Source organism: Gopherus flavomarginatus, chromosome 20, assembly GCF_025201925.1.
Source record: "Gopherus flavomarginatus isolate rGopFla2 chromosome 20, rGopFla2.mat.asm, whole genome shotgun sequence".
Classification (NCBI taxonomy): domain Eukaryota; kingdom Metazoa; phylum Chordata; order Testudines; family Testudinidae; genus Gopherus; species Gopherus flavomarginatus.
Genome location: NC_066636.1, coordinates 21,439,912 through 21,728,269, shown reverse-complemented (window position 1 = coordinate 21,728,269; position 288,358 = coordinate 21,439,912). Strand labels below are relative to the sequence as shown.

The following is a 288,358-nucleotide window of genomic DNA, read 5'->3' as shown; positions in this document are numbered from 1 at the left end:
ATTCTTATCGGGGAGTGTTTCACACTCATCTTGCACGGATGTAAGTGATAATCCAAGGTGAAGGAAATTAAGCCCATTGAGATTTTTACTCAGAAAACCAAAACAAATATAATATATTTTTCTTACTATTGATTGCAGTTCACAAAAAAATAATAAAGATGAACAAATAATCTCACATAGAGAAAATTCTGCAGTCAAGTGTTAAAATGAGTGATATCAACTGTTCTGTACAGAGCAGTAATTTTTTTTTGGTAATATGTTAACATACACCTCATTGCAAATAGCGTGTCAGGTGACAGCTGAAGAACCTTCCCTTTGTCTTTACTACATTTCTGACACCGCCATAGCAATCGCAACGTAAAACCCTGGTGCGGACAAGGCCTGGGTAGTTTTTACCTTGACGAGACTAGGTGAGGTCAATCTTCTATCCCCTACGTGGGGTCTACCTTGAGGTCAAAACCACAATACGTTGCCTCCACTAGCATCGTCTCTCAACGTCAACAACATCACCCCTCTTTCCTGCAGTGAAGACGTTGCCTCAGCCCAGCTGCTAGCAAACCAGCCGCCTTCCGCCGAGGAATTCTGCCACGGGTCCCCGTGCCACATCCCTCAGTGGGGTGAACAATACAGCCACTTTGACACGCAGTACGCTACCGAGCACATCACTCATTACCTGTGAGGAGGATCGGCCATTTTAGAGATGCCGGCTGCCTAAGATGGTGGATTTCCTCCTTTTCCTTTCTGCAATCCTCTTTTTCTCCCCCCCACCCATACGCACATAAGCCATGAGTGCGGGGGGAGATCTCAGCATTTGTGGGTGGGGAGAGGGGAAAAAAAGAGATGGGAAAGGAACAGATCAGTGAAACAAAATTTTTAAAAGAACGTCGTTCGGTTCAGACAGGCCTATCTGCCTTTGGCTTGTGTGTGTCCTGCAGAAGGAAAAGGCAGTCTAGATGTCATATTAAATTCTCGGTTTGGGGGAGGATTGGGGAGGAGGGGAGACGTGGAGGGGGAGAATCTTCCCTTTTTTCCTTTGTCGACCCCCCTTCACCCTCCCTGCAATCCTGCTTTGACTTTTCCCACAGAAGTAGCCAACCTCCAAGAATGCAAATGACATTCATTATGCAAATGCATGCAAATCAGGTTTAACTATCAGAAGAGGGGCTCGGAATTGCTAATGGGTTAACTCTTTCGCTGGCAGGCACCATGGTGATTTTGAAAGAGCCAGTGTCTTCCTTTGGCTTTTTTTTTTTATTTAGTTTTCCTCCCCTATTCACTTTCACAAACCCACCATTGCCCCCCCCAAAACGCTGATCCACCACTCCAAATCCAAAATGGTCTGGTAAATGGCAACAGAAACATGGCCCTTTTCTCCTGCGTGCTTAGCCCAGCTTTTCACACCCAGCATAAGGCTGAGGGAACATAACCGGGGCATCCGGTAAGACAAAGCAAAAAAAAAAAAAAAAAAAAAAAAAAAATTGGCATGGAAGCAGCTACCCATTCGTTCACTGTGTCTGCAGGAGGAGAGAAACAAAGCAGGCTTAAGACCGAAATTTTAAAAAACAGCCACAGATAGAACGTAAAAAAAGCCCCTCCATGATAAATCGGCAAAAACTATGGCAGCCGCCAGGGATTCGGTTGCTTTAATCCAACCAGCAGCCAGATGCCAGGATGGCCACACAAAAAATTCTCTCTTGCCTTCACATGCGAAAAAAAAAAAAATCCCAACCCTATGTTGGATGTTTAATTTTTGTTTTAAAATTTGAAAAAAAAAAAGTCATTTCCCAGAATGGAGAGTGATCAAAAGAGAAAAAAAAGACAGATTAAGATTCGCAATAACTGCAGACAACCCCGCAACCCCCTCAATTCTCACTTGGGCAAACGGCGTGGTCTGGTTAACATTAACAGAACTACTCATGGGAGTAAAGGCCTATAGAGAAATGTTTACACAATAAGATTGTCCCTTGCTCTGTAGCTTCCACTTACTGTTCTATTAATTTCTGGCCTTACAGAATATGCGATGATACAGGGACTCATTTTGCAGTGATGGGAACAGGGCAAGGATGGATGGAGAGAGAGAGAAATTTTGGGCTACTCTATAATCCAAACTAGATATTTCACTTGCTAAGAGCAAAATAAATGTATGAATCACAAGAACAATGAATATTTAAGTGACCAGTAAAACATACACATATAAAATATATATCTAATACTCAATATTGAATAGCTCTGTTATTAATCAGAATTTTTTTATTATCATTGCTGCTGTTTGGCGAAGTAATTATGCACACAGCTAGCCTGGGCTAAAGCATCCTATAATTTTTGTCACCTAGTCTTTCCTCACCATGCCTACCTCTTATTTCAACCACCTGTTATTGCTTGTCTTTTTTGACTGCAAGTTCTTTGGGACAGCAATGGTCATTTATGATGTGGCCAACATGCTCCCAAAGCATCTAGTGATTTTCAGTGCCTAACTAAAGGCACCTTAAAGGAGTTTCCTTTTAAGACAGTGCTGGTCACACTGGAAAAAAAAATTGGGCCCCTTTAAGGTGTTTCAAGTTGGGCAAGACTAAAATTCGGGGGCCCAGACTTGTTAGCCATTTTTGAAAATTCTTCCCTAATTTAGTACAAGGTTTAGTGCAATAGGGCTCCAATCTGACCGAGACCTCAACTGGCTAACGTAATATAAAGCTTTGCATTTGTATGGCACCTTGGTGCAATGGAGTCCTAAACCCTGTGGCTCCTGGGCACTACCATGATGCAACTAACAATAACACTGGCAATACTGTACTAATCAGAACCTCAAATGTTCAAAAATCATAAATCAGACCTGTCCCCTCCACAAAAACCCCATGGGATTTAAAGATAATAATAAAGTTGGGGTTCTTTTTATTAATCTTCTGGTCTCTGAACCTTTTGGGCAAGCTCAGGTCATGTTTTCAAGCTTGCCTCCAAAACTAAGAGAACTTACTTATTTTTTTTATCATAGTTTAGCCTGCTGAGGGCTGGAAAACTTTGGTCTAATTTCAGCTGTTGGGTTTAGAGCGTAGGAAATAGGTGGTGTTTAGTGTCCCCTGATATACAAGAGGTTAGACCAGATGAACTGAGTGTCCCTTCCAGCCTTAGACTCTGTTATTACGTGAAAGTTGATTCTCACATGACTCCAAGAGCTGGAGTTTCAAGAGGAAAAAAAAATCACAAGAGTTGGCCACCTTGTTAATAAAAACAGCAAAACCACAGCAGCAGATCCAGGAATGGAAACAGTTCTTTAAAAAAAGGAGGGGTATTTTGCAGCGATACATTTAAATGGCTCATATTTACACTTACTGTGATACACCTTTATATGGTCAGAGGGCTGGTAAACGGGCTGGAGGGAGGGTACATGAGAATTCAGGCCGGTATGTCGATCCCACCTGAGTAATGGTGGGTTGGAAGATCTGACTCGCTACGGAGGGCGCCCGGTGGGACACTTTCCTGAATCAGGGCCCGGGTGTGTATTTCGCTTCGGAGAGACCGTGGGGTGGAAATTAAGGAGCAGAGATGGAGAGGAGGGGAGCAATAAAATCCAGTGAAAATACAGCATGGAAAATGGAGCTGGTGAAATGAAAAACAACTAAAGAGACAGTGTGAAGAATAGAGGAAAAGGGCTGGGAGGGAGGATCTTTTAGAATGAAAAAAATGAACCCAATGAGCATGTACTCACATCAGCACAACACTGTTGGGCTGATTCTCAGGTGCGCCAGGGCCCTGTTACATGCCTACAGCAAAGGAAAGAAACCTTAAAGCAAGAGCAGCTGTCGTGTGCCTCCACATTAAGCCTACTTTGTCCAGCCACAATGCTGCCAAGGGGCCTCAGTGTGAAGCAGCTTCTGGTCCTACTGACTTCAGTGGAGTTACTCCCGGTTTGTTCAGTTGCACGTGAAAAAAGAATCAGACCCTACACATAGAAGGACATCATGAGCCCACCTCGCTTTAATGGGAATCTCGCTACTGACTTCAGCGGCAGTTGGATTGGGCCCTTAAATGACCGCTGCTGCAAAATGCTGATCCTGCTAAACTTCTGTTGGCCTCAGCGGAGCTAAGCATGGTCAGCTCGTTGCCAGACAGTCCCCCGGAGCACCGCCTCCCCTCGAGTAATGGATTCTAAGGGACTTAGGTACCAAAAATAAATACGATTTAGGTGCTTAACTTTTTAACTGCTCCTTTGGAAAACCCCAACCTTTGTATTTAAGTTGGAATAACTCCGAATTTAAAGCCAGAAGGGACCATCCACTCTGACCTCTTGCATACCGCAGAATCTCGCCTGCCCGCTCCTGGAATTGGCCCATACCCTCTGGCTGAGTTATTGACGTCCTCAGATCTTAATTTAAAGACTTCAGGTTACAGAGAATCCACCACTGACTAGTTCAAATAGCAAGTGACCCATACCCCATGCTTCAGAGGAAAGCAAAAATATCCTCAGGGTCTCTGCCTGTCTGACCCAGGGGAAAATTCCTTCTCAAGCCCAGTTAGACCCTGAGCATGTGGGCAAGATCCACCAGCCAGGAACCTGGAAAGAATTCTCTGTAGTAGTTCAGAGCCCACCCCCTCTAGTGTCCCATCTCGGGCCATTGCACATATTTGCTGCTAGCAGTCACGGATGGGCCCTATGCCATTGTAGGCAACCAGGGCTGGCGCTTCCATTTAGGCGACCTAGGCGGTTGCCTAGGGCACCAGGATTTGGAGGGGCGGCATTTTGCCGCTCTCGGCAGCGGGGGATCCTTCCGTGCTCCAGGTCTTCGGCGGCAATTCTGCAGCGGGTCCTTCACTCACTCCGGGACCAGCCGCTGAAGTGCCCCGAAGACCAGGAGCGTGGAAGGACCCCCCCTTGCCGCAGAATTCCCGCTGCCAACCGGGAGCGCGGAAGGACCCCTGCCTAGGGCACCAAAAACCCTGGCGTCGTTCCTGTCGGCAACTTCATCATACCATAGCAACTGTTGGGGTTTAAGAAAAGGATTTAAACTTAAGGGGAAAAAACTAACTCATCCCACTCCAGAAAGGTTCAGCCAGGCTTGGGTTGGGTGTTTTTGCAAGCACAAGCTGTGCAGTTCAGAGGCTCATCAAAAATGCCACTGCTCATAGGTGCACCTTGTCTGCGTTTTCCAGGCATAGCCCGAGAAACTGACACAGACAGCTACTTATCGCTAACGACTAATATGCAGCATCATTTTCATACCACAGTGCTGAGACAGCAAACTTCACTAATGCTTTTTCACGAGCACACAAAATAGCATGTAACTTGTCATTTACCTAAGATGAAAGCTAGTTAGGATTCACTTAGCAAATTCCTAGTGTCAAATTCATCCCAGGGGTCAACAGAGTTGGGTGAAGCTGAGTCACTGGAAAGTGAGATGGATTTATGATTCAGACACTGTGTTGGGACACAGATGATGCGAGTTCAGTTCCTAGCACTGACAAACTCACTGAGTAAGCAGCGTGGTCAACTCTTGTGACATTCGGTGATTTTCTTGAAGCCCCATTTCTTGGAGTCATGTGATTCATTGATAATCTCTGCTTTCATTAAAATAAAAGAATAATCAATTTATAACCCTCGTGGTTGCAGAGAGGTGCTTGAAACTTAATCCTTTTAAAGGCCCCAAAACCAAAAGGTAGATAAAAACCATGAGTGTTTTTTTTTTTAGTGTTGTGTTCTTTTTAAGCCATTTTAAGCAATTTTTTAATGTTTGAGTTGGAGAAACTGAGCAAGTCACTTAAGGTCAGATTCATTTTCTTAAAACAAAACAAAGAAACACCACACACACCACCCAGGGCCCGTTTTCCAAGTGCTCACCATTCACTATTTGCAGATTTTCACCAGCTAGCCTTGTGGGAACTAGAAGCCCTCCTGTATCTCAGTTCAGCGCTGTACCCACCGGCCCACGCATCTTAGAAGCACAAGAGGGGGAAATGAAGCACAGACCTCAGATCCCCATCTTCTGCTTTAAATTACATGGCCTGGTAGGTACAGCAGTGATCTGAGATTGAGCAGACATGAGTTCTCTTCCTGGCTCTGCAGGGAGACTTTGGTTCTCTTTTCCTTCCCACACTTTATCTAGAATAAACTCTCCCTACTATGTGTTTGTAAGTGCCTTGTAAAATGGGTCCTCGAACTCAGCTGGGAACCTCTGATGCTACTGGAATACAAATAAATCATATTTAAGGACAGTCATTTATTTCAAGATCTCAGATTTCATCCAACTGGTCAAAAATATTATCCAATATATTAATACCAAAAAAGGAAGTTGTGATTTTTTTTTTCCAGATAGCATCTTTCATGCCCCCTTTTGCACTGCCTTTGTGCCAGGATTTATACCAGCCAGTTGTGCTGGGATAAACATCCCTGTAATTCCAATTACAAGAGGCTGAAAAAGTGAGAGAGGAAACAACTGTGGGAAAAGTGGCCTTTTGAGGGGCATTTTTTAAAATCAAAATTTCAACTTTCAACCCAGCTCTGCTTTCAAAACCCGCCCGGGCGAGTTTGGTATGCCGAGTGCGCTCAGCCAAACAGGTTGCAGAATCAAGGTCTTGTAGCGTTTCTGACCAATCACGGCTTGAACAACTAGACTACTGGCTCTTTAGGTTCAAGAAAAAAGGAAAAACAAAACCAAACACCTGGATTTGGGAGGCGGTGGAAAGAAAGAATTGAAAATTTGTGACCCATCACTAAACCAAGGAAAATTGGCCATTTCCAACATTAAGTGGGGGTGCAGAGGGAAACAGATACCCCTGAAAGTTAAAATAACAATCTGCTGGATTCATGCTTCTGGAAAGGTAGCACCATTCAACAGCTTGACTTTAGAATCCAAGAGTCCTGGGATCTATTCTCACCTCTGCCACTGATTTGCTTGGCTTTCCTCATCCATAAAATGGGGAATCACAGAGCTGGGATGGGATGTATCAGGCAATTGATTAGATTAGAGCTGATTGGGAAATGGGGTTATTTTTCGATGGAAGTTTTCTTTGAAAAACTGGAGAGAGAATTTTATCATTGAAAAAAGGAAAAGGAGAAGCGAGCAGGCATTTTTTCCAAACAAATTTCTTCATCCCCAAAACCCCAATTTTCCCACACCAAGCAGCTTTCAACCAGCCCTCCTGAGTATTAATAAATCTTGAGGATGACAGAAGTAGTCAAAAAGAAGAAAAGAGAAAGGAAAAGAAAAGAAGAAAAAAGAGAAAAACAAAACCTCTTAGGCCTGGGTCTACACATAAAACTTAGCTACATTGCTCAGGGATGTGAAAAAACCTCATGCCCTGTGTCATGTAGTTAGGTCAACTTAACTCCACTATAGATGCAGCTAGGTCAACAGAAGGATTTTACCAAAGAAAAATTTTTAAAATGTACCATATTTTGTAACTGAAAAATTGGTATCTTTCTAGTGAAAGGCAGCTTTTGCCCCACTCCCATCCCCTCAGAAGCAAAATATAGCTTGCAAGGGAAATATTCAGCGTTTGAAGTTTCATACGTTGTCTATTTGAAAAAAAGGCCCCTCAGTGGAATTTCAGGGAAAAGTTAAATTGGAAGAATGCAAAATAAATGAAATAAAATAAAATCATCAGAAATTAGTAAGTGTTTGCATAAGAAATTTCTCTCTCTCTCCCTCACACGCACACACACACACACCATTAGTTGTTCTTCGTTGCTCTAGTCTAGACACAATCTGGACTCCATTTCCAAAACTGACTGTCTCAACTGCATGTGCAAGATGAGAATTCATCATCTACGCATAACACACACTAGGATCGGCAATAATCAACAGAAATGCACAAAATGTGGCCCAAGACACAGGGCTTCACACGTTACATCCCTAATACATGACGCAAGATTAGAACCTTTGAAATCACAGGAGTAAGAGTTGCAGGCCCAAACACTCAAATTTGGTGCCCAAGCAGAGATTTTAGACTTCTTCTTTAATTAGCATCTGTCCTGTACAGAAGTTTGAAAAGCAGCATAGCCTAGTGGACAGAGGGCTGATTTGGAACTCAAAAGACCTGCGGTTTTATTCCCAGGTCTGTCACTGACCTGCTATATGACTTTGGGCAAGTCACCTTGCCTCTCTATGCCTCAGCTTCCCCTTCCATCATTTGTCTATTTAGAGTGCAAGCTTTCTTGGCAGAAATTGTTTCTGACTATCTGTATGTACAGCACCAAGCAAGAGTCCCCAGTTTTGGTGCCCACCTCAAGGTGCAACTGTATGCCAAATAATAATGAAAGCATATTCCAAAATAGTGCTGACTTTTGAACACTCCTCCTGAACAACAGCATTGGAAGAGGTGAAAGATAGCGTTGCCAACTCTTATGATTTTATCGAGTCTCGCAATACTAACATTTTTTCTTAAAGCCTCACTTCCTGACTTAATGGATTAGATGAGACTCTCTGGCCCTGTCTACACTTCAAACTGAAAATCCAAAACCAAGACACTCTCCCATCGACACAGCAATGCCGATAAAACCCCCATTGTAGACACAGCTATGCCAAAAGAAAAAAGTTCCTAGCTCTCGTGGCTGCAGAGTAATGCCTGAAATGTGTAACTCTCAAGGCTCAGATACCAGAAGGGAAAAAAAAAAAAAAAGAAAAAAAAAAAAAAAAGGAAACCCAAATTATTGTCAAAAAAATCTCCTGAGTTTTAAGACAACCTCACAAATCTTTCCAGAGCCTCACTCATAATTTTTGAATGTTTGAGGCTGGTGATGCTTTCACAGATCAACCCTTTCTCTAGATTCTCCATAGCGCCCAGAGGCACAAGTGTTCGAGAGTCAAATTTGCCCAGGACCCCCGTTCCTTAAAAAAGCAGGGCTCATTTGCCTTCTACAAACTCTGCAGCAGCAACAAAAGACCCTTTCAAACTCTTCCAGACACAAGTCCTTCAGCTCAATTAGTCAGGCACACAGAGACACAAAAAAAGCCTTCCATTCAAGCTAGTGGCTAGCTGTGGAGGACAAGGGAAAAGAATGGATCTTTCTCCAGCGCTTTCACTGGGTGTCATAACAAGCAGAAAGACCTCTTATTGGGGGATTATTGGAGATAAGAGCCCCGCCGGAGGAGCTGGTGCAAAAGCTGGGATGGCAAAAGCAGAGGGGGGTGGGAGGAAAAAAACATTTGGAAGTTGAAATTCCCAAGCTTGGGAAGAAACAAGCTGATCATAATTCCCTCTCAGCAACTTTTATTCGGCCTCTCATTGTATCACAATCATTCAAAATCAGGTAAAGAGGGAGGGGAAAAAAAAACACCTGTTCTCCACTGCCCTGCACCTTTGTGCAATGATTTACCCCAGTGCAAAGTGGATGTGAAATGCTACTATCTCACCAGGGAAGCATTTCACAGTCACTTTGCACTGGCCCACACAAGATTCAAGCCAATGGAGAATCAGGTCCAATTAATATCCACTCCTTTTAACTTGTCCCTGTCTGAAAGAGAAAATAACAGTCAGAGTTACCAGCTCTCATGATTGGATCATGAGTTTCACAATATTTGGTGGTTTTCCTCAAGCCCTAGCTCCTGGAGTCAAGTGAAATCAATGGGAGGCAAGTACCTAAATACCTTTGGGAATCTGAGCTTAAGTTTCTCTCCCTCGTCATCATGGAGAAAAGCTTGAAAATAGGGCCTGAGTGTAACCCTAAAAGCTCAAAAACTAGAAGACAAATAAAAAGAGCTACTCGGTTTTGTTTAAAATCTCATTTTTGAGGCTAGACTCAGGATTTCAGAATGTTTGCAAAGGTAATACTGGGACCAGGTCAAGAGGGACTAGTGATTTCAGGTGTCCAGTTTGAGCCCCATTAAAGGACCCTGATTTTCTGAAAATCAGGCTCAGAGATATCTGAAATTGGGCATCAAAATTACTAGTCACTTTTGAAAATCTTTGTCTATGTTCTTTTTTTTTGGAGGGGGAGGGGTAGTGGGAGGGAGGAGACAAGAAATCATTGTCCACTTATGTTTATACAGCCTGCGTGCATGGCCGCCACTCCAACTAATAACAGAGATTGGAATCAAAGTGCAGAATTCTGAGCCATGTTTCAAACACCACTCCAAGGCTGATGGGCAGTGGGGAGGAAGGTCAAATCACACCGCTTTTGGATGATTAAGTATCTGGGAGCCCAATTTGAAAGACTATTTTTAGAGGGCAGATGCTCTGCATAGTCCAGTCCCTTTAAGAGAGTCTTAATTTTGAATCCCCAAAATTGAGGTTAAAAAAAAATCACGAATTACTTGGCCCTCTAACTTCCAGCCCTGGTCCTTAACCGCAGAGTGATCTCTTCTCCATGGCTACTCGTGCAAGTGTCAGCGGCGGCATCCCAGCCATCCCCAGAGCTCAGACCTCCATAAAGGTTCTTTAGACCATGCAATGGGTCTTCTAGATGAACAAAAGCAGGGGAGGGTTTGGCAACTCCTGGATGAAGATCACAACTAGACTTCGACGTAAAGAGAAAAAATTCCTATGGAAATGAACCATAAATCAAGCACTGCTAGTCACCCTGGGCCAGATTTATGAAGGTATTTAAGTGCCTACAGATGCAAATAGGTGCCTAGTGCGATTTACAAGAGCTCCTAGACAAATGGGTTCCTAACTCCCACAGAAAATCAATAGGAGTTCAGTACCCCACTACCACACCACTGACTTCAATGGGAGGATCAGGCCCCACGTGCATAATTCAATTCCAGCAGCAACAACAAAAATCTCCTGACGCAGGGAAAAGCAAAATTCATCTAAGGTTTGTCTTCCTAGGGATATCCAGGAAATTTAATCCAAATTAACTAAAGGTGTGAATTTGAAGTGGATTAATTAAACTGCATTAAATCCCTGGGTGGATGCCCTCATTCAGAATTAAAGTAGCCTTAGTTTGGTTTAGCCCAATTCACTTCCAAAGTGAATCAAACTAACCTGAATTAAGGCCACTTTAATTCTGAATTAGGATGTTCACACAGGGGTTTAATGAGGTTTAACTAATTCCCTTCAAATTCACACCTTTAGTTAATCTGGATTAATTTTCCTGGATGCCCCATGTAGACAAACCCTATGTCATTGTAGAGGCACCTTCCCCAACTCCTTCCACTCCAGACTGTATCCAGAACAGTTGGTGATCAAGAGTGGGTGCCTTGAACATATGTTTTCCTTCCCCCCATAAAAGTCAGATCCCTGGAGAGGAATTGTGCTAACTCTGGATACATGGGGGCAGATCTTAGCTCCATGGCTCTATGTCAATTTAGAGGCTTTGTTGAAGTCAACGGGGCTATGCTGATACACGCCAGCTTGGGATCTGCCCCATAAACTCACGCTGGGACTTGCTCCTTGGAGGGCCAACCCTGATCTGCAATGCGCAGCTCCGTTCCACTCAACAGTGTCAGCTGAAGGCATCTGATCCTTAGCTAAAGCCCTGCAAGGCTGATTACTGCTAAATGCCTTGCGAGAAGAAAATTCTCTCCCCTCAGCTATTTGACCATTTGCTACATCAAATGCCCCCTTTTTGCTGCTTTTTAAAATATGACTGACCAGATCTTCCGCTAACACAAATCCAAAGAGCTTCATTCACATCAATGAAGCTTGACAATTCGCACCAGTGGAGGATCCAGATATCCCTGTGTTATTTCAGGAAGGTCCTGCCTGGGTCTAGAACAAGCAACAATATAAACTTCAGCACATCCTCACCAAAGCCCCACAAAGCAGGTAGCAGCGCATTGGCCCTGTTATACAAATGGGGCATTGGCATCACAGGATAGCTCCTCCGAGGATCTAAATCGACGTCAGTGGGGGCCATGTCCATTTACGCCCGCTAAGGACGTGGGTCGGGTCATTCCTTACTGTAACTCCATTGACCCCAATGGAATTATGATGCACATGACCCAGGCAGAATGAACTATTCAAGGGCAGAATAGAACCCAACCTCCCCAGCTCAGGTTCAGTCAACCAGACAAAACAAAAGCACATTCAGTATTTATTAAGTCTTTTTGCTAGGATTTTGCAGTTTCCCTGTGTCACAAAGCAACCTAAGCCTAATACCCTTAAAGGACCAGATCACTTTGTTTCAGTGACTGCCTGTAGCATTCTGCATACAACATCAGTGATTAAATATCGAATGCACCCTTCCTCCTGTAAAACAGAGAGACTTGGGATTATTCAAACTCTCTTTCAAGAACTGGCTTGCAGTACCATCAGTGTGAGCACGGCATCTCTCCCTGACCCCCTTAGATATTCCTCAATCTTAGAAACCTGTTACCAAGCCATAACCCACAGTACTGGTCTCCCACAGAATGTAAGCTCCCATTTTCATATATCCAGCTACTCCTAGTCAGCATATGCACTTAAGGCCTGTTTACCATTGATACTAACCCCCTTTATACAATGCAAAGGTGCCTGAAAGTGGGAACAAACTACACACACACCTAGTTTACATCACTCTGGCAGCACAAAGGGCCTTTATAATGGAGATTTAGGCCCAGTGGTATCACTGTTCATTTAGGATTAAGCTGCGTACTCTTAGCGTTACAGACACTAGGTCAGATTCTGATCAGTCACATGGCTGTAAATGGCAGGTAACTCCCCTGGAATCACTCAGGATGTCCATCGCTAACAGACTCTTGTCCACTCTCTAATCAGAGATGGACTTGAACCAAATCCATGGATCTGAACACCCCATAAACTTCGGAGGAGTTTGGACCGCAAGCCCACGTACTGACCCCAAATTGGCAGCTGACCCGTTAGAATGGGCCACTCCACAATTTGCAGCTTACCCCTGCCACTCTCAGTAATTTGTACAATCATGCATTTCATCTTCCAAAACTGCTTTGCAAACACAAACACCTGCAACCGTCCCAGCACAAGAGGTAGAGCGGTGATAATCCCATTTTCCAGGTTACGGGGGCTGGGGGGAAGAAATGAAGCAGAGAGGTTAGAACTACTCCAGCCCATAAATTCCATTCTCATTCACTTTAAGACCCTTTACCATTCAAAATTTTAGTGTGAATGAGAATCAGGTCCTGCCTATTACTAGGGCCTTGCAGATGCACATTTCTGCCATACCGTGCTCTTCAAGGCAGCCAGCTAGATCTGATGCTATCATAGGAGCCTAGGCCAGTAAAATCTTCCCTTGATTTGCTTGTGCATGTGAGGAGGATGGGGACATGTCCTCCAGCCGGCTGGCAGGCAACAAATATCCCGGAGCAAACTCTGCGGCTCCCCCATCACATCCAATCACCCTCCTGCTGCATGTCTGGCAGAGGGCCATCTCTTCGGACTAACTGAATTGCAGAGAGCTCATGGGTCCATCTCAGGCCGTGCTCGGCGTGACTTCAATCAGGCTGCCCGCTCCGGGAGCTGAAAGTCCAGTCTGGTCCCAGTGCAAGCTGCCCAACGCCTCCCTCAAACCCAGCGAATGGTCTAAAGCAGCCCCCGCACCTCACCATTCTCCTCCTCAGAGACACCAGCGTAAGGTGGCTTCATTCCACCGAACGTTGCTCAGACACTTCAGGGACATGGGGTCTAGACTACCATCACACTCACCCGGGAACCCGGGACCAGGACCACATCAGGGTGACGAGGTGCAGACCACCATTGCCTCAAGGGACCATGAGGGCCAGGCCATCTAAATAACCCGCTGCTGCCGCTAACCCGGAGCGCTGGTATTCCTAGTCATGTGCCAGCAGCAAGCAGGCTGGTGAGGCCTCCTTGAGCCAGTCACGTGATTTATTCAAAGGCCTTAGCAGCTCCAGGTCTTAGGCCCAGGAGCTCACATGGTTATTCATCGCATCGCACACGTTCTCACAAACTCTGCCACTTGCTGAAAATTAAAGCAGAGCCTGAGCGGATTCGTATGGCAGCTTAGCTCTCCCACTCCGCCAGTTTATCATAATCCCGACATAAAAATCACTCCCTTGAAAACGCTCAGTGATTCTGAAGCCCCAATTGTTTGAAGGGGGAAGATTGTGTTCTCTGCACAAAGGTCTCTCCCCTCCTTTCCATTCATCATCCCCCCAACCCTCCTGTTTCAACAGCTGGGGGTTTTAATAAGCAGTTTGTCCTCCAAAGGCACAAATTTCAGGAAACCTCTTTCTTTCCCATGGCTCTATGGGTCCCTCCAAACCCAGGAAGCTAGTGTGACAGAGAATAATCATTCCACAGCTCCACATTATATCTGACCTGCCACCTTTAAGCAACACACAGGAATTCCTTGGGCTCAGATTGAGAGCTGCCTTTCCCTCTGCGGACTGAGGACAATCTTTTGGTTATGGCCTGGAACTGAACCGGCAAGATCGGAGTTCGATTTCCAGCTCTGCTACTGCCTCTGCGTGACCCTGGTCAAGTCACCTAGAGAATGTAAATGAGAATCACCAATTTGCTCCTACATCTACACTGCATGGAAACAACCCACAGCAGTGATTCACAGAGCTTGGGGCAGCTGACCGGCTCTCATACCATAGGGCTAAAAATAGCAGTGTGGACATTCCCCCTCAGGCGGAAGCTTGGAAACCCAACAAGGAGGGTGGGTCTCATACCCCCAGCGGCAATGTATATGCTGCTATTTTTAATCCCACCAGCCTGGGGTGGGGGGTTGGTGTAGTGTAGACATTACGCTGCCAGAGTAGTGTGCAGAAGCATTAGTGTAAATGAAGCACATCCTCTTAATCTCTCTCTGCCTCAGTTGCCATCTGTCAAACTGGGATAATAATTGTTTTCACCCATCCTTTATCTGTTGGCCCCGAACCTGCAGAGACGTGCTTAACTTCAGCACTGCGGCCGCAGTTCAGCGGTCAGCTCCTTTCTAACAGCGCACTAAGCACAGATTTAAATTTAGACACACTTTGATGTCCCATTGACTTCCATGGGACTTCAGCACCTGCTTAAAGTCAAGTCCATCCAAGCTTACGTGCTTTGCTGAATTGGGGATCATGAGGCACCATCCTGCTCCTCTGAAAATCATGGAGGGACCGGGGTTTAGATTCTCAACAGCCTAACAGAATGCCAGACCAGTTTCAGCTGGGGCCTTGAGGTGCTACCCAAATACAAATGATCACTGGTGTTTAGGAGACCAAATCTTTTCTGTGCAAACTACAAACACAGCTCTTACCATGAGGTTTCTGTTGCTTGACCAGGTAATTAAAAGCAAAAGGAGAGATGTAAAATGTCTATGTTGTATTAAATAAAAATTGCTTAGCCATCTTTCTAACAGGACCTGTTAAAACTGAAATGAAATGAACGCATTATTTAAAAAAAAATAAATCTAAATTTAAACTTTTCACCATCAGTGCTCTGATTAAGAGTATTAAAAATCAATAATTATCCAAAAGCAAATTTGCACAAAAGCTCCTTTCCACCCTTGCATAGAGGAGCCTGAGAGTAAATAACGAGTTTACACCCATTTAAAGGCCACTTTAGGCTGGCAGAGGAGCATAAAGGGACTTCAATATAAATGAGAAGCAGGCCCCTTGTATGCACGAAAGGCCAAGGTTTTTAAAGATGATTGATGATACTGGGGTACCCAACTTGAGATGCCTTAAAGGTGCCTGACTTTTTCTCCCATCCCACTCCTCAAATTTCAATTTTCCCTCTGAAAATCAGACCTTTTTTAAGGCATCTCAAGTTGGGCACCCCTCTTCCCACCCCCCACAAAAATCACTATTCCCTTTTGCAAATCTTGATCACTGGCTCCAGTGCTGCTCTGATTGTTCAACTCCATAGAAATCAGCAGTGTTGCACAGGGTAAAAATGTTCATTACAACAGCCCATGAGTTCCCCATGGAACAACCGCAACGGAGGAGCTAGGCATAGAATAACCGGATGTTGGACTGACAGCTTGGAAGAAATGTCACATGCAGGCCCTGACCTCATCACTTTTCACAAGAGTCGGAGTGTCAGACATGGGATCCTGGCCAATTTCAAATGTGGAATGTAATAAAGGCTTGCTTTTATAAGGCACCTTTCATCACAAAGTCATTTTACAACTATATATGTACAGCACATATATGAAATGCAACCAACTGGCCCACAGTACAATAGTGGAAGGAAGAAAATGTTTTCAGCCAAGGACTGAAATTTATTCTATTGTAGGGCTGGTCAAAATGTTTCCACTAAAGTATCTTTACTCTGGATTGGGTTTGTGATGAAACAAACGTTTTGGCAGAAAGTGTCTACTTTCCTTAAAAAAATATAAATATATCTGAATTTTTCTGTTGTCAGGTGAAAAAATGGTTATCCAGAAGTTTGGGGTCCAATACGTTTCTGTGTTCAGACACCAGAAACCAAAATACTCCTGCTTTTTCAATGAAAAGTTAAAAATTGCCACTAAAAATGTAGGTGCAAGTGGAAATATTTTCATATTTGTCAAAGCTTCTCGGGGTAGGGGGACACATTTTTGACCAACTTTTTTCTTATGGATCTTTAAAATTCAAGCAGACCAGATAAGATTTAGGTTTTAAGGCCACAAAGTACAGGGTTCCTAACTCAGAAGTATGAAGGAGAAGTCAGTAATATGAGGATCTGAATTTATGAACCTAAGAAATGCAGGAAGTTCACAGCTGATAGTTAAAGCACATCATTTTATTCAACAGCTGCTTTTGCCTTACCTAATCCCACTCAAATCCAAAACCACAATTTCATTGCTAGTCTTTGCCTCCCACCTCAGCACTGTTGTGCAGTGTTCTTATTAATGCAAACTGGCTACAGTAATTCCACCCTAAAGGTGGCTGCATTTCAGTGGCAGGGCCTGATTTTCATATAGTCTGGGCCTGGGCCGGCTCCAGGCCCCAGCGCGCCAAGCACGTACTTGGGGCAGCATGCCGCGGGGGGCGCTCTGCTGGTTGCCGACAGGGCGGCAGGCAGCTCCGGTGGACCTCCTGCAGGTGTGCCTGCGGATGCTCCACCAGAGCCGCGGGACCAGCGGACCCTCCGCAGGGACGCCTGCGGGAGGTCCACTGGAGCCGCGGGACCGGCAAGGGGCAGAACGCCCCCCAAGGCGTGCCGCTGTGCTTGGGGCAGCGAAATGGCTAGAGCTGGCCCTGGTCTGGGCCCAATTTGCATATATTCTGCAGCTCCTTTACACCACTCTGGCAATGTAAAGTGGTCTTAAAGCAAGTGTCAATTACTTTAAGACCCCATTACATGGACAAAGCAATGCTAAGGGGCCTTAATGTAAACGAGAAATTGGCCTGTAGCATTTTGCACCCACTTTGCATGAACATAAACAGTGCAGGGCATTAGTGAATCAAGCCCACAGTCTATAAACCTCCTTGGGAGCCTTTCAGATGAATGTCCCTCTATAAGGGCAAGAGATTATTATTTACTATTATGATATAGGACATCTCCTCCCACAGTGCTTCACTTAAAGATTGCAGAAGAAAATAGGACTGCAGTTTCTTTTAAAATAAATAAATATTGTGCCACCCTTAAGCGCGTAACAGAATGTAGGGCACTAATCTCTCTCTACAAGATATGCAAGTGTAACTCCTATGAACGTCAATGGGAGTTATGGACACCTAAGGAAGAACAGAGCGGACACTGCTGAGTATTTACCAGTCAAATCAGAATGTCCAGGCAAGCTTAAATGGCTGCATGTAAGCTACAATTTGGATCAATGTCACCCCAATATGTTTGGAATTTCTGATTGCAACTGGCTTGCACTGAGGTACATTGGAGATGGAGGTGGGTTTTCCAGATCTGTATTGAAATGGCCAAGCCTTTAGCTTGGTAGCTAACTCAATGCTTAGCAGTGTCCAGACATTGCAGACAAGAATGGAAAAAACCCACCCACCCATCCTTCTCCAACCATTTTCCCTTAGACATTCTACACGACATCTAGTCCATCCCCGAACTACACGAGCCTCTTGGGATGACACCATCATGATGGAATATAGCCGAGTCCGTAGGGACAAAATCCACTTGTCAAGATCAGAGAGACAAAATTGAACAGCAGGAAGAAAATTCTGGCTCTGTCTCGATAGCAAAGGCTTGGAGGACAGGAACCAGCACCGCCTAGAATTCACCACCTGAAATCCTGCTTGGGAGGAGCCAGTAGGGCTTGATTCTCATCGACATGAAGATCCCTTTGTACCACTCTGCAAGCGTAAAGGGATCTTTCCGGTGGGTGAATATTTACTGCTACTTTGAGGCGCCTTTACCTTACCAGAGTGATGTTCAGGGACGGAGCATCAATGAGAACCAGGCCCATTGTCTAAACAGGCTCCAATTCATCACTGCCCTGCATACTGGGCCTGGCTCCCTGGTAGAAAAGGGATACAAGGCGGATGTGCAGCTGTGACCACTTGAAGGCCCTTTTACAGTGGCATAAAGAGGAAACCAGGCCCAAAGATCTATTCATGTGAGTCAGACAGCAGCACTTCTGCTCCACAGCCCCTACACCTGATCGCTTGCTACGAGCGATTAAAGTTGCAGCCTATTCCCCCAATGCAACCTGCACCTCACGGGTCAAATTCATCCTTGGTGTAACTCCATGGTATAACAGCAAGGGAGGAATTTTATCCCAGAGGTCGGCAACATCTGCCTGAATTATTTGTTGTGAATTAAATCTTCCCCTCCACAAATCCTCATTTCTGATAACGTCTTCGCTATTCCCAGGCAGTTTACATCAACAAATTACAGCCTATGGGGTCTCCCCTACACTACTGAGAGCATGTGATTGGTCACCTAAAAAAAAAAAATCACATAGTATTGTTCCCAGTCCCTGACTGGATGACAGATTTTTTTTTTAAATGGAGAATAACCAGTGGCAGCTCACAACTGGCCAACAGCCAATGCTTTTGTTCAGGCACAACAAACGCCCTCACTTCCATGTGACTATGGGCGTTCACCCTACCAGCAGCCGTGCCCCAAATGTTCGTGTGAACAAATGCATTCACACAAGTGCTTGTGCATAAATGTGTGTATAAAATGAACAGCCATGCCGAGTTTGGACATAGGCCTTGCAAACGCTCCCCACTCTGCCCCCTGCAGTATTCAGATATCTCTAATGTCAACCCATATCCTCAATGTCACCTATTTAATGAGTCTGCTTTCAGGGAAGAAGGATTCTGCTATGATAAAGCACTGGACTGGGACTCAGGAGATTGTGGGCAAAATAACTGGCTGTATTGAAGTCAGTGATAAAACTCCCACCGACCTCAGTGTGACCAGGATTTTCTCTGAGTTTCTGGCTTTGCCACAGAGTCTCTGCATGACTTGCATAAGCCACTTTTTGGGTCTGATCTGAAATGGATGGGAATATTTCCACTGACTTCAGTGGTCCCTTAACCTTATCCAACCTGATTCTCCATCACCCTGCACCTTGCATCATCACTTATGCTAGTGGCCAGTGGATGTGGAAAGGCTACCAGGCCAGAATATCAGCACTTTGCACTGGTGTAAACAATGACACAAGGAGATGTACAACAGAGAATCAGGCTACTGATAAATCGGAGCTTTAATAACTTCCCTGCCTCACAGGAGCACTGGGAAAATAGATCCCTAAATATATGGGAGGTACTCAGATACTAAAGTGACTGATGATATAAATACCTACATAGATGGATGACAAAATAGCTAAGGGACATTCCTCTTAGATTTTCACTGAGTAGCTTGCAAATAGATAGGATGAATGTATTGAATTCTTTTGAATTACAGGGTCATGTCTAAGGGGGGAAAAAATCTCATTTATTAATTTGGAAACATCATATAAAAATAGAACAAATCTTTCATATTGCACTAAGCACTACATCAATAGCCAGGATAAGGTATAATCAGTGCAGGTTTTTCCTGCTCTTTTTAAAAAAAGTTTCTGATGAAATCAGTCAACACAGGATAGAAATTAGCAGGTTCAACGAAGTTCAAGAGTGACATCTTATTATATACATCGCAGGAGAGGAATCACATGAACTTGCAATGCTACAAAGCATTATTTTCCAAAATTAGCTCAGATGGGGTCACTGAAATTTATTTATTTTTTATTCATTGATTATGAAATCTGTTTCTTGGAATATAGTCCTGAGTTGTTGTTTTTTTTTTTTAAATCCATTGCAGGACCTTTGTGTTCTTTGAATTGCAATCAAGATACCTTTCCAAACAGGTTACTATATTTTGCAGGTGAAGTCTAAGTCAAACAGTCTGATCATTAACTGTCAGTAAGACACATATAGTCCAAATCTTTGACCCAAAATTCCCTTTCAAGGTAAAATAGGTAAGTTTCTCAAATTCCATCTGGAGCAAGCTGGCAGGAAATCCAATGAAGGGAGTAAAAACCAGAGTGAATTTGAAGTCAGAGGGGAAGAATTATACACAATTCAGTAAAATCTCATTATCCTCACGCAGATTCACACAACAGATTTTTTTTTGTAAATTCCCAATTTTGGAATCTTGAATCCATTAACAGGAATGTGCAACAAAATACATCTATCTTTTTAATGTTCAGGTAGCTATATTGGGAGAAAAATTATATAGAAAGTTTCAAAAAACCATTTTCGAAATCATAGCACTTTTTTTCTTTTTCCCTTCCTCACCCTGATAAATGAGATCTGCTGGGGAACAAAATTTTAAAAATATACATATAGCAAATGGGGGGACAGAGAGAGAGTGAGGAGGAAAAAGCAAGAACCTCTATTTTCAAACAACCATTGACAAATGCTATGCTATGGCCGCTGTTTTATGTACAATGCAATATCCAGCCCCCCGGATAGGTAAGGTAAAATGTACATAAGTAAGGGTATTTTTAAAAGACAATCCAACATAGCAATCTATATTGATTTTTGGATTCCTTGGTGTAGTCTGATTGGTTATGCAACTACAGTGCATCCTTTCTCTTTAGTCAGTATCCTGCTATTTGACTAATTCATCATTTATTAGAAGTTTTACTTGTGCAATTCAATTAAAGGAAGCTAGTTTTGCCTAAGATGGGTATTTTCTTGACATGCACTGAAAGGATAACCCCTTCTTTAAATTAAACAATGCAAATAGGTTCTTAAAAAAATCCTACCTCAGGTTTTAAATCCAGTTTCCAAAAGGTGCCTTTTCCCCCCTTCTTTTTTCTCCTCTTTTCCTCTCTCTTCTTTCTTTTTCCCCCCCTCCTCTTCCTTTCAACGGCTTTCTTTCTTCTCCACATCCTCCTCAGGCGTGTAATGGGGTTATTTTTACTTTCGGTTATCTAGCTTTATGAAGAATTGACACCACTCATACAGCTAGATAACCAAAGATAACAACCAACCCCTGAAGTCTACAGCATCAGCAGCAAAAAAACAAAAAACAAAAAAAAACAAAAAACACCTTTTTCTCCAGTGGGTTTCAGGGGCACATGTCTTTTTAGAAAGAAGGGGAAATAAATAAAAAGATGCAAATATTAACAATAGGAACCAAACCATGAGAACATAAACACATTGGGGACCCTGATCTTGTAACTCATTGAGGTCAACAGCAAAACCCCCAGTGATTTCAATGGGACAGGATCAGGCCCTGTGAAATACATTTTTAAGCCAAAGTACAGTGCTTAGAATAGTCACCCAAAAGATTCAATTCTTAACTGGGGGGCAAATCTTTTTTTGACTCATTTCCATTGATATCAACGAAGGCTTTTAAGTTGGAGAATTAAAATCTTTAATATCGATTATTTTTAACGCACAAATCTTGAACACATTTGCAAAACTAAAAAAGAAAAAAAAAATCATCAAGGGTCTGACATAGGGGAACATAATTTGTCCCTAGATAAGCACGCAACTTTATAGATGCCTATACCACTAACTGACCACAAAGAACTAGTTCATTATTCCACTAGCGGGGGGGGGGGGGGCTGTAAATTGCAAAGCATCGGGGATATGTCCATTTTAAAACCAATGCCTTGCAGACTAGGAGGATTGAAAATATAGAAAGAACCAGAGTGGGGAAGGAGAAAGAGAAAAGGGCTCAGGCAAGCTCGGAACCTCTATCAGACCACGGGTGACCCTGTGCACGCGAACACCCACCTCCACCCCGCTCCTAAAAACAGCTGCGCCCTTCGATGCTAAAAGCACTTACATGCTCGGGGGTGGGAAATTGGCGATTTCGTTGAAAACACCGCGGGTTCTCCTCCTCCGTCCCCCCTCCCAGGCTGGGTCTGCTGCTTTGCCTTCTCTGCAATGAGGGGGGGGTCCTTGCAGCAGGCAGCCGAGCCTGGCTGCCCAGAAAGTCCCCCCTCCGGCATGGACCAAATGCCAACGGAGAGCCCAAACCACCCCCCCAGCGGATCCTGGTGCGAGCAAGGGGAGCCCTGCACATGTTCTGAGCAACTCTGAGCTCAGCGCCTGGTTTTGCTCCTTTTCCATCCCCCCTCCTCCCACCGCCCCTGCTCGCTCGCCAGCCTCTGCGCCGGGAGGGGGAGGGGGAGAAGGGAGGCGAGCTGCACTTTTCATTCATTTTTTTCACGCGGCCTCCCCTCTGCGCCGCGCCTGATTGGCTCTGGCCGGCATGACGTTACCCGCCCTGCCTCCAACCACTTTGCGGCTCCCATCAGTTCATCAATGAGCAGAGCCGAGCGGGCAAGTAGCAGAAACGTTCTAGAGGGGCACACACTGGAGCAGGTCGCTTTCCCCTGAACAGTGGATTAGAATTTGCTAGACACCTAGTGCCAGGTGCACAGGAAAACAGAAGCCAGGAGTTAAAAATTTGAATTCACTTTTATAACAAGAAACCCGACTGACTTTTTTTTTGTACATCAAACTCTTTTAATTGACTGAATTATAATTTGTACTGATCACTAATTGTAGTCGATCAGGTTAGTATGGAAGGCATCAAACACTGATTGTGCCATTGCATATACAGCTAGATGAATCACGATATAATGCCTGCATCTCTAACTTTCACTCCTTGCATCTGAAAAAGTGAGTTTTTTTACCCACCAAAGCTTATGCCCAAATAAATCTGTTAGTCTTTAAGGTGCCACCAGACTCCTTGTTGTTTTTGTGAATACAGACTAACATGGCTACACCCTGATACTTGATATCTAAATAAGTATGCACACACATATAGACCCATTTGTCTCTCTCTAGCTATGGATATGTTAGCATAACCATTCCTATCTATCTATGTTTGCAGACCCCTCCTTTCACAGGAAAAAATATTTTTGTAAATATGACATTTCTTCCCAATGAATGTAGCTCCTTTGAGCCAAATCTACCTTTTGTTTTATTGTATGTATTTCCAGTGGTCTCTTGTGAATCGTTAATTTCGTGATGGGGGTTGATGATTTTCCTCGGACTTTAGATAAAATCAGAGTTGAATTGTTAGTTAGTTGTGGGCTGCTAACTAGTTATCCTTTTATTTGCTAGTCTGAAATAGGTATGTATAACAATGGGGTTAATAAAGTGGTGTTTTCCTTTAGACTAAACTTGAAATAAAATAAAATTAAAATAAATCGATTTGCCCTAGAATTGCTTATGGGGAATTGAGTGGGAATTCATCTGGTTTAAAATCAGAATAGGATTTTTTTTAAAATCTGTTTTTACCTTCTCCTGAGCATGACTTGATCAAACCAACTCTTTACAGCATCCAAGGACAAACAGATTGGAACTGTAACTCACCAATGGAAGGCATGCTTCCCAAGGTGCATTTTCAAGGGTCTCTGATACCCATCTGACCCAGGGAACCAATGGCTAGTCGGATTATTTATCAGGTTGACTTTATTAATTTGATGCTCAGATCTGCAATTTCCCTTGACCCGCCTAGTGCAAATAATCTCCCCAGATCCCTACATTCTACTCCACTGCGGAGTGAATTCGATTTCATTCCTGGTGTATATTCAGATGCCTCTTTCCTGGTTTGTTTATGTTTGCAACCCGCTTTTAATCTAAAGGTTTTATTCCGCATCTATGGGAATGACTCGAAACATACGCAGGTCAAAAGCCTGCTGAACAGCTGCCCGGAGAAGCTAGAGAGAGCTACCTAAGAAATGGATAGTGGCGATCGTTTTAAAAAGCAGATCGGGTATCTTTATCCTGGCTCCGCAGTATCATTCCCCACCTCCTCCGCTTTTCCCCTTTCTTGGAGATTCAGGCGCTCCGGATTCAGCCCGCGTTCCCTCCGGTTTTGCTATGGGCTCAGAGAACTCGCATGACCCGAACATTCCCAGCGAATGGCCACTGCTGCGTAGTCTCGTGGCTTTGCAGACTAAGCTAAATTGCGGCATGCGACCTTTGGAGCAGGCACGGTAGGGGCTTACATGTCCCTACATAATGAAATGGTGCCTATCGCAGAACTAACGGCAGCGGTCTTCAGCCCTAAACAAAATCCCCCTTTTTGTGCCACACTAGCTCAATCCGTCCTTCAAATTCTCTCTGGTTTTCTTTACAACCTACCTGCTTCGCTCAAGAGCGATAGCTCTGGCTCCACGCTTGCAATGCCAGTTAGAACAGAGAGGTGTTTCCTTCCTGCTACAGGCAACCCAACTGCGTTCCTCTCTTTCCCTCCTTTAAAAAAAAACAAACCACGGAGTTGTGTTTCCTGCTATAAAACATCTTTGACCAAGTGTGAGCCCGTCTGCGCAATTCAGATATTGCGCAATTCACTGATCGAGAAGGGCTTTCTGAGCCCTAGGACAGATGTAAAACAAAGCCATGTATTGGGATGTGGTGTATTTACTCAGATTCTTATTTTGTCTTTGAAGGGGTAAAGGTGCCATTAATAACTCGTACCCAATGAGGAGAATTGCATACCACATAGGAGGGAGGATGTGCGTGCGTGCGTGTGTGCGTGAAAATCCACTTAAAATTGCATAGAAATAGTCCTTCCTTCCTTCTTTCACCAAACTAAGCCTGCGGAAATTTTGTTTTCAAATGTGAATTTTCTCCAGCTCAGAACCTACAAAAAGAATCCTGGAGAAATAACGGGATTATTTTGACATCAGATTCTTGCGTGGAAATGCCTTTGAACAAACTCTCAAGGAAGTGTATGAAAGAGGTTCCCACTCTGTCCCATTTTTTTTGCTTCCTTAAATATTCAAAATTCCACAGAGGTTATTTTATACTCATCTCCTTTCTCAATGCCCCATTCCTCCTTCCCCCCTCCCCCACCCGCTGGGACTTTTACACGTAATGTCTTTTCCATTCTTCAAACCATTTAAGCAGAGGTTTGGGGAGAAAATTGGGCCGAAATGAAACCTACAAACTTTTCTATACACAGCTTAGGTTGAACTGTTTCCAATTATTCGAAAACAAAACCCTTTGACGTTACAAAACGCTTGCTCACAAACTTTCATGATTTCATTTTTCAATTTTGTTATTGTTTGTAAGGTGGCTAATGCCTTATTTATTATATAAAACATCACTGATTTCCGATTTGCTTATATAGTATCCTCATGTGCCTACACCTCCCAGATTTTTTCCTTTACCAAACTGTTTATAGTTAATTATCTCAAGAACCTGAATAAAATTTGAGCCAGAGCAAGGTGGGTGGAGTAACACCGTTTATTGGACCAGCTTCTGGTGGTGAAAGAGAACAGAGCTCCTTGGGTTCTTAGCGAAATCTGTCAGTGCAGCTTTTCAGAATCCAACCCCAAGCTCTTCACTCCTCACAGAAACTCAGGCATTTTCATAATGAAAAGAGTTTGCTGATCTAGCTAATCTATTTTAACGTATCCCCCTTTCAAAGGCCAGAAGATGTGTCTTGATTTGAAAATCGTATCAAAGGGGATGGTGCTGGATATCATATTTAAAACACAAAATCTGATTTCTTTTTAATTCAATATCAAATACCAAGGGGGGGGCAACACGCAGATAAGGCTGAGGGGCCTGCTTTTTTCATGCCCATTGAGGACAGACTATGTTTGCAGCAGCAGCAAACATATTTGTGGCCTCACACCACAGACGTGACAACGCTGATGTTCTAAAACCATCTACTCCCATTATTGCCAGGCAGCCATAGGCCAGCCCTGTCCTGGACCTATGGAAATCGCCGCCACTCTTGCAGACTAAGAACCCCACTCTCTGCCTTTGCAGCGGCTGGCTACATTTTAGCCCTGTGGTTTACCATTTGGGAATGAAGCTGCTGTCTAGTCCTCAAGACTCAAATCAAATAAAGTGTGACACGATTGTTGGACTCACTGGCTTCAGTGAAGACAGCCACATACTGATTAGAATATTTTTATTTATTATTGTTTAAATCTCAGACCCCTAAAGTATATTAATGCCCAGCAAAAAATTCCAGTTCTTTAACTACAAAATAAACCAGGAACCTTTTTTAATATACCGATTCCAACAACATCCAAGAGATCTGAGTTCCCAAACGATGGTATGTGAATCTGTTATAAGGTATTTCTCCATTAACTCTACCCTCCTCTATTTCTATAGGTCTATCCAGCGATCTGCTCCGTTTCTAAGAGTGTCTGGCTCCACATCTGTAAATTTCACCATGGTACGCAGGGTTGTCCTAGCCCTTCGCCCTCACCGCCCGAAGCTGGTCCAATATTACTTCCCCCAACTTGTCTCAGGAATACCATGTCACAGGCTGCTGTACTGATGTAAGGTCCTTGTTTTGAAAGCACCCATGGTTTGACTTGACGTGTGCATGTTGTTAGAAACAAGGAACTAACGTCAATACAGCAGCAGGTCACTGGTGGTATTTCTGAAACGTACAAAACTGGACACAGACACCAGTAGAAATACCATCAGTGACCCGCTGGCTGTATTGATGGGACTTCTTTGTTTCTAAGACCTCTGGATGGGGATCCCCGATACGTTTGCAGCAAGTTCCTTGTTTTTTAAACCATTATACCACATATACAGTCCCCAACCCTATTATTTACAGATCCGTTTTACATCTAAGTAAATGGGTCATTTGTGGATCCCTATGCAGCTCGGAAGTGTTTTGGTTTGATTCATTTGATCTTATTTTCCTCTGCTTCTTTAATCAGCTACTTCAATCTAAAAGCAACGTAAGATCACACATTTTTCTTCCCCGTGGCTTTTATCATCACTTTCCTCTCTATCCCCCCAGCCCGCCCCCGGTTTCCTCCAACAGATTGACTAGGACCTAGATGTCTAGCGATTGTATTTATTTAGAGCATTTCATATATACGGGAGGTTAAATTTAAATATCCCGAGAAAATTCTGTCTCGATGCGTTGCATTTGCTTTAAAATCAATCTTTCATTCTGATTTCAATTCAAAATCAAAAGTTATTACCCTCCTCTCTATAGCCAGGGTTGGGGGGGGGCGGTTAAGTCACCCTTAAACAAACAAAGAAAACTTGCACCTTTGGTCTATAAATTCTCCAGCCAAGAGGAACAGTCAGATTTCAATCGGAAATAGGAGACTTAAATGGCAGGTCATTTTTTAAAAAGAAAAACAAACTCGATGGGCTTAGATTCTGCATTTGCAAACATTTGCGCAGTTGGATGTATGTGCAAAGGGACCCAAACACCTGATAAAATGCACCCAGAGACGTGTTGCTACTTTGCCAGGTGTTTAAGTAATGTTTGCCTAGATGGACCAGTTACAATGATTAAGGCGCTTTCACTGCATCTGGCTTATATACAAAAAACAGAAGAGAATCTGAAAATTAGACAAGGGATTCAGCACTTCTTTATAACAATTCTCGGGGGCGGGGGAAGTGTGTATATACACATGTAACACATATTTGTGTTATTTCTTTATATATGCGTGTGAGAGTATATATACACACACACACCTGTCCCTGTAACAGTCTGTGACTCTGAGTGTATTTATATAGAGATATTTATATGCACTTATATATTTAAGGTCACACACATACATATATTTAAATAAACACGTATCTCTGTAAATATACACATATGTATAACATTGATATAATATTTCTCTTTCTATATATATACACACACACATATATACGTTCATATACGCACACACACTCGATGCATTCTGTACATGTGTAGTTCACGAAACACCGCATTCCATCCTTTTACTTTTCAGACAGACTCCTTTAAAAATAGTCCTTTCAAATCCCTGATTAGATTATTTCCCGTCTTTTATTAAAACTGGCAAACCTCAGAAATTGCTCTCTTTGCTTGTGCTGTATATGTCCAGAGGGGGTGTAATAGGCGTCCTTTTAACTGCCTTTTATACCCGCCTCCTGGCACCGGCAAAGGGTTGCTTTGGGTTTTTTGTTCAGTGGCTTTTCCCTTAAACACTGTAAATGGGCAGGAATCATGATATTGCTTGTAACGGTTGATCTTATTGTAATAAACTTATTTCTGTCGTAAGAAATGAGCGCACAGGACAGATCCCTACCTGTCTATTTTATGTGGGAGAAACATGTCTCATCTCCTGAATCAGCCTTTCACGCACAGGTGTGTTTACTATGAAGAGAGAGAGCGAGAGAGAGAGAGAGAGAGAAATTAGATAGATAGAAGGGGTGGATGGGGATAGACAGACAGACAGACAGACAGACAGACGCAGAAGGAGTGGATGGGGAGAGAGAGGGGGGTGGTGGTGGATGGGTTTAGATAGACAGATAGATAGATAGATACCCACCCATGTACGGATTTGTAATGTGTGTGTAGATGAGGTTACCAGAACAATTGCTTAAAACTGTGGTCTACCTTTGAAAGATATTGTCTAAAGAAAAACAATGTCTGATTGTGTCTCTTTCCCCCGAATAGAAAGATCCTGCATCCCATCTGAAGGGATGCTGCACATGCTGTCGCGTTCTATGCATGCTCGCAGGGCTGAACTAGGGCAGGCTGGAGTTTTATTCCTGCTCTTGTGTGTGTGTTGCCTGCGTGTCCTTGCTCTTGTGTGTGTGTTGCCTGCGTGTCCGTGTTTGCCTGAAGAGAGAGGGCGAGAAGGGGGGATGTTGTGTGCCTGGGCGTGAAGAAACGACCTTACTGGGCGGATTGTATGGCAAAGCAAGAGTTGAAGTGATGTGAATCAGCTTTCAGGCCTCCATCCTGCTGCCTCTTATGCCGATGTAAATCAGGAGTCACTTCACCGAAGTATAAGGTCATGTCCAGTGTATGAAGCTGCCCCACCCATTTTTATCTTGGTAGCATCATGGGCCCATATAACACTGTAGTAAAAATATACAAAGGGCGCATGCAAGACTTATGCAAGCGAAGCAATAAACAGATCTGGAATGGCGTAGGGAAAATCCATGCAAGGGGTAGAGGAGGGAAAGGGGGAAAGTTTTGCAAAGCGAGAGTAAATGCATCCCCAGTACTTGCATTCAACAGAGGCAGAAAGAGATCAAAAGCCAACGGCGACTATACCTGTTACCTTCGCCAGCAGGATCTGTTCTGCAAGAGAAGAGATTGAAAGGAAAGCTTTACAAATGCTGCACTCCTGGTCAGTTCCAACCCAGCTCTGTTGCATAATGCAGTCGGATTGCTACAAGGGGCCCTTTACGATTTGGGAATTCTGGGGAAATGGCATGACCCTGAAATATATTTAAGTTTAAATAATTCCAAGTCCTTATTGAGGCAGAATCTTTAAAATACAACCGCTTTCCTTTCTGACCTATCCATATTTTCTCTCTCTTTTTAAAAATCCACATCAATACTACACGCTCCTGGGGGGTTGGGGGGAACCAAAGGTTTATGCTTGTTTGTTTTTTTACCTGCCAAAAGAAGGAAGTGACACGATGGACTTGTCTGTTTAACTTGGGATACATGCACTGGGAAGACACGTATTCAGCAGTCAAAATATCATGGGCTAAACCTGATGAGAGTGCCCCTTTTTTTTTGTCAAGGTAGCATTTTAAATGTACCGATCTAGAAGACTTATGAGAGGCTGAGAATAATTTGCAGAGGGGTGTGTGTGAGAGAGAGAGAGAGAGAAAAAAAAACATATGCACCTTTTCATTAACAAAAGAGGCATAAGATGAAAAGATGCTGTGGGTATTTTTATATAAAAGTTAGGTAGAGATACTGAAGGCAGACAGAAAATGCAGGCACATACAATGGTCGATTGCAGACTCTGACGAATCAAGATCACATTCTGAGCTGCAGATTTTAGGATTTGCAAGGGTCTTTTAGAATGATGATTTATTTTTATTTTTTGCATATTCCCAGACGTAGTTAGAGAAAGCCGGGCGTGCCTATGCTTCAATCCTATTCTTAACAAATACAAATTCCATCTTTGTAGGCATTAAAATCTCATACCACCTGGCCTAGTAAAAAGTGTATGTCTCCCCGGGTGATCATTGGATAGCCTGTGTATTCGAGCTCTGGAAAACGCTGCCGATTTTTCTCGCGACACAAAAGATTGTCGCACAACTATATTTTCCTCCCAGTGCATCTGGATGGCAATGTATGAACATAACACACAGAGGTGTATTTCATAACATAAGGTAAGAGGAGACGCCTGGAAACAGGTCTGCACGCCACTGGAAAGAAATTCAGACAGGAGAATTGGAGAATTCCTGGCATTCTACCTTAAACCCTCCTTGCTACACACTGCACTAAAACCAGGCAATTTGGATACAAGGTTTAGCTCCTTTTATTTATAGTCAGGAAGCCATATTTCTGCTGTGTGGTGGTAATTGACAAATGCACTTCCGGCAGATTGTGTACGTGCGGCAGAGCTGCTTGCTGGACATTTTTCTAAGACAGCTTTTACATTCTATAGGATGCTTTAAAAGAGATTCTTCACCCACCAGATGCAATAAGATGGACCCACGGTCGATTGCAGAACTGTATTGCTAGATGGGAGTGGTTGGGTTTTTTTAAAAACCCAACATTGCTGTTCCGTTCAATATAAGGGCTTTGAGACATTCTTTTGCCACCTATCAACACACACACACACACACATTACACACAGAGCGAGGCAATAGAATAGGAAGTGTATTGAGGAATAAATCTTTCCCTTTCAATGCCTGTTTCTCCAGAAAAAGGTGAAAGTAGGCTCTGTGTAATACCCTTTGTACTTTTCAAACTTGCTCTGATTTAAAAGAAGGGATCTATAACCACTGCAAACTAGAAATGGCATTAGTATTGAAATTCCAGAGCTAATGCCCAGCACTTAACTCTATTGTAACTCAGATTTAAGTTTCTTTTATACACATAAACCCATCAGGGCAGATCTGCTTATTTGATCATGAGCTACAGATAATGTTAGTTCAGCGTTCTGGTTTAGAATACACTAATAATCTCTCGTATTAAAAATGTCAGTAGTTAGCTAGTCAAGCAAGGGGGTTTCCAATCACTGTCATGCTAAAAGAGAGAGATTAAAATACATACTTATAAAAGAGAGGTAGAATAGGGGTGTGTGTGTGTGCAGAAATATGGCATATATGTGTACATAATTTAGAGCAAGTGAGACATACACACAGTTGCATCCGAAGAAGTGGGCTGTAGCCCACAAAAGCTTATGCTGAAATAAATTTGTTAGTCTCTAAGGTGCCACAAGGACTCCTGTTCTTTTTACAGTTGAAGAAAATATCCATATATTTTTCCATAGAATTTCAGCCGTGTGTTGAGGGGAGGAGGGAAGGGATCCTGGATTAGTGGCTGGTATGTGTGTGTTATATAAGGGGAAATTATATACATACACACACACACAATTAACACACAGAGATCTGAGTGTGCTTGCAAAAAGGCATATGTGTGCATCCCTTATTTCTCCTACGCATATGAACTGATTCAAGTTTAAATTCAACCTTAGGCCTTCCAGAACACCTGTGCTATGTCTCTCCCTCGCCAGTCTTGGAATAATTCAGAGGCGTGCATTCTTTTAAAAAATATTCATTCATTTTTGTTCCCTTACCATTCACGCTTATGTCTTAAAAATCAGGGGCTTATCCCAAGACCCTTTTTAAATCAGAAGGAAATTATAAATTAATCCTGCAACATGGTGTATATTTCCGTGCAAAAAGGAGCCTACATTTCTAGAGAGACGTTTCCTGTGGGTAAAACTGGTGTTCAGCACATATCTAAAACACACCATTCTTACATTAAAACCACACAAACACCGCTCCTTTGAATTTGCCAGCTGATGGTCACTCTAAACCACCCTCCCCAGAGTCGTATTTTAATCGACACGATTGTTCTTTGAAAATGAAGGCTACCCCTTATCCTACACGGTCCTCGAAAGGCAGTGGATTTAAAAGGTGAGAGAAAAAGATGAAAAGAAGAGTATATAAAGGGTATACAGCTGCTGGGGGGGGGTGCTCTGTGTTTTAAGTATAAAGGGACCCAGTGACCCTCAATACTCCGAAGCGATCTCATTCCCTTCTTCCTGGCCAAATTGAGATACCAAGAGTCAGCGAGGAGGATTTTAATGGGATAGGGGCAAGCGTAACCCCTCGCCTTTCTCCCTCATTGAAAACTTCTCGGCTCCTTCTAATCTGCTGGAGGCAGCTGCGAACTGAGCGGGGAAGAGGGGTGGGGAATTTTTTTATGACGATGTCTAGGCTCCATTGCCAAGCGCCATCCTGGTGCGTGGCTATTTTAAAAACCAGATCGACTGTGGGCTTTAAAGCAGGCCAGGTTCTCTGCTCCCACCCTCCATTTGCCTTTTAGATTTTTGAGGTGGGGGGGTGCAGGGGAGAAGACCATGACAAAGGGGTGGGGGAGGTTTGGGGAACACAGCAAGCAATGGCCTTCAAAAAAATTAGCAAGCCTTTCCCTGCACAGCCGCCTCCATCTGCAGTAGCAAGGCAGGAAAGCACTGAAACAGCATTTAAAACACACCCGGCTCCGCAGCAACGCGGCGTCCTAGACAATCCCCCCCTCCCCTCCCCTCTTGATTGCAAATAATAATTAGCACTTACCATTGCTTGCCACGGAGGTTCCGTGCCAAAGTCTGCAGCCCACCAGATGTGCTTAGAATGAGTCTGTCCCTCCTGCATCCTACCCACTTGTGGATGGATGGTTGGAGCTTGGGGTGACGTAGCTGCAGTCTACCATTCAGGATTTTTTTCCGCCTCTCCCCCCCCCCTCAGCCCCCACCCCCTTCCTGGAAAAGAACGCGGGGCTTTACCCACCCAGGTAACAAATCTTGCAAAGAGCCCAGCTCCCCTCCCCCCCAAATATCCACCCCAACCTTAACAAACAAAAAAATCCTGATAAAAAATGAATGGGGAGAAACCAATCAACCACGCTGGGGTTTCTTTCAGGTACAGAGCAAGAAGCGATGTTGCAGGATCCAGGCTATTCCATGCCCATCTTTTGATCTACAGACAAAGGGGAAATCTTCCCAGTCACCCCAGTATGATCCAGCCATTCCCATTCTCCCCGCTTTCTGCCTCACTAGGCTCAAGAGAATATTAAGAGATCCACACAAATGGCAAACATCCTGGTGGCAGGGTTGGGGGGGGGGGTAAAGGAAGGAGGGATGTGAAGTGGGGGTGATGCCTCTTTCAGCGTATCCAATAATCTTAAAGCCATCTTCTCCACAAGCCCCCCGCCCCCCAAAGCCTCTTCAAGCCTAGCAATTCGTCTGGGTCACCCTCAAGACCGTGGAAATGAAGCAGTCGGTTGTCAAGCCCCCAGGTTGAGCTTTCCAGACTGGAGGTCTTTAAAAGAAGTGAGGGATGGAGTGGGGTGGGCTGGGGGGGGGCGGGAGTCGAAATTACCATAATAATCACATCTCGAGCAAGTTGCTTTGGATAAAGGAAAAGGAAACACTAGAGTGACAGTCTAGACTGGGCTGGGGCGGGGGAGGGGTTAGGTACCCCCTGGCTTTGCAAAACTTTGTATCTAGAGAGAGAGAGAAAAAGTGTGTGTGTGTGAGAGAGAGAGAGAGAGAGAGAAGCCAATCTCAAACTGCAGGGAGGAATCAGAGGGTGGATTTTTTCCCTGGCCTGGTCGTGCACATAAATTACTGGCTGGCTACGGTCCTGTTTTGTTTGTGTTTGTTCTGTTTTTTTGTTGTTGGTTTATCTCATGTCTGGTTTCCAGGGTAGGCTCCGCGGCTCCCGCTGGAAGGCAGCAGAATCTAACGGCCCGTAGAAAATGCATAATGAATTCACTTTTTATCTGAGCATGCATGGGAACTCAGGGCGCCCTGAACTTGAGAGAGAACCTCTTGCATGCTGATGAGCCCTGTCTCAAGTTCATTGTCACAGAGCCCTCGCAGACAGCCCAGCCCAGCCCAGCCCCCCTCCACACGGCTCCCAAGTCGAACTTTTGTCCCATAACTAGAACACCCTCCTCCCTTGGGAGACTTTAAAAATGGATTTAAACTACAACTCTTCAGACAGGCATCATTCCACTTAACCCCACTCCCAGCAGCAGCCGTTCAATCACCAGGCATGCCTTCGGGCTGCCTATAATGTCCCGTCCCCCGCACCCACAACCTCAAAGTTTTTGGCTTTGTTTCCTGATGCTTTTAAAATAAATACCCGCATTAAGCAGGCTGCCCGGGCCCCTGAGAGGAGGCTGTGTTCATTTCATTTTCCTTCTCTTACTCCCCCGCCTCCCACAGTGATGGGTAACGGTGCCACCTTCCTAGTTTTTGCAACGTTATCGGGAAGAGCTGGGGGGGGAGTTCCGCCTCCTCTCTTGGGGGTGTCTCCTATTTTTGCAGGGGGGGGCTATTTATCTCCCTCGCACACTTAAAACACTGATGGCTGGATTTCAACACAACATGGTACCATTTGCGCCCCAGTCCCTCTTTCAGCCTGCCCCATCACACCTCACTGTGTTTGCAAAGCAAAGCAGAGCAGGCTCGAGCTCCAGCGAGCCTGTCCTGCAAAATCTGTACCGCCACCCGCCTCCCAAACGCACTTTGCACCTCGCCTTGATTACCTCTGCTTCACTGCCTCTACTCGAGAGGCTCTGAGAGTAAAAATTCTCTAACCTCCTCCCCTCCCCTTCCTTTTTTTTACATTTTATTATTATTATTATTATTTTCTCACCAACTCCAATAAATTGAGCTGCTTGTCTGGCCTCAGACGTGTTCAGCAACCAAAGCCTGCAAGCCTTTTGTTCTCGCAAATCTCATATTGTTATCACTCTATGGGACTTGATTTAAAACCCGCCTTCCCCCCAACATCACGTGAGCCTGGCTTCCCCCTCTCCCCCCTTCTAAAAAAATTGCTCATTAGCAGAAAGGAAGCGAAGAGGGGGGTAATTATAATTAAAAAGAGACACCTCCTGATTGCTCGCTTTTCATACCCAGAGAGAGAGAAAGAGAGAGAGAGAGAAATTCTCCCTTGCAATGCAAATGGGGTGCAAGGAATTGAGGGGGTGTTCTTTGAGCCCCATGAATTGGGAAGCTTCCCATCTCCATTTCTGGGCTAAGCACGCGGATAGATCTGGCTAGATATTTTTAACTTGATTTAAAAAAAAACACGACACCAGCCCAGTGATGCTACCTATCGGATCCAGACCCCAAAGCAGGGGAGAGAACAGACATCTAACTTCGTCCTCCCTGGTTCCTCCTCTCTGTTGCTCTGAGAAAGAAGGGGGAACATAAGCATTAGCATCTTTAAAAAAAAAAATCCCATGTCCTTGTTTTGATGCTTACCTCGTGGGTCTGCCCCGAAGCCCCCTCGCTTTTCGCTGCCCAGATGGGGAAGGAATCTTCGCGTCAATCTTCCTCTTTTTATAGCGCTAGACGAGAAATTGGTCTCTGCAGCTTTTCTGTCTTTCTTTCCTTTCTCTCTCTCCCCTCTTCCTTTAATCCTCGGAGGAGAAAAAAAAACTCTTCAAGGAGGGAACCTGAAGATGGAATTGACAAGGAAAGAAAAACAGAGGGGGGGAAGACGCGCGAGGCGTAAGGATATATAGGAGCCGCAAAAGGAGACTTCCACGTAGCCTATACGTAAAGTATACGTATTATATTTAAAAAAAAATTGATATGCAAATATTGGGAGCTCAAACTGGTACATTGCGAGGATGTTTTGAAAAGGGGGCGGGGGGAGCACTATTGCAAAGCTTTCTGAACCTGTGTATTTATAGCAATCGATCAGCAAAGCCCATCAGCCTGGCAATTAGAAGCTCATTACCATATATGCAAATATGGCCCCCTATATCCACAGCTATGGAGGCGAACAGGATGAATTCTAGCAGCGTTTCTTAGCGATGACACAGAATTATAGCACTGCTGTTGAGATTAAACGTGGGGGGGGGGAGAGAAAGGTATTGGATGGCTTTTTTGCTGGTTTTAAACAGGAAGCAGTTAAATTCGGAGCGGATTGCTCTCCGGTTCGACAAGCCAGCAGGGTTTTAACTGCTCCAAAGTGGGGCTTGCTGGAAAATCGGGGGCGTAGTTTTGGAGGAGGGGGAAGACACGCGAGACGTAAGGATATATAGGAGCCGAATTAGGCAGAAGTTAACGTGTGCCCCCCCTGCCTGTCCCAGGTCCGTGTGTGTGTGTGTTGGTATCCATGTGAAATAGACAGAGCAGCAACGAAGCGGGGGATAATCATGTCATGACGTTGCATCAATTTTCTGCAGCCCCAGACAGAAGCACCGACCCCCACCCCCCAGGCAGCCCCAATCCGCAGTCTGGGACACTGCAAAATAATTTTAAAAACCCTCCTTAAATAAAATCTCGGGTGCCCAGCTCCGAGATGGGTCTGAAATCAACAAAAATCAGCTTCCCGGGAACAAAAGGCTGGCTAGCTCTCCGCGAGACTTGGCAGGGAATTTTCATGTGATAACTCTGCTTCGTTGACAGTATATTTACCCCATTTCATTAGATTCGAGGCAACTGCAAGCTTTTTTGACAAAACCAAAATCAACGCGCCTTTGCTTTCCGGGTGTACCAACACATTACCTCCTTGTGCTTTCTGGGCATGACATTGGCCTGAAGAGTTACCTGAAATCTTATAAGCGGGGGTCATTTGATCGCCTATTAAAGGATCAGGATTGTGTTGGGACAACAAATCCCATTGCCACTAGCTGAACACCGATCGAAGTTGAGTAGATATATTTGCAGAAGCAAGAACGTAATGGATTTGGATGTCCCTGGGAGGAAAAGATTGGTAGCCTACCCCAGATTCTATTACTGCTGTGCCAATGTATTCAGTTACAATCTACAGGGTGTTGGCTTCCTCCTCTGAATTTGGATTCCCCACAAACACACACGCACACCAACCCCAAATCGTATCTCATTTAAAGAACAACAATGGCTAACCCCTAATCAAATGTCCTTCCCCACCTGGGTTAATGTTTTTGGAGAATTGTAAATCCTGAAAATCAAAAGGAAAACAAGAATCGTTTCCTACCAATAAATAATTTCATGTTTTGCTGGGGGGTGGGGAGGAGAGAAGCAACCAGGGAATCTAACAGTGGTACAGTCACCCAAACACCGCAAAAGCACAAATATAACATCGGGTTAACTCCACGTAAGGGATGACAAGTTGTGCAACCCTGCTAGGATGTGAATAATTTATTTGACTTCCCTTATTGGGGTCCCTTACCCACTTGCATATCTCACCCTTCCGGATCAATGTAAATGTCAGAGAACTGGGGGTGTCACTGGTTTACAGTTGACAAATATAAGGGCAAATCTTTAAAAAGCTCAGAGGTGCAAAGTTCAGTTCCCATAGGACAGGTCTATGAAGATAGGTCTCAGGATAATATGTTCTCTCTCAATATTTCATCAGACAGGTGGAATAAATTATGTGTTTTCCTAATTGCTTCTTGATCTAGATTCGTGTGGGTTTTTTTTTAAACTTATCCTGAATGGACAGAAATGGGACATCCTCTTAAAGGAGATAGATTCTTGGATTCTTTTCCAAGGTGGAAATTTCACATCCTTTTTTCTTAGGGAAACATATTTCATAATTTGATTGGGTTTGTGTCCATTTGTTTTTGAAAAGCCCATGTGCAATTGAGTTTGGCAATATGCAACTGATCTTTTTTTTCTGGCCTATTCTCAATAACGTATCCCTCTCTCTCTCTCTCTCTCTCTCTCTCTCTCTCTCACACACACACACACACACACACACACACACACACACACACACACACACACACACACACACACACACACACACACACACACTTTCCTGCAGAAAGCAATCCAGATTTGTTAGGCCATGGTGTCATTTGATTGAATTTTAGGAAGGGAGGTTCCTTCTTTGACCAGATTATGCTAAAGAAATGGATTTTATTTTCTTCCATGCTCCAAAGTAGCAATTAAAATTAGCGATGACTTCTGCCTTTACATGAAGATCATATGTCGTCACTGCTTTCAATGGGTTGGAATTGATCTGCAGCCTAGCACTGCCACGGTTTCTCGTCTTTACCACAGAGTTTTGCTTTATTCTACGGGACTGTTTTTGTTTGGGGGGTTTTAAAGACAATTCCTGCAAAGAAAACCGTTCGGTTTTGGAGATTTCAGCTTCATTTGTAAATGTGGATTTGTTTTGTTTCTTTATTTTACCTTTGGAAAGATTTGGGGAGTTTTATGCTGATCTGATGTTATATCTTTAAAACAAAACCAACCAACCAACCAAAGGTTTCAGCCCAGCAAAGGAAAATAGGCATTTTCCCTTTTTAAACAAATATATAGTAGTTAGAAATTAATAGATACACAGACACATTAATCAGCAATATCTATTATCCTAGAGCATACACAAACCGAAGAGGTTTATAAACTATATTCCAGGACAATATCTAAAGCTAGATACTGTACGGGGTTCATACAGGATTATAAATCTGTAGCTAACATAAGATATGGACTTCTATAGAGGTGTTCTTGTACAGTAATATATAATATTGCTTTGGAGTATATAATCAGACGTCTATAGCTTATATTGGTTACAGATATAACCAATGTGGTGTGTATGTGTGTGTGTGTGTGTGTGTGTGTGTGTATACAAACACACAGATAGATGATGTGTGTATATGGGGATAGATAGATAAAGGGGATGGATGGGGATAGATAGATAGATGATGGGTGTATATGGGGAAAGATGGAGGGAGTGGATGGGGATAGATAGATAGATGATGGGTTTATATGGGGATAGATAGAGGGAGTGGATGGGGATAGATAGATGATGGGTGTATATGGGGATAGACAGAGGGGGTGGATGGGGATAGATAGATAGATAGATGATGGGTGTATATGGGGATAGATAGAGGGGGTGGATGGGGATAGATAGATAGATGATGGGTGTATATGGGGATAGATAGAGGGAGTGGATGGAGATAGATAGATGATGGGTTTATATGGGGATAGATAGAGGGAGTGGATGGGGATAGATAGATAGATGATGGGTGTATATGGGAATAGATAGAGGGGGTGGATGGGGATAGATAGATAGATAGATAGATAGATAGATAGAGGGTGTGGCTGGGGATAGATAGATACATGATGGGTGTATATGGGGATAGATAGAGGGGGTGGATGGGGGTAGATAGATAGATAGACAGACTATCCCTTGGCAATGTTTTTAGCCAACATAAACTATAACGTTCTGTTGAAGGGGTTTGTGAAAGTGCACACCCACGTGTTTGACACACACAAATCAGAAACGCAAAGACAGCAATGTTGTATGTTAGAGAAAAGGCCCTTGTTACTAACAGCAAAATCTAGTCTCTTCCGCGGAGCTATGTAGCAAGCTTCCGACGAACATGCAGCAAAAGTTCCGTTCCCACCGGCTGCAGCATATGGCGCGGGGAGCGTAGGAATGTCTGTGCCTGTCTGAAATCAGGGCTGGATTTTCCCCTCCCTTCAGATCCTCTGAAAAATCGCAGCAGTGCCAGCCAGGGCTGGGCAGTCCTCTAGTCACTGGCAGGGAATTGCTGACAGTAAAGAATTCCGGGCCATGTCCTGGTTTCCCTTCGAAACAATTGCTGTGTATCAAATTAGACAGTGAGAGCTTTAACTTGGCCACTTTCGCCTAGTCTAAAAGGGACCAGTATTTTACTGGGGAACAATGCAGTCTCCTTCCCGGGCTGTCTTTGCAGGGTAAATAGTAATTGCAATATGATTAACAGCTGCATGTGTTAAATGCATGTAAGCTTTGGTTTGATGTGGAGTCTGTTCCCCTTCTAGTCTTCTCCATTTATAATCTACTGTATTAAAACTTTATATGCCACTGCTGACTAAACAGAGCTGTTAATATACCACTAGCCAAAGGCACGTGCGCGCACACACACACACACACACACACACACACACACACACACACACACACACGCAGCTGTAGGGTCTTATTCTGTTACACTAAAAATCCTTAACACCGTTGTGCCATTGTAAAGGGACCTTCAGAACTGACCCTCAGCCCATGATCTGTATATAAACATGTAATATTTATATAAATACATACATCTATATCATATATGTAGATGGCGATGCAAATATTTATATATAACATTCGTATACATATATACATGCATATATCTATCTAGTGGGATGGATGTGTGTGTGTACACACCTATCCACTACACCCACCCGTCCACACTTATATACACCTACACCATTAAAATACAGCCTATATTTATTCTGCAAATATATGTGTGTGTTTTGTGCAGAAACTGTATCTACATAAGAAGCATCGTGTTTTGTGCACAGAAAAAGCATAGCTATATTTCTGGGAGTGTGTGAGCGTGAACAAACACATTTCTATACGGCAGAAATATATGTGTGTGTATTTAGGAACAAATATAGATGTATATATGGTAGGTATAAATATGCAGTGTGTATGTGTATAGAAGTACACACATATATAGCAATTATACACACCCTTCCAGACCTGCGTTTCTATGATTCCATACACCTATAACTCTCAGACGAACACAGTTAGACGCTTATACTGTATTTAGGTTTAAATCAAATCCACCGATTTCCATTGATCCCACTGGGCTTGGACCGAGGCCTAACTGCAGAAAACACATGATGTGTATAGCGGAGCCACACATATGCACAATGTATATGGCAGACACCACAAACAAGTCATACGAGTGTAGCCTTCCCCGTGCAGTTCTAAGCGAGGGAGCGACGGAAAGGCTGGTGCAGGAACATGTATTCCCAGGCCATGAACCGTGGTAGACATGGAAAGGTGAGAAGATACTTTCTAGGCTCATTGCGCTGAGAGCATGTACGAGAGGGGGGGAAGCATCGTAAAGAATCCAACAATCTCTCCCTCTCGGGAGGGACGTGCCCCCGCTCTGGCATGGGAACTCTGCAGAGAAAAGAACGGGAAAGATACACACCGATTCCCTTATGGAACCTCGGGTCTTTGGGGGAAGGGTGTGTGTGTGGGGGGGTCCCTTTAACACAGCCCAGATTACGCAGTCCAAAGGGTTTCGCTTCTATTTAGGCACCTACATAAAGTGGCTTGAGAAGTTCTGAGCACCTACAAACGCCCATTGTGCTCCGCCGGCTGCTGAAACCGGCCACTTCGTTGAGGAGCGGAGCTCTCTTGACAAGCCGCCCCGGCGTCTCTGCTCTCGCCCTTTCTGAACTTCGGGAAGGTGGCTTCAAGTTTAGACCGATTTAACCTTCAGGAACGTTTTCCCACAACCCCACTTCGACTCTTGCTGTTCAGCGCGGAGTCGAATGGACCCAGCTGTGTTGCGCGTATTTTGTTAGGAGTTTCCCGCACATTGAGCTGGGTGGGAGAAAGCGGGGGATTCAAACTTGAGATTTTTCGGTGGGCGCCCCCAAAGATGGCCAGAACGTATGGTGCTTTCCAACAACCCCCTGGGTAGGACATTGGGGGATTGGGCTAGTGTATTTTTTTCCTGATTAAACTTTGCAAGCGCGAAGGCAGCGTTGGGACATTCGTATCTGTGACGATTGGGACAAGACAAGGAGCATACAGCACGGACTGGTGTTCCGCTTTGAACTGATATGTCTCTTTCTAGCATTCCTGCTTTGGCAACAGCTAGTCTGCATTCTTGCCTTGAGTCTGAAATCTATTTTCTATTCCTCTCTTAAAGAGGAAAAAAAAAACGACACAAGCCGAAAGTAACACAGAGACGTCTCCTGCAGTCAAAAAAGCTGAAGAATTCATCTCTCCCCCTTCGTATTGATGTAGCTTTTCTTTCTGTAGTGAAGTTCAAATATGTCACTTCGGACCATCCAGTTCTCCCTTTTCAAACTACTTCCTAACACCATCATCTAAATTCGGGCACAATTGGCTGTAGGCAAATCTTTAAGACACAGAACCGGATTACATTCTATTATTATGTATTCTATTAGCTATAGGCGTGTGATAAATGCAAAAGATGCAATATGCGTGTAAGTGCATGTTGCATGTAATAAACACATACACACATGATATAAATATGCCTATCATATCTGATACTGTCAAAAGACGTTTGTTAGTATTAAGAGATCGGATCATATTAAAGCAGAGAGTACACGCACACACACTTTTCTCTCGATGTGGGTAGATATATACATACACACCTCTATACTCACAGGAGATAGATATATTTTCCCACTATATATCTTGGGACAGGTAGTTATATATGCACATACCCCCCAAAGCAGATAACCACATACATATTGTACACAGACAAGATATACATACATTGCTCATATATGTAAATATGGACACATCACATGAAGTGTGTGTATATATATATATATATTTGTGTGTGTGAGAGAGAGATCCATAAACTTTTGCATTTTCAATTATTTTTTTCTTAGTTTTGTTGAAAAGAAAAGTGTTTTTTTAATCCTCTGCTTCTTTTAATGATTTTTTCCTCCCCATTTCAATTCACTGCCTTGCCATCAACTTCTCTCTTTGCTTGGTCCTAATTCCTACAGCCACACTCCAGAAGACCCGGCTGACCAATTCCCTTTTGTTTGGCGAGCATTAAAGTCACCCAGCACAGCACGTTGTTCTGCTTAAAGGTGAGATTCTTTTCTTGTTAATAAGCACAGCGCGCCGGGGGGGGGGGAGGGAGGGAAGAGAGATTTAAACAAACAACCCACCGATCAGGAGAAACGGGGCTCTGTGTCTGAAGCTGGTCAGACAGCGCAGGTACCTTGAAGAGATACGGTACTTGGTAAAAGGAATCGTTTCCTTGAAACAATGCAACCCTTCTGGATTTTTTTTAGGAATTGGTTTCCCAAACTTTACTCTCTTTCTTTCTTGCAGAGGGAAAAAGGCTTCTTTAAAAAAAAAATGAAACGAAATCAAAGGACTTTAGCCACCTCATGGTATAATAGGATCTTTTTTTCTACCCTGATCGTGGGGGAGAAAAAAACCTAATCTAAAATTTCAGCTGCACACGTTGATTAGCCAGAATTCCGCCTGAAGTTCTGGAGGCAACAGACGGGGAATCCTCTGGCTGTATGGATGCAAAAATGGAGCATGAGTTGATATGACAGCCAGGAATTCAGCTCAAGGAGACTGCTCAGTCTGAGGACAGGCTTGGTTAGTTTTGTGGGGGGAAGCACTCCTTGTGCTAGGACCTGACCCGGCTCCATCTCAGACCTCGCCGTGGCATAAGGAGCCCACCAAAGAGCTTCCCCTCCCCCGAACTGTGGGACATTTTAACTCAGCTCCTACTTACCCAGAGCCAGTCACCTGGAGACACTTGGGCAGACCGGTCAGATAGCGCCAGACACACAAAACGGAGGAGCAGGGGGGATACCGGAGCAGAGAACAGGGGTTAATTTTAAATATGCATCAGATCACCCGTCCTATTCCCATACCTGGCTCTCGCCCGCTTGTGGTGCACGGGGACGCCAATCGCTCCGCTCTCTACCTTAGGTTTTGCACGTGGCTGAAAAGTGCTCTGCGGTGTGTGTGAGTGTGAGAATCAGAATCAGCCCAGGGCCGGAGTGATGCAGCCAGCCAACCACCATGGCAAAGCACAAATAAACATTCACACACACACACACACACGATGGGACTGAACAGATTCCCTCAGCGAGGTTGCAAAAGGTGACTTTGGAGGACATCTCCCCAGTGAGATGCAATTAGATGCAACAGGGAGATGGTACCGGGTTAGCGGTTGGCACAGGGGAACCAGGATGAATCTCCCCCCCTCCTCTTTTGATAAAGTTCATACACACCCCTGGCCTCTTTTCAGCTGCTTCGAAAGGGGCAACGATCTGGCCCAGCAAACCTGCTCTGGAAGGGACTGGGACCGAGTGGGGTTGTTCGGGTTTCTTTACGTCGAGTTTACACTGGGTTTCTTTACCGCCTTCACTCCTGCAGCTGGTGCGCCCCCACAATCCACGTGTGTCACCTGTCTGGGAACAGGATGGTTCCCCTCGGGGCCCGATCCTACTTCTCGGGCCCTATAGCAAAAACTCCCCTTTTCTCTGACTGAGGGAAGGAGAGAAAGTTGGTGTTTTGGGAGAAACGAAAATTAAGCTGCGAAATCGCTGTATTTATTTTTTTTTAAATTTTCCTCAATCGTTAAAGTTTATAGGGAAAAAAAGCAGTTTCTCCTTTGGCATCTGAACGTAAATAGCATAAGTATATATTATATAAAATAGCTAAAACTATTTAATATTATAAAGAGCTTCAGTAGCTTTTAAATATCATATATAGAAATGATATGCCTGTTATATACATATATATTATATTAGCATTCGGTATCTATGAAATACATAAGCAATTTATTACAGAATATTGGCTTCTTCGTGTTATCTGATAGTATTATAATCTGTAATGTTATGCCTAGTATTATATATCAGATTAGATATATAATGCCAAATAATGATTTAATATATAGCTGCTATACATTATTGTGTATATTTTACATTAGATAGTATCTATTTAATATTTATGCATATTAAATATATGAAATATCACGACATTATATATTGCAAAATATAGTGTCTATAATAGATGGATGATATGTTTATATCGTATTATAATATGTATACAGGCTATATATGTCTATATGTTTCATATACCCATCTATAATTTCTGCACTAGTATTTCTTTAGTTCCAGTATTCAAATGTTGCTGCATATTCTTTTACCTGGCTGGGGAAGAAGTAATTTCAGAGAAAGGTTGTTTGTTTGTTTTTTAATAAAGTTGTTATAATATTTGTAGGATTTTTTAAAATTGATTTTATTTTGATACACCCATGCACGATACAGTCACACACACATTTTATTTATCTAAGATGCTGTGGACTAAGAAATCTATCAGAGTGGCACCCGAAAATATTTTTTTGGTTCAAAATGTAGTTTGCATCTTGCAATTATTTTTATTTTTGTTTTAAAGCCAACCTTTTAACGGGCAACCTAAATCACTCTCTGCTGGGAACAACTTTTCTGTCTTTCTTCCAGGCGTATCACAACATAGAGCGTGAACATTTTACTCGGCAGTTTTTAAAAAAAGGAAGATTCCTGTACAAAGACACGCAAGCTATCCCAAAAGAAAACCGAGACTGACAGAGGCACCCTGAATAAAATACATCTCTCCGCTTGCAACAAGCGAGCTTCTTTCAAAGGAAGCTCGCAGCTAAAGCTCACAAATGCAGAAGGAAATCACTTCAGCCCAGTGTCCTTTCTAACCCCTCCCACCTGCCAGTTTCTTCCTTATCCCTCCACGAAACAAAAGCATCGAGTCTCTCGTACAAGAGAAGCAGAAAGCCTTGAAATCCACCAGCAGTGGAAGGATTGTGCTAACTACATCCCTGGGCGCCTGTTGATTATGTGTAAGCCCAAAGTTTGGAGAGAGATGAGGTGCGGGAGGTGGAGACATAAGCCTCGAGCTCCCCAGAGCTCTTCTCCAGAGCCAGCATTCAGACCGTCTGGAAGCAAATTCTTTGGACATCAGCCACAGGGAAGTGTTGGAGAAGAGAGACTGTCATGGCTAGAATCATCTAGGCAAAGTCTGAGCGATCTAGAATATCTAACCCTCAAATAAACAAACTTTCAACTCTCCCCACAGGGATTTAAAATTGGAATAGGAGCCACCCCGCTCTGGTTCAAAGATCTGCAGGGCTCTAGGTCTGATGTGTTGCTCTAAACACTCGTTAAGTTTGAATTACTAGGCAGGATCTTAGACTAAGGACCCTCCGTAGTCGCACAGTGGAATCAAGACTTCTGCCAGCCAGCTCATGCTCTAGCAAATCATATTTCTCCCCCTGCTTTTCAAAAGGCTACGCTCAGCTGAAAGTCAAAAACTTTCATCTTTCGGAGACGGGATTTTTAGACCCACGAGTAAAAAAAAAAAAAAGAAAAAAAGATATTTGTTTAAGGTTGATCTCAACATAGATTCTCTTAGGACCTTTTGGATCAGTTCTCCTGAGAACTTTCCACCCATTCTAGGAACCACATCTCAGCTCCAGCGCCGCCCAGGCTAGAGGAGAAACCCGTGTTCATAAGACAAGTTGTGGCTTTTCCTAAAGAGAACACCCATTTTATAGTCAAAACTGTTCTGTTCCAACCAAAGGATGATTGTTGTAAACCTATTTCCTCATCCCTCACCCCCTGCAAGGCCAGTTACATAATGATCTTTTCAGAAACATCCCTTGCAAGAAATTGGATTTTTTTAAAGACACAAATATTAATTTTTTAAAGGGAAACGCTGACAATTACCTAAAGGCAATCTGTTAAGGCAGGTCCTGGGAGATTGATTTAATAACTACAGGATCGAGCCCACTATCTATATTAATAATAAAAACAAACAACAAGAGAAAAAGTTAAGAAATATATGCACACATTTTACACGTATTACGTATGTCAGTTTCTACACATATAGGAATTTGTACCAAGTATATTATAAGCAAGACACACAAATGTGTCTGATTGAGCCTCATATGTCTGAGTATATATGCGTGTATTCACACACACACAAAAATACACACTATACACAAGCCCACATACATATTTAATTATACACACATATATGTTTGCAAGATCAGGGCCACAGACTCTTTTAACAAGTGTTTTAGCAGCAAGATTTTATACATGAACTTGTGTTTATATCATTTACTCATATAAGCTACCTACACACACACACAGGTAACTTATGTGTAAATGATATAAACACTTTTGTTCAAGATATGCACATATGTGTATATATGTTATTTTATGAAAACATTACATATTATATACTTATATATAACACTGTGTATGATATTCATACATGTCAATACTCTCATTACAAATTTCTGTGGCCCCAAAATTGTAATTATTTGTGCACGTGATTAACTCTAAGTGCATTACACACGGAATGCACTTTGCAGGATTGGGCCCAAAGTGAATTTAAAATAAATTTAGCTATATGAAATTTACTCCCTATATTATGCAATATGGTTCACTGTAGAAAGTGAAATAGAAATAATTTAAAAAAAAAAGTGCAGCTCCCTGAATTTAAATTAAAATTTGGAGTCACTCTAATCCTACTGTTTATTATCTGGGCATTTTAGGTGTTAAAATTGATCTTACAGTCAAGAAGCAAGATTTTGTTCATTTCTTTGAAACTAAACTCTCACTTTATATTCTGGCAGCAAGGAAAACGCCACACCCGGAGAATTCATGTGAGAGCTTAAGCTGTATCAATGAATGCTGTTAACTGAAATGTTATAGGCCAGCCCTTAACAACATGAGCTCTAATTCAGTAAGGGCCTTACACACACTCTTAACTTTGAGCATGTAAGTAATCCCATGGGAGTGCAGGTGTGCTTAAAGCTAGACGTATATTCAAGTACCTTGCTAAACTGAGGCTATGGGCTGCTGCCTTTGGTTCTATGTAGACAAAATTCTTTAGGAACCAAGGAGGGGTTTACTGGGTTATATGAAATGGGTTAAGGTCAAAAGTGCCTTCATTTTCTTCCTCAACCTCTCAAATTCATACCAATTTGTAATCATGACGGGGCTCATCCCACCCACAGTTCTAAGGGGTAGAAGTTTCAAATCCACCTACATGACTTAGGCGCCTAGATTCCTGTTTCCAAACATGATTTAGGTCCCAATACTCAAAAGCTTAGACATTTAGCTCCCATTCAGCCAGGCGCTTAAATACATCGGAGGATCTGGGCCTTACACCAGGCGAAATTCCACTGAAAGTCACTCAGGTGCTTTCTCCTAGTGCCCCAAACTGGACTCAGAAGCTAAGGGCATGATCCCAAGGCCCCCAAAGTCAATGGGAACTTTCCCATGGAATCCAACAGGCTTTGGTCAGATGTTAACTGCTCAGCTGGAGAATAGTCTGTATTACCAAAAGGGGCCTGCATGCACCTGGCTTGATAGCAATACGCTGGTTAAAAAAAACAAAAAATCCATCCCTGTGTATTTACAGGATCACCTGCCTTTTTAAATATTCTCCTCTTTAAGCTATAGGATGTAGGGACAATTGTGACCATTTCGTTCACTCTAGCTCCTTTTAATCTCCCATCAATTTCAGTAGCAGGAGCCGTTGCTTTCAATGGGTTCTTTATTCTCACACCTTTAGGCACAGTATATGTTGCATTGGGTATTGGCCTGCAAGAACTGAGGGACGCTCAGGCTCAATGGGGTGAATTTAGCTGACTACAGATGGGCTAAAACTTGGATGCAAGCTTTCCCGGGGGTCATTAAGGGCTGAGGTGGTCTATATAGAACAAGAGAGGCTTGATTTCAGACCGGGCCTCCATGTGCTATCATAACTAATACTAGCAGTGCATGATTTTTCTTAGTGGTAGTCTATTTGAAATTCTCTTCATGTGAGACTATAACCTCATTGATATTTGTCTGTAGCTTGCAAGGAACCTTTCCAAAGCAACAAAGGCGTTATCCCTTTATTACCCCAAAATTCGGTAGATGACAACACCTTTAAAAACAATATATTGCTTATTCCACTTCCAGGGTAAAATTGAATCTTAGAAGGCGTAAAATATGTACAGTAAAGGACACAGACATACTTCCAATTGCCCGTAATGACCACAGCACAAGGCTTATTTAATCACACCTGAGCAGAGGGGGAGGGAGGAGTTGTTTCTGGACCCTGCCACAGATTTGCTGCCTTATCTTGAGCAAGTCTCGGTCTCTCTCTGGCTGAGAGGAAAGAAGCTCTAATGGTTCAGGCAGTAGCCTAGGACTTGGGAAACCCACATTCAGGCCCTTACTGTGCCACACACTTCCTGTGTGACTTTGGGTGAGATACTCAGGTTCAGTGCCTCAGTTTCCCCATCTGTACAATGGGAATAGCAGCATTGCCCTGCCTCACCAGGGTGTTATGAGAGCCAGTCCTTTAAAGACTGTGACGTGCCCAGTGCCGGGGGCATATAGTTACATAGAGAGAGAGAGTCTCCATTTGTAAAATGGAAATGATCCAAACACAGCTCACAGGGAAAAGTGAATTCATTTATATTTGCTAAGTGCTTTAATATCCCCTACTGGAAGGCTACAGAGCAGGACAAGCTATTAGCATCATCATATGACACTGGGCAAGTCACTACCCTGCCCATTGCCTCAGTTTCCCCATCTGTAAAATAGCAACAGCGAGGCAGACCTTCTTTGTACATATGAGCTAAGTTGTTGTTATCACTCCACTCTAAGAAGAGCACACATTTTCCAAGCTTCTGGACCTCACATGATCATTATTATTTATGTCTATTGCAGCAGCACCTCCGGTCCCCCCCCCCCACCCACGATACAGGAACTTCATTGTGGTAGGTACTGTCCAAGCACACAATGGGACACAGTCCCTACCACAGAATGCTTGCAGCTGTTCACAACAATGGGGCAGATCCTGTGTCGTGTCGAGACACCAATTCACACTCACCAAGGATTTGGCTCACTACGTTAAGATATTTCAAAAGCAGCAATTCCTAGATAGTATCAGAGGGGTAACCGTGTTAGTCTGGATCTGTAAAAGCAGCAAAGAGTCCTGGGGCACCTTACAGACTAACAGACTTATTGGAACATGAGCTTTGTGGGTCAATATCCACGTGGTCAGATGCATGTCCTAGATTGGCACCAAAGCCCGGTAGAGTGAATGAGACTCTGTTGACCATAAACGGCTTTGGATCAGGCCCTGCTTTAAAGAAATCTACTTCTCCCCCACTCCCAAACACACACACACAAAACCCATCGTAAATAAGGCAGTTTTTGATGGGGACAGAGGACAAGCCTTCAGTCACAGGGGCACGAAGGGACCGTATCAATCTTCTGAAAAGGAAAATCTTATACAGATGAAGGACAATACACTCAAAGGTCTTCCCAGGACACAACCTCCTCTTATGTCCTAACCTTAGGGGAGGATTGGTCTCTCAACTTACCCAGCCTCCCGTAAAACCCTTCTCCATTCTAGCGAATAACCTTTATGTCCAGGGACCAGCAAAGTTTGTTTTTCTCCCTCCAGGGTTAGTCACAGCAGGAGTGAAATAGAAAGCCACGGTTTTGTAGGAGGTTCCCCTAGCACAATAACCTCAGAGGAGTTTAGGTCTAAAGACTAAAAGGGTCTATTTGCTTTCACTGACAAGGAACAATATAAGCAGATGTCCTTTGATGGGATTAGGTTATTAATCCTTGAATCATGCATAAATGGGAAAATGATCCATTATTTTCAGTGAAATCCTTCACTACTTTAGATTTCAAGGGAGGAAAGGATGGGTGGAAGGCTGTTAAAAGAAAGGGCCGGACCTGCATATTTTTACTGTTGGAAATTTATTTCACAATTTGATCTGATGAGTTTGACACTGACTGTTGAATTCCACGTTATCCTGAGACTAATTCACCCCACGGGACATTTATCTCCAGGGACCTCGGTATTCCTCCAACAGTCATAAAACCACAAACAATAAAATATACCCAGTGCTTTGCTCTGAACAGCGGTGGCAATCCAGCCTAAATGTTTAGATCTTCCCAACGCCTCTGTGTCATGTTAGCAATGACATAATGGGATATTTCATAGGAAAGACACAGGGTTTGTGTCTGCTGTATATTCCAAGGGGTGTTTTATAAATAGCTTGTGTAGGTGGGCAAAGGGAGGTCTCAAGATGGGGAGGCATGAAAATAGCTTGTAAGGAATAGCTAACAGTCAATAGGGTCATATCCTCAGTGGCGTAAAGGGGCCTAGGGTAGATAAAGAGAATGCCCATTTACTTCAATGGAACTGTACCACTTCAACCAGCTGAAGATCTGGTCCTCATCAACGATTTAGATGTTGGCATAGAAAGTACGCTTATTAAGTTTGCAGATGATACCAAACTGGGAGGGATTGCAACTGCTTTGGAGGACAGGGTCAAAATTCAAAATGATCTGGACAAATTGGAGAAATGGTCTGAGGTAAACAGGATGAAGTTCAATAAAGATAAATGCAAAGTGCTCCACCTAGGAAGGAACAATCAGTTTCACACATACACAATGGGAAGAGACTGTCTAGGAAGGAGTATGGCAGAAAGAGATCTAGGGGTCATAGTAGACCACAAGCTTAATATGAGTCAACAGTGTGATACTGTTGCAAAAAAAGCAAACGTGATTCTGGGATGCATTAACAGGTGTGTTGTAAACAAGACACGAGAAGTCATTCTTCCGCTTTACTCTGTGCTGGTTAGGCCTCAACTGGAGTATTGTGTCCAGTTCTGGGCACCACATTTCAAGAAAGATGTGGAGAAATTGGAGAGGGTCCAGAGAAGAGCAACAAGAATGATTAAAGGTCTTGAGAACATGACCTATGAAGGAAGGCTGAAGGAATTGGGTTTGTTTCGTTTGGAAAAGAGAAGACTGAGAGGGGACATGATAGCAGTTTTCAGGTATCTAAAAGGGTGTCATCAGGAGGAGGGAGAAAACTTGTTCACCTTAGCCTCCAATGATAGAACAAGAAGCAATGGTCTTAAACTGCAGCAAGGGAGATTTAGGTTGGACATTAGGAAAAAGTTCCTAACTGTCAGGGTAGTTAAACACTGGAATAGATTGCCTAGAGAAGTTGTGGAATCTCCATCTCTGGAGATATTTAAGAGTAGGTTAGATAAATGTCTATTAGGGATGGTCTAGACAGTATTTGGTCCTGCCATGAGGGCAGGGGACTGGACTCGATGACCTCTCGAGGTCCCTTCCAGTCCTAGAGTCTATGAGTCTATGAGTCTTTTAGCAACCCCTTCCTCGCCCCTCTGAAGTATTTATAACGATCAGTGGAGAAACACCTGAAAGCCCCAAAGATGTTTAACCAGGAGGCTGCAGGCAGCCCTGCAAGCTCTTGACTGAGGGGATATAACTCAACGTATTCAAATGAATATTAATGGCGCCGAGACAGCCCAGCACCCCAGAACTAGGCAGCCGTAGCAAAAACAGAAATAGATTCCAAATGAATAATTTACTAGGTCTCCTTTTGATTTGCTTTCCGATTGTACCGGCGTGCAATCGTGGAGGGGGGGGGCAGGAAATATGTTCTGATTAAAGATTTATATGGAGCATAACACTTTTTGTTGTTTAAATCTACTTCAAAGTTGGAGCATGGTCTTCTGTAAAATAAATACTCATTAAGCAGATAGACACTTACAAACACTTGTGTGTGGAGATGTATATTTAGGTCTGTTTGTGAGAGTTTGGATATGCCTTTGTCTGGAAATATATGTGTGTGTCTCAATAGGGGTGTGTCTCTAGAGGGATACAAGTGTCTCTAAGAGTGTGTGTGTGTGTGTGTGCGCGCGCGCGCCAGCCTGGATAGACGTGTTTCTGAATGGAGTGCATCTCTAGATGTGTGTATATCAGAATGTGTGTGTATTTGTGTACTAGTGGGTCTCAACCTATTTACCATTCTTGTCCACATATGCAGCTCTCTCTGTGTTATGGGGGCCACATCCACACAATATATACACTACCTGTATGGCCCTGAGGGTGTCACATGGGCCGCAACTGTGTGCTGATTGGGCCACAAGTGGCCCACCAGCCGTGGGTTGAGAACTACTCATGTCTACACATCTCTAGGTGTGTTAACAGGATGTGTGTGTGTACACACACTTCCAGCTGAGAGGTTATATATACAGATGTTGGTGCCTGTCTGGATCTATGTGTATACATATATGGATGTGTGTGTGTGTGTACACCTGGATGCGAGTGCAAGGGTGGGTGAGTATGCATCTCTGCGTGCGTGCAACTGCAAATATAATAGTGTATGACAGGGACTAGAAGCCTCTCTCTCTGCAACATGGGCATCACACAGGCTTCATACGACCAATGCCACTCCTGTATTTACGGTCAGCAAATGAAGATGATCTGTGATTTTTAATACTTTGTGTTATCTTCTATTCCATAGTAGGAAACCTTCCCCAAGCAAAGGTGAAGCCAGGAAATGCCAGAGACAGAGTTGTGCTAATAACAGCAGCATAATACTTTATACCTACAAAGAGATTTAGAAAAGCAAGATCCCGAGTGAATAGAGGGGGAAACTGAGGCACAGAGAAGGGACATGACCTGCAGACCACACAGCATCTGCTAGCACAGCCAGGTTCCCAGTTCCCTGTAGCTTACTGGGCAGTACATTAGATACTCCTGAGGGCATCCTGCGCCAAAAAATAAAAAATTCTGCACACAATATTTTAAAATTCTGCAAATTTTATTTGTCAAATAAAAAACATGGCATTGGGGAGCACAGGCCACTGGCTGCACAGAGGTGGGAGATCGCTCTGCAGCTCACTCCCCGGGATACGGGCTCAGTGGTGAGGCTGCACCCAACCCTGGCACAGCACAAGGACCAGGTCTGCCCCAAAAACACCCCAGGGCCCTGCTCCTCTGTGTCAGGGGCACCAGCTGTGGGTAGGCAGGCTCAGCTCACCAGGATTCATGTGTGGAGGGGCTTAGTGTGGGGGGATCCAGGTGTGGGTTGAGAGGGTTTTGTGTGGGGCAGTCTGGGTGTGGATGGCTCAGTGGGGGATCCAGGGCAGGGGGATCTGGATGCACAGGGGTTTGTTGGGGGGTTCTGGGTGCAAAGGTAATGGGACTCTTCAGGGGGATCCAGGTGAAGATGGTTGGAGCTCATTGGGGGTGGGGAGGTCTGTGGGGGATAGAGCTCAGCATGGGGGTCTGGGTGTGGGAGGTTCAGTGGTGGGATCCAGATGCTGGGGAGTGGGGCTTAGTGGTGTGGGTATCCAGGTGCAGCTACGTGGGGCTCAGCAGGAGGGGTTCTGGGTGCGAGGGGTGATTGAGGCTCAGTAGGAGGGTCTGGATATGAGGGGATCTGGATGCATGGGGGCTGCGCAGATGGAGAAGCAGGTCCTCTGAAGTGATTCCTCCCCCTGCACCTGAAAAGTGATGGGTGCAGGAAGTGGGGGTGGGGGTGGGGGCAGCCATTTTGCAGAGCTTCCTGCAGCCCCAGAGAGAAATCTGGGGGTGGGTCTGACCTGCCCCCAGATGCTGTGCAGAGGAAGAGGAAGTCCCGCCCTCCCCAGCCCAGCCAGGACTAGCAGCTGAGCCTGGTGCAGGGTAGGAGCCACCAGCCAGGTCTTCCCCAGTCCTGCCCTCTGCCCCACTGTGATTTACCTCTTTGCCTGCTGTCCTGGGCCCCTGACACAGACTGCTGGGGATGGTCATGACCGCATGACCACTTCTGTGGCTTCCCTTTGCTTCCCTATCAGAAAGTCATTTTTCTGCAGGGAAACAAAGAAGTCTGCAGAGGACATTAATTCTGCACATGTGCAGTGGTGCAGAATTCCCCCAGGAGTAACTAGAGTGAGAGTCCAAAAAAATCCAGATTTTATTCCCAGTCTGCTCTGCCACTGATCTGTTGCCTGACCTTGGGCAAGTCATTTCCTCTCATTTCCTCCCCCACCCTTTGCATTATTTCTTTAGGGCACAGACTGTCTCTCACTAGGTGTCTAGCACAATGCGGCCCTGCAATACAAATAACATTATGGCTCCATTTTAAAAAGTCTTCCAGTTGTTCACATGTTCAGCGTCTGTTGGCTTCTGAAGAGTTACTCTCTGGAGTTATGTCAATCTACAGAAGCTAAGGATTTCTCTCTTTGGGCCTACCCCGGAGTCACCGAGATCAGAATTTGGTCCCACAAGTGGAAATGTGTTGTAATACACGGAGGGCCAGACTCCACCCCAGCTACACCGATGCAAGAATTTACCAGCCTAACTCCCCTGAAGTGAACCAACCTGGACCAATTTACCCCAGCAGAAGATTGCGGCCCTATTTATTTTAATCCCAAGGAATCCAAATCAGTAACAGGAGCTCAAACACTTCGCAGCCAGGCGACAAATTCACCTAGCTTCATGCACCAGTCGAGGCTAGTTTAGGACACTGAACGGTACAATGACATCAGAACCGGCCTCCATGCTGCAAGTCAGGGGAAATTCCGTGAAGCAGTGGTAACTAGCAAGACTGTTAGGATGACAGGATGACCTCGGAGCACTGGGGAAGCTTTTCTGAAGGAGAGAAGCTAGGCAACATCTCATTTCAATGCTGAGCGAGAACCTCAGTTCCCAAGAAGGCCCAGAATCCATGCACCAAACTGATCAGGCCCTATTTATGATCTAAAATCTCTCACCTGCTAAATCATACTTTCCTGAGTCATCCCACTTTAGACCCTTCCCTGGCTTTTCTCTCTCTTGCCAACAGGCAACCCCTGAGGCCTTATTCTGCACAGCAATGAGCTGTGGGCAGTTTGCAAAATCTATTAAAGTCAAAGGAGGATGGGCAGGTAGATCCGGACAGGTGTCAACCCTTTTGACTGTGAGAAAGAGCTACAGGCCTGTATTTCTGGGTGCTAAGAACGCAGCATCATGGAAGTGTTGCCATGCCAGTTGTCAGAGGAGGATATTACAGGGATAGAGGGATGGGTAGATATAGGAGATGGATGGTTTGAGCTGGAGGGCACAGGGGCATGGATGGTTAGACAAATGTAATAGGAATGAAAAAGGACCAACTTGAATCTTCTATTCTAGCACCACCTGGTGGCCCAGTGCCGTGTAAACATTACACAGTGGGTTTTTCTCCCTAAAATATTTATTTTAAACAGAGAGAGAATGGGAAAGAAACACGTATTCAATTAAATTACCCATAAAAGCCAAAAGAAGAAATACCCAACAGTTTGGCCTGCGAAGAGAAGGGAATATCAGCTCAATTTGCTTTCTACCCGTGGGCTCACGTAAACATGTTAAAAATAAATTAAATATTTACTTTTCCATAATGAAATGAAATAAATATTGACACTACCGTGTTATGTTATCGGCGCCATTTCAGTTCAAGATTTGAATCTTCTCTGGCCACGCTACATCACAAGATAAACCGCTCCGGAGAGGAACTAGGCAGAGATTTGGACAATCATTGAAAGCCCTATTAAAAGTGCTAGTGACACTTACCCAGAGCAAATTCCCGGAGTCCCCAAGTGATAAGGAGAAGCGATGATGTATCCCCAGATTTTAAGCGAGGTATCTTTACAGAGACGACTGTTTAAAGGGACATGTCTATTTTTAACATCCCAGTTTAAGGGTTCTTCCCTGCTTTACTCAGAATCAGAACACAAATAGCAAAACTGAAAGATTTCTTCTTTTCAAAAGAATCCTATTTGCGTTTGAGTTTCTTTCTATTTCTCTGGGTTGAGCAATGAAAACCAATTGTGCCAATTTCACTTTTGTTTCTAGTCACTTTCACAAGCAGTTGGTTCAGGCTGCAATATTTGGGTTGCAAACATCACAGGCGAGGCAGGGGATGTGTATTTTGTTTGTAAAATAATTTGATTTCCTCATTGAGGGCAGCCGGGCCATGGGTCTTCTAAAAGGGCTGGCTGGCTGGTTCTTCTCTTTTGGGTAGGGTTGTGTGTGTGTTTCCTTGCAGGTCTGGCGTTGGAGCCCCAGGACTGATTTGGTCGGTTTTGGAGATTTGTGAGGTTTGTTTCTGTTCTCGTGTGATGTTGGGGAGGTGTTTCTGTTTTTGCTTGTGCTTTCTGTGTTGTTGTACAGTCTGTGGTTTGGGTAGGTTTGTAATATTGGGTTTGTTGTGTGTTTTTCGGTGGCGTTTCTGTTTGAGGGTGAGTTTGTGCCTGTGTGTCCGTTGTTTGTACCCTGGAGAAAACCTCAGGCTGAAAACGGGGCTAGATTTGATCATTTCTCCAGGGGAGATTGGCACCCACAGAATCATGCCCACTACGAAACCGCTGGTAAAGTTCAGCCAATCGACCTGCTGAAGCCCCCCTGCACAGCTGGGCTGATCTCTTCTGTCCCCTTTCCCGGGCTGCAGGCGATGGGGAGACCCGGTTTTTTAGCCATGTCCCCCCTCGCTGCTGCTGTACCAGATTCAAGCGCTGGCTCCCTTGGAGCGGAGCCGACACAGCAAATGCGTCCGTTGCAACAAGCTGGAGGGGAACTTTTAGCGTCTCCGCCCCCGCCCGCCACGGGACGTGTTGTTTGTACCTGTTTCAAAACTAAACTCGGATTGTGTAACCCAGGAAGGAAGCCCCCAGCCGGTACTTTTAGTGCTGCGAGGTCCAGGAGCGAGAGAGAGAGAGAGGGAGGGATGTTTGAAGGAGGAAATCAAATACAGCAAGAGAGGAGAATGCGAAAGGTCTGCAACACCGCAGGCTGAAACTCCCTCCCTGACCCCCAGGGGAAACTGAGGCACGGAGTGATCTGATTCCCCTCCCCAAATTATTTTGCAAAGGAGGGGGACAGGGGCTCCTAGCCAAACCAGTTCTCTTCCCATCCACTCTGCTTCCCCTGCTGCAAGACCACTGGGGAGCGGGGGTTGACTATTTTCATTAAACTGTGCCTCCTTCATTTGCCCTGCAACAATAAAATAGACTGGCTTGGGGTGCGGGGAAATAGCCCCCCCAAAAATCTATGTGGACATTTTCAAGGGTTTTTTTGGGGGCGGAGGGGACGATGATAATATTCCAGATCAATCAAATGCCCAGCTCACCTTTCTAGCCATCCAGCAGCTCTGGGGCAGGGAAGGAAGGGGCTCTTGGTGCAGAGTGATCGCAAAGCAGGCGGGGGAAGGGGGTCCGGTTGAAATCCCGCCCGATGCAGCAACACAGCATCACTGCAGGACCTGGCAGCGCTGGGAGAGACCAGGAGTGGAAGCAGGTGGCCCAGGGCTCGGAGGACATTTGCCCTCAGTCCTGGGTTCTGGAATGGATGAGGCTGGCTGGTGGGTTCAGTCTAGTCTTCCAGCCTGTTGCTCTCGCTGGGGTCTGTGCTTTTCATCCGGGTCCACTGAAAAGATCAAACAAGCCCAGTAGAAAAGAGGGGGTGAGAGAGACGGGAAGGGGCTTGTAAGGGGGTAAAGTGACCCATCCACGAAAGAGTAAACCCAAGCAATTCCGGGTGATGTTTGTGTGTCTACAGACAAGCCAGAGACCCAGCGTTCACTCTCTGCTGCCTACACAACAACAGAGGCAACCCTGGGGTCAGGCAAGCCATCCAGGAAGGGGAATACACATGAAATAGGGGGACCAGATAGCAACTGGGGGAAAAGAACAGGACAGGGAGGGGTTGGGGGGTAATAGGAGCCTATACAAAAAAAAGTCCCCCAAAACAGGACTGTCCCTTTAAAAACAGGACAGCTGGTCACCCTAACATGAAACAATACCCAATAATCCTTCTGAATTGGGGCGGGTGGTGAATTGGTAAAGGGGGGTCCCAGAGCTAGATCCCAGCTGTTTGATTGAAAATCTGTCAGATTCTGCAACATTTTACAAATATTTTTGAGGAACCAAACATGAAAAAAGTCCATTGAAGAAAAAGAAAAAAACTTTGTTCTAATTTTAACTTTACAAGGGAGTCTAAGGTTGACATTTCACAAGGTCCCATTGGAGAGAGCAAAATTAAACAAAAAGGCAGATTTTACAGATGTGTTTGTTAACATTGATCAGCAATATTTTCCACAATCTATCATTTCTCTCTCACACACACACACGGCAAAGATACACACACACACTTATGGCTCATGTATTCAGCACACACTGAAGTCACACAATGAAGTTATTACTAAGGTATTTCTCTGTCTTTGCACACAGACTCCTAGGATAACTTAATACCATAACCCTGTAATATTCTCCTGCCTCCATGTTTCTGTTATAACCACTTAAATCTTAAATAAAAAGAAATCTAGAGACTCTGTGTAGTTCTCTATGAACAAATCTAACACACCCAAAAGGAAAATACAATGGAAAATGACATCCTCTCTTGCTGAGGTACAACCATAAGAACAAAGATGCAAACACAAACCTCCCCTCCCCTCACACACACTTTCAAAATACACAAATGCTAACAATTTTTCCCTTTAGATCCTAACACAGTATTAACCACATTTCTCTGGAATTTAACACCAAAAAGATAATGAATAAAATATGACAGAGGGGAAAAAAGCAGGTCTGATTGTTGGGGGAAATAATAAAAGCCATTAAAATATTTCAGTTAAACTAGGTTATAATGAAAAAAATGGAATGTTTCTCAGGATCAGAGGTTGAAAAGGGGTGGAACGATTGTCAGAGACTGAAACTCGCCTGCATCTTTGCAGAAATAATTTCTATTTAATAGGTGTCATTTGTTTATTTGAAATGTATTAGCAAAATAAGTCCTAAATTAACATTTGGGGTCTAGAAGATTCAATATTTGCAAGTGCATTCCCCAAACCTATAAATCTTGCTGATATCACCTTATTGTGCTGTATATTATTAATCAGGAATTTTGTTGTTTCAGCAAAGGAAATGACCGTGCCTGTTATATTTCTAAGGAGAAGCCAGTTGGAGTCATTCATTTTAAATTCCTTCCCTCCAATCTAATCAACTGCATAAGATTAAAAAATGCAAGTTTTAAATTTAAAAAATATAATTCACTAGCAAACACATTGTTTATTCCAAAGCAGGTGTGAAAAAAACACCTGATTGAAATTATATTAGAAATGTAGCAAAGTCTTTGGAGTTATGAATAAAAATGCTTTGCTTTTATTTACGTAACTATCATAGTTGAGAAGTAGCATCACTATAGTTAATGCTGAGACTAACTTACTGCTTTCATATATATTCCACGCAAAGAAAAAAAAAGACAAAAATCTTAAAGTAGAGTGAAAAAAATTATAGCTCCATGTTCAGCTTTTATTCTATTATAATCGTCCTTCCTTTAAAAAGAACATCAAAAATACACTTTTCCTTTCTTCAGCGGGATATTTTAACCTACCCAGCTGGCTTTTTCTTCCAGATCTTTTCCGTCTTTCCCTCCAATCTTTGATTTTTAAGCATGGGTTGTATTTCTGCTCTATTTTCCAAATTCATTTAATTTCCTACAGCAAAATGTGACAAATTCAGCCAGAAAAAATAAAATAAACCTGAATGAGAAACAGTGTCAGTTGATTTTAACTCTTTCAAGTCACAGGCACTTTGGGCCAGATTCTGCAGCCCTTTTACACTACTCTGATTGTGTAAGGCCTCTTTATGGTTCCAGAATGGTGCAAAGAGACCTTAGTGTAAATGAAAATTAGCCTCTTTGGGCTTCTTGCAATTTTTCCTTAGATCCAGCTCAGCTTTCTTGTTTTGTTTCAAAACTACAAGCTGCATCACTAGACAATAACACCTGCTTGCATAAATACAGTCTATTTCTTCCCTGCTGTTTCTCTGTAGGATTTTGTTTGAACAGGGAAAACAACAGAAAAAACAAACCAGAATACATTACAATCTTAAAAGTCATGCCTACCTTGCAGGGCTGTGTTTAAATGTTTCTTTGTCTATTTTCAAGTTACAAAACAATAAAGATCCAGGATTAAATTTCTATTTCTCACCATTTGCCAGAACCATTTTTAAGAGCCTTCCCCCCTCCCAATCTGGAATTTATTTACAGGTTAAGTGTTAGTAGGTGACGAGCCCCCCAACAAAGAAAATGGATTAGGACCAAAATCTTAGCCACTCACCACATTGGACAAATTCTCTTTGAGCTGAGGCAAGGCCCTGAGCCCTTAAACATTTACACAGGTGTTTAACTTTAAACACACCAGTAGTCCCGTTAACACCAACAGGATTCCTCAGCTGCTTAAACCTAAGCCCATGTGGGTCTGCAAGACCGATTGGCCACTTTTAGACAAGAGCAGTGCTGGAACCTGCAAGAGGAGGCCACGATGGTGACAGAGAGTGAGAGAAGGGACAGTCTTTGTTGTTCTCTTTGGAAAGCATCTAGCATAATGGGGTGCTGGGCGAGGGGCTGCAGTAATACCAATAAACACTAGAACTGTTGTATAGAAACATCCACCTTATTCTTTGGGATTGAAAATAAGGCCTTTGCTTTTTAAAAGAGTCTTCCTTTGAGACTGACTTCTGCTGCTCAATACTGCCCCCTGGCAGACAGATTGGATCAGTTGAAAGGCACAGATGTTTGGGGCTGGAGTCGCAGAATCACACAGGTCTTTTCTATCTCTAGTCTACCAGCTAGTCCTTCTCCCCCCAGCCAAAGTGGGAGTGTTCCTGACAGTGCCTCTTTTGCCCAGCCTAATGTTAAATGTCCCAAAAGGAGGAGGATCCACTCACCACCCAGGCAAGCCCTTGGCCTCCCGCTACAGAGCCTGATGCTCTTACACCTGGGATGCAATGATCCAGGTGGTTTATCAGCATTCTCCGAGGCTCTGCCTGAGGACAGACAATTCATCTGAGAAAGCCAAAGGAGGGAACTGAACCAAACGGGTCTGGGGGAAGCTGTTTTGGGGGTTCTTCTTCTCAAACTCCGAGGATCACCTCAGCAACATTTGAGTCATGAGGTTGCAGGGCAAAGTTCAGGCATTTAATATTTATTAAAGCTAACGTTTAAAATTAAATATACACAAGTTAAGAGGGAAAGTACCGTACATCTGGGGTCAGGCTTGAGTTATGAGGGATTACAGGTATCGGTTACAAGGATCACGCGAGATACAATCATATCACATAACCAGCATAGACCCAGACTGGCGTGCGGGAGTTTTTAAAGTGTCAGTGGATAAGTGGACTACGCCTCCAATGGAATGTATTAAGAGTCCAAGTCAATATCAGTGTAGCTAATAAGTATATGGGTGAGGTGCATCCCTTGGTTCATCAGGGAAGGAAGTGGGTTATTTCCCAGGTTGGCGGTCTCGATTACTCAAGCTGGTATTGACACTGTCCCGTGATTGTATTAGCCGCCTCCCCAACATCTATTACAATGGTCATGCCCCAAAGAGCTTATGATCTAAATTAGGGCTGGCTTTAGGAACTGTGGGGCCCGATTCGAATACCTGGAGGTGGTCCGGCTCTTCGGCGGCACTTCGGCGGCGAGGGGTCCTTCACTCACTCTGGACGCTCCGCCGGCAAAATGCTGCCGAAGACCTGGACCGCCGCTGGGTATGTGAAAAAAAATTAAAAAGGCACCTAAGGCACGGGGTCCTTTTAAGCGTGGGGCCCAGTTAGGTGTGGGTCCCAATTCCAGGGAAGCGGGGGAATCAGCCTAAAGCCAGCCCTGATCTAAATATATACTCAAGCCGGACAAAGAGTATGAGAGGAAATATGATCTGGCTAAGGTCACACAGTAAATTAGAGGCAGGGATGGCACCCAGGGCTCCTGATTCCCAAATGGAGCCACTGGACCATGCTGCCCCTATAAAAACGACTTTCAGGGCTTGAATTTACCTCACTGCTTTAGCGTCACAATCCTCTGGCTGGGTTCTGAGCAGAGACTGAATCCAGGCTCTATCATTCTAAAGCACTGGCCTCTCCTAGCAGAGCTACAGAATCAAGAACTGTGTTATTACTGGTAGGTTCCACCTAATCCATCTCTCTGTCAATGCAGGAAACTTCTCAAGAGTACATTTTTTAATGCTTAGAGTCAGGCTGTTCAAATGCTCCTGAGTTATCAGCCTAGTCCATGTCATGTTGAAGCCTTTTGAATCTCCATTTGTAAGGAAATATGCCTCGGAGAGATTGGCAAGATCTCAAATGTATCATGCAGGAGAAAACCAAGCCAGCAGGTGATGCTACAAATGATGATCTGGCATATAATTTACATGTTGGTCCGGCATTATCTGACTTCTCCGTGGCTCAGGCAGCTTCCCAAGGAGATATTCACCTAATCAAAGCAGAGAGAAGATGTCAACATCCCAACATAGAATGGGTCCCATTTTCAGAGGGCCTGAAAGTGATGAAATACTGGTCCCCGCAAATCTGCAGCTGTTTGCCCATTATCCAGTTCTCTGAGCGAGGGGAAAGAGGGGATTTATTTTCAAGTCCCTGGGGGAAATTTTTGACACAAAGAAAATCTTTTTCTCTTTTTTGCCCCCGAATTTTCTGCTTTTTTGTCAAAAAGCCTAAACCATCAGGTTTCATTTTTTTGACGGAAATCTGAGCACTTTTGACACCAATTGACTTTGATTCTGGGGAGGAGGAAGAACATTACTCTTTTGATGGAAAGACATTTTTCTTTGGGGAAAAAACAGTTAAATATTTGGCTATAAAAATAATACAAAAATACAAATTAACGTCAATTCTTTCTATTTTGATCAATAAAATTGCTTCATTTGAGAGTATGAAGCAGGTAAAGGTGCACCCAGAGAGAGGGGGAACTGAGGCACGAAGTGATTTGAAAGAAAGACATTAGGAAACTTTATAAATGTTAAGGCTAGAAGGGACCACTATGATCTTCCTTTCTGATCTCATACATGACACACACCAGACATCCTCCCTCATTCCTCCATTGAGCCTGATGGTCGATAACTGAACTGGAGAATATCTTTTAGAAGGCTGTCATCTCCCAAGTTAAAGATTTCAAGTGATGGAGAATGCACCCCATCCCTTGGTGGACACAGTCACCTAGCTCACTGATCTCAAAGTGCTTTGTTAAAAACAAAAATCACAGTTCCATTAGCCCCATTTCACAGATGGAGAAACAGGGGTACAGAGAGGGAACATTTAAATAACAGCCCATTGGCAGATCTGGAAACCGAATCCAGGTTGCCTGACTTCTGGCTACTACCCACTGATTCATGCTGGCTCAAATGTTCCTTATACAATTACACTAGTGCCTGGACCATGGAGTCCCTAAGATCTGCAAAATGGGCACAAGGTGGAATCTCCTTGTGAACGGACCTGGGCTTTTCAGGTGCAGAACCTGCAAGTGCTTTTTCAACCAGGATTCTCTATAGAAACGATTTCTATAAATCACTATGAGCTGCATAGGATCAGATTTTTAAAGATGCAGACAGACGCCTCATGGGAATTTCAAAAGCACTAGGTGCCTAAAGGCCATTGATTGCAAGTGAATGTTGCTCCTAAAGCAAAGTCCCAGCACTCTGGGGTGCAGCTAGTCCTCCATTGCCTTCCCACAATTCTCCCTGTGCACCCAGAAAGGACAGAAAAGTTCCCCTAAAATTCACTGGGAAAGATGTCCTAGAGCGGTTCAGCTAACTCAGCAGCCAAGTCCTACCCAAAGTTACCAACCGGTTAAAGAAGCATGACCTGGCACGTTCGCTGGAGAAAGGGACGGCTGCCGGGACGCTCTGTTGCTATCCAGATGTGAGGACAGAACCTTTCAGATGCAGGATCGTGACTGTCAAAGGGAAATCGTGTGTCAGACACAGGATGCAGGTCTCAGTGTAACCCTCTTTAGTGTTGTAAATATTTCTATTACGGTCATGCCTAGCGATCACAGGCCCACTGTGCGAGGTGCTGTACATACACATAGCAAGAGGCAGTGCCTTCCCCAGAGAATTTATAGTCTAAATAGGAAAGACAGGCCAAGGAATGATTATTCTTCCCATTTTACAGAGGGGGAACTGAGGTCCACAGAGAGTTCAGTCTTCAAAAGAGCCTATGTCTCCTTGAAAGTTAAAGGAATTTAAGCTCTTACGTCCTTGAGGCACCTTTGAAAATGTCGGCTTAAGTGACTTGCCCAAGGTCATGCAGGGAGTCTGCTGACAGAGCTGGGAACTGGACCCAGGTGTCCTGCATCCCAGCCTGATGCCTTAACTACAGACCTTTCAGCACCTGTCCTTTCTGTTTAGATTTCACCCCTTGTGTTGCTACCTGGTGCCACCTTGTGGCTGAAAGGAAGAATTACTCCAAGTTGTCCGTGGAAATGCTGTGAATCAAACTAGCTGTTGCTACAATATCAGTGTGGAGGGGTTTTTTGGTCTGGTTTGGTTTGCTTTTACAGAAAGTGAATTTAGTGCAATCAAGAGCAGACAGGAAAAGGAAATCCTCTGTTTCCAAAAGAAAGAAAGCACAGAGTGTGTTAGTATCAATAGCTACCTCCAACCATCTAACACCCATGTGACTCCTGAACCAAACAGCTCAGATCTCTACTGGGTCAAATGAAAGGTTTGCTGAATGTGACACAAGATTTTCCCCAATTTTTCCAGTATTCTCCCAGCTCCAGTAGAGAGGAGAATAGAGGCATGAGACTCTCCCACCCCTGCACCTGCCAAAAAAACCCCGTATCACTCTGGTGGCATTTCAGAATTGAAATATTGTGTTTTACAGCTGAAATATTTCAGTTTTTGGCTGATAATAGAAAAGCTTTTTGGTTTGGGGGGGCCTTTTTTGGACCTAAAAGAATCAAGATTTTTCCCAAGAAACCAAACTTTAATGTATCTGAAGCCCTAATTTTCCATCCAAAAACAGTTCAGATGGAAAAATGTTGACCATCCCTAGGCCTGTAAAGCTTCCATTTAGGAAGCAGCACCAGGCTTGGAACAAAAGAGGATGGACCGTTTGTGCTTTGTATTAGTGCTCTGTTGTTTGGCTCCTGGCGTCCCAGAGACACAATGTCCGTGCCCCTGCACCAGAGAGGCTTGCTAAGGAGGCAAGTGGGTAGCCTGGAGGATGAAGCACAGGGCTGGGACTCAGAGACCTGAATTCTCCACCTGGTTCTGCTGCTGGGTGATCTCGCACAAGTCACTTCCCTGTTTGTAAAATGCGGATGACGATACTGGCTGCTTTTGGAAAGCGTGACAGGTAGTGCATTTGGTCTATCAGCGGGAACCTGGCCCTGCAGGACAAAACTCCGTGCCGCACAGATGTGCAAACACACTGCTCAGCAGTGGGGTGAGAACCTTGATATCTTTGGCTGCAGCAGTTCTTCTGCTGCATGAATTAGAGGAGACTTGCCTTCAGTACTCAGCAGTGATAGGTCTTTCATTGCTCTTCTGTGCACCAGGCATGGAGGTGGGGGGTGGTAAATGCACTCTCAAACACACACACACACACAGTCCTGTACAATTGTTCAATCCAGCTACTAAAGGATGAGGTGTGTATACACACACACACACACACACACACGTACAATTGCTCGGCTCAACCACCAGACAGAAATCACCTGTGCCTATTGATAGCGGGGGGGAGAGGGCAGGAGGAAGTGAGGGCAGCCAGCTTCAGCAGTGTTACTGGGCATGCTAAGTCCACGTGAGCATGCTCAGTACAAGCCAAACAGCAAATCTGGTGGGGGGCAGATGACCCAGCATGCCCCCCCTCCATGTCACCCCACAAGGGGCAAGGTGTACAAACACACACCTGTACAACTGCTCTGCCCAGTTAGGCAGTTTGTTTCTTTAGTATTTAAATGCAACCAAAAGTCCATGAGACCGTTGCAAACAGATAAATGGGCCTGAGCAGAATGCAGCTCCCAGTTATTTCCTGGCAGTGCACCCTGGGGCATGAACCCAGAGCAGAGGGGATCTGGGCAGGCTGGTGCAAGTACAGCCGACTGCTTCATGAACACTCAGAAACTAGTGCAGAATGCAGCTGCCTTCTCACATAGGGTGAGAGCCAATCACAGGCTCAATCCTGCAAGGTGCTGAACAGAGCTCATCAGCGTCCTTTGGAACAAATTAGTGGCCATATACAGGAACCATCAGTGAGTGTAAATTACACTCATTTTAAGGCCCCTTTGCACTGCTACAGCAGGTGAAAAGAGCCTTCACATAAATGAGAATCAGGCCTTGTGTTTCGTTGATTGGTTGCATTGATGGTTTTCACTTCCCCTTTTATGATGGTATCACCAATACTAAGAACTGAGCTTAGTTGCAGAACGGGATCTGTCCCCCCAAAGCGAGAACATTTCCCCATTTTGAAATCAAAAAGTTGCCTTTCCAGTTTTCAAAAATGAAAAATACAAATAATCTGTGTACAAATTCTTTTAAAGCATAAAAATGCAGCCTCTTTTCAAAACCACACGACCAAAAAGCTTTCGAATTTAGTGCAAAATTAAAAACAAAACAAACAAACAACCATTTCCAATCAGCTCTAGAATCTGATCCAACCCCCCTCCATCCCCCTTAGTCCATACGTCCTAGATTAGTGCCCGCTATATATGCCAGGGCCTTATATGGCCCATTAGCTGAGCACCTCACAGCCTTTAATGCATTTATCCTCAGAACACAAGTGTGAAGTGCTGGTATCCCTAATTTACAGAGGGGGACCTGACGATTAAAAAGCCCAGATCCTAAATACGTTTGAGGTATTTTAGCACCTTAACTGCTGGACCAGGGATGGCCAACCTGAGTCTGAGGAGGAGCCAGAATTTACCAATGTACATTGCCAAAGAGCCACAGTAATATGTCAGCAGCCCCCCATCAGCTCCCCGCTCCCAGCACCTCCTACCCACCGGCAGTCCCGCCAATCAGCGCCTCCCTCTCCCTCCCCACACCTCCCGATCAGCTGTTTTGAGGGGGGGGAAGCGAGGGCACGGCAGGCTCAGGGGAGGGGGTGGGAAGGGGTGGAGTGGGGGCAGGACCTGGGGCAGAGCCAGGGGTTGAGCAGTGAGCACCCCCTGGCACACTGGAAAGTTGGTGCCTGTAGCTCCAGCCCCGGAGTTGGTGCCTAGACAAGGAGCCGGGTATTAACTTCTGAAGAGCCGCAGGTGGCTCCAGAGCCACAGGTTGGCCAACCCTGCCCTGGACCGTCCTTCCAGGGAGGGAGGAATCGCTCAGTGGTTTGAGCATTGGCCTGCTAAACCCAGGGTTAAGATCAATCCTTGAGGGGGCCATTTATTAGGGAGGATCTGGGGCAAAAAAAAAAGAAAATCTGTCAGAGACAGTACTTGGTCCTGCTGTGAAGCCAGGGGACTGGACTCACTGACCTTTCAAGGTCCCTTCCAGCTCTATGACATAGGTATAGCTCCATATATTATTTTATATCATTCCCTCCCAGCTGTTTTACTGAGCTAGAAAATGGTGATCCCATGGTGACGCTGGTTGAAGCGGGGAAGAAAATCACACCCCGCAATTTGATTATTTTCCCCCTCAGATTTTGTTGGTTCCCCCCCTCCCCAATTTTGAAATTCCATCAAGATTTAAGAAAAAATAAAAGTGATCCGCTGTAGAGCTGACCAGAAAAAAACGGTAATGAACTGGCAAACAGGTCACTGAAATGCTCCCCTCCCTCCTCCCAGTGAATTTCGAATTTCCAAATGAGAAAATTCCCCCCTCAGCTCTAGCATTCACACAGTCACACTCCGAGAGAAGGGGTGAGGGGGAAAAATAACCAGAGGCGAGGAAAGTTATCAGAAACATGTATTTGTTTTTCTTTTTAATAGTAAACCTCTTTACAACAAATATAGTGAAAGAGTTTTCAAACAAAACTCATCAGAATTTTTCATGGTAATATTTTTTTATCTCTTTTGCTTATCGTGTAATATACAATATCGCATCACCATACAGCACAAAGAAAGGAATATTGAAAAAACAAAACAGACATCTCACTGACGTGCTGCCATCCCTGGGAAGGAGCCACTGATTGTCAACGAGGGTGGGATGGGTGGGGTCGGAAGGGACAGGACTGGGGATAAAAAAGCAAGGATGTACCAAGAAAGAGCTCCTGGGGGTTGGGAGATTAATATAGAAGGACAGACCCCAGGGATGCAAACGCCTAGAGAAAGATGGACCTAGTCAAAGATCCTGGATGGAAATTTACAAGCTACTCGCATGTATCCACTTCTCTACTGCTTTCTTGCTTTCACTAGATCGATGGTCTCCCAACGAGCCAGATGTATCAAAGAGGGGCAACCCCCCAGAAAAATTACCCTTCCCCCCATATCTCTCCTACACGAAGATCATGGATTTTTTTTTAAAACTGATCTGCTGCCACCCAAGAGAACAGAATCCCTTAATTCACACACAAAAAAGGGGAGGGAGCATGGGGGGAGGCGGGGTGTGGGAAAGAAGAGGTTAAAAATATATATATATATGTATACTTATAGATACAGAGTATAGCTTTTTAAAATTGCCTTTCTAAACAATAAATACAACTAATAAAGGGAAGTGCGCAATTTTTTGTACATTTGCACCATCACAGGCGGGAAAATGAAAGCTGCCTGTGACAATATAGGCGTGCTGAACTGTGTAGGCAATTCGACTAACCACAATATATATATGTTGGGGGTTTGTTTTGTTTCTTTAGTGCATAATTTAAAGGGTTTATTCTATTTTACAAAGGTTTTTGCACATAGCCCAAAGAACACTACATCTATCCCGATCTATCTGATTTACAGGGAGCGAGGAGGGTGGGGAGCTGGAGGGAAAGAGGACCTGATGTTAACATCACCCAGAGGAGATCTGAGATAGGCGTGCGTGGTCACCCACCACAGAGCGGCCACAATCCTGAGAATTTTTAACATCATGCCAGTAACCGCAAGCTATTCTGAAATGGGCAGCTATAGCAGGGAAGAGGTCCTGGGCTGAGCTGAAACAAAGAGCAACTGCCCCAAGCATGGCCAGAAAGTGTGCTCTCTGGTTTGTTCTTCCTAAGGAGAATATGGCCTAGAGTCTCATTTACAATTTTACATAATTCTGGCTGGGTAAAGGGACCCAAATTTGTACCCGCTACGACCTCCTTTCTGCTGCCACAGTTGTGTGAAAGAGGTTTAAGGCACACAAAAGCTTTTCCACTTTATACCAATATAGGTAAAGAGAGAAATCCCTCCCAAGTGTGGATGCAGTTATGCTGACATGAAGGGGTTTATAGTGGTATAGCTAGTCCCATATGGGAAGGGGAATACATGACCCAGTACAAGGCACCTTTATACTGGTTTAACTGCATACACATTAGGGGTTATACTGGAATAACTATATCGGTAAACTAGTCACCTCCCCCCCCCCCCAAACTGATATCGTTATACTGGGACAAAATCTGTGGGTAGAGCAGGTGTTAGTGTAAATGAGAACGAGGCCTATAGACAAGGGCTGGCAGATCACTTTCCCTACCTTTGATCCCACTCAGTTGTTGTGGGCTTGCTCTCAGATTTGTTTTCTCTGCTGGAGAGACTGAAATGAAAGGATCAGACAGCAATATTCGAATGGGGCAATAAAGACAAATCTGCTTGATTGTCATTTACACTGACGCACTTTTACCCAGCCAGAACAGCGTCAAGGGGCCTCAGGGTAAATGAGGTCCAGTGGAGCAGCCAGTGTAAATCAGTGTAGCTCCATTGACTTCACAGAAGCTATCTTGAGTTACAGCAGCTGAAGATTCATAGACCCTAGGACTGGAAGGGACCTCGAGAGGTCTTCGAGTCCAGTCCCCTGCCCTCATGGCAGGACCAAATACTGTCTAGACCATTCCTGATAGACATTTATCTAACCTACTCTTAAATATCTCTAGAGATGGAGATTCCACAACCTCCCTAGGCAATCTATTCCAGTGTTTAACTACCCTGACAGTTAGGAACTTTTTCCTAATGTCCAACCTAAATCTCCCTTGCTGCAGTTTAAGCCCATTGCTTCTTGTTCTATCATTAGAAGCTAAGGTGAACAAGTTTTCTCCCTCCTCCTGATGACACCCTTTTAGATACCTGAAAACTGCTATCATGTCCCCTCTCAGTCTTCTCTTTTCCAAACTAAATAAACCCAATTCTTCAGCCTTCCTTCATAGGTCATGTTCTCAAGACCTTTAATCATTCTTGTTGCTCTTCTCTGGACCGTCTCCAATTTCCCCACATCTTTCTTGAAATGCAGTGCCCAGAACTGGACACAATACTCCAGTTGAGGCCTAACCAGCACAGAGTAGAGCGGAAGAATGACTTCTCGTGTCTTGTTTACAACACACCTGTTAATGCATCTGGCCCACTGACTCCAATGAAGCCATACTGATTTGTGCACCAGCTGGGAATCTGGCCCAGTTCCTATAGCGTGTAGAGGGGATACAGGAGAACTGGCCCAGATCTGCAGGGAAGATTGTCTCTCCCTAGGACAGTCACACACACTTTCCTTTCTGCTAGCAAAGCAAGATTTATTAAACAGAGACAGGGCAGAACCAAACTCATCTAATACTTCGGGAAAGTTCTAATCCACACCGACTCAAGGCAATGAGGTCGGAGCATTCCTGTTTCTGCCGCAACGTGAGGGCTTCTCTGTCCCTTATGGGGAATACAGAGGAGGGGGTAAAACTCACCCACTCGCAGAGGGGCCAGCGCGAGGTGTGTGCATTACTTCCGACCGACTCTGAAGGCTTCAATGGGATTCTAGTGGCTCATGCTGGCCTCTCTGAGCAGGAGGGGAAATTCACTCAAGACGACCGTGATCTGTCAGGGACGTGATCTTTACTCCCTTTGCCAATACTGCTTCCTGGTGGTTCACTGCTTGCAGTGGGGATCAAACCTGGCATCTCTGGCTTTAAATGCGGGAGCCTCTTCTGCTTGAGCTAAAAGACCCCCTTAGTCAAGGTGGTGGCAGGGCCATCCACCTCTATGTGGCCCAGCCGCCTCTAGCAGAGAACAGAATGCCACACTGAACCTAAGCAATGGGAGCACCTGGACTGGAATGCCACCAATCTAGCCTTAAATCAGTGTCTGAGATGGTCACTCTGGCAGGTGGGCCATTTCCATACTAGCAGGGGGACAATTACATCAGAAACCCCAGAATTAAGAAGCAGGCCAGACCCTCAGCTGGCATAAACCAGCACAGCCCTGTTCTCTTCAACAGAGCTCTGAATACATTTACTCTATCTGAGGACCTAGTTCCTACCCGCTAAAGCCACTGGGAAATACAGACCTGATTCCTCACTGTCTTTAACCTGTGCTGGTTCAGCGTGATGCTGTCCCCTGTAGCAGCTAAAGTAGTTTTACTGCACACAGACTAGCTCAAACAGGAGTTAGACACTCCTGCTTTCAGATCCCAAGGTCTCGGGTTCATTCCTCAGACAACCCAGCCCGGAGAGCTTTAATACACAACTGGCCTTGTCACTGACACCCGTGCAAAGCTAATGCTTTACATCCTGACTTCGCACTGGTGTAACGTGCAAAGGAGTGGGTGAATCAGTCCCTGGGACTTTCAGGACTTCTCTACGAAGTATCACCCTGGGCTCTGTTGCAAGCTTTCTCTTTGCTCAGTCCATCACCAACTCCTGGCCCTCTAGCCACCCTGGCATGTCACCTGGATGGGTTTAAATTCTACAATATCGAACAAATAGGGGAGGGGTGGGGAAGGCAGAGCAAGTCTGTGGATAAAGAAAAGGAAGGAGGACAGGTCAAGAGAGGGTGAAACAAGAATAATCTGTACAATTGCAGCCATGTTCAAAGTCAGTATTATTACAATATACTCTGACAAAAATATAATCTCATTTCATATCAATACAACAAAAAAACAGTTTCCTGTACTGTTACCATTGCCAACATATTGAAACTTGCTATTTACAATTACAGTAGCCAGGTAAAATACTACAAGTTAAAGGTCAGAGAGAAGGGAAGAAAGACAGGAGACTGGAGCTCCAGAAGAAAGAAAAGCCAGAGGAAAGGCCCTCGTCTACAAACTGTTCATGGCTTCTGGTTTTCAGACAGAAGGAGGGATGACAGAGGTAGCGAGAACGTAACACTCAGTTAATGGGGGGGGGGGTTAACAGAGGGAAGGAGGGAGAGTGAAGTGGGGGGGGAAGAAAGATGGAAACAGGTGAGAAAGGAAGAAAATACAGGGCGTTGCCCTCAACAGGTGTAAACTGGCTTCATTAATGAAGTGTCACTGATTTACACCAGCTGAGGATGTGGCTTATGCTAAGATGTAAGGAAGAGGAGGGCAATGTTATTTTCTAGGCTCTTGGATATCTGTGGTGCCAGGACAGGGTTGTTCCTTGCCCGGCTCCCACTTACCAAGGCAAGCTGGCCGGATCTGACCCCATCCTGCTTTCCCAGCACCCCCCAGGGGCAGCTTTGGGGTGTGGGGGGAATGCAGGATCAAGCACTCTTCTCTCTCCTCTCACAGCTAGTCAGGATCTTATTATGGCTGCAGGGGGGATATTCCCAAACTGCCTTCGCTCTTTGCCCCCCAAGGGCTGTGTCCTAGCACAGGGAGAAGCCATCTTGATTCAAAGCTTCAGTTTGGACTTAGAGTCTGGCCTTTTATAACAGTAGAGATGAGTTCCCACCCCCCTCCCGCACCTCAGCACCCTCTGAATGGCTCTGGGCCCAACCCGGCTTGCTTTCCTCATGGGAGTAAGCCCTGTTGATTTACTCTCCTGCCATACAGTGGAGAAGTCTCATTCAGCCTTAGCTTCCCCCAGCAGAGCTGAGCAGGGCTCGCTGCATGCTGGGTCCTGCTATCAAGTGTTCTACTCCGGCACAGGTTGGAGACCAGTGGCCCTGCCACAGCGAGCGCTGATCTACACCCTGTCTCCCCGCGAACAGGCCCTTTGACCTTTTCAGCAAAGCTGCTGCAACGCACGGGATGAGGCGGCCATGTCCCCCTCTAGTGGCTGGTCCGCACAAGGATAAGAGCTTGCTACTCCTACCAGCTAAGGGAGATACTCCGTTTGCTCAAGAGATAGAGGCCAAGGCTTTTGGTGCTAAAGGTCCCGAGTTGCTACACTGGCTCATCTTGTGCTAGCCTTGTATAGAGGAGGCCGAGGGGGCGGGGTGGAGTATTTAAGTTTATTCCCGTGAGGCATGAGGCCTCCTTAAACCCCACGGGGGAACCTAAACTCGAGTGCAGGGTAGCCATTTTGCCAGGGAGCCGTTCCCCCTTCACAATTGAGGCAGTCCTTGGTGCAGGGCAGGAGGCAGCCAGCAGGCCACCACTCAAGTGCCAGGCGCACCTGGATCCCACAGGCCTGTCTTTACCAGCACAGGACCTGGCTTTCCGCCATCCCTCTGCCAGCCTCTCCTCACCCCCACTGCCACCAAGCCATGCGGTCGAACAGTCGTACACCAACCCAAACATGGAGCAAAGGTCGACAACCGGACAGACTAGGGAGGAATCGGGCAGCTCCCTCCATTGCTTCGCCCCTCACCCCTGATTTTATTGGGCAAACAATTGTAGGCCAACGAAGAATATATTTCAGATGCTTTCAAAGGCCGGGATCTCTCAAAATCCTACCCAACGTTTAGGAGAATGAACTGGGAAGAGAGGACGACATCATGATGAAATGGGGAATGGCATGGAACAATAGGCATGGGAAGAAACAAACCTGAAACCTTTTAGCAAACTGAAAACAATTCTTTGACACCATCAGGTTACAAAACCATGTAAACGTTCACTAGAAACCTTGCTGCTAGTAGGGATAGTTAAGCAATGTAGGGAATTGGCATTTGCCAAAAAAAAAAAAAAAAAGAGTTTAAGAACTCCCGTGTAGCCATATATATATTTTTATATATATTCTTTTCCTGCAATCTCTCTTAGGATAGCCACTAAAAGAAATAAATATTTCTCTCTAGATTACCTGTCTGCGTGATTATTCAAAGTTTTACAATGTTTATCCTAGAGCTGGTCAAAATGTTTCAAATTGCAGTTGAAATTTGTGAGGTTGGGTTTTGGTTTTTGTTAAGCCAGTCAACGTTTATTTTTCAAAATTTCACCAGAATTTTCTGGCCCAAAAAAAGGAACTTTTTTTAAATAAAAAAAAAAATCAGTTTGTTGATTCAGATGGCTGAGATTTTTCAGCAGTGCGGAAGTTCAGACCATTTTCTTTGCTTCCTCCTGCGAAACACAGTCGCTCTTGGGTTGGTTTTTTTTTTCAACCGGCTCTAGTTCATACCAAATTCTGCCCTCAATTATATCCCCACGTGAGCTTCTGGGTAGTAATATTGCTTTATAGTTGTATAACTGAGGGGGTAGCGTGGGGGATTAGCATAAGACCCCTTGGTGTGCAAAATTTCAGAAAACCGTATGATTTGTTGCTGACAAAATATGTCCTATGGAGGAAATTTGGGCTAAGCTTGAAGGAACGAGTTGTCGTAGTAGTGCTGAGTTTGGAGAGAGCTCATTTAGCGTAGCCACCTCCCTAGTCCAGCACAGCCCCCTCCCCCCGAATGCTGACAGCCTCAGCACGGCTCCACTGGTTCCAGTTTACACCAGCAGAGGATTTGGCCCCATGTGCTTCGCTGCCTAAGTCCAGAGGTGGGCTCAGACCGCAACACTACTCTGGATTTTGCTCTCCCCGATTCGCAGGTGCCCGGCCCCTTGTTTGCACGTTGACATCAGTGCAATATGAGTGTGATTCTCTACCAGATGAAACAGCAGTGTTTTACACTCACTTTGCAGCGGTGCCAGTGATTACAAGAGAAGCGCGCCAGCGGAGAACCAGGCCCCTCATGTTTGGCTTTCACCCACTATAGAGACAGGAGCCAAATATGAAATTTGCATTCAGAGCCAACCTCCGATCCTTCCGGCAAAGTGAAGGGGCGGTAGGATCCAAGATTTTCCTGTTGGCTTATCCCCATTCAGTACTTCATTCAACCCAATTTATACCCATCCCCATACACAATGGTACCTGATTGCCACTGGATAACTCTGTTAGGAGTTTGGCTGTCCAATTAATTCTATCCACTTGTTTACAAGCTTGAATTCTCCTTCACTCAGGCCCTTTACGCCACTCTGGCAGCGTAAAAGGTCCTTAAAGTAGGTGCAGCTGTGACTCTTTACTCTGCTGGAAAATCAGGCTCCGTAAAATTTATCTCCAATCTCTAGTCTGAACTCCAGCTTCGAAGAGCGATTCTCTCTGCCCTTCTCATTCGGAAGATACTGTGTCCCATAGACCAATTGCACCTTTGACAATATTTTGCTGCAAACCCAAATTTTGAAAATACACCGATCTCTGAAATTTTGCTGTACCCCAGTTCCTTATTCAGAAAAAGGCAAATCAAACCCAAGCTCTTTCCTTAAGCGATGACAGGAAATGTCACGTTATTTTTGAAGTAGCCTAAAATTTCCATAAGCCTTAGGACTGCAAAAACCATACACATGACCACAATCTGTCCCAACGCAGTCAATTGGCCTCTGTCGTGGCCAAACATAAGCAAACTCAGGGGTTGAAATTAACGCAACCAGGGCACCAAAATGCTACAACTTCCAAGAGCACCATCTCCGATGTATATGGACGAAACTCCTGATCCAATTTCATGCACTGGAATTGACTCGACAAAATATGACTTTACACAGGAGTCCAGTGTTGTGTTTGATTCTTAATTTACCCAGGAAATCCTCAGTGCACATCTTGATTTGTCTCACGCCCCATCCTTGAAGGACAATTTTGTTCTCCTGATGGGTTAAAACAGTCTTTGATGGAACATTTAACCTATGGTTAAAATCTGTTCATAACCTAGGCTAAGACCTACATGTCTGGTGTTCGTAGGGGAGGTACCACACATCAAAGGAAACCCCACATCTGACTCGCTTGAGAAGTAAACCTGTTACACAAAGGACTCTTTCCGCTGCTCTGGCAGTGTAAAGCAGCATTAAGATCATGCCACTGTAGCTCTCCCACAGCAATGTAAAGAGATCTTAGTGTATCTTCAAATAGGCCCCTTGTATTTAACCCCAGCGTATGTATGTTGAAGGATCCACATAGGTTTCAAGAAGGAAAAGATCGGAAACAGACTTTGGTAAGTAACCACATCTTTAGAAAGTAATATATCATTTTTTTAAAACATATCAGTGCATACTTCTTATATGAAAATATACACAATTGTATTTCATTCTCCAAAAAAAAAAAAAAAGGAACAATTAAAAACAAAAGCAAACTAGCCAAACACAATATATTAGCTGTTTTTCATTGTTGTCATTGCTTAAATTTTTTTTTTTAACGCTACACTTTGTTCAGGTTACACTTTTTTCGTCTTTTTTTTTTGTTTTTGTTTTTTGTAAATGTTTTTTTTTCTTCATGCATTTTACACCTTTTATAGCTTTTGAGAATAAATAAGCTCCGTTTCGCTTCCATATCTCTAAAAACTGCAGCATTTGAACTGTTTGTCATTTAAATCGTGCAATTTTTTTTGCAACACCCCTTTTTAAAAAATGGAAAATATATATATATATATTTAAAACTAAACCCTATACAACGCAAAATTCCAAATTAAAAAAAAATTATACACAATGTAACTGTCAACAGTACAGTGGAGCACAAGAAATAAAATTAAAAGATCAGAAACATATGTATAGAAGCACAAAGGAGGGTGTTGATTTCTTAGATTGTCGTTCTTCTGGTTATCTTTTGAAAATCAGGAGGCGTTTACTGGATTCTACAGTCTGTGGGGAAATAGAGAATAACCCAGACGAAAAAAAACCCCAAACAAACCCAAAAATCATTTCACCCAAACGGTGAAGCTAATGTGGTTGTTAAACCCCACGTCCCCCTCTGTCAATTCCCATGGTGCAGTCCCAACTTTCCCACAAGCCATATTTCCAAACGGGTTGAGCCAATGCACGTTTTAAAGTCCCACTACCAGATTTCTGAAGATCACCTCTGAACCTTGGCTTATTTATTTATTTGAAATGTTAGCTGCTTGGTGCCACAGTTTAATGCCATTTTGTAACTGATTTAGCCAGTCTGCCTCCATCTCTCTCTCTCTCAAAATATATATATGCACCCAAGTTGCATTTTTATTTTCCAAGCTCTCAACTCCAAGATAGACACGCCAAGTTGGGAGTTAGGGTATGAAGTCAATGAGCAAAAAGGTTTTTCCTCAGGTTTGTTCTACATTGATGTTTGAGCTGGTCAGATGGCTGAGTACCAGATGGTCTTTTATACCTGTCCATGGAGTTAACCATTTCGGATCCTCTTGACTACAGAATGCACTGAGAGCTGCAAACGACATTCCACCGTAAGTCTCCCAACAGGAGAGAAAGTGTTTATTTGCAGGATAGTGACGGAAAAATAAAATTGATGAAAAATGCTTTGTATTCTGCTTAATTTCAAAGCATGGCCGTGCAAAGCCTTCGGCTGGCTGGCTGGCTGGTACCCATACATCGGTAATGTAATAAGGTGGGCGTGCTCTGATTTTGATGGTCAGATACATTTCAGATTGGGAACTTCAGCTTAGATTGACATATGGAGGCAACACAAAACCTACCGCAGAGACCTCCCACACACTGCCCAGTTTGCAACACAGCCCCACGTAGCCTTGCAAAATTCCATTCTGGATTGCGAGCCCATACGGAAAGTAGTCAACATTTTTATTGTGGAAAAAAAATCTGTTGACATTTGGAAACTTGTTTTTTAATGAAACAAAAAGGAATAATAATCAAAACTTTTTCTCAAACGAAGTGTTGTCAAAGTTGCAAATTGCTCAACTTTCGAGGTCTCTTTGACAAGCAAACAGAATAATTTGGTGATGTGTCCATCATTATGGCGAGTAGGATTTTGCTCCCAAGCTGCTCCATTCGCACGATAATTTTGCAAGGTGGCAGTAGTCCATAAGTCCAGAATTTGCCAAGGGCCAGATTCTCGGTGCAGATCAATGGAAATAACACTGATTTACACCTGCTGCAGATCTAGCCCCCAGGATGAAACTCATCCATACGCAAAGGGGCCGACATGAGATGTGTACACCACTTAATTCCTATCTAAACCCCATGGCTTGGAGACTAGTGGGTCTAATGTTCCTCAGGCATTGACTGTGCCTTTGCACACAGAGGAATTTCATTTAAGGGAAAAAAGTCATGGTAGAAGGTATCTATGGAAGAATCTGCTAGCGAATTCATCTGAACTGTCAAACAAAGTGCTAAGTTAGCATCTGATTATATAGGGAAAGCAGTGCCAGTTGGACCCTGCTCTTCACTAGAGAAAGGCTGATGGATCTGGACAATGAAGTCCTTCTTTGATCCATAGAACCATGCAGTCAGTGGCGCTGCTACTGCTATTCATTGCTCTGGAACGACTCCCCAAGGAGCACGTTCAATTCGGGGCCTTTCTACTGAGGCTGCAAGCAAAGGGGTCTAGTTTGCACCAGTGGCAATGGTGGTTTTTGTAATGAGAACTCATGACCGCTCGGGGAACGAACTGAAATCTGCCAAGGAGAGCTGTATTTTAACGGCACACATATATTTAGAGAGGCTTTAGATCTGGGAGAACTAGGCCAAAAAAAAAAAATTAAATGAAAAATGATTTAAACAAAAAAATTTTTTAAAAAAAAGTAAACAAAATCTAATTTTGAGAGGTGACATTTTCCCTTTTTTCCCCTAAGAAAACCCGCATTTATTGCATTGCATTTTCATGTAACTGTTCATTTGGGGGCTCTGGGGGGCTTTTTGCCCTTCTTCCCTTATTGCTAATTTTGGTTGGTCAGCATAGTCCATGGAAGGACTTTTCCAAAATTGAATTTTTCATTTCCTAAACCAAAAACATTCATTTCAAAACTGAAAATGTCCATTTTTCTAATTGAGAATTTTCAGAAATGGAACAAAAAGATGAAAAAGTTCCAAAATGTTGCGGAAAATGTCGAAAAACAAACAAAAATGTTCTGTTTTGAAACCATCTCACATTTTAGTGCTTTGTTATTCTTATTCTTTAGCTGCTGCCATCTCAACAGGTTTCTGCTTCTCAGTCGTCCATCTTGCGCTGAGTTGGAAGTATTCTAAAAGTCTAGAAACTTCTGGAATAAATGATGGGCTACAAGAAGCCGATCACACCTGCAAGTCCTACCATGACTTTTTCCTCCTCCACTTTGAAGTATTTCTGGGCCTGTTTGGCAGATCTCAAAGCCACTGAGCTTGTGGATGCTGAAAGAGAATTTGCTTTCTCAACTATCTCAGGGAGCAGCCACAAATGGTAGCAGAACTCCACTGGCACAGGGAATTAACTCAGTGAAAACAAAGTTCTCCCGCGGCAGAACTGAGGTGCCCTGGCAAGTTTGGTGGGGGATCATGATCCCAAGCAGAAGATAAACGTAAAAGGTGGAGTGGGAGAGCAGGTAAGGGAATAAACTGAGCCCTCATATTAATGTTCATCCATTCGCAAACGCAGGCGAAAGGAGTGACTGAACACTTGTCTGCAGAGGACTCAGACGTTATCTGCGGGAGTTCCCAAAAGCCCTTCGGTACAAGATTCCTGAGCTGACTGCACTGGCTTCCCTTCTCGTTTCAATTTTGCTGACCCCGGGGCAGTGGGGGTGGCGGGGGACAGGAATGGGGATACCCAGTATGGAGAACAAAGCTTTTGAAGATCTTACCTAATGATGAGAGAGGAAGTTGCCCGTCCACAGCCTCACCAGTGTTTGCGAGCTGGGCAATGAACTGGAGGTGCAGCACACACGTGTAAACTAAGCCACTAATCACTGGGAGAAGAAGGCCTGCTGGAAATGACTTATGAGCCCTCTCTCTTGCCACTCACCCCCCAGTCTCCCATGCTCCCCATACCCCGGATGACCATGCACGTTGCCAGTTCCTCAGCTGGTGTCAATCTGGCGTTTACGTGTCAACGTAGACCAGTGAGGATGTTGCCCTTTGGTTTATTTAATTTGGGAGAGGGAGTTTTTTTGCGGGGGTGAGGTTTAAGAGTGAAAAATGTGTTCCTGCCTGCTGGAGATGGGGGGACAAAATAAAAAAGATCAGAGATGGCAAAGTAAAGGAGTAGAGAGTACAGAGGGAGAGGGGAGGCAGCTTGGCATTTCTGGCTGGAATGCCCAGCTGCTGCCATTTAAACACAGCTGTGAACCACGATGACGCCTTACAACCGTGCCAACCCTTATGTGACACCTATGTGGCGAAGGTGTAAGTCTGAGTGACCTAAGACTCACAGTGGAGAAACGTGCCGTCGCCTGACTTCGAACAGATTTTCTAATTCCACACGCTACCCCTAGGGGAGGTAACCAAATGGGACAAAGGCCCCATCAGATAACTGCTTAGTGTAATCACATGGCTCCCAGCCCACTGAGGTGAATGGGAGCTTTGTACCATTTACTTCAATGCAACCAGGGATTTGGCAGGATGGCTGGAATTCAACCCATGCAGATACGCAAGTCCTATGTCTATACATCACCAGAAACCCCCCAAACAGGACTGAAGTGGTACGTGGGCCTCTGCCTGGGGTGAATTTTACCCTACACGAATACACATTAAGCACATAAGCTCTCTCTCAGCTCAACCCTTAGGCATATATCTTGATACCACTGAAATCAGTGGTAAAGCTCCCATGGACATCGATGGGAGGTCAGATCAAAGGATGTGGCCCCTTATAGAATGTATTTTTTTGTCCTGCTAATTCATAAACCTGATCGGGGTTTTATCAGCCTCTGTTCATACTATGACTCGGATAAAGTCTTAGAATGACAACGTTGTCACCCGTAAAGGTTAAGCAGGAGAAATGTGTGTGTTTCTGTTCACTGGATAGTAGAAAGCTTTAGCTGAGCCGATTACAGTATATTAGGGTCGGGTCAGTACAGTACATTGCTGGTAATATTGTCAGGAGGGGATGAAGATGCATGTTCTGTTCTATCTGTGATGTAGCTAACTGCCTGAGCCATTGTGACAGGAGAAATCAGCTTGAATGGCCTGCACGGGAAGAAAGTATCACAGGGCAATGCCCTCACTAGTTTATACTGAGCTGACTTCCCTCCGTTGAATCCCTAATGTAAACTGTTAAGCTGGAATTTTTCAGATCACAAAGAAAATTTTAATCAAGTTTCAATCTTTAAAAAATAAATGGGAGGAAGATCAGTAAAAGACATGCCTTTTTTTTTTTTTTTTTTACCCATTTTGCGACCAAACAAGAGTACAGCCAGAACTTTTGAGTTTCAAAATGATGACAAAAAAGTTCTGGATTTGGATGAAGAGGAGGGGAAGGAAAACAATTTCCAATGAAATTTTTGTACATTTTCCCCTAATTCTTCAACCAAATGTAGAATTGACCAGAATTTTCTAATTTCAAATTACTGATACAAGTTTTGCATTTTGAGGAAGAAAAAGAGTTGATGAGATTTTTGCAAACATTCCTCACTTCTTGTTCAAGGGCTTTTTCAGAATTCTTCAAATTTCAAAGAAAAATGAGGATTTCAATGAAAAAAACTTTAGAAATGTCCATGAATAATTTTGTCTGTTTTTTTATCAGCTCTAATTTAAAATTCACCAACATCTAATTAGTATGAATTTTAATTGATGTGAGATTTAGACATTTCTTTATCATTTTTCCCTATCTGTGGTTGACAAAACTGCTTTATTAAAAAAAAAAATAAAAAGATCTTCCCTTCTCCTCTGCTTTCAAATGTCTTTCTTTTTTTATTCAGGTATATGCAATAGTTCCACTATGCACCATTCTAGACCTCAGTGGGGTGTTTGAAAAGCTGCCATTTGCAAAGATGGGTGGCACTAATCTGATGATCTATCAGCGGGGATGTTTTCTTTAAATCAATTTCATCTGAACTGTCAGATAAAACCCTAAAAATCAGGAGCTTGGTTCTCATTTACACTCATGTCCCTTGATATGGTTCTGGCAGTGCAAAGTGGCCCTTAAGTGGCATGGACTGTACTAACATTTGCTAGACTGCTCACCAATTATACAATGCAGCTCAGGTGACTTACCCTGGCTGCGAATCTGGCCCTATAGATTGCACTGGGAAAGCTCTCTTTGCACAGATGATTATTATTATTCATTTTTAATTTAGCAACATAACTGGAGTTGAAACTGATTAGATGAAGCCAAGCCGCCGAACTGGGATATTGATCAGCATTCTGATCTTTCCAAGCGTGCTGGGCTGTGAGAGTGAGTTAGATACAGAGGAGAGATATGGCATGTGACCCAGCAGCATTGGTAGGTTACCAGTTCGTGCTGAGTGACATCCAGCCCTCTTGTGCTGAGGGGCCAGGAAAGGGAGGCATCACTCACCAAAGTGCTATTTTGTTGAGTGGAACTGAAGCAGCGCATATACCTCACGCTGACTGTTCTGCACGGCAGTCCCGGTCACCCTCTGATTGGGAGCACGGGAGTGGCAAAAAATCTCAGCTGTATTTGAATATGGCTGCACATCAGTGGGCGTTTAGAGTGCGCAGAGCCTTGTGGAATTGGAGCTAAAATGTGCATATGTCTGTGTGTGCATAAGAAATTCTCTGCATCCAATCAGAAGTCCGAGGTACAGTTCCTGTAGAACCGCTCTCATCCAAGGCACTCTTCTCTCAGAATTAGGTCTGACCTTACAAACTGGGCACACGTCTCACGCCCTCCCTGACTCCCAATCGCCAGTGGGTGAATTTTATCGACAACAACCTAGCACGCACGCCCGACACTTGCTCGCTGGGATAAGTGATTTTTTTTTTTTTTTGGTGACACGTTCCCCCTCACACCTCCTTATTCTTGATGCTAAGCTCTTCTCAGCCATGGAGTGCCTTACGTATTGCAAACATTGCCTGCTGCGCTAGAATGAATGCCTACAAAATCCTAAAGCTATTTCTCAGGCAGTTTATAATAAGTCCCCGCCCCCACCCCAAACCCATTTAGCTCCACCCTGGCCCTCCCTTTTCCCCCTCCCAACCCTGCCACTGGTAACAATCCCACCCCCACCCCACCCCCAACACACACATCTGCCCGCCCCCACCCGGACGTGAGCAGAAAGCAGCTCGAAGAGAGTTGGGACTGGTTATGTTACCCAGGCGTCCAGCCGCACGCGTTTTACGGATGGGCTCTCTCCCTCGGCCTCGGTCGTGGGTCTCAGGAGGCCGAGGGATGAGCCAAAATCGGCTCTGGCGGGGTCATCCCGCTCGTTGCCTTCATAGGAGCTGGCGTTGCTGCTGAGGCTGTCGACGGGAGAACGCCCAGTCGGCTCATGCCGGCTCTGGTGCGGGAAGGAGCTGAGCGGCGTGGCAGTGTTTCGTTCCCGGTTCGGCGAGACGGGCTCCGACTTGATGCTGATGTTGGGGTTGGTGTTGACAGTCAACGTGGTGGTGTGAGATAAGTGACCCCCTTGTCTGCAGGTGGGAGTGGAGGGATGGGGAGTGGAGAGAGGGAAAGCGGAGACAGGAGAAAAGAAGGGGATAGTGAAGGAATAAGAGACAGATGCAGAGAAGGTGAAAAAAACAGATGGCGAAAGGGGAAGAGAGAAATATTGATCATTAACATTTGTAAAGGCCTTTTCTATCATACAAATGTGGAGATCTTATCATCCATCCATCTCAGTGCAGTTTAATATTATCCGTCTACACAGTTGAAGCTGAGATGGAGAGAAAGGATGTAACTTGCACCCAAATCACCCAGATCTGGGGCAGACTCAGGATAAGAACCCAAGTCTCTTAAAGCCCAACCTAACGCCTTAGCACAAGACCCCTCTACCTGGCATCCTCCAGACCCATTAAGGCCCCTCTATGCTGCTCCTTCATGCCAAGGAGAACCTGGCCCCTGATGTCCAGCAGTGAAACCCGCTGGGTTAGCAATGATAGCACAGCATCAAATGCGCTTTCTCTAAAGATAAAGGACGTTTGTGGCATTAGGGAGATATCGGGGTTGTCTAGAATTAAAAGTCCTAGGGTGCTTCCGTAACTGGCCAGCTGCAATGGATGGTTTGATTGTTCTGAGGCCAGAAAGAAGCTAGCCCTTGCTAAGCAGCTATTGCCAGCAGCATAGCTTGCTGCTGCTAGTGGGCTTGGAAAGGGAATATAGGCATGGAGAATGCACTAGACTGGGAACCAGGAGAGGTGCACTCTCTTCTGGGGCACACTGCCAGCCTGCGTGACCCTGAGCCTGTCACCTCCTCTTTCTGTGGATCTCTTTCCCATCCCAGTCTTGGTTTGTCTTGTCTAACCAGACTCTAAGCCGTGTAGCTCGAAGCTTGTCTCTTTCATCAAGGGAGGCAGATCCAATAAAAGATATTACCCCTCCCACCTCGTTTCTTTCATATCCTGGGACCAACACAGCTACAATAACACTATAGAAAACTTAAGCTGAAAATGACAAAATATTCATTACATTTTTTCACCCGGATAAGCCTTTTCTAGCCAGTTCTACTAGGCTCTCAGATCTTTAGAGCAAAGATGGGCTCTTACCATGGCCTGGTCTACACAAGGAAATTAGGTTGGTAAACCACGTCGCTCAGGGGTGTGAAAAAGCCAACCCCCTGAGCGACCCCCGATACAGATAGCACCTATCCCCTGCTACAACAGCACTAGAATTCTCTCATCAACTTAGCTATCGCCTTTCAGGGAGGTGCATTGCCATGCCAACAAGAGAACCCCTCCCACTGTTGTAGGTAGCGTCTTCAGTGACACGCTACAGCGGTGCCCCTGCGCGTTGACAAGCCCCCTAAATGTCTGTTGCAGCCCCTAGCACAATGCAGTGGGGGGGATCTTGGCTATGTTTTCTGAGCACAGTTCTGTGTTTGTACAATGCCAGGCACACTGGAGTCCTGCTGGTTCATGAACAGGGCACCTAGCTGCTATGGTAATACAAGTAAACAATCATCATAATATAAATTACACTATTACACTGCTGAGTCTAGGACCTACAACACACCCTTCTGATTCCAGCCAGTAGGTGGCAGTGAGACACACACACACACACACACACACACACACACACACACACACACACAAGCTGACTGCAACATTCTCCTCTGTGCCATAGTCTGAATACACTCTGATCCCCTTCCCTGCTCCTTGCTACACTAGAGACTTCAGCACAGTGCCCATCCAAACAATGTGATATTGTTACAACAACCGGGCCAAATCTTCAGCTGACGTCAACTGGGGTGGCTCCATCACTGCCGATTTGTGCCTGCCGAGGAGCTGTCCCCACCCCAGCAATGTGTGTTTAGGTCTTGCCATGGGCAGCTATGGGGGTTGGTATAAATGAAAAGTGTTTTGAGGGGGAAAAAGCAGGAACTGCCTGGACTGGGGACCGAGAATCAGGCCCATCTAGATTCCATATAATGTGAATAAACAAACTGTCCCTGTCTGGAGTGAATGCACCTTCCCAGCAGATAACCCAGCAGAACACACTGTCCTGCTCAAATCAGGCCAAGGACGGAGAAAGGTCACGCACTCCTGCATAGACAAGGCTCCGGCTCATTCCACTGATAGCTCGGCCTGAATGTGTGGCACTTGATCAATGCTTGGTTGATCAAACCTGGCAACCTGCCTTTGGCTAGGATTCCGACAACCTGGGTCCAATTCCTGCCTCCACCACCTGCATGTTGTGTGACCTGTGGCAAGCCACCGAGACTATGTCTGTCCTGCCCTGGGAGCAAGATGTAGCTTTGAGGTTGTCACTCAGGGTCTCAAGCCCACCCCCTCGAGGCACAGCTCTTCTTAACGCACCAGCATGAGTCTGTGGATCTCACTCTCAGATAACCTTCGGGCTTGTCTGCATGGGGAAACCAACTGAAGGTGCTCCATGCAGACATTCTATTGCAGAATTATTCCTCTGCTTGGGAAGCACCCTATTTAGTCCAGAATAAAGTGTTCACAAGGGGAGATATTGAACAAAAGCTGTTTGGGTCAGCGTCCGCACGTAGACAAACCCTTATTCTTTCTGGGATTTGATTTCCCATTTGGGAATAAGGACAATAATTCTCCCTTTGTCTATTTAGACTGCAAGATATTTGGAGCAGGAACTGTCTACACAATAAAAGATCTGCAGCGTGGGCAAGGTTGACCCAAGTCAGCTGACTCAGGCTCATGGGGCTTAGGCTCCAGGGCTGTAAAATTGCAATGTAGACGTTTGGGCTCATGTTGGAGCCTGGGCTCTGAGACCCCACAAAGGGGGTAGGTCTCGGCGGGAGCCAACTGCCTCCTGTGTCCCCATAGCGAATGAAACCACTGGTGTTAATAACAGAGTTCAGATACAAAATTCCTCGTGGCTGTTTTGGTTTGATTCGTTACAGGGATATCGTATGGGCCACTCAGTGTGTAGATCAGTCTCTCTACTCACAAAATCTGTGGGCATAGCACGGGCCCATCTTGATGACGGTGGTGTCGGTACCCTAGAGCAGAATGTGTAACCACATTATATTATTACTCAACAGCAGCTTCAGGCAGCAGGTCCTACAGGTTCTGAAATTGTCAGGAGTTTCACATTTCGCTTTGAATATTTTGCTTTCCTCTAGCAATGACACTCAGAGCTAGGGTAGTTTTTCGATGGAAAATCAGGTTTTCTACTAAATGAATTTTTTTTTGCAAAAAGTGTCTGCTTTCCACAGAAAACTTCTATTTTCATCCAAAAACTGAACTAGTTATTTCAGCCAGTATGTTGATGAGCCCTAGCTATACAGAATGGGAACATGAGGCACCCAAACTGCAACTCCCATGAGGCACCCCAGCAGGATTTCAGAATACAAAAATGAGAGTTTTTTATTTTTCACCAAAATGTCAACCATCTCAAATGTGAAAGAAATAAGAATTTGTCCTGCTAGAACAATGTCTGGACCAGAATCTCAAAACACCTAAATTAAGGCCCTGTGAGGTAGATCAGTATCATTTTCCTCATTTTACAACTGAGGAAACTGAGGCACAGAGCAGGGCAGTGACTTGGGAATCCGTGGCAGAGCCAGATATGGAACCCAGGAGTGCTGGCTCCACGTCCCTTTTGCTCCAACCAGTAGGCAAAACTGTCTCCCCAAATCAGGAATAACTGCTGGCGAAATACACAGCTGCAGTGTGTGTTCAAGGAAACAAACTCACTGAGGACTGAAATGCTTTCGTCTAAGCCAAGTTACGGGGCTCAGTAGAGGAGTATCTGGGGGACAGATTAGACAGTCTAATGATCCCTCCTGGCCTTAAACTCTATGGAACCATGCAACTAAGAGTCGCTGCTGAGTGCCCAGCTCCTCCATTTCCCTTACATTAAGTTGCTTAGTGATACAGGAACAAGATGTTGTTGCTGCTGCTGCTGCTGTTGTTGCTGCTGCTGCTGCTGTTGCTGTTGTTGTTGTTGCTGCTGCTGTTGCTGCTGCTGATGTTGCTGTTGCCAGGCAGAGATGTTGCCAAGCGACAACCCGCTGGGTGAGCTGAACGCCGGGAGTGAGGATAACTCGGCACTGGTCAGCTGATAATCTGGAACAGAAGACATGCTGTTCAGAAGCAAACCCTTCATTGCTACCGTAGCAAATCTGTCTCCACACCAAATCCTGAGCTTGGCGCCTGCTACAAATGAGGGTGGAGAGCAAATCCTTCTCCACATTGTAACAAATCTGTAGGCAGCTCAGGAACCTCGCAGGTGTCATTGTGATGTGCACAACGGCTGCTTGGAACATACCAGAAAAACTGGGGATAGAACTCACATCCTCCTCCTCTAAAAATCACAGACCCCTTCTGCTTGAGCTAAAGGAGAATCACCATTCTCTATGTGCAGTATAGGGCTCATGACACACGGATGAGCAGCTCTGATTCCATCCAAGAGACTGCAGGAGTTCATGCACACACATAAAGGGATTACATCCAGTAATGGAAGTGGTGTAGAAACACACACACACATACACACACGCTGATTCCATCCAGTAGAGGGTAGTGGTATATAGAACACACACACATACACACACACACACACACACACACACACACTATATCCAGTACAGAATAATAGGATATAAACACAAACATGCACACTGATTCCACACAGGACAGGGCACTCGTGTATACTCACACACACAAGTATGGAGCAGTGGTGTGCACATCCATACGCTTACCTAATAATTTCACCCTATGCAGTGCACCAAGCAGCACTTCTACCCCACAGCAGGGCTAAGCAGTACAGAGGAAGTGGAAGTGGGACTCATACGTTCCGTTGATTAGAATTAGTTTACATCTGAACCAAAGACGCGCCTGCTTCTTAATGGAATAATCAACTTTTTGTGTTTGATCAGCGTCTTATTTTGTTATGAAAGCTGCTTGAGATGCCTGGCATGATAAAAGCGGCTGCAGATATTGATCTTGCTGCTGTTTAATTGAGTTAGCTGACACATCAGCAAGGCCATCACTTTAACGAACTCCATGCGATCATACTGCATAATCAGATACAAGCTATCTTTGCTTCCAAATCTGCTCCACTCCATCTTCCAGCGCACGGCAGCCCTCTCCTCTCTTTTCTTCTCCCTCCAGACTCAGCCTTTCAAAGATCTTGTCATCTCCTTATTTATATCATGGTAGCAGCTAGAGGCCCCAGTGTGCTAGGTGCTGTATATGCCAAAGGCAGGAGGAGGAGAAGGCAGAGGGGGCAGCCTGCTGGCTCTAAGCTGGAGCTAAGGGTCAGAGAAGGCTGAAGGCAGGGGAATACTGGAGGTGCTAACCTGCTTCCCACTGGCTCCCAGCAGAGAAAGCTGTGGGGTTCCTACAAGGACTACCAGCACTGAGAGGGTAAGTGACTGGAATCAGAACTTGTCTACCCGAGGAAGTTGCTCCTGCTCTAGATGCCTGTGTGGATGCTCTTATTTCAGTTTCAACCTGGCTCATTTCAGTTTACCTTAAATCGCTTAAGGATCAATTCAACCAAATTAATCCCCTTTCTTACACTGAAATAAGAGTATTCGCATAGGTTTCATTAAACCAGTTTTGAAACCGACTTTAGTTAGTTTGGGGCAACTTTCTCATGTAGACAAGGCCTTGGGCTGTCAATAGCTTGTCTTAATTGTTGCTCAATGACGAAACAATCTTGCAATGAGCCAACAACTTTATCAAACATATAAACTTATGAACAATATTACACACCCTATTCTCAGTTAGTTTTGGGTGGAGTGGATTGTTTTTTTATTTTTGTTGTTTGTTTTTTTTTAATTTGGTGGCCATACCAAAAAAATTAAAACAAAACAAAAAAACCTTCACTATTTGTTTTGAACCAAAATGGATTTTTTTCAGTTTTCTGGACAAGATGAAAAACCAAAAAGATTTCACTCAAGTCAAACAAAACGTTTTGAACATTAATTCAAATTGACATTTTGTTTCAAAAAAGTTAATTTGAAATTAAATGTCAAAATAATTTGTTTTTGATACTTTCTAAACAAAACATTTTGACACTTCGGAGATTTGTGTTCAGGGATTGGGGGGGTGGGGATGAGGTTCGGCTGAAACTAGTTTGCAAATTTGATTCACAAATCGTTTTGGTGCCCTGAAAAATGCAGTTGGGCGGGAGGGTGGGGGAAAGGCAAATTTCTAGTGACAATTTGTGTGTGTGTGCGCACGCGCGCGCATAGGTTTAGTAACTACACACAGAGAGATACTGGGCCTCACTTTACATTAAGGCCTCTTTACTCCACCACATTAGGGGATGTAAGTATTTTTTGTATATACAATTCTTGTAACCGCTCAGGGGCTGGAGACATCTGTTATGCACCTCAATCCCAAAGAGACAGTAACCGTTTTGCCAATCCCAGGTGTTTAAACAGCATGAATCATATCCCTGAAAAACCACAAGACTGGCTTAAAAATCTGTTTTTTTTGAGCATTTAGAAATCATGTTTTCCAGCTCTTCTCAGCAATCATGAGGGCTAGAAATGTACTTAAAAAACGAGATGACATTTTATATAATCACATGACTCCAAGAGCAGGAGCTTTCAGAAAAAGACCAAATATCATGAAACTTTGCTATAAAATCAGGAGAGCTGGTCAGGCTGGGAGTAACTATGCATTGCCAGAGAATTGTTTTCTGCTAAAAGAACTGACCTTTGATCAAAGGCGGTTCTGCTGTATTGTCTCAGCATTGATGCACACACAATAGAGCCAGAATTCCTGTGCGCCACTCATCACCCACCGCACCCCACCTCTCATGTTGGGCGTTTGTGGTTTCAGTCTTCCCCACCCCTGCAGGGACAAACCTGCCTGCAGCAGCATGTCACAAAGAGATGGCTGAAGGGGAACTGAAAGGCTGCCAAAGATACTTATGCCGATTTGCGGCACACCCACCAGAAAGTTCCAACCCTTGATTCTCTGTGGCTCTGTGCCTGACTCAGGAATTTACACCAGTTGTGAACCATTAAGGCTTGGTAGCACTTTACAGCCACTGGGCATGACAGCCACCGGCTTTGGCCAACTCTTGGGGACTGAACTGCAGATTTTCCTACACGTGGAAATGTACATTGCTATAGTTTGAGCTAATTTGGTAGGCTCTGCAGAACAGACATAGAGGGGGACATATAATACACACCTGGATAGAGAACGCTCACTCCAAGCCCATCTAAAGCCCATGGCAGTTCAAATTCCAGATAACCCTAACTGGGGATTGTGCACAGGGGACACTTAGGAAAATTAATCTCAATTACTGAAAAGTGTGAATTGAAAGTGGATTAGTTAAACCGAATTAAACTTCTGTATGGATGCTCTCATTCAGAATTCAGGTGGATTTAAACTGGGTTTAGTTTAATTCACTTTGGAAATGGTTATTATTTAAGAACAGCCGATTGGCTCATCTGCTAGCAGTTGCATAGCAGAGAAAAATTCTGCCTCGTCAAAGAGAGGAGGAAAGATGAGACCTCTTGGACTGGAAGCTTTTTTGGGGAAGAGACTGTCCCTCATCATCTGTGTGTGTGCATGCAGCCCGCAGCACAAAGGGGCAGTGGCAGGGCCGCCCAGAGGATTCAGGGGGCCTGGGGTCTTCGGCGGCGGGGGGGGGGGGGGCGCCAAATTGCCGCCAAAGACCCGGCACTTCGGCAGCAGGTCCTGGAGTGGAAGGACCCCCCGCCGCCAAATTGCCGCCGAAGACCCGGAGTGGAAGAAGCTCTGGGGGCCTGGACCCCACAAGAGTTTTCTGGGGCCCCCGGAGCAAGTGAAGGACCCTGCTCCGGGGCCCCCGAAAAACTCTTGTGGGGGCCCCTGTGTGGCCTGGGGCAAATTGCCCCACTTGCCTCCCCCTCCCCCCTCTGGACGGCCTTGGGCCTTGGTATCATCTGGGACAGCAGGACCCCACAGTAATAGGAGCAATGATCATCACAATAGCAGCTCTGATATCAGGCCTTTTAGCCAAATATTCAGGCAGCCATGTTTGAACATTTTTCCCCTGACACCCCTATGCAGAGGGATGAGCACAAACCTATGCTGCATTCATAATCTAGCCTTGCACTGGACGCTCTGAGCAAGGTTGGAATCCATGCAGGGAGAGGAGACTTCTACTTGCCTGTGAGCAGACATCTGCTGGGCAACACCTATTAATTATAAGAGGGTGTTCCCCACCCGCCTACTCCAGGCTCTTAGACAAACAGCTTCATGCAGCATTTTTACAAGATATTCTCTGAGCAGGTGCCAAACTGGGTTATACAAGAAACCGATAAACCTTCCACTCTGCACGGGTGTGGGACAGGTCCCAGAGACATAGTGCCTTTTCTGGGGACAGGTGTTCCATAGCCTTCATCTCTCTTTCTTCCTAACTCCAACCAGTTAGTAACTGGCTTATGCCAGAAGGATGCTGGGATTTGGTCCGGACGCTCATTTGCACTAAGATTTCTTTACACTGCATTGGAAGCATAAAAGGGCCATGAAGTGGATGTAACTGTAATTAGCACCCACTTCAAGGCACCTTTACATTGCCACAACAGCGTAATGAGGCCTTAGCATAAATGAGAATCACGACCTTAAAATCCTTACTGATGTAACAGTGGATGTTCTCATTATCCATATAAATGACCACTCTTTAAAAACAAAACAAACTGCTAAGCTCTTATCCTCAGCGATATCTTGTGGCAATGAGTTCCACAGGATGTTATGCGTTGTATGAGAAAAGTTGGCAACATGCCGGTGGCGGTTCCAATCAACACTATAATTTCACGTCCATCGCACTTACCTGTGTTGTATGCTGTGGGCATGGCAGAGAAAGGCAGGCCCTGGGTCAACAAACTTGGAGTGGCCACCGACACAACAGGCGTGGTTAAAGAATGAGTTGCTTGGGAGACTCCTAACCTCTGTGCATTCTGCTGGGGAAGCAAACCGAGAAGGAATTATAAGCGGGATGCATTTAACCCACCAGTGGGTTAGGTTTCCAAAATCTCGTCTGCAACCACCGACCGCTGGGCACTGTTGGAGACAGAGCAGTAGGCTGGATGGAGGAATTCCGGTACGCAGAAGACTAAAACACCAGACCACTTTCAAATCCATCAGTTCCAGGCTCTCAGGACCCGTATGCCCTTCAGTAGCTGGATCATTTGCACTAGGTTTTATTTTATTATTTTCCTTCTGATATTTAAAATACCCCGGGCCTGATTCTCCATGGCACTAAGGTGCCATTTCCCTGCCACAGCAGGGAAAAGAGGTCTTCATTTAAAGGAGAATATAGTTCAATGTAACTTGCCCTAAGCAAACCAGCCAAAGTGAATTGGTTCAAAGAGATGCTTCTTTTTTAAACAAAACAGCAGGGGAGGCTATAGCAGGGCTTTCAGGGACATTCACCCTGCAGAGACGTCCTATGTGCCACTTATGTCCCACTTAAATCCTATTTTTCTGGCTTGCATAGTTCTTGTGCTGGCACTCTGCACAGAGGTGAATTTTACTCTTAAGACGAATGCCCTGAGGTTGCTCTAATTTACACACCAGGGGCTGGAAAGACTATTTATTTTAGGTAATTATCTGGCTCCCCTCACCCCTCCCCCCCATACAAGAGCATGCTATAGTCTTTAATGCATTTGTCCTCACAACCCCCCTCCCCGTGAGGTAGGGCAGTGCTATCATTGGGGAGAAACTGAGGCACAGACAGACTTTGACTTGTCCAAGGTAATTTATACCTAGTTTAAGGACCCTTTATGTTACCAGAACAGTTTGGTATAAATGAGGATCAGGCCCGAGAAGTACAAAGGTGACTTAAAGCTATTTTAACTTCCTCCATCCCTGTATCAAAAGTGCCTGACTTCCCTGGGATCGAGGGTTCTCAGCATCTCTTGGCAGTGCTGGATGGGGCCCCAAGTGAGATCTGTGGGCTTTGGTCATTAACAAGCCCCTATTTTAAAGAGTGGCCCCCTGAGGTCCACTGACACACTATGCAAACATGCTGCCCTGGGATAGCAGCACCTAAACCCTCCCCGCCTCCGGTTATTTGGGTGGATCTGAGGCCCTGTTTGCAAATCAGATAATCCAGGCTGCCTATGTAATCTGATTTAAATCAGACTCAAGAGGCTTGACTGTAATCCGAGGCACCCGGGCACATGTCACCCAAGGAAACCCAAAACAGAAACCAGCTTAGACTGTGCTTGGCCTGGCGCGATGCCCGCCGTGTCATTTCGGGCCCTGGGCAAGACAGCGAGTTGCTGTCTGCACCCGGTAAATGGGAGTGGAGGGCGACAGCTGCCTTGCAGGTCATGAAGGACAGGGAACAAGGGAACCACCTCTGAAAATGGCACGTGAAGATGCCGCCAGGAGACCTCGTCTGTGCTGATCTGATTTACTCGGGAAGCGTTCCGAGATGGTGAGACGGGTGCTATAGGGCCGCTAGACATAGACAGATTCAGACAGGATTCACGCTCAAGGCTGACGCAACTCCCGAGCCTCCCCACTCCACCGCACCTTAGCATTTGAAGGCACCAAATGGTCAGTCAAGTGTCTCCTTGGCTTGACAGTACCCTGGGGTGCCAGTTTCAGAAGCCAGCTCTTTGCAAAGCGGCAGGTCGGTGTACAGATCAGCTCCAAAGAACCAAGGGCAGACGATTATACGGGCGATAATGACTAAATCTTGAGGCTGGAGAAACAGGTTTCCGAGGCGCACATCCCGCAGCCAACAATCGCCTGGGCTGTGACCACTGCCCCATGGGTTAAGAGTATGTAAAACAAATGCCTTAGTGGTGGCTAGGATTTAGTTTGGGGTCCAGCCAGCCCACGGTAACAAGCCAACCCCATGACCAGCTTCTGGGATTGGGTGCAGTGTGTTGCTCTGAACCTGGCCTTCCAAAAGCCATTTTCTGGCTCCTGAGAAGCCAATGTACAGACCTTAATTGAGTTCCTAGACAAGAGAAATCAGAACTGGGCTCCACCAGCCCAAGGACCATGCACCACTTCAGTCTCATTTCAAGGGCTCGGTTCCCCCATTGCACACTGGGCCTGATTCACACTTACTCTAAGGCCTTGCCTACACTAGACAGGGTTTGCTACAGTCACTCTCACTTAAGGTCTCTTTGCATAACCGGAGCGGTGTAAAGGGGTAGAGTGAATGGGAATCAGGCCCCTTGTGATTCACACCAGTGCGAAGCAAGTGCAAAGCACTACCAGATGAAATTGGTGGTATTTTGCATCCACTTTGCCCAAGGTAAAGGGCAAGGGAGAATCAGGCCCATAGTTCCCAGACTAGGATTTAAGTGGAACTTGTAAAGGCCTGTCTGTAAGGAGAAGTTATTTCAGAAAAAGGTAGGATGGAAATTTAAGGGCTGGTCTATACCTGGAGTTATTTTAGAATAGCTATTCAGGAATAACTATTCTGGAATAACTCCACGTATAAACGCTCTGATTCTAAAATTAGAGTGCCTTATTCTGAATTAGCTTAATCCACCTCGGAAGGTGGCCCACACATGGAGTTACTCAAGAACAGGTACTCTCCTTTAAATTAACAGCCTACCTTAATCTGGAATAAATTTCGCATGCAGACACACCCTAATAAGCATTACAGCTATTCCAGAATAGAAGTGTCCACACAAGAGTTCTTCTGGAACAGTTTTTGTAGATCAGTTTATTCCATAATAGCTATTCTGGTCAATTCCTCCACTGTAGACAAGCCTTTTAAATTTTCTGCAGATCCTCTGCACAGGAGTGAATTTGAGCCTGTAAGGACCAAGCACTGGTCCTATTCCTTGACTCTGAAGATCCCAGGAAGGCTCAGGATGAAGCCAAACAAACAGCTTTTCCCCAAACAATGTGAAAAACAACTTCCCTGAAGAGCAAATCGAGGGGGGCAGCTTCTTCTGTTCCGCAGGGTTGATGGGAGCGTTACAGCAATAGCAAGATGATAAAACTGTAAAGCACACAGGGGCCTGCGGGCCTTTTCCACGACTTTCGCAGGGTAAAGGGGCCTTAAAATAGGTGGAAGTGTAATTTACACTTACTCTCCGAGGGGTATAAAGGGGCCTTAGTGTAAATAAGAATCAGGCCCCAACACTGCAATCAAGTCAGCAATTTAGGACTCGCCGTGATTTCATGCCATGCCAGGTTGTTATAATTAACAAAGTTTTAGTGCTTCTCCATGCAGGCAAATTTATGTCGGCATTTTAATGCTCTCCATCCCCCTGGTTATTTTGACAGCCATGCGAGATTGTTAACTGTTCGGAGTACCACACTTCCATTCGAGATCATTACAACATCATGCATACGTGCTCCCAGGTGAAATCTCTTGTCACTGACGTCGTGATGGATGGGGATAGCGCTACAGTTCAATTAAAAGTCTCAGTGTCGTGTATAGGAATAGGGTAATATCCCTTTAAATAGTCTGTGAACTCTCCTGTGGTGCTCTCCACGTCTATGGTTTAGAAGCCGCCAGAAACACACCCACTCTGTTAGCTGGGGTTGATCCTGCTGGCGAAGGGTTAAGTGGGTTCTGCTGACTCACTGAGAGGCAGGTGACTCATCGCTATGTCTGTGTATAAAGGAGGTGGGAGAGGTTGTTTATAGAAAGAGGACCTGGGAGGTGGGCTGCGCAATATGGAGGGAGCCAAGTAAGAGGAGAAGGTTTGAGCTGACCTTTGTGTTAACAGAGCCAAGGGAGTGTTTGCAGTAAATGGGGTGGGTTTATACAGCAATAATACGACCGAGCTCTTACACAGCACTTTTCATCAGCAGATCTCAAAGTGCTTTATCAAGGAGGGCCATACCATTATCCCCATTTTACAGAAGGAAAAACTGAGGCATAGAGCAGGGAAGTGTCTTGCCTAAGGTCACCCAGCAGCAGAGCCAGAAGTAGAACCTACATTTGCTGAGTCCCCATCCAGTGCTTTTTACCTACTAGGCCACACTGCCTGTTAGCAGGGTAGGAAAGGCACCTGCAATTTATGGCTATTACAACCTTTCCTGACTGCCACGACCCTGTTACCCATCCGCGCTGCACCAGAATAGCATCAGGACAAAATGGTATTATTGCCACGACAAGGTGACAGCACTCACTTTGCTGGCAGGAAAAGCTATAAAAATAATGAGAAGCCGTGTTCCTCTGCAGAAGTTTGTTCTTGTGAATGAACGTGTGGGACGGAGAATTCAGATTTCACTTTCCGGTTTTGAGTTTTGTTGTTGTTTTTTTTTTTTTAAAGAGTTCTTAATATTTGAAGAACTTGATTTATTTCCTGCTTCCCTTGTAATGGCGTTAGGCCAGATCCCTGAGTGGTGTAAATCAGCATAGCTCTATTGAACTTACTGGAGCTATCCCGATTTATACCAGCTGGGGATACAGCTCCACGACGCCAATAGGACGATGCTGATTTACCCTAGCTGGGGATCTGGCCCATTGACTCCAGTGGAGTGACACCAGTCTACATCAATTAGGGATCTGGCCCATTGACTAGAATCGAGTGACACCAACATTAACACCAGCTGGAGAGTTGGCCCTTTGGAACTGTGCTAATTTTAACCAGCTGGGGACCCGGGCCTACAGCTTTTCTTTGCCATGCAGAAAATGATTTTCCCTAACATATAGATTCCCAGGGCCCAATTCTCGGTTGCTCTATAAAATAATAGGACTGAAAATTACAGTTGCACTGACTTGAAGGCTCCTTTACATCACCAGAGCAGCGTAAAGGGGGCCTTGGAGTCAATGGCCCATGATGTTCAATGCCTTCTTTAACCCCTGCCCCCATCCTTCCAGGCCTGGTGTTTAAGGAGGTGTTAAAGGAAACAGAAAGACTCATGTCAGGACACAACTCTACGGAAAAACACACCGCGCAAGGCCACTCACCAGCTCCAAGTGGTCCTCCGTCTGAATGCAGAAGAACAGAGATAAAACCAAGAGGCACCGTTACATTTACGCCTTTCACCAACTGTTTCCAAGCCCAACTCCAAAGGCCTGAGTCTCATTTACATTGAGGCCCCTTTACCCAGCTCTGGCAGGAGAAAGGGGCCCTAAGGTGGCCATAAATGACATCAACATCTCCTTTAGGACTCCTTTACGCTGCCAAAATGGTGTAAAGGGGCGTTAGCGTAACTGGGAATTCAAGCCTGCAGTCTTTAGCGCTGTGTTCTCATGAGCGGAAATAACGAGGCTAATGCATTTATCTTCCTGAGAAACTCCTTCCAAATAGCTAAAGCTCGCTCTACACACAATTCGTGCACTAGTATAACTATACAGGTTAGGTTTCAGAGGGGCAGCCGTGTTAGTCTGTATCAGCAAACAGAACGAGGAGTCTTTGGGGCACCTTAGAGACTAACATATTTATTTGAGCATCAGTTTTCGTGGGCTAAAACCGATACAGTTATACCCCTTCAGCCCCTTTACAGGAGAGTATACAAATGCTCCCTGGGTTATGCAAGACCTGACTTACACAAATTCGCACTTACAGAAAAAGTTCCATAAGCCAGAAATAGGATTTTCGAGTTGCAGAAATTTTTCCGTAAAGTACCAGTATAAGTTTCCGACTTACGTAAAATTCGAGTTACGCAAGGCTGTCTGGAACAGAGCGATTGCGTAAGTCAGGGGGCGTCTGTAAGCAACTTTATACCAGTATAACAGTGTCCACACTAGGGGAGGTTGTATCTCTTTAACTAGACTGGTATAGTTAATGTGGGACAACTTTTGTGTGTAGACAAGGTCTCAGAAACTTGGTGTGATCCCCGTCTATTATTTTGGATTTGAACTGGCCAATATTGTTTTGTTTTTCAAAACCTTCTCATGGCTTTTTCTGCATCAGAATCTTTTGCTTAGTTTTGTTTTTTGCATAGACAGTTTAGACTGATTCTCTTCAGCCCCAGTCCTGCATACACGTATGTGAGTAGGTAACTTTCCGCATGCGAAGCCTGGTCTACACCAAAAAACGTAGGTTGACCTAGCTACATTGCTCAGGGCTGTGAAAAATGTCACACTCCAGGAACAGAGCTGCAATGCTGTGGCTTTGCTGCTACAGCAGCTGGAGTGTAGACACATTCTGAGTACTCTGACTGGGACTGTCAGATGGGAAGAAAGGTGTGAGAGGGGTATAAAACCAAGTTAGCTAACTCAATACCTATGTCTTCACTGCAGAGTTAACTCGAGTTCTCTACACTCAAGTTAACACCACTCCAGTTAGTTATTCGTACCCAGAGGGCAGGTCTACCTTGCAAAATAGCTGCGTTCTTAACATGGGTTAGCAGCTTGAATTAAAGCCCAGGGGAAGCCTGGGGTTGAATCTGAGCTCTCACCCAAGTTAAAAAGTCAGTTATCATGTCTTCACTGCTATTTTAATCCAAGTTAGCTAATCCACATGAAACACACACCTTTCATCTGCAGTGTGGACAGAACCACAGTGATGTGTTAGCAGCTGATGTGCTCACTCAAGCAGTAGTCAATACCCCGTTACAGGCCAGCCAGCGTGAGTTAATAGCACCACACTTGAGTTAAGGGTTTGTGCATGTGGACAGGACTCAAGGGAGAGGCACTGCTCGGGCTGTAACTCGATTTTACTTTGCAGTGAAGACAAGCCCAGAATGAAATGCCCCTTTCCCCCCAGAGCTTGATTCTCATTTACATGGAGGCCACTTTACACCACTCTGGTAGTCCAAAGGGGCCTGAAAATGAGTATAAATTACACTTTTTGGTCACTTCATGAGGCGTTTAAAGGGGCCTGGGCAAAACTGAAAATCTGACCCACTGTGTTTACGCTTGCTTTAAAACGTCTTTGTGTTACCAGAGTGGTGCAAAGCAGCCCTAGTATAAATGAGAGTCAGGCCCCTAAGACAGAGCCAGTCATACGCCTTTATAATCTGAGAATCGTAAAATCCTAGCAATGGCGGGCTGGAAGGGCCCTCGAGAGGTCATCCAGTCCAGCCCCCTGCACCGAGGCAGGACCAAGTAAAATCTTGTTAGCTTGTCATGGGACGGCCTGGCTACTCCTGGGGAATATTGCAATAGTCTATAGCAACACCATTGTAAACTGCAACATTATGGGCCATTACTGGGGAATATTAAGAGTACTTTATAGTAATAATCCAGTGGCAGCGCTGTCATCAGCTGCAGCATTATGCACCGTTGCTGGGAAATACCGCAGCAGTAACAAGCCAATGGCCACACCCCGATTTGCTGCAGCAGGATGGGCTCTGACTGGGGAATCTGGTTGCCGGTGGGAGCTGCAGCAGCTCAGACACTGAGAGAATTCACTCCCCCCAGAATTCAGCGGCACTCACCAAATGGTGCATCAAACCCTTTGCGCCCTGCGAGGTGATCACACGTAAGTCTGGCTTGCGGCTGTTGGCGGCGAGCTGCGTGCTGTGGGAGGGCGGCGGCGGCGACTTTGCTGGGATGATCTTGCCCATGGTGTTGCCGTTTGAGACCGGGAGGAGACCTGGCGAGGCTCTGGCACTGACGTACCCGTTTCCTGCAAGGGGGGATGGGAAGCAAAGACATTTCGGACACAGTCAGAAGAGGAGATGCAGGGCTCGGTTCTCCATCGCCCTGCACCCATTCTCCACAGCCAGGTCCATCTCGCGGTCATCGACACCCCTGCGGAATGAGCATTCAAAGGCTGCAGCGCCAAAAAGTAGGGGCCTCGTTCTGACTTAGACCAAGTCCCCTTTGCACAGGGCAACGAGGGCTTAAAGTCATTTCTGCCCATTCTGAGGCCCCTTGCACTGCTGGAGTGACACGAAGGGGCCTTCGTGTAAAAGAGAATCAGGCCCTGTGATCCATCCTCGCTCTCACCCTTTGTCGGACGGGTCTCTTTGAACTGGGAGCTCTTTGGGGCAGGGGCTGTCTGACCACAATGCCCAGCACCCAGCTTAGTTCTCAGCTGGTCCCACCACGACAGTCTTTGAGCACCTTACAAGCTATCATGCATTTTTGTTGTCAGAGATTCCAAGGCCAGAAGGCATCACTGTGATCATCTAGTCCAGGGTCCCCAAACTTTTCACAGTCGCACCCCCAGCCCTGTCCGTGCCTCTCTCAGGAGCCGGGAATACGGCCATGGCTGGGCGGGGGGGCGGGGAGCAGGGCACGGACAGGGGTAAGGGGGCCAAAGATAGGGCCGCAGCTAGGGGCGGCTCTGGGGCCAGGTCCGGGGCCAGGAATGGAGCCGTGGCCAGGGGCCAAGGCTGGAAGTGGGGCCAGAGTGGGGCTAGGAGGTGCTTCCTCCCTGCTCCCTCATGGGGGCTGGCCCAGACCCTGCCACTCCCCCCAAAATGTTCTTCCATGCCCCCCCCAGGGGGTGAATGCCCCACAGTTTGGGGACCTCTGATCTAGTCTGCCCTGCTGTGTAACACTGTCCAGAGAACTTCCATAAAATAATTCTATCTTTTCGAAAAAGATCCAATCCTGATTTCAAATTGCCAGGGATGGAGAATCCCCTGTGAGCCTGGGTCAAGCTATTCCAATGGTTAATTACACAAAATTGTGCACTTTATTTCCAGTCTGAATTTGTCTGGCTTCAGCTCCCAACTTTTGCATTGTATTGGACCTTTCTCTGCTAGACGGAAGAGCCCATTACAAAATATTTGTTCCTTTTGTAACTATGCTGCCCGGTCTGAAGCTCGCCCTCAGAGCCTGCCGCACCTGAAACGGACATGCTGATAAGTGTGCTAAGAAGGAAACGGTGAAATGGATTTAGTTTTAATTCTGTGGCAGTGCTGAGATCTAAAGCCAGCTCTCCTGACTTACAACCCTGCCATAAGGCAGAGGAGGGTTGTTATCTTTTTAGAGATGGGGAACGGAGGCACCAAGTTTGGTCTAATGTTGCAAAAATGTCTGGGACGTGACCCCACCTTTCTGGAGCCTCAGTCTAGAGCCGTAACCACCAGGCCACCCTTCCTCTCACTTACTGGGGCCTCCAGGCACTACTGCAATACAAGGAACAAATATTAAGGGCCTGATTCTCATTTACTCTGGGGCTGCTTTGAACCATTTTGGCACTGTAAAGGGACCTCAAAGAGGCCTATATGTCAGTCACGCTGACTTTAAAGTGTAACTGAGAATCAGGGCCCCTTACCCCAACACCCCCGTGAAGCGCAGAGGTCCGCCCTCCTCTTCCCCCCACCCCAATTTAGAATTTTACGTGCGAAGCAAAAAAAGAAAAAGAATTAAAAAAAGATTTGATGAATGTCAGGAAAAGAATCAATTGGATGAGATTATTGTTCTGACAAGATTATTATTATTATTTTTTGAATAGGCCCCTAAGTTAGAAAGACATTTAGCAATCACCAAGATTCAGCACTCATATTCATCACACATTAAACTGGAAAAAATAGGTTGCTGATTGCATTATTAATCAGATTCACAATCACGCTACATCTGCATTTCAGGGGATGGCTTGGTGGCAGTGGTGTTTCAGACGTGACATGCGCCCAGCTGGGGCGAAAACCCACACAACCTGGCTACCGTCAGTCATTCCGGAGGTCTGACCTGCCTCACGATTGCTCTGGTGCAGGGGTCTTAAAGTGAGTTGTGCTGTAATTTAAACCCATTAACTACTCTGCCAGATCTCTGCCCCCAAATGGTAATGCCCTGATGCTGGAGGGAGGTGGGTGTGGGTGTTTACATTGGCTTGGTGCACAACTGCAGTGCTCTGCATAGCTACAAATCTGGAACGGCACTGAAGTCAAAGGAGCTACCACACGACTGTACATGTCTGGGAGCATGGAAATGCTCCCACTGATGACAGCTGGACTTTGGATCAGGCGCCGCAGGAGAGGGGAATCAGGCCCAGTGAGGACGTGCAGGCGAACAAGGAGACACTGGCGACGTGTTGTCAGCTTACTGGGCCCGATCCTCAGCTACAGCTAAGGAGCGTTTGACCCAGCTGAGCAGGAGGGAGATGGCAAAGGTGTCTTAAAGCCATTTCTGTTCTCATCCGATCCTAGGACTGTTCTGTGCTAGCTTGGAACCCCCCGCGTAAGTTAGAGAAGCCTCAAGGCTGCTCTAATTTGCATTGGCTGCCAACGGCCTCCAGAATTTGGCCTGTAGCGGAAGATCACTGGAACATAAAGGAACTCTGGCTGTTCCTCTTTCCTTGCAGGTGGGATCTTCTGCGGGGAGTCAAATCTGCTTGGTTTTGGGCCGCGTTGTATTGAAGGAACACAGGGATTGCCAGACCCGTGGTTTATCTGGCCTAGTATGCTGCCTCTAACCAGCACCAACTGCTGTAGCCAGTAGCCGCTGCTTCCAAGAAAGCAGCCAGAACCCTGGTAGCGATGGGATAGCTTGCCCTTGAGGAAGCTTTCCTCCCGACCCCAAACAATTAGAGGCCGGCTTATGCCCTGTAAAGGGGCTCAGAAGAGGGTGTGTGGGCTCTGCGTCAAATGCAGCTCCTGAGCATGTTGGTAAATCGGTACATTAGCCTGGTCCATGGGTGCACTGTGTTCTGCATAGACCCTATCTCGTTTGCAAGGCCACCGGCTTTTATATTAATTGATGACGGAGGTGCATAAAATTTCCTCTTCGACCTTCAGCGCTTTCAGCAGATTTCTTTTCACAGCCGCTTGCTCTAGGGTTTTATGCAAGTCCGTGTGCAAGCAGAGTGGGGCAAGGCCAAATAATGTTCAAAACACTTATGTTTTCCAGCCATAAGGATTCCTTAACGTAAGACGCACAAATGGCTCCCATGGCAACCATTTTGCCTTACCGTCTGGGCAGATCTGGGGGTGTATACTGAAATGGGCTGGCTGATGTGTATGTGCAAGACTTCCCTCTGTGGGATGGAATCAGAACTTCTCACCATGTGTCATAAGCCCTATACTGCTATCAGGGATTCTCCTTGAATTCAAGCAGCATGGGCTTGCACTTTAGGAGCAGGGAGATCTGAGTTCTAACCCTGATATCACCATGAAATTCGGAGCCAGTGCAGAATAGCAATAATTATGCAGTCCCCTGTATCCACAGAGCTGGGTCTTTCAGGGGCTTGGGAGGGGCAGTGCAGGGACAGGAGGAAGATGTGGATTGCAGGTTGAAATTCGGCTGAAGAAAAACCTCACCCATCTGGACTCCTCTGCATCCCACCCCCACGGTCAGCAGCACGGCTGGCTAGGTGCCTGTTACTGCTTGCTGGCCATCTGCCAGCATCTGGCCCAGAACCCTTATGTGGTGTGTTCCAGCCACACAGGAAGCATGCTGCTTTGAGAACCCAACGTGCCACATGTCAGCTGTCCCACTCTGTCCCCTCTGCTGACCGCAGGGGGCAGAGGAAAACAAGTCAGCAGAAAAGCAGGATCTCAGAGCCTTCTGCTCAGGCCCAGTTCCCCTCAAAATCCCTGGTTGGATTTCCATTCATCACCTCCGGATCACACATTCCATCGGTCACAAAATGTCTGGCACCTCAACCCTGAGACCGTCCCACGTTTCTGATCCCCCCTCTAAGGGAAAAGGGGGGGATACAGGGGGAGGGAGCTAAGCAGCAGCAGCGCTGGTCTCAGAGGGCCTGCTCGCCTGAAGACCCTTATTCTATAGCCCTGCATTGTTCTGCAGAGCGGGACTCAGCATAAGCAAGGGAGGGCTGAAAACACGGGGCTTGATTCTCAGTTACTCTCTTCCTGTACTTGGGAGTGGGAACACCTTAAGATGTGTCTGCACCTGTATCCTGAGATTGTTTGCAGCCAGCCCAAGCCCCCCGGGTAAGTTAGAGCAGCCTCATGACTGCTACGCTCTGCTCCCTCTGGATCCTGGCGAGCACAGAATAGTCACGGCACGGTGCGCTCTAGGCATGGTCCCGATCTGCCCCCTGCGACTCCTGGGGATCGGAGAACAGCCGCAGTGCAACGCGCTCTGGCCAAGCCCGCTAATCCCCTCTCTCCACCTGGAACTGGGCGCAGGGTATGGAGCCGATACATCAGCTCCACACTGGCTGGGAATCCCCAATGTGATCCAGGCCTGCTGTCAGAGGGAGGATTGGGCCTGGGGTCGGAGGTGATCGCACAGTGCAGACTGGGTGCCTGCCAGGCTCAGCTCTCTTGCTGAGGGGAACGAGAACGGAAGAGAGACGTTAATGAGGGGGACGGAGGAGAGGAGTGACTGTCTCATGTGGAACCCGAAGTCAACGGCTGTCCCCAAGATTTTGGAAGCTCCGTAGAGCCTCATCTACCTAGTGAATACGAGGGGCGCGCCCCCTATTCCCCACTTCTGTGCCCCAAAATGCTGCCATCTGAAGTTTGTCTGGGGCTTGGTGGGGACAGGGGCTAGATGGGATCTTGGGAACGAGGCCTGGGTTGAAAACAACAGGCGCTGAGAGAATCGCAGGGCTCCCTGCAGCCCAGCTTCCATTTCCTGGAGTGGCTGGAGGAATGAGAGGAATGCTTCAGTGACGTCAATTCTGACATTCATGGGACCTGCCAAGCTAGAAGCTGCAACAGCCGCTCACAACAGCTGACATGGGGGCCGGGGGGGAGGTGGGCGAGTTGTTGGGGGGTGATAGAAAGTGACAGAGCGTGTCTCTGCCTGGAGGTACAGGCCAGTCCTTAGCGCCTCTTTCCCAGAAGCCCTGATGAGCTCGAGCAGCAAAATTCAGAGTCAGATTTCGAATGCTCTAAAGACCCGGGGACAGGCTCCCCACTCTGGCAATATACCAGAGGCCTAAAGGCACCACAGCGGGGCAAGGGAGCAGCTGTCTGCCATAAGCTGCATCATGTTGCCCCGCTCCCACAGCCAGCCCTGCATACGGGCATGCTGGGACCTGGCCCCTAGCACATGGTGTGATAAGGATTTTGGACTACTTGGCAGCCCATAGGCAGCCTGGGACGGGCAGCACAGAATCAGCACCGTGGATGTGGGGTTCGAGTTCGGCCCTGTTCTAAAGGGTCCATGTGGCTGGAGGATCCAGAGCCCAGGGTTTTCAGTCATGAGCTGGCCTCCTGAATCCCGCTTGGGAGCATAATGCCGATCTCCTTTACGTCAAATCATCCAGGGCTGAACTCACTCTTGATTAAACCCTCTCTATGCCACGCCAAAGATGCGCGTGACCCACTCTCATTAAACCCAGCCACGTTGTTTGGATTTAGGGCTCTTTTTGACAAATTTTGCTCGTTATTATTAGAAGTAACAGCACGGGAGCATCTGGAAACCCAACTGCGATCAGGGCTGTGCTGCGCTAGGGGCTGGACATGCACCTAAAATGAGACCGCCCCTGCCCTGGAGAGCTTACCATTGAGATAGACATGACGTGGGACCAGCAAAGTATTATTTGTCCCATTTTACAGATGAGGAACTGACACAGAGGACCCAGTCCTCATTGACACTAAGCCCCTTTATCCCACTCTGGCAGTGGATTTTGCACCAACATTTACGGTGCTTATATGACACCGGAGTGGTATACACGGGCCTTAGCATAAGTGAAAAGCAGGCCCTAAATGTCTTGCCCAAGGTCATAGACAGAGTCCGTGACACAGCTAGGAATCGAATGTAGCTTTCCTAAGTCTCGGCCAATTGCTTTGGCCACATGGCTACCATTCTCCTCCACCAGACTAAGCAAAGTTTGACTCAGATTTTAATTCTACTGGGTTTATGTCTCCCCTGAGACACAACTACAAAAAGGGGCAGAGGCAGGCGAGAGAAAATTATCCCCTATGGCAGAGGCAGGAACCAAACCCAGACCTCTCGTGGCCCAGTCTAGCAGTTTAACCACAGGCCCCTCCTGCCACACCAAATTTACTGACCTGAAAATCCACATCTAAGAGACTTGGTAGTGTTTGAAACTGCACATCAGGCCTGACTTTAGCTGTCTGAGGGGATCTTTACTGCCAGTAATAACACCTAGCTCTTTTCATCAATACAGCTAATGGCACTTCACAAAGGAGAGCAGTATGAGTATCCCCATTTTATAGGTGGGGAAACTGAGGCACGGGGTGCGGCAGTGCCATGCCTGCAGTCACCCAGCAGTCCAGTTGCAGCATTGGCAATGGAACACAGGAGGGCTGCATTCTCACTCACCGACTGGGCTTGGGCAAGCTCCGTTGGTGTTGGTCAAGTCTCCCCCGAGCATCGCCCCTGGAACGCAACAAGAGACACGGTGATAAAGTTAGTTCAGAACTCGGCACATTGAGCAGCGGTTGACTATCTGCACATGGGGAACAGGGGGGAAATCAACAGTGTTACATTCCCATCGAGAAAATCCAGGGTAAAATGTACAGCACTTCCAGGCGTGGAAACAATATCTACACAGATACATTCCCTTTGGGGATGCGGCACGCAGCACAGACTCTCATTCCAAAATCCTAGGCTTGGAAAACAGCATGGCTCTGCTGTTCCGACCCTTCCTGGGGGGACATGCTCTGCAGAAGGGAACCCGCCCCGGCTCCGGGATTGGAAAGAGGATCTATCCCGTAACATTTGCACCAAATGGAAACCATTCCCAAGGCAGCCGGAAAGGCGTGAGAAGCCTGCCGTGGCAATGTCATGTGAAGACAAATGCTTTTCACGCAGGGCTCAGAGAGCTCTTCCCAGGGAACATTTGCTATTCCCAGTGAGACAAGCCCTTTACCCCTTTGCAAACAGACTTTGAGTTTTGCGAATTCATTTGCTGTTTTGAATTGTTCGACCACATCTTGAGACTCTTATTTCTTGCAGCAATCCACAATCCCTCCTCCTCACTATATCCACCTAGACAGCTGGGAAAGGAACCCAGGAGTCCAGATTCCCATGCCACTGGTCTAACCACTAGCCCACGCACCCCTCCCAAAATCAGGAGCTAGAACCCCGGCATCCTAATTCTCAATCCTCTGCCTTAATCACTAGACAACACTTCCTGCACGGAGAGGGAAAGAGAACCCAGGAGTCCTGATTCCCAGTCCCCTGCTCTAACCACTATACCGCATCCCCTCTCAGAGCTAAGAATAGAACTCAGGAGCTCATATCCTTAGATGAGTATCTGCACAAGGATTATTTGAACCAGTAATTCCCAGTGGTAGATAATTAGGGCCCGATTTTCATTTACATTAAGGCCCCTTTACACAGCGCTGGCAAGTTCCAAGCACTTTACAGTTCCAAGCACTTTAACATCCTTCTGCACAGAGTGGTGCGAAGCAGCCTTCGAGCATCTGACCTCAGATTCCTGATGTTCCCAGACAGAGACACACACAGTACCCAGGAGTCTGCATCCCTGTTTCAGAGATGCCTTGGAGCCGCGGGTGATAGCCTTGACCTCACACAAGGCAACCACACGCTCTGCTCCATTAGTACCACTTTTGATTTAGAAATGCCAGCGCGGCTTGCTGTTCTCCTCTGATGTGCGTCGGAAAACGCACTTCCCACCATGCAAGCACGCCGCACCTACGACACTGGATTTTCTGTGACGGCAGCTGCCTCAGAGAGACCTCTGAACGGATGGGGAAGGAACACTCTCCTCTCGAAACAAATGGTTCTACCCGAATTGATTCCCTCTCCCCCCGCATTTTTCGGAATTGTCAGCCAACTGAAAACTCTGTTCTTTGCCCAGCTCTAGGGATGACACAAGAATTGCGTCTGCCATTTGCATCACATGGGATCTTTGCTGAGCATCCAGGACCATCTCAAGTATTATTATTATTTATTGCTTGTATGGCAGTAGCACTTAGGAACCCAAGTCATGGACCAGACCCTACTGTGCTAGGTGCTGTACAGACAACAGATAGAAGGAGCGAGGGGTGGGAGGAATGAAGACACTGGTGTCCTCTCTTGGTTATTCTCGCACTAGCCCAAACACTCACCCGCGCTGGCTGGCCTCTGCGGCAAACCCGGCGACACGGTGTTTCTCTGCAGGGCCGGCTGCTGCGGCGAGAGAAGTCTTGGATCCGTCAACGAAGAGGTCACCAGCGACTGGGTCACCAAGGAGCCCCCGGGATTGCTGAACTGTAACGTGTTTTGATTGGTCACCGGAACCGTCACTGGCATGGCGAAGTTTGGAGCGGGCACTGCAGACTGAACAGAGAGGCAGATGAAAGCAGGGATTGGCGCCGAGGGAGTCACCCAAAGGCACTTCGCTCCACCAAGGAGCAGGTTTCTGTTTGGTTCACGGCCCAACAACAGGCCAGATCCTCGGCCTGGAATGCAGCGACACTGATTTACACCAGCTAGGCATCTGGTCCAAATATGCACCCAGTTCATTATTGCCCTGCAATTTGTGCAGTCGTTTATATTAGTGCAAAGTGGGTGAAAGCTAGCACTATTCTCATTTGTTAGCATTCTGCAGCCACTTTACACGGGTGAAAATGGTGCAGGGCAGTGGGGAATCTGGCCCCAGGCACAAAGGTGCATGGATCTCCTCTAGGAAGATGGAGAAAGAAGGGCAAACGGATGTCCATCTGGGCACATCGAACCTAAAAAGCACTGCAATCTACTGCTTGGGGGGAAGAGTGGTGTTGACTAAACACCTGCATTTATTTACCTCCAGAGCTCAGCACATTGATTTTAAAACAGCACACAGAGAGTTGGGAATGTCTCAAAGTGGCTCCCTTGGAATGCCAGAGAGGGGAACAGTGCAGTGGTCTTAGCACGAGAAGCTCTGAACCCACAGGAGACAAGGGCCAGTAGCTGCCCTTCAACCTCCGAGGGAGATAAACGGAGCCCCGTGGAGTTTCAATAGACCAGGTCCTCCGCTGGTGTGAGTGGGCCAGGACTCTTTTGAAATCAGTGGAGCTACCCTGCGGGTCCGGCTGAGTCTATCTCAGTGAAAAGATCCTGTAGATTCTGTACAGAAGTGTAAGATCCTACTCACAACTACTATCTGTATTCCTGTAGTACCCAGAGCTCCAGTCGGGATTGTGCAAGGCTCTGTATGGACACACAGACCCAGCCCTAAAGAGCTTGCTTTTCTCTCCATATTAGTATGAAGTTTGATAGCGCCTGTGCTCATTCTCGGGGGAGCATGGTCTTGGGGTTACAGTACTAACCAACCTCGGACTCTGGGGCATTCCCACCTCTGCCACAGACCCTATGAAAGACCTTTGGCAAGTCACTTAATCCCTCTGTGTCTCAATTCCCCACCCCTTCAATGGGGATAATACTTCCTTTGTCTAATCAGGTTGTAAACTCTACAAGGCAGTGACCATCTTTTACTAGGTGTATGTACAATGGGGTCCTGCATGCAGCACAAAGGGCCCCGATTATTATTCATGCTCTGTACGGAGCTAGTGCCTAGGAGTCCCGGACCCGGATCCCATGGCGCTAGGTGCTGTACAAACACAGAACAAAAAGACGGTCCCTGCTCCACACAGCTGACCTCAACCGGAGCCTCTAGGTGGCTACTGTAATACAAAGAGTGACAGATCGGAGCATTTCCAAGGTGCAGCTTTGCTCCAGAGAAGCAGGCTGTAGATGGCTCCTATCGATGCATGGAGCTGCTGGGATGCCAGTCAATGGAAAGATCTGGGGCTCTGACCCTCAAGCATGGACACGTCTCTAATTCATGATCCTTGACCCCTGGCTCGAGGGACAGATCCACCTCGCTCGGTTCCTGTCAAAGCCAGACTTTGCCCAGATTATCCAATCACTCTTTCTTATGTCCCTGATTTGCTCTTCATCAGCAAGAGCTGGCACCTGCTCAGAGGCTTTCCCAGGGCTTTGCTAAAACCCTCTTTTAATTTCATTGGCCTTGCAAAGCCAGGAAGCTTCCCGGTCTTTTGGTGTTGCAGAGATGTCATTACAAAAGCGCTGCTGGGCAAATGCAGCTTTGTATTATTACAGGAGAGGAAGAAGGAGCATGAGAGAGGATGGCAGAGCCGTGCCTCTGTCCTCCCAGGGGCTCCTGGATAGGAAAGCCGCCTCCCAACCAATCATCCCCCACCTCCTTCACAGATCTCCAGGGCATCCAGCTGTTTCACGGAACAAGCAGGTGCTAAGGACCACTCCCTGCTCGTGGCTTCTGCTGCCGTAAGTCACTTGACTTGAGCTTTAAGACTGTAAGCTTTGCAGGGCAAGGGACTTTATGAGCCAGATTCTCCTTGAAACTAAGGCCCCTTCAGATGGCTCTGGGGTAGCTTTAAGGCCATTTTAAGACCCCCACACACAGACAGCCAATGCGGCATAGAGGAGACTCAAGGCTGGTCTACGCTACAAAGTTAGGTTGGCTTGACGGCATTGCTCCAGGCTGTGAAAAATTTACAGCTGTAATTAAGCCAACCTAAGCCAGAGTGTAGACACGGCTAGGGGCAGATCTACATTTACAAGCTTGTGTAGCCGCGTTATGCCAACAGGAGACAGTTCTCTCATGGACATGATGAAACCAACTCAACGAGCGGCAGCAGCTATGTCTGCGGGAAAGCATCTCCTGTACTCAAGAGAGCTCACACCAGCAAAACTTATGTCACTTAGGAGGGATGTTTTTTTCACATCCCTGAGAGACAAAAGTTTTGTCGATATAAGTGCCACGTGAGACATGGCCTAAGTTGATGAAAGAACTCTTCAGTCAACCTCACTACTGCCTCTTAGACAACGTCTCCACTACAAAACTACGTCAACCTAACTTTCATCGGCATACAGCCCCCACAATTATTAAATCGCTTATGCGTGCGCACGCTTGGCTCCTTGCGTAGGCAGCGCACATCCTCACCAGATGTGCTTGTGTCGACTGTATTGTCGGGGTGCAGCATTGTGGGGTGGCTGCTGAAAGCCAGTAATAGTCCACAAAAGCAATGGAGTGTCTGCACTGACACTGCGTCGTCCTAATTATATCGACCGTGACTTGACGCCGTTCAGGGAGCTGGTGTTACTAAATCAGCATAGAGAGGCGTTTACGTGGGCAGGAGCGAAATTTACATGAAGACACTTGCACAGCTAGGTTGAAGCAGGGCAGCATACGTCGACCTAACCCTGTTGCGTATGCCAGGCCTCAGAGAGATGGGTATAGTACAGCAACAGAAGACACCCTTCCGTTGTTCTGTAGGAAGTGTCTACACTACATCGAAGCAGCTACAGTGGCATTGCTAGTGTAGACACGCCCCACTGTCAGTGAGACTCAGGCCCTTAAATCTGCAATGCAATATTGCGTAAGAAAGAAAGAAAAAAACTAACTAACTTAGGGCATAGTTCTATCCCAGATGCACGTGTGAAACCCGCAGACGTTAAGTGAGAGTTACATGGATGGATTGGAGGACAGGATTCGGCCCATAGCTCTTAACTATCACATTGCACCTTTGAACCACTAACCGATCAATCTTCCCTATGCTCCCGCCTAGGCAGGGAAGAGAGTGGTGCACACGCCAATGATCCCTCAACCAGCAGCTCTCATTCTCCCAGAGGCCAGCAGCTGATTGCAGAGCACTGGGAGCTGCAGTGTTATGGCAGGCAAAGGTTTGAAATGAACACAACAATCCAAAATTCGGTGGGGGAGGAAGGAGGTTCATTAATCAGCCAAACGCCAATGACTTTTCTTTTTCTTGAAAGCCAGTTTCAAATGCACTCAGAATGCAGAACCCTGTTACGGCCAGTTTCTCTGGACCAGGGTGTCACTAGCTTCCCCGGCAGATGAGTTGTGTTAGTTCTCATTATCACACAAAAAGCTGGTTAAAAAGAAAAGCATCTGTTCCAACAATCCACTATTCAATCCTTTTGCAAGAGAGGTGTAGTCAAGGAGGCAGATGCTATGCTTTGGCTACTAATCAACCTGCTTCTGGGATGCTGCGCACTGCAAGATTTTGGAGGCAGGGACTTTTCTTCTTTTATAAATGTCCACAGTGCCTAGCATAATGGGGCCCTGGTCCTAGGCTGCAGCCTGTAGTCACTACTATAATGCAAATAATAAAAAATTCATAGGTTGATAGCGTTCTGTTTTGCCATTCGCCTGCCCTGCTGTAACTATCTGCCCCAGGGCAAAGCGAGTGCTGAATGCTACACATTCATCTGGCAGCGTTTTACACCCACTTTGCACTAATGTGAATGATAGGACAAGGCACGGGGCAACTGAGAATCAGATCCACAGATCTGAGGGCAGAGAAGTGACAATTGTGATGGTTTTACTCTGACCTCCTGCGTAGCGCAGGATATAGAATTTTACTCTGCGATTCCTGTACCATTGAAGGCAGTGGCAAAGCTCCAGATGAACTGCATGAGGCAGAATCAAGCCCAAGGAGCTACACTTTCCTTAAAATCCTATTCCGGGGGGCTCGATTCTCATTTACCCTAAGGGCGTGTCTACAATGGAAAGTGAATGCAGATTCACGGAGGGTGTGACTTTAAAGTGCCACAGCTGTAACTGAATAACTCCATGTGTTGACGTTCTAATCCAGAAGAAGAGGGCTGTATCCTATGGTTAGTTAAACCCACTTTCCGAGGGAGTTAAGCTAAACAGAAAGAAGGCACTCTTATTCCAGGACACAAGTGTGTCGACACATGGGAGTTATTCAGGAACAATTCCTTAAGTAGATAAGCCCTAAAACCCGTTTTACCCCACTTTGGCAGTGTATAGCGAATGAGACAGTTACACTCACGTAAAGGGCCCTTTATGCTGCCAGAGGGGTGGCATGGGGAAAATGAGCATCCGACCCACAATCTCTTACTGCAGAGTCAGCCCAAAAGAAAAAAAAAAACCACCTCTGGCTTTTGCAAGAGTGAAGTCTCAAGAAAAGAAAAAATTAGCTCCCGTGGCCTTGTAAGGAGCAGCAGGCAGGAGCTGGGGTATTTTTTTTAATCCTGCATCCAGCGCTTGGAAAGCTGCCTCCCTTTCTACTCCTGCAACGTTAGTTAATTACAGCTGCCTGAGTTGGAAGGCTAATCTCCCTGAAGATGGCTTGCCTGCCTCAAAAAGTCTTTGCTCCCTTGAACTAACCCCTAATTTGCAATGTCCCTCTTCCCTCCCTCAACACAAATCCCTTTCATCACTGTCCTGATGCCACCCCAGGGCCGTCGTCTCAGGCTAAAACCACCCTGGATTTCTGCCACATCCACTAACTGCGCCAGGGGCCTTATGGATTCGCCTGGATTGAAAGCAGAGTGGCCCCAAACTGGATCTGATCCCAAAGTGGGGCTGCAACTGTCATAACCTGACCCTCCCTTTCCCCACCGTGACCCATATTAATACCGAGGTTCTGAACTGAAGCAAAACTCCCACTGAACTTCAGAGGAGTTTGCTGGAGTAAAACGAACCTCAGGATTTGACTCAGTATTAATAGCAGTGGGACCGATTTTTAAGGTCCTTGGTCTTAACATTTCCAGTGTGGGGGCTCAAAGTTAGACAGCGAAGCCCAATGTATTTAGGCGCCTAACTCCCTTCAAAACCGATGGGAATTAGGCACCTAAATATAGTTGAGGATTTGGGCCCTCGGGCCGGAGTCCCATTTACGCGAAGGGCTTCTCTGCTGCATTGATCAGTAAGCAGCACAATTCCCACTAGTGCAGCTGCAGCTATAGTGCTTGTGTTTTATTCTTGCACGGGCAGGGGAATAAGTGATGCTGGTGAAAGGCACTTTTCTAACTGCAGCCGCACGAGGGGCTGGACTGGTACAATGATTTCAGTAAACGGTGATCCCCCTCCCCCAAGCAAAAAAAGTTATACCCCTAAAACGCTGAAGTGCAGACCAGGCCTGAGAATTCTTCACGCCACTCTGACAGCGTAAAGGGGCCTTAAGGTGGGTAATTTATACCCATTTTAAGGCCAGAATGGTGCAACTGAGACTCAAGTCTTGTACAGAAGGGAACAACCATAATGTGTTGTGTTCTAGGCCAGAAGAGGAGATTAGGATGGGTACAGGGATGTTTCGCCACCTCCATACCAGCTGGAGGGAGGCATTTCCACCTACTTTAATACCTCTTTATGCTGGCAGAGCGACCGAAAGGGGCCTCAGCATCACCGAGGCCTGTTTCTAACCATTAGACCATGCTGCCTCCCAGACGTTCCCTAGCCCTGGGTTTGCTACGCCCTATGGGAGCAAACGAACAAGGCAGCGCAAGGCTCCGTAAGCAAAGCCATGCAAAGTCGTCACCCCCACCACTCTGCATTCTAGGGGGTCCAGGGCAGGATGTGCAGGCCACCAGTTACTCACTGCGAGCCTGTAACTCTGCATCATTTTATCAAACTCCTCATCAATCTTTTTATATTTCTCCTCCGTCTGCGGGGTCAGTGCAAACACCTCGTCCCCTTCTGGGCTCTCGCATCCCCTGTGCTTCTTGTTCAGCGCCTGTTACGTTGAGAGGACGGGGGAAGTGGCAGGGACGGGGGTAGGATTGGGAAGAAATCGAACAAAAGAAAAAAAGAAAAACATAATGAAGGATTTCTGCCCAGAGGGGCGCAGTACTTACACCGTATCGTTTGAAGAGGATATCCAGATCCTCGCTGGCTTTGCGGTATTTATCCTCCATCAGGGGGCTCTGGTCAATGGAGTCGTCCCCGTCGGGTTCTGGGCTGTCGCAACCGTTAAAACCTTTCTTTCTTAATGTCTGAAAACACAACCAGGAGAGGTTGAGATCTGGAGCAGGAGGGGTACGTTGGAGAAGGGAGAGCTGGCGGGCTGTTGGATGCAGGTGTGTGATGGATGGAAATGGCGGGAGCTTGTTTAAAACGTTGTCGCTAGCTTCCCAGTAGAGCTGGTTCTGAAACGGGGCCAGGGGGAGGGGGAGGGCAATGTAGCTGAAATATGGGGGAAATTTACTCAAAATTTGGGGAACATATCAATATTTCAAAAACCAAATGAGTAAAAACATCCACAAAATGTAAAGGGGCCAAAAATTATTCCCAAATTCAAAATATTTGAAGAAAACGAATAATTTCAGAAACGTTGGAAAAACAATCTTCAAAACGTTAAAAAAACTGGGTGGGGTAATTGTTAAAATTTCAATTTCAATTTTTAAAAAATCACCCAAAATGCAACCAGCTCTGCTTCCCAGTTACAAGAAAAAGCCTACAAGGCCGGATCCTCATCTACACCACAACTCCTCCACATTGCTTCAGTGGGATGGAGCTTCAGTAACAACACTGTGCCTATTAGAATAATTGTAGCTCTTCTGGCTCATCTTTTTCGGCTCAAAGCTCAGCTTCTCCACAGACTCGTTATGTGATCATGGGCAAATCCCAGAGGCCTGGGTTCTTCTTTAAAGTGGGTGTAGATGTGATTTATTCCCATTTTAAGGGCCCTTTATGCTGCTGGAGTGGTGTAAGTGAGAATCAGGCTTGTAGTAGTTAATAGACAACGGGTCTTTGGAACTGAATTGAATAGAGTTTTATAAACTAATAAAAACACATGTTAACCCATGGAACTCACAGCCACAAGAGACCACTGAGATTAGCAGGATTCGGAAAGATTAAATTATGGGCCTTACTCTCATTTGTAATAAGGATCTAGCCCATAGGATCTGATTAGGATTGTGCCTCTATTTTGGAAGAGAACATGACCCTATGGCAGTGCAAGTTGGTGGAACTCCATTGACTTCAAAGGATCTATTTACATCAGGAATGTATTTGGCCCTGTGCCAGCTCAGACACAAAACCTATTCTCCCACCATTATAATGATTTTTTGGGGAGGGAAGGGGAAAATCCTAATGATATTTCCTCTTCTATTAAAATATTTCCTCTCCTATTAAAAGACAAAAATATTACTTGCCCCAAGCAAAATGGGTGGGTGGAATTCTGCAAGATGGTTTTAAACAGATGTAAGGGGTTTGGGGCAATGTACAATGGAACATGCCAAGACCAACACAGCAGAACTGTATTAAAGAGGTAGGTTGTGCCTGCACCAAGAAATGATGTATACTTTGTATGGCAATGACCTTCTTTAATTTAAAAAATAAACAAGCACACATTTTTCATTGGCCAGCTGCCAAAGTCACCTTTGGCATAAGCTGAGTTACAACTCAGTTGAAATCAGGGGGTCAGGTTCTGACTTCACTTACAGTGGTGTAAATATGAAGCAACACAACTGCAGGGAAGTGGAATCACTCTGGATTCACACTGAGGTGAGATCAGAATCTGTCCCAGTTTGCTTAGCAGCTCTCTAGTTCCGTTTATCTGGCTTTGTTATTGTCCTACCTGTTATTTATCAAATGCCCCTGGGCACCTCACAAAACAAGGAAAGACCTGATTCTGTGCCAACCTGGCCTTTGGGGCATTCAAAATCTGGACCCAAATGACCCAGTTAGAGCCGATCTCCAAGAAGAACGTTGCACCCAAAGGAAATGCAGATATGAGCTAACCTGACCGAGCTCGGATCTTTGCAGTGTTTGAAATCTGGAGCTGAATTTTGTGGCTCGGGCACCTTGGGCTGATTGTCATTTACACTAAAGGTCTTTTTACACTACTCTGCTCGTGTAAAGGGCCCTGAAAACGGGATGTATGACCAGGCAAGAGCAGCTGCAGGCCTGAGTTACACTTAAAAGTGTTACCGATAAAACAATTTCAATGAAGAGGGTGATTTATTTGACTCAAATAGATACAAGTAAAGGCCCCAGTGTGAACAGTTCTACTGCTGTAAAGGTGACTTAGATCTGGTCTACATTTCAAATTTAGGTAGACATAGCCACACTGTTCAGGGCACCCAACCACCGTACCTTTGCCAATCTAGTTCCCAGTGTAGATGCAGCTAGGTCAAAGGAAGAGAGGTTCTATCAACCCCTTCCATGGGTGTAGGCTGTGTCTACACTATGGAGCTGTGGCTATGCCATTAGAGTCCCTATTGTGTAGACCAGTGGTTCTCAAATCAGGACCATCACTTCTTCAGGGAAAGCCCCTGGCAGGCCGGGCCAGTTTGTTTACCAGCTGCGTCTGCAGGTTCAGCTGATCGTGGCTCCCACTGGCCGCGGTTTGCTGTTCCAGGCCAATGAGGGCTGCAGGAAGCGGTGTGGGCCAAGGGACATGCTGGGCACCCTTCCTGCAGCCCTCATTGGCCTGGAATGGTGAACTGCGGCCAGTGGGAGCCGCGATCGGCCGAACCTGCGGAGGCAGCAGGTAAGCAAACCGGCCTGGCCCGCCACGGGCTTTCCCTGAACAAGCGGCGGCCCTAGTTTGAGAACCACTGGTGTAGACAAAGCCATACCTACTGTGATGTAGCTTGGCCAGTATAATCTCTATAGTGTAGGCATATAGCTATACCAGTATAAACACCTTTGTGCCAATATAATGGCAGCCACACTAAGAGGATTGTATCACTTTAACTACACCAGTACAGTTAAAGCAGTACGGTTTCGTTTACACTACAGACTTCTGCCAGCACAGTGATGGCCGTCAGGGCTGTGAAGAGGCGTGATCCCTGTGCAGTATAGTTAGATTGACCCAACTTCCTGTGTAGACATGAAAAAATTCTTCCCTCGACCTAGCTACTGCCTCTCGGAGAGGTGGAGTGACTGCATTGACGGGAAAACCCCTTCCATTGATGTAGGAAGCATCCACATTACAACGCTAGAGATGCAGTGCCAGAGGTATGACTCTGTGGTGTAGAGATAACCTCGGTTATACTGGCAAAGATGTGCTTTTACTAGTTGAGCTTGTTTCATTTTGGGGAGGGGGGAGTTAACAAGCTATACCAATAGAATGTAACTTTGCAGATATAAGCTGCTTCCATACTAGGATCGCTTTGCTGGTGCAGTGTGCCGGTAAAATACTCCTAGTGTAAACATGACCTAAAACTATCCAGTGTGGACAAACCCTTAGCAGGGGAGAGAATGCAGGCCAAGGAGTCTGTAGCAGAGCCAGGAACTGAATCTGGAGTTTGACTGCAGCTCCTTAACTGCAAGACCATCTTTGTACTCTTAAGGAAGTCCCATTAATTGGAAACACAGGCATTCCATGTGTAGGCTGTGCACGGTGTACAGCAAGAATCCTTCGGAGAGTTTGGACAAAAAGTTCCTGTCTCGTGTTCAGTAGCCAATTTACAGATTGCATTACACACGCACATCTAATCATTTTATTTTCAAAATACCAGAAGCAATTAGGCATTATTATGGAACCACCACTTGCCAGTTTTTTGGGGGTTTTTTAAAAGTCAAAGCAACATATAATTTCCTGGAAGTCTTGATCTCTTTTCATGCCAAACTTGAAAGAGAAAAAAAATGCCTTGATAATTCTCCTCTCGTCTTCCCAAACACAGATAAACATATCTGCTTCTAAGCCAAATTTTATCTCAAAGAGGTGCCTTACCTACACAGTGAGCACTGGGAAATATGGGTTTATAATGGAATTGACGCAGCGACGGTGGATGTATCTCTCACTTAAGATTCTAAAGTCCTTGGGGCAGGGACTGGCTTTTTGTTCTGTGTCTGTACAGCACCTAACACATTGGGGTTCTGGTCCATTTCTGGAGCTCAGAGGTGCTACTGCAAGAAATTGCTAAAGTGCTTTGAGATCTACTGATGAAAAGGTGTTATATAAGAGCTAGGGCTTACCATTATTTAATAATAGGATGTAACATTTCCTTTTATTGTTTACAGCTGGTCAAAATAATGGGAAAACCAATTTTCTGACACATTTTGAAGCTGCTTCTGTTTTATAGCATTTGAAATGCACCCATTTCCCTTCTGCTCTTTCACCAATTTTTTTTTTAAAAGCAGCATTTGTTCCCAACGTTTTAATTGAAATCATTTTCAAAACTGTTTGGGTTTTCAAGGAAGCAAAGCATTCTGCTAACAATTTCGATTATAAAATGCGATGGAAAATTTGGCAAAAAAAAACCCCAGAAATTTTCAGTAATACATTTCTCATGGCAAGATACATTGCCAAAAAGTGCGCGCGCACGTACACACACACACACAAACAAACCTTCTTCTGTGCATAAAAATTTCAATCATCTCTAATAATCCCTTGGCTGAATGAAAGTGAAGTCAGTTTCCTTGCTAACTTATTTCAAATCATAGGGGGCATGCTGGTTTGTTACTGTAGGGTGATCCATGAGCCTGGAGTGCATCAACTAGTTAATTATTACACAAGTGCAGGAATTGTGCACCAGGGCTTGTCGCTGTTGCCCGTTCCATTCTGCTTTTATACAACGCTCATCACCGTAGTATCTAGCTTGTTACAGATGGCACATGAATGGAGGGCTGCCTATTGCCTGGTTGCCATCAGTTTTATAATATTTAATTATTACATTATTATCATTTTGAAAATTAAAGGGCTGTAAAATACTTTCTTCCCTCTTTCCCACAATGTAAACACATACAACACATGCACACACTAACACACGCTGTCATTTGCAAAATGTAACACATTTTGCAGCACTCGTATGATCTTGTGTTGCCTGAGCTACACCTTTGCAAGACAGGAGAAGGCTCCTCCGTCTGGGCTCAACAACAATATTAAAACAGAGACAGGGCCTGGAGTCTGAGGCGTGGGATCGGAACTCAAGAAAGTGAGTCAGGTTTCAGGAGGGAGCTAGTTTGATGTGACGTCTAGCGGCTCTGGAGTGCAACCTGATATCCGGGCTGGGCCTCTCTGCACGTTCAGTAAAGATCTCTTTCCTACAACTCTAACAGCCTGCTGCATCAGTTATTGCTCGTGAAACAGGGCCTGGCATAAGCTTCAGATCCCAATGGCTTAGCCTTAGGGTTGTCAACATTTGGTTGGATGAATTCCTGGAGGTTTCATCACATGACATTATCTTTAATTCCTGGAGACCCCAGGACAATCCTGGATGGTTGGCAGCCCTACTCGGCATTGCTGGGCATACCAAAACCCAAAGCTCCCAAATCCAAATGGCCCAGTACTGCTGGGATAGGACTCAACCAGTGACTGGGATCCTAATTTCAGAGCTGTTAACATCTGTGTTACTCCGTTCAGAATCTCAACTTAACTCTGTTGTAAGACGCGACACTGGGCTAGATGGACCATTGGTCTGACCCAGCATGGCCGGTCTTATGTTGTTAGAACAACCAGGGTTGGTGAGGACCTCGTTTTTACACCGTATCTACAAGACAATATCTCCAATCGCATGTGCTTGTGCTGGACGCCACTCCCACGAGAACAGCGCCTCTTACTGAGCAGCTCACCCTGCTCCCTGAAGCACCAGCCCTCCCCAGCCCCGCACCGGCGCATTTGCGTCAGCACTGACTCAGAGAGGACAGCACCGTCTACTGAGCCTCCCACGCCATTCCCTGCAGCACAGTGCCCCCTAGCACAGCGCAGGGCCGGGGCTCAGGACTGATTCAGAGGGAAGAGCTGTGCCTGCTTGAGTCACTCACACCAATGAAAGCTGAACAACTTCATACCGTTTTACTAGTTGCAAAATGAAGCAAACAGGTCTCCAACACAACGCTCCTGATTCTCTGACACAGAGATGGCTGGAAATGCTGCTCAACAAAGAAAGCCCCTTCAAGGCATCTGCTTACCCAATTTAGCAGCTTCAGAGGCAATCTGGCCTCTAACAATTCAGTGCATCAACTGCATCTATACTGCAGCACATCTGTATATACATGGGCCGATACACCTGGAACAGGTAAATATAAAAGGTACATGCAACAGGGAGTCTGATGTCTAGACCTGAGTTCTAAGCCTTGCTCTGCAACATCACTCTCCTCTTCTCTTTCCTGTCCCACCTTGTGTCTGTCTTGTCTATTTACAATGTAAGATCTTTGGGGCAGGGACTGTCTCTAACGGCTTGTCTACATATGGATTTCCACCAGTTTAGCTTGAGGCACGGCGTTAAATTGGTATAAAAGGCTGCTCTTCTTCCAGATTACACCGGCTTTATTTGGGTTTAGTTTAGAGTTAAAGTTAAGTCAAAAAAGATCAGATGAAACAAACTACTCTTGAAGCAAAATAAAAGCCTCCAAAAAGGGTTTACACCAGCTTAATTAAATCAGTTTAAGAGTTTGTCTACACTTGAAAATTATTTCAGATTAAGAATGAGTGTGAATTTAAAGTGCATAAACTGTTCCAGAATAACTCCACATACGGACACCCTTATTCCAGAATAAGAGTGTGTTCCGGAATACCTGTTGCAAAAGGGCTATTCCACAATAGCTATGCTGGTTAATTTCTGCATGTAGACAAACTAGTAAATTGATGCAAATCTGCGTGCAGACAACCCCTCACGATGTGTGTGTACAGAGCCATCCATACGGCCATTCTTATGTTCTTAAGCCCCAGTCCTGCAATAAAATCTGGGAGGGCCGTTCCCTGCAACCATGCAGACTCTACTTGGGCCCTCAAAGGTACAGCGGTCTTCCCACTTGGGAGGTTGTTGCGGAATTGGCAGCCATCAAAGAATGCCCTCCCCAGCAGAATCCATCCCAGCTCAGTACAGGCTGATCCCGGACTTTGGGCATATAGCCAGGGCAGATACCCATGCAGCCCAGACGGGATCAATGAAGCTCAGCATTTGTGCCCCTCACTCGCCGTGCTTTGGTTTACGGAGAACCCAGCAAGTGAGGACACATGGGAACAGTCAGGGATTCCGGGTCAGAGCTTCGGGCACTGCAAGTCACCACAGTGCTGAGGGCTGGTTTACACTCATTGAGGATCAGGCCCCAGATATCAGCATTCAGGTCTGAGCCAGGGCAAGGGCTAAACCCTTGGTTTCTCGGGGGTTTATCTGAAGGCCTTTGTCTGGGCCGGGGTGGAGGGTCTGTCAGGGTGTGTGTGTCAGAAACTCCCACTGGGAAGTGGTGCGAAAGGGCAGGTTTAAAGGTCACGATGAAGGAGCCCAGTGGTTTTCTGCCTGGAGAGAGAAGCAAGCCAGCTGGTAAGGCCACCAGCACAGGAAAGGCTAAAAATAAACCCAGCTCCAACAACAACAATCGCGCTTCTCAGCAGCTGCGCTAGGCACACTGGTTCGCTTGGCGACCCCAATCCCAAATGGAGGTGACTTCCCAGCGCAGATGGAATGTGGCAGCTCTTTGGAAAGAGCCTGGTACCAGCAGAACCCTAGCTACACCCAGCACAGCTGTGTGGGTGGCCTGACGGAGAGAGATGGCTTGGATGGGTTCAAAACCACGCCCAAGGATTGGCCAAGACCTCCGGTTTCCCCCTCTGCCCCCCCCCACACACCTTGTAAAAGAACCAGCGATTGAGTTTTAATAAAGTAAAAGACTTTCACTGTATTTTTCTTTAGAACTGGTAAAAAAAAATTTAAATTGTTTTTGGCTTGGTTTGGTTTTTGGTGGAAAAAACTCATCCTTGTTTGGGAATCGGAATTCTTCCCAAAATTTTCCATTTTCCCAGCAATGACAAATTTCGTTATTTTCTCTGGTTTTCGTTCTAACCTTTCTCCTTGCTCCTCTCCCTTTTCGGTGGTGAAATGGGAAGCAAACAACAAAAAAGGGAGTTGGGAGTAGAAAAGGGGGGGGAAACCTGCTCCAAAGCAAAATTTTTCACAAAGCGTTTCAAATTACAGTAATCCCCTACCTCTTATCTAGGGCTGGTCACCAGTAGGTCTCAGAGTGCTTTACAAAGGAGAGCAGTAGCATTATCCCTGTTTTACAGATGGGGAAACTGAGGAATGGAGACATGAATTGACTCGTCCAGGCCGGTGGCTGAGCCGAGCGAGGTTTTCACGATCAGCAGCGACTATAGTTCTCTCCCAACTTATATCTCCCTGTCCCATTGCACTGAAATCTCTAGCAAGAAAACGCTTGGGGGAAGGGCTGGGCAGGTGACTTCCTTTGGCGATGAGGCTAAATTAATTGCCTCCCATGTGAGTGGGTGAAATGGAAGATCAAAGAAGGCTCTAGGTAACTTTCAAAGAGGTGAATGCAACCCTGGCTGGCATTTCCCATAATGAATACTTGGGTTGAATCCTTTCAACTACCCCAGCTCTGCCCCAACCAGCATATATTTTGCCGTCTGGATATAGAACAAAGCTGCAGATGGGAGTGCAAAGGGAGAACAATGTTCAGACAAAATCTCCTTTAAGTCTGTCCTCAAAGACATTCTGTGGGAGTGCTTACAAGCCTCTCCAGCAAAAGGGACATAGGGTCCCAGCCAAAGCCCACTGAAGTCAATGGATATCCTCCCACGCTGACTTCAAAGCGCTTCGGATCAGGGCCTGAGTGACTGGCATACCTAACACGATACGGCGCTGCAAATTTAGGGTTGAAATGACAGATCTAGGGCTCCTGTAAGATCATTAAAAGCGGGGTCTGTCTTGGGCTGGGCCAGGTATTACCTACCAACCAGGGCTGGCTGAAAATGTCCATCAAAACAGTGATTCAGAGGCAAATTGGGGGTTTCAACTAAATGCCGTTTTTCATTAAAAGTGTCTTTAGCTCTTCAGCGGATCTTGGTTTTTCACAAGGTTCAGCCAGAGGAGGAAAAACAGGCCCTTCCTGTTCGAATAGCTGCCTGCTTAATTTGATAGACACGCCACACGTGGCAGGTACAGAGCTTAGCACGCTCGGATTCGCTGCAAAAACAGCAAATACCTTTGGCCAACTGGGGAACATTCCACCCTCACAAGTGGGCTGTCTCTGGGGATGGGGTGTTGGCTGGTACTGAGAACAGGTGATTTTACAGAAAGTACCATACTCCATTAATTATAAAGTACATGCAGTCAAAGGAGCTGCACTAGTTTACACCAGCTGAGGATCTAGCCCGAGGTTCCCCACAAAACTCCCACTCCCCATCGCTGGCCAGCATTGCGTTTACCAGCAGCCAGCCGCCGCTAACCACAGCTCCTTAGCAGGGCTGGTCCAAATGTTTTGAATTGTGACATTTCAAGGACATATTTTTCATCAAAATGTCAACACAGAAAATGGAGCTGGGGGGAAATTCAGCTCTACTTCTGGAAAAACCAAACCCAAACCCCAAAACCCCTCCTGCCCATTTTTAAAGCAGCTCTTGATGTTATTTTTTTGGATTCCAGTAGCACCCACAACCAAGATTTGGACCCCAGTTGTCCTGAGCTCTGTGTTAACACAGCATGAGAGCCCTGCAGTGCTTACAGGATGGGAGGGGAAACTCAGGCACAGAGAGTAAGGCATTTGCCCAAGGTCACACAGCAGGTCTGAGGCAGAGCTGGGACTAGACCCCAAGTCTGCTGACTCCCAGCCGAGTCCAGTGTTGTATGCATTGGACTACACCACCTCCCATTTCGCTCTGCTGGCTGATTACACACACATTAACCTCCTAACTGATTAAATGATCATATACTGCTCTCCCAGCCCTCCTCTGCTGACTCTCATCTTAGACTGAGCATTCTGGGGCAGGGAATCCATCTGCAGTGGGGAAGCACAGTGCACTTTTGTGGCAGACAACAACGCCACGTGTCACGTAGGCTGCAGATTCTTCAGCACTTGCTAATCTCCATCACGGCCCTTTCTGGCCCTCCGGCAGCTTGTTCGGAGGAGGAGGAGGAGGAAGAAGGAGACCACTGTTTGTTCAAGAGCAAGGCTGGTTCTTTCCAGGCTCGGATGACACTGCTCTGATGGATGGAAAGTGCCACCAGCTGGAGCAGACACAGCACTAATGGTCGGCCACATGCTCGGAGTGAGGCTTCGGCCTCTGGATCTCAGAGCTCCGAACTGCATTCAAAAGACAAAAGGCCAAATCCAGGTCCCATTTGATCAACAGCCAGAGCAGTCAGAAGAGCAAAGGTGGGTCACAAACAGATTTAAGACAAAATTTTTCACTTTTTAGTTCCCTCGAAAAATTGGAACGTTTTCAAACAGGAGAAAAAACCATTCTGTCCATTCAAAAATGTTAGCGGAAAAGAATTCCCAGTTTTCAACCAGCCTTAGTTCCATCGATAAGAACGGCAGCCAGACTGGGTCAGAGCAAAGGTCCATCTAGCCCAGTGTCCTGTCTTCCAACAGCGGCTAATGCCAGGTGCCCCAGAGGGAATGAACAGAACAGAGAATCATCAAGTGATCCATCCCCTGTTGCCCATTCCCAGCTTCTGGCAAACAGAGGCTAGGGCCACCATCCCTGTCCACCCTGGCTGATGAGCTGTCACTGCTATGTCCGTCGGTTTGTCCCTTCAGTGTGACCCGCCACAGATGCCCTTCCCTTTGGCAGATGGCAGCTCTCTTATTTTATAGCCAGAAAGAGATTCCCAGCCTGCTTTGCTTTTAAAGAGACAGCACTCTAATTCAAGAGCCAGTGGGAAATTCAGGGAATCTGAGAGCAAAGGATGCTCACTCAGCATGGGGTCACCTTCCTTTAAAGGCTGTAATCGAAACAACCCCAAATGCTGGAAAAGTTTGGATCTTGATCAGAACTTGCCATCTTCACCCTTGTATGCCAGATTTGCCATCCCCTGCAATGTGCATTGTCATTTAAAACCAGCGTCAAGAACCACCATTGGCAGCAATTTGGGTGTGTGAAAATGACAGCACAAGCATGCCCTGAAGGGGAAAAAACCAGACCCCAGATAGGACTGCTGAATGCAGAAGGGAAGGGAAGAACGCTGCGTGTCTTTGAATGGATTCTGAGTGTCCAGTCCCCTGTCAGCCCTGCTCCCGTCCAAGTCACTTACCAGAAACCAGCACATTAGCCAGGCTGTGAGGAAATGAGAAGTGACAGCAAGGAGCAAAGCTGGCGTGATCTCAACTTTAACCATCACGTGGCTGCCAATGTGCCTGTCTCGGAGACTCATCTGTCCCTCACCCGATTAAAGAAACCCCCCTTTGCACTAGGAGAGATTTTCCTCAGACTTAAAAGCTTGGAACAGCCAGAACTTTGCCAGGGCCAGAAAGAGCCATGGGGGCCATGCAGCTAAAATGCTCTGCTGACAGACGCTGCCATTTCACTAACGCTTGCAACATTTCTCTGCAGGGCACTTCATCCAGGAGACTGGCCCTAAATGGCTGCTGGAGTTAAACTGGGCCAGATCTAGCCCTCTCCAAATTGTGTGACTCATGCCTCACTCTCTCCCGCTCTCGTGCAGTATTACTTACTTCAAGCATTCAAATATCATGATACAGGCTCCCCAAACTCTTGAGATTGGCTTTAAAATCATGAGATTGGCTTCAATGTTATATGTTTGTTTCTTTGCATTTATTTTCCATCGGATTTCTGTGCCTTCGGGTGCCTCGTTCTCAAGCATTTCTCCACAGCTAGGACTTGTTTTTAAAAATATGAAAATTGAGATTCTCAATCATCACAGGATTCCAGGAGCTGGGGCTTCAAGGGAACCACGTGCAAGACTCACGACAACATCATTAGCTGGCAGAGCCTTATCAGTGTTTGGAAACCTCTGAAAACTAAGAATCAGCCTCCTCTCCTTGCCTCAGTCAGGAAAATGAACTGATCAGCCCCATCAGAACTCTGCCATGTGCTAATAGCAGCCTGCACAGCCTCCTTTTTACACCTGCCACCACCCTCTCTCATTGTGAGAAATGGTGGTGGACAACTCCATAATAGGACACTTCTCCTTTCTTCCATGATTTGATGATCTGTGAAACAGCTCTCGTTGGTGACACTCCATGCGTGATCGTTACCATCTGAGTCAGCGCCCATTGAACGGGACAGCACCTATTTCAGGCTCTCTGCAAATTTCTCCTATGATGATAATCCCTAGCTCTCATCTAGCAATTTTCATCAATAGATCGCCAAGCATTTCACATGGGAGGTCAGCATCATTATCCCCACTTTACAGAGGGTGCAGCTCTGATAGACAACAGCCTGTTTCTTTAAGTGCTTTTGTGAAGATAGCTCAAGGGTTAGGACTGCAAAGCTGGCAACCCCCAGGGTCTAGCAAGGGGCGTTTATTCTTTATAAGCCTTCTGTTTGCCCTGCGCTCAGCAAGGAGACCCGGACATTGCTTCTTGCTCCCTTCCATCATCAGAGAAAAGAAAAGGTGCTTCGCTCTCTGTGAATTACCCCTGGAGAGCACAGAGCCGCTCATCATCCTTTCCGGCTTGTGCAACCAGGATACTGGCGATCTAGTTCCAGGGCCATCTGGCTGCTGGCATTTACATGCAGGAAAAAAGAGGACGGGGCTTGTCACTGCAAACCATACGACAAGTCAAGGCAACGTCTTGTGTCTACAACATACTAAATAGTGGGGAAAAGTGGGGGTCGGATTCGCAGTTACTCTACCCCAGACCCTCAAAGGTATTTAGGCACCTAACTCCCACTGATTTCAGCAGCTGGGCCTCTGTTCCTGCACTCATGTCTGGGATAAAAAGAGGCCAGTTTTAAACCATCTTTGTGCCCCTCATCCTTTAGGGCCCTGCCTGGCCCCCCAGGCAAGTTAGAGCAGCTTTTTGGTCTCTCTGCCCCACATGTATGCGCACACATGAAATCACACACCTACGCTCAAGCTCACATTCTTACACACACATGTGATCACCTGCACTCACATGGATATACCCACTACACACATGTTCGTTCACACACACATATCGGTGTATACACGTATACACACATTCGTACTCAAACACTCATATTTACATTCACACACACACACAAGCTCACATTCACACACTCACGTACATTCACGCACACACATTCACACTTGGCTGATTCACAGCACCCTTCCTGCAGCAGATACAAGGCTAAATTGACACCTCTCCAGCTAACACCAAACCTCCCTGCTTCCCCAGCCAGCAGCTTGTCTCCTTGCACAGAATAAACAGCTGTCCTCCCTCCTCAGAGACCAATGCCATCACCTCCTCTTGGCTCCCACCCTGTGCATCCCAATCTGTCTGCAGACCAGATTCTCTACCCCTGAGACTGCTCGCTAAAAGTGCTTACCAAGGATTCATTAATGCAGATCAGAGCCGATGCTCCATCCGGGCCAGAAGGGAGAGGCAGGAAAGCAATTCCATTCGGGATGGAGCCTTGCATCTGAGGACAAGGTCACATTTAATGCAAAGGAGACCTCTCTGATAGGGTGGCAGCAGTGTCAATGATACTACGAGATATTGTATCCAGAAGTGGCATAAATATCTCTTAGAGGCACCAACTGAAATCAGGGCCCCATTGTGCTGGGCACTGCATGCAGCCAGAGAAAGTCCCTGCCTCGAAGATCAGACAAGCTAAATGGACAAGACAAAGGAGGGGAGGGGGTACAGAGAGGGCAAAGTGACTTGCCCAAAGTCACCCAGCAGGCCAGTGGCATGGCTGTGAATAGAACCCAGGTCTCCCTGTCCAACACACTAACCACTGAGCCATGTTGTCTCTTCTGAACGGGAGGTGAGGAATCCCCATTGGCTTGAATTTGCAGGGGAGGGAAGGAAGCAGTGTAGCATCCTCAAATCAGGGGTCCCGACGCCTCAGCTGGTGCAAACTGGTAGAACTCCCTTGCAATCTGGTTACAGCAGCTTAGCCTTTGGCTCGCAACATCTGCAAGCGAAAGGTCCCCAGGGGTGCTGCGAGCCAATGCCTGAAATTAAAGAAACAAGCCACTTGCTGCTCCTACGTGAGGATGAGCTGTCTAATCCCTTCTCGAGAGGAAACACCTTAACAGAGATTTATATCAGGGCTTGTCTCGCCGGCAAAGCAAAAAAACAATCAGCTTAGGCAGCAAATTAAAAACTCTCTGTCCTCGGGGCTCCAAAGGAGACTCCGTGTTCCGTGCATGCTGGAAGCTGCCACTCAGTCATACGATGAACCTTGTTAAGATGCTGTTCAGGGTGGAGGGCAGCAGACAGTGAATTACACGAGGCGGCCCAAAGCAGCTTCCAAACCACGACAAGGACCCTGGTGCGATTTCTGGCTCTTATGGCCTAGGAAGAGTCAATGGAACCTGCTCCCCTGAGCCAGATCCTCAGCTGGAGCAAATAAGCGTAGATCGCTGGCTTCAGTGGGAGTCGGTTCCAGCTCCTAAAGAAGCAACTTCCTGTCACTCGGTGCATGGATTGTGGCTAAGGGAAAGGGAGCACGTCTGAAGTGCCTCTGTGTGCTGGCTATCCTTGGCTGCCTGAACAGCCTTTTCGGACTGGGGGAAGATGGGAAAAACTTAGAGCAGCCTTAAGGCTGCTCTAAGTTGTGCTGGGGAAGCAGTCTGGGGTAGGAAGGGTTATAAAGAAGATTTAAAAGCCCATCCATGTGGGGTCTTCCTCTGCTGGGTGGTGGGCAGGGGAGAATCCAGTGCTACGTGGCCCCACTGGCAAATTGCAGAGCCCAGAACATTCAGTTTTCTTGCACATCAACTCGTATTTTTCCTCTCCTGATTCATTTTTTCTTATTTCAATTTTGGATGCGGATCCATCTATTTATTTGATACAAACAAAGCATTTCCCTGAGTGCCAAGGCCTGACTGACGAAACTTGCTCGATTTCAAGTGTTTGGATCTTAGACCATAAGGAGAGGAGAACGCTGCCCAAAATGTTTATGATATTTTTACGCCAAGACAAATCTGTCGAATGGTGCAAGCTAAGCAGAACTAGCACCATGGAGAAGGCTGGCAAGGATGTTATTATAGATTGGCAAAGAAGGGACTTCACACAGCCCCACTCATGTGGGAGCAAACGGCTGCATCTCTGGGGTGGGGGCAGTTATTCTGCCCAGGCAAGGGGGTTGATTCTGAACTCACTGGCACCAGGGTAATTCCACCGACTTGAGTCACAGAGCATTTACCCCAATGTCAATGAGAGCAGTATCAGAGCCGTTGTGGGCTCGCTCGGCACCTTGTAGGGTCATCAACACCAGCTCGAAGTGGGGGTGAAACCTCATCAGATCAAGAGGGCAGAATTTTTCACTGACTTTGCAGTGGCGTAGATACAACTACCCAAGGGACAAGGTTCTCATTTACACTCATTCACACCAATCCGGCGGGTAGTGTAGACGTACCCTAAGCTATATTGGGATAAGAACATACTATACCCATATAACTGTACGCACACTAAGGATTGTACTGTATAACAGTAAAAGATCACACCCCCAGCTGCCATAGTTATACCAGCACAAAAACTGTGAGAGATACCAACTCTACATTACAGACTTCTGCTGGCATAGCTGTATCAGTTGGGGGGGTGGAGGGTGGGATCTCTGACCGACAGAGCTGTTCTGGAACAAGATGAAGTTATAATGACAACACCGTTTAGCTTGCTTCGCTCGTAGGGGAGTGGTTTTACTATGCGGGTACAGAGCACGGCTTTGCCAGTACAGCTGCGTCCACTCTAGGAGCACTTTGCCGCTCTAGTAGACTGGTACTGCAATACCGGTAAAGTGCTCCTAATGTAGACATAGCCTAAATGAGAATCAGGCTCCAGGATTTTATCAGCTGAACAAAGAGGTGGAAGGCTTCTTAGTTCAAAGCCTGCTCTCCAAAAAAAAAAAAAAAAAAAGCAATCAGGTATGTATTTGAAAGAAAAGAAAAGAAGCAAGATTTGAGAAGGTTCCAGTTACCCCCACCGCCCCCATGAAATCAAAGCCTCAGAGATGAGGGAGGCTGCCAGATCGCACCACAAGGATTTAAAAGCAGACGTGACATGGCCAGAACAGCAGTGGGGAGATTATTTTTCCAGCAGCGCTTTGAAGAGGTTAAACCTTGCTGCTGCATGAGGTCCAAGCACCATCATTCTTCCTGTGCAGCGGTTGCGCTGATCCTTAGCATCCATGCCATCTCCAGAGATAAATTGAATGACTAGAGGCTCTGTGTGCTCTGTGTGTGTTAATTTACGTCTGCCTGTAATGGCAATAATTACCCAGCCAACCCATTCATTTGTCTAAATTTGCTCGGACGTAGCGGGAGTTGCCCACATGCAGCTTCTTCATCGAAAGTGACAAACGCGCGGCTCTAATCAGAGCTCTCTCGGCTCTCGGGAACATGGCGCACGTCTCGCTGATCCTTTCGTGCTTGCAAATTCGCTGCTGGTGGGAAGGGAGCTGGATTGACAGCTGAGAGGTGGAGATGCTCCAACGCAGAACGGTTCTCAGTGCTGCCTGCGACAATGCAAGTTCTGCACAAACTTGGTCATATTCACTGCGAAGTTAACTCAAGTTACAACCCCAGGGTTGACCCTAACCCCGTCCACACACAAAACCCTATCACCCACGTGCAGTGATGCTATTCACTCGAACTGTCTGGCCTGAGAGGGATGTATAGGCCAAAACCTGAGTGAGTGCAACTTATCAGCTGTTAAGACCACCACTCTGTATTGTGGACACTAGGTAGCAGCACTCAAGTGCAGCTGGTCCTCCAATGCTTTCCCACAATTCCCCCTGTGCATCGGGAAAGATTCTCCCACAATTCATTGGGAAAAAAGTCATAGAGCAGCTCAGCTTCCTGCGGCGCTAAGGACCCCGGGATGTGTCCCCAGAAGTCCTAGCACCAGTGCCAGTGTGGACACAGCAGCTTGAGGGTTATTGAACCAGGTGGCAGTTCTCACCCGAGCTCGGCTTACACAAGAGGAGTCACTTGAGTGTAGATCACTTGAGCTAACTCTGCAGTGAAAAATAACTCAAAACGGCGTCTATTAAAACTCCAGTGAGCACAACTCATCAGCTGCCAATAGTCACTCTAATGTGGACACAGGCTAGTGCTCAAACACACACTCACTCATGCCTGTTTTTTTTCAACGCCCACAACCGGGTTCAGGTTTTTAGAAGAATCCAGCTTTAGAGCTGGCTGGGAAACGACTCTCTCCCACTCCCCTCTCCCCAACCCAAGTGAAAATTTTTGACAAAAAATAACAAAAAGCCTCTTTTTGTTGAAAATTTTCTCCCCTGAAATGTTAGAGTTGTGACCATTCTTTCCCCCGTTTTCAATGAAAACCCAAATATTTTCACTAAAAAAGAAGGCACAAAAAATGCAGCCTTTAAAAAAAATCTGTTTATTTTTTGACAAAAATCCAAATATTTTTGTCAATAACTATCTTTTTTGGGTAGAAAATTTTGTTTTTGACTAAAACTCCCATTTTTCGATGAGTTTTTCATCGAAAAAAATGCAATAAATTCTGCTGTCGCATTTTTTTCACTGAAAAGCTTTCACTGAATCAAAACAAACAAGCAACCAACTCTGCTCTGCGTCCATCTAGGCACCGGAAGGAAAAGTCAGATTTGAAAAAGATTTCTGCACACAGCAGCTCCCGTTGGGCAAACTTCCAGATGCGCTCACCACCCAACAGTTATCCGAAGTGCTAACCCCTTGTGCAAACCCTGCCACTTTTTCAGGTCCTTAAAATGGGTGTCGAACTCTTTGGAAAATCCAGTCCCAAGGGTGGATGCTGACCCCCTGGATTCTTCCAAAATTCTAGCCCAACTACTGTGCCTCATTCCTAATTCAGCTGGATCCTCATGAGGGCAGAGACGGGAGCTCGGTCTCTATCGCCCGTACACTCCTTGGCCCCTGTGTTGAGAACACCCAGAAGGCAGCTAATTAATGCAATGACTGATGTGGCTCAGGGGCCACTTGCCCACTGGAAACTGGACTGAGACCCACCAAGCAGCAACCAGACATGTCCGAGTGTTTGTCCTGGATTGGATGTTAGCCGCTGGCCTAGAGGTGAAAGGTTCTGCTACTGATCCCCTACGCCAGTGCAGCCATCTCCCTCAGGCACCTATCACTCAATGTACAACACCTAATTCTATGAAAGACTCTCTGAGTGTGGCAAATCCATGCTCATTTCATGAAATCGGCCCCAGCAAGCTTTCCTCCTCATGTAAATACCCCCACTGATATCATGGCGATTACACAGAGGAGCAGGGATTGTGTGCGGGTAGGGATCCTGGTTTCTATCATTCTCTTGATCCTATTTGAAAATTAGAGCTTTATCTCAAGGTCATGATACCCTGCTCCCCGGCCTCCTTCCATCCAGATCCAAGAACCAGAGCATCGGGTCTGAATGGCTGTGCAGCACAGGCCACGAAACACCACCCACCACCCACACACCAAACCCAACAACCAAAATATCACAGCCCACAGGAGACTAGACTCGAACAAGCCACAAGCAGAGAACAGGAGGGACCGAGCTGCCCGAGGCCACTAATTGAGACAGACCCAGATAATCCTGCACCCACACACTGCAGAGGAGGTGAAAAAAACCCAACAGCCCTGCCAATCTGACCTGGGGGAAAATTCCCTCCTGATCCCCCAGATGACGATCAGTTAGACCCTGAGCATGGGAGCAAGAACCAGCCAGCCAAGCATCGGAGAGAGAGAATTTCTCCCCCTCCAATGTCCCATCCCCAGCCATGGCCACCCCTTATGCTCAGGGGAGGGGAGCAGTAAATAGAAACATTTGCAGAGTGTCTACATTACTATTTTCCAATAGGGTTGGTTAACTTCAGTTAATTGGTACATAATTAGCTAGAGTGTCATATTGCCCCTCCTCATCATTCACAACCCATGAGTCAGGCCCAAGAAATCATGAGTCTGGCTTCAAAAATCATGAGATTTGTAAAAGATAATAAATTTCGGCTTCTTTTTATTTGAAATCTGGTTTTGAGCCTTTACAGTTCACTCACGCCACATTTTCCAGCTTTTCTCCACAGGCAGGGCTAGAAACTTACTATTTTTTTTAAAGAAAGCTTACATTTTCATGTCATCTCATGATTCCAGCAGCTGGTGCTTTAAGAGCAACACCACACAGTGCAAGACTACAATACAACCACAAGAGTGGTAACACTGGAGTTACAGAAGTGCCAGCCCCAAGCATTCCAAAATCATGAGTCGGGCCTAAGAAATCATGAGATTGGCTTTAAAATCAGGAGATGTTAAAGAAATAAATAAAGTTGGGGTCCTTTCACTCGCCTTCTCATTTCTGCATCTTTAGCAGCCACATTTCCCAGCTTTTCTCTACAATCTCAATGGTAGACACTTCCTTCTTTTTTTTAAAGAAAAGCTAAGATTCCCCCACTATCACATGCCTCCAGGAGCTGGGACTTTTAAGGGAGACACCAAACACGGCGAGCCTCGCCATTCTGGCGAACCTGTGGCAACTCCAGAGTTGGCAACCCTGGAGTTACAAACAGGGCCTCTGACTCTAGCCTCGTTGAGGGTGGGGAGAAGGGAAAGCCAGGTCTCACCTCGATGATGTCTGCGTTGGTCCGGCTCTCGTGCGGCTCGTTGTACTCGGTGTACTTGAGCAGCACCTTGTCCATGTCCGTGCTGGCGTACTGGAACAGCTTATTTGAGTGGTTGAAGATGATCAGGGCGATCTCACAGTCGCACAGGACGCTCAGTTCGTAGGCTTTCTTCATCAAACCGAACTTCCGCTTGGTGAAGGTCACCTGCAGGGAGAAGGCAGGAGATTCATAGATCCTGCAGCCTGACCTGCTGCCTCTTCACAAAGGCCGCTGAGCTCCATCCAGTTTCCCCTGGACTGAGCCCAGTGATTTGTGTTTGACTAACGCGTCTTGTCCAGAAAGGCATCCAATCTGGATCTGAGGGGAAGACTTTGGATCCATGTGTTTTATGTGGGTTATGGATCTCCTGACTGGGCCAGCCACGCTGCTAGCATGGATAGAAAGGGGAACACAGGGGAAAACACACACTATGGGCGGCTGCCGAGCGAGGTATTATGGGAGATTTAAAGGGCTATGCAGCCGGAGTGGTGGGAGCAGAAGACTTGGCCTCTTTATGCCTCAGTTTCCCCAACTGGACAATATTGAGCCTCCTCCTCCTCCTCTGGGACCTTGCGGGGCCTAACCAATTCATATCTGCTGAGCGCTTCAGGATCCTCCCAAGGCGGATGCTACCAAAGTGCAAGGATGATGATCGCTGCTGGAAGTTACATATTGCAGAATTAAGGGAAAATACATTTTAGCAAAATCCCCAGCAGAGCCACCATCTGTCTGGCTTTTAAGAGCGATTTTTGAGCAGGGGGGATCTCTTTGGCACGGGCTGCAGCAGCTCAAAGTGCACACTTCACTGGAAGATGCAGAACTAAAGCCAAGGGGGGCTGATTCTCAGTTCTGCTTACCCCACTCTGGCAGCGTAAAGGGGCCTAAGGCCAGATAAGGTAAATGGGACTCGACAATCTATCTCTCCACCCATTGAGGTCAATGCACTGACCCCTTCTCTTTGCTGCAGCATGGGGGGCTACAGAGTGGTGCACTGGGGCACTCCTGACAGCCTTGCACCTTAACATGTGAATTAGTGGCTATGGTGGATTTAATAAGGGCTGGAGCAGTGAGTGGTTAATGAAGCAAAGGAGAAGGCCTCCCAGTCACCCAGCCTGTTAATGGCAGAGCCGGGATGGAACGCAGGTCTTCCACCTCTACTGCCCTACCCACTGGGCCATTCGCCTGCCTTGCCAAGTCAGGATGGAAGCTCTAGGGCTAGGACTGTCTCTTCTTGTCTACGTTGAGAAATTAATTCAGATTAAGGTAGGGTGCGAGTTTAAAGCGGAATAGTTATTCCTGATTAACATCCTGTGTGAATGCTCTTATTTTGGAATAAGACGAGGTCCCTTATTCCAAAATAGCTTAATCCGCTTCCAAAATGAATTAAACTAATACACTTGGGAAGTGGATTAAACTAATTTGGAATAAGGAACTCTGATTCCTGATTCGAGTCTCCACGCAGGGAGTTAAGCAGGCAAAGTTAATCAGGAATAGCTACTCCAGAATAGCTCCCAGTGTACACACACCCTTACCTAACGTCACAGTTCCCCAATCTCAGTTGCAGAGGTAAGTACTAGGATATTACAAATCAATAAATAATAGTAGCTTGCCCCTTCTTTCCTCAGAGCACGGGAGGGGCAGTATGCACCCCGGTCCCTTTCTTCCTACAGGCACTGCTCTTTTCTCGGAGACACACTGAGCATTTGGATACTTTAAACACACCAGGGTTGTCTCCTCCGGTGTCCCAACACATCAGATACACCACTGCATCCCCACTGTCCTAATGACCTTGTCTGAGCGTTTTTCCATATCATCTGTCAGATCTGGAGGGTCACTGCACTTGCGATCGCTTCCCTCGTCCTCCCCACCTGCCCGACCTCTAAATTAGCTGTCATTAGCAATGTCGACTGAAGAGGCGCCCTTTGCTGGATGGATCCTCTGTTCCTTTTGCTCCTGACAAATGGGAGCTTTGCCTGCCCTTATCTGCTGATAAGGCCACCTGATCCAGGGCAGGCTGTGTCTTATCGCTCTGTGCACTTCAGCAGAGGCCACGCCAAATGGAAACTGAAGAGCGCTCAGAGGATTGGCTTCTTATTGGATTGAAGAGCCTGTGTCAGGGAAGATTAAAGGGCTCGATTCTTCATCGCGCTGCAGGTCATGCAGCCATTTGCCCCAATGCAAAGCTGGGGTGTAAAACACGGCCGTGCTGTGTCTATTTTGCACCCACTTTGCACTGGTGCAAATGGCTGCAGGGCAACCAAGAACTAGATCTGTCAGAGAGAGCAAACTGCCTCCAGGCGGGCCCGCAACACCCTGACATCAATCTCTCTCCCTGCCAGGCCTCCCAGCTAGGCTCACAACAGATCAGTCTCACATCCATGTAAGCTCACTCCCAAATCCCAGATTTCACTGCTGGAGCCAGGGCCGGCTTAAAGGCAATTCACCCAATTTCCCAGAATCGGGTCCCATGCCAAAGAGGGCTCCGCACTCGCGCCTAAGGGGACCCCGCTCCGGGAGTCTTCCGCGGCATTTCGGCGGCGGGGGGTCCTTTGGCACCACGGAAAACCCAGAGCGGACCCCTCCCGCAGCCGAAGTGCCGCCGAGTGTTCCAGTCGGGCCCTGCGGGCCATAAAGCCGGCCCTGGCCGGAGCCTACTCTGGTCTGAGTTAGCCCCACCCTTTGCAGCTTCCTGCTGCTCTGTATAGGGGAATCAGCCAATACCCTGCTCAGGTGCGTGCCACCTTTGGGACTACAGTTGGCAGGCTTCCCCTGTTACAAGCAGGGTCACCCGGGGGGGGGGGCAAGTGGGGCAATTTGCCCCAGGCCCAGCAGGGGCCCCCACGAGAATATAGTATTCTATAGTATTGCAACATTTTTTTATGGAAAGGGCCCCAAAATCGCTTTGCCCCAGGCCCCCTGTAGCATGGCTGACGATCATTTTAACAAACTGGGCCCCGATCCCTGTTAAACTCTTTCTCCCACTGGTAGTCCAATGACTCACCCACGGGAGTAAGGGATACTCAAGAGAGCGCAAGGATTTGCAAGGTTGGACCTTTACCATTCAGACTGAAACAGGCCCCAGTCTCATTTATCCTAAGGTCTCTTTACATGGCTGTGGCAGTATAAAGGGGTTTCAAAATGGGTGGAAATCCTTTGGCACTGCCAGACACTGGTGTAAAGGGGCCTTAAGTGTAAGTGAGGCTCACACCCTAAGAACCACCCTCATCCAATTCGGGAGGGCAAAGAGGAACCAAGCAACCAGTTCAGCCAATCAAAAACTAAGCAGCGCCACGCACACTTTGAATGCTTGCAAACAGCTGATGGAACAAGAACCGCGTTGCTGAAATGAGCCGGCTCAAAATTTAGAACAGCAAATAAATCTCGACAAAATTGTCAGAGCTCAAGAATAAAGCTCTTGGACCATGTACCTCCATTAGGTTAGTCATATAAATGATTGGCTGTGTCCTAAACTGTGAGGTGGTCCTTGGAGGGAGGGACTGTCTCTCTGACCTAAGTCCCTGTGTAGAAGAATTTTACTGCCTCTCGGGCAGGTGGATTATCGACGGCCACAGAGAGACCCCTCCTCTCGGCGGAGCTGGCGTCTACTCTGATGCACTGTGCGGCAGCGTTCCAAGTGTAGACAGGGCCTCGGTGTCCACGAGAATTGGGCCCGGCGTTTACATTGCATATCACAGCTTCCCACGTGGGACTTCGGTTCGGGGGCCGCCCCCTCCCTCCCCTCTCTGAGGTGATTAAGTAGTAACGAGATTCGGCTTTAATCGTCTCAGCCATTTTAAAGTGCAAGGATGGCACACCACGCAGCTGTTCTCCGCCACGTGAGGCTGCTCAACCCCTCGGAGACTTTGTCTTCTGGGCTAACTCGCTCTGCCTCTGAGCCCTCCTGGTCACGTTGCCAGGGTCTCCGAGAGCTCCAGCCTGCTCAACGGCAAATCAAATTACTTCAGGATCAGCGCGAGTGTCATCGCCAAACTCCATGTCTCTTTCTGCTGCCCGCTGACAGACTGGGGGGGTGCGGTGGCGGGGGGGGGGGCAAGCTTAGCTTTGCTGCATGATAAGGATATCTTGGCAGCCTGAAACTTGTGCTCCCAGGAGCTTAAATGGAGAGCCTCTGGCCACTCTGGCTCTTGCAAGGAGAAAGAAATTAAAATGCCCCATGTGGTCACATTTTTAAGGGGCAGCTTCTCCCATTGAAAGGCACTTCATTCTGTCTAGTGGCAGAACAGCTTAGCATCTGAACAACTGAGTCCAGGGCTCAGAAACCAGACAGGTGGGCACTAGATAGATAGATAGATAGATAAATTGATAGGATCAATGATATTCAACATTTTTTCATGTGCAGACCCCTAAACGTTTTTGAATGGAGGTGCAAACTCCTTTGGAAATCTTGAACATAGTCCACGGACCCCCAGGGATCTGCGGACCACAGGTTGAAAACCACTGGATTAGATAATGGGGTATGCATGGGGATAGCTAGCTAGACAGAGGGGTGTGTATGGGGCTAGATTAGACAGATAGAATTACACACATGAACTGAGAGTGAGAGATTGAAATCGGCTCCTCCCCTCTGCAAAGAAAAGGTTTCTTGAAGAGCTGGGCGAGTAACTCCCGCAGCAGCTGGTACGTCTTCTCACGACTCCAGGCAGGGAGTCGGCTCCGCTCTTATTTCGAGTCATTCCCGCCCCGAGCAGTCGCGTGGCAGCCAGGCTAGCTGTGAGAACGGCCACAAATCCCCAAAGCTGCCCCAACGGCGTTTTGTTCTCAAGTCCGCAGAGCAAACCCCTCATCCACATTGAGGCCCCTTGGCGGGGCTCGGGCAGCACAAAGAGGCCTTAAGGCCCAGGTACATTTCACTTGGTGCCCAATTTCCAGCCCCTTCATGCTACCAGAGAAGCATAAAGGGGCCCAAAGGTATCTCTACCCCGGAGCTGGAGGTGAAATGCAAAGCTCAGACAGACATGCCTGCGCCATTAGTAAGTTGTTTGGTAGACACCTATACACACGAAATAGGTTCACAGAAACTGGATCTGTCCGTGAGTGATTCTGCTACAGGTGACTGGGTGAAATTAATCTGAAAACTTGTCTGTGTTACAACACTGCCTCTTGGGCTGCCTTCAGGGATTGAACCCAGAAACATGGATCTAAAAGCGCAAGTTTCTAGTGTGGTGGGCAACCTGCGGCCCTCGGGCTGCATGCAGACCATCAGGGTAATCCACTGGTGAGCCGCGAGAGTTTGTTTACATTGACCGTCCGCAGGCACGGCCACCTGCAGCTCCCAGTGGCTGCGGTTCACTATTCCCGGACAATGGGAGCCACAGGAAGTGGCACGGGCCGCAGGGTTCTTTCTGCCAGAAGCTGGGAATGGGCGACAGAGGATGGATCACTTGATGATTCCCTGTTCTGTTCTCTCCCTCTGGGGCACCTGGCACCGGCCGCTGTCGGAAGACAGGACACTGGGCTAGATGGACCTCTGGTCTGATCCAGTAGGGCCATTCTTATGTTCTTATACATGGACTAATCACTAGAGGGGGACAAAGAGCCAAATCTTGTTATGGGTTACACTTGCAATGAATAATGCGACCAGCTCTGGGGGACTATTTTAGAGGTTATTTGTATTCCAAATAAAACTTCATTACTTCTTAGCTTATCTGATCCCATTTCTCCAGCCTTCAAATAACAATAGACACTGAGCCTTTATGGGACAGAAAAAGTCAGTGACAGAGGTGGTTGGAAAAAATGGAAAAATGATTTGGCGAAACATTTCAAACTTCTTTCCATTTCATAGGCTTCAAGATGAACTCAGTTTTTTCATGAACTTTTCCCATAACACTTATTTTTTTACTCAAATTGTTCTTTTACCAAAACTGCCATGTTTTTCAGGCTTTCGGTTAACAACATTTTTCCGATCATTTTGAAAATGATTTTGGAAAAATGCAGGAAAATATATCATGGAAAGTTTTGTGAAAGTGAGGGAAAAAATGATACCGGTGATGAAAAGTTTTGGTTTTGAATAAAAAGGTCATGATTTGACCCCAAAAAAAAGTTCACACACAAAAAATGAAGAGCTTTATTTAGAGGTTTCCATTTTGGGCATCCACAAAACATCGTGCCAGACTCATCCCCTGTCTAATTGTTTTGCCTCTCACGGAGTCCCACCACGCATGAATAGGGCCAATACCATGTTGCAATGGCTGAGGACCTGTCATGGCATGCGGACAAACTACAGCTGGACTAACTAGGTACATAATGCTACCAAGTCCAGATCTTTCACTCAGCTCCGCTCATGGTGGCAGCATTTCACACACTTCAACCAGGTGTCAATGACCACATAAGACGCACACCCCAAGGAAGAGTCAGGAGCTATGATGATTTGATGTGGTGTCATGTGTCAATCAACAGCCTATAGACACGATGCTGTGACGTTTCAGTACGCGGTGATGGGGTCGCGGCTGAGTTTGTCTCTTTGGACCAACTCAGCACTGGCAACACTATTCAGAGTGACCAATAATAGGGATATCTGGGTCAGATGGGGCAGAGAGGCAGCTCTTGGCCATGCCTGGAGGTCTGAAGCTGGAAAAGGGGGAGAGCAAAGAAAGCAAGGCCTGGCAGCTCTCAGCCCTCTGTGAGAGGAAGCATGGGCCAGTGGTTAGGGTTTGGGAGACTTGAGTTAAATTCCCTGTTCTGCAAACAATGTCAGGGCAATTACCCAAGATTAACAAACCCATCTCTGGCAGTGTCAGAAATAGGACCCAGGAGTCCGGGATCCTCAATTTAATGACTAGGTTATACTCCCTCTCCAGAAGTAGGAACTGAAAACTGGGGAGTCCTGCTGACCAATCCCCACTTCTTTATCTACTAGACCCACCCCTCCTTCTACACGCTGGAATAGAACCCTGAAGTCCCAACTTCCAGTGCATAGTTCTAGCCACTAGCAAAGCCCCTGACATACAAAACCATCAGTTATCATTATCCTGCCATTCAAGTCTACCAACCTTACAGTGAAAAGGAAAGAAACCCAAAACCTTTCAACTATAGATAAGCAGACAGGCTGGGATTTACATGGGCCTGACCCTCATCTAGAAGAATTAACCTTATAAGACTAAGAGGGTAATTAAATCTCATGCTTCAGGGCATAAGCTGATCATCAGAGGGGTCAGGAAGGAATTACTTCCACACACAGTACTGCGCTATCAGAGGATTTTTTTCCCTCCCCTAACGCATCAGGCACTGGTCTTTGCCAGACCCGCTTTGATGGACTAGTGGGCTGATGTGTTATGGCAAATCTTATCCTATCCTCTAATGTCATTAGTGACTATTACTGGCTCTCCTCTCTTGTGTTTGGCTTCTACACTAGGGCTTTGATTCTGGTCTCACTGATCAATGGTAACTCCATTCATTTCAGGGGATCTCCTAGCTCGGCAGGCAGGACCAGAAACATGCCCACAGACTCTCAGGAGAGCTCAGTGCAACATGCTAGCCCTGAGGTTGCAAAGGTGCAGATCTGGTCGGGCAAGTTCCCTAGAGACAGACACAGCACAAGAGAGGAAGATTGCTCTTGTAGCCAAGGCAGCAGACTAGCTCTCAGGAGACCTGTGTTCGCTTTTGACTTGGCCACAGACGCGCTGGGCTTTGGATCAGGGCCCCAATATCTTGGAGTTCCTTACACAGCAGAGGCAAATGATTATTTATGAATTAAGTTTGCACAAGTAGCAGAATCATTGGTTATTCCCCAGAGACCATCCACACAGGTCCTGTGGCCAAGGCTCTCGAGCTGGATTCAGGGGATCTGGGTTTAATTTATGGCTCTGCCACAGACTCTCTTGTGTGACCTGTGATGAGTCACTTAATTACTGCAGGCCTCAGGTCCCCATCTGTATTTCCTTGGTCTGTCTTTTCTACTCAGACTGTAAGCTCTAGAGAGCAGGGTCCATGTCTTACCACCTGTGTGTGCAGCACCCTAGCAAAATGGAATCCAGTCTAGCTTAAGTCCTTTATGTGCTACCGTAATACTGACAGATCAGTCATCTTTGAGAAAAGGGTCAGTGACTGGGAACGCTTTGAGACTGTAAGCTCTTTGGGGCATCTGTAATGTGTTTGTACAGCTCCTAGCACTACGGGACCTGGACTCGAGGTGCTACTGCCATATAAATGTTAAATAACAACAACAATCCAATAACCTAGCTAACTGCAAGGTCTCAATGAGGTCAGGTTCTGCTGTGAGCTAGTAGCGCTGGTATGCAAGCAAGCATGTGCATAGCAAAGAGCACACATGACGCGCACACACACACACACACACACACACACAGAGATGCCTGTGCGGAGACATCCCACATGCAAAGCAGCTTTAACTACATTTCCAGAGGCAGAGCCATGACATGAAAGCACATGCATAATTCAGCAGCATCAGATTCCTTAACTACTAGTTTGCAACATGAGAGAGGAGAGATTCTCCCCTCTCTGAACCTCAGGAAAGCTTCTGTGGAGACAGAGATGGAAATTTTACCAGCTGAGCTGCCACAATGCATGGGCTAAGGATGCAGGGCAGACCTGAGCTTTGGACTGAAGCCCGTTTTCCCCACCCCGTCCCAGGGAGAATCTAACATTCGGAGTCAGCACCGTGCAACTAGTCTGGGCAGTTCCTTAGTCACGCTATGTCCAAAACGCACCCCTATGGACAGTTTAGAATAGATCAGTGGTGGGCAATCTGTGGCCTGTCAGGGTAATCTGCTGGCGGGCCGCCAGTTTGTTTACGGTTGCTTGGCCGCCCACAGCTCCCATTTGCATGGCAGGCCGCAGGTTGCCCACCACTTGAACTGAAACAACAGAGGAGAAAGAAATGATGGAAGGAAAGTGGGACCTTTGTTAGCACCTAGAGACCACAAGTGAGATCAGGGCCCCATTGTGCTAGGCCAGGGGAGGGGAAACTACGGCCTGTGGGCCACATCCGGCCCACGGGACCATCCTGCCTGGCCCCCGAGCTCCTGGCCCAGGAGGCAACCCCCGGCCCCTCCCCTGCTGCCCCCCCTCCCCTGCAGCCTCAGCTCGCTCACTCTGCCATTGGTGCGATGCTCTGGCCGGCCTGACCCGGTGCTCTGTGCTGGGCGGTGGCAGCACCACGACTGTAGTGCCACCAGCCACCGAAGCTCCAGGCAGGGGTGGGTAAGGGGGTAGGGAGTGGGGTGGTTGGATAGAGGGATGGGGAGTTTGAGGTGGCGGTCAGGGGGCGGGGGTGTGGATGGTGGTCGGGGAGGAAACAGGTGGTTGAATGGGTGCAGGGGTTCTGGGGGGCAGTCAGGAAGGAGGGGGGGTTGGATGGGGCAGCAGGGGGCAGTCAGGGGACAGGGGTTCCGGGGTGGTCAGGGGACAGGGAGACGGGGTGGTTGGATGGGGCAGGAGTTCGGGGGGAGCATCAGGAATGAGAGGAGGGGTTGGATGGGGTAGCGGAGGTCTGGGGGCAGTCAGGAAACAGGGAGTGGAGGGTGGATGGGGCAGGGGTCCCAGAGGGGTGCGGGTGGGTGATAGGAGGTGGAGGCCGGGCCACGAACCCCTCCCCTAACTGGCCCTCAGGCCAAAAAGTTTGCCCTCCCTGTGCTAGGTGCTGTACATACACATAGAGAGAGAAAGCCCCTCCTCTGAAAATCTTACAATCGAAATAGACAAGGGCAGGAAAAGGTAGCATTATTATCTCTGTTTTTCTGATGAGAAACTGAGGCCTGCAGACATTAAGTAATGTGACCAAGGTCACACAGGAAGACCGTAGCAGGGCCAACAGCAGGCTGCAAGTCCCAGGAGCATGCCTAATGGATAAGGTGTCTGACTTTGGATCAGAGGGCTGTTTGCTTGCATCTGATCACAGGTTCAGCTGCCTAGGTCTCAGCTAGGGCAGTAGCAGATTCTCCATCGCACAAAGCCTTGAAATTGGAACGAGATTTCTTTCTAAAGCTACACTGTAGCACTGCCGGAAGATAAAGGGCTTGATTCAGGAATCCCTGGCTGAGTTTCTAAGGCCTGGACTATGCAGGAGGTCAGGCTACAGGAACATACTGACCCTATGTGGCCTCAAAGTCCATGAGTCTTCAGAGTGTCAGATCGGCACCCAATCCACTGGGCCACACTACCTGGGTGACTATAGAAATACCTAAATAGACCATGGGCCATATTCTGTGCTGATTTACGTCAGCGTAGAGCCAGTGACCGCAACAGAACTGAGCCGGGATCGGGCCTGCTTTCTTCTAGCACTTTGCTTCTTTCCTCCAAAAGCAGCTTCTTTCCTCTCGTCACGGTGCATCCTTGCTGGGCAAGGGAAGGAGAGGGGGAAATAATTGATTCCAAAGCCAGCACCGATGACCAATTAAACAGCCCTGCTGCTTCGTTAACTTCCTGGCTCTGAGAGGTTTTTGCTGGGTTTGTTTTAAAAGCCACCCGATACATTCCTTGATCATGCAAAGAACACGGTTCAAAGCGTGTGTGTGGGTGTGTGTGTGGGTGGGTTCTTGATGGAATCCCAGCCGTGTCAAATAAGAAGCATCCCCATTAGAAATATTTGTGATTACACTGGAAGGGTGGAGGGAGAACAAGATACCAAAAAAAAAGAGCTGCAGGAAAGATAAAGGAGCCCCTTGACTCACCCCCAGGCAACCGTTCCAGCCAGATGTTCTCAAGCCCTCAATTGTCTCTCTTTGTATCAGACCACTTTGTGTTTTTATTGTAGGTAACATGTACATGCTGCACTCTCTCTCTTTTTCTTTTTCCATTAGCCCTTTATAGTAGCTATAAATCCCACTGCCAGATTCTCTTCTCATTTTTTTTTTTTTTTTTTTTTGTCGTCCTCATGCTGGCTCCCAAGCTGCCTGCATCCCTCCTGCCGGTGGTGCTGTGGCAAAGCAGGAAGAAAGGCGGAGGAGAGAGGTACTACTGGGAGTGAGGCGTAACCTGGCGAACCGGGCCCAGAGCGGAGACTCTGGAAACCCGCACCGACCTCTTGGGTAAGTCAGTTTCTCTGTGGGTCTCATTTCCCCCTCTTTGTCTGTTTAGACTGGGATCTCTTTGAGACAGGGTTCTCTCACACTGTACGTACGTACAGCACCTAGCGCACTGGGGCCATGATCTCAGTTGCTCTTATATTATCATAACACCTAGGAGCATGGACCAAGCCCCTATGGTGCTTGGTGCTGTACAAGCACAGAACAGACAGTTCCTGCCTTATCTAAGCATCCATCTACCTTTGACCTGGGAGAGGTGTTTCCCCCCTCTGCTTGAGCTAGCACCTAAAAATAGCAGTGTGTCCGTCACAGCACAAGAAGTAGCTTGGGGTAGCCATCCAAGTACGTACCCGTCGCAGACATATTTTTAGGCACCAGCTCAAGCCAGTACATCTACGCAAATCACACCTCCCATCTCCAATGTAGATGTAAAAACCTAAGCCCCAGGTGGCCAGGGGTTTATTTCCCCCCTGCACAGAGGGCTAGCACAAGGCTTAACTGAGGCTGCGCGGGGGTGAGCTTCGCCGCTAAATGAAGACCTGGTGGTTGAAGTGAATGGGCCCAGCCCCTACTCCACCCCAGAGCTGTGGCAGCGTGAGCAGCGCAGTTGCCAGCACTGCCAAACCCAACCATTTAGAACCCTCGAGGCAGGCCCCTAAAATCAGGAGACTGGCTTAAAAAATGTGAGATTTAAAGAAAAAAAGGCTCTAGGCTTCCTGGTTTCTGAGCCTTTTGGATCACACTTGAGTCACGTTCCCAAGCTGTTCTCTGCAGTCATGAGAGTTAGAAACGTACTTTTAAAAAAAAAAAAGACAAAAGCTAATATTCTCGCCTCATCACCTGACTCCAGGAGCTGGAGCTTTGAAGAAAGCACCAGGTATTATGAGACTTGCAGTAAAATTGCAGCCATTGGCAACCCTGGGTAGAAGCTCCTGTGGGAACCAGACTGTCACAGCTGTCTTCTATTATTCTCCACCCAACCTTCACAAGCTCAGCCGAGAAAAGCACTTCACGAAGGTGACAGGCAGGCAGGCAAGAGAAACTAAGTCTGACAGCTAACATCCCTCTCCTCATTCATTTTTACAACCTCTCCTCATTGTTATTTATTTATTCAATGGTAGCTAAGAGGGAGTCCCGGCTTGAGATTCTGCGGTGTTAGGCACTGTACTCTCCGCCCCAAAGAGCCAGCAATCTATGTATAAGATAACAGACAAGGGATGGACTACCCCCATTTTACAGCTGGGGAAACTGAGGCACAGAATGAAGCAACAACTTGCCCAAGTTCACCCAGGAGGACAGCTGAGAATAGAACCCAAGTCTCATAAACCCCAGGCCACTGTGCTGTGCAGGAGGCCACGTCACCCTGGTGTTCCTTTGTTACTAAATGAGATGGGGAAATTAGCTATTAGAGTCAAGTACGATAACTTTACTGCTTGGGAAATTGAGGCACAGAGGGATTAACTGTCTTGCCCAAGGTGAGTCAGTGCACAAAGCTGGGAACCAAACCCAAATCTTCCACATCCTACTCCAGCACTTTAATCTCAAGACCTTCCTCTCAACCATCTTACCACCAAAGACTGGCTAAACTCACAGAGCATATTGCAGCTAAAGCCCTCCTCCACCGGTCAAACCCCCCGGCCCCCAACCTACAGCTCACTTGGACCCTGGCCTTTGGCAGCAAATTCACTCTTTCCTCTCCTAAAGGGTTATAAAACAGGGCGAGCGCAGGCTTTCGGACTCCAGGATTACTAAATATTTTCCATTCATTTTAACTGTGAACAGGGCTCCAATAACCGGCTTTATATATGTTAGAACCTCCCGCCCATGTACGGCATTCAGCAACCCGCTGGCATGCCAGATAGCTGTGCTGCCCCAATATAAAAACAGCTCCAGCTCCTTTAATAATCACTAATGCACCATTTCCTGCTCGTTATGGAAATAAACACTGCCCTGAGCAAGCGGGATACTTTCAGAAATATCCCCTCCCTCCCCCTTTGCCCACCCAAGTGAAACTTTAATAAAGAAAACCTGCAATTTTCTATTGTTTCACCAAGGAACAATAAAGCTCCTGGATGGAACTTGCCTGCAGTGCTAATGGTTTTTCTTTTAGCAGCAAAAGCCCTGCTGCTGGGTGAGGAATGATGAGGAATCTCCCATCGAGTTCGACGGAGAAGCTACAATCACTGATTGTAGGCCCAGAGATGAGACGGGAGACCAATTTCGGGCTGCAGCTCCATCCGCAGGTGACGGCATTTGGAGGTGAATGTGCATGATGCACTGTTTCACCTTTACGCCTCACGTGTCTCTCCAATCGGCGAACTCTTGACATTTTTCAGTCCAAGCTGGAGCCATCAGACCTTGTCCCGGGCTAAGAGCACCCAGGTGGTGAGGTCCACATTGCAAGACTGGAGGCTGGCTTTGAAAGGAAGGCAAAGTGGCCCTCAGAAGAAGCAACTTACTCATTGCAGGAGACATAGGGACTCAGCAGGGCTGCCCAGAGCAGGGGGGCAAGTGGGGCAATTTGCCCCAGGCCCCGGGCCCCACAGAGGCCCCCCCACGAGAGTTTTTCGGGGTCCTTCACTCGCTCTGGGGACCCCTGTAAAACTCTCGCGGGGCCTGGGCCCCCAGAGCTTCCTCCGCTCTGTGTCTTTGGCGGCAATTCGGCGGCAGGGGGTCCTTCTGCTCCGGGATCCTCCGTTGAAGTGCCCCGAAGACCCGTGGCCGGGGGGGGGGGGGGGGGGGCGTTCTTCCATCTCAGGACCCGCCGCCAAAGTGCCAGGTCTTCGGCGACAATTCGGCAGCAGGAAGACCCCAAGCCCCCTGAATCCAGGGACGGCGCTTCCATTTAGGTGACCTAGGCGGTCGCCTAGGGCACCAGGATTTGTGGGGGCGGCAATTCGGCGGCAGGGGGGTCCTTCCGCGCTCCGGGTCTTCGGCGGCAATTTGGCAGTGGGTCCTTCACTCGCTCTGGGACCCACCGCTGAAGTGTCCTGAATACCAGGAGCACGGAAGGACCCCCTGCTGCAGAACTGCCGCCAATGACCAGGAGTGCGGAAGGACCACCGCCTAGGGCTCCAAAAACCCTGGTGCCGCTCCTGCCTGAATCCTTTGGCGGCCCTGGGATTCAGTTCCTTGTTCTGCTACAGCCGCCCTGGGTGACCTTGGGAAGTCACTCGAAGCTAGGCTCCTTGAAGTTCTCAGCACTACGGGGGTCCTATTTTCCAAACAGCCTATCTCTGTTCTGAGCTAGTGAGGTCCTTATCCCGTGGGTTTCACCATAGCCTGGACGCACCTTCCAGTCGTGCGTGACGTGACACGATTAACTGCTGCCCTTCGGGCCCTGAAAACAGAGCCAGATTTTTAACAGTGCTCAGTCACTCGACTTGCACGTCCAGAGTTGGGGAGCTGTCTTTGGAAAATCTGGCCCCAGCAGTCTAGATCTCAACTCAGCCCTGTTCTAGCCACTCAGCTAAACTTCCTCCCAGCACTGGAAATAGACCAGGGCTTTTATTTATTTATTTAATGTGCTTCAGAGGCATTTCTTTTAGAGAAAACATCATCCCACGGATTGCCATCAAGACAACAAACCCACTGGAATCCTTAAGGACAGAACTACTCAATAGGGTATCCGTCACGGTGGGTTAATTTTAAGACCTCACAACTTTGAGGGTGTTCCCTGAAGATTAGGAAAATTCTGCTGCAGCAGTAACCCACAACTTCCTCATAGCAGCCCACTCGAAGAATCTCCAATGCGAGCTACAGAACTGCAGGGCCGCTGGCAAGTACAGCAATCAACATGGCATGTTGCAGATCGGGGTACGGGGTACGGTTTGCTCATTATAAATAAGAGCTGCTCCTCTTATTTGAGAGAAAGAGAGGGAGGCCTGGCTGATTATCTGATCCCCATTATCTGATCCATCCTCCTGCTAGTGCAGACTCATCCCCTGTGAGATTGTTTTCCTTCCCCCATGTAATCTCGACCATGCCATCCACACTCAGGGAAACTGACAATCCCCCGCTCATCGGTTTGAGCAGAGACAGTGCACTCTTTTGGTGTTGCAGGGACACTGATGGATTACGGGCAGATCATTATAGAACCCGACACCCTCACCCGCAATCTGTGCTCAATCCACCGGGGATATACAGTGTTACAGCTCCAAATTACAGATCCTTGGCTCTTCAGCTCAGGTTGCAGCACAGCGGATGCCTTTAGGTCGAGAGGTCTGCAGTTCAATCCCCCGTGTGCTGGTCAAGATATCACCTGGCACATAGCAAGCCAAGCCCAGGGTCACCATAAAACCCAGGCAGAGCCAAAGGTGTATCACACTCATGCCCAAAATCTTGCAGCTGCTAGGGTATAGATTGGTACTCCATATGCACACCATGGGCCTTATCCTGAAAAGTGCTGATGGGGCTACCCAGAGGGTGGGGGCAAAAACAGACAGTTCTCCCCCCCCCCGGCCCCCGCAGTTCACGCTGCCCTCCAAACTGAGTAGCGTTGCAACCTGGCGTTCAGGATCACAGCAACGTCCCTCCAAGGGGCAACTCCCCCAACCTGAGTGGGGTTAAAACACTGCATGCCGGGTCACAACACCATTCACTGAAATTTGGCCCAATAGCCCTTCCATCATGGTGGAGGAGCCTCCAGGCTAAACCCAACTGGGCGGGGTCACAACCCCCAAGGGATGGGGGGAAAGGAGGCATTTTTCATCTGGAAAAAAATGTTTCAATGGAAAAGCTTTGTTGAGCTCTAAGAGGAGAGCTCCAGCTGCAGCCTCTGGCCTCTGATTTCGCATTAATGCACCGCTATTTAGTAACGCCACTGCTTTGCACCGAACTGAAATGCTTCTCTAAAACTCCCCAGGCACAAACCTGCTGGTTTACTCCCTTAGAGCTCTTTTCATCTGCTGATCTCAAACACTTTATAACGGTGCACACGTGCCACTGGCCCACATTTGCCAAAGCGACTAGTGATTCTGGTTGCCCTGACTTGAGACACTATAAAGGAAGATTTTTCAGGAAGCAGATGCTCTGCACTGTCTGAAAAATCAGCCTTCTTAAGGTGTCTCAGCTTGGGCAGCCAAAATCGCTCTTCACTGTGGAAAATGTAGGCCATTATCCTCATGTCACAGATAGGGAAACTGAGGCACAAATAAATGGGAGTTTGGTCTTTGAGGGTTGGGGGAAGAAGCAGGATCAGCCCTACAAAAGGTACCAAATCAGGAATTACCGACCTGTCGATTTCGCTCATCCGTGATCCGCTGGATCTGGATCTTTTTCCTCCCCATCTTCTCCGGAAATCCTCACCGTATGGGGATGACTTTCTTGTTCGGGGGAGGGGAAAAATAACCCTGTTTTAAAATGTTTTCATGAAAGAATTTTTTGTTATGTAAAAGTTTTTAAAACCAAAACCAAAAAACCAACAAAAATCCGGGTTGCTTCTTTCTCAGTTCATGTTATTCTGCCGTCTGGTTAATTCCAGGTGCTTTGGGCCTCCAGGGGCTGCTCAGAAACCTAGGGAAGAGAGGAAAAAAGGAATTAAAACAATTTTTTCAAGCAAAGCCTTCCTAATGGTTTTTGTTCATATTACCATAGCCCCTAGGGGTTCAGTCACAGACCAGGACCCCATTGTGATAGGGGTGGCACAAACAGCACAAAAAGACAGTCTCAACCAAAGCATGGTAGCACCTAAGGACCCCAGGAGGTATCCAGATGCCACAGTGCCAGGTGCTGCACAGACGCACAGTGAGACACCATCCCGGCCCCGAGGAGCTTGCAATCGAAATAAATTCACCACAAAAATAAAAGGACTCCGAGCAAAATTCCTATCCAGGACAAACAAAACTGCATTAAGATTATCTACATCAACTCTCGTAACAGAAAGCAGCTAATCATTCTCTCTCTCTGTTTATACCGTGCCCGTCACCGCTGTATCTGAGTTCATGTCTACACGACAGACGTGGCTAGCACTGTAGCACCACAGTGCAGACGCTTCCCGCATCAACGGAAGGCGGATTTCCATTGCTGGAGTGAGCCCACCTCTCCGAGAGGCAATTGCTAGGTCCACGGAAGAATTTTTCTACCAAGCTTGTTGCACCTGGGAAAGTTGGAGAGGGGAGGGGAGGAAAGCGGACTCAGTTTAACTACACTGCTCAGGGAGTGAAAGGTCAACCTAGGCCTTGCCGAAACACTGCTTGAACTCTACTATACTATACAGTGTGTAGACGCAGCTATTCTGGTGTAAAGGTGCCTATGCTGATAAGGTCATTTCCATACAGGAAGGGGACTAGGCTATATTGGTGCATATATTCATACCTGTGTAAGTGAGGCCGTACTAGCAGTTGCACTGATATTACAATATCAATTTAAAAAATCACCCCCTGAACCAACAGTTATACCAAGACACAACCCGTGTCTAGAGCAGGTTCCACACTGCCTAATTTAAACCTGATCTGTTTGTCCAGCCAAGGTATTTCTTATATCATTGTCTAAAAATCTGGGCAGCCTGCAGACAAATGAAGATTCGGCATAAATTCACCTGTAGTGGTTTCTTATGTTTAATTATTTATTGCGTGAAAGGCCAAGGGGTCGGGACTGAGATGGGGGCCTCACTGAGCCAAGCATTGTACAAACACATATAGGATTGCCAACTTTCTGCTTTCTGAAAACTGGACCCTCCTGCCCTGCCTCTTCCCCCACGGCCCCAGCCACCTTCTCCACTCCTTCCCTTGAGGTCCCGCCCCCCTGCTCCCTCCTATCCCCTCTCCACCCATCACTCACTGCTCTCCCCCTCGCTTGATTCTTTCCACTTCCCACTCTCCACCCCAGCTGGGCTCCCTCTGCTCTGGGGCTGGGATGGGAGCTGCAGCCCGACTGGGAGCCTGCTGCCTTCCTGCCCAAAAGATGCAGGTAGTAGGCACTCCTGGCTGAGCAGGGGCTGGTGAGGGTTAATGAGCCTGCATCTCCCCCACCTCTGCCCATGCTAACTGGATTTTTTGTGTCCAGTCAGTATACGGCAGACAACAGTGCAAGAGAGGCAGAACTCCTGGGGCTGATTTTTATTTACCATAAGGCCCCTTTACACCTCTCCAGCAGCCGCAGGACAGGGCAACTGTGTGACCTATCTCTTGAAATGGAGGTTTCTGAATGGCCTGTGATACTGCTCATTTCAGACTCTGTCACGTATCACTGTCGAGGGGGCACTACTGGCTCACCGCCTGGCAGATGACGACACTGTTAAATGACTGGGTCTGTTGCACGTGCGCTGATGAGCAGCACCAAGGAGCCTTACAGCGAATGGAAATTTCACTGACACCAGCACATATTTATCCCCATTTTACAGAGACGCAGAGCGATTCACGACCAGCTTTCCAGAAGTCCTCCGGTCTCAGTCAGGCACCAAACGGAGCAGCGTAGAAGTGGATAGTAGATGCTAAGCCCTTTTGAAAATCTGTCCTTTATTAAGTGCCTAACTGGGAACTGAAGCACTTTCGAAAATAACCCAAATCACAGGTGCTCAGCAACTCAAACTCCGGCTGCAGGTTGTGCAGCAAGGCTGGGACAGAGCAGGGAAGTGAATCCAGGGTCATATCTTAGCCACAAGTTCCACAGTTCTGTTGAGACAGCAGAGAACCATCCTGGGCAGACAGGAAGCATTTTTGTACACATGTGAGGATGGGAGAAGACAGCCATAATAAACCAGTGAATTTCTGTTCGTTTGTGACATTCTGAAAAAGCAGTGGGGGGGGGGGTTAAATCATGAGAAGTCAAGTGGCCGGTCATTAGCCTGGTTCATTTAAATTCTTCGCCGCTTTCCGCATGAATCTTCAATGTTGCATTTTTTAAAAATATCTGTACCTGAACAGCCCAAACCAAGCTGACGCAGAAAGGTGTTTCTTAAGGGGCATCAGAGAGAAAATTTAAAAAAGAAGCCAAGCCAGCCCTGGAGTTTTTCTGTTATTAACACTCGTTGGATTTGGAGTGCTCTGATCAATCTGGTTTGATGTCTGTGTTTATTTAAATCCTTCTGTTTAAGATTCTGCCCTCAGAAAAAGCAAGCGCAGAAATCTGGTGGGGGGAATGCGAGGGGCAGATGTGTTGTCATTCTTCACACATCATCAAGCAAGGGAATCCCGGCTTTAAGTACAAAACTCAACTCATTCCTAATTACAAAACCATAACAACAGCTAGCTATTCCTCCTACTCTAGGAAACCTGGGATCCAGTGTGCAGCACCGCATGCAATAAAGAGACAGGTATCAGCTGTGACATGGAGAGGAAGGATTTTGGGGGTGGGGAGCACTAGGCTGTAGGTAATTTGGGCTGTATTCCCAGCTCTGACACAGACTCCTGAGTATGTCTCTATACTAAAGTCACAGGATGTGACTGCAGCTCGAGGGACATACCTGCGCTATACAAACCTGCCTGGATCCCTCAGTAATTACTCCAGTAGCGAGATCCCCTGAGTTGCCACCTGCCACAGCTCTGCTCCCCGAGCTAGCTAAAGTTTGCCCAGGTATGTCTCCATGAGCGGCAATCACACCCCCTGACTGCAATGTAGGCACACCCCGCAAGTCATTCTGGGCCTCAATTCCTTGATCTGTATAAAGGGGATAATTGTGCTTCATTGGTTTATTCAGGCTCTGATCCTGCCTTCGGCAGCACACAGGCAGAATGCTGCCGCAGGGAAGTCAGAGCATAAGGCAATCGGAGGCATTTTGAGGTCCCTGAGCTCACAATCTTTTGTGTGTTTATCCTCACAACATTCCCGTGAGGCAGGGCCATGCTTTCCTCTCCATTTTATAATGGGGAACTGCGGCAGCCCAGTGACTTAACCAAGGTGACACAGGAAGTTTGTGGAAGAGCAGGGACGTAAGCCCAGGTCTGTGACTGCTGCTCGTCCCGCAGCCCACCCTGCCTCTCCTCTCCACACTCAGTGCTAGCCCTGAATCTCGCCTGCTAAATGGCCCTGGAAAGAGACCTGAACGGCAGAAATCTTTTCAGAGGTTGTTTGGAAGAGGCTGAAGTGACCCAGCAAGGCAAAGCACCAAGCTGTCTAGCATTACAACCAGCCCCAACGAGACAGCGTGTCTCAGCAGGGAGTGGGGCTAAGCTGCATGCAATAGGATTTCAAAGTTGGCAGCTCTTCATTTTTCTACTAGGCTGAGCTGTTCTTGCTCGCCACATCAACCTTAAAAGCTCTTGGCAGCTTCTTTTTCAGCCCAAGTGTTAGCTCCCTGGATGGGTTTTTCAGCCCCGCACAGTTCCTTCCTGTGGACAGTAACAACAGCAGGACAACATTTTTCAAATTTCAACTTTCAGGATTATAATTTTTCCTTGAAATGTCATGTTTTGGTAGGGAAAATGGGGATGAAATTTGTGCCTCTGCTTTTCCCTCTGCTTCTTTTTACAGGGAGCAAGAAAAACAGCAATAATAATATTACATTATATTACAGCAGTGACTTGAGGGCCTGGATCAGAATCGGGGCTCGTGTGCTAGGTGCTGTCCAGAGATAAACACAGTCCCAGCTCTTTCATCCTAAAATCTCCAAGGATTTCACCAATACAGTTTCAGCCCTATCACACACAATGACAAAAGGAAATATTATTTTTTTCTCCACACAAAGCATCATTAACCTGTGGAACTCATTGCCACAAGATATCAGTGAGACCAAGCAACTGATTCACTTCTCTAATGTACCAAAACTATGAAGAGAACCTAGGAATGTTGATTCCTAGGCCCCTGCTCTGACACTAGACCATACTCTCTCCCAGATCCAGAAAAATACCCAGGACTGCCAGTCCCCCTGTCCTAATAACTAGTCTACACCCCCAAAAGCTAAGCAATCCCAGCCTTATAAGCTTGCCATGAAGTTTGCCAATTTATTTCTTCTGCCTCAGTTACTTTAATTCTGGGTAAAAGGGTTTATATGTACATCTATAAATCACATTTGCTAATAATGCCATAAAAAAATGGCACAGTAGCAGGAATTGGCTTCTTTGTCGGTCCTATTGACTCAGGTATCAAAGCTTACGAGGGGGAAGATTTCTTCTTTGAAACCCACTATTCATTTTCCATGAAAGACGAACACTTGGATGCTAAGACACATGTATTCACAGGAGGCCACAGATACAAACAACAAAAAGTTCTTTTTACCTCCCCAGTATCAAGGTTCTTTACAAGGACAAATGGTATTGAAATGACATTTAACAGCTGAACCAAGGTTTTCTTTCTTTCACTGAAACATACGCACCTTTCCTGTTGCCGTTAATAAACAGCAGTGCAACTGCAGTTGTCTGGCAATGGAAGAGCGGCAGCAAAAGGGAAGTGGGACTGATATGATCATGTGAGATGGGGGCCCGCTCTATATGATGATAAGATAGGACATGCCATATGGGACCATTCAAAAAAGAACTAGTTAAGTTCCTGGAGGACAGGTCCATCAATGGCTATTAGCCAGGACAGGCAGGGATTGTGTCCTTACCTCTGTTTGCCAGAGGCTGGGAATAGGTGACAGGGGATGGATCACTTGATGATCACGTGTTCTGTTCATTCCCTCTGGGGCACCTGGCATTGGCCACTGTCGGAAGACAGGATACTGGGCTAGATGGACCATTGCTCTGACCCAGTGTGGCCGTTCTTCTGACCACTAGCTCAGTATCCCGCTTTCTGCCACATCAAGATAAATCACTGGCCCATCAGCAGCCCACCTTCTGCAGCACCAGATCAGACCATGAGGGTCTCTAGCCAAGTAACCCACTTCCTCCTACATAAGATCAGGACAGTGGTCTAGCCAGCTAAGAAGAATGGGCTAGAGAGGTGCTTTTCCACCTGTGGTCCGCAGACCTCTGGGGGTCCCGCAGGCTATGTCAGAGATTTCCAAAGAGATCTGCACCACCATTCTAAATTTTTGAGGGGCCTGCAAATGAAGAAAACAAGCTTGAAAACCACTGGTCTAGAAGATAAAACTTTCAGCTAGTCTGCTAGGAGATCTGTCCCATGAATCAGCCCCCCGGAGGAAAGTGAAAAAAGTGGAGTTGTTTGGCTTTTTCCCCATTGAGTTTAAACAAAGAGTTCGATTATTTTTTTTTCTTTTTTGGTCAAAACATGAAACATTTCTACTCAAAGCGTATTTGCTATTTTAAAAAGGGTTTCAAAGGAAATTTTTCATTCAACTCAAGCCGGCATATTATTAGCTGTTTATATCACAACAGGAAGGATCCTGGCGCTGGAAATATACATAATGGACCTCAGCTAGCGTGTATCAGCCTAGAAATTAGGCTGATTTACAGCAGCTGAGGATCCGAACTAGTAATTAATGGGGAGGGGAGCGATCTGCAGTGATTACTCTCTCATGGATACTTTATGTTGGTTCTTTGTTTTCTGCTTTCCTTCATCTGAAATACAAAGCATTCAGGCTGAAAGGGAGCTACGTTCTGCTCAAGGTGTATGAAATAACATAACGTGCTGCTGTGCAGAATCAGAGCTTTGGTCCAGGCAGCCCAGCATCCTGCCTCTGACAATGGCCAGCACCAGCTGCTTCAGAGGACGATACAAACAACCCGCTAATGTACAAATATGTAATAATCTGCTCACAAGAGAAATTTCTTCCTAACTCATGCGCTTTCTGTTCATGCCCTGAAACATGAGTATTTACATCCCTTACAAATGTTTAATCTTATCATATATAAGTGTGTATGTCTTTAATAAAAAGAACAAGGAGTGCTTGTAGCACCTTAGAGACTAACAAATTTATTTGAGCATAAGCTTTCATGGGCTACAGCCCACTTCATCAGATGCATAGAATGGAACATATAGTAAGAAATATATATACATACAGAGAACATGAAAAGGTTAAATGTCTAATCCTATTTTGCATAAGGCTACTGCATGTCTAAATAATATCCAGCAGCAGTGAGTTCCACATGTTAATTATATGTTGCATTAAAAATGTGCAAGTTGGCAACATTGCCCAGCTCTTTTCAAAACCAGGCAAAACCCTTTCTTTTCAAAACTCCCAAAGTCAACCAGAGTCAAGGATCCCTAACACCTCTGAAAAGCAAGTCCCACTCATCTGATGATGGGTACATAAATGGCACCCAAAATTGTCATATTTGAAGTTTTAGGCCTCAGGGTCTAATTCTGCACCATCAGAGTTAATAGGAGCTCCCCACAAATGTACTATTCCACGATTAGCAACAAGGTATTATTGAGGCCAAGAGTTTAGCAGAACTAAAAAAAAAAGATTTGGATACTGAAGTTATCAGAGTTACAGCAGGAGCAGTGGACACTTAACACTTCTGAAAATCAAGTCATAAGTGACTTGCCCCAAGTCCCACAAAGTGGCAGTGGCAGGGGTAGACAGCACTCCCCTTCAGGTATCATAATACAAGTCACCTTCTTGAACCACTAGACCATATTCTTTTCCAGAGCTGGGGATGGAACCTAGGAGTCCTGGATCCCAGTCTCCTGCTCTAACCATTAGAAAACACTACCTCCCAAAGTTGGAAGAAAACCTAGGAGTCCTGGCAATTAGCTCCTTCTTTTAATCATTAGACAACATGCCTTCCTGACCTGGATTAACCCCTACCCCCTACCCCCCGCCGGCATCCTGAGCACAGGTCCTTTTCTCTAACCACTAGACAACACTGCAGGAAAAATAATTTTTTGCACTGCTTCTGTGTCCATCACAAAGAGGAAAAAAAAGAATCTGTGACTTTACAAAATGCATCCTTTCCACCTCAAACAAACCAACAAAAAAAAATAGCCCAAGACAAATTCAGACCGCTGAAAGGGAGAAGAAAAGAATTCAGAAAAGCGAGGCGTTATTAAGATCCACTGTGAGATTCGGCTGTCAATGAACGGGGCTGGGTTAATCCTCATACAAAGGGGATGACTTGCAAGGCAGTCTCTGCTCACGGTCCTGGCATTTTCTTCCCTTTTTCAATAATGAGCAACATTGAGACCCCCTGAGGCAGGAAAACGAGGCTCCCAAATCTGACAGTCCAATCAAGACCCCCCAGCTCCGAGACGCTAAGCTTCTGCTGGTTTCATCCCGCCTTCTCGTAAGTCATGTTTGTCATAAGGCAAGGGAGAGAAATGGAGATCTGTCTAGGTGTGGAACTTGGAGCCGACTCTTCTAAACCCACAGTTTATATGGGAGCAGCCCTGAAGCCACAGTGTCTGGAGCCAAAGTCAGTCAGGACGCCTGGGTTCTGTTCTGTTCCTCTGTTGAGGAAGGGAGTGTAGCCTAGTGGACTGAGCAGAGGACTGGGACCTGGAGCTTCTTCCAGGAAGGAAGCATGGGAGACTAGCTGCTATAGACTCTTGGGGTACATCTACACTCATAGGTGTGGAACTAGGGGTGCTGGAGGTGTTGCCACGCCCCCTGGCTAGGTTTCCATCCTATCCAGGGTTTGCAGTTTGGTTCAATGGCTCTCAGCACTCCCACTACACACATTGTTCCAGCAACCCTGTCTATACTGCTGCAGCTGACCTGACTCGGGCTTGCAGGACTATAACACTGCAGTGTAGACATTCAGGCTTGGGCTAGAGCCCAGAATCTGAGACCCTGTAAAGGGAGAGATCTCAGAGCCTGGACTCCAGCCTCGGTGTCTACCCCTGCCATTTTCAGCCCCATAGCCTGAGCCTGCTAATCCAGGCTCTGAGACTTAGTACCATGGGGTTTTTTTTTTTATTGCTGTGTAGACATACCCTTAGGGTCCATTACCACTTCTGGGAGGGAGTGTAGACTAGAGATTAGAGCAGGTGGAAGGGGCATGCCAGAACATCGGCTTCTATTTGCAGCTCTGGATGGGAGCATTGTTTAGCGGTTAGAACTGGGTGGGGGGGAGAACGGACCTGAAATGTGTTTTCTTCCCAGGTCTGGGAGTGGATGTGGTCAGAGCAGCAGCAAGGACTCCTGATTTCTGGGTTGTAGAACTGACGCTGGGCTCCGTTCCTGCCTTCCCGAGGCAGTATTGTCTAGCAGTGAGCACAGCGCTGATGTCAGGACTCCTGAGTGCAGTTACTGACTGTGCTGCTGGCTGAGTATATCATCCTGGGAGCAAGTCACTTACCATCACATCTTCAGAGGTGCTGAGCACACGACAGCCCCCGTTAGCTAGCACTTGTTCCGTGATTGAAATGGAAACAGTACCTAAGAGTCGAGCGGACGTTGTCACCTGGGACACAGATCCTAGGATAGGAGCCCTTGATCAAAGTACGAACAAGGGATGAATGGGCAGGCAAAGAAAACCCTGGAGACCTGTGGAAAGACCCACCCCCTCTAGATCAACCCACATCAATGAAAAACCAGGAAAGGAGGAACTAACCTCATATGACTGCAGCCACTCAGGTATCACTGCAGCAAGAATGGCAGTGGTATCTAGTGGCTAAGGCACTAGAGTTAGAAGAGATGGGTTCCATTCCCAGCTCTGCCATGTAACCTTGGCTAAGTCACATTCTCACTCTCTACCTCAGTTTCCCGACCTACCAGTTGGCTATACTGACGGTAAGCTCTTTGGGGCAGGGACTGTCTCTCACTAGGTGTCTGTGCAACACCCACCCATTTCCTATAGTTTAAGGCCAGACGGGACCATTAGATCATCGAGTCCAGGGGCTCTCAAGCTTTTTCTTTCTGAATCGTCCCCCCCCCAACCCAACATGCTATAAAAATTCCGCAGCCCAGCAGTTCCACAACAACGGTTTTCTGCATATAAAAGCCAGGGCTGGTGTTACGGGGTATCAAGGAGGGCAACTGCCCAGGGCCCCACGGCATAGGGGCAACATGAAGCTAAGTCGCTCAGGCTTCAGCTTCAGCCACAGGTGGTGGGGCTCTGGGCTGCAATCCCGCACGGTGGTACTTCGGCTTTCTGCCCTGGGCCCAAGTGAGTCTAATGCCGGCCTGCTTGGTGGACCCCCTGAAACCTGCTCGCAGCCCCCCAGCAGGCCCAGGACCTGCTCGCAGCCCCCCAGCAGGCCCAGGACCCTGGCTGAGAACCATTGATCTACTCTGACCGACTGTGTATCACAGGCCATTACATTTCACCCACGTTCCTCTACCTTGAGCTCAGCTAAAGCATTTCAGTCCTCAGGAGACTAAATGGACGTGTGTCCCAGGCAGAGAACGGGAGAGGCCGAGGTGCACCAACGGCCCAGGCCCCTGCAAGGGAAGGGAATCAATTAGGTGAAGTGACCTTGCATGGGATCCGCCTAGCACAAGGAGGCTTCTAGATGCTGCTGTAATACAGGAAGACGACCCTGAATAGAAAAGAAAGGAAGCCGCTTGCAGGTAACCAGCTTTATTTTGAGTTCAGCATCCAAGCAGAGGTGAAGATGTCAGTAAAGAATAATCCAGCCTTTGACAGACACATTCTTAAAGATGCTCGAAAATCCACCCATCTGCCTGGCTGTTTCAAAGGGAGGGAGAGACAGATTGCTTGCGGCACTTGTTTAATGACAGACAATAGCTCACGGTCCGGTCCATGCAGAGCAATGTGAGGGTGATCAGCTGGCCAAGAGAAGGGACAAGTCACCTGCATTAGTGATGCTACAGCTTTACACACACTTTAAAACCCACTTATTCTTTCAAGTAGCCAGACCGGTGGCTGCTTAGACTAACCACAACAGGGTACTTTCAGCCAGTACTTGCATGCAAAGGAAATCTAGTGAGAGGTCCTTGCACCCGGCACCTCGTGCAGTCACCGACATCAGTGCCAAGTGGTGTGGAGACACTGCCTTCTACCAGCGCAAATGACTACCCAAGACACAGGGCAATGAAGGCAACAGAAATAAAAGAATTGCTGAGACAGCAGGGAGGCAGTGAGGTCTAATGGATAGGGCATGAGAGTGCGAGTTAAGAGACCTGCGTTCTGTTCCTGCCACTGGCCCACAGGGTGACCTTGGGCAGATCACGTCCCGATCTGTGCCTCAGTTTACCCATATGGACAATAGGGATAACAACGCTGACCTTTCTCTGCAAGGGGCAAATGAAAAATGGCCATCAGAGAGGGAAGATTTATGACCTAACACACCACTGGATGGTCCCAATATTTGATTTGTGCTGTCCTTCGACTGTAAATTCTCCAGGGCAGAGATCGCCTCCTCCCATGTGGATGTAAAGTGCATAAGATAATGGGTCCCTGACCCTTGACTGCAGCCTGTCGGTGCTACCCTAATACAAATAATGTTTTATTAATAACGATTAATATTATTATTAAGTTGAGAGAGATCAGCTTTGTCCTGATACATAACTTTTGCCATTTCACACTACACAAGCTCATAGCTGTGTTATTCATTCATTAGTTTGATTTATATGAGTGTAGCACCTGGGAGCCCCAGCCACAGACCAGGACCTCATGGCGCTAGGCGCTGTACTAAAAGATGGTCCCAGCCCTAAGGTGCTTACAATCCAAGGATCTAGCCTTCATCCCGGCAGCATCCCAGATCTGTGCGATCATTAACAGATTATGTAACTAGCCTAAGTCACAGAAGGAAATCTATGGTGGGAGCAGGAACTGGGCCCGGGTCTTTAAAGCCTCGCATAAGACATTACCCCATACAGTCAGTAGGAATTATTTTGGGGAAGGTCTGTGGTGTGGTGTAATTCAGTTGGTCAGACCAGGTGATCACAATGGGCCCTTCTGGCCTTCGAATCTAGGACCAGTCCTTCCTTAGTTTAACTCCATTGGTTCCAACCGGCCTGAATTTATCCCAGTTCCATCGCTGGCAATGTTTTTCTATCACCTTTATCTTGCGTTTCTGAAAGCAGGGCACAAAGCAAGCCAGACGCTCTTAACACGTGGCTACGGATGAGGGGGTCTCCATGGCAACTATTACCATGCAACAGCTCTTCGACTTTTCTTCCCTCACTCGTCGGGTTTTTGTGCCGGTTGGTGCAAGTGGAGACAAGAAAAGGCGCTAAGAATTGCCCCGGCAGATTGACGGGCGAGCGCTCGCTTGTGTCGGAGACGCCAGTGGCTCTGCACGAGTCCTACTGCTTTATCCAGACCGTCTCCAAAGATACGTCGCAACCACTCGCCGACCACTAGGCACAGCCTTGCTGGGCCAGGGCCCCAACCCAGACAATTCTTATGACAGTAGCGTTAGAGCGCTCCACAGTGTGACCTACCTAGCTCGTAAAATGGGATTGTCCTACCTCCGATGGCAATTGTGGGGTGCTCAAATACTACAGTCATGGTGGCTATAGAAGTCTGAGAGACGCAGAGGGGCAGTGACTCACCCATGGCCACACAGCAAGTCAGTGGCAGAGCTGGAAGCAGGATCTTCCATTCCAATCCTACTGCACCACACCCCCCACAGACTACACCTGGGATTGTGAATGGGTGGAGGGGCCTCGCGCTGAGATCTCTAGCTGCCATGCCCTATAGAGGAGGTATGTGTTATTGATAGGGCCCTCTGGGAATCTGGCAGAGTAAGGCAAAGGTTAGATCTGATCCAGACGTCCAGGATTCCACTCCAGGTTTTTGGTTCAGGCCTAGACTTCCCAGCCTGCACTTGAAATTTGTCTCCCAAGAGGCAGAATGGGCTTGCAGTTAAGGCACCGGGCTGGGATTCAGGAGATTTGGGTCCAATTCTTTGGACTCCTCATATGACGGTGGGTAAACCATTCAATCTGTCTGCATCTCACTCTCCACATGCAAAGTGGGAATAACTGTTCTTTTCCTGGCTGTTTCGATTTTAACCTCTCTCATTGTGCAGTCCCACTGCACCTCATGCAATAGGGTGCTGACTTCAGTCGAGACGTCTAGGCGCTACTGGACACCAAATATTTGTACAGTTCAGAAGAGACCTAGGTAGCCAGCCCACCGGCTTGAGGGACCTGGGGCCTTTAAAGAGTGCCCAATACATTGCCATCAAGTCAGAAGGTAATAGATCTTTGGTGGGTCCCTTCTGCAAGGCACACAGCAAAGAGCCTGGGCTATGGAATCTGTTAGAGAATGCAGGAAGCAGAGAACTCCAGAATCGCTTCTCCCTCCTCCTCGCTATTATACAAGTCTGACTATCACAGCAATTAACAGACATGCCAATTAAATACAAGCAGGTGCTGGTTAACTCTGCACTGAGTAATTCATACCCGACTCTAGCTAAATTGCTTTAAATTGGAGAGACGGGTGAAGGAGCAGAGTTTGCAACTGGCAAAGGGGAGAGGAAAATCATCTCCACTGGGAAATATTTTTGCATAAGCAGGAGTGCTTAAGAATCTGGGTCCACTTGATCCAATACCCCCCAGGTTTAGGGAGCGGGCAATTCAATGAGAGGGTTTGTATCTCATCCAAATCTCTTCCTACTGGACAGTGGATTGTATGGGGAAAATATTTCCTTTCATCATTTTTTAATTCTCCACCTTTCAATTTCACTGAAAGTCCCCTTGCTCTTATGCTACAAGACACAGTGAATAGAAATTCCACATCCACTTTCTCTAGACCATTCATTATTCTGTACATCTCATCACTTTCCAAACCAGAAGGCAAATAAAAATCTAAGTTTTATTTATGTTTAAAAGCTCATTATTTTTAAGCCAAACTCATGAATTGATGACGGGAGGGGATTGACTTGGCTTTTTTGGAAGTTTAGAGCTGACAACACTGGAACAATTCCTATCTTTGCAGTCTCTCTTCATGGGAGCTTCTCCATGCTCCTAATCGCTCTTGTCTCCAGGCTGTCCCTGAACCTCCTCTAATGCAAAAATACACTCTCCAGAGGGGATAATCAGAACCCCACACTAGGACAGTGAGTTCAAAGGCTCAAAGGGAAATTGACTAGAAACTGCCCAGTCCTTTTTCATTGTTCAAGGTCATTCAAATGTAACAAAGCGAACAACCCACAGAGAGTGAAATGTCACTTTGGATTTTAAAAACCCTTTCAGTTTTAATCAGCTCAATATTATTAGTAATACAATGACATTTCTTGTTTTAAAAAAATATTTTAATATAACTGAATTGTAATCTTTTTTTTTTAAAAAAGAAAACTACTTAATCTCTCAAATCAGTGAAAGAATTTGTGCAGACAAAAAAAATCCCAAGTGCATTTTAAAAAGATTCCTGGAAAACCTGGCTCTGATTTTCAAATTACTTGTTATTTCCAAGTGCCCAGTTGAAGATGCTTTAAGCAGCCTGATTTTCAGGGAGTGGATTCTCAGCCCTTTCTGAAAGTCATGCCCCTTTCAGGTCTCTCAAGCTGAGCTCCTGAAAACTGAAGCAGTCAAAACGAGTCGGCTCCCTTAAAAGTCTTACCCTAGATCACATGCATGGGTTCTATTCCTAGGTCTGGGAAGGAATATGGTCTAGTAGCTAAGGCAAAGGTTTCAGTTCCACTCCCTGCTTTGGAAGAACATGTGATTCTAGTGGTTAAGAGCAAGGGGAGTGGGAATCAGAACGCTTGGTTCTGCCACCACATCTCTCATCTGCAGAACATTTATCCACAAGGGCATGGAGAGTCTTAAAAAGGGAATGTTTGCAAAGCACATTGAGAGTGGTAGATGGAAGGCAGCTCCAGGCATGCAAAGTATTCAAAATAGAGATTTTTGTCTTATCGGTGTATTTGTGTCACTGACAGTCTCCCGACCTTCTGCTCTCAAACCTGCTTTCCCATCTGCAACCCGCGCAACGGAGCTGCGCTACTTTGTAACCCGCCCGGAGCCCCTCTTTTGTCATTCGTACCATGCCTAGGCAGCAGGGGATGGGAAGCGGGGCAGAGTGAGAGATTAGGAGGGGCTCAGAGATGAGAGACAAGAATGATGAGAGGCCTGGAAAAATCTCTCCTATGAAGAGAGACTGAAAGAACTGGCATTGCTCATAGAGAAGATAAATGAGAGGGAACCTGATAAAGCTGATGAGATACTGAATGAAGGCAGATTGGGGGCCGTGTCCCAGAATGCAAGGGACAGGGGATGGTCGACGAAAGCAGGATGTTTAAAGCTGATAAAGGGAAACTTTTTGGCTTGGACAACAACACGAAGAGCAAGAAGAGCTAGAGGTACAATAGTTAGTATTCAAAAAGAAAACAAGACTTTTGGAAGAGTGAAATGTTCCTGCTTCCGGACAAAAAGCCAACCTCTAATTAGGATTTGGAAAACGCCTTCATTAGGGCAGGTGTCACAGGGAGTGGCTGCCCTAGAGCGCCCCCTGCTGGCTGAGCATAGCTCTCTAGGTTGCAGCGATTTCCCCTCGCCCAGGGATTCACACTGCTCAGGTATCCAGCCAGGAGCGGCTCCAGGCACCAGCATGCCACGCGCGTGCTTGGGGCGGCAAGCAGCAGGGGGCGCTCTGCTGGTCACCGTGAGGGTGGCAGGCAGGTTGCTTTCGGCGGCATGCCCGCGGAGGGTCCACTGGTCCCGCGGCTTCAGCGGATCTCCCGCAGGCGTGCGGATGAATCCGCGGGATCAGGGACCTCCCGCAGGCAAGCCACCGAGGGCAGCCTGCCTGCAATGCTTGGGGTGGCAAAATACCTAGAGCCGCCTCTGCATCCAGCCAAGTCGCTCGGTGTTTGATCCCTTTCCAGGAAGAGGCCAAACAAAAGTCTCAGACAAACAAAAGGTTCTTCTGTCCCACTTTGGGCTTCTCTGCACTTGTCCCTCTGGGCTCAGGTCCCAGTCCTTTTAGGGTTACCTTTCAGTGTCTCTCGAATAGAGCCTCGACTCCCAGGCTGCTTCTCTGCATTCCCCTTGCACAGTCTCAGGTCCCCTATGGTACCTTTCAGTCTTCCCAACTCTGGGATGGATCACTGACCTACTGCCTACTTCCCTAGAATCCCGCCACACCCAACCTAAATGGGGCTTCTGTGGATGGTCTTGATTTCCTGCTGTTCCTCCTCAAACTGCCTTCTCTGCCCCTTTATGAGGCCCCAGTGCTTAACAGGCTGTCACCTATCACCAATTAGTTCTACCCCTTAGGCTGGAGGCATTTGATTGTCCAAGCCTGGCTAGCCCTAGGCCTCCTGGCCTTTAAGGGGCAGGCCACCCTAGATAAGTCCACACTGCAATCAGACACCCGCAGATGTCTCAGACTCACAGGGCTTGGACGCTGGGACTGATACACTGCAGTGAAACAGCCCTGCAGCCTAAGCCAGCTGTGGGTTTTTAATGGCAGTGGAGGTATATCCCTGTTACAGCAGGTTATTCCTTCACTACAGGGTGTCCTGCCCCGGCCTCTGAAGCAGCTGGTGCTGGCCATTGTCAGAGACAGGATACTGAGATACCTGGAGACCAAATCCAGGCTAACAATTCCTATATTCTTCTGTTCCTAGATTTGAGTTGCTCAGTTCTTTCTTGCAGAGGAATAAAGTGGGCTTAGAACTGGCAGCCTGAGCTCTAAAGCCATGCCAAGAAAAAATCCTTACAAGTAGATTTTCATTATATTTATACATCTGGGCAAGTTCCCATTGAAATCAGCAAGAAGTACTTGTATCCTGCTATGGATTCGGGGTTTGATCTAAACCTCATTCAAGTCAGCGCAGGATCCTTCCCAAGGAATTCAGTGGGGTTTGGATGGTAGCCCTTAGAGCGCAGAATCTGTAGGATATTTACCTCACCATCTCCTGAATGACTTGTGTCCACTGAGGACACATCTAATTAGAAAGCCCTAGGGTTCACCTGGTTCATACAGTTTTTATATGGCATCTCACTATACAAAAGGTACCTGAAAGGAGTCAATCTAGGCAAGGTATCTCCCCAACACTGGCTGTAGTGAACACTAACAGCATGAAATCACGTTGCTTCACTGCACTACCTTTATCCTCCTTAACGTCTCATTTTACTCCCAGCTGGCCCACTCCCTCCCCAATTGTTGGGCAAGCTTCCTGCTTCTCATGAACTTCAGAGGACAAGCTTCCGATCCCGGGTGCGCTAGTGAAGAACGAGAGTACCTCCACTGCCTCAGGCCAGTAAGACTGAGATGGTCTTCCCGAGTGGAAAGATTTGTTCTTTAATCTCTTTGACTATTTGCTTTTCATATTCCCCTGTAGCCCCCCGATTTCCATCTCATACTTCGCTTGGCATTGTTTATGCTGTTTCCTGCTAGCATCACTATGGTTATTCTTATTAATAATTGTCTGTAGCACCTGGAAGCCCCAACTGAGCTCAGAGCCTTGATGTGCTAGGTGCTGTACATACTATAGCAAGACAATCCCTGCCCTGAAAAGCTTGCTTTCTAAATAGACAAGATAGATAAAAAGCTATTATCCCCACTTTATACATGGGGAACTGAGGCACAGAGAGACACAGGCCTGAATTCTCAGTTACACTACAGCCTGGTCTACACACTGATTTTGTACCAGTATAACTGTTGGTTAGGAGTGTGATTTTTTACTGATACAATTATACCAATACAATTATGCCAATACAGGGTGGATGCAGTGCTTTATACTAATATAATTTATTCCCTTTCCCACGTGAGAATCAACTATCCCGGGATAAACACTTTTATACTGCTACAGTTGCATCCAGGAGGATTATACCACTTTAGTGCTCCCGGTATAATTCAAAGGGTACAACTTTTGGGAGTAGACCAGACTGCCCAGCCAGCGTAAAGGGCCTTAAACTGGGCCAAAATGCAATGTCAAAAGACGTAAGTCACTTGGCCAAGGAAATCTGTGGCAGAACCAAGATCAAACCCAGATCTCCTGGGTTCCATAGCAGTGCTGAACCAAAAGACCAGCCATCACTACCACAGATAAAAGCTCGATTTCTATTTTCTGAAAAATACATATTTAGCTATAATAACCTCTTGAACTTGGCTACTTAACCACAGTTCTTGCCTTCCTGTTTCCTTTTCATAGAGGGCTATGCATGCCTTCTGTGACTCAGTTATTGTTCCTTACTTATCCGCCACACTGAGTCTAAGGATTGTAATTTCCTCACTGGTTTAAGATTCTTGTTGACCAGCTTCCTTTAAAATAAAAAAATGAAAAATCCTCCATTCTAAAATTTACTGTCAGAGTGTCAATTTTTGGTACCTTTCTTCCCCCTCCAAAGGATATTGAACTGAATCACATTGTAGTTACTCAACGACAGTTAACTTATTGAACCAAATCCTGGGCGATTCTTGTAGCTTTTTTTATTTTTATTTTTTGCACATGTTCTAGCTTTAGCTGTGCTAATAAGCCATCATTTAACGATCTCACAGGCTGGTCTAAACATCTCACAGGAAAATCAGATCACAAATATGGCAATCATTTTTCATGCAAAATGATTCCCCCCAATCATTCCTTCCCCCGCCAAAATTGCCAATGAAGATTTTTCACTTTGTTGATGAAAATCTGAAAACTTCTAAAATATACAAAGTATTTGTGGGGGTTTGCTAAATATTTGTATTCTTTTATTTTTTTTCCAGTTTCTGGCTGTTTGTGGGGGGGAACAAAGAGGAAATGTTTACCAAAATGGAAATATTCTTTGAAAAAAAGCCATTTTGGTTGAAAAAAGAGAGGAGGGTGATACAGACTGACAGGGGAACACAAGGAAACAAGACAACAACTCTGGCCAGCAGGATAAGCTGTGTTCTTGGCACACAGGCATCACAGTACAGGAGAGATTTAAAAGAGACCACTGAGTAGCTGTGTGGATCTTTACAGGAGATCCCCCCAAGCATGAGGTGGCAGGGCCACCCAGAGGATTCAGAAGGCCTGGGGCAAAGCAATTTTGGGGGCCCCTTCCATAAAAAAAAAGTTGCAATACTATAGAATACTATATTCTCGTGGCGGCCTGGGGCAAATTGCCCCACTTGTTCCCCTCTCTGGGCAGCTCTGGAGGGGGGCAGAATGCCAGTACAGCCTATGCACAGAGGGGGTGGGTGTTTGTCCCCCTTCAGCAGCTGGCCCCTCACTCTGCCACATGTAGCCGTTTGCAGACATTAATCCTTCAGCACAAGCAGTAGAGGCTGATGCTGTTACACTCTGGGGTGCCATCCTGACCGGTGAAGAGTTGTGTGTCACCTCTTACTCTATAACCCATAAGTGCCTTAAGGCTTTGCGACTGTAGTTCTCTGCCTGGGAGACCCACAATCAGCCACAAGCACGCACTTTCTGTCCATTTCTTGGGCAGCCCCAATCCAACATCTCGGATGGAGGTGCCTACCTGCAATACCACAGCTTTTCCACCAGGCTTGGTTCACAACGAGTCAGGGGACTCCACGTTCTCCCGCAGCCCCAAATTTCCTCAAAAACATGTGTTCTGAAACGTCCGGTGTCCTGGAACAATCCAAGGAACATGAACCTTCGTTGCTCCTTTAAAGAGTCACTGTCCAGCTGTTTGTTCCTTTAACTGGAGTCACCAAGTCAAACACAGCCCTGGATTGGTTTAGGGGCGAAGGATGACATACCCCCTTACTGGTCTGGAACTGCACCCCAGATCTGGCTACACATGCTCATAGCATCAGAGGCGCATAGAGACACTAAAAAGGGGGCACAGAGACACTGTAAAAGCAGCACAGAGACACTTATAAAGGTACTGGGAAAGAAAGCAAAAGACAGATATTTTTCTACCACATCAAAAAAAAAATTGGCTTCCAGAAAATACATAAAGTGGAACGCATAACTTGTGAAGTCACCAAATGCTCTTGCTGGAATTGCAGAACGTTGAAATAAGGAATATTTCATTAAGTTGGCAGGTTTTGAATTTTTCAAGTTCCTTGTGACGTTCTGGCTAGTTTGCACGTATTTTATTACAATTTCAATATGTGAAAATAATTAAAGTTGTACCATAGGTACAGCTTTCGTTTTTTTAATGAAACTGAAGTTTATTAATTCATCTGCAAGCACTCAATTGTGGTTCATTAGCAAGATACCACATTCAGTGATGGATTTTACTCTGTGCTTATTTCCCTCTCCCCAGGGAAGAGGGAACCCTGGTCTATAAGGCGTGGGACTGAATGCTGCTCAGTAAAGGCCTGGTTTTTAAAGGTGCTGAGCACCTGCCACTCACTCAGACTCCCGCTGTAGTTCTGAGCGCTCACCCTCTGAAAATGAAACCCAGCACTCATCTGGTGCAAACCCATCGACAGCTCGTTGCAAGAGCTGCACAAACCTGCACTAAAGCCCCCTACTGCAGAAGGCCGAGAGACACGACATCATGCGTGAGTGTTTGTGTGCATGCGTGTTTTCCCCGTCGGCCCTGGTGCTCAGAGACATGGAGTGTAACAAGTCACCAAACACAGAATTGTTTAGCACCTCTTTATCTGCAAACCAAGATCAAAACCGCACAAACATGTTAAAGTCTCCTCCAAAGCTTCTATTCTGGTTTCAGGATGATGCTATCTAGGTTCCGGTGTCGAGCCTACAGACGCAGGGAGGGGAAGGAGAGCGAACAAAAGTGCAGCCTTGAAACAAACTTCACCCTCGGAAATGCAGCTGCAGGGACCAAGCCCCTGAGTCCTGCTCCTCTCGGCTCAGCCTCACGGAGCCAAATTCCACCGTCCAACGGATGTAAATCCAGAGTAAACTGGACAGGAGTCAGTGGGCCTGAATCCACTCTCACAACGGTGTTGTTCCATGGATTTCAGGGGAAATGACTCCTGCTTTGCACAGATGTGTTAGATTAGAATCAGGCCCAAGGAGTTCCTGGTCCGTTCCAAAGCTGAGTGCAGTGGATTGACTGGATCAGGCCCGTACGCCTGTGTAACAGAATCCATCCCCGAGGCGTCAGGTACAATCCTCGGGAGGCTCCGAGGATAAAAATTGAGGTTGGATTCAATAAGGTCCCTGAGGAATTTTAAAAGATACATATATTCCTGACCCAGATTCAGGCATTCTCTGGAGAAAAACAGATGCCAGCTGCACAGTCAGCTCTGCTGAGCTAGAACAAAACCACAGCCCATGCCAAGATCTACAGGCTCTGTGGAGAAAAGCACAACCCTCCAACAACACTTGAAAACCAGTGTGTGCGTTGCGGGAGGGGTGCCGAAGGGAAAGGGAAGGAATGATGAATATACCAGGCCTGTGTCTCTGCTGCCCTACACACTGTGCAGTCATTTGCACCTGTGTAAAGAGAGTGTGAAATGCATCCACACTTTGCACTGGTGCAAATGACTGCCAGAGTTGTAGAGCACTAGGAAATCACGCTCACTGCCTTTTACCACAGTAGACCAGCAGTCAGAACAATCAGCTCCCTCCCTTTGCATTTCTGTAGGACAGCGGTTCTTTATCTGTAAGCATTTCCATAGCGTTCATTGCTACAGGAAGTGAGCACCTCATAAACATTAATGGTAGTGGGACCTAGTGGATAGTGCACTGGTCTAGGACTCTGGAGACCTGAGTTCTATTCCCAGCTCAGCCACTGGTCTGCTGGGTGACCTTGGGCAAATCACTTCCCCTCTCTGTGCCTCAGTTTCCCCATCTGTAACATGAAGGCAGTGACACTGACCTCCTTTGTAAAGTGTGTTGAGATCTATGGATGAAAAGCACTAGATGAGAGCAAAGGATTATTATTAATGTAACACAATACCCCCTGAAGTAAGGAAACATAATCCCCATTGTACAGATGGGGAAACTGAGGCATGGAGCTGACATGTGACTTGGCCAGAGGTGGTAACAGAACACAGGAGTCCTGACTCCCAGTCCCCTGCTTTAGCCCCCTAAATCTCACACAGCCCCAGAACTGGAGACAGAATCCAGGTTCTCTGATTCTCCCTTTTCTGCTTTAACCTGCTTTAGTACTAACGCAGGATGGCTGTAACATACACTCCAGCAGCACAGCTACGCGCCATAATGCAGACACTTCCTCCATCAACGGAAGGGGATTTTCAGCTGGCAAAGTTAATCCAATTCTCTGAGAGGCGGTAGCTAGGGAAACGGAAGAATCCTTCTGTCGACCTAGCCACGCCTACACCAGGGGTCAGGTTGACCTGACTGCGGTTTGAAATTTTCCCCAGCCCTGAGCGACGTGGCAGGGTCGATCAAATTTTTAAGCATAGACCAGGCCTTAAAAAAACCACAGCATGGTGCACACCATCCACACCCATGCACCAAGGGCTAGGAGTAGACCGATATTCCATCACCACACTAACCAGGGAGATCCTTTGCCTTGAGGGAGGAGGGAAGAAATCAGTGGGGGCCATCTGCACCCACTCTGAGCACTGCCAGCATGGCCTAAAGGGACTTTAGAATCAGGCTCGGGATTGTAAGTGCTGCAGCTGCTTTCTGGAAAGGACAGCTGGCAGCCGGCGATTCTAACCAGTGATCTCTGAGAACGATATTGCAGGCACGTCCGCGACTCCTGTTCAGGGCCCACCAAGAGCTGGTCGGCTCTGAGTTTTCCTACCCTGAGCAAAGGCCAAGAAAAGACTCCAAGAGAGAGTTTAGAAACTCTGGGCAAGGGAGGATCTGTAACTCATTATCCTGAGTGGTTTCCCAAGGAAAGCCAGCCGATCCTCTCCTGCTCAAAGAGAAACGCAATCGGGTCAGCTAGCCACAGATTTTCCCAGCTTCAGTTGCATGGGCCAAATCCTTGGCCCATTTACACCAGTTGAGGATCTGGAGGGGGGGGAATAGCAGCGTGGGGCTCAGACGCCGTCTTCCTAACACTCCTCCTCAGTGTCTGCAGCCAGATCCAAATCCCGTTGAAGACAGTGAAAAGACTCCCATTGGCTTTGGATCAAGCCTAGAAACCAGTGGGGCAGCATACGGGGTATATAGTCCTTTGCTTAAGTTGCCCTCCTAGCATCCCATCAAATGCCAGAGCCGGGTAAGCGAAATTCTGGCTTGGTCTCAACAGCAGCACAGCGACTCCCAACCGTTTCAGATCAGCAGCCCGGCAGAGGAAGGGCAGAGTGGCCACAACTCCCTGGCACCCTATGTGATCCCCCCAGATGGACACGGTGCCCTTGAGAGAAGAGCCCTGCCGGCACCATGTCCTGCTGGTTTTCCCACCCAGTGACTGAGCCAAGCCGACACTGTGAAACGTGGCAAGATCTGAAGAACCGTGAAATGGACTTGAGGCCCAGAGCTTGGAGCCTAAGCCCCACATTCAGATCTGGAGTTCTGGTTCCGCCTGTTACGGGGCTGGGACAAGTTTCCACGTCTGGATCCCCAACTCTCCAATGTTCAGTGGCTGCTGATGGCTATTCACTGGGGACAGCACACGGCATGTCCCAAAGTACTTTGTGCTTCAGCTCCCTCCTGTGCAGTGATTATCATTCCCATCACACAAGGGGGTAAACTGAGGCCAGCGGCTTGCCCAAGGTCTTGGAGCATCCAGAATGGAGCATAGGACTAAAACCCTGGAGTCCTGTCTCCAAGCATCCTACTCTAACCACATTCCCTCCCAGAGGCAGAAGAGAACCCAGGCGTCCTGACTCCCAGTACCGTGCTCCAATCACCAGGCCGACAAGCCAAGAGCAAGTTGAACTAAGTTGCCTGAGTTATTTGCAGCCTGAATTGTAGTTTCTTCTCCAGCAGAAGGAGGGGAAAGGGGGAGCAGAAGTCTCATTCGGAGTTGCTGTTTCATTTCCCTAGCAGTCTTTATCAATCGACAGCTCCTGAGCCGGGAACTTGGGTAATTTTCCTCTGCACTAACTATGCTTTTCTAAATGAAGGGAAGCAAGAGCCCATTAAAATCGCTCCCTCGCCCACCCCTCTCGGCTCCCTGCAGGGCATGAAATAACCACCTGCCAACTCCCCAGAGCCCCATGCCATGGCAAGATCACTGCCGTTTCCCCTGTCACTATTGTCAGAGCAAAATTTAGATACCTGGTAATGAGGAGGTTTAATGTGACAGATGAGAGGTTGGCTCATTAATACACACACACACACACACACACACACACAGATGATTATAGGCTGGATTCTGGTCTCATCCATGCTGGGGTAAAGCAGGAGACTGTCAGTGGAATTTCCCCAGTGATCTCAAGAGCAAAAGCAGGACTTCCTCACAGGCCAGATTTCCACTAGAAACTTTCACAGGTGTAGCAATGTTACAGGTAAAGCCAGGTGAAATTTTTCACACACAACTTTGGGGGGGGAGGGGGAAAGAGGAGAGGAGGTGAAAAAATGGAGATTTGGTGATGCCTGAATGTTCTGTGAGTTTGTGTCAATTTGGCCAAATTGTTTCAGTCCAAAAAATAAAAAAAAACCCTAGAAAAACATCAAAATGTTTTGATTTTTCAGCCTGAAGTGACTTTTTCTTTCTGCAGTTACTTTAATTTCCTTTAAAAAATTACAAATGCTTTAAGTGAGTCAAAATCAAACCCAGGCATGTTGATTTCATCTGAATGAAATGCTTTGTTCAAGACAAAACATTTTTCAGCTTGTCCGTTCACCGAAAAGTTTGAAAAAATTCATTTGTAGTTTGACTCGACACAATTCTTTTCCCCCCCTGCATTTGCAAGTGAATCCAAAAGTCCCTTATTCACACAGCTCTAGTTAGGGGTGTGATTTGTTTTGGCCACATTTCTATCCTGGCAAAAGCCCTGGTGTAGATGCAGTTATACTGACCTGCCAAGGGGCCTTGGGCCAATCATTTCCGCTCTGTGCTTCTCTTTCCTCTCCCAGCCTCTCTCTGCCCTGTCTAATTAGACTGTAACTTCTTAGTGACAGGGATCGTCTTATACTTTGTGTTTGTACAGCTCCTAGCACAGCGGGACCCTGATCTCCAATGGGGCCTCTAGCCACTACTGGAAAATACATAATAAATAATAAATAATAATAATAATATACCACCATGTAAGTGGCTCCAGATGGATCAGGAGTCAAACTGATCAGCTGCAGTCAAACAGGAGTTTAAGTAGGGAAATGGTTTGCACGGAGCAAGCTGCCTAAAGTCTTGCAGAGATGCGACTGTGGAGACAACAGTAACCCAGTCCTGGCCATGTCCTCCTTCCCCCCATCTCTAACCACTAGGCAACGTCTCTCCATCCCCTAGCACCTTTTAAGTCAGATTGGCGGGCACTGACCATTTACAATCTATGGCATCTGAAACTGAGACCTCATCAAAGCTAAAATTTGACGTACCACAGAAGGATCTCGATAGCAATCTCAGATGTAGCCCTGCACACCTGCCCTGACCAGCCAGCTAAGCTGCCTAACCACCCTGACCACTCTTATCGCCTAGTTAGCTGTCTACAGACTCAAGCCTTGTCTGCACACAAAAGGTGTCTTATAGTGATATAGCACATTCTCCCTTTTGTATGGCAGAGAAGGTGTGTCATAAGCCTGAATATTTCACACTGGGGTTGGGGAACCACCATGCATCTGTTTGTATCATTTGCTTCACTTAACCTGGATCTTAAGGAAGAGACATCAAGGCAAAGGAAGGCAGCTCGAGCTGCGCGGTGAGCTTACAACACTCTGTCCGGGGACGTGACCGAAGCTCAGAGACCCAGGAAACACACCCCAGCAGCCAGGAGACTGGACGAAGTGCAGTTTGCTTTCATGTCTGGGCGAGGAAAAGTTGCGCTAGCTGCACTGCTGTTTTAGCGCCTCCTGCTCGCTGATCCTGAGAACATCACTGGCACTGGCTGCTCATCTGTCCCTCCCCCTGCCCTAGCTGGAAACAACACTTGACAGAAAAACAGACAAAAAACCAGGAAGCCTAAAGACAATAGGCAGGTAGGTCCATGGCTCAGATCCAGGTGACAGAACCTGAGCACAACATGTACTTCACAATCCTATCCACCTACCTATGCTACTTCTCTGCCCCTCATCACCACAGTATCTGAGAACCTCGCAATCTTTCATATGTTTATTCTTCACAACCTTCTGTGCAGCAGGTGGGATGAAGCCATAAGAACCTCTGTAGAACAGAAGGTGAAGAGAGACTAAGTGACTTACCCAGGGTCACACAAGAAGTCTGGGGTAGAGCAGGGATTTGAATCTAGGTCTCTCAAACCCTGGGCCATGGGAATCAGTGGAAGGACTTCAGTGAACCGACTGCGTGAGAAAGGCAGCGAGTGGGACAGCAGTTTAGAAAGGGGACGAAGGAAATGACCCCAAGGACAGTATGGAAGGGCCTGAGAAGAATGAGATTCTTGCCCCCAAGTCAAATCTTGTGCACCGGAGTTTGGAACCAAGGGAAAACACCAAGTTAAGAAGCATTACAGGCTGCAAAGAGGAGAATATGTTCTGAAGGAAAGTTAGGGGCTATCCATAGTGAGCGTTGGGTTTTCCCCCAAGAATCATAGCAGTTGGTGTCCTCTCCGATGCGTGGGTTTTACCCAAGGGAAACTCCACTGGACCTGATTCTCTGTTGCCCAGCACCTTGTTCAGTCATTCAGACCAGTGCAAAGTGGGTGGGAAATGCTACCGTTCTGATTTGGTACCATTTTACATCCCACGTTGCACTGTTGTAATTGACCGCACAGGCTGCAGAGCAACAAGAATCAGGCCCCATTCAACGGAGACACTCCTGATTTACACTGCCATAAATGAGAGGAGAATCAGGTCCATTACCCCCAGCTCTTCCTTCTCAGAGAGATCTCTGGATGGACAGCACCCATGTCCACCAGATGTTAGCTATATCACTTCCTGCTTTACTGCCAGGCACTCAACTATTACAGTGATGAAGGCAGAAGAAGAATCTATATAGAATAGAATAGAACAGAATAGAATAAAATAGTTGTTTTATGTTTGTACAGGGCCTAGCACAATGGAGTCCTGGTCCACGAATGGTACTACCACAATCATGAATAATATTAATAATACTATAGGTCACAAGGCAGCAACTGATTATTATGGCTCAAGCCAATGGCACATTCGCAGTGATTGGAGCTGGCTGAAATTTTTGGTTTGAAAAAAAAAATTTCAGTTAAATGTGGCCATTTTTTCAAATACAACAATTTTACAAAAACATTTTGATTTTCTCATTGTTTTCCATTTTCCAAATGTTTCTTCTCAAAAACGGGGGGATTTTTTTTAACTGTTTTCATTTTTATTTTCCCAGTTATCCACTTTTTTCTCATTTTCTGATCGCTGGGGTTCTTTCAGTTATCATTTTCAATTTCCTGTTACAATGTTCCAGTTATTATTTTCATTTTCCAATGATCCATTTTTGATTACCACTTCAGGTATATTTTCCCCTGGCCAAGGTGCTACTGATGTACAACTAATAGCTATGTGGTGTATCTATCATTGTATTCTATACTGTGATTCACCACCTCAATATCTGACCATGTAGAACCAATAGAAATAGCAAAGTCTCTAGTAGATTTCATGGAGTCTCTGGCACTTCTCCATTTTCAGACTCAAAATTCTGCTTGGGGTTGGGGTTTTGGTTTGATTTTCTGAGGGGAGGCGCTTGGTAGGAGTTTAGAGGTAGAAAGGGCTGTCATTCTGGATCTCCTCTAAAAACCAGGCATCTTTAATATGTTTCAAGTTGGGCATCCAAAATCCTTAGTAACTTTTGAAAATCTTTGCCAATAATATAACAATAATAAACATCACGGGGCTGTGGGTTTTACTTGCATTACCCAAATGTTAATTGCATTCGTATGTGAAACACTGATCAAATCAATCCAGATCATGTACACAAATGAAATACAGAAGCGTACATAGTTCCCTCCGTTCCCCCACCATAATGCACTGATCCTCTAATCAACTCAAACCCCTACACACACACATGGCCAGTTCAAAGCCTTGCTTTATGTACTGTGAGATTTTGTAGAACCAGTGGTGCTGGAAGTTAAAACACAGAGTTCCTTTAAGCACGAGAGTGAAGATTTCCAGCAGGCAGAGCTGTTGTAAATAAAGGGGATCAGGTTTCTGATGGATTTATTCATTATGTTTTGTACTGCAGTGGAACTGAGGGTGATCAACCAAGATCAAGGGATAGCAACTGTCTGTGTGTTGTGTGTTTGCACAGCACCGAGCACAACTGGGTCCTGATCCGTGACGGGGGCTCACAGGTGCTACAATAATCTGAGTAATAAATTGTAGTGGTCCTCAATGTGCTAGGCGCGACAGCTACACAGACACAGAGAGAGGCAGCCCTTGCCCAGATAAGCTTCTTATAGTCTAAGCAGACAATGCACCAGAGGCACAATTAGCCACCTAACCTCACCCAGAAGCAGCAATGAGAAGTGACCCTGACACACAAGCCAGTCTCCTAGCTGCTAGACCACACTGCCTCTCAGGTCTAGCATTCTGATACCAACGGCTGTTATTGTCAACCAAGAGGAGGCGAAAGGAGATGTAACATAGTGACCAGTTAGAGTGGTAGTCACGTAGTTCAGAACCTGGCTTTGAACCTCTCGATTTTCAAGGGATCCAGATTTTTTTTAATTATTTATTTATCTGATGGGGGTTCAGCCATGACATTTATACCTAGATTCTGAACTTTCCCTTCTGGGGGTGCGTGGATATCGGGGTTCCTGCCACGCTGCTCTCTGATAATAGGCCTGATTTTCCATTGCTTTGCATCTTGTGTAGCCATTGGCAGGGCAAAGCAGGCTGAATACAACCAAATCCGAATCAAGGAGTGTTTTGCACGCCTTCTGCACCGGTGCTTTTGACCACAGAAGGGGCAGAGAAAACTGAGCCCAGGGGATGGGTCCCTTTTGCCTTCAGCTGCATGACTCATGGCTCCACCAGGGCATGTGACTGCATGATGACAAGCTACATTCGGTCGTGCCTATTACCGCATTCAAAGGAACGCAAGCGATTCACAGGCACATCCCCAGGCCAGCCTGGACAAAGGCCCTTCCCACCTGCCAGTAAGAGATACAGCTCCGTCCCCTAACTCATTAACAGCCCCCACTCACTTATGTCTATGAGCAAAAGGCTGACGAGGGAACCTGAGAAATGATCCTCATCTCTAAGGCCTCTTTACACCCAGCTTGGCAATGTAAAGGGGCCCATTGATACCCACATCAAAGTCAGATTGATACAAAGGAGGCTTGGTGCAAATGAGAATCAGACCCTGGCTCTTTAAGGAACTGAAATGCAAAGAGACAGCTGGTTATCAGCTGTTGCCACTCACTCATAGGAAACATATTCTACAGACACACACACACACACAAAACCTTTCCCTCCTGCTCTGCATAACTGGCCCTGCTGCCTGTAAATTACATGGGTTGAGCTGGGACAAACTGGAAGTGAAAATTAAAATAAATAAGCTTGTCCCATGTCAAGGTACTGAAGAAAATTTCATCCAGACTCACCGCATAATGTTTCCTGTTTGCGAAGAAGGCTACCCCAGACCAGATCTGCTTTTATAAGGAAGATTTTTAATCCCATTCCTGTCCAGTCCTCTTAGAAGAAAGGAATTTTTCCCTGCAGAAGCAGGCTGGCAAACTATTGGTGCAAATCAGTGGCCTGCTAGCTGCCTCTGTCCCGCACTACATGAACATGTAGAGTGTTCTTGATGGTGACAGTGGGGCTAGACCCTTAATCTTACTGCTCCAAAAGAGCAGGTCTCTGCTGCCTAAGCAAAAGGAGAATCATCACTAAAGCTTAGCAGTATAGGGTATATGATACACAGCTGGGCTGTTTTGATTCCATCCAGTAGAGGGCAGCTCTCTCATGCTCTTGTGCTCTCTCTGATACATATGCCAGTTCACAATACTTCTTGCCAAAATCCAAGTTCTTCACCCACCCCCGTGGAAATGATACACTTCAAATCCCAAAAGCCCGCAAAGGCAATAGCCGTGTTATGAATATTAACATCTCCTATCACAGCATTTAAGGGGAGCCATGGACGGATGAAGCTATTCTCATGGCCTGAACTCAGTCAGTCATCCTGCCAGCTCCCACCAGCAAAGCAAGCCTAACAGAGGAACATTCGGCAGGGAGGCCTCTGTAGTTAGAGGAAACAGTGATTCACTAAGTGGCGCTATTCCTTCTGAGTCACTGCTGAACCAACGCCAAAGGACATCTTACTGGAGTGGCCATGATTCCAACCAGACAGACAGTCAACATACCTTGGAGGGTAAATATACCCATTGCACAGATGGGAAAACAGAGGCACCTGAGACTTGGCCAAAGTCATGCAGTTGGTAATAGAACCCCTGCATAGACACACTTTCTATCAAAGCCAGAAACAGACTCACAGGAGGCTACATTCATTCCCAGAGCTGGTTCCCTAGGAGTCCTGACTCCCAGTCCCCTACCCTAACCACCAGACCTGATTATCTTCCAGAGCAGGAAATGGAACCCAGGACTGACTCAGCAAGGAAATCTGGCCTTCAGCCATCTCGCCGATAAACAGAGTTCCACAAGACTAAATGGCTTTACTTGAAACAGCATTACTTTATGTATCGTAAATTCAAATGAGACCCCCTTACAAGGCTTCCAAACCAAAAACATCACTGCACATCCCTGGGGTGAAGAAACCAGCACTCCAGGATGGTGGAGTTCATGCTAGTTCACGGGCTGATGAACTGAGAAAAGACTGAGAGCGGCTCCATATGGAAGCATCACCTGCTGGCCATATGGGATGGCCATGGATTACGGCTGCATATGCTTACAAACTGGCCTGAAAGAGAAAATCAAGAGCTGAGCTTGCCCAAGCTGCCTCAGGTATGCAGATTGCAAAGCCTTTCGAGCAGGGACAGAGGGAAGCAAGAACCGTCTAGTGGTTAAGGTGTAAGCCTACAGCTCAGAAAACCTGCCTTCCGCTCTCTTCTCTGCTATGGGCTTCTTGCACGATCTTGGGAAATTTTCTGTGTCTCTGTCTGTTGAACAGAGATAATATTATGGCCCTACCTCAGGGAGATGTTATGAGGATAAATACCTTAAAGACTGTAAGGTGCTCAGAAGTTGTTTGTGGTCATTTACGGGTGATAGATAAAGGAGCAAATTTATGTCTGATGTGCTTGATCACTGGAGCTGCTCCGAAAACGTATGTACTGCAAAAAAAAATCTTTTAAAGAAACAATTTTCATTTAAAAATATTTTTCATAGACTTTTTGGGGGAGAAGGGGAAGCTCATTTAAAAAAAAAAGAAAGAAAAATGTATAGTTTTCAAAACCCAGACATATTTGGATAGAAATGAAAACTTGCTGTGAACATTTCATTTGGGGGAGGGGAAGACTTTTTGTGTCGAAAAAAAACTTCCAGACAAAGAAATGTGCTCACCTCTATTTGTTTGCATAAAAGACAGCAAACGGGGACGTGAAAGGTCATCGTAAGTTTCTCAAAACTGAACAAACTGAGGCACAGAATGAAGCTTCATGTGTCCAAGGTCAATGATAGGAAGGGTTCTATTCCTTGCTCTGTCACTCTAAGTAAAAATGTATTAGCTCGTTTGTATGGATACAGTCATTTTAAAGATAAAAACAGAGAGAACCCTAGGCTGGATCAGGCCTGAGGTCCAACTTGCCCAGTATCCTGGGTGCTACAGGTACTGCAGAGGAAGGTGTGAGAACCCACCGGCAATAGATCTGGGTTCTCCTGGTCTCCTTTTGTTTCAAGCCTGAATACTGAAGTCTAGAATCTCCTCCAGAATGTAATTATGACAACTCTGGATATTCTTGATATCCATATCAATGTCCAGTCCCTTTTGAATCTTGTTACACTCTTGTCCTCAGTTACTTCTTGTGGCAATGAGATCCACAGTCTAATTGTTTTTTGGATGGAGGGGGATGGGAAAAGTATTTGAACAAGACCTTGTTTTCCTTCTTAGGAGCTTTTGTCCTCTAGTTTTTCATGGAGATTTTTACATCTTCATTATTATTATTTATATTTCAGCAGTGACTAGAGACTCCAGCCAAGATCACCATGCTTGATAGCCTCTACCCCAAAGAGCTAACAGCTTAAAAAGACAAGACAGGTGAAGAATTTTTCCAATGTCACTCACAGAGCCAGTATAGAAATCAGGAGTCCTGATTCCCAGTGCAATGTCCTGTCCACTGGAGATAGAAATGTTTGAAGTTCTGTGGAGTACGCATTGGTTTTCTTTATGTTGCCTTTCCACCATAGCCTCCACAGTAGCAGTAACAGTGAGATTATTAAGACATAACAAAACTTAGATCTAATCAACCATAACCCTCAAGAGCTTTAGAAAGGGAAGCAAGCATCAATTACCCACCTAGTGAGGTTCAGAGAGAAGAAGTGACATGCACAAGATCACAGAGCAAACAGAGGAGGACTAGCACCCTGGGCTCCCAATTGCCAGTCCAGTGTTCCACCCGCGGGGCCGTATTGCTTCCCGTAGAGCGTGAGGCTTAAAAGAGAGGTCGGTGAAGAGAGAGCCAGGATTTACCATGTTCTGTTCACACACGAGGCGCGCTGACCTTGTCTTCACTGATCCAAGCATACAGGACATCATGCTCAGAAGCCAGCTGACACACAGTTTATGGCATATGCACTTTTATACTAGTATAACTGCCTCCACACTAGGCATGTCTGTAGCTTCTAAGCAGATACAGTTAAAGGGATATAAAAATTGGGAGTGGACCAGCAAACTGGTTTGGAATCTCCAATTTTTCAACCTATCCAGTTATTTTTTTGGTTTTGAAATTTTAAATTACCCATTCCTCCTACTCCTCAAAACGAACCCTCCTCCACAGAAAACACCCCAAAAAATCCACACACAATTTTTCCCCTAGAGAGAGAAAAAGGAAAGAGACCCACATGAACAATGCCAGTCCTATCGCTTGATACCCAGCTTGGCAGGTGCTCAGATACTATGGTAATGGGGGAAGTGGAAAAAAACAGAAGAAGAGAGGACCCCTGCTCTTCTTTAAAGCAACAAATTTGGGGAAATCTCCCCAACTTTGCACAGATGCAAAAGGCACAAGGTACTAGAAAACCAGGCCTATCATTAGAAGATTTTCACCCTGATTCTGGGTCCTTGCCTGATGATTTTTTCTTCTACTACATGTTATGCTCCTGCTTCATGAATAGGTCTAGGCAGCAGAGACCATCAGCCTTCAGCTTTCAGCCGGGATTTCCAAAACAGCCTGCTGGGAGATCCTCAGGTAGCCAACAATCGTATCTGATCCAGTACAATTAGGCCAGAAGTTTTAAAAGAACTCAGCATACGTGATCACGCAAAATATGTGCATTCTACCCCTTCCTCCGACCCTGTGTTTGCGGTCTCTATTTGACTGTCTGCTCTGCAAGACAGGGACTGTCCACTATTCGGCGTTTGTACAGCACCTTGCACAACGGTGCACCGCTGTTCTCCAAGTGGTTCAGGAGCTAAATTAGCAATAATCATTACCCGAAAGAGCCACAATAGCGTGAACTAATTGTGTATATATATAAAAATTCTCACAGCAAAACGACTGACCAAGTATTATTTGTATTTTATCAGTTACAATTGGTTAATAGCATAGTAAAAGTATCCTGATTGGTTAATAACTTAGACTCTTTAATAATTAAATCACTCAGTGTTTTAATATCACGTGCTGCAAATTGCTGCAGGAAGGACATTAAAGAGACACTCGTGGCTGCTGCACCTCAATCTGAGTATTGCTGGTCAAGTGGCTAGAACGGTTGACTGGGACTCATTGAGGAGACCTGAGCGTGATGCTTGGTTCTGACCTTGGGCCAATTACTTCCCCTCTCTATGCCTCAGTTTCCCCATCTACAAAAAAGGGGTGATTATGATGGCGACCTCCTTTGTAAAACTTGTTGAGGTCCACTGACAAAAAGAGCTAGGTGTCATTAACTACAAGAATCCAAGGCCAGATTTTTCAGAAGACCTCAGCTCCCATCTTATCACCCACAGAAATAGCTCCATATCGGCACGTCGGCCATTGAGCGCTTCTGAAATCTCCACCTTACTTAGGGGCCTACCTGGGTGCTGATCTCTTTGGAAACTCTTACCCCCTCAGTGGTGGGTGCTGAGTTCAGGGAAACCTGGGTAATTCTGGAAGGAATCCAGCTCCGGACACATTCACCGTCCCACCCAAGGTGTAAATTTCCACTCTGCAATACAACAAACCTGATGGAAACAAAACAACCCTGTGCAATTGCTTTTGCAGAAGGGTGTTAGAGAAAAAAAAAAAAAAAAAAGACCTCAGAGGAACCACTATAAACAGCCTGGGTAAAACCTAGTAAATAAAGTGGGTTGCTCCCAACCCTGCTTCCTGTTTTCTTTTGCAGCATGTTCCGGGCTGCTGTCACAGCCCTGAAATTGACCATCTTACTATGTTTGAGAGCTGCCACGCTGAGATTAGATGCAGATATTCATCCCTACACTGTCCCATGGAGAGTGGGGGGAGTAGCTTATGTCTCCCCTATTCTGGGGCTTCCTGAGCCAGTTGATTCCCCGCACTGCCCTAATTTATTATCTGTACTGCAGGAGCACCTAAAGGTCCCCCTTTCGCCCATCAAGGATCACGGCCCCATGGTGCCGGGTGCTGTACGCACCAACAAAGAAAAGACACTTCCTGCCCCTAACAGCCTACAGTATAACTTGCCTCCCACACTGCCATAACTCTATGGGTTTCATGGCAACTAGGAATTTATTATTATTAATTATTATTAATCAGTTGTATTACCATAGAGCATAGGAACCATGGATCAGAACCCCATGGCACTAGGTGCTGTACAAACACATTTCAAAAAGACAGCCCCTGCCCCCAGAAGCTTACAATTTAAGAATCACACCAGCTAGGTCTCCCATTCCCTGCTTACCCCAGAACAGACTCCTGCAGGGGCTATCGGATCTAGCTTGGCAAGAGCCATTCCCCAGGGTGAGCCTCCTAGCAGAGCCAACACAAAGGTGCTGTGAGGGTGTCCGCTGAATCTGGTCTTTCTAAACACCCTTGGTCCCTGAGAGATGGGAGCTATTTGACTTCTTAAAGCAGCGGCGTTCCTCTTTCTGGAAGAAAAGGAGTTCCCTCCCACCCATGATGCAAACTTCTGTGGATGTCAGGATGCCTGTTTTTAGTTAGGGATAAGGACAACATTCCCATGCCCTCAACGTTCTTATCTGCATGGCTGGGCTTTTTTTTGTTTTTAGGCAGCATGGCCAAGTGGCTAGTACACTGGACAAAGACTCTCAGGACTGAGTTCTTTTCCTGGCTCTGCCACTGGCCCACTTGGGCAAGACCCTTCCCCATTCCACCTTTTTGTCTATCTGGTCTATTTAGACCGCAAGTTCTTCAAGGACAATCTCTTGCTGTGTGCCTGTGCAGCACCTTGCACAACGGGGCCCCGATCCCCAGTGGGGCATCAGGGTGCTACCATAATACACATAATAACCAGCACCTGACTTTGCTCAGGAAATGACTCAAGAAGAAACACGCACACCGAAGGTCTATTTCATGGTTACTACTAATATTAATAACAAACCCTCCAGTTAAAGCAACAATGCAACAAACCCAGAGAGTGACAATAGATAGATAAAAAGGCTGAACACAGCATGGTCTCTCAGCACAGGGCAGTCTCTCTGAAAGCTGATCTGGTGGTGGGGTGTCGGCTGCTGAGTTGTCTCCTAAACCCCATGGGCCACTGGAGCGTCATTCAAGCTTAAAACCAAAAACCAAAAAAAAAAAAAAAAAAACAACCCTAACCCAGCTGGGCTGGTCAAGCTAAAGCAATGCCTGGTTTGTTTGTTTTTTTAAAAAGAAGCTGCTAATTTTAAACTCCCAGTGGAAAGAGTGAGAGGTACTTACAGGAGACAGGATGGCTGCGTCCTTTTCCACGTATGCTCAGCCCTGGGCGTCTGAAAGGAAGCTCTGAGGACAAGGGAGCCAGTCCCAACCCCGCAGGAAAGCCGTCTTGTGTCCCGTGTTCCTCCCCCCCCCACCCCTCGCCAGCGCCTCAACAACTGTCCCCAATCTGTCACTGACAGCACCATAGAGGGAATGAGCCAACCCCTCTCCCTTTCCCCAAACACTGTCCTAGAGTGACAGAAAGAACTCGGCCTGTCTAAAGGGCAGAGACAGATGTAAAACTAGAGGGAGGTGGTAAAGCGCGGGGCGAGGGGGATGGGAGAAGCCAAAGCAGCCTGCCTGGAAACAGCTGTTGAAAGCAGTCGCTTGGTTCGCTTCCTTTGCAGCCAAAGGAGCAGTGACCACAGTGTGTGGGGAGGCCTGCTTAGCTGATCAGACAGCAACGCAGTCTAGCATTACCTGGACCGAAAATCCTTCCGACGTCCATACCCACACACGCATGGCCCCTGCACTTCCATGCACCATAATCCGTCCTGTCTCTATCGCCCCACTCGCTCCTGCAATCTCGTGATGGAAAGGGAACTGGTAAATAAACCCCCAGGGCCGGATTCTTCCACTGCGCAGTATGGTGGGTGGACGTTTGCGCCGGGGCCCTGGAAAAGACTACTCAGTGGGAGCGTTGGGCACTGGGATAAATGGTGGTGAGAGATCCAGACGCAGGGGGCTTGGTCAGAGCCAGAGGTGCCTGCACACTTGGGACTTTTCAAACTAGTCTGGAACAAATACGCAAACACAGGGAGACTCGCTGAGGGTGTGTGCACGCACACAAAAGTTGTACAGCTTTAACTACACCAGTGTCATTACAGTGATTCAACGCCCTAGCGTGGACGCAGTTGTAGCAGTATAAAGGTGCCTTATCCCAGTATCACCTATTCCCCTTCCCGTCCAGGAACAGTTATACCAATATACGCACTTTTGTACTGATAAAATTGCATCCACCCTCGGATACAGGTATGGTTAAAGCAGGAACGCATGCCCAGACTGTGCCGTCCCAAGAACAGACGGCATGCCGCCCCTTAGCATGTGCCGCCCCAGCACGTGCTTCCTGCGCTGGTGCCCGGGAGCTGGCCCTGGTTCGGGGGGTGGGAGGGCTGGGAGTAAGGACTCCTGGATTCTAGCCCTAGCTTGGGAAAGCATTATGGCGTACTGCAGGGGTCGGCAACCTTTCAGAAGTGCTGCGCCGAGTCTTCATTTATTCACTCTGATTTAAGGTTTCATGTGCCGGTCATACATGTTAACGTTTTTTGAAGGTCTCTTTCTATAAGCTGTAATATATAACTAAACTGTTGTTGTATGTAAAATAAATAAGGTTTTTAAAAGCTTCATTTAAAACTAAATTAAAATGCAGAGCCCCCCGGACCAGTGGCCAGGACCCGGCAGCGTGAGTGCCACAGAAAATCAGCTCGCGTGCCATAGGTTGCCTACCCCTGGTCTACTGGTTGAAGCAGGTGAGACTGGCGAATCTGGATTGCTGGGTTCTGTCCTAGGTGTACCACTGATTTGCCGTGTAATCTCTGGTAACTCACTTTGCTTGTCTCATGTGAATCAGTTTCCCCATTTATGAAATGGGGATTTCTAGGATTTACCAATTAGGAATCTTTCTGAACAGCAAAGACAGCACCGCCCCTTACACCAAAGAGCAAAGCGCTGCCCATCTCACCAGCGCTTTGGGGGGCTAAGGCTTTTTTCCTGGAAAGACTGGGAAAATGTAATTAAAGCTTGAGATTTTCTTCTCTGAAAATTTCCATTTTCGACAAAAAGCCATTTCCCATTGAAAGGGCAGTTACCATATGTCCAATGAAAAGAACCCAAGATTGATCTATTTTTTTTTTTAATTTCATGATTTTTTGAGTCAGTCTCATGACGTTTTGGGTTCGACCCATGGTTTTTGAACACCTGGGAGCTGGCAATGCAGTATAACTATTTGCTCTGCGGTAGCATCTAGTGGTCCCACCAGCTACCCGCTCCTCATTGTGCTGGGTGCTGGACATACATATAAGAGGCAGCCCCTGCTCCAAAATGTTTATGGGAAACTGAGGCACAGAGCATGTAAATAACCTGCCCAAGGTCACACAGGGAGTCTGTTGCAGAGCAGAGAATTGAATCCAGGGTGCCTTAGTACTAGGACAGAACCTTAAACACCAGGTCCTTATTTTCAATGCTACGTCCTGGAGGTCACCTTTTCAACCCTGGGACCCAACATTCCAGCTACTGGATAAGTTAAACTGAAGAATGAATTCATTCAAACTAGAGATGGAGTCAGCTCCGGACCCTAACTATCACCGAGTTTGGATGTGGGATATGGTTTGAGTATGATCTATATCCTCATCAAGCCAGATTTTTAGGGGTAATGAGCAACCACTGCTCCCATTGACTCAGCGCTTTTGAAAATCAGGCTCATGGCATACAGTATAAAAGGGAGGTTCATTTAGTGAGCCTTGTTCCCGGACTGGCACGGGCCAAAAGCCTAGGCCCTGCAGATGGAGTGCATGGTACTACCAGACACTTAATTTACCAAGTACAATTGCAGTGGGACGGTGCTGCGGGCGCTGGGAGGCGCAAGCATCAATTCCAGGAAGGTCACTGTCCTGGAGAGCTTTTCTGCACCAGAAGTGGTTGGGCACAAAATGCAGGAGAGGTTTCCTTGGTGTACCTCAAATTGCATTGGACACAGGAACCCAAAGTGCCTATTGATCACGGACAACAGCGCTGTGTGTTCCAGGACGCGAGAACGGGGCCATGTGGGTTTTAAATCACCCCAGTATTGGTTGTCATATACTTCTGAGGCAGGGTCAATAACGCGCTTGTATAATCGCTCAGCTCCTACCGCGAGACCGGCTTGGGGAACGGAAGGGGATGAGTTTCAAAGCAGCACTTTTCAAAAGTCCTCCTCCAGCCTCAAACCTGATGCACCAACCCACTGAGTGAGCAATTCTGCAGCCTCAGTGCAACTGCTAAAAGCCCTGGCCTGATCAAAAATATAGAGCATATATCAGCCACCGGTCCTGGGGCCTTCAGCCCTACGATTAAAACCTATGTCTGGGCACCTGGCAACAACCCCAGTGTCCTCCAAACAGCACCACTTTGTAGGCCAGGCCTGATCGATACTGGAAGCGTGATACCGATATAGCTAGGTTGGTTAGGTGGATGATTTTATATCAATATAACTTTAGCCAGTATAAGATGCAGTTACACCAGTCTAACTGGATCTCATACCTATACATTCAGCTGTTCCTGAACCAGCATAAGCTACACCCAAATAAGCTCTTTTATACCAACGTACTGCGTCCACACTAGGAGGGGTTCATCGGTTTAGTTTCACCAGTATGCTTAAATTTACAAAACTTTCTAGTGCGGACAAGGAATGTGCAGATCAGGTTCCACTACAAAAAGTGAAAGTTTGATCAGGCAGGTAAGGAATAGGATGGCGAAGATGGATTCAGTTCCTAGCTCTGTTACAAAGTCCCTGTGTGAACCCAACAGGAGCTAGGCACTTACATACTTTTGTGAATCAAGGGGTATGTCTACACTACAGTGACACTGCTTTGGGGCTGCCACTGTAGCGTGGACGCTTCCTGCATCAACAGACGGGGTTTGTTCATCTATGTCGTTAATCCACCTCGTCGAGAAGCAATAATAGCCAGGTCATTGGAAGAATTCTTCCGTCAACGCCCCCTGGGGTGAGGTCAACCTAACTATGTCACACAAGGTGCAAACTTTTTCACAGCCCTGAACAATGCAGTTAGGTCAACCTAAGTTTTAGGGGTAGACCAGGCCTGGGCATTAGGGCCTGATTCTATTTTCTACATCCCGGACTGTTCTACACTGAAAATGAGGTTGACACCTCAGGGGTGTGAAAAATCCACAGCCCGAGCGCCATAGTTAAGCCCGACCTACTCCTGGGGTAGAAGGGACTAGGTTGATGGAAGGATTCCCCATCGCTCAGGGAGGCGGATTACCTACTGCAATAGAAAAACTTTTCCTGTTGAGGTAGGAAGCATCTACACTAAGGCGGCAGAGTGGCAGCACTGAAGTGGTAGCACCCTTAGTGTAGACGTGATCTTAGATCATAAGCTCTCGAGGGTAGGAACAGTCTCTCTCTATGTGTCTGTGCAGCATTTAGTCCTGATCTCGGCTGAGGCCTTTATGCACTTCTGTAACATACAATAATAACAATTAACATATTACGATCCAGCAGATCTTCCATCTCGTGAGATACTACGGGATCTTATACTGATTTTACATTGGCATATCTCCGTGAATTATACTGGTGTCATTTAGAGCAGAATTAGGCCCTTCATCTTGACCTTGCAAGGGAATGGACAATGACCTCACTCAGTCTTTTCCATATACAGCCACTATGATCTCAAGTATATTATCTGCCCCCGATCTGATACTAAAAAGCCGTCTCAATCCTCTTCTCAATATCCAGCAAAACCTGCTTGCTCAGCAGAGAAAATAACACCTCCCTCCCACCCCACCGCCCACTTCAAGAGCTGGTGTCAGATTATTTTTAAAATCTCTCCTTGTATTGATTTTAATATCAGATACAGAATATACATTACATGAAACCATAGAACCCTCATAAAACGGTTACCCGGCCTTGTCTCTACCCACAACCTCATTACAGACAATGGAGATGCAAACATTTACTGTAACAGCAATAAACAGGAATACGAGTTCTAGAAAAAAAATACCCTCTTTTAAATTGTTCCGATGTTCCGTTCCCCCCCGCCCCCCGTTAATGCCATCAGCAGTCCTCATTTCCGGGGAAGGGAAGGAGATAGGGGCAGGATAAGAGTCTTTTCACACTTACACAGTATTTCAGATTCATGATGGATGAGACCAAGTATACAATCTGCTTTCACAGGAAGGGAACGTTGTCTAGTGGTTAGAGCAAACGACAGGGAGTCGGGTCTCCTGGCATTGGAGAGGAGTGGAGTCCAGTGGTTGGAGCAGAAAAAAACCTGGGTTCTGTACCCAGGTCTGCCACTTAATCTCAGTGTGGTCGTGGGAAACTCCCATCATGATTTTTTTTTTTTTTTTATTATTAGGGTTGGAAGGGACCTCAAGAGATCATCTAGTCCAACCTCCTGCTCAAAGCAGGACCAATCCCCAAATAGCTGCCTTAAGGATTGAACTCATAACCCTGGGTTTAGCAGGCCAATGCTCAAACCACTGAGCTATCCCTCCCCTCAGTTTGTGCCTCAGTTTCTCCATTTATAAAAGGGTGATGATACTTCATTATCTCTGTGGGTTGTAACGAACGTTTGCAGAGCACTTTGAAAGCCTGAGGTGAGAGATCTTCACATAAAGGCCAAGAATTATTTGATAGAGAAATAGATGCTCTGAGATTCCTCTCTTCCGTCCAATAGCTTCATGGCCACGTCTTTACACAGACATCTGAGGCATGATTCTTATTTACAAAGGGGCATTGAAGTGAGTGTCAATCTGTTACACTCATAACTACTTTAAGACCCTTTTACTTTACCATGGTGGCATAAAAGGCCTTAGTGGAAACGAGGATTCAGATCTTGGTCCTAAGAGGCACATGATACTCAGCTGAAGTCATTCTGTCTAGCTCTACTGTCTTCAGAGGAGCTGCAGCTGATTTACACCAGCTCAGGATCTGGCCCTGTAGTTATCTAATCAGCACTGCTCCTGGACCCCTGCAAGCTGGCACAGCAGAAGACCAGGTTTTCTGCCCACGCCTGAGTTCTTGCATTAACAAGCCCAGCCATTATGGCCAAATCTCATCTTGTTCTTTGTTTATTGCAATGTCTTCTGACATGGGAAATTTACAACCTTGTTGACAGGACTTACCCCATTCAGGATGCGGCTGGAGGAATACAGGCTTGGAGTCATCCACTCAGTGCTTTTTGTGGGACTCTTTGGCTAGCTACAGAACTTTCAAATGAGTGTCCTTCCTAGGGTGACCAGACAGCAAGTGTGAAAAATCGGGACTGGGCGAGGGGGGTAACAGAAGCCTATATAAGAAAAAGACCCCAAAATCGGGACTGTCCCTATAAAATCGGGACATCTGGTCACTCTATTCCTTCTCGATACCCACATACATCCGAGAGCCTTGTTGTTAGAAGGTGTAAGAATCTGATTTTATGTTGTTCTTCAAGTTGTGTATCTGCTTAAACCAGTGCACAGTGGATGTAAAACACAACCAAACCACAAAGGGGTATGTCTACACTACAGTGGCACTTTGCACTAGTGCAGACACTTTGCACCAGCGTCAGTGACACTGGCCTGATTCCAAATTACACTCAGGTGTGCTCTACACACAGGTTTTGTACTAGGATAACTATCTCAGTTAGGGCTGTGAATTTCTACCAAAATACAGTACAACCCCTACTATGGCTGCAGTTCTGTCAATATAAAGGTGTCTTATGCCAGTATCGCTTATTCTCCTTTTTTTACGAGAATAGCAATACCAGTACAAGTGCTTTTGTACCAGTAGAACTGCTCTCACACGAGTGGGTTATATCCCTTTATCTATACCAGGACAGTTAAAATGGTACAACTTTCCACAGAACCATAGAAACGTAGGGCTGGAAGGGGACTCAAGATGTTATCTAAACCAGTGTTTCTTAGTCTTTTTAATACCAGGGACTGGCTTACTGCCATCCTAAACTGCACCAGGGAGATCTCAGAGACTGGTGCCAGTCCACAGACCAGATGTTGAGAAACACTGATCTAGACCATCCCCTTGCACCACGGCAGGATTAAATATAACTAGACCATCCCTGATGCTTGTTTAACCTGTTCTTAAAAACCTCCAGTGATGAGAATTCTACAGCCTCTCCCTTGGTAACCTGTTCCCCTGCTCCAGCTGAGACCTCACCAGTGCCGAGTAGAGAGGAGCAGTTACAGCCAGCGTTTTCCATATGACGCTCCTGTGAACACATCCCCGAATGCCTTTTTTCACACTGTTGACTCACATTCAGTTTCTGATCCATGATAACTCCCAGATCCTTTCCAGCAGTACCGCCACCAAGCCAGTTACTCCCCACTGTGTATCATGCATCTGATTTCCCCCTCCCACATGTACCACTTTCACTTCTCTTTACTGAATTCCACCCAACTGAATTCAGATCAATTCTCCAGTTTATCACAATCATTTTGAGTTCTCAGCCTGTACTCCAAAGTGCTTGCAACCTCCCGGCTTGCTGCCATCCGTAAATTGTGTCAGTGTACTCTCCACTCTGTCCTCTGCTCGTTAATGCAAATATTGAGTAGTACCGGACCCAGGATGCATCCCACTTGAAATGTCCTCTCAGGCTGACCGTGTGTAACGGGTGTATAAAGAAGCCCTGAGGCCGCTTTACACCTCTCTGGCAGTATTCAGGGGCCTTAAAAGCATTGTAACCTAGTATATAGAGCACCTGGGCTCTGTTCCTGGCTCTGTCACAGGTCTGCTGGGTGACCTTGGACATGACACTTCAGCGCTCTGTGCCTCAGTTTCCCCATGTGAAACAGGGATAATGATGCTGACCTCCTTTGTAAAGCATTTTGATAGCTACAGACGAAAAGCGGTTCAGTATAAGAGCTACGGATTAACATTGTTATTAAAATAGGAAGAAATTACAGTTGCATGTATGTTAAACGGCCCTTTGCACTGCCAGACTAGAGTAACTGGGAATCTGACCTGTCATGTGGATTCATGGCTAGATTTTCACTTACACTAAGGCCCCTTTATGCTGCCAGAGTGGTGCAAAGGGGCCTTAAAGTGGAAGCAACTATAATTTAAGGTCACTTTAAGGCCCCTTTAAATTGCTTGTGAATGCACTGATGACAGAAGGCCTCTGTTCTCTCTCTCTCTCTCTCACACACACACACACACACACACAGAAAACAGGTATAGCATGGCCATTGGCCAGGTGCAATTCCCATGCAGACGGCCCCCTGCCAATATGCCACACTTCTGACTCCGGTGGGAACCTCCCTTTCAGGCATGAGGGGAATTCAGAGCCTGCTCCCCTCCTGCCCTGCACCTTGTGCAGTCATCTGCACTAGTGCAAAGTGGCTGTACAGTTCTGGCCCGGTAGCACTTAACTCCCATGTCGTACTAGTGTAACTGACTGCGCAAGGGCTAATTAGTGCCAGCAGGTGGCAAGCAGGACTGCTGCCAGCTGGGGCCTGGGCTGAGCCCTAGCTAACTAGTTTCACACAAAGACCATGCAGCACCCCTCAGATAGCAATGGATTCACTCACTGCACACCTGGGCTGGATTCAAACCAATGCCTTAGAGGCTCTGGATCCCATTAGCCACTTAAAAGGATAGGTGCATTTCCCCAAAAGCTAAGGGGTGGTACCCGTTCTCTCATTTGACCCTAGGACAGTCCCTTAGTTGCTTCCCAGCCCCGGTCTGATTCGTTTCAGCTACAGAGTCCTCACTCATTCCGCCCCAGCATGCAAGTCCTCTCTATGACCTGAATCCTCAGCCTGCGTTCAAGGCAGATCAGGCAGTTACTGTACCACCTATTGCCTGCAACTGGTAACAAACGCAGATTTGGCCACAATCCCCGTGCAGGGCTCACCAGAGGAGGCTGGCGAAGCCGCCTAGAGGGTGGGCAGCCTCAGGCTGTGAAATGGCTGCACGTCAAACTGTTACTACCCCCTCCAGTTTGACCACAGGAAATGTGATCTCAGCTCAGCCTCTCCTTCCAAATAGGGAGGGGAAATTTCTCCCTTCTCGCTCGATCTCAGCAAACAGCAGCCCAGACGGAAGACACTGCCATAATTGGAAGGGTGGAGCACAGAGGATGCACACTCCCTAAACCTAGCCGTTCTCCAGGTTTTCTACACAGCACAGACAGGAGAGAGATTCTGTCCTGAAACCACTTCATCCTCTACCCTGTGTCCCACCCTCCAATTCCCACCAGTGTTGGGGTCCCAGAATCTTTTGCCCCGTGGACCAACCGGCCAGGGCTCTACGTGGAAATGGAGGCTTACGAACTACAAGCCAGAGAACCACGATCTTGTCCCGTTAAGAAGGAAGATGCCCTGGGAGATATTGGAGCAGATTTTCAGCTGAATTTCAATGCAGTCACTCTGGTTTGCACCCGCTGGAGATCTGGCCCATTGACATCAGTGGCGCAATGCCCATTTACAGACCACCACACTGGACAGGCAGAAAACCAGCTATTTTTCCCCCATTGCTTTCTGCCTTGAAACAAAACCCTAGTTAATAATTAGGGGTCAGATCCTCAGCTAGTGTAAACTGGCAACATGCCCCTTCTTTCAGGAGCTGCACTAATCTGCACCAGATAGGGATCTGGCCCACTGATCCCAATGGAGCTGCTCCAGTTGACCCCTCCCGCCCATTGGGGATCTGTTCCCAAAAGTCTTCTCTTTGTCAAAAAAAAACAATGAACAAAAAACAATAGTGGGTGTTAAATAGGGATTTTCCCTCCTACCTGTTAGTCAGATGGTTGCATCTTCAGCTCACTCCAGACAGCAATTTGTAGCCATTGCCTGTCAATCAAACTGAAAAAGGAAAATGCCCATCAGTTCCAAGGGGATAAAGTGACGAATGCAGGTAAAGTGCATATTCTGTCCTGATCTGGGTATAAAGTGATACCAGGAATGAGGGTTCCTCTCCTGTCAGGGCATCCCTCGTCCCTGAAGGGCTGGGATCTCAAGGTTCATACTCCAGAGATTTGTTCTGACCTGGCTGACAAATAATTACAAGAATCCTGACAGAAAGGCAGCTAAGACCCTGATCCTGCAAGGTACTAAGGGCTCTCTACTCCTTGGAGCTGAGGGACACAAGACCTTTCAGGTAAAAGAAAGAAAGAAAGAAAGAAACCCTGTGAAACTATGATCTTAAAGCTTTAAGAAATGGAAAACCAGCTGTCCATCCTGCCAGCTGTTCAGGAATAGCTGGTGGACTGAAAGACACAGCTGAATAGCCCACAGTGCCCCAGGTTGAATTCAGGTGTTACAAAGCCTGAGCAGTCAAAGATTGCATAACCCACTGCAGCTAACGCTTCAGGTCTGTGCAGTTTGTACATTCTGCTCTCAGCCAGACCAATGTAAATCTGGAGTTCTCTTGGAAGTCATGGTGCACGATGGGAAATGCCACATGGCTAGGGGAGACCAGCCCATACTGCGGAATGGCGACATGAGACAGTTGAACAACTAATACCACAAGGAACTGCCCCAACATAGCCAAACTGAAAGATTTTAGGGTTTGGGCTTCAATTAAGATTTGTCATGGAAAACTGACACTTTTGCTGAAACACTTAATTGAATCAAAAACTCAGTGTCCCGTCAAAACACAGTTCAGATGGAACATTGTCAATCAGCCCTATCAAACACAGAGCACAGCCGCTGCACGTCACTCTGGGCTCTGCCTCACCCCAAGTACTCCAGAGGTGGAAGCCCACCAGAGGCGACCCTGGGCTGATTTGCAAAGACGCTGAGCACCAGCAGCTCCTCCCATGGACTTCAACTCGGGCTGCACCTGCTCAGCAGCTCTGGAAATCAGGCCCTGGTTTTGGAGGCCGTGCATCCCACTGGGGACCCAATGACGTCACCAAACTCATTTCACTTGTGACTCGAAACAGACAGAAACCCAGGTATGATTCTTCCTCCCGCCTCTCGGAGAAGTAGATTAAGTACATCAAACGGAAAAGCCCCTTCCGTAGATGTAGGAAGCGGCTTCACTACGGCGCTACAGCTGTGTCGCTGTAGGGGCTGTAGTGCAGACATAATGGAGGCCCCACGGTGGGTCGCTGTAGCGTAGACAGTTGCTATAGTGAACGAAGGTGTTTTTTCCATCGCCGTAGTGAATCCACCCCAGGGAGAGGCAGGAGCTAGGTCGGTGGAAGAATTCTTCCATTGGCCAAGCGTTTGTTTTCACTGGGGTTCAGGTCGGCTTAACTACATCTCTTGGGAGCAGGGGTGAATTTTTTACACCCCCGAGCAAGGTAGCAAGGCCGACCTACGTTTTCAGTGTAGTGATTGGTCCAAGGTCACGCAGGGAGTCTGTGGCAGAGCTGGGAACGGAGCCCACTTTTTCTGAGTCTGAGGCCTCTGCTTTAACCACAAAGCCAGCCTTCCTCTCGCTGAGCCGCCTACCCCTCACCAGCTCATTTCCTGACGTTACAAAATTCAGCCCGAGCACAGATGGGCCAGAGAACCGCACAGCATAGAACTTCTTCCAAGTCCTCCTACCCTCAACGCAGCTCAGGTCTGGTGGAAGCCAGCGGAGGGTTCAGTTCATGGCCCCCATCTCGAACTCAAGGCCTTCGCTCTAACAAATATCTTCTCACCAAACGGCCTGGCACAGGAAGATGCTGTACGTAATTCCTCAAAACAGCTGAAGCACAGACTGCTTTCGAGCTGTTAGAACGCATCAAACCTTGAAACGTGAAAAATCGACAGAGAAGGGGTGGAAGGAGATTCCGACCCTGTTCCTCAGCTGGATCTGGGGTAGCAACAGATATGATGCATAATTAACCTCAAACAGCTTCCCGGCACTTTATGGGCTACATTTTGTGTTAAGTTCAAGTCAGCTCCGACTCTGGCCCTTTGCTTCCCTTAATAGAGAGGAGCAGTCCAAAGAAATTCAGGCTCCAGATCCGATCAATTACTCTGTCGCAAGGGGGGATTCAAAGGGAGGAAGTCTGGGTCTTATGGTTAAGGCACTGGGCTGGAACTCAGGTGAGAGGGATTTAATTCCTGGCTCTCTCATAAGCTCCCTGTATGACTCCAGGCAATCCACTTGCTCTCCCTTTTTCCTATTTAGACTGGAAGCTCTTTGGGATGGGGCCGTCTTTCACTATGGGTTTGTGCAGCACCTAGCACGATGGGCCCTGATCTCAGTTGGGGCCTTCTGGTGCTACTGTATTGGCATGTGCCACTCCCAGTGATCTCTGCGGAAGCCACAGCTGCTCTGAAAATGAGTCCTCTTGAACATAAAGGGGCATTCAAGGTTGGTCTGAGTGCCTCGTGAACTGTGCAGAGAGCAATTTCCCAACACCCTGCAGTGTGACGGGATGGGGGCTGCCGTGTGGGTGGAGGATGTGTGAATATGTGGTTTAGGTCACTGTGCAGGGTTTGCTCTACAACGCTGAGCCTTAACTGCGTCCTCTCCCCACACCTCCACCCTCCTTCCCTGCCCCTGTTGTCAGTGCTGGCCTCTAAGCACATCCACAGGGTTCTAAAAGGCAGATGAACATGCATCTTGCCTGCAGCAAATACATCCCTACACGGCAATCCTTTCAGATGGCCCGCTAATCAGGGTCATTCCAGGCCAGCAGCCCCCTTATCTCAATGGAGTTGGGTTCTGTCTTTCAGATCATAGATACGACCCACAGCAACTCCTGGCCTACCGAGGTATCACACATAGGAGTCAGGGTGTTAACCCTAATGTCCTGGCCAAATTCCACTTTGGGTAATGACATAACCAACATAGTTACAGCGATGCAAACCTCCCTAGTCTGGACACAGTTATACTAGTATCAAAGTGCTTATACTGGTGTCGCTTATTCCTTTGTGGAAAGGAGAATAAGTTATACCAGTATAAAGGAACCTTTATACAGGCATAACTGCATCCACACTGGCAATTGTACAGGTTTCACTATATCAGTACAATATTATGCCCCTAACAGACATAGTGATACCAGTACAAAAACTGTATATACCCCAGGCTTAAATTCCTTCCAGCAGCTAGCAGTGTTGCAATCACCAGGTATTCAAAAATCACGAGACAGGGCCCCAAAATATCCTGAGATTGGCTTTCAAAATCATGAGGGTATTGTTTAAACAATAGATTTGCATTCCTTTTATTTGCCTTCTCCTTTTGGAGCTTTCAGCAGCCACAATGTCAAGCTTTTTATCGCAAGCCGAAGGGCTAGAAACTTACTTTTTTTTGAAGAAAATGAAAGCTGAGATTTTATTTCTTGAGTCCAAGAGCTGGGGCTTTAAAACACCGAACTATCATGAAGGCTGTAATAGAAATCACAAGTGCTGGCAGCCCTGCATTGAGTGTAAGCAGTATCTTTCACTTCCCTCCCGCAGTTGCTGGGCAGTGTTGTCCCATGTTGCTAAAACAGCTGCTGCATTCCTGCTCAGAGGTGGAAGCATTTCAGTGGCGAGTGAAGTGGTCGCTATATTATACATAGTGTTTGATCCCCTGCTGCCCTGCACCTTGTGCGGGTCAAATGAGCGCAAAGTGGGTGGGAAAGGCTACCTTTCTGATCTGGCAGCATTTTAGACCCACTTTGCACAGGTGGAAAAGACTGTTCAAGGGGCAGGGAAAATGTGGCTCAATAATCCGGACTAAAGCTATGTCCACACTACAAGCGCTACAGCATCTCCCTTCAGAAGGGGATTTTCCATCATTGAAGTAAATCCACAGCTCCCAACGGTGGTAGCTATCTGGACAGAAGAATTCTTCTGTCCACCTTGCCGCGTCTACACTGGGCGTTAGGTTGATTTAACTATGGTGCTCGGGGCACATAATTTTTCACAGTTCTGAGTCAGGACGTAGCTAGGGTGATCTAATTTTTAATTATAGATCACACTTATATATCAATCAAGTGCCCTTTGGCCTCTGTCGATCACAGATATCTGGCCTCCATTACCTCACTGTCTGAGCACCTCACGCTCTTTAACATCGTAACACCCCCGTGAGGTTATCTCCATTGTATAGAAGGGGGGCTGATGCACAGAGACAGACTAAATGACTTGCCCAAGATCACACAGGAAGCCTGTAGCAGACCAGGGACTTAACCCAGTGCTCCAGCATCCCAGGCCATGCCTTAACCACAAGGCCACTTCCTCTCAAGAGCCTGGCAAGTGCTATAGAAATGTCAGCTATTGTTTACAAAGACCACAACATAGATAGCAAAAAAAAACCCTGTTTCTGTTTATTTAGAGACATTTTAATGGAACAAATGGTTCTATTAATCACAGAGCTGTCGGGCTGGAACAAAGCTCAAGAGGTCACCTAGTTCACCCCCCATGCCAATGCAGGATCAAATATAGCTAGACCATCCCTGGCAGGACTAGCCCAATCCAGTGACGGGATTCAACAACCTCTCTTGGTTCCCTGGCCCAATGTTTAACCACCCTTAAGGTAAAACGTTTTTCCTAATATCCAACCTAAGTTTCCCTTCCTGCAAGCTAAGACGATTTGTTCTTGTCCTGCCCTCGGTGGGCACAGAGAACAATTAAGCGCCATCTCCTTTACAACAACCTTTTACAGATGGGAAGAGTTTTCTGTCTCTCGTTACTATGATTGTAAATAATCGCAGCCCTTTGGGAACCGCTGGCCACGTGGCTCATTGTGTTTGACTGCGACGGAGCGACTAGGAATGGTGACACACAGCTAGCTAGCATTAGTCCTTTCTTCTCACCCTCCACCTTCTTGATTTCCACCACCACCACCAGGGCAAATCCTCAAACGTCTGGAAGTTCCTAACGTCAATTGATTTCACTGAAAGTTGGGAGCCTACATATGTGTCAGGATCCAAGCCCCAGCTCTTCGGAGAGGGGACTGTCTTGCCTGTGGGTATGTAAAGCTCCCAGCATAATGAAACCCCAAGATGGCAGGCACAGAAACAATGCAGATGATCAGGGCGCTGGCCTGTAACACGTAGGTCTGCAGTTGCTGATCGGCCGTTTGACTTTGGGGAAGTTGCTACCCATCTTTGCTTCCTCTTTATCTGTTTTGTGTAGTTAATTGTAAGCTCGTTGAGGGCAGGGACTGTCTCGCTCTACATGTCTGTGCAGCACCTACCAGCACCCTGATCTGTCATAGGGCCTGAGGATATGTCTACACTGCAGTGTAAACCCAAAGTTTGAACTCAGGCTCAAGCCTACCCTTCCCCCTTCTGTCTACACAGAAATCGCACTAACCCAGGGCTCGGATCTAGGGTCTCAGGACCCCACAGGGGTGGAGGATCCAAGACTGAATCAAGCCGGGACCGAAGGGTTCAAGCCCACTTGCTTTGCAGTGTAGATGGCAGTCACACTGGACTCGTGCTCTGGGGATCCACCAAAAGTACCCCATAATCCCAGGACCCATGGGCCAACTTTCTTAGTCCTCTGGCCGGTCAAGTTTGGTGGACAGCCAAGTTTTTCCACACTGTACCACGAACAAAGGTGGAGCGGCCACCTTTTGGGAGGGCACTCAGAAGTCTGGGATATGGATGGTGGAACTCGGGCCTGCACAATGCAGTGTAGATGCTGCCGCCCCAGGTTGGGACCCAGGATTCAACAGTTCCTAACCTAGGGTTACAAACAAGTGTAGACACTCCAGCCCCAGGTTAACAAACCCAGGTTCTATTAACTTGAGTTCTCCTAACCCTGGGCTTACACTGCAGTGTAGACAGACCCGCAGAGTTTAAGGCCAGAAGCGGCCACCAGACCATCTAGTCTGAGCTCCTGTGTATCACAGGCCACTAACCATCACCCAGCACCCACATGCTAAACCCAGCAACTGAAATTAGACCAAAGCATCACAGCCTATAGGAGACTGTGATGTGCCACAGGCAGAGAACAGGAGGGACCAAGCTGCACCAACGCCCTAGGCCCTGGAATGGCAGAGACTTGATTAAGTGAGATAAACCCCGATGACCCTAGCAAGTGACCCGCGCCTCAGGTTGCAGAACAAGGTGGAAAAAAACAAGGTCCCTGCCAATCTGACCTTAGCCTCTAGATCTAACTGATATATTTATTTTACACAGGAGGAACTAAGGTTTTCAGTGATTTGCCTATGGTCACACATGGAGTCTATAACACAGGTAGAAATTGACTCCAGATCTCTAGGGTCCTTGCGCACGGCTCATACGCCATCCCACCCTATGGAGTGGCACCCGATGAGGCAAGAAGCTCCTTAGAAAGATAGGTCTATCCTGAATCCCATTGGAACTTTGGCTTGTCTGCTGAGCGGTGACATGAAGACTCTTCCTAGCAGGAACTGGACAGAGACCCTCCCTTCACCGCCCAATGACATTTCACATTAAAGGCCACCGAAAGGTACCAAACTATCAAGTGGTGATGATTTTTCCTTGCTCAGAACCTGGAGCTGGCAAGCTGATGTTTAGCGCCTTTGGGAAATAATCCAGGAACCACACAATGTTCCCTGGGAGCGGGTTGGAATCAGAAGAAACAGACTGGTTTTATTCACAGCAAAGCCAGTCATGTGCTGTAATTCAGTCACAGAGTTTAAGGCCAAAAGGAACCATAAGATCACCTAATCTGTATAGCCCAGGCCACTACATTTCACCCAGGTACCCTGTACTGAGCCCAATAACTTGGGTTTGGATCCAGCACCTCTTCCAGAAAAACAGCCTGACTGGAGGACATCAAAAGATGGAGAATGCACCACTTCCTGTGGTAGTTTGTTCCAATGGTTAAACACACCTCTCTGTTAAAACACGTGTCTTAAAATGTATTGTAATGATTGAGAGAAGGGTTCAGAGAGTGTGTACATGCACATTTATCATCCTCTAGTCAGTGCACTCAATTGGAACTGTTTGCCTGTGTGTCCTATGCCCTACATTCCTATCAGCTAATGGTGATTCTCCTTAAACTCTTCGATCAAGAGACGATGGGTTCTATTCCCACTACTACTGCGACATTCTCACTGGCTGTGACATACAACACGGTGACACCTCAGAAGCCCTCAGTTACCCTGGATTAGTCACAGGATAGTTTAACCTGACAGGTGGTTCTTGAGAGAGCAGGGGTTTGGATTTCTGAGAGCTTACTCCAAAGCCCAATGAAATCAATGGCAAAATTCCCTGGCTTGGGGGTCAAGAGGCTCCGAGCACCTTCCTAATTCATCTCGATACCAAAAGCTGGGACTGGATGACAGGGGATGGATTACTCCGTAATTGCCATGTCCTGTCTGTTCCCTCGGAAGCACCTTTCCCCCGAGAGCTGCAACTATGCTACAGTTATTGACCCACTGGCAGGGACTGTTTTAAGCACTGACAGCTCAGCAATGAACCTCGCTGGTTTGCGTTAAGAACCTCTGCGAGTTTGCCTGGCTCTATGTGAGAGTTTCCATTGCAGTGCCCTCTGGGTATTTATCATGCCGTACCTGGCCCAGCTCCCAGAAGCAGCGCATTCTGGGAGATTTCAAAAGGTCATGCAGTGCACTGTGGCACAGTAGTGGGGTGGGGAGACGCGGGGGAGTGAGTGAGCCTTCTGGCCAATCTGCATCCCAGGCTGGGACTCCAGTGGTTCAAAGAGACATAATTTAGGAGCTCACAGCAAGCAACCCTAATCCAGCCGTATTTGGCTCCCATGTCATTGTTAAAACGGCCTTTTTTTTGACAAGGGAAATATTTGCCCCCCAAAAAATAATCATTTTGGCAGAACCTGAAAAAAAATATTTTCAGGGTTGGCTTTTGGGGTGGGAGGGATAATTTGTTTCTTCTTCTCCTCCCCCTTCTTTTTCAGTGGCAAAATGGAAAATTGGGGAAGGTGTGGAGGGGAAGAAGAAAATGTTGGATCAAAACTTTTGAAAAAGAGCCTGAATAAAGGGAAAACTGTTCCTTTTCGAAAACCAAAAGTGCTTCTCTTTCAGTCCGCGGAGGCAGGTCTGACTACCTTTATTTTGGCAGAGAAGGAAACAGACACAAAAAGGCTCAAACGGACTGACTGAAAGGGCACAGCGAGGCAGCGACAGAGCCAGGAAGAGAACCCAGGAGCCTGAGTCACCAGTCGCTCCCTTCTCACCACTAGGCCATACCCTCCCGCAGAGCCAGGACTAGAACCAGCCTGCACACAGCGTTGTTCCTGGTATAACTGTATTGGACAGGGGACTGATTTTTTCACCAATACAGTAATAGCAGGACCACCTCAGTGGGCAGAGAGTATGACTGGTATAAAGGCCCATAGCCAGCTGTTAATGACAACCCTCAAGACCTGCTCCACCCGACAGAGGAAGGATCTCTGAGAAACCCCTGCTAACCTCCACCCAAAGGCTGAAGTCCCAGCCCCATCGTTCAATCAGTCGTGAGCCAATGAAGGCACTCATGTGAACGGGCTGGGACATGGGAACCATACACTCCACTGCATTCATTCCCCATGCAGCCGGACGGCCCTGCTTGGATAAGGCAAGGAGATGTGGCTAATGGCTGCAAAAGGCCAATGCCCCCATGGAGAGTTTCTTAAACGCAGTTTCCCCAGATGCTGTGGGACTCGCAGCAGGGTGACTTTCATGCTTAGCTTAGGGGTCATCTGTTAAGACACAGGGCCTGATTTTCAGGTCCTCTGTTCCTGCACTCAGGATAGGGGTGAAGTGGGGTGGGAAAAGGTGGATTTAAGCCATCTCTGTGCTCTGGCCCCTGGTGTCAGCTACAGCAACCTCAGGGCTGCTCTAACGTACGCTCTGCTCCCCACAGTGCCCTATGGGCTCTGGGAAGCAGCAAGTAGCCATAGTGTTTTGCACTTCAGCGATGCCCCCAATCCACCCCCTCCACCAGAGGCTGGGAGCAGATCCCTTACGCCAGCTCCACACCAGCCGGGAAGGCCCCCTGCCCTGGGGAGATTCTAAGGTGGGGGGCAGGCGCTTCCACCCACTTTACTCTGACAGAGCAGCCTAAAGGGATCGGAGTGTGACTGAGAACCAGGCCGAGACTGTGGAGGGGGAAGGGCAGCATTACCACAACCTCCCCTTCCCTTTTTTTGAGTTTCCTCTAGCAACGAGCCTTGACCACAACATTTGGTCTCCGACCCAAACTTCCCCATCATTCGGGGAGCATGCAGCTCCTGAGCCATCTCTGATTTCTGGGGGCCCCTGGGTACCTGACTTCCTGGCTTCCAACGAGCCAGACTTAACACACAGCAAGGCAGGACCTCGTTCTCATGCCACGAAGGCTCCGTTACACCACTCCGCCCTCATAAAGAGGTCTTAATGGGAGGAGAAACCACCTATACACTCGCTTTAAGGCCCCTTTACACAGCCAGAGCATGACCCGAACCAGTAAGAGTCAGCTCTTCTCCATCTCAGGCCAATAAACACGTGGCCCGATATTCAAAGGCTCCAAGCTGCAAACAGCTCGCACTGGCCAGGGGGAGTTTCCCCAGCTCTTCACTGGGCCAAATGGGGCTTTTGCCTCTCTGCGCTGCCTTCAGAAGACAAGAAGGAAGGAAAGCCTGTGAAGAGATCAGAAGGCGGGGGTGGGCGGAGGATGGACGAAGCTTCCCCAGCAGAACGGATATGGACAAGGCCGTGGATTTCCCAGCCCGCGTGCTCCTCTAGGAAAGTTACTGCAGCTGAGAGAACGGCGGGGAGTGGCATGCTCAGGGGGAGCCGTCACAGAAAGGGAGCAGTGCTGAGAAGCCCCAGAGGTTGCGGTTGGAATTGTGGGTGCTCTGCAAGCCGGACCCTAGATTCCACGGTGGCAGGAGCTGTAGAAGCCGAGGAAAGAGACAGCAGGCTAGGAAAGGAGGGAGAGACACAAATGGACACTGGAGACTAACTAGATAAATGTACTGGGCCAGATCCCCTGCCGCCATAAATCAGGATGCTGAGCTGAGGATCTGTCCCACAGAGACAGAAAACGAGGAAGCTAATGAGGATCCAGTGGATCAGGTGTTGAGCTCAATGGGACTAGTCTTAGGTCTGATGCTGGCCGGCTGCCTAAATCCTTTGTTTCACCCCTCACCCTTTGTCTGTTTCATCTGTGCAGGTGATACATGCTTTGGAGGGCAGGCACCACTCCCAGCGCGACACTGTGTGTGAGTACAGGCCCTCAGAGGCTGGCTGCTGCTACCTGAACACAAACAATAATGAGGAAGACAGTGAATTAGAGAGGGAGGCTAAGCCCAGACAGGTGTGTGTTTCACAAGGAGATAGCTATCCCAGCATAAAATCCTAGTGGAGACAAGGCAGAGGTGGCTTTTAGCTTGATTTAGGTAGCCCAGGTCAATTCTATACCCCCCAACACAGCTGAGGGATATAGGGGTAAGGTGATCTTGAGAGAACTATCTGGGTGTAAAAACATACCTTTTTTTGCTGCAAAGTCACAGTTAGAAAGAGAGTGAGCAGGCAGAAGAGAGAGAAAGACAAGGTTAGGAAAGGAAGGATGAACCAGAGGTTGGAGTCAAGTTGCAGGCCACCGGAAACTGGGGTTCAGGTCCCTGCTCTCCCACAGACGCCCTGAGTGGCCTTAGGCAAGTTATTTAGTCTCTCTGTGCCTCAGTTTCCCCATCTGTAAAATGGGGAACATAAAAGTCCCCAAGATAGATAGACAACAGTTTCTCCAGCTGGTGGATGTGAACAGGGCTACGTCTACACTACAGCATAAAATCGAAATTACTAAAACTGGTTTTATAAAACCGATATTAGAAAATCGATTTTATGCGTCCACACTAGGGCACATTAATTCGGTGGTGTGCGTCCATGGTCCTAGGCTACCATCGATTTCTGGAGCAGTGCACTCTGGGTAGCTACATTAAAGGAATGAGACCAATAACTTCGATTTCCATCCACACTAACACTAAATCGATATAGTAATATCGATTTTAGGGTTACTCCTCTCGTTGGGGAGGAGTACAGAAATCGATTTTAAGAGCCCTTAAAATTGATTTAAAGTGCCTTGTAGTGTGGACAGGTACAGAGTTAAATTGATTTAACGCTGTTTAAATCGATTTAACTGTGTAGTGTGGACCAGGCCCAGGTGTTAGGAGAGCATCATCCCTCCCCCTTTCTTTATAGCTGGTTGGGTGAGTCCCTGAAACATTTTCATGTTGTAGCGTGGCGTTACGGTTTGGGCTAGGTCAAGACACACTGAGCCAGAGGGACAACTGTTGAGTGACAAGGAGGGCTGGTGGGACAGAGACAGAACAGCTTGATGGACGACGCAGAAAGCAGGTGTTGGGAGAGGGACCATAGGCCACGCAAGGCCCATTGGGATGCAAAGGAGAGAATGTGGGGTGATGTGTGACCGTTAGAGCCGCCAAGTTTCGCTCTCACTGGCCAACTTCCTTCTTGCCAGGGCAGATACAGAAGTGAAACTGACAGCTGGATGGATGCTGGAGGGGGTGGGTGGGCAGGGGGGATGGGAGGGGGATGAGGAGGAGCGGGAGGTGTAAGGAGGATGGGGATTTAGCATGGAGCCCGATGAAAACAAGTAATCGCGCTGAGACAGGCACCTCAACAGCCCGTTGCTGTGCAATGGAAAACGTTAACGAGCAAAATATTTGGAGTGCCTACAAAAAATGTTGCATTGACCCAGGCTGGCGGGTATCTGGCTGCAGCATGTCGCCCTCCCCCCGTACTCCCCATCCTAGTGGAATCAATATGAATCCACCCCTCCTCCCACATGTGGACACAGCAGGAATGTCCCACTCTCCCCACACATCTGGATACAGCAGGAATGCTTACCAACCCACCCACCCATGCAAGAGCCCATCAATGGAGCCAAACCAGTTCACACCATCTGAGGATACACAATGCGTCAGAGAGCAGAAGTGCCCTCAGCGCTTTACAGAGTTTGCTATCCAAGGATCTCGCAGCGCCCTGCAAGCATCGTTACACCCCTCTTGCTGAAGGGGAAACCAAGGCACAGAGTGACGACGCCACTTGCTGCAGAGTGCAAACAGCAGAACCGAAAACAGAACCCATGAGTCTTAGCTCCCATGCCCAGACCCTACTGACTGAGCTGCACTGCCTCTATCACATACAGCCATTCTCCCAACCCCTAGCTTCTACCCTATAACACCTCTGCATCCAGCGTACCGTCTCCACCCTGCTCCCCGATTCCTGGCCAGAGGATTCAGCAGCTGAATTTGACAATGAGAATATACAGGGCGAGAGAGGTGGGGGGAGACACTGGTGTTGAATTGATTTTAGAGGTGAACCAAGGACACAGAGGGCCTGACAGTCTCTTGCCCTGTGCCTCAGGCAGTCATCTACAGCCGGGCAAAGTGCACAGCACACGCCTACTTTGCATGGGAGTCCCTGGCAACACAAGGCACAGGGCAACAGAGAATTCGGCCCTATGTTTTTCATATTTGCCCTACAGAACGGAAGTTTGACTCAGAGTGACACCTACTGGCCCAGGCAATTTAGCAGTGCCAACCTCTTTGCCAGCCAGCCATAGTGCTTCTAAATTACCTGGCACTCTGGCAGACCTCCGGGCATGTTATAAACGGGGATTAACCCTTACAGCTCCACTGCCAGGCGCGATTCCCCTATTTTACTGAGGAGTAACAGTACCTGCCCACAGTAAATCAGCGTGAGAGCTAGGAAGAGAATCCAGAAGTCGCTCTAGTTCTACCCACTTGGCCACACTCCCTCCCAAAGCTGGGAATAGAAACCAGACATTCTGATGTCTAGTCCTCCTTGCTCCAGACACTTGACTACACTCCCTTCCAGAGCGCTGTACAGCAGTGCTTCACAACTAGGGGCCGTGAGCAGGTTTCAGGGGGTCCGCCAAGCACGGCCGGTGTTGGACTCGCTGGGCCCAGCACTGCAGCCGGGGGTCCTAGCCCCACTACCCAGGGCTGAAGCTGAAGCCTGAGCAATTTAGATTCGCAGTGCTCCACCCACCCACCCCCATGGCGTGGGGCCCCAGGCAACTGCCCTGCTTGCCACCCCTAATGCTGGCCCTGGCTTTTATATGCAGAAAAACAGCTGGGCCGTGGACTTTTTATGGCATGTTGGGGATGTGTCCGAAAGAAAAAGGTTGAGAACCCCTGCTGTATAGAACTCCGGAATCCTCATTCCCCGCCTCCTGTTACAACCAGCTAGTCCTACTCCCTCACAGAGACAGGAAAAGAACCCAGGAGTCCAGATGCTCTTTTCTCCCTCTGTTTGTTTTGACTTATCTCTCTCTAACTGTTTTGGATCCCTTTTCCTTGTAGTTGCAACTCTCTATGGTTCTCGAGCTAACAGCCCCCCTACGTTTACCTGGGGTTGGAACTCACCATCTGCCTCAGTTTACCAGAGCCTGGATTTTGCCACCTTCGGGAAGAATGCAGGTCTCAGAATGCTGGTTGGTGTCAGAGCCAAAAACGGTCTGTCTACACTGCACACTAAGCCTGGGCTCTGACGCAGGTTTGAGTCCAAGCCCCTCTTCCGTCCACACACAAATCAGTCTGACATGGGTCAGCAAGCGCCCAGGACCAGGGGCCTAACATAGAGTTGTCAGGTGTTTGGTTTTCAACCGGGACACCTAGTCGAACAGGGACCATGGTGGCTCCGGTCAGCACCACTGACTGGGCCGTTAAAAGTCGGGTCAGTGGTGCTGCGGGACTGGCAGGCTTCCTACCCAGCTCCACCTGGCTCGTGGGAAGCAGCGACATGTTCCTCTGGCTCCTAGGCATAGGGGCAGCCATGGGGGCTCTGCGTGCTGTCCCCGCCCCGAGCGCCGGCTCCACTGCTCCCATTGGCCGGGAGATGGAGGGACATATCGCTGCTTCCTGGGAGCTGCCGGAGGTGAGTGCTGCCCGGAGCCCGCATCCCAAACCCCATCCCATTCCCCAACCCCCTCCCTTAGCCCAGAGCCCAGCCCCCACCCCGCAGCCGACTCCCTCCCGGAGCCCACATCTCTCACACACACACACACACACACACACCCCAACCCCCTGCCCTAGCCCTGAACCCCCTCTCACACTTTGAACCCCCATCCTCAGACCAGAGCCCCCTCCTGCACCCCAAACTCCTCACCCCCAGCCCCATCCCAGAGCCTGAACTCCCAGCTGAAGCTTCTCCCCCTCCCCAGCACTCCAAACCCCTCGGCCCCAGCCCAGTGAAAATGAGCAAGTGAGCAAGAGTGGGGGAGAGCAAACAACAGAGAAAGGGGGGTGGAGTGACTGGGGGAAGGGCCTCTGAGAAGGGGTGGGGCCTTGGTGAAGGGGCGGGGCAAGTGTGTTTGAGTTTCTTTGATTAGAAAGTTGGCAACCCTAGCCTAACACCCTGCTGGGGAGGACAGCGAGAGCCCAAGTCCTGCTGCGACTCTGGGCCAAGCCCTGTCATTTTGCAGTGTAGATGCAGCTCAAGCCAGAGGCCCGAGTCAGAAGCTCGGCGTAGTGCAGTGTGGACGCGTTAGCAGAGCTATGAAATCTGGGTCCAACAGCTGTAATCCCTGGTCTACAATGCACCATGGACACTCGAGAAGCGGCTTGGAAACACCGAGTCCCAAGCCCGGGTCCCACAGACCTGGGTATACGATGCAGTGTAGACATACCCAAAGAGAACGCAGGTGTCCTGACTCCTCATCCAGTGCTTTATCCACTAGACTATGCGCCCAGTGGTTTTTCTTAAAGATTTATGGGACCCATTTTATAATTGATTAAAACTGTGTATCTACTGCAGGAGATTTTTTAAGAGAGGAGCCTGTGAAAGCTAAGTCAATTAACTGCCCCCAAACTTCGTTACTGCAGAGTTAAGACTGCCCAATGCTGCCTTGTGCCCTTCCCAGAATGCGGCTAAACTTAAACCTTTGAAACCTAGGACATCGCGAAGAGATGCACTCGTAAACTTGAAATCAACCAGGCACAGAAACGTCAGACACCAGCCTCGGTGCGACTGCCCACTCTGCCACTCCAAGCACCATGCACTTCCAGCGTGTGTCAACACCACGGCAAAAAGGTCACAACACCTAATCAACAACCATGTTCACGGTCCAATCAAAGGAGTCACCGCTTGGTTTTCTTAGCTAATTTTTGACCTACTTACCAGCAGCCCTGGACGGCTGAGAAGCGCATGAGGCATTAATGATTTAAAGGCCAGGTACGCTGCAGTGTTATATAATACTAGAGTTCGCTCGAGCCGAGTATCACACTAAACAATGAACGTGAGCCAGTGCTAACCGTCCTCCTCTGCTGGTGTGTATGGGTCTGATTCTCGGATGGCCTGCACTTTGGGCCTGATTCTCAGTTGCACTAAAGCCTATTACGCTGCCCAAGCAGTCCAGTGAGGCCTTAAATTTACGACAACATTAAGCCCTCTTTACTCTGTGCATGAGCCCTTGGGTTCGTCTACATGGGGACACAGGAAAGTTAATCTGAATTAATTTTACCAAGGGATTAGTTAAACTGCATTAAATGCTTGTGTGGATACTCTCATTGAGAATTAAAGTGGCCTTAATTTAGGTTAGTTTAATTCACCTTTTATCTTAATTCACTTACAAAATTAATTAAGCGAAACCAAATGAAGGCCATTTTAAAACCAAATGAGAGTATCCGCACAGGTGTTTAATGTGGTTTAACTAATCCAAATTAAATTCATACCATGAGTTAATTTAGATTAATTTTCCTGAGTGTCCCTATGTGCGCAGGAGAACAAAGGCTTTTATGCTGTCATTTAGACCAGTGCAAAGGGAGTTTAAAACAGTGCCACTCTGATATGGTAGCCTTTTACGCACGCGTGACACACACTGAACAACAACTTACACAGATACGCAGAGCTTGTCCACACTAGGATAAAAGGTGGGAGGTGGGGTTAAGGCATGTTAGCTAACATGTTTTAACTAACATGGTTTAAAAACCTCGTGCAGACAAGGCAAATTGTATCGTAAAACATTTTCACTGGCAACAGTGAACACTAGATTCTCTCCTAGACTTCATCTCAACCAGCTAACACGTGTTACCACACATCTTGTCCTATCTACACAAGGGTTTTAAAACATGTTAGTTAAGTGTTTTTCAAACATCTTTGAGCCTACCATAGACATGCCCCCACAGGCCCATAAATCCCACACCAACACAAACCCTGCATCAGGAGAACCAACCTGCACGCTTAGCGCTCCCATCCTCCTAAGTGCTGAAAACTCGGTTTCAAACCTTAATGAGGAGCTTGTGGATGTAACAGGACGGAAAAGCTGTCTAGAGGAAAAGAAGATCTGCCTAAGCACAAGGCCGAAAGTTATGCTGCTTATACATGCAATCAAAGATGTGCTAATGTGGTAATCTAGGTGTTTCAGTCCTTGGTAAATATCAGACTGCACAAAAGCTAGGCAGTGCAAATCATATTAACTTAAGTCTCTGAGCTCTTGGAGGCAGGCTGCCACAGTAACAGACAGACAGTTAACGAGTGATTGTTTGGGGACTCCATTTATTAATGCGTATTACAATAATACACAGAGGCATGAACTAACTGAGATCGGTGCCCCATTTTGCTATGCGCAGCACAGACACACAGCAAGACACATTCCCTGTCCTTAAAACAACCAGAGGTAGTCTGGCTTGCTGGATAGGGGCCTGGACTGAAAATTCAGGAGACCTCGGTTCTATTCCCCACTGACCCATTGCCTTGCCCTTAAAGACCTTAACAAGGAAGAAGAGGAGACAGGAAAATCATCAGCCTCACTTTGCAGCTGGGGAATTGAGGCACAGAGAGGTTAATGCCAGGTTTTCAAAAGCTCAGTCACTATCTGGTTAATTCACAGAGGTACCTGGCTGGGAGCTGAGCCCTTTAGAAAAGCCAGCCTTGTGCAACCTTTCCAAGATCATGCAATGAGTCTATGGCAGAGCTGAACTGAGCCCACAGCCACTACCTTAACCAAAGGACCATCCTCCCTCCCTGCTTGGGGGACCCACTGCATTTAAAAAAAAAATCATTTAAGGATAGTTTTGCTTCATCAGCTGGGGGAGAACTCCATGGCATCATCAGACACGTTAGCGATGGAGAAGCTCCATCTGGCCAAACTCCCTGCACCATCATTCCCTACAAGTATGCTTCTTGGCTTTTGATCCACCCACGCTTCAGGGTATGTCTACACCAGAAACGCTATAGCGATGCTGCTGGAGTCACTTACGACAGCGATGGAAGGGGTTCTTCCGGCACTGCATTAAATCCACCTCTCCAAGAGGCGGGAGCTAAAAAAAAATTCTTCCGGCAACCTAGGGCTGTCCACACTGGGGCTTAGGTCGGCTTAACTACATCTCTCAGGGGGGTGCAATTTTTTCACTGCCCTGAGCAATGCAACTAGGTCGACCTGACTCTCTAGTATAGACTAGCCCTTAGAGGTCTCCCTCACTTTCTTTGGAAGTCTATTCCAGAGTTTAATACATCTCAACCCCAGAAATCCTCCCCCCGTCCCCCGGTACTTAGCCTTCATGTTCTCTTTCTTGACTTCAATCTGTCACTTCTAGTTCTATCCCCAGTGGGGCCATATGAAATAGTTCTCCCCATCCTTTGCTGTTCACGCCCAACAAATACTGCATGGGCCTGATTCCCACAGCCCTGCATCCAACACAAAGCGGGCCAGATTGTCAGCTCAACTGACATCAGTGGAGTAAAGCTGATTTACATCAGCTGAGGGTCCAGCCCAGTGAGTGTAAAGTGCTATTGTTTGGTACCGTTTTGCATCCACTTCTTATGCCAGCATAAATGGCTGCACAAGACACAAAGCTGCTACAGGTATGTCTGCACTACAAAGCCCACACCACCAATAAATATGTCTGCATGGCTATCGCAGCAGAGTCCCCCAGTGTAGACACAGCCTAGTTTTTCTGTCAGTGTATGTCAAAAGAAGCCGTCTTCCCTTGACGCAGCTGCGTCTATACTGGGGGTTTTGTCAGCTTAGCTATGTCACTCGTGGGGTGTGGGTTTTGTTTTTTTTCATAGCTATGCAGATGTAATTTTAAGCATAAACCAAGCCTGAGAACTGGACTCTCTGTTTGCTTTATTGATTGTTCCTTCCATTTGTAACTGGAGCCCCTTTGCCAATTGATTGGAGCGATTTCACAAGAATTACAAATATACAACATAGCAATCAAATCAATGCCAGTAATGCAGGAGATTTTTTTGGTGGTGGTGGGGCCATTTTTGAAGGTTCTGCAAAGCTAAAGCTAAATGCTGCTTGTTTTACCACAAGCCACAGCTGCTGAGCGGTTGAGCATGTTCGGAGAAGCATTATGTTTACAAGTGAAATGAATTTTAAGGGCCCTCTTTACCCTACAAGCACAACTGCATTTCTGTAACCAATCTACGACACTCATCTCACTCTGTTACAACAGTCCTGGTTAGGGTGACTAGACAGCAAAAGTGAAAAATCGGGACGGGGTGGGGGCGTAATAGGAGCCTATATAAGAAAAAGACCCAAAAATCGGGACTGTCCCTATAAAATCGGGACATCTGGTCACCCTAGTCCTGGCTGCATTGTGCAAGCTTTTTTTGCTGACCATGTTTGTATGGCTGTTGCCAGACCAGTGCATTCTGGGAAAATCCAGGCAGCTATCCCATAATGCCTCCACGGATATAAACGCCTCCACGGGAGACGTGCACACAGAAAGGCACCAGCACCACATGCAGCAATGCATTCTGGGATGTCCCCCATGGCACTGACAGCTGGGCAGGAAGCGTGGCCAAACTGGTTCCATACACCCAATGAGGCGGGTGCTGCCTACACTACAGTGAACCTGTGTGGGGAGCCAGCTCCTGGAAGATGTCCATGCACCGGGCTAGGTTGCTGCGGTGGTTCCTGAGAGTTGTGTGTGGACGCAAACTCTCTTCGGAGCCCATTCGAATGCAAAACCAGTTACAAACCCAGAAGCTGTTGTGTTGAGGTATATGGTAGTACACCAGAGGCGCCATTGGGCTGAGCACTGCACAAACATCATGAGAGACGCTCTCTGCCCCAAATAGTCTACAAACTAAATAGCCACGACAGGCACAGAGTGAGAGGGGAAACTGAGGCACAAGAGGGCAGCAATTTGCGCAAGGTTGTCCAACAGAGCCAGGAACAGAACTGAGGTCTCAGATATGCCAGTCGAGTGTGCTAACCACTGGACCATGCTGCCTTTTAAACCTTGGTGATGGCCCACGAGAGGAAAGGCAGGGCAGGAGCATCACAGAATAGGGTTTAACAGGCAAGAGTCCAGATTTAGTAAATTCAAGCCAGTCCTCCCTCTTTCTGGGGCATTTGCAATGAAGAAACCTGCTGAATACATGAGAAAACTTTTCGGGCACCATTTTATAACTCCGCTACCCCAGGGACGGATTTGGCCCTTAGCATCCAGTGAAGGCAGCAAAGCTGCCAGCCAGGCTGATTTCAGGCAGGCCATTATCACCTTGCAGCCTCCCAGAAGCTGGGATTTTAAATCAACCTGGGAGGCAGCCAGCTCTCACGAGGGCCAGTAACCGGATGAGAGCTGGGTAAGAGATACCCTCCGCCCCCTCCTCACATGCCCCATCCCCGGCCAGGCAAACAGACACTTAGGGAAGTAGGGAAGGGCTGGGAAAAGCTTCGCTCTCGGGCCCTGGGTGGAGAATGGCCTCAGTGCTGTATCGAAGAGTCAGGTCCAAATTCCACGGCTGGCAGGTGAGGTGTGGCCAGCTGCAGGTTCCCAACCCGGGCAAGGGTGGGGGACGAGCGAGGCCGGGGCTGTGAGTCTGATCGCGGGCCAGGGCCCTTCCAGAGATGGGCAGAGAGAAGGGGAAGATCAAGGCTCGCTCGCTCTCTCTCACACCACCACCCTCCCCTTTCGCATGAGTCAGCAGCCGCCTGCCCTGTAACTTCCACGGGACATTTTATACCACACGAGGCCCACGCCTCCGTGAGCAGCTTGGGGCTTTGACTGACTGCTCAGCCTGTCCTCTCGCCATGGAAACAAAACAAACACGTCCACCCAGGTCCAAACCTTCCAGCCTATAACTCTCCTCACTCTGACAAACAGAGGCAGGTCATAAGTCACCTCCTGGCTGTAATTAAGCCCTAATGAGTTGAGGCACAGGGCTTTTCCTAGGGGGGTTAATAACTGACTGGGGCGAAGCCAATGGACCACACAAGCAAGTCATTAATCTCTTACCATGCCCAGCACCCAGCTGATCATTAGTTACTGCAAATAAAGACAAGGAAATATCAAAGCCCAGGCCTTGAGATGTTTTACGGTTGATGCAGTTGCTATGTACAGGGCACATGGGAGCTATAAATTAGCTCTGAATCCCCCTCACTGCTTTCCATTCAGCTTTAGGATCATCCCGCCTCTGGATCAGGAGAGAGCTGGATTTCACTACCGAGCCCCGCAGAAAGGTACGAAAAATGCCAACCGCCTTCACAGCCTAGAGCTTTCGGCCCTCCTTAAAGGTGTCTTGCCCTGGAAAGTACAAAGGAGCTTCTGCAAAGAAAAAAGCTGGTCTTGCGCTTACAGCATCAGACTGGGACTCAGGAGATCTAGCTTGAATTCTTGGTTCTGCCACAGACTCCCTGTGTAAGTGGCCCCTTCTGAGCACAATGGCCCTTAATCAGGTGTGATTATTTAGGTGAGTGTCCCTGTGCTGGTTTAAAGATGACACATAGTGCAGGGCAATGAAGAAGCAAAGTTCAGTTCGTCATCTGTAAAATGGGGAAATTATCATCTTTCCTTTGTCCATCTTGTGTCTGTGAGCACTTGGGAGCAGGGACTATATGCACTAGAGTTAGGCTTGGCAGAATTCGGTGTTGACATTTTTATAATTTCTACGAGTACCCTCCATGTTCATTTTTAAGCATTTTTTTTTTCAATTTTTATCTGTTCAAATTTTCACACTTGCAGGAAGTTAAGGGGAGGTGGGGGTGAGGAGAGTTTCAGACAATAAGTGTTTAGTGACAGGCGACATTGGGAGTCAAAGAATTTAGCTTTATAACCGTTCAGACAGAGACAGTCAACATCCCCTGCAAAAGATACAATGTAAATATCCTTAAATCACACCCTGATCAGTCCTCAAGCGGCATTCTTCTTACTTTGCCTGTCCATAAATTTCAGCGGTCATCCATGGATATCTGTGTGTGTTAGGGCAGCGGTAGGCAACCTATGGCACACACGCCGAAGGCAGCAAGCAAGCTGACTTTCAGTGGCACCCATAGTGCCTGGGTCTTGGCCACCGAGTCCGGGGGGCTCTGCATTTTAATTTAATTTTAAATGAAGCTTCTTAAACCTTTTTAAAACCTTATTTACTTTACATACAACAACAGTTTAGTTATATATTACAGCTTATAGAAACAGACCTTTTAAAAATGTTAAAATGTATGACCGGCACGCAAAACCTTAAATCAGAGTGAATAAATGAAGACTCAGCACAGCACTTCTGAAAGGTGGCCGACCCCTGTGTTAGGGTGACCAGATGTCCTGATTTTATAGGGACAGTCCCGATATTAGGGCCTTGTCTTATATAGGCACCTATTACTCCCCACCTCGTCCTGATTTTTCACACTTGCTGTCTGGTCACCCTAGTTCGTGTGTTTGCAGTGAAATCAACCCTATGCAGGAGGTCAGACACTAGATGATCAGAGTGGACCCACAGAGTCATAGAATATCAGGGTTGGAAGGGACCTCAGGAGGTATCTAGTCCAACCCCCTGCTCAAAGCAGGACCAATCCCTAGACAGATTTTTGCCCTAGATCCCTAAATGACCCCCTCAAGGACTGAACTCACAACCCTGGGTTTAGCAGGTCAACCACTGAGATATTCCCCCCCATCCAGCCTGGCAACCTATGAATTGTGATTGGGGCCTCCAGATGCTACCGTAAAACACAGAATGTTGGGCCATATCACACTAGGCGGTTGTACAAACAATGCTGCCCTCAACTCCAAGGGAGTTTTAACTGAGTCAGGACCACAGGACTCTGCCTGTCAAGATTAGAAGGTGCTTTGCATGCTTCCATGGGAGCTAAGCCTACAGGTCACAGGGTCTCGAAGCCCAGTGGTATTTTTAGATCACAGTGGTAGGTGGGTCCCGCCCACGCTACAGCCCTGCTGGGAAACTCCTCCTAGAGATCACGTGAAAGGCCTCCTCCCTCAGAACTGTTTCCGATTGGAATCGGTTTGATTCGTGACTGCCGCAGGATCCAGCACAAGCACAAGCAAACAGGGGAGGGGAGAATGCCCGATCTTCCAGCCTGGAGTGGACATAACAGCCTCCAGAAAACCAAAAATCCTGCCTGGGGCTTGCAAATGACAGGGCCACCAAGGCATTCAGCGAGGTTACACCGACTTCTTCCGGAAGATGAGCACCAATCAGGAATAGCTAATCCAGAACAGCTCCCAGTGGAGACACGCCCTAATAGGGATTGTTCAGGTCCAAGAGGAGAGTCATTGTAAGAAGTCTCAGAATGGCCAAGGAACACTGCGATATCTGTGCCATCAAAGGGCTTTGCAAAAGTGGCTGGGCCTAAAAATTGACCTGATAGGATAATGGACTAATCTAATAAATCTTGGCTCAACACTGCTAAGCAGATGACTTTCTCTGGAGAGGAAATGTGATTTTATGGTTGCGGGTTTGTCTACACAGGGAAATAACTTGAATTCAGATGTGGGTAGGGTGCAAATATAAGGCAGAATTACTATTCTTGATTAATGCCTTGTGCAGATGATTTTATTCCGGAGTAAGAGTACCTTATTCTAAATAATTTAATTCATTTCCAAAAGGGATTCAGAATAATTCACTCTTATTCTGGAATAAGAGCAGCCACACAGGGAGTTAATCAGGAATGGTTAATCCACTTTAAAGCATTTCTGGATTAATTTTCCTGTGTAGACAAGCCCTCAGAGATAGGCTTAAGAGCTGAAGAATGAGGTTTAATATTTCTTCCAAACTTTTTGTTAGCATGAACTATTCTAACTCTGGATTGTAAGGCTATCCAGGTACCCTGGCCCACAGGCCTTATTTATAGAATCCATAGAATCCAGCATTCTGCCTTGTGTTTGACATCCCACCCTTAGATGTCAAAAAGCAATCACTAAATATCATAAGATTGATAACATCATAAGACGTGACAATGTTGCTACAGAATTGCTGACTTGTACAATTTTATTGTGAGCCTCTAAATATGGGGTAAAACCTTGGCTCCATGAAAGTCATTGGCAAAACTGCCACTGACATCAGTGCGACCACAACTGCACCCTTACAGTTTTTTCTTAAAGTTCCAGCTCCTGGACTCATGTGATTAGGTGGTAACCTCAGCCTTCATTAAAAAAAGTAAGCATCCAGCCCTCATAGTTGTAGAGAAGAGATTTAAAAGATGAACCCCAAAGGCTCAGAAACCAGAAGTCAAATAAAAAGAATGTAAAATGTAGTATTTTTTAAAAAATCATGATTTTTGGGAGGCCCAACTCCTGAATGGTCAGGAATGGAGAATCAAAGCAATATTGTTTATTCCTGTCATCTTCCCTGCATTATACGTATCACACACTTTTCTCAGAATTACTGTACTATTTTTTTTTAAAAAATCAGAATTTTCAGAAACTTTTTAGTCAGGGAACTTCTTCCCGTGGTGAGCAGGGAGTTTTACATTTTAAAAATACTCTTTCACTTTGAATATCGAATTGGGCCAAGTCAGAGGAGGTGATCAGCGAGGGGTAGTCTAATTTCCTAACTCTAGCCCCCAACAAAACCGCTTGTGTACAGAGCTGTTGTTCTCTCATCTCTTGTGTACGGGCGCGAAACATGGACACTATATAGGTGTCACCTCAAGCAGCTCGAAACATTCCACATGCGCTGCCTCCGTAACATCATGAAGATCCGCTGGCAAGACAAAGTGCCCAATCTCGAGGTCCTCGAGACAGCCCAGATGGCAAGCATCGAAATGATGATCATGAAGTCACAGCTACATTGGACTGGTCATGTCAGCCGCATAGATGCCAACAGAATCCCCGGCCAGCTTCTGTATGGTGAGCTCTCCCAGGGCAGCCGGCATATAGGTCACCCACGGAAATGTTACAAGGACACCATCAAAGCCAATCTGCAGTACAGCAGCATCAAACCTAGGGACCTTGAGGACGCCGCCAGCGACAGAACACAGTGGCGTGCAACAGTTAGAAATACCTGCATCGCCTTTGAGGAAGACCGCTGCCGGCATCTACAAGAGGCACGCGAACGACGTCACAGAGCATCAGCAGCGCACAATCCACTGACCGCGAACTTCCCATGCACCATCTGCAGCAAATGTGCACCTCTAGAATTGGCTTGTACAGTCATCAGAGGGCACACCATGAGACCAACAACAGACGATCTGCACAGATTTGTCATCATCGGATTGATGGACGACCAAGATCCCCCATGGGATGAAAAGGGCTTAGAAGTTTTGCCACAGCAGGCCTGGTTTACACTTAAAAGTGTTACTGCTCTAGAGTGGCAAACCTCCCTAGTGCAGACCCACTTCTCCTGAAATAAAAGTGCTAACAACAGGATAGCTTATTCCAGTTTGACAAAGCGAAACTATCTACAGCAATCTAAAGCATTTTATACCAGCATCATAGTGCAGGGCTTGGAGAACTCCTGCATAACTATTTCAGTAAAAAAAAGTCACTCCTTACTGACACAATCATGCTCGTAAAGCTTAGATCAGTCCAAAGTTTGTGTTTCATCAAAAGACCAGAATTTGTCCCTGTGCCCCATCAGAGCAGCTGGAGACTAGAGTCTAATTCTCACCCTCAGGCCTTGTTTACATGAGAAAGCTGCACCAGTTTAACTTTGGATGTGATTTTAAACCATTCTAATTAAACTGGTTCAAATTCCTGTGTGGATGCTCAGTAAAAGAGTGGCTTCCTTTGGTTTAGCTTAATTCAATTCCTAACTGACTTCAGCAAAACCAAAACGAGCATGCGCACACAGGGGTTTGCACCAGTTCAGCTAAATCAGTTTTAAAATCACATTAACTTAAATCAGTACAGCTTTCGCCTGTGGGTATGGACTAAGGCCCCTTTGCATTACTCTGGCAGTGTAAAGGGGTCTTAAAATGTGTGTAAACTACACTCTGGCAAAGCTGGGTAGAAGGGCCTTAATTTAACGTATATGAGACTCAGAACAATATGTTTTATTTAAAACTCTAAATTGGACCTTAACCACATCATTTTTATTGCTTGAGCATCAGCTACACTAAAGCTGTTGGACTCAACTCGGGACATAAATTACATCCTGAGGTCCCCTCCAGTCCTACAATTCACTTGAATAATAAAACAACTTACGCTTATACAGAGCTTTTCATCAGCAGATCTGAAAGCACTTTACAAAGGAGGTCCACGTCAAGGTCCCTATTGTACAGATGGGGTAACTGAGGCACAGAGCAGGGAAGTGTTTTGCCCAGCAGCGGCACTGGGAAGGGAACCCAAGTCTCCTGAGTCTCAGGCCAGTGTTCTAGCCACTAGGCCCTACTGCTTCCCCTGAGCTGCTTTGAGAGAGGTGTACAGGGGCCTTAGTGTAAATGAGACTCTGATCCTTACATGCATGAATAACTTGTCTCCTGCTGAGCAGAGCCACTGGCCTTGACTCACTTCCACCCTGTTATTTACACCAGTACCAAGAGGGAGTCAAATGTTACTGAAACAATGAAATTTACATTCACTTTAAGGCCCTTTATGCTTGAAAGTGCAAAGCGGCCTTACTGTAAAAAAGAATCAGGACCTAGCAGTCTGCAGCCAGGAACTATGTAGCTATAGTTACACAGCTGCAAATTTCCCTACGTCTAGACAAGCCCTAAAACTGAACAGGAGAGGGAGGGGAAAACAAAACAGGAAAAAAAAAAATCCCATGCAACACATAATTCACATTAGGTGTGAGATTTATACTGAAATTTACACAACCCTAGCATTGCACGCACCCACTCCCTCCTTTGGCATTCTGGGCTCGTACAGATACCTTGCAACAAGCTGAAGGCCGTTGGGAATTTCAGCCTCTTTGTAGGCCCAGCTGTGCTGTGTTACTTAAGAGGATCATTTTGTTCCTTCAAGCAATGTAAGGCAGGGGAACATCCAGATGCTGAATATGCTCCCCCCTTAAGTTAGTTTAGGAAGCGAGCTGCATTTTCACCCTTTTCTTATCGCATCGAAAATTCCACAGCTTACCCAGCTGTGAAAGTAGCTACGTTCCCAGGAATTTCAAAAGGGGCCGTGACCTCTTTCCAGGATTGTACAGTATAGGGTGGCAGGGAGCCAATGTTAATTATAGGAATAAGAAAAGACAAGCGATGCATTTGAAAGGCACTGCCCACTCCAAGCCGGAGAGCTGAGCAGCTCAGGAGCAGGCAGCTATGCAAAGGAATGGCAAGGTTTCAAGGGTTTCATGCCGCTTGGTGCAAAAACCTGCAGGAGAAAAGGAATTCCAAACATTCCTAAGCACCACGCGAAGGGCCGGACTCTCATTTACACCAAGGCCAATTTACACTGCTCTAGCAGCATGGAACTGGGGGTAAATTAGAAGCCGGGCTCCCTTTAAGATTCCTTTATACTGTCAGAACGATGTCAAACAGCCTCTGCATGCATGAGAATTCAGAACACTGTTTTACACCAGTTCTCCCCTGGCGTAAATGCTCAGACCCGCTGCAGGGTGAAGGAAGAGACAGCACTGCCAGCTCTCATGATTTTACTGGGAGTCTTGCCAGATGAGGCATCTTTCTTGAAGCTCCCAGCTTCTGGAGTCATGAGATAATCTGGGAATTTCAACTTTCCTTGACCAAAAAAAGTTTCTAGCTCTCAAGATCATGGAGGAAACCTTAAAAACATGACCCTATAGGTTTGGTAGCCAGAAGGCAAATGAAAAACCCCCTACATTTCTTACTATTTAAATCCCATGATTTTTAATCCCAATCACAAGACTTTTGGGGGCAAGAGTCATGGTTTTCAATGGCTGGGATTGGTAATAGTGAGAACGAGGTCTCTGGATTCGATATTTTTGGCTCTGCCACTGGTCTACTGGGTGACCTTGGGCAAGTCACTTCCCCTCTCTGTACCTCAGTTTCCCCAACTGTGAAACAGGGATGAAGACACCGATAATATCTTCGTAAAGCCTCGGATGAAAAGCGCTAAGTAGCGTATTTTTAATAATGCATCAGTAACATGAATATGGCAATTTATTTAGCCTGCCAGGTTCTCTTTGGAGACTGCATCCCATAATTATCCTGGGCCTGATTGTCAGATACATTAATGGCCTGTTACACTTCCCTGGCAGTTACACTCACTTTAAGACCCCTTTACGTTGCCAGAGTGGGGTAGAATCAGCCCCCTCCCCCGTGAGTTTTTAGAACCTTCCCACATCTCTTCCCTCGGGAGCCTGCAATAGTACGACAGACTCTGTGCTGCCCAAGAACATGCCATTCTCATCGCTTCCCCAGTGAACTGTAAACTGGCCCGCCGAGTGGTTGACTGGATTGAGTCTGGGATTGACTAAGCAACAGCTGACCAGCTCCACCATCCCGGGTAGATTTCATCATAGCAAAATGGAAAATCACCGAACTGTTGTGGGGCATTCAATTCCCATTTGCACTGCTCCGGCAGGGTGAAAAAAAAGGGGACTTGGCATCAGTGTGAATGTAACTGACACCTTTTAAAAGCCCCTTTAGTAGAGTAAAGAGGATTTAGTCCTTGTCTTCTTAAGGGGAAAAAAAAAGTGCGTTTCCAACCCATGTTAAGCGAATATGTGTTAAAATACTAGTGAAGACAAGGCAGTGTTAACACATTAGCCAATCAAGGTAAATCCACCGCTCCGCTACTAGGGTATACCTGGACTAACACAGTTTAAAATGACAGCTGCCTTGTTTTTAACACGGATTATATTAACACAGGTTAACAATGCACCTTTCCTCCTAAGACACACAACCTTAGCGTACCTAAGAATCAGCCTCATCAAGTTTGTCCCAAAGAGCTTCCAGGTTAAAGGGACACAGACTGGAGGGGAAACAGGCAAAATGACTAGCCCAAGGTCACGCAGCAGAGCCACGAAGAGAACCCAGGTGTCCTGACTCCCAGGCAGGTGCCCAAGCCACCCTGCCCTTCACCTCTTAACTATTCTTTCCAGTTTAGTAGCAATTGAAATCAAAGGGAGTGGCCAGTGTTTGGCACTCTGAAAATCAGATAATAGGTGACTGGTAAGCCGGTGTACCTTACATCTTCCTCTGCGTGTGCATGACTCACTTAGGCAGACACCTGCTTGAGATTACGCATTCTCCCCACGGCAGAGAAAAACGATCTGCCATACAGCAGAACCCACCTCTCTAACTGTGGGGTATCGAAAACGGTGTTAAAATTGCAAGCTGTTACTTGAAATTCTCTGGGGATTTTCCTAGCCCTGTTGGCAGGCTTCGGGGCTTTGTAGAGAAGTGCGGGTGCTGGGTCTCACGCAGTCAGTCCGCAAAGAGCCAGGCTAGAGCAAAGTGGGGCCAGCCTTAGGGGCAAGTGATCAGGCCAGTCGCCCTGGGCGTCAACTTCTGGGGAAACCATCAGCATCTGGAGGAGGCATCACATTGCTCAGTCTTTTGTCTTGTTTTTTTGGGGGGAGGACATTTTCTGCCAAAGGCAGCAAAATACCTAGGGCCAGCCCTAGCGCAAAGTTCTGCCAAACCAGAATGGAAGGCTCATACTCTCGTTCACATAAGGATTTGTCTACCTGAGAAAATTATATTGCCAGAGGTGCTGGGGCTCAAGCAATTTTTTTTCCTTCATAACTGATGCAGCAAGCCCAGCAGTGCTGGGGCTCTGAACTGCCAAGCACAAGGGTGCCAGGGCTGTGAACCACCTGGTCCAGCGGTGCCGGGGCTGTGAACCGCCAGGCCCAAAGGTGCCGGGGCTCTGAGCTGCCAAGCACAGGGGTGCCGGAGCTCTGAAGCGCCAGGCCCAGCGGTGCCAGGGCTCTGAAGCGCCAGGCCCAGCGGTGCCAGGAGATTGGCTTAAAAAAATCAGGAGATTTTGAAATAAAATAATATTTGGGGAGTGTTATTTATTAGCCTGCTGGTGTTAGATCTTCTCCACACTTTTCTCTGCCACCACAAGTGCTAGAAACTTTTTTAAAGTATTTATTTATTTTCAAAACCCCAAACTGAGCTTCTCACAGGAGTTCGGGAGCTGGGGCTTTAAGAAAGACATCAAACATCACTAGACTCACAAAAAGGAGTTGAGTGGGTGGTGCCCGATTGCCTTAGGCCCCCTTAAAAAAAAACCTACCCCTAATTTCGGCAAAGTTGTAAATAACAGATACAACCCCAAGGAAGGCTGGGGGTAAGGCTACTGGAACAAGGATGCGACAGCATCCACTGTCTTGAAGTGGTTTCCATCATATCCAGGGTTTACAATTTTGATCAGTGGCTCTCAGCACACTCCCATACAAATTGTTCCGGGGTGGGGGAAGGGAATAGGAGGGAATTTGAAAACAACCATGTCAGAGACTTTAAAACAAATCAAATGAAGATATTTGGAGCAGATCCAGATGTTTACTAGTGACGCACATGGAGGTATAAATAAATTATCTGATAAGAATTTTTTTTTCACACGCATCTTTCCCTTATCTTATCAGATCTCAGAATGGAGCGTCCCAAAAAACAACCAGCAACAAAACCAACCCTTGAGAAAACCAGACGCAAAATGAAATCACTAGGAATTTAAGATTCAATCCCATTAATCATCAGACATTTGAACCAGAGTTTCCAGGACTTCAGGACCTAAATCTCATCTCTTACGGAGAGCTGGAGGACTGAGTCCCAGACAGAGCCCTGGCTCGGACTCAGAGTCCCTATTAAAATCCCGGCAACAGAAACCGTTTTCCCACCGTTTTCACTATGCTGCACTAGCCACAAGGGGGAAGCAGAGACATTGCCCCGCCTCCACCCCGCCCCTTTTGGGGGCCCCATGTGTCCCTAGGGAGATAAGGACCCTGAGCCCAAGGGCTGCGGTTCTGCTCAGCCTAAATGCCGATCATGCGAGGGTTTTATTTATGTATTTATTTGGGGTGGGAGGGCAGAAGTGCCCCGTGCCCTCCTCTGCACTGGGAACGACCTCACCACTGGGATGCAGTAATATACTAAGCAAAGCACTGATCCTGCAAAGCGACCCGGGCCAGCGGCCCCTCTCAGCCTTTCCAAATCAACAGAACTCCCTCTGCCCACACTGATCATGGATCCCCCAGCTGGCTCTCGCATCTTGCCCTCCACAATGTCCGTATCGGCGATATAGAGTAACCAGGCACTAGAAGGGGACAAAGGCCACCCTGGATTAACAGGGGTACCCTGATTTGGGAAACCTACCCTGAGCTTCAGAGATCCACAGTGCTGGGCAAGGAGCTGTTGCATCTAAAACCCAGGAGCCTGCACTGCTGAAGCTAAAGAACCAAGCACAGGCGGTCAGTGATTCAGCATAAGCCTCTATTTCTGGTCCAGGGTTAGGTCCCAATATTTCCGAAATGTACCACTTGAACCCCTGGTTCTTTCAGCTTTGGGCCAACGAGAACTCGTCCAGTTCCCAGACCCGCTGTGTGACCCTGGGAAAAACCGCTTAATCTCGCTGATTCTTAGTTCCCCATCTGTAAAAAGGTGGGGGCAGACCCACCCTTTATCTATTTAAGGCGTCAGATCTTAAGGACACGGGCAGTCTCTTAAAGTGGGGACCTGACGTCATCCAAGGCCTCTAGATGCTAGTGTCATACAAATACAGAATAATAAAGATCAAGAAGAAGAAAAAAAATCAGGCTTTCTTTATCCGTCACACAGCAGGGAAAGAAGTGAGCAGGTTTCTAACCAGCAGAGTCTTCTGCAGCAGACGGAGGCAAATAACCTAACTAGTGGCAAGACGGAATTTGATCAGTTTATGAATGGGAATATATGACGGGGCAGCCTTGCGACAGCAGAGACCCAGGCAGTCCCTTCCAGCCCCAGGCCCTTGATTCTGACTAGCCTAGTTTATTCCTGTCCTCCTCGCCTTGATGGTGCTTTATGCCTCTCTCGCCATCTTCTCTTTGGGTCCCAGCTCTTGCCCATTCTCCAAGTTTGCGTCAGGACCTGGAACGAGCCAGCTCTTCCCCTAACTGCTTCCACAACAGAGAGCCTTTGCCCCCCACTTTCCTGGGATTCTTTCCCCGCAGAGATCTGGCCAGCCGACTCGTTTGCTAATTTTCAATCCAAAAATCGAAGAGTCACCTCGACGCCAAGCACTTTGTAATTTACGTCTGTGCATCACTTGCCCTGACTTTGGGAAGTACGGCATCGTCCCGAGGATAGCGTTTGTTGTTAATGTACTGGGCGGGGCCTCAGGAGATCAAAGTTCAATTCCATCCTCTGCTACAGGATCCCTATGCGACCTTGGGCAAGTCACTTACGGTATGTTTACACTGCAGACTAAGCCCAGGCTCTGACGCAAGCCGCAGATCAAAATCAAAAGGTCTCCGTAGCGCAGTATGGATGCGTTAGCAGGGCTGTGAGACCCGGGCTCAACAACTGTAAACCCAGGTTTACAAGGCAACGTGATGTTCAAATGTGGGCTTGGAAACACTGAGTCCACAAGCCCGGGTCCCACAGACCTAGGTTTACAATGCAGTGTAGACATACTTTTGGAGCCAGGTTTTCAAGAGTGCTCGGAATGCTAGGCACCATATTCTTTTCTGGGTATGACCCTTATTTAGGGCCAAAACGGGCACCAAACTCTTTTGAGAACCCAGCCCCACCCGTAGGCTCTGAACCCCTTGAAAGTCTGGCCCTCCACGCCCAATTCACCCTGCCCTACGCCAGCGCGCAGTAAGCCTGAAATGCCAATTCCTGATGAGAAGGCCAGAGTATTACATGAGCGCAAAGCAGAGTGTGCAAGATTCAAGCCAACAGAGAGCATCAGGACCTTTCTTTCTTGGTGCCTCAGGTCCCCCATCTGTAAAATGAGTATAAAAAAATTCATATTTACACTACGGCCCTTTCACACAGAGAGGAGACTTAAAATGACAGTAAATTACAGTGACACCCAACTTAAGGTGTGGTGTGAAGGGGCCTTCCATCTTCTCTTACCTACGCTGTTCATTGAGCTATTCAGGAACTACAACCTCTGACTAAATCCATGCGTAGACCCTCTTGTTCCAGAATAAGGGTGCGGTGCTCCTGTTTGGCTTAACGCACTTTGAAAGTATTATCAATACAAATAATAAATGACAACATACTTTAAGAAGTTAACACCAACCCAGTGCCTTATGGGTTTCCTAAGGTTATATATTTTAAAAAGCGTTTTTTAAATGCCATCATACTTCAGAATTGGTCATTTTCTTAAATCCCTTGTGCCTAGTTCTGGCTAAAATTGGCTTGGTGCTCAGTGCAGACAGAGCTGATAACTGCAGATGAAGGAGTTTGTTATCATTTACGCTAAGACCTCTTTATACCGCTCAGGAAAGTGGCTCCAAAGCGAGTGTCCCTTTACACTATAAAAAGGGCCTTCAGTGTAAATGAGATTCAGACCCTTAAATGATGTTCGAAGACAAAAAAAACAGCAACACTGCAAAGCCGAGAACACCTCTCCGTAATTGAAGAATACAAATCAATCCCAAGAATGCTGCAATTATCCCCAGAATAAGCCTTGCAAAGCCAGGGAATTCAGAGTTAAGGCAAAACAGCAAAGAAATCCAACCACGTTCAGGGTCTGGAAATACAGAGCAGAGGCACCCAAACAGTCTTACTGTATGACTGGAAGTGCCACTCTTTTCCAGTGGGATCCATGCTACTTCCGGCCCCGAGTTACATCCAGAAGCGACTTTTACAAACTACCAAAGGAAGCGGTGGATTGTCCGTCTCTGGATGCCTTTCTGGAGGAGAAGTTTCAGTCAAACCCAAGTCATTGGGCTCAGTACAGAGGAAATTGGGGAGAACTCTGTGGGCTCTCTTATACAGAAGGTCAGACTAGATCAGTGGTTCTCAAACTGCAGGTCGGGACCCCATTATCATAGGGTCGCCAAGGCCAGCATTAGATTTGCTGGGACCCAGGGCTGTAGCTGAAGCCTGAGTTTCACCCCCACCTCGGGCAATGGGGCTCAGGGTACAGTCCCTTCTCTCTCCACCTGGGGTGGCAGGGCTTGGCCTGCAGCCTCTTTTCCCCCCACCCAGGGTGGCAGGGCTCAGGCTCTGACCCTGCTCTCTCCAGGGGTCATGTAGTAACTTCACTGTCAGACAGGAGGTCACAGTGCAGTGAAGTTTGAGAACCCCTGGACGAGATGCTCTAATAACCATTCTAACCTTAACAACAAGGAGTCCTTGTGGCACCTTAAAGACTAACAAATTTATCTGGGCATAAGCTTTCGTGGGCTAAAACCCACTTCATCAGATGCATGGAGTGGAAAATACAGTAGGGAGATATAGATACATAGTACATGAAAAGATTGGAGTTGCCTTACCAATTCTAACGAGACAATTCAATTGAAGTGGGATATTATCAACAGGAGGAAAAATCACTTTTGTAGTGGCAATCAGGTGCCCCATTTCAAACAGTTGACAAGAAGGTGTGAGTAACAGTATGGGGAAAATTAGCATGGGGATCTTACACAGGGGGAAGATGAGGCCCAGAAATAGTATTCTGGCTCTTAATGATATATAAATAGAAGGGGAGGTCTCATCAAACGTTGTCCGTTGTTACCCAAAAAACACATCAGGCATTCAAAACAATCAACATATAAGAAGCACCTGAATTTTAAAGAGGCCAAAGATTAGGGAAATTGAGGCTGGAAACTTACAGAGGAAATTTGCTGCCCTGGTCCAGCAATGGGCTTGTCTCGACTGGTGGGAAAGTCTCGAAAACTTCAGGAAAAAGAAACAAAATGCCCTCCCATTTTATCCCCTTAGGACTGAAAACCCAGAGCAAAGTTAGGCCCTGGATGCTGCAGCTTTTCTGAGTTCCTACGGAGTCTGGGCAACCTGCCATGAGCAACAGCGGCTCCGGGGGTGTGGAAAAAAAATAAGTGTTTATTTTGGGGGATGAGAGAAAACTTGCAATGTACAAACTGCGGAGGCAAAAAAAAAAAAGTGTTTCTGTGGCTCCTGCCAACACTGCGAGCCTCGCAATATGAAGACTTTTGTTTAAGATCCAAGATTTCTGGTGGGAATACTTAACTTACTAAGTATATTCTTTCCTGGGGCTTACGCCTAGAGAAATTAACAAGATCTCATTCATATACCGTCTAGGAGAGTCAGCCCCTCTCATCGCAAGGGTGGTTTCCATGTTTGCCGTAATACCCTATATGGCCCTCTTTTTAACATAGGGACGTGGCTCAGAATGATCCAGTGATTTGGGCACTGGGCTGGGAGCCAAGAGACCTGGGCACTGATTCTTAGCTGTGTTCTGGCCCCTTTACTCCGCATCTTGTGGAGAATAGTCACATCATCCTAGCCTCCCTCTTCCTGCTGCAAAAAGTTCATGTTAAGAGCTCTCTCTTCCTGCTGCAAGCTGATGGTTGAGCTAAAGGAGAATCCCCACGTGCTGCTAGCAGTATAGGGCCAATGACACACAGTTGAGCCATTCTGATTCTATCCAGCACAGGACAATCTTACATACACATGCATGAGCAGACATCCAGCCCATTATAATCCCTGCCTCGTAGTGCACTGGGAAAGATTAAACGAGCTAATACTTGAAAAGGACAATCTACGTGCTAAATATCCTTCTCACCTCAATTGTTTTCTCCCTTGCCAGCAGCATTCAGCACTGCCCGGATAGCATTAGGAATTACTGAAGAGACACCGGAGGACAAACTTCCTCCCACTGTGACCCAGATTCCCCTTCAGCCAAGTCATAATCCAGTGGGGGAGGAGTGATTGGGGTTCTTTTTTTTTTTTAAGAATCCCAGAGTGTTGCCATGGAAATGACTGTGAGGCTATCATTTGTTAGCAGAGGAACCAAAACTGTGATGAAGGAAAAACACATGGGCTCAAACCAGATGGCCACTACAGATGAAGGGCAGTTTTGTAGCTCAGGGTCTGCGCGAAGGTTCAGGAGACGCGGGTTCGATTTTTGCTCCTGTCACGGGGCATGTCTGCAATATCTCCGGAGATGGGATTACAGCCTGGGCTGAGAAACCCACACTCGCTAGCGGGGCTCAAAATAGCAGTGAAGACACGGCTCACCTGGGGCCCTTGTGGTGCTAGCTCCTGCCGCTGTGTCCCCTTTTCAGCCACGCGAACTAGACGAGAGGTCGCTAGATTGGAGCAAGAACGCGTAGGCAAATCCAGGCAGCCGTCACACCCCGATGGACTCCCTGCGTGAGTCAATTAATCTCCCAGGGCTTTAGCTCCCTATCTGATTATAATCTGTTCTTCGTCTGTTTAAATTACAACCTCTTTGGGGCAGCGACTGTCTCTTACAACTGTCTCTGAACAACTGGAATGGGGCCCAGCTCTTGCTGGGCTGTAGGGATGCACCCAATGCGATATAAGCGGTTATCAAGGATCTTTGATAATTAGCAAAACGGGGTAAGGAGCATTAGGGGAAAAGCAGAAACCAATGAAATCTCTGAACCACGCAGCTCCCGGGTGGAATTCCATTGACTTCAGCTGTCCCCAGCCCCCTCCCAATCTCAAGCCTAGGCAAGTGGATTAGCTCCCATGCAAAGAGACCCAGTTGACACAAGGGTATCTTTTTGCAGCTCTACGACAGGAGCCCTGGTATAGATAAGGCTCCAGCAGTTGCGGGCACTCTTCACACTGTGCCTGAGACTTTCAAATCCAGAAGATTTAGACACATGCTGCAAAAAATGGGTGTTGTGCCTCAAAATTCTCCAGGCAGCTTTGTCAGTCTCTGTTCTTATTTGCATCTGCTGTGAGCAAGATTAAATGGCAAAGCATCTACATTAGGGACTAGGATGACATACAAAGTTTTACTGGTTTAACTAGACTGGTGATTTTGTTAAACTGATTGAGTTAATCAGATGCAAACCCCTATCTGGGCACTAATAATTTGATTCAAAGCTGGTTGGTTTTTCAAAAATATTGCTGCACCCCAGTTAAGGTTGAGCAGAACTCCCAGGTGAAAAACCAATGTTTCAAAGTGCTCTGAAATCCACCTGCATGCTCAGATCGTCTTGAAAATGGCTACACCTCAACCGGGCTCAGGGTAGGGTCGGTAGTGCAAATTTGGGGTCACTTGGTCCAGAGGTTCCAGAGATATGGTGCCTAGAAAAAAAGAGATGGGCCATACTTTTTGTCTATTCTTATAACTTTTTGGCACACAGCTGTGGCTCAAATGACAGCACTGATCTGCACTAGCTTGAGCTCACCTGCTTGGATTTGACCTCAGCTAGTCCTCCATCAAAGCCCCAAGGGAAGCCAGAAAGCCCATGGGACACCACACGCCCTCAGCCCATTGCCACCCTCTCCCACGCACCTAGAAAGTCACAACAGCTGAAGCCTGCCAGAGAAGGTGAGAGAACTGGCATCTGCTCTGGTCCGCAGCACCTGGGATGACAGCCTCAGATGGTATAAATCAGTATAGCTCCCTGGGCTTCAATGGAGTGATGCCTATTTACACCTGCTGGAGATCTGGCCCCAGCTACATCCAATTACATCAGCTTAGGATCTAGCCCCATTTACACCAGCTGGGGATCTGGGACCAGATTTTCAAGTGCTCAGCACCCAGAACTGGGACTGGGTTTTCAACAGAGCCCAGCACCCAACTCCTGGTCTTGATGGGAGCTGAGCTCTGAAAAATCTGTCCCCAGAGCCTAATGGAATGGTTGTGTAGATGGTAAGGTCGCTTTTAGAAGCATCCTGAGCTGCCACGTTTGCCTGAAAACTTACTCGTCTTGAGAAGCTGGGCCAACCGGCATTTGCATAACAAAAAGACCCCACACCTGCTCTGTTGGATTGTGTCAGATCTAGATCAAATGCAAAGTAACCTTCCCTACCTTTTCAAGTACCGCAGCAATACATTGAGGACTATAGGAACTGACACATCAGACTAGCGATCCATTTAGTCCTCTCAAAACTGGGGCCAGTACCAACTAATTCTGAGGAAGGTGCAAGAATCCCTGCAGCGATTGGATAACCTGCCCCTAAGGGAAGTATCTTCCTGACCCTGATCAGTTAGAGGTTGCTTTATGCCCTGAAGCATGAGGTTTTACAGCACTTCTAAGTGACCGGGGCTCCTTGCATTCCACCTCACAATCTCCCTGTGAGACTCCCTGTAACTCCTCCCAATCTTCCCCCATGCCAGGAGTTCTGAGTACCTCCCCCCATACCAGGGTATCTTAGGTTTTCTTAAAATCTGCTGAGCATTTAGGCATCTAGCTCCCATTGACTTCAGTGGGACTTAGTTGTCTAAATACCCTTGATCTCCATGACATCATGTAGCAATGAGTTCCACAGTCTAATTATATGCTGCCTTAACACAAATTTCCTTTATCAGTTTAGAATTTGCCTTCTTTCTATTTCATCAACTGTTCCCATGTTCTTGTACCACCTGCTGTCACTACTCATCTAAATAAAATCCTCTTCAAACTGATAGCCCTTCTAACACCTCAGTTATTACAAACAATCAGCTCTCCAGTTCTTTTCAAACGGATGCAAAACACAGCATTCCCAACCCTCACAATTTTACTGCAAGTCTCAGGATAATAGTTATTTTTTTCCTCAAGCCCCACCTCCTGGAGCCCTGGGAATCTGAGAATCTCAGCTTTCACCTGAAAAAACAAAAGCAAGTAATAGCCCTCATAGTTACAAACCTAACCTCAATGCCTCCCAACCAGATGAGTCTAATGTTCCTGTCTGGCTTAGGCTCAAAACCCAGAAGCTAAATAAAAAGAAGCCAAAATGTATTTTTATCTCATTTTTAAGAATGATTTGGGGGAGCCTGACTCATCGTTTTTGAACATTTGGGGTTGGCAACACAAAGGCTACACCAGCCCCGTACCCACCCTGGAAGAGTTTGCCGTGGGACAGTGGAAGGGCTCAGATGTAGTAGTCCTAGGGGGGTAGATGGCTTCCGGGGGCGGGAGGGAAGGAGACATTTGAAATCCTCAAAACCACTGCAAGCTGCTTGTGTTTGTACAGTCGATTAGGAGCCCGTTCATGAAGTCCTTTGGGAACCTCTGATGCTTTCACGCACATCATTCTCCTTCGCTATGCAGAAAAGGGTCACCGCCCGACGCTCCTCCAACCACCCGCTTACCAAGCCTAGATTTTGTGACCGTCCCACGCCAATCTCACACTTTCCAGGCCACCCCACCTCTGCCAAGTGACTCAGAGATGGTTTCTTAGAGTCAGAAGTTGGGGTGGGGTGAGGGGAGACCCACAACAGGATTCACGGAAGGATGGAGGAGAGAGAACAATCTGATTCTGCGCTGCTTTCTCCCACCCGTCGGACGTGCCAGATCAGAGCTGCTGTACCGTAACATGTAGGAGGCTCGGCTTATGTTTTAAAAAGAATAATGTTCCTTTTAAGTCTGAGCCACCCAAAATAACAACGACCCTGAAGAAGGCAGTTCCTCTTAGGCCTTGCCTACAACGGGATCGGCTGCCTCCGGGCAAGCTCCTCATGTAGACATGTTTTGCACCAGTGCCTGGCTTCCGACCTGGTACCGTTCACCAGTGCAATTCCTGCAGTGCTGGTGTCAACCTTGTCTGCATTAGGGCCCTGACTGCCCAGCACCTGATGCAGTCATTTACACCAGTGCAAAATGAGTCTATCATGCTACCAGCTCACTTTTTCACACTCAATTCACACTGGCGCAAATGACGGCAACAGCTTAGACTGTAAGCCCCTCGGGGCCAGGACTGTCCTTTTGTTCTGTATTTGTACAGCACCTGGCACAATAGCGACTATGCAATACAAATAATAAATAATAACAGGTGCTTCCTTCCGCTTGTGGCAGGCAGGACACGCACCAGTGGCTAGTTAAAACAGGAACTTGCGTGTGCACCCTGAGTCTAAAGGATTGGGGAACGTGCTTCCATGCTGCTAAATGCCACGTGGCGCCTTTTCACCGAGCACCACCCCCACGCAAAAGGACAGCAGCAGCCCCCTTCCAGTCGGCTGGTTCAGGGAGCAAGAACCATACAAGCCACCAGCTGCCTAGGAAGAGAGACATGGTTGCTCAAGCAACAAGGATCCTGCTTAGACCATCTGGTCTGCTTCTGTTTTAAAAAGCAAGAATCTTATAGATACATGTCTCCCATTCTCCCCCCTGCAGATCAAGGCGACAGATTTCTGCAGGGTGAAGAGATAGCAGTCCCCAGCTAGAGCTCTGGGCAGCATCTTCAGGATTGGGCTTCGGATACTTTGAGCAAGTGAGTAGAAAAGAGCTACGACTGTCAGCTTTCTACATGGCATCTTGCAAGCCGGTAGGAAGGATGGCTGTATGAGTGTCAAAGAAGGTTGAGCTTGTGGTTAAAGGACCAGAATGGGGCTCAGTAGATCTGGGTTTAACTCCTGGCCAGTCAGCCAGGGCTAGATTCTCAAAAGCAAGTTGAGTATGGAGCTCTTGAAAACATGGCCAGAAGTTTTGCGGCGGGAGGTGCTGGAAACCTTTCAAAATCTGGCCTTTATTTATGTGCCTAAAAAGGAGCTGGACTATTTAGGGGGGGAAATGCCCCACTTCTGGGCGCTCCACTCTTGAAAATCCAGCCCACAGCTGAGATGTGAACTGAAGACAGGTTCCCCTAGCTGCCATTCCAGTGCCTTAACCACTGGGCCATCCTTCCTCTCCATTTACACCTGCAAATAAAGTTGCATTGCACTGAGTTTGCATGGGATGCAGTTTCATTTTATAAATCAGAACTAAATAGCGTCAGCATAAACCAGTTTTCCCCAACGTTTTTCATCTGGTGGGCGCCAGACAAGCCACGGAGGACCGTGGCGGCAGATGAGCATCTGCCGAAATGCTGCTGACAATTGGCAACATCAATAGGTGTTGCTGCTGAAATACCACTGACAAGCCGCGTCATCCAGAGGTGTTGCCGCCAAAATGCCACCAGATGACACTGCTTGTCAGGGACCCCTCATAGACTCATAGACTCTAGAACTGGAAGGGACCTCGAGAGGTCATCGAGTCCAGTCCCCTGCCCTCATGGCAGGACCAAATACTGTCTAGACCATCCCTGATAGACATTTATCTAACCTACTCTTAAATATCTCCAGAGATGGAGATTCCACAACTTCCCTAGGCAATCTATTCCAGTGTTTAACCACCCTGACAGTTAGGAAGTTTTTCCTAATGTCCAACCTAAATCTCCCTTGCTGCAGTTTAAGCCCATTGCTTCTTGTTCTATCATTGGAGGCTAAGGTGAACAAGTTTTCTCCCTCCTCCTGATGACACCCTTTTAGATACCTGAAAACTGCTATCATGTCCCCTCTCAGTCTTCTCTTTTCCAAACTAAACAAACCCAATTCCTTCAGCCTTCCTTCATAGGTCATGTTCTCAAGACCTTTAATCATTCTTGTTGCTCTTCTCTGGATCCTCTCCAATTTCTCCACATCTTTCTTGAAATGCGGTGCCCAGAACTGGACACAATACTCCAGTTGAGGCCTAACCAGCGCAGAGTAAAGCGGAAAGAATGACTTCTCGTGTCTTGTTTACAACACACCTGTTAATGCATCCCAGAATCACGTTTGCTTTTTTTGCAACAGTATCACACTGTTGACTCATATTAAGCTTGTGGTCCACTATGACCCCTAGATCTCTTTCTGCCATACTCCTTCCTAGACAGTCTCTTCCCATTCTGTATGTGTGAAACTGATTGTTCCTTCCTAAGTGGAGCACTTTGCATTTATCTTTATTGAACTTCATCCTGTTTACCTCAGACCATTTCTCCAACTTGTCCAGATCATTTTGAATTTTGACCCTGTCCTCCAAAGCAGTTGCAATCCCTCCCAGTTTGGTATCGTCCACAAACTTAATAAGCGTACTTTCTATGCCAACATCTAATCGTTGATGAAGATATTGAACAGAACCGGTCCCAAAACAGAACCCTGCGGAACCCCCTGGCATAAACGTTATCCAAAAAAGCAAAAAACAACCAAACAAAACCCCCTTTCCAGTGCAATCCACTAGCATTTGGGGACCCATTTGACCCAGTCCACTTTCCAGTCATCCAAACAATCTGCTTCCATAACAGAGTTTTTGTAAGAGCAAGAGGCAAGTCTCAAGAGTGTGCCTGGTGCACCCTGACATAACCACACCCGGGGGCCCAAGCGACGAACTTCCTGGCACTTCAGCCCTTTGCCAGGACCCTGGGCAGCGTGAGAATTGTAGGAGAGACTTGGTTCTCAGTGCAAACGCATGACTTAATGCATTGGGTTTCCAGTAAGTTATTCATCAAGGTCTGTGAACTGCAGTATATATAGATATAGATGGATATGGATACATAAGTACCATTAATAATGACATGATGATTTCATGCATGAGAGGCTCAGGTCTTCGGCCAGCATATTTCTTAGCTGTGCGGCTGGCAAATGCCAGAGTCAGTGTATGCATTACACAAAAATTTTCCTTTTGCACACGCCACCATGGCTTTAAAGGGTGAAAATTCACAATCCCTATGCAGTATGTATGTGCCACTTAAACCTGGGGCTTATGCTCTCTTCAGTGCATTACTAATTCTCAAGCATCTAGTTTTCAACAGCTCATAAGCCATGCTAGAACAAGAGTAATATTGATGCTCCTTTTTCTAACACCAGTGTCGTGTTCTAACACGACCGTCATCTCTCTGATGGGCAGTAGCAGGTATCTGTGGCCTTTGCACATCGGCCTCCCAGGGGAACAGAAGTTAGTGGCATAAAGTCTGGGTATGTTCTAAGTGTCGCTTGCTTTATTTACACATATCTTCCAGAGATCTCATCTCAACATTCATGCCACAACGCTGTCCCAAGAGCTGACTCTAGCACAGGGGTAGGCAACCTGTGGCACATTTGCCGAAGGCGACACACAAGCTGATTTTCAGTGGCACTCACACTGTCCTGGCCACCAGTCCAGGGGACTCCGCGTTTTAATTTAATTTTAAATAAAGCTTCTTAAACCCTTTTAAAATCTTATTTACTTTACATACAACAATAGTTTAGTTATATATTATAGACTTATAGAAAGAGATCTTTTAAAAATGTTAAAATGTATTACTGGCACGCAAAACCTTAAATTAGAGTGAATAAATGAAGACTTTGCACACCACTTCTGAAAGGTTGCTGACTCCTGCTCTAGCAGAAATTAAACCTTCCATCTGCTTGCAACCGCTTTCTCTACAGAGAGCCTTGTAACTAAACCAACAGCAACCCAAGCTTTCTTTCCAAGACTACAAGCTTGCTCACACAAGGAGAATTTGGAAAACTGCGTGTGACAGGGCCACCTAGTGACATCTATCACAACAAGAGACACAGCACAACGGTGGGCTGGTCTTGTGGTGAAGACACTGGCCTAGAGCTCCAGGAGGTTGCATTCAATTTGTGGCTCTGCCACAGGCTCTCCTGGGCAAATCGCTGAGCTACTCTGTGCCTCAGTTTCCCACCTGTAAAATGGGAATAATAATCCTTGTTGGCCTTGACTAATCAAACTGTAAGCTCTCTGAAGCAAGGACTCTTTCATGCTCTGTATAGCCTAACACAATGGGGTTTTGAGGAACGGCTGTAATACAGATAATGACAATGACTTTCAGATTCAGCAGAAGTTGAGAACAACTGTCCCCAACGCTGAAAGACAGGGACCCAGTCCTGCCAACTGTCCACTGATTTCAAGGAAAGTTGCATGCCAGAGGGATGCCTGCAGAGTGAGGTCCCATTCAATTATAATTAGAGAGATCACGACTGTCAGGAAAACTGGTGCATGGGGAGGGAATCTCCAAACCTAACCCCCTCCCAAGCCTGGCTCCCTTCTCCCAAACACCAGTGTGAAATCAGGATTAACCCCCAGTGAAGCCAGAGGAAAGAATCAGCCCACAAACATTTCATGGCAGGGCAGTTTTCTTTCTAGACATCAGGGTAATAACTTGGCAGGCCAACGAAGCGACTTATGTATTCAGTGGAGCTATCAAGACCTGTATTGGACAAGCTACCTGCTCAGCAGCTCCATGACAAGTAAATTACAGGGCTCTGTTGTCTTGACCAATCGGCGCGCTGAGATTGATTTCATGACAAATCCCACACCCTGGGACACACCCCTTCTTTGCAATTGCCTACGGATTGCCTAGCACGGACTAAAAGGGCCATGGTCCAGGGTTTAAAAGCACAAGACAAGAAGCTAAGAGAACTGGATTCTGTTCCTTATCATTTCTGTGTCTTACAATAGCACCCAGACGCCGTGGTCCGTGACGCTGGCACAATCCAGATCGTCAATAATGACAACATCTATAACACACTTATACCATCATTCATTAACCCGTCCCAAACTATTTAATCAATTTACTCAATATAAAGTAAAAGTGCATCTCAGAACCCCGTGGGGCAGTAAGACAGAAGCAGTAGCATGCAAGCTTTGCAGACGGCTCCTTTAAGCCCCAGAGAAACCACCTTAGCCGCAGGTAATTGGCTTTGTCAGTCTATTAACCATCTTGAGATGCTGCTTTTGCACTGACAATGGCTTCAGCTGATCCTGTACAAGCCAGATCCCTTCTGCGGGTGTAAATCGCTGTAGCTCCCTAGACGTCAATGGAGCGGCCCTGGTTTACATCCGCCCAGGATCTGACCTACTTAAAAAGAATAGAAGACGAAGCTACCGGGTGCGTTTACATTTGAGCTGAGAGGTGTGATTCCCAGCTCAGCAGAGCTGCCCTCAGTAGCTCAAGCAGAGCTAGCGTGCTAAGAACAGCCGGGTGGCCAGGACAGCATGGGTGGCGGCTCAGACTAGGCACCCGAGTACATACCCAGGGGGTTCAAATGCCACCCCGCCACACGGCTATTTTTAGCGTGCTAGCTCAGGCTAGCACAGGTAGGCCCACGCCAGCTGGGAATGACACCTCCCAGCTCAGATGTAGACACACCCATTTAGGCTCCAGTTAACACACCTGGAATGGGATATTGTTGATGGGTGCCATCCACTGAACAAAGAAAGGAGACTGTAAGATTCCTAGTGCAAATAAACGGGGCAAACTCACACCTGCTATCCCCACCCCAGCTGGCATTCGCCCTAAGGTATATACATTTAAAATAATATGATGCCTTTTACCTCAGTGCACTTTACAAACAAATCACTGGTCTATACGGTATTTGCCCCATGTGGAGGGATGATGTCCATGAGACAACTACTGCGTAAATCACTAATTTGAGCCTCATGGAGAACCACGTGATCAATTTCATGCATCTTTAGCTCTTTCACCTGCACTCTGCCCACCAACACATCTCTGGTGGAGTGACAACTTTTCAAAGCTATGAACAGCTTCAAACAAGGCACCATTCGAAAAACAACCACCACCCGCTAGGAAACGTCTCCTCCTCCTTCCCTTAAAGGGCCTGATTCTCATTTATACTAAGGCCCCTTTCCTCTGCTCTGGATGTAAATTACAGGTCTGGTCTACACTTAGAATTTAGTTTGACATGGCCACAACACTTAGAGGTGTGAAAAATCAAAACCTCTGAGCTAGGGTGACCAGACAGCAAGTGTGAAAAATCGAGACAGGAGTGGGGGTAATAGGAGCCTATATAAGAAAAAGACCCAAATATCAGGATTGTCCCTATGAAATCAGGACATCTGGTCACCCTACTCTGAGCACCGTAGCTTTGTTTGGATGCAGCTAGGTCGACGGAAGAATGTTTCCTGCAATGGCAGAAAAGCCTCTTCCATCACTGTAGTGGGTAACTACAGTGGCATAGCCCCATAACATAGACAATGCACTGTAGCCATGCCATTATAGCCACTGTTGTGTAGACATGTCCTTGGTCACCTCACTTAAAATCCCCTTTATGCTGCAATGGGGCTGGAGTGCAAATGTCAGATCACAGTTTTTAAAATCATGCTTAAAATATCACCACGCCTCAAAAAAAAAAAAAGCCCTTTAGACCTTGTTCCCGCAAACGCTGACGCACGTGAGCAATTTTACTCCAGCAAGTCGTCTCATTGACTTCAATGAGATTACTTGCATGAGTAAAATTACACATATATGTAATCTGTTTGCAAGACAGGGTTCTTATTTTAATTGCCTGGGACGAGATTCTCATTTACGATAAGATCTCTTGACACCGCTCTGATAGTGGAAAGGGGCGTTGGGCGAATGCAGCTCTATTTAAGAACCCAAAATGCTACCACCAGGAAAGAATTCAGGCCCTCCATTTTAGTTTCACCGTCCTTCATAGCATGTTAGTAAGTATCAATTTGATACAAAGAATAAAATCCTAGTCATAAGAGTATCTGTTGTTTGAATCTTTACTCAGAAGCAGGGAAAGAGGGCGGCAGGTTTTTTTGGCATTGATTATGATAAGGTCTGTGGCTTCAGTTCCTCTCCATACAAACACAGAACATGTATCAGGTAGGGGCTGAGACATTTACACAGAGCAATACTAGCCAAAGCGTGGCAGAGTTCCAGCTCCACTGGCGAGACGTACACACTCGGCCTCTAGAAAGACCAGCACTTAATTGCGCGTTGCAGGAATAATCTATGACCTGCTTGTCACAGAGCAGTAAGTTAAATACGCATCTCTGACGCTCGGTGCATCCCTGGCTGTTTCAGCAGTGGAGCTGGTTAAGAGCTGGGAACGTTTCACAGTTAGTGGGATGACCCCTCGGGTGGTGGAGCCGAACCCAGCTCAGAGCCGTGCCTCAAAGCGTGGCGGACACATTTGCATGTCTTCCTCACTTCACCAGCTAGTGCCTCACACACACCCCTTGGGAAATCCTTCATAACTGGCAGTCTGGCCTAGCGGATAGGGACTCAAGAAAGCTGAGTTCTATTCCGGGCCCTGCCACTGGTCTACTGGACCAGTGAGTCACTGAACCCCTGTGCCTCAGTTTCCCCTTGGGGGACTGATGATACTGACCTCTATTGTAAAGCACTTTGAGATATATTATAATTTGATCTTCTTTCTCCTTTCTAACACATTTACTCAAACAGAAAAATACTTACCAGTGTCGACATTTAATGCATCCTAGCATCTAAGTTAGCATCCATTTAAATGAGTGGGACAACTGACACTTTAGAGCTATTGTTTCAGGCTCTCTGCAAACTCAGGCTAGCACAGTGCCACGGACAAAACTATTTTGGAAAAGCACATTCCCAGTCTACCACCTGGCGCTTTATGTCCACGCTGCTCCTGGTACGTCAGCACCAAGCATAGTGCATTGTGGGTGGGCATCTCAGTCTCCCCTCGCCGTCAGACGCACTGCCTTGTGGGAAATTCTTGCTGCACAGAGTAGGCCACTGCTGTGTACAATTATTATATTGTGGGGGCACCCAAGAGCGTCAGTCATGCCCCATCATGCCAGGCGCTGTACAAAAAGAGAACACAACGACCATTTTTGCCCCCAAAGAACTAACAATATCATGGGATACCCACATGTCTCTCTGGGAATTGTGGGAATTTGGCAAGCTTTCCCAGTAAACATTTTTAGTATAGCGCAGTTCTACGAGGTTGGACCATTTCCCCCCGCACATCTCCCTCCCCTCACACACACACACTCTTCACCTAGCCCTTGTGCTCCAGGCTTTAGAAAGCACTAGTCAGTTGCTCAGTCCAGAGAGTAAAGTGGTTTGAATACATTCCTGCATACTTTTTGCAGAAAGATGTATAGCTTTTCATGATCAACAAGAATGATTGTTGTTTTAAACAGGAGGAAATTAAAAAAGCTGCAAGCAAACAAGTGCAAAGAAAAAGGATGGAGCACGTGACGCCGGAGTGAAAGATTGAAAACGACAGATCTGCGAAGGCAGAGCTGCTGGCAGACGACAGTCGGGAGAGGACTAGATTCACCTTAAAGGGAAAAGTACCACACGCAGCAAACTGCTTCTGTAATAAAAAATATATATATACTAAAAAAAGGTCAGCCTAGAGGTCTCCCAACATCGCCGAAGCTCTGCTCAAACCAGATGTTTAACAAAATACAGCTCTTTATTGACAGGATTATGTAGTTTTTAAAGAAGAAGAGAGAAATACCAGAGAGAGAAAAGTATCAAATGCCACTTCTTAGGAAGCCGTAGGCTGATCTGTGCCATCTTAACTCTGACGGCCTAAATATTATTATTCCTTATTTAAATGGCAGTCGCTCCAATCAAGATCAGCACCCCATTGTGCTAGGGGCTGTACAAGTAAACAGGACTTTCTCTATACACAGAAATGGCACTGATTTAATTCAATCAGTTTTTAAATCAATTAAAGGGGTGTCTATGGGGAGCCGTCCAGGGAAATGGATCTGAATTAAGCAGAGGTGTGAATTTGAAGCGGATTATTCCAACCATACTCAACCCCTGTGTGAGCACCCTCATTCAGAATTAAATGACCTTAATTTGATTTATTTTAATTCACTTTTGGAACCAAATGAAGGTCACTTTCATTGGGAAGAACAGAGTTCACACAAGGATTTAATGCAGTTTAACTAATCCGCTTCAAAGTCACACGTGGGGGGTCTCCTGTACAATTAAAACTACGAAAAAATTTGCAGCCTATGTGCACCATAGCTAGGTCAACCTAACCTCAGCTGTAGATGCAGCAAGGTCAATGCAATGGAAGCAGCTGTGCTGCCATAGCCACTGTAGTGTAGACATACCCCTAGTTACTTTGGATTAACTTTCCCCAGGTAGACAAGCCCTAACTCGAGTTAAGAACACTGCTTTTTTCCAAGGTACCAGTGTGGGGATTCTTATTCTGGAGTTAACAGTGGCTAAAATGAATTGCACCAGTGCAAGCGGCAGGGCAATGCATTGAACCGAAATCGTTTCCGTTCAGCTACATTGATTAAAGCTACATCCGCGCCTAGCCAAGCACTCAGCTAAAGTCAGTTGGGCCCGATTGTCATTTACACTCTGGCCCCTTTGCATCAGCCTGAAAATGAGTGTAAATTACAACATACACAGTCAAAGGCCCTTTTATGCTGCTGGGAAGTTGGGGTTGGAGTGAGGGGTAAAGCCACTGTAGTGCCTGTAGTGTAGACATGGACAATTCGCCCTGGTTTTAATTCACACTATTTGTTATTCAGTGGAAATTTGTGTGGAGATTAGCTTTTAGCTAAGTCATTGCAGTCGCCTTCTGTGGACTTTTTTAAACCAATTTACGGCCAGGGAGTCACACCAATGTAAGCACATTAATTTAGAAACACAGTTAGTTAGATCAGAGCAAGTTCTGCACACTGGTTAAGCTCGAGCAAAAGACAGTGTGGTCTAGTGGATAGAGCATCAGACTAGGACTCCAGAGACCTAAATTTCATTCCTGCCTCTGCTGCCATCTGACATTGGCCAAGCCCTGTCCTCGTTCTCTGCTTCACTTTCCCCATCTGTAAATAAGGCTAATGAAACTGACCTTTGCAAAGCACTGTCCAAGAGCTAGGTGGTAGTATTATTGTTCCAAAGAGCTTGCAATGAAAACAGACCAAGAGTGGGAGTGGAAACAGACGCACAGAGATGTTCCTGGTCAATAGCAAAGCCAGGAGAATACACCTGGGTATCCTGCATCCCAGGCTAGCACCCTATTGACAACTAACATTAATTTAGAGACACCAACCTCCAAATACTGATTTTCATACACACAAAAGTAATTTAACAGAGACAAACAACTCGGGAAAAGAAAATCTGAAACTGTTTCAACATATTTTAAAAAAAAAAAAGCAGCATTTCCTTTAGATGCACGTATTTAACAGCGACCCGTTCTCTCTCCCCTGATTATTATTTTTGGGAGTGCTATGGTGAGGTCCAGACACTCTAACTGAGATCAAGCTCCCTTGCGGATAATGGTAACTGACCTCTTTTGGGCTGTGAGATCTACTAAGGAGAAGCGCTAGATGGGGGTTAGGTATTGCTACTGTGCTAGATTCTACACACACACACACACACACACACGTACGCACACGCATACACATACACACACACAGTTAAGACTACATTAACAGAGTCATGCATTCCAAGGCCATTCCAATTACTGTTCCCAACTGGCTAAGCGTTGTGCATGTTTTATTATTTTTGTTACCATGCCCTCTCCCACATATTGTCACCTCGCCTACCACAACCACCGGTTACGTCTTTAAGTCTCAATTCTTTGGGGGCAGGGACTTGTCATTTGCTATAGGTTGACACCGCAACCTAATACAATGGGATCTAGGTCTGATCGGCCTCTAGGTGCTACCACAATACAAATGTTCAGTAATAAAACTAACAGACAGTCCCTGGTCCAAAAGCCTTACACTCTAGGATGAGACGGAGAGCTATTATTAAACCCATTTTACAGATAAGGAAAATGAGGCACGGGGATAGTGAGGATCTGTGAACACTTACAAGTGCTTTAATTATACATTTGGGGGAGGGATAGCTCTTGTGAGTTCAATTCTTAAGGGGGCATATAGGGATCTGGGGCAAAAATCGGTCTGGGGATTGATCCTGCTTTGAGCAGGGGGTTGGACTAGATGACCTCCTAAGGTCCCTTCCAACCCTGATATTCTATATATGACCTATGAGGAAAGCTTGAAAGAAAGGGGCATGTTTAGCGTAGAGAAGGGAAGACTGAGAAGGAACATGAGAACAGCAAAACGTTGACAGAAAGAGGACAGTGATCAACTGTTCCCTCACGTCCACCAAGGGTACAACAAGAAGGAAAACCAGCCCAATTTGCAGGGAGATTTAGGATATTAGGAAAAACGTTCTCACTCCAAGGGGAGTTAAGATGTCCAAAGGAGGTTGTGGAATCCCCGTCACTGGAGGTTTTTCAGAACATGCTGGACAAACTCCTGTCAGGGATGGTCTAGGTTTACTTGGTCCTGGGTCAGCGCAGGGGGCTGGGACTAGATGACCTCGTGAGGTCCCGTCCAGCTCTCCATTTCTCTGATTTTATACCAGCATAATAAAAGCGGCAAAAAAAACTCCGCTGTGGATGCAATTATAGTGGCATCAAAGTGATTATATCATACAACACACTGCAGTTTAGGAAGCAAAATAAACTAGTTTGGTATAACTCAGTCACACGAGGGCTTTTATCGGTATATTTATTTCAGTAAAAAATAAAATCACACCCTTCCCCTCCTGCCCCCCCCCAAAAGTGTTATATTACTAAGACATTAACGTCTAGATGAGGCTTTGCCCAAGGTCATACAGGGAATCCAGGGTGGTGCAAACTCCCCTGCTTTTCACCTTGAGTTGTTATTTACACCAGTGCCAGGTGGATGGTAATTGCTACCAGAGCAGAATGGTACCTTTTGTTACCTCCACTTTGTGAGGCTTCCTTCTGCTTAACACTTAAACACGTGCTTCACTTGAAGCAGGGGAGTGGCCTTGACTTCAATATCGCACACTAACATTGAAGCACTGATTTGACTGCTTTGCTGAAACAAGGCCTGAGGGGATGCACTGAACCTGCGCTTGCTGGAGCACCCCCATGGCAGAGCCACGCACCCTCCAGACCTGTCTAGCCGCAGCCACGTTGCAGTGACCCGAGTTTGACACTAGGATTTCAGGGGGTCTTTTGCAGGGTTCTTAGCCCCTTGCTGACTTGAGCCGTTCTAGGAGCTGCTTCATGGTGTATGGGGGGAGAATGCGTCTCTCCCTCCTGAGCCTACGGGGCAACGGAGAACCAGGCCCTGTCCATCTATAACACATTTGCGCGGACAGAGAGAAAAATAGTTCAAGGCACAAATTGTACCATTTTAATTATAGCAGTATAGTTAAAGTGATATGTAGCCCCCCCTTAGTGTGAATGCAGTGATACCAGGATAAAGGTGCTTATACTGGTAGAGCTACAGGGTAGTAAGTATCCCAGTATAAAGGTACCTTTATAACTGTACCCACACTAGTGGTTGTCCTGGTGTAACTATCAGAGGAGTAGCCATGTTAGTCTGTATCCACAAAAACAACAAGGAGTCCGGTGGCACCTTAAAGACTAACAGATTTATTGGGCATAAGCTTTGGTGGGTAAAAAACCCCATTTCTTCATATGCAACTATATCACAGGGGAGGGAGGAATTGCACCCCTAACTGACCTAGTTATTCTACTACAAAATCTGTGTTTCAGCCGGGCCTCAGGCCCCTTTGTGCGGCCAGAGATGGGTAAAGGGTCCTTAGTGCTAATGAGAATCAGACTTTCGAATGGGCGGCATGGCGCTCAACGATCACTTTCCAACCGGAGCAGCCCTCGGTAGGTGCACTCCAGATACTGTTCCACCTACAGTCGAAAGACCCAGCACTCAGCTCCCATTGCCTTCCCAAAACCAAACCGTCAGGGAGAGCGGAGAAAGCGCCCTCTGTGAAATGTCAGCTCCGCACAGCCAGGATTGCTGGGGCAGAGGATGTTGGGGGTGGGGGGGAGCACGCAGGAGAAGAAAATGGACTAACTTATGGCTGACCCTTCCCAGCCGTCAGCCTCCCTTTTCCTTCACATGTGGAGACAGCTACTTGGGGATTTGGCATCGGTGAGAACAGACACCCAGAGCGCAGAAGGAAAGAGCCGTGTGCATGTCTGTGTCTGCGTAAGAGACAAACAACATGCAAGCAAAGGGGCAAGCAGAGATCTACTGATGGCAAACAAGCATTTCAGATGCAACACATATGCCAAACAACACCCAGATCCGACGGCAGCTCAGCAGGCCTCTGACACACAGTCTTTCTTAAACCTGTCCCCCAGCCCCTCATTCTCCCCTGTGATATTTCTGTTGGCCTGCCGCCCCATTCAGGTCGTGGGACGTGCCTCTGTCTTCTGTCACCCTCAGCGACACTGGCATCCCCCAAGACAAACCTCAGCATCCCCTAGAGCTGCCAGGTCCCAGAAACTCGCAAGCACACACCCGTCCTGTGGTGACTGCTGCCACTCCCACGGCGTGCACCCACACCCACATAACGCCCCCCTCCCTGAGGAGAGTCTTGGCTCCTCTCCGTGGCACCTTATTCCAGCTTTTGTCAAATGGCAAAAATGCCTCGTCGTCCTCCCCCACTTTCAACCCCTCAACACACACACAGATACAGATCGGCCTTCAGCAGCATTTCAACGAGAGAGGAACAAACAACCACAGCTGTCAGTCCCCAGAACAGGCAGCCGCCCAAGTCCTAGCACTCTATTTACCATCGCCCTTCCTAAAAGCTGCTGTTGCCAATCAAATCTCTCTACCCTCCACCATCCATCCCCACCCCAGTGCTCCATATACTAAGCCAGCCAGCCTCCCAAACACAGAGAGGCACTGCTCCCAGCTCCCTCAACATGGGGGGCCTGTTGTTCCCACCCCCCCAATACCTCAAGCATAGGGTGGAGGTGTTGCTCCAATCCCCCGTCCCTTTTTGGTGGCTTTAGCTGTCGCCCATCACCCCAAGAAGGAGCAACTGCCCAGAGCGCTGTCCTTCCCCGTGGCAGAGATGCACAATTTGGCATTTAGAAGCTCTGGGACCCCCTCTCTGTACTTACGCCACACTGCTGCTACTGCCCCCAACTACCAGGCACCACCTGCCCCCCACCAAACACCTCTGCCCCCACCCTCAGCTACCAGATTCCCTCCATGCTCCATCAGATACCCCCTTTCCCTCACCAGACACCGCTACCCCCCTAGCTTCCAAACTCCAGGCACCCCCTGCCCCCACCAAACACGTCTGCCCCCCCCAGCTACCAGACACCAGGAACCCCCTGCCCCCCACCCTCAGCTACCAGATACCCCCCTATGCTTCACCAGATACCCCCTGCCTCCCACCAGACACCTCTGCCCTCCCAGCTACCGGACACCCCCTGCCCCCCACCAGACACCTCTATCCCCCTAGCTACCAGATACCAGGAACCCCCTGCCCCCAACTACCAGACACCCCATTGCCCCACACCAGACACCTCTGCCCCCCATAGCTACCAGATACCCCCTATGCTCCACCAGATACCCCTGCCCCCCACTAGACACGTCTATCCCCCCAGCTACCAGGCACCCCCTGTCCCCCACCAGACTCCTGCTGCTTCCCCAGCCCCCCCCCCCCCCCACTCACGCTCCTGGGACAGATCCTCCTTCCCCTCTGCACCATTTTGGTGGCTGCTGCTAAATGGCAGGATCTAAAGTCTCCGTTTCCCCCCCACCACCACCACCCGTAACCCTCGGCAACAACCTCAGCTGTCAGCCACACACACACACACACACTTTCCCCAAACAACAGGCGAACGCCACAGACCTGGGACTCTCCCCCCCCGCCCCCCCTTCCCAGCTGCTGTCTCCCAGCCACCCTCCCCCAGGCACCTCCAACCCTGGCAGCATTTCTCCCCCTGTGCACCACTTTTTTTTTCCGGTGGTTGCTGTCAAATGGCCCCAGAACCTCTCTCTCTTTCCTGTCACCCACCCCAAGCTACATCTAACACCAAGGCGGGGGGAGGGACAGGGGATCGACCCCCACCCCCTCTCCTCCGCTGCCCTGCGGAGCTGTCAGAGCCCTGGCCCCTCACCGGTCCCCCAGTTCTGATCCCCTCCCACCCTCTTTGCAAACAGCCGCTGCTGTCAGGCAGACACAAGGGAGGCAACACCTCGCCGCCGCCTGTATTCCTCCCTTCACCTCTGCACCATTTTGGCGAGGGTTTGTTTTGAAATGTCAGAGGCTGCTGCAGGATGCGCTCGCCACCCTCCCGCTCCGCAGCCAGACTCGACCCCGATCTATGGCTCCATCTCTGTACAACAGCCCCCCAGCCGCCCATCACCGTGGTACCCAGGCGAGGCCGACCAGCTGTCCTGTCCCCATAGTCAGGGCTTTGTCTTATAAAGGCGCCTATTCCCCCGTCTCTGTATTTCACACTTGCTCTCCGGTCACCCTAATCCCGGCTGTTGCCAAATGGTTTCCACCCGAGACCATCCCCACCCGGACTCCCAAGAGCTGTCAGTCCACCGCCACCCCCAGGCTACCCACACACCCCAGGACTCGACTTACCCTCCAGCGTCCGCTCCCGCGCTGCCTTCCCCCCAAACAAGTCGCTGCCAGGAGCCCGGAGCCCCCCCGGGGACGGGATGTTGTTGGAGAAGTGGAGGCTCCAAAGAAGCAGCAGCAGCAACAACAACAACAAAACAACAACAGCAGCAGCAGCACCGCAGCCACACTTCAGAGGCGAGCCCGGGCCACCAGGAGCAATCTCAGTGTCTCAATGAACTTCCTCCCTTGGGTTGCGTCTGTGTGTGTGTGTGTGTGTGTGTGTGTGTGTGTGTGTCTGTGGATTCCTTCCTTCCTTCCTCCTTTTTGGCTACAAAGGTAACTACTTCCAACCCACTGGGGAAAAGACACAACGTAACCACCAGGCAGCGCAGCCTAGCATGCCGGGACCCACCAATGGCCAAGCCCTACGCAAGGCCCAGGGAGGGAGGGATTAGCCACCCAGCACCCTCCTCTCCACCCCCACCCCTGCACCCAAGCCACCTCCCCCCAAGCTAGGCTGCAGCGTGGCTTGCTGCAAATCCTTCCGCCTGGACTAGCAGCGGCGGGGTTATGTAGGAGCCTGATCTGTGCAGGGTTTCAAGGGGCCTGGCTTCCACTTGGGCGCTTTCTGGCCCTCAGCCCTCACCCCCTCCCCAGCTCATCACTAGCTGTCAGGATAGGGTGACCAGATGTCCTGGTTTTATAGGGACAGCCCCAGCTTTGGAGTCTTTTTCTTATATAGGTTCCTATTATCCTCCCCCACCTGTCCCGTTTTTTCGTATTTGCTGTCTGGTTACCCTAAGTCAGGAGAGTCCTTCAGACCCCTTGCACCTCTATTTTTGACATACACACACATACATACACTCACAGGGCATTGTTCTCAAGCAAAATCCTCCAGGCGTGGACAATTGCAACCCCAGTTCTGATCTGCGTCGGTTCTCATGCCACAAGCCTCACGGTAGCATCTGAGCACCTTCTAGCCATGCCCTAACCGATGTAGCGGGGCTTGAACAATGTGTAGAGTGGGGGTGCTGAGAGCCATGGAACCCTGTATCTGATGGAAACCATTTCAAGCCAGGCGGTGCGGCAGCCCCTCCCTCTTTGCCCACCTTGTTGAAGCAGCGCCCCTGCACCGATGGCAAAATTCGGAAGGCAGTGGGGTGATTTTAGACATGCAGCGAGCAATACTGTGGGATGTATCTCAGATAAAGAGCAGTGTTGCCTAGTAGTTACAGAAGAGGGTGCTGGGAGTCAGGACTCCTGGCTTCTAGTCTTGTTTCTGGTAGGCAGGTTTGATCTAGTGATTAGAGGCGAAGGGTAGACGTCAGGACTCCTGGGTTTTTATTCCTCACTCCACGAGGGCATGGGCATGAGAACAAGGAACTGGGCCCTGAACTGCAATGAATGCCACTTTACACCAGCTAGAGATCTAACCCATTGACTTCAACAGAACTAAGGTGATGTATACACACTAGGAATCTGTCCCATTGTTTTAAATGGAGCTACATCAATTTAAACCAGCTGAGGCTCTGGCCCAAAATATTTAAAGCCAAAAATGTACTTTCACCCTACATAATACTACTACTTCATGTTTTACAATTTCCAAGCACTGTACAAATATTCACTAACACCTGACAACTCTTCTGTATGGGGAGGTGGCAGATTATCAGCATGTTAGAGGGGAAACTGAGGTACAGAGAGTGAAGCAACTAGATCAACTCAGTGGCAGAGGCATGATTCGAATTCTGGAGTTCCTGGCCCCTACCCTCATTCCTCGGCATGAGTCATTAGTAGTCTTCAAATTCACACTGGAAAATGTGTGCCACTCTTTGCTCGTCTTAATGTTTCAAGGCTGGTCCTGTGGCTAAGGCCTCAGAATGGGACCCAGGAGTTCTGGATTTAGTTTCCAACCTCATCATAGCCTCCCTAGGTGACCTCAGACAAGTCACTTGATTCCAGTATGAAGCTTACAGCCTAACCCGAATGGTTGATTGCACTGGATCATTTCCCCTCTCTTCCCCACCCCTCACCAATTTGGGGGCTTGTCTAGACTAAGAAATTTTGCATTGGTGTATCTACATCAATTTAGTGACAAGCATGCAAACAACTAGGGCCTGCCTGTTCCTCATTTACACTAAGGCCCCTTTACTCCTCTCTGCCTGAGTAAAAAGGCCATTAAAGGTTGTGCTAATTATACCTACATCCACTTTAAGGTCCTTTTCTACTGACAGGGCAAGGAAAAGTGGCCTGAATGTCATGCCCATTAGTGTCTGTCAGGTGCTCAGACAGCAGGGGGAGGGTGGCCCCTAAATAAATGAAATTAAAAGTTCCACTCACCCAATCAAGGAGCAGAACCAATACCATGTGGTTTGGGGGAGGGGGGGCAATCACACCACATGAATTGAAGCAAGTAGTTTGCAAAACACGCCCATTGTCTGAAAATAGTTTGTTCAAAGTGCTGGGCCAATAATCTCAAACACTCCATAGGAAACGTGGGATGGGCTCTAGGAAGCTGGGCTAAGGGATAGTTCTACTGGCTCTACAAATCAGCCTGCTCACTTTTAATATTGGTTGCACCCCGAGGCCCCAACCAAGGTAAGGGCTTTCCTGTACTGGGTGCAGTATAAACAATTAGCAAGAGACAGTGCCTGTCCCAAAGAGCTCACACTAGGCAAAGAGGTGAAACTATTTCCCCCCCAGGTCACTCAGGACTCCATATAATGGACCACACTGCCTCTCTTGTATAGGCATAAAAAGGAATTCTGTCCCATTCTATTCTATCTTCACTGGCCTATTTGGCCACAATAAGAATAAAATGAAATTAATTCTTTCTTTTTAAATGACAATCTTACTTTACTAAGTCAATCAAATCCATATACCCAACTTCCTAAACTAATATTTTTTTTGTGTTCCACAATTTCCTGGCCCAGCTCCAGCCCCGGTTAATTACATTCCACCTTCTAAAATTCTTCCTATATGTAGTTTCAATCTGGATTAATTATGCTGGGATCACACTCCTTTAAAAAAAAGGGGTAGAGAGGAAGGTCTCCTGGAATGATTCTAGCTGCAGTGTTCCACCCCCTGAAGTAAGGCCAGTTTAAGGCACAGACTATATAGACCCATGCCTGGAGCGCCCATTCATGGCATCCCAGGAGAGCATCTCAAAATCTCAGCTTTCATTGAAATAAAGAATTTATGTTTATAGCCCTTGTGGTTGCAATGAAAAGCTTGGATATGTGACCTGAATGTAACCAGCACATCGATGTCCTGCCTGAGTCTGCAGAGAGCCTGAGACAATTGCTCTGAAAGCAGAGAGTTGCCCAGAGTGTAACCAATGCAGCAGCCATTAAAGCCAAGGGAGAAGCCTCCAGGCCCCCACACACATTCTGATCTTGACTGAGACCTTAAATAGTAAGTTCCTAGAGAGTGGTGTGTGAGTGACAGGTTGGGAATGACTTCTCTGGGAAATGAGATAATCCTCGGGACTGCTAGAAGCACCACACATTACCACAACTGTTACATAGCATCCCACTTCCTCTGTGATGTGGTCAGCAGATACAGCAGACACCTGCCTCCTTCTTGATGGAGGATCTGAAAGACCTGGTTCCCAGAAACAATAAGGCCCACTTAGGCCACTCAGGCAGCACAGAGGGCCTTAAAGTGGGTGGATATGGCCCCCTGAGAATCCCTTCCTGCACAGGGATCCTCTCTAGCCAGGATGGAGCTGGTATAAGGACCCTGCTTCCAGTCCTGAAATAAGGGTGGTGTAGCCAGAATGCACTGCATTGTGGGAGCATGGGAAGCAGTGTGTAAATTACAGCAGCGTCGGGCAGCTCCCACTTACATCAGGACCTGTGCAGAGCCCTACATGGCCTCAGAATCTGAGAAGCACAAAGGTGGACTTAAAGCCACCTTCATCCCTGCCCCAGCCACAGGAACAGAGCAAATGAACATCAGGCCCATAGAATAATCAGAGGAAGCGTGGAATGGGAAGGACGACGGGGCGAGGACTGTATTTCTGGCAGCGGAAAGAATGACGATCATTATTTATTATTTGTATGGCGGTCGCACCTTGTAGCTCCAGCTGTGGGTCAGGACCCCCCACCACGGTGCTAGGTGCGGTACAGGCACAGACCCAAAAGAATTCCGAGTTAGGGGCTCAGGTGTATGCAGACTCCAGTTAAGCCTTTTTGACACAAGCAATCAGCTTCTTCCAGACCATAAGTTCCAGCGCCGGTGGGAGGATCCACAAAGCGAGTGACTCAGGCTGAGGAGGAATAGGAAAGTTTTACAGTACGTTTGGGGTAGGAGGAGGCTTCCAGTGTATGGAAGGTAGGTGGCGAATTACACAATGTGTGTGTGTGTAGGTGGCGAATTACACAATGTGTGTGTGTGTGTGTGTGTGTGTGTGCGTGTGTGTGTGTGTGTGTACACACGCAGCATCAGGAGACTTTATGACAGGGAGAGGTACATAAACATTGCATTTATACTGAAGTGGAGCTAATACAGGACGTTGTATGTTCCAGTAGGGGGCAGGGAGACAACCGCCTGTCGTGCTGACCAACACTGTCTCATTGTTTCCTTGTGCTCCCCTGTCGGTCTGTATCTGTCTGTTGTCTCTCGTCTGATCCTTAGACTGCAATCTCTTTGGGGCAAGGGCTGTCTTTCTGTTCTGTGTTGGTACAGCACCTGGCACGGCAAGGTCTTGGTCCATAACAAGAGCTCCATGGTGCTACTGACATACAAATAATAAATAAATGATGGTGTAAAACCCCCAGGGTCTCTGCCAGTCTGACCCGGAGGAAAATGCCTTGCAGACCCCAAATACAGCCATCAGTGCCTAGCACAATTCTTCGCTGGCCCCCTGGCATGACCGCAATAAACAGGACTAGTACTAATAGTTGTCCTGCCGTCACGGCAGGAGGCTTCACTCTGGGATCAGGAGACCATCCACACACAGAACAAACACCCGGCCTTTGCCTCAAAGAGCTTCCAGTCCCATGGAAAGTTGTGACACGGATGGAGCTGAGGGCAGGATCGGGGCCTAAAAGCGTTTGACTGACCTATAAGGAATCCGTTTCATGCAAAGGCCTCTATCAATATTAGATTTTCTTAATATATTTATACCTTATTATTTTTAGGAGACCTAAATTTTGGACCTGAGTTCAGTGATAAGGATCATTTAATTAACAACCCTACCATCTTCCCTTCATCTGCTGTGGTTACAGTTTCATAGACTCAAGAAGGGACCACGTAGAGCTCAGGAGACTCAATGATTGTGGTACCCAGGCCGAGAACAGGGAGGATTATGGGGAACAATGCCAGTGAAATTGATGAAGAAGATATGCCCAGCTGACCCTAGCAGATTTCATGACAGATCCTTCCCACGTCATCTCAAGATGCATCTTTCTGGTGGACTTTTCGGTTTGTTTGGCTTTGGGGCTGTTTGCAGTTGGGTTTATTATTATTATTATTATTATTATTATTGTTACTGGTCCTATTTTTAGCACCATATCAGTTTATGCTGAGACGGAATTAGTCATCCCACTGAGGGTTGTTTGCACAGAATCTTGGGTGTTTGTTTTCCAATCAGCTGCAATCATGTAACTAGAAAAAAAAATCATCTCCAATGGGCCCTACTCTCACTCCTACACCAGTTTAGTATAGGAGAATTCCTCCTGATCTGCACTGGTGCAAACAAGGGAAGAATGAAGCCCAGGATATTTCCGAGGCTCCTGGCAGGCCCTGGAAGATTAGAACACTTCTGTGAGCCTCAAAGTATTTTGGAAAGTCAGTTTCAGCTGCAATTTTTCTCTTGGGAACCAAATGCTGAGTAACTCTCTTCCCACACCACGGCAATGGGTTGATCTTTTCCTACGGCTGGTATGCAGTCTATTGACAATGGAAATTACTTTTCCTTGCCCCATACCGGGGCCGGGGGAGGGGGTACGAGGAGGACTCCTGGGTGCTCAAACATAAATACGCACCATCTACCCTTGGGCAGCTCAGACAAAGGGTGAAAAACGTTTGCTACTTTCACACATTCTGCAAATAGAAGGAGTATAATTTCCCTGCAGTTGGGATGAAGATCATCCGCCGGTGTAAGTCAGCATTGACTTCAACAGAGCTAGGTAGATTTACCTCAGCCAGGAATCTGGCCCTTCAGGTATAACTATGGATAGCACACTGACACGTACTACATCCTCCTCTAGTGGTTAGTCAACTAGAGGATAACGACTTACTACTGCTGCCGGAGGAACCAGCACTCATTGGAGCCATCAGTGGGGTTCAAATTCACAGGGCTTTTCAGGGCTGCCGAGAGGACTGAGGGGGCCTGGGGCAAAGCAATTTCAGGGGCCCCTTCCATAAAAAAAAGTTGCAATACTATATTCTTGTGGAGGCCCCTGTGGGGACCGGGGCCTGGGGCAAATTGCCCCACTTTCTCTCCCCCACCCCCACCCCAGGCGGCCTTGGAGCTTTTAGCTTTTGCTAAAGAAGGGATTCCATTAGCCAATGTATGCAGAGTAGCTGCTACAGGACAAGGAAGAATCTCAGTGCACCGTGGCATGCCTTCTGTAGCCCAAGTAGCAGCAGGGCTGAAAGTCCTGCATTCAGATCCTGATGATGAGCCCCAGGAGGGTTGTTATTACATGGGCATTTCCCAGTGCTTCTTACCTCTGGCCAGTCAGCCACTTCTGCTTGTTTCCACTAGTGCTGTTCCACCTGCCACACACAACACCTCCCCCCCGCCCCCAGCGCACCTCCAAGCCGGGAGAAGTCCTTTAGGATTTGGTTCCAGTGCAATCAGGCTGCTGTGGGAACAGCCTCTATTGTGGAGTGATTTTACTGGGTCTATAATGGGGTTAAAAACCAATCCCTGGCTCTTATAGACTCATAGACTCCAGGACTGGAAGGGACCTCGAGAGGTCATCGAGTCCAGTCCCCTGCCCTCATGGCAGGACCAAATACTGTCTAGACCATCCCTAATAGACATTTATCTAACCTACTCTTAAATATCTCCAGAGATGGAGATTCCACAACTTCCCTAGGCAATCTATTCCAGTGTTTAACTACCCTGACAGTTAGGAACTTTTTCCTAATGTCCAACCTAAATCTCCCTTGCTGCAGTTTAAGCCCATTGCTTCCTGTTCTATCATTAGAGGCTAAGGTGAACAAGTTTTCTCCCTCCTCCTGATGACACCCTTTTAGATACCTGAAAACTGCTATCATGTCCCCTCTCAGTCTTCTCTTTTCCAAACTAAACAAACCCAATTCCTTCAGCCTTCCTTCATAGGTCATATTCTCAAGACCTTTAATCATTCTTGTTGCTCTTCTCTGGACCCTCTCCAATTTCTCCACATCTTTCTTGAAATGCGGTGCCCAGAACTGGACACAATACTCCAGTTGAGGCCTAACCAGCACAGAGTAAAGCGGAAGAATGACTTCTCGTGTCTTGTTTACAACACACCTGTTAATGCATCCCAGAATCACGTTTGCTTTTTTTGCAACAGTATCACACTGTTGACTCATATTAAGCTTGTGGTCCACTATGACCCCTAGATCTCTTTCTGCCATACTCCTTCCTAGACAGTCTCTTCCCATTCTGTATGTGTGAAACTGATTGTTCCTTCCTAGGTGGAGCACTTTGCATTTATCTTTATTGAACTTCATCCTGTTTACCTCAGACCATTTCTCCTATTTGTCCAGATCATTTTGAATTTTGACCCTGTCCTCCAAAGCAGTTGCAATCCCTCCCAGTTTGGTATCGTCCGCAAACTTAATAAGCGTACTTTCTATGCCAACATCTAAATCGTTGATGAAGATATTGAACAGAACCGGTCCCAAAACAGACCCCTGCGGAACCCCACTTGTTATACCTTTCCAGCAGGATTGGGAGCCATTAACAACTACTCTCTGAGTATATTGCACTGTTCATCCATAGAACAAAAGGAAGTCAGCATCATTATGCCCACGATACACATAGGGAAACTGAGGCACAGAGCAGTGACGTGACTTGCCCAATGTTGCCCCATGGCAGAGCCATGAACAGCACTTGGGTCTCCTGAGCTGTGGTCCAACGCGCTAGGGTCTCCCCTGCAGCAGGTCATTCAGAACTGGAAAAAGCTAAGTATAATTATACTTGGTACTTCAGTGGCCCCTTTCTTCTGAGGATCATTAAGAGTATTTTTAACACAACCTCCTCCCAAGGTAGGTGAGTACCATTAGCCTCCTTTTATAGATGGGGAAACCGAGGCACAAAGAGGTGAGTCAATGGCAAATGTGAACAGTTTCACATCTTTGGCAAGAAGCAGCATGGTCTTGTGGATGGACAACAGGGCCAGGACTCCTGGGTTCTCTTCCTAATTCTGTCATTGTTATGACTGTTAGTATTATAGCAGCAGCTCAAAGCCCCAGCCGAGATCAGGGCCCAGGGCTCCAGGTGTTTTATAAACAGAGTCAGAGACAGCCTCTGCCCCAAGGAGCTTACAATCTAAATAGACAGGACAAAGGTCAGGAAGGGAAACAGAGGCAGAGCAACGACTCACTCAAGGTTATACAGCAGGTCAATGGGAGAGCCAGGAACAGAATCCAGGTCGCCTAGCCCCCTGCTCTGTCCACTAGCCCACACTGCCTTTCCCACACTCATTGTGCTGACTTTGGGCTCATGTTCATTTCACACTCTTGGTATCAGTTTTCCCCATCTCCAAAGTGGGCATGTTAATACTTCCCTACCATGCAGGGGTGTGGTGCCACTAGGACGGTTGTTGCGAAGCCACGTGAGACAGAAGCACTGTGTAGCATAAGGGCAAAGTCTACCGCTCATCAAGATGTAAGTCCTCCCAGTTGCTCCCTGGTGCAAAAGGCATATCCCCCGATCAGCAATTTCCCTCAAGATCGACTTTAATACCGCAACCCTGCAGGCTGTTCTTTCCAGCCCCGCTGGGCCATGGTTGATGGCTGACCCCACCCCTCGAGGCTCTACAGAGAATTCAGGAGGAAGCCTGAGACTGCAGCCTCCATCCTATGTAGCCCTGCACCTTGTTCAAGAGCCAGGACTATTCTTAATCCCACTCCCGCAATTATGGCAGCAGATCCTGTGGGATCCTGGTCCAGTTGCAGGGCTCTGCACTCGTCCCAGGCAGGGCTCTACCTTGCAGGGTTACCTGCCCCAGTGGAAACGGTGTGCGAAATGCTCCCAGATCACTAGATCAAGTCGACATTTTTTTTCCCAAGAAAACTCACCCTTTTCAAATACACAAATATTTTCACAAAAATAAAAACTTCCTGGTTTTCGAAAATTACTGATTTTGTGGATGAAAAAAGAGACCAAAACTTTTTTTTTGACTTTCAAAAACGAGCATGAAAATATTTCATCATTTTTGTTATCGTTTTTTCCGTCCCTTCCCTCTCCCTCCCTCTCCCAGTATTTCCATAGCAACATTTTAAAAAGCCCACTCCCTCCTCCATCTCCCTCTCCCCAGGGGCCTCTCCCTAGGTCTGGTGACTAGCCAAGAGTTCTATCTAGGAGCTAGCACTGTGCATGCCCTGAGCCAGGCCCCTGGAGAGAAGAGAAATGGGGAATCAGTGCTCCCAGGCTGCATGCCTGCAGGATATACAAGGGGCAGCCACGGGGGGCCCCACTTGGGCACAGCTGGGGACACGTACACCCCAGCCAGTGGGTCGCCCTTGCAAAGTGATGACAGCAGAGCCATAGTCAAACGAGGGGCCAATCTGGGGCCCTTGCAGGGGGCAGCAACCGTGTGATCTGGGCATGCACCAGCCTTTGCCACAAGGAGCCAGGCTGGGTGCAGGTGGGCAGCTTGCTCAGTGGGGCTGGGGTAGTCCTGGCTCTGTGCCCCCAAGGCAGCTGCTTGGCTGCTCGCAGCGCTGCAAAGAGCCCAGCTGCCCCCCCCCCCACGTGCCGTCACGTGTCCGCACCCCCAGCCAGGGCTGACCCTGGCGCACGCGGGCGGCGGATTATTTGCCCTCCCCAGCTGGCGGCGGAGGAACACCGTGTTTACAGCACGGCCTGGGCGGTGAGGCTGTCACTCAGGGAGAAAATGGAGTTTGCTCAGAGGCTGGGCAATGGGGGGGGGGGGGTGAATGCACCCAGGGAGGGGCTGAGGCTGCCTCCCCCCCGCGGCTGGAGCGTGCACGAGACTCTGGGCGGCGCGGGCGGGGCAGAGCGTTAGTGCAAAGGAGGCTCCCTTCCCCCCGCCCCCCATCTAAATTCTCCCACCACCGCCATTGACGTCCCGCGTGCGTCACCGTCTCCAGCACGACCAGACAGCACGTGGGAGAGAGAGATTTAAAGAGGCAGGCGCCTCCTCGCGCTCCCGCTTGCAAGAGGGGGGGCGTCGCGGGTGCAAACTCCACCAGAGCAGTCGGGGTTTGGATTGCATGAGGGGCTCGAGCCTCCTGGGTGGCTGCAGCCCTGGACTGCATCAGGGGTTGGGGGCACCCTCGGGGCTTGCAGCTCTGGACTGCAGCAGGGGTTGGGGGCACCCTCGGGGCTTGCAGCTCTGGATTGCAGCAGGGGCTGGGCTGGGCTGAGAGATCCCCTAGGGAAACCGCAGGCCTCCAGTTTGCGGGGACAGGAAAGGAGGGTACAGGGACTGGGAATTTGCCCCCAGGCCAATCTCTCAGCATGTTCCATCCTTACAGCTGCTGCTCTTCCACCAGATCCTGAACCGAAACCCGTTCCCTGTCAGGGAATCGTAATGGGCCAAGCAAAGTGGTTTGCGTTAGAGCCACATATGCAAACCATTCGTCACGGCCTTGAACCACGCTCTGCTCCGCAGCATTTCTCCAACCTTCCAGGCTGCAGCCCCAAGACACGCTGTGGCCAGGTCAACCTCCTGTGTTCCTCTGTTATTGACATACCAGGCGTGCTGAGCCCGCTAAGCCTGATGGTTTCAACTGAGGTTTGCTTTGAGGTCCAATGAACCCAAAACCCTAAATGACGTTTGGCTGAACTTCCTAACTCACTGAAAGTACATGGATTTAGTTTGCACACGAGGGGAAGGGGCTGCAGTGCGGAGTGGAATGATGTGTGGGGTCTCAGCCACGGTGTGGTCTGAGCTGGGCGTGGGGTGTGTTGAGTTCTGCAGGATCTTGGGGATGGGATGGAAGGATTTTTCTGGGGTGTTGGGCAGAATGTGATATGTAGGACCTTGGGTAGAATGAGTTGTGCATGGTCTCAGACGGGAGGTACATGAATTTTGCAAGGTCACAGGTGTGTTCCTTTAGATCCATTTGCCATTTTTTCTCCTGGGCATTTTGTTATAACTCTAAAAATAAACTGGGTGAAGTTTCCCAATGACTCAACATGCAGCAGGGTTGGGGGGAGCTAAAGAAATCCCCCCCACACCCTTATAAACTCTCCGCTTCCTGCGTAAGCCAACAGTGCAGCAGGGAGATGTATTGTTGCTTCCTTTCCCTCTATTATTTGCAATATATTTCTGCAGCTCTAGGTTCCTATAGTATTTGCATGAGCACTTTCATCCCTGTGCCTAATCCTCTGCCTTGAAATAGAATCGTTTGACCTCTCTAGGTAATAATACTGTAACAAACTGGTGGCTGGTATGAGTGTCACTGCCTTCTGCTGGATGGTATTGGAACACCAGAGCTGTGTGTCACAGACTTTATACAGCTAACAGAGATTCTCCTTTGGCTTAAGAAGGGCTTAGGGCTTTTAGAGGCTGGAGGAGCCAAGTTCTAGCCCTGATTTTATAGAATATCAGGGTTGGAAGGGAGCTCAGGAGGTATCTAGTCCAATCCCCTGCTCAAAGCAGGACCAGCACCAACTAAATCATCCCAGCCTGGACTTTGTCAAGCTGGGCCTTAAAAAACCTCTAAGGAAGGAGATTCCACCACCTCCCTAGGTAACCCATTCCAGTGCTTCACCGCCCTCCTAGTGAAATAGTGTTTCCTAATAGCCAGCCTAGACTTCCCCACTGCAACAGTTTTATTGTGCAGTTCTCAGTAAAGTGACAGCTGGGAACCATGCAACCATTCACTCAGTACAAGGTAGGTGAGGTAAGTTCTTTGACTAGACCAGCTTCTGTTGGGGAGAGAGACAAGCTTTCGAGCTGCCATGGAGCTCTTCGTCAAGTATCTCTTAGGTACTTATATCTCCAGTGCCCTAGCATCTGAGCATCCCTCACGCACACAGCCTGTAATGTATTCATCTTCACAGCTCCCTCTATGAGGCCAGCACCACCCCGTCCCCATTTTCTAGCTGGGGCAGTGAGTCAGAGAGAGACCAGCCAGAGATCACACAAGGAGTCTGCCGTAGAGTAAGGCATTGAACCCACAGACCCAGATTCAGTGCTAGCACCCCAACCACTAGGCCAGCCTTTCTTTCTATGGCATAAGTTGAAAAGGCTACAACATCCCTATAACAACTGTGCCAGATGCAGGGTAGTGGGGAATTCCAGGGAATGGGATCTAATTTGCTACATTATTATTTATTATTCAGTCCAGTTGGTTGAATTTATTTTCAGATGAGTGGGGGGGAAGGACAGAATGTGGAGCTGGATTTCAGATACCCTAGCATTCAGATCCATTCATTTGACCCATTTTCCCCTATAAATGTAGTCCTGCGTGGATACAAAATTGGTATTCGCATCCGATCCACAGGCCCACAGATATCCTAGGATGTGAATATCTACAAATTTGCAGAGCACTAGCTATAAACATAAAAGGCTGGGTCCTCAGCTGATGTCAATGAGCACAGCACCTTTGAAGGCCATGAAGCCAACTGTCCTCAGCTGAGGGCCTAGTGGCCCTACCTGACAAAGTTGGATTTCAAATCCTCTTTGTAGAGCTGGCTGGAAAACAAAATTTCCATTTTGCAAAAGCTTTCGAGGTTTTGGAACTTTTTTTCATTCCGCAGCAGCGCAAAACAGAGACCTTTCCAAAAACGTTCATGAAAAAATAGGAGACACTATCCAACTGAAGGGTATTCACTTGCTCTGTGTTGGAACGCTCCTCTTGGAGGTAGCAGACCCACGTTTAAGTCCTGGCTGTATCTGATTTGCAGCAGGGGCTTAAAGCTGGTGTCCCACATCCCAGGTGACTCCCCTAAGCACTACACCCTTCCCTCTTCCAGGAGGTTTCCCTCATGAGCAGAAAAGCCCATCCTGGACCTGAGAAACAGTTTGGACAAAGTGGCATTTTTTCAGTGGGAAAAAGTTTTGTAGAAAATTTTTCGACAAATGGTTCACACTGAGGCTCCTTTACACTGTTCTTGCCCCTTTATGCTGCCAGAGTGGACTCATCACTTCCAAGGACCTGGACAGAACATTACAGTCACTGGTACAATTACATCGGTAAACCTGCTGAACATCATCAAAACTGCTAAGGAGTTTACCCCTGCCTGGGATAAAGTCAGTCGGAGCTAATCGCAGCTTTCCCTGGCTACCCTGGGGGTTTCCAGCTACCCTAGTGGCTGCCACTGGGGCAAATTCCCAGCATGCACAAGGCCGTATGGAGAGATCCTTTCCCAATTCCCAATGTTCTTGCTTTATTGGCAAGGGAGGTGTGTTGCAGCACCCTGGAGGACTGAGCCCAGCAGTGCCGCTTATCAGCTAACGCGGCTGTGAAAGCATCTATCTCACAGAACAAAAATGCAAAGCGTCTGAGATTTCAAATTAGCCAGATCTCTCACTCTCCTTTTAAAGCTCAAAATGGCACTCCGGCTTTCCCTTTTTTGGTGAACGGTGTGGCTTTATCTTGGGCCCGATTCTGAGCTCAGTAAGGCACTAATTCAGCAAGCTCCGGCACGGCTGCGGTTTGATTTCAGCGGACTCCTTAAAGATACACCTGGCTGACCTAAATCAGAAGGAACTCCAAATTAAGTTAATGGCATTCCACCATAGATCAGACTCAGGCCTCAGATTATGTGGCTAGAACACCTCAGTGGAAATCTACAAGACTTCCCCCGTTCTCGTCATGCAAAGAATACCAGCTGGCACTCCATGGTAATGTTGCTGGGTTAAGAGCAACGTCTCTGTGTAGATCAGGCTTTAATGATAGGGCCGGACTCTGGCTTGTCCTGCAAATTGCAGGCTCACTTTGCACAAACCATGATTGGGCACCAGCTGGCATAAATCCACAAGGTCCCACTGCCCTCAGCCAAGGAGCTGGCCTGGGAGCATTTTACACCCACTTGACAGTGGCATAAAAGTGCAGGGCAGTAGAGAAGCAATCTTCTCCAGACTGGTCTCCATTAAAACAAAGCCCCTTGAAGGCATCTGCCATTGCAGCCTGCTGCTGCTCATTTGCTCTTGTGCAGCGGCCTGCCGCCATCCCCTCCCCATGTAATCCAACTTTCCCTCCCAGCAGCCTTCGCTTTAATGCCAAACCCTGGCCAGGAGCCACTGGGCTCCAGAGAACAAATTTTTCTCGATTATGTAATGTGCGGCTGAGCTGCGTTCCTCGTGTTGCAAGGGGACGTGCTGGAGACAGGGCCAGGGAGGGGAACCCCTTGCCAGCTGATTATTGCAATGCAGGGACCAGCAATCACAATGATTGTTATCATAATGCCTCGTCTCCCCTGCTTTGCCTCCCTCGTCTTCCTTCCCCTCCATGTCCCCCCTCCCTCCACTTTTCTTTCCGTTTAGCTGATCCCCTCCTAACTAAACCCCTCCCCACTCCCCAAAAATTGCATGTTTCTCCCCCATTGTTCCTCTGCTGGCGCATTCCACCCCTTTCCTCCTACCCTAATCTGGTCTATTTTGATTGTAAGCTCTGTAAGGCAGAGACCATGTACAGCACCTAGCATGAGGAGGAGAGGCCGTATGCACGTTGATCCTGGGAAATTGTAATTGCCTGATGTTAAGTGGAATTTAAGGCCAGGGTCCCTATTCTCGATTGGTCCTTAGGCACTACTGTCATAATCACTAAATTAATGAGCAGTAATAGCCCTAGTGTCATTCCTTTCAAGCTGAAAACCTGCTCAGCTGTCATGACTTTCGCTCCCCATCCCCTGGTTCGCTCTGCTTGTATGTTGGCTGTCTGGTCTCGTTTCCCCACCCTGCGTGAGGCACTGTCAGTCAGGCCTCGGATTCTGCATTCGGATACATGCACATGGACTCACTTGGCCAGCCAAGATATCTCTCTCTCCCTCACACACACACACACACACACACACTCTGTCTCTCACACACACATGCACACACACACTCTCTCTCTTTATTCAGTGGAGCTCTGCATTGCTCAGATTGCAGGATCCGGCTCCTAGACTGCCATGGAGCACCAGTGTGGGACTCATGAATTCTGGGTTCTAGTTCTGGCACTGACGTTCTCCCGCTGGATGACTTTCGGCAAGTTTGTTGCCCGCACATTGTGCGGTCGTCTAGACCAGTACTGAGTAGGGGTGAAATGCTACCTCATCTGATTAGTACAGCCTGATTCTTAGGCCTAGTCTAAACCTAAATCATAGCTCTACATCGCTCATGGCTGTGAAAAATTTTGCATCCTGAGAGCCATAGTTCTGATGACCTAACCCCCTGACTGTAGATTCAGCTAGGCCAGGGGAACAATTCTTCTGCTGACCTTGCTACCATTTCCTGGAGAGGTAAATTAACTACAGCAACAGAAATACACCCTTCTGTTGATGCAGGAAGTGTCTATGCCACTGTGTCTATGCTCTAGCTGTGCCTACAATCTAGCTGTGCCTCTGTAGTATAGACAAACCCTCGGTTACATCAGTGGAAATCAGGAGTAACTCTCCTTGACTCCAACAGAGTCACACCCAGGCCCCATGAGAATCAGTATCATTTACACCCATTTACACTACCAGAGCAGAGTTGTGAGATTAAACCCGTTGGTGCTCAGATCTCAGTGATGTGGACCATAGGGCTCGATACACCTTTCACTCACCCTGCTGCAGCACTCCATAATCAGTCGATTATTCTTACAGGACCACACAAAAACCTCGGCGGAGAGCAAGGTCCTAGCCTACTAAGCAGCCACGCACAGTGCGAGCGACAGTCCCTGCCCTGAAGAATTTACAGTCTAAACAGAGACATCAGAATGGCCAGCCAGATGGCAAGCTGAGAGATGATGGGACTCAGCCCCACGTCACCGTGCCTGTAGCAAACCGAGGGACTGACCTCAGGTGGCTGGAGTCCTAGCCCTGTGCTTGAGGCCTGGTCAACACTGAAAAAAGAGATCAACCCAGCTACATCACTCAGGGCTGTGGAAAACGCTGTGCCAGGAGCACCCTAGTTAACTGCAACAACGGGAAATCTCCTTCCCCCATCGGTGTAGGAAGCATTTACACTCCAGTGACACTGCTGTAGTCACTGTCATGTAGACACGGCCTGACCCACAAACCAGCCTTCCTCCCTATGGAAGCTACACAGAGGAGAATTCACCTTAGAGGTGATATTCTTATCGGCGCGACAGCAGGACTGTATCGACGTAGGAGCACATTGAAGAGACTCCATGGTTTGGGGGTTGGCTGTGACCTATGATTAGGACCTGAGGGTGCAGTTCCAGGCTGTGCCATCACCCTAAGTTAGATCACATCACTTCCCACCTCTGTTTCCTCTCACACCTCTTGTCTCTTTGAATTGAAAAGTGTGTTAAAACAACATGCTGTCGCTTTAATTTCTAATTTCCTGGGCCTGCTTGCAGGCTAGAGGGCTCTGTCCGGAAGCATGGGATCCATCTGAGGCAGTCTGCAAAGAGCCATACTAGAGCAAGGTGGTGCCAGTCTGTGTTAGGGAGCAGCCTGTTTTGTTTCTCTCTGTTTTTGGGTGAGGGGGGTCTTATATATTATCGTTCCGGATTCTACGCAAGAAAGCTGTGTTGCATCACAGCTTTCCAGAAAGAATATTTTATGTTTTTATCTAACTTCTCCATGTTCGTGCTAGGGACACATCAGCTTGCAAGCTCTTTGGGGCAGAGACTGTGTATGGATCTGCACAAAGCAGAACATTTGGGGATTTCTAGGGGCTATTGCAATACAAAGAAAGAATAAACAGTTTCACCTCCTCAGAGTAAAATTTTTCACTGCCCATTTTGCCCAGTCATTTTGAAAGACATCCAGACCATCCATTAGCAGGAGTCTTTCATCTAATATGTGGCAAAATTGATATGCCCGTCCAATGCCCGTTATTTGAATCATCAAGAGAGACTGGGGGTAGGACATTTTGTTCCCTAGAGCCCTGCTTTCCCCTTAAATTATCCTGCCACAGATTGTAGAACTCTCTGCTATTTTTAGTCCTGGCTTGTTTAATTATTGAGAAAGATTTTGAAGGATCTATTTAAGCTCAGTAGTTGATGACAGGCGCACCCATGCAATTCTTTTCCCACTGTACCACTTCTTTGTGGAAAGAGGCCAATATCCACCACAGACACTTCACATGCTGTAGGGGAGGCAGTGTGGCCTAGTGATTGAGCACTGGGCTAGGACACAGACCTGGGTACTGTGCCCAGCTGTGCCACTGGCCCGCTGGGTGACCTTGGTCAAATCACAGCCCCTCTTTGTGCCTCAGTTTCCCCATCTGTATAGTGCTATGAGATCTACTGATGAAAAGGGCTATATAAGAGCTAGGGATTATTATTTGTAGTACAGCAGCACTCAGAGGCCCTAACCAAGATCAGGGCTCCATTAGGCCATACTCCCTTGCCACACACTGCCTCCAAATTGGGGCCCGATCCTGCAGACTCTGAAGTCAGTGAGTAACTTTTCTTTCAGTCGGATTCATTGTACAAGACGGTACAGCCTAGTGGCTAAAATTCTGGCATGGCAGTTCGGAAACCAGCATTCTACTCCTAATTCTGCCACTGACCCGCTGTGTGTCTTCCCTCCCTCCCTGGGCCTCAGTTTCCCCATCTGTACAATGGGGAGGCACAACCCTGACTTCCTTTGCAAAGCGCTCTGCAAGGTTCCATCCACACCTATGGTACCCTCTAGAAATATTAAATATTACAACTCTATTCTACTTGTGCTTGAAAATACAGAACCAGGTTCTGAGTTGCTGTCAATCAGCGCAGCTCCACAGCTAACCTGATTTATACCAGCTGATCACCTGGCTGACTGCTAAGGAGTTTTTAACTCCAATTGGTCCCTCCTGGTTTTCTTGCTGAAAAGTGACCTTATTTTCAGCTCATTGAGTGGCATCTCAATGGCAGGAGGTTTTTATAACCAGTTCCTTTCATGTTTCTACACATACAGAGAACCAACATTTGGAGCCCAGCATGGCCTTTGTTTTAGATTAAAGGGACACTGTCAAACAGTCTAGTCAGGTAAAAAAAAAAAAAAAGGAATTACATGCAACCTATTCAGCTGATGTAAATCAGCATCACTTTATTGACTTCAGTGGAGTGACACTGATTTACATCAGCGGGGGATCTGGCTCTGAGTATAGTCTCAGGAACTACACCTGCCCAGAGCCAATTTTTTGGTGGATTTACAATCGCAAATGTCCTCTTTCATTCTCTGTGTCTCTCTGCCCCATGGCTGTGCGAGACCCACATGAACAGCCCTGGAAACTGACAGTGTGAGGGAAAGAGTGAAACTGACAACACACAAGTGCAGTCAAACATCCAAGTCAAGATGCTGACTGGGCTGCATTTCAGCCCCTGGTTTCTGCTGGGATCCTCAAAGGGGTCCCCCTAATTGGGAACACCCTCCCCCCAGGACAGGGGAGAGGAGGGTAACAATCCAACATCACGCACCCACTGAAGGAGCAAGAATCAGACATGAAAGGGAACAGGGCCAGACTGCTACACGCAACAGCTAAGTTGCACTGCTGGACAGCTCCTTAGGGGGCTGTTGCAAGCACCAAACGTCAGAGCAGCCCTGGGACTGCTCTAATTTATGCTGGGGGACAAACAGGGGTCTCTTCGACCCAGTCAGACCCAGATTTTGAGAAGTGCAATGGTGATGGAAAGCCACCTGTTCCCAGTAGGCTCTATATCTGGAGATGGATCAGCATCTGGATCCAGGTCTCTAGGGCACACCTCCCCTCTTCCTTACCTATGTAAAACAACAGGCAAGCCTCTAAAATGGGCTGCTCAGTGAGTCTGGGGTGGTGGGTAGGGGGGACAGATGGGGCTCTGATATTCTAGAACTAGTGAGACGTGAGGGGGGGGGCTGTGCGCTCCCAGCCCTTGCTCCTTAACACCCTGACAAGCTTATAACTATTTCATTTGTTACACTGTGAACCTTTTTAAATTAATGAACATAAGGTTGTCATGGTTGCCGTGGAGACGACACGTTGCCTCGGCAACGGCAGCGATGCAGAGCCTGCAGAGTGTAATAAGGGGTCACGTTAATGAGTGCAGAGAGAGAGAGAGAGAGAGAGAGAGAGGTGGGGGGAAGGAGTTGGATCCCACCCACAGCCCGAGCCACCCACGAGGTAAATGGCATCTGGCTAGGGCCTGCAAACTGCTGGCTGCCTCCCACCCAGATTGTGAAACCTTAGGAAAGGATTTGCCAGCACAGATCCCAGCACTCTGCCCCTGGGGTCAGCTAATGAGTTGATCCATCCACAATCTGCAGATAAAATCTCCTTGCAGTGAAGATGCCGCCATTTAAGACTTCATGCCTGCTCAGAACTTGAGGCCTCCTGCTTCTAAAGCCTGGGCCACTTGAGCGATGGGAGAATCTCCAATAGCTATATAGGGCCTTTGACACATACCTGAATTGTTCTGATTCTATCCAGTAGGTGGCAGTAGAATAATTTTTCTTAAAAAAAAAACAAAAAACAACCAACTTTTGGCCCAACACAGCTGAAAGTTTCAACCTTTCATACAGCCAAGGATCTGGGAGTATGAGGTTCTTCATAGTCAATAAAAAAAGGAACTAGAGAAATCTCCTCTCAGAGCAGGGCTGCAGAGCAAGTCTGTCTCCAAAGACAGAACTAGTGATGATACTAGGCATTCCTGTAGCAACTTCAGTGTGAGGACTGCAGAGAGCTTCCCAAACACCAATTATTCGAGCCTGGGAGGTGGGGCTCATTGCACCCTAGATAGAGAAGGGGGAACTAGAGGTTCCCAAGGTCACACAGCTGCAGAGTTGGGACTCGAATCCTGGCTCCCAGTCATCTGCTCTAACCACTAGGTCCTACCCTGCCTGAGCAGAGAACAAGAACTCCTGATTCCCACCTCCTTGTTCTACCCCCTAGACCCCTCCCACTCTCCCTTCCCAGGGCTGGGAACAGAACCCAGGCGCCCGGATTCCCTGTTCCCAGCTCTGTCTTAGAGAGAACAGCTGTTTCCTGAGCCCGTGGAACGTGAGGCTGGATCCAGACAGCAGTGCTGTCAAGCCCACTGGTTTGCAGTCACTGCCTTTAAGACACAGTCACAGGCGTCGCTCTCTTTAGACATGTTTATTTTTCTCTGTCTTGGTGATTCATTGGAAGGGGGAATGGGGGGAGCAGGAGGAAACAAGACAAACTTAACAGATCTGTAGCCTCACAGGAATTAGATGTGAGAAAGGACCTTCTGGGAACATCATCGCCCAGCGGGCAGGATGGCCTGTGGCTAACTGGGCCCCAGCCCTCTGGCGACCGAAAGGACCCTTTGGCCCAGTTTGCTGGAAGGCTTCCATTCAGTTCTGCAGCTCTCTGCTCTAACCCGCTCCCACCCCTGTATTACAGTAGCAGCCAGAGGCCCCCACGGTGCCAGGTGCTGTACACACACATAGTATGCCCTGCCCTGGAGAACTTACAATCTAAATAGACAAGAAGAATAAAGGGCAAGCGGCTTGCCCGCCATCAGAGGCAGAGCTGTGAATAGAACCCAGGTGTCCTGAGCCCCAGGGCTGCCCCTGCCCCACACCACTATGATGCCAGCACTCTGGGGGAAGGGGGGGTGATCAGATGAGCCGTTGTGAGATCCTTATTCTAGGGAAACAGTCGCAAACCCTCTGACAAAAGGCCCTATAGGCTGCGTGAGGAGCCATGGGGTGGTGATGGATCCAGTGAGGGCCACTAGGGCTGGATAAATGCCCACCTCCCGGGGGGGGCAGAGCATGTGTGCGGAGGAGGGTGGGGCAGACAGCAAAGATCCAGTCACGAGATGGGAGTGGGAAGGCCAGGCGGTGGCTGAGGTCAGGGTGGTGGGGCCGTTGATATTAGCACGTTATCAAAAGCAGAGCATCCCTTGAAGGAGCTCCCTGACCTGGGGGAGGAGAGAGGGAGGGAGAGCCCTCTGCAGTCCTGCTATTCCAGTCCTCCCTGGCCACGGGTGGGGTTACAGCCTGGCCTGGGCTCTGGGGAACAGGTCTAGCCCCTTCTCCTGGATCTTCTGGAGATGAAGAATGAGGCTGTGATAGAAAAGTGGGGTGGGGCAGGGCAAGTTTCAGGGTGGAGGGAGTTCTCTGGATCCTGGGAAGGTAGCACTGGATTGAGGAGCCTCCTGGAACATCTGACCCCTCCCTCTCCCCATCCCCCCTGTTTATCCACAGCAGTGAGCTCCATCCTCGCTCCCTGGGGGTACCTTCACTGTGGGGGAGAGGGGGAGCTGGGTCTCCATGGCCCATTCAGTCCTCTCCGCTGAGCTTGCCAGCAAGGTGGATGGAGGATTTTGCAGTATGGCCACCTGCCCACTAGGAGGCAGCTTCATGTCTGCACTGGCACAGGCAGGGACCAGCTCGGGCAGCTTGTGCCTTTACTGGGAGGCCAGTTCAGCCCTCTGCACAGGTCAGGGCACTCCAAAGGCCTTTGCAGTGGTACGGGGCTGCCCAGCTACACCCTTTCCCTTCTGCATCCTGCCTCCCTTGGGCTTAGCAGAACCACATTTGGGTCTCTGCTCTGCCGAAGATTCCCTGCATGACTTTACTTAAAGTACTCCAGGTGTCTCTGTGCCTCAGTTTCCCCATCTGTGAAAGAGGGATAATTCACTGCCCTGCCCCAGAGGGGGAAGGTGCCTATAACTATGTTAAAGATTGTGAGGTTCTCTCATTATATGAGCCCTGTAAGTACCTAAAATAGAGCAGGATTGTTCCGGTCTCTATGGCAACGATGAATCGGGTCTGTATAACAGAGACCCACCCAGCTGGTGCACGGTGGATTTGAACTTGCAAGCAGAGAGAGGATGGTGCATTGTTAGCTGCCTAACACTCCCCAGCCTCTGGTGGGGTTAGCTCTTGCCTTCTGCTCTGTGCACCACTTAAAGCTGCCACTCCTGGATTCCAATGATGACACTCGACGCTCAACTTTCATTTACAAATAAATACCGAGACCCAAATTCTCAAACCTTTGAGGAGCTGGGCCCAAGCTTTTAGCTGAAAAACCTGACCTATAAAGCTTCAAAAACCAGAAGGGTAAATCAATGAGTATCCAAGAATTATTTATCTCTTGTGATTTCGCGGGGACTCGCGTGTCACCACTTTCAAACAGGTGGGGCTGGCAGGGCTGCATCTCGCCTCCTCGTCTGAACTCAAAGCGAGGCACTTGGAGACACACACGCACGCACGCACACACACACACCTACCTACCTACCTCCCTCCCTCCCTCCCTCTTTGGAGCCTGAGTTTTGTGCTGGGGTTCATAACCATACATGCAATCCGTGCTCCATGGTCAGAACGCTCCCAGCCCTGCAGGCAGGCGGGGAAATGCCCAAAAGTTTCTATTTTCCTCCTATCAATTTTCATTGAAATGTAAAAAGCAATTTAAAAAAAAATCACAACGCTGAAGCCCATATTGTCCATCAGTCAGGGATCTGGCCCATCGACTTTCATGGCACGACAGCAATTGACAGCAGGGAGAAGACTCAAGCTAGATGTATAGGTGCAGCATCTGCTCTCATTTACACTGGTGTAAATCAGGAGTAACTCCACAGAATGCAATGCCCAAGTCTCCCCACTCACTGGTGTAGATTAGAAGTAACTCTACGCACTGGAGCCATGCTCCCCCCCACCCCCACTTTTGACAGAACAAGGAGCAATGGTCTCAAGTTGCAGTGGGGGAGGTCTAGGTTGGCTATTAAGAAACACTATTTCACTAGGAGGGTGGTGAAGCACTGGGATGGGTTCCCTAGGGAGGTGGTGGAATCTCCATCCTTAGAGGTTTTAAAGGCCCGGCTTGAGAAAGCCCTGGCTGGGATGATTTAGTTGGGGTTGGTCCTGCTTTGAGCAGAGGGTTGGACTAGATACCTCCTGAGGTCCCTTCCAACCCTGATCTTCTATGATTCTATGATCCTACCAGCCCTAAGGGCGACCAATGGGGGAAGAGGAGTGAACAGAGGTGGGGTCTTAAGGAGAAAAGGCTGTGTGGGGGTGGGGCCTTGGCAGGAGTGGGCAGGGCCACGGGGGTGATACGGCATGTGGGGGGGCAGGGCCTTAGTTCTCGGGCGCTCCTGACTCTACAGAGGTCAATGCATGAGAGCTGGTCTACACTGAAAACTTACATGGGCCTCGTTATGTCGTTCAGGGGTGTGACCCTTGAGCGGTGTAGTTAGGCTGATGTAGCTCCCGGTGTAGACCCCCACAAGAATTCTTCTGTCAGCCTAGCTACCGCCTCTCAGGGAGGTGGATTGACGACAGCGACAGGCACACCCCTGTCATGGCTGGAGGGAGTGTCTACACTGAAGCACGACAGGTTTAAATGTAGACATGACCTCAGTCTCCTCTCATGCGGGTACACCTCAGAAGTAACTCCCCTGAAGGCAATGGAGTTACACTGGCGTAAAGCTAGCAAGAGATCAGAATTGAGCCCAGAGACGGTTTCCCAAACAGCTCTGTGCTATTCCCCACTGGCCCCATTGTTTCAGAGCCTTTCCTGGTTTTCTTCCCATGTTCCGAAGGTGCTGATGGGATGAAGTAAGTGAGATCCTTGGGGTTGTCCCAGAAAAGGTGCAGGCTCCTTGTCTAAAGAGCTGGGGTGGCCCAGAGGGGCCTGGGAGATGAAGAATTTCTAGGCTACCAAGCTCAAATTCAGCCCAGGCAGATAGTTATTGGATCGCTGGTAGATTTGTGACCCCCATCCCCACAGTAATGGAGCACCTCACCATCCAGGAGGGATCTATGGTGCACAAGACTACTAGTTCATGCTGTGGATGGGAAACTGAGGCACAGAGGTCCACGTGTGCTCCAAAGTGCTTCGCTTTGAAACTGAAATCAGTGAGAGTTAGGTAAACCATGTAAGGTGGGATTCACAGATATTTAGGTGCCTGAAAGACCACCTAGGAAGTCCATGTCAGAGGGCGGAATTAAACCTTGTTCCCCAGAACGGCCAGCTAGCTTCCTACCCACTGGGCTACCCTGCCTCTTTGGACACGAGAGCTCTTTGGGGGTCTGTATGACATCAGAAGAGTGGGTCTCAGTTCTTAGTAGATAGGCTTTGCCATCAGAAACGTCCCCTGGCTCTGAAGAGAAGCCCAAGTCTCAGTGAGCCCACTAGGAAATTTAAATTAAAAAAATGCAAAGTGTTTGCATAAGCCGAAAACTACAGCACTCGTGTGGGTACCTTAGAGAATTCCAGGCGCCTCTTCCAGCTCAACGCCTCTGGGGTCGGCCTGTTCATGCGGGAACGGGGCGAAGTCAGCTCCCCCGCAGCCCTGTGTGGCGCAAACAGCTGACTGGCAGGAAGTGAAGGCTGTGCCTATGACACTGCAGGGCGTTTGGTGACAGCTCAAGCTGATTGTCTTGAAGGCTGCCCCGTATGCTGTCAGCACAGCTTCTGTCTTGCTGCAGCGCGGCTCCCTGAGCGAGAGACAGGGACACGAGCAAGTAGCTTTGCTATAGGGCCTGTCAGGGGAAGAAGAGGCCTTGTCTACATGGCTCCTCGCTTGGACTGCTGAGAGGCAGGAGACCTAGCGTCTAATCTCTCACCTCCGCCACTGACCTATTGGCTGACCGTGGGCAAGTCACTTCCCCTCTCACCTTTCTGCTTACATTACAAGCTCTTTGGAAGTAGGGCCTCTGTCTTACCGTGTGCAGTGCCTGGCACACTGAGGCCCTAATTTGCTCTGAGGCCAGTAGGTGCTCCTGCAATGAAAATAATAAGGAGCAATGAAACTGTGTTGCCCAGTGGGGCTTATGTCCTCCATGAAGGGTGTCATTATATCAATGTAGTACACTCATGCCAAGCCAACGTCCTTAAAGTAGACAGTGCCACAGGTGGCTCATGGGAGGTCCCAAGGCTGCGTCCTCCACTTGCAAATCAGGCGTTGCGCTATGAAAGCTCCTGGTGTGTAAGTAGGAGGAGAATCATGCTCCAGAGAGGGAATTGCAATTGTTGGACCAGATCCTTAGTTGCAGGGATAGCAGCAGAGCTATTGCTTTCATCAGCAGATCTCAAAGCATGTCAGTATCCTCATCTGCATTTCATAGATGGGGAAACAGAGGCAGGAAGTGGTTTGCATGAGGTCACACAGCAGGTTAGCAGCAGAGCCAGGAATAGAACCCATGTCTCCAGATGCCTAGTGCACTACCCATTAGGCAACTCTCCCTCCCCAACATATAAGGATCTTGCCAATTGTTCTTACATAGCACCTTTCACTCAGGGATCTTAGGCAGTTAAAAGCCAGGGGCTGTTATCTTTCCTGTATCTTATGTTTTTAGTTTAAATGAAGCTTATTTTAGATTTAAGGAGAACTACAAGAAAGAGCAAAAGTGAAGTCTCCATGGAGAACAAGAGAGAGCACAGTGTGTGCATCTCTTCTTTAAGAGCCTGCAGCAGCTCTGAGAACAAGAGAGCTGCTACTTCAGCAGACAGGCAGTTCCCAGAAAGATGTACAGTGGAAGCAGACTGAAAAAAAGGCATTCTGGTTTCACAGCCTCAGATCTGATTGCCTCCATTTTCCCAGGTGGGGAAACCGAGGCACAAAGAAGTTAAATGATTTGTCCAAGGTCAACCAGCAGAGGAATAAAATCCAGGGGCCAGATCCCCAGCTGGTATAAATTGGTGTAGATTGAATTATATCAGCCGAGGACTAACCCTGTAGACTCCATGGTGGTAGGCGCCGGGGACAGAACAAAAAAAAAAAAAAGGTCTCTATGTAAAGACCTTCTAATCTCAATATCCTGCTCCAACCACTGGACCATATGACTAACTCTGTATCCTACTCCTGGACCAACCCTATCTCCAGTCCAACTACATAGCAAGACAAATGCTGAAGCCTGCAAAAGGGAAACAGGTTTGTCATTTTTAGGCCTGATCACTGTTTGAAAATGCTCCCCTGTATGAAAGTCCCTCTCAAAGAGCCTGATCCTGTGAAGCGCTGAGCTCCTGCTGGTGTGGCTGGGAATTGGAAGGGCCCCCGCACCATGCACGGTGAGGCAAGCGTCTGAGAAGGGACCATTTACAACACTGGAGCATTGAGCGCAGTGACATTCCGATGTCCTGCAATCTCTTCTCCTCAGCCGGAGAAGGAGCAGTGCAGAGCTCCAGTCCTTACCATACTTGGTAAGCCACCGCTTATCTTCCCCAGGGGTCATTTCCAAGGCCTAATATTTGACCTGACGGCAAAACCACAAGTTCCCCTCCGGCAGCACCCAAGTCAGCATCACGTGCGAGGAGGATGCTGTGCTTCTGTCCTTCTCTGCTGGCTTTGCTTTCCTCTCCTCTTATGTGAACGGAGCCAACGTGCAAAGAGCCCTATCCCAGCTCAGCATGCAAACTCGAACAACAGAGCGCGCTGGAGTAGAGAAAGCCATACAGCAACGGGCAGCCAAAGCTGATTGAATAATGATCTATCCTCCAACGTTGCAGCAACTGCTAGCCACATCTCTGTTGTTGTCCTGCTATGTGAGCTTGGACTTGGCTCTGTTTACAGCTCACTGTTATTGCTTGTTTCATGGTAGCACCTGGAGTATGCAAGAGCAGGGTGCAGTATAAACCCACAGTGAGACAGTCCCCTGCCCTGAGGAGCTTACAGTTTAAATGGACATGACCCTATGTTACAGATGGGTAAACAGTATTGCCGGCTGTCATGAATTTAATAGGATTTATTGTTTGTATTATCGGAGGAGCCCCAGTGACAGGCCAGGACACCAAGGTGCTAGGTGCTGTACAACCACAGAACGAAAAGATGGCCCTGCCTCCAAAGCATGAAAAAATCTAAGTATAAACTCTGTGGACAGAAGCCCTAAAGATTACAAAGGTCGCTACTGACAGCTGTAGGTGAACAGGGAGAAGAGTGGCCCAGAGCTGCCTGAGAATGCCAGATGGACAGGGCGCCATAGGGAAGGACTTCTCTGCTGCCATCTGTTGGTGAACCAGAGGACACCAGAGAAGGGGCCAGGCCTCATTTGCATGCCAGTTTTATGTCACTCTGGGGAGATTTCGGTCAAAATACAGTTATATTTTAAGTTTGGGGGTCATAGAACATAGTTCTCCCTGTTGGAAAATGAAAGGACAAGAGAAATGCATCAAATATGCCTGAAGTGAAGGAGTCACCCTCATTTTCTAGGGTCTGGCATGGATGGGAGAAGAGCCTAGAACAAGCATAAAAAGGGTGTTTCTATTTAGGATGCTTCTTTGGTGGTAAGGAATTTGTTAAGAGTCTTATATGCTACTGGTCTCTCTTTGAAAAGTCAGGGCAGAGCCACAGATAGCACAGCGTTGGCTTTAAAGGTGAGGGATGCTGGGTCCTCCCTTCAGGTACCAAACCATGTTCACTTTCACCTGGGACCAGTAGTGTAGCTCCAGCAGCAATGCTTCCCTTTGCAGGCTAGAGACAGACCTTCCTGAATTTTGGACTCCGCCAATCCTGGACAACAGAGGGTGAGCATGCAGCAGCGGTTAATGCTAGAGTATGTTGCCTCCATAGTCACTTGCAATGGTGGGTGGAGGACAGAGGCTAAGACTAAGGCTGTTGCCAAATCACCCAGGTGGGCAACGGGGGTGGGGGTCATACCTAATGGATATTATTGATTTATTAATTGACAGTTTTCCCATGTTTATTCTGTGCCTGCCTCCTTCACGTCCCAGCCCCAAGCTTGGTTTCAACCCGCTGGACCAAGTGCCTGCTGGTGAGGAAGTATTGCCCATCCCAGGGGCCTCATGGAGGTAATTTACAGTAGGGCTACACACAATAAAAGGCCCATGGCACGGCCGCGGCTGACTTAGGGCTATACAATTGCAGTGTGGCTGTTCCGGGCTCATGCTGGAGTCCAGGATCCGAGTCTCCACAAGAGCCCAGGCTCTAGCCCAAACGTCTCCCATGCTGTTTTTAGTCCCACAGCCCAAGCCTGAATCAACTGACCTAGGCTCTGAGATTCGGTGCTGTGGGACTTTATTATCACAAAGTAGACATAGCCATCGCTGTCCCAGCCTTGTACAAGAGGACTTGAGCTGATGTTACTTCAGTTCTCAAACAGAACGGCATCCCTAGATAATCGAATCCGGTCTGACTTGCTGCTGCTAACACCTGGCAGAAGGGTTACAGAAGTATAGGACAAGAGACAACAGAAAGAGACGGACAGACAGACGGAAGGGCGTGCAGGGAAACAATGAGTCAGTATTGGTCAGCATGGCTGGCTGAGGCATCCGCACACCAGCAGTTTAACTGGCAAAGATGAGTTTTAAGGAGGGACTGGAAGGGGAATGAGGCAGTTTTGTGGATGGTTCCTGGGGGTGTCTCCCAAGCGTGGGAGAAAGCACAAAGATGCTTGTCTGCAAATTTAACAAGTAGGCAATACTTGATGTGTTCCTTAAAGCCCCAGCTGCTGCAGTCATGTGATTACATGAGAATCACAGCTTTTTTTAAAATAAAGAGCAAGTTTCTAACTCTCAGTGTTGCAGAGAAAAGCTTGAAAATGTGAACTGAGTGTAAACTTAAAGGCTCAGAATCCAGAAGACCCATAAAATGAGCCCCCAAATGGGTGCTGTGTTAAAATCTCGCGATTTTGGGAGGGCCTGACTCATGCTTTTTGAATATATGAGGCTGGCAATATTGGGTAACTGAAGCACAGAGAGATTACAGCCCAGATCCTCGGAGGTATTTAGGCACCAAACTCCCATTGAAATCAGTGGGAGTTCAATAGCGTTCCAAGGAGAGTTAGGCACTTTTTAAGGATTTGAAACTAAATGACCTGCCCAAGGTTAAACAGGAAGTCTGTGGCAGAGTCAAGAGTAAAACCACTGTCTCTGGACTCCTAGGCCACTGCGCTATCTACTGAACATCACCAGCTGTATTGGTTGTTCAGGGGAAGGCTTGTCCAGTGGTTAGATCATTAGTCTAGGACTTAAAAATTTGGATTCAAGTCCTTGTTCTGCTACAAACTTCCTGTGTGACCCTAAGCAAGTCGGTGTGTCTCAGTTTCCCCATCTGTGCAATGGGAATAAGAGCACTGCTCTACTTTACAGGTGTGTTAGGAGGATAATACATTACAGAACATGAGGTGCTCACATACTATGATAACAGGGACCAGGTAAGTACCTAAAAAAGACCAGAATTTTGAAAAAGCTCAGCTCCCATTTAGCCATCACAAGTGTGGGTGCTGAGCATTTGAAACTCTGGTCCTAAGTGAGTGAGTCTCACACTGCCCTTGAAGGGTCAGGTGGTATCGATAGCTTCATACGTCATTGCTACAGCTCTGTTTGTGTGGTCTCTACCTTTTAAATCTCTAAGAACTCTGATGGCTGCAGGGCCTGGGAACCATTCTGTGTTTATTCCAGTGCAGACTGTTACAGAATAGATGCACACTGTGCTCGCTCTCCTTCTTTCTCCCTCTCTCTCTCTGAGACTTTATTTCTGTTTTTTTTGGTTTTGTTATTTTCTTGACCTAAAACAAATATCATGAAGGTGCAAAATACCTGCTTGCCCTTAGCTTCTCCAGGCACAAAGTACAAATCCCATTTTACACATTAGGGAAACTACATGTAACATGGTGAGTCTGAAATACAGCCTCTTTTTGGGGGATTTTGGTTCCCTGCTCTAACCCACGCTTCCTCCAGAAGCGGCAACAAAAGGAGTCTTCGCTGCAGATCTAACCACTTGTCATAAACAGATGGTTAAGAGTTAATGTCTCTTTTACCTGTAAAGGGGTAAGAAGCTCAGTGAACCTGGCTGACACCTGACCAGAGGACCAATGGAGGGACAAGATACTTTCAAATCTTGGTGGAGGGAAGTCTTCGTTTGTGCTGTTTGTTTTGTTCGCTCTTGGGGCTAAGAGGGACCAGACATGCACCCTAGGTTTCTCCAATCTTTCTAAATTAGTGTCTCATGTTTCAAAATAGTAAGCACTAGCTAGAAAAGGCGGATTAGTCTTATGTTTGTTTTCTTAACTTGCAAATGTCTATTTTGCTGGAAGGATTTTACCTCTGTTTGTTGTAACTTTGAATTTCAGGCTGGGGGGAGGGAGTCCCTCTAGTCTATATGAGCTGAATACCCTGTAAACATTTTCCATCCTAATTTTACAGAGATAATTTTTACTTTTTCTTTCTTTAATTAAAAGCTTTCTTTTTTAAGAACCTGATTGATTTTTTCCCTTGTTTTAGACCCAAGGGAATTGGGTCTGAACTCACCAGGGATTGGTGGGGGGAATGGGGGGGGGGTTAATTCCTCTCTGTTTTAAGATTCAAGGAGTTTGGATCAGTGTAGTCTCTCAGGGTAACCCAGGGAGGGGAAAGTCTGGGAGGGGGAAAAGAGGGGGAATGGTTTATTTCTCCTGGTTTTAAGACCCAAGGGGTTTGGGTCTTGGGTTCCCCAGGGAAGGTTTTGGGGGAACAGAAAGTGTGCCAAACACTATATTTTGGCTGGTGGCGGCGCTATCAGATCTAAGCTAGGAATTAAGCTTAGAAGGGTACATGCAGGTCCCCACTTTTTGGACGCTAAAGTTCAAAGTGGGAAAAATACCTTGACACCACTAGATAACCCTCTCCTAGACTCAGGAGTAGAACCCAGGCAGCCTGACTCCCTAGTCTGTGTGTTAACCACTAGGCCATCCACACCTCCCAGCTGCTATCTTTCCAAGCTACCATTTCTTCTTCTCCTTCTATGTATGGCTGGGATTCCTGGTTCCCCTTCCTCACCAGATCAGAGATTCACATTCACACATTTAATCCCTGGCAGATAGCACCCTTGCTCTGTGCTCTGTTCCCTAATGCCCTCTCCAATCCCCGCCCATCTAGGGCCTCCTCAAATTCTGTTCCCCACTCTAAATTCCCCTTAACTTTCATTCCCTCCTCAATGGCTGAAGTTCCTGGTCTAATTCCTGATCACTGGATAGCTACCTTCCAAGTGATCTACTATCCTCATGTCATCCAGGCCCTGTTTCCTTCACCAGTTCCTGCCCTGAGTCGATCTTCCTCACCTAATTGCCTACATAGCTCTCTCCTCTTCCTCCAATCAGACTTTCTCTAGATAATTGCATTACAACCAGATTGTCTCTCATATCTCGGTCTCTAAGGCTCCATTTCCTCACTGAACAGGACTCACTAAAGCTGTATTCCTTGGTCTAATTATTCCAAGGCTCCATTGCATTACCTAATTGCTTTTCTGCCAGCCTGGTTCCCTCATCCAGGTGCTCCCCAAGCACCTGGGGGTCAGTTCTGATCTCAGTTACGTGGATGCAAATCTGGAGTGACTCCATTTTAAGTGAATGGAATTACTTCAGATTTATGCTGGTGTAAACAAGAGCAGAATCTAGCTCATGAATAATTAAGAGCTAATGGGCCAGATTCTGTTCTCAGTTACATTGGTGTCAATCTGGAGTGACTCCACTGAAGCCAGAGGGTGAAATTTGTTGTTGGCCTTGCCCAGTAAAGTTACTCTGGGTTAACGCTGGTATAAATGAGAGCAGAATTTGACGCAATGGTCCACTTACATAGGTATCAATCCAGAATTACTCCAAATCAACAGTTATACCTGTGTAAATGAGATCTGAGTCAGGCCCAATGTACTCCCAGTTATTCCAAGCCTTTTCTTGCTTTGATCTACCTTCCTAGCTGCTTCAAAGACAAGGGGCACATGAACTCTTTCTGGCAGTCTCTGTACTGGAGAGCTTACAGCTAATAGCCAAGAAGAATACGGTTATCTTCCCTTTTGCTGGCAGGGAGCTGAGGCCCAGAAAGATAAAGGGTCAGATTTTTAAAGGTACTTATGCACCTACAGATGCAGATAAGCACCTAACAAGACTTTCAAAAGTGCCTGACTCCCACTCATTTCAATTTTCAATTCAAATTTCAAAGGCACCTACATACTTATAAAAAAAATCTGTACCTAAGTGACATGACCAAGGTCACACAATGAGTCTGTGGCAGAGCCAGAAGCTGAACACAGGTTTCCTGAGTCCCATTCCAATGTCTTAACCCCAACGCCAGTGGCTCTCAACCTGTACTGTATTAGGGCCCTCACAGCGAAAAAAAATAAAAGTTTTGGGGAAGCCCTCACCTAGCTATAAAGAAAACAAGATGTTTGCAGCCCCCCCATTTTGGAGAACACCCCCTACACACGCACACTGAGAACCAATCTGTTAGATTCTTCTTCCTAAGTCCTCACTGCATTCTTTGCTGGATCAAGGAACCCTCTTTGATTTGCTTTACCAGCCAGTCCTTCTGCAGCTCCATTCCCCTTTTCTCATTATCTCCCAGCCTCCACCTCTTTCTCCAGCTAATTGATCCACTGTTTTGTTTTCTTATCAAATTCCTCCCATGCCTCTTCTAATCAATTCTCAGCCCCATGTCCACTGAGGGCCCCTGGGAAGCTTTGTTTCCAGACACCCACCATATCTAATCGCTGGGGGACTTTACCTAATTGGTGTAAAACCTGATTTCTCTCCCTAATCATTCTGAAGTCCTGATTCACTTATCTAATCGCTGGGCCTTGTACCTACTCTCTCTCTGTCTCTGGAGCTCCAGCACCTTGACTAATCGCGCTCTCTCTTTTAGATACATTCCTTCACTCCTGCAATGCCTTAGCTTCCCCCAGCTCTAATCCCTCACAAATGCTGCTGCTTTAACTAATTGCTCCTCTGCTTGATCCCCGTGGCTAATCCAGCCACAGTTCAGGCTTCTTGCTCACCCTACTGCTGGGAGGTATAGCCAGGGTATGTCTCTGCCACCTTTAAAGGTCAGAAGGGACCATTATGGTCATCTAGCCTGACCTCCTGCACAACGCAGGCCACAGAATCTCACTCACCCACTCCTGTAACAAACCCCTAACCTATGTCTGAGCTATTGACGTCCTCAAATCATGGTTTAACGACCTCAAGGTGCAGAGAATCCTCCAGCAAGTGACCCGTGCCCCATGCTGCAGAGGAAGGCGAAAAACCTCCAGGACCTCTGCAAATGTGCCCTGGAGGAAAATTCCTTCCCGACCTCCAATATGGCAATTGGTTAAACCCTGAGAATGTGAGCAAGACTCACCAGCCAGCACCCAGAAAAGAATTCTCTGTAGTAACTCAGATCCCACCCCATCTATCATCCTATCACAGACCACTGGGCATATTTCTTTGCTAATAATCAAAGATCAATTATTTGCCAAATTAAGCTATCCCATCATACCATCCCCTCCATAAACTTATCAAGCCTAGTCTTGAAGCCAGAGATATCTTTTGCCCCCACTACTCCCCTTGGAAGGCTGTTCCAGAACTTCGCTCCTCTAATAGTTAGAAACCTTCATTTAATTTCAAGTCTAAACTTCCTAGTGTCCAGTTTATATCCATTTGTTCTTGTGTCCACATTGGTACTAAGCTTAAATAATTCTTCCCCCTCAACCTTCTTTTGCTTAGGCTAAACAAGCCAAGCTCTTTTAGTCTCCTTCCATAGCCAAAGGGGCACTAAAGGAGGACAGCACCACATGGACAGGGTGTGGTTATAATGTCTCTCAAGCTGCCTCGCGATGCTCCCAGATCGGCACTGTGGCACTAGGACTTCTGGGGCCACATCCCATGGTCCTTCACGCTGCGCGAGCTCAGAGTTTGTTCGCAGTGTGTTGGGGAAGAACTTCTCTCCCTTCTGGGAAGACTTGTTAGCCCAGGAACTCGTTCAAGTCAGTCTTTTGCAGCATGGCACACTCTGGATTCTGGCTGCGGCCTTCGTTCCAACCAGCAGCAAGACATGGCTGCTGCCCTGAGAATTGGCCGGCGCTGAATGTTGGCAGAACACAGAGGTCCCTCGCTCATTACAGGAAGGCTCAGCTGAGACAGGAGGACAGGCTTGAAGGCCCTGGAGATCTTGGTTCTATTCCCTGGCTCTGTCATGGGTTCCCTGTGTAGACATGGGCAAGTTGCATGGGGGTGTTTTTCCCCAGGACTCCCCAACCAGAAATGGGCCAGATTTTCACAGGAGTCCAGCTCCTGTTGAAGTGCCAGATCTTCCAAAGAACTGAGGGCGTTGGGTGGAGTAACTGGCTCTAAGGGTCACAGTGGGAGCTGCTAGGGCATGAGCACCTGAAAACCTGCCCCTGAGTTCTGTGGGGACTGAGCCCTGGGGTATCTGTCCTTCTGTGCCCAAACTTCCATCTGTAAATGGAGGAGGCTGGTCTTCCTTTTGTCCAGCTTCTGTATGTCCATTGTAGGCTCTTCAGCATAGGGTGGGGCAGTTTAGGTATCAGTACATCACCTTGCACAATGGAGCCTGATCTCAGTTTCGGTTGCAAGGTGCTATTGTAATACAAAAACTAAAGGCTCCCGTGTATTTCCCACGAGATTTCAACCCCTCCCAGTGGTCGTTCCCGTGCCGATGGCGTTGAGATGCTGCACCCCGGCAGAAAAATCTCCCCTTTCCACTTTTAATTGGGACCCTGGGCTCGACCAGTTCTGATTCTCTGCTGTACTTGTTTATCTGGGAGGGATGCAGGGAGTGTGGCTGGGAGGAGACAGTCCCTGGCTGTTTGAGAATGAGACAGAAGAAGAAAAGAAAAGAAAAAAGAACTGAGATTCACAACAGTCAAAGCCTCTGGCCCTTCTGGAAAATGGGCTAATGCGGGATGCCCCCACATCATCCAACAATTGCATCCACTGTGATCTGATGCCAACTTTGTGTGGACTAGTGGTTAGAGCGAAGTCCTGGAAATCAGGATTCCTGGATTCCTTTCCTAGTTCTGGGAGACAAGTGTTGTCTAGAGGTTAGTGTAGTGCTTGCTCGGATCAGTTTCCTGAGTTCTATTCTGTTTGTCCTCAAGCAAGTCATTACCCACTCTGTGCCTCAGTTTCCCCATGCATGAAATGGGGAGAAAATGCCCTCTGGAACAGCAGAGGGTTGCTCTGCTCAGCTATTTGATATCTGAAGGTGAAAGTGCTAAGTTGTTAATGACTGCAAAGTGCTGTGAGATCCTTAGGTGCAACATATTAACTAATTAATAATTTAATACCTAGATGAGTCAGATACACTGGTCCGGATTCCAATCAGCTTTACCTTTGTGAAAAGGAGGAGTAACTCCAGAGAGGTCAATGGGGTCACACTAGCACGTAGGAGAGCAGAATCTTGCCCGCAAAAGCTGAAAACATAGGGCAGATTCTGTTCTCAGCTACACTGGTGTAAATCCAGAGTCACCTCATTAAAGTCAACAGAAGGGACTCTGGATTTACACTGGTATAACTGGCATAAGCCTCTGGCCCTAACTGCATTAATGTCAAAGGAAGGACTCTGGATTTACAGTGGTGAGACTGAGATCAGGATCAGGCCCTAGCTCTGTCAGTGTCAACAGAGTGACTCTGATCTCAGAATCTGCCCCTCCCACCTGCCCAGGGTCTGTAATGAACTGATTAGAGGAAAGAACAACAGGGCTGATTTGGTACCATCCTCCCCATGTGGCTGTGGAAGGAAAGGGGAGAAGGGAGGGGCTGGGAGCAGGCAGTGGAAGGCTGCATCTCTGGGGGCTCTGCACTCCACCAAAGGCAAATCAAGGACACAGAGGCAGAGGGCCATGGGGAGGCAGCTGACTGGCAGAGGTGGTGCATCGGGGACAGAGGGGTCTGGCAAACCTGAGCACAAAAGCAGCTTTGGCAGGAGGTGGCGCCAGACTTGCGGCTGCTGGAGCAACATAAGGCCCACATGGGAGGCAAGGGACAAAAATCTGAATGAAAGTGTGTGTTGGGGTGGGGGTAACGTTGCACCCTGCGTGACCTTGGCCAACTCTCTCTCTGTTCCCCATCTGCACAGAGGCAATAAAATCATACCGTGATCAAGGCCAGATAAGTACCTAAGCTAAATACGTAGCGAATGTTGCCTAGTGGTTAAAGCAGAGGATTACAAGCCAGAACTCCTGGGTTCTATTTCTGGCACTTGGAGGGAGTTTTGTCTAATGGTTAAAGCAGGAAACAGGCACCCTGGTCAGGCTCCCGTCCCCGCTCCGTGCCTCAGTTTCCCCAGCTGAGAAAGGAAAGTCATGATACTGACACAGGTCTGTAAAGTGGCTTTGAGATCCACAGATCACCTAAGTGCTGTGCCTGCAGGCACTAAATACCCTCAGTGACACATGCACACAGTGATGCCCCAGTCGTTCCTTGGGCTGGGAAGCCCATGGGTTTGTCCTCGAGCCAGCGGCAACCCCCAAGGCCAGAAAGAGAATGAGTTGGCTTTGAATCCAGGGCAGCAGGCAGACCTTGCAAAAAGGGTGAGCCCTTCTGTTAAGGCTGCACCTCCTGGCTTCAACTCAAATATGTGCCACTTGGAGAAAGGATTGTTCATTATTTAATTCAACCAATCCCCTTAATTAACGCGGAGTTGGAGCTTTCTGTGCACCACGGGCTGCAGGAGGAAATTTAAACCGAAAGAAAGGCCCTTGCCGCTTTGCACGGTAGGCTCGATAGGAGGGGTGTGTTGCCTAGAAGTTAGGACGAGGGGTGGTGTGGGGATGGGAATAGGGGTCAGGAAGCTTGGGTTCTTTTCCCTGCTGTGGGAGGCAAATTGGATTTAGTGACTAGAGCAGAGGATTTTGTTCATAGCTGGGTGGTAGTGGTGGCTGATGGTCAGATTAGGAAGACAGTGAGTGATCAGAATTTGTGGGGTCTCTGAGCCCTGGGAGGGGATGTTGTCTATAGACTAGACCTGGGCCCCTCCATAGCAATGGAAGATGAAACCCTTCGGTCCAAGGTCACCAATTTGAATCCTGCTCCAGTCGGTAGCGAAAGAAAGTGGCCACCACCCACTGGTGACCTATGTGAAGTGAGTTTGCTGGGCCTCAGGCCAGTCACTCATGGACAGGCGTCCGTGTCGCAAACCACCTCCGCTGGTCTCCCTCGTTGGCAGCCTCAAGCAGACACAGAGGGCTGGATGCCTGGGATGCTGTTGCAGGGATAAACCGTGGATACCAGCATACAGGAGTCAGGGGGCCTGGACTCAGGCACATCGGGGCTGGTCCCAGACCCTGGAACGAACTTCCACAGGAGCTAAGGATCATCCCACATCTCCTCACCATACCTCCAAGCAGCCTTCTCTGATAGAAACAAAGCAGTGTGACCATTTAAAAAGGAGACCCTACCAAAACAACCCACTCACCCCAGCGCATACTCCCTTCTCCCCTGTGCTTGAGACAGAAGGAACCACACACGAGGGATGCGGCCACATGGCTGAATGCGCGACTGGAAGGGGCTCAAAGGCCGTGATGAGGATGCAATAAGAACCTGCCTAGAACAGAAACACACTTGCAGCATCGTTAAACCTTGAGTCGATTGGGCTGCTCAGAAGATGACCTTTGCCAAGGACAATGAAGCAAAGGTCTAGAGTTTCTCCAACTGGGGTTCCTGACCCAAAAGGGGGTTGCAAGGCTATTGGGGCGGGGGGGTGTCACAGTATTGCCACCCAGCTCTGAAGGCAGTGCTACCATCAGCAGCAGCGCAGGAATAAGGGTGGCATGGTATGGCAGGGTTGCCACTTTTTGGGGGGTGGGGGGTCATCATAGCCTGAAATATTTTCAAAGAGGGGGAGCCCAGCCAAATAGTTTGAGCACCCCTAGCCTCGAGGATGTTAGCAACCACACTTTGCTCTCTTGGCATGTGCCCTGAATGGCAGCCCTCCCAGCCCTGGAGATGAGTGGGGCTCGGTCCGGTTGTCCCGTCAAAAGCAGATGACCCCAAAGAAGGTGGGACATGCTAGCTGCCTGCTGCACCAGCAGAGCCATGACCCACACAGGAGCCGTCCCAGCTCAGTGGATCTTCTCGGCGTTGAGCTGTCCTCCTCCAGCATGTCGGGGGTTAATAGGCAGCCATTGAATGCATGGGTGTTTCAATCCAGCTCTGTGCGGCCCCAGAGGGAAATTCTTCACCTGCTCCCCGTGAACAAAGTTAAGCCCCAGGGGACGCCTCTGGGCGTTCCTCACTGTCTGGGGGCTTGAAAGCGCCGCTCTGCTTGCTGAGGCAGGTTGCTTCGGGGCTGTGGGAGTGTAGAGGAGTTGGGGGTAGGGCCCCCACCCATTCATTCATCTCCTCCTGGAGGTGGGCATGATCCTGTTCTCAGCCCCCACCTGGCTTGGCTGGAATGGTTCTCCTGCAGATCATCTTACAGCCACTGACTGAGCAGGTGGGGGATGGCACTTGAGTTTTTCCCTGTGCTTAATGCAGGGCAGTGGGACTCCGGAGACCCAGCTTCAAGCCCCTAGTCACCACAGACTCGCTGCGTCACATGGGCCCATCCCTCCACGCACTACGGCACCTTTGGAGCTGCTGCCGGGCCGCACCAGGGGGGTTGTACCAGCAAAACTACTGGGGAAAAAAGGCACACCCTTAATCTGCT

At 47.3% G+C, this 288,358-nt stretch overlaps 1 protein-coding gene and 2 long non-coding RNA genes across 18 annotated transcripts; 1 reads left to right on the top strand and 2 right to left on the bottom strand.

Annotated features, from left to right (window-relative positions):
- The first annotated feature begins 35,627 nt into the window (after window positions 1-35,627).
- On the top strand, window positions 35,628-45,850 carry LOC127038115 (uncharacterized). The gene is made up of 3 exons (XR_007770585.1): window positions 35,628-35,713; window positions 42,626-42,712; window positions 45,116-45,850. It is a non-coding gene; the product is annotated as an uncharacterized LOC127038115 (long non-coding RNA).
- Window positions 45,851-68,197: 22,347 nt separating this feature from the next.
- LOC127038114 (uncharacterized) lies at window positions 68,198-257,179 on the bottom strand. The gene is made up of 2 exons (XR_007770584.1): window positions 257,081-257,179; window positions 68,198-70,570 (listed from the first exon to the last, which is right to left on the bottom strand). It is a non-coding gene; the product is annotated as an uncharacterized LOC127038114 (long non-coding RNA).
- Window positions 72,189-250,172, bottom strand: MEF2D (myocyte enhancer factor 2D). Of its 16 annotated transcripts, none has more exons than XM_050930505.1 (14): window positions 249,792-250,172; window positions 195,615-195,684; window positions 150,853-151,132; window positions 134,580-134,783; window positions 128,361-128,453; window positions 115,048-115,185; window positions 108,525-108,735; window positions 106,771-106,827; window positions 100,053-100,243; window positions 97,636-97,656; window positions 92,566-92,695; window positions 87,644-87,854; window positions 83,462-83,780; window positions 72,189-79,604 (listed from the first exon to the last, which is right to left on the bottom strand). In XM_050930505.1, exons 3-14 carry the CDS (start codon window positions 150,904-150,906, stop codon window positions 79,581-79,583), a joined length of 1,653 nt encoding a protein of 550 aa, XP_050786462.1. In that variant the 5' UTR covers window positions 150,907-151,132; window positions 195,615-195,684; window positions 249,792-250,172; the 3' UTR covers window positions 72,189-79,580. The 16 variants fall into 16 exon arrangements, with proteins under 16 accessions (XP_050786462.1, XP_050786467.1, XP_050786468.1 ...); XM_050930510.1 differs by having other exon boundaries at window positions 92,566-92,692; XM_050930511.1 differs by having other exon boundaries at window positions 72,189-83,780.
- Window positions 257,180-288,358: the final 31,179 nt, after the last annotated feature.

Coding starts and splice junctions, on each gene's coding strand:
- MEF2D (XM_050930505.1), bottom strand. CDS start 150,906: ATGGGGAGGAAAAAGATCCAGATCCAGCGGATCACGGATGAGCGAAAT. Junction 134,784..150,852: donor CGGATGAGCGAAATCGACAG/GTCGGTAATTCC, acceptor TTCTCCCTGCAG/GTGACCTTCACCAAGCGGAA. Junction 83,781..87,643: donor GTATCACTAAGCAACTTAAT/GTAAGGGAAATG, acceptor TCCCACCTGCAG/ACAAGGGGGTCACTTATCTC.